The 288358-nt window shown below is 37.3% G+C and overlaps 13 protein-coding genes, 2 long non-coding RNA genes and 1 other non-coding gene across 21 annotated transcripts; 11 read left to right on the top strand and 5 right to left on the bottom strand.

Moving 5' to 3' along the window:
* The first annotated feature begins 3449 nt into the window (after positions 1–3449).
* Positions 3450–33268, top strand: LOC134742746 (inactive pancreatic lipase-related protein 1-like). 3 transcript variants are annotated; one of them, XM_063675947.1, is made up of 8 exons: positions 3450–3583; positions 16050–16107; positions 16973–17111; positions 18803–18916; positions 29390–29541; positions 29906–30126; positions 30757–30913; positions 31370–33268. In XM_063675947.1, exons 1-8 carry the CDS (start codon positions 3535–3537, stop codon positions 31464–31466), a joined length of 987 nt encoding a protein of 328 aa, XP_063532017.1. In that variant the 5' UTR covers positions 3450–3534; the 3' UTR covers positions 31467–33268. The 3 variants fall into 3 exon arrangements, with proteins under 3 accessions (XP_063532017.1, XP_063532013.1, XP_063532006.1); XM_063675943.1 differs by lacking the exon at positions 3450–3583 and adding an exon at positions 15473–15587; XM_063675936.1 differs by lacking the exon at positions 3450–3583 and adding an exon at positions 15473–15587 and having other exon boundaries at positions 29906–30097.
* A 2004-nt stretch (positions 33269–35272) lies between these two features.
* On the bottom strand, positions 35273–36261 carry LOC134742879 (uncharacterized). The gene is made up of 2 exons (XR_010127975.1): positions 36127–36261; positions 35273–35586 (listed from the first exon to the last, which is right to left on the bottom strand). It is a non-coding gene; the product is annotated as an uncharacterized LOC134742879 (long non-coding RNA).
* Positions 36262–39120: 2859 nt separating this feature from the next.
* LOC134742867 (uncharacterized) lies at positions 39121–41194 on the bottom strand. Its single transcript, XR_010127973.1, has 3 exons — positions 41138–41194; positions 40719–40856; positions 39121–39930 (listed from the first exon to the last, which is right to left on the bottom strand). It is a non-coding gene; the product is annotated as an uncharacterized LOC134742867 (long non-coding RNA).
* Positions 41195–49750: 8556 nt separating this feature from the next.
* On the top strand, positions 49751–52240 carry LOC134754141 (uncharacterized). Its single transcript, XM_063690664.1, has 4 exons — positions 49751–49759; positions 49866–50015; positions 50883–51014; positions 52059–52240. Exons 1-4 carry the CDS (start codon positions 49751–49753, stop codon positions 52215–52217), a joined length of 450 nt encoding a protein of 149 aa, XP_063546734.1. The 3' UTR covers positions 52218–52240.
* A 5861-nt stretch (positions 52241–58101) lies between these two features.
* Positions 58102–101345, bottom strand: LOC134742766 (lipase member H-A). Of its 2 annotated transcripts, none has more exons than XM_063675955.1 (8): positions 101175–101345; positions 91041–91155; positions 83681–83826; positions 82796–82889; positions 82338–82489; positions 59638–59829; positions 59254–59431; positions 58102–58252 (listed from the first exon to the last, which is right to left on the bottom strand). In XM_063675955.1, the coding sequence occupies exons 1-8, from the start codon at positions 101242–101244 to the stop codon at positions 58195–58197; spliced, it is 1005 nt and encodes a 334-aa protein (XP_063532025.1). In that variant the 5' UTR covers positions 101245–101345; the 3' UTR covers positions 58102–58194. The 2 variants fall into 2 exon arrangements, with proteins under 2 accessions (XP_063532025.1, XP_063532032.1); XM_063675962.1 differs by having other exon boundaries at positions 91028–91155; positions 101175–101344.
* LOC134742653 (aldehyde dehydrogenase X, mitochondrial-like) lies at positions 61143–72704 on the top strand. The gene is made up of 11 exons (XM_063675839.1): positions 61143–61293; positions 67051–67155; positions 67379–67646; positions 67758–67874; positions 68316–68503; positions 69453–69555; positions 70245–70426; positions 70957–71118; positions 71218–71375; positions 72323–72397; positions 72544–72704. The coding sequence occupies exons 1-11, from the start codon at positions 61264–61266 to the stop codon at positions 72617–72619; spliced, it is 1464 nt and encodes a 487-aa protein (XP_063531909.1). The 5' UTR covers positions 61143–61263; the 3' UTR covers positions 72620–72704.
* On the top strand, positions 73733–73804 carry Trnat-ggu (transfer RNA threonine (anticodon GGU)). Its single transcript has one exon. It is a non-coding gene; the product is annotated as a tRNA-Thr (tRNA).
* On the top strand, positions 74211–82113 carry LOC134742642 (aldehyde dehydrogenase X, mitochondrial-like). The gene is made up of 11 exons (XM_063675828.1): positions 74211–74385; positions 74565–74669; positions 75009–75276; positions 75711–75827; positions 76593–76780; positions 78062–78164; positions 78651–78832; positions 79522–79686; positions 80466–80623; positions 81069–81143; positions 81511–82113. Exons 1-11 carry the CDS (start codon positions 74356–74358, stop codon positions 81584–81586), a joined length of 1467 nt encoding a protein of 488 aa, XP_063531898.1. The 5' UTR covers positions 74211–74355; the 3' UTR covers positions 81587–82113.
* Positions 101346–101420: 75 nt separating the features above from the next.
* On the top strand, positions 101421–124357 carry LOC134742598 (sodium/hydrogen exchanger 9B2-like). 2 transcript variants are annotated; one of them, XM_063675800.1, is made up of 11 exons: positions 101421–101477; positions 109638–109674; positions 109778–109920; positions 111187–111418; positions 111620–111789; positions 112731–112945; positions 113936–114107; positions 114222–114376; positions 116139–116307; positions 116468–116641; positions 122277–124357. In XM_063675800.1, the coding sequence occupies exons 3-11, from the start codon at positions 109914–109916 to the stop codon at positions 122342–122344; spliced, it is 1362 nt and encodes a 453-aa protein (XP_063531870.1). In that variant the 5' UTR covers positions 101421–101477; positions 109638–109674; positions 109778–109913; the 3' UTR covers positions 122345–124357. The 2 variants fall into 2 exon arrangements, with proteins under 2 accessions (XP_063531870.1, XP_063531869.1); XM_063675799.1 differs by lacking the exon at positions 101421–101477 and adding an exon at positions 109065–109220.
* A 3516-nt stretch (positions 124358–127873) lies between these two features.
* On the top strand, positions 127874–135172 carry LOC134742139 (protein fuzzy homolog). 2 transcript variants are annotated; one of them, XM_063675115.1, is made up of 8 exons: positions 127874–128108; positions 128323–128444; positions 130047–130320; positions 132295–132492; positions 133471–133670; positions 133805–133980; positions 134325–134448; positions 135030–135172. In XM_063675115.1, exons 1-8 carry the CDS (start codon positions 128031–128033, stop codon positions 135085–135087), a joined length of 1230 nt encoding a protein of 409 aa, XP_063531185.1. In that variant the 5' UTR covers positions 127874–128030; the 3' UTR covers positions 135088–135172. The 2 variants fall into 2 exon arrangements, with proteins under 2 accessions (XP_063531185.1, XP_063531176.1); XM_063675106.1 differs by lacking the exon at positions 135030–135172 and having other exon boundaries at positions 127882–128108; positions 133805–133989.
* Positions 135173–135176: 4 nt separating this feature from the next.
* On the bottom strand, positions 135177–147668 carry LOC134742129 (polycomb protein Sfmbt-like). The gene is made up of 12 exons (XM_063675095.1): positions 147329–147668; positions 146790–147007; positions 145789–146019; positions 144766–144938; positions 144249–144387; positions 143125–143462; positions 142240–142377; positions 141588–141789; positions 140939–141119; positions 139646–139909; positions 139464–139606; positions 135177–137481 (listed from the first exon to the last, which is right to left on the bottom strand). The coding sequence occupies exons 1-12, from the start codon at positions 147441–147443 to the stop codon at positions 137101–137103; spliced, it is 2523 nt and encodes an 840-aa protein (XP_063531165.1). The 5' UTR covers positions 147444–147668; the 3' UTR covers positions 135177–137100.
* Positions 147669–149139: 1471 nt separating this feature from the next.
* LOC134747403 (cytochrome c oxidase assembly protein COX20, mitochondrial) lies at positions 149140–150213 on the top strand. Its single transcript, XM_063682030.1, has 2 exons — positions 149140–149310; positions 149826–150213. Exons 1-2 carry the CDS (start codon positions 149260–149262, stop codon positions 150138–150140), a joined length of 366 nt encoding a protein of 121 aa, XP_063538100.1. The 5' UTR covers positions 149140–149259; the 3' UTR covers positions 150141–150213.
* Positions 150214–160115: 9902 nt separating this feature from the next.
* On the top strand, positions 160116–175990 carry LOC134742312 (xanthine dehydrogenase-like). The gene is made up of 8 exons (XM_063675366.1): positions 160116–160285; positions 165652–165806; positions 170761–172894; positions 172978–173286; positions 173607–173944; positions 174031–174835; positions 175196–175363; positions 175835–175990. Exons 1-8 carry the CDS (start codon positions 160214–160216, stop codon positions 175883–175885), a joined length of 4032 nt encoding a protein of 1343 aa, XP_063531436.1. The 5' UTR covers positions 160116–160213; the 3' UTR covers positions 175886–175990.
* A 7289-nt stretch (positions 175991–183279) lies between these two features.
* On the top strand, positions 183280–196826 carry LOC134742303 (xanthine dehydrogenase). Its single transcript, XM_063675357.1, has 8 exons — positions 183280–183438; positions 188408–188562; positions 191510–193706; positions 193834–194142; positions 194229–194566; positions 194786–195590; positions 195700–195867; positions 196256–196826. Exons 1-8 carry the CDS (start codon positions 183364–183366, stop codon positions 196304–196306), a joined length of 4098 nt encoding a protein of 1365 aa, XP_063531427.1. The 5' UTR covers positions 183280–183363; the 3' UTR covers positions 196307–196826.
* On the bottom strand, positions 196715–222999 carry LOC134742851 (transport and Golgi organization protein 1). The gene is made up of 13 exons (XM_063676039.1): positions 222793–222999; positions 220761–222722; positions 220164–220363; positions 216077–216368; positions 214975–215171; positions 212044–212175; positions 206786–206934; positions 206099–206200; positions 205171–205382; positions 204408–204561; positions 202924–203112; positions 198798–198913; positions 196715–198071 (listed from the first exon to the last, which is right to left on the bottom strand). The coding sequence occupies exons 1-13, from the start codon at positions 222887–222889 to the stop codon at positions 198028–198030; spliced, it is 3846 nt and encodes a 1281-aa protein (XP_063532109.1). The 5' UTR covers positions 222890–222999; the 3' UTR covers positions 196715–198027.
* A 452-nt stretch (positions 223000–223451) lies between these two features.
* LOC134742421 (uncharacterized) lies at positions 223452–234654 on the top strand. The gene is made up of 7 exons (XM_063675567.1): positions 223452–223552; positions 224897–226300; positions 227441–227594; positions 228021–228282; positions 228877–229000; positions 229281–229441; positions 234380–234654. Exons 1-7 carry the CDS (start codon positions 223492–223494, stop codon positions 234599–234601), a joined length of 2388 nt encoding a protein of 795 aa, XP_063531637.1. The 5' UTR covers positions 223452–223491; the 3' UTR covers positions 234602–234654.
* Positions 234655–288358: the final 53704 nt, after the last annotated feature.

Genomic DNA, 288358 nt, shown 5'->3' on the forward strand with positions numbered 1-288358 from the left:
CAGTACAATTTGACACAGGCGTAACGGTTTAACCGCTTAACCTTGGGTTAGTGGGATGGTTAAACCTGGAGTTACCATGGTTACCAGTACAGTTCGCTGTATTTTTTAACTATGGTATCTGAAGCTACATAAACCAATTACAGACATAGATATACCTAATCCTATTGTAAGTACAAAGTTTCAGAGCAATCTAGCAAGGCGTTTTAAAATGAGAGCGGAACTACGATACGGAAATGTTATCAGAGTTTAAAAACTAAATGTTGTTTACTTATTTTAGTTTAGAATAGAATAGGTATAATATTTATTCAGATAACACATAAATACAAATAACTGCACATATAGCAAATACAAAGTAAAGGTAAATAAAACAGTCGGAATAGATATGTGAAGCCGAAATATGGTCTCCACTCAGCAATGCAGCTGGCACGCCATTGACCCGTTTGATTGACTTACAGAATAGATATGCGTCGATATGTTATATCGAGATTACATCAGATAAAACTATCGTAGGATTGTTAAAAATAAATTTTAATAATTTTAAATAAATATTAATTGGATAACATAATAAACCCTCCTTTAACACTTTTGTCATACATATATGTTTTAATCAAAATATTTATTATTCGTCTAAATTAAAATAAATATACATATATATATATATATATATATATATATATAGTTCTATTTCTACGTGTATATATATACACGCAGCACATAAAGACTGGTAAATAGAACTTAAATAGTTATGGCTCATGATTTCATTTTCTTTCTGTATGTACTTAATAACGAACCTCCAGGTATGTTTCTTAAGTATGTTAAGTACACTACATTGTACTACAAACCTTTACGCGCGTGTATTGTACGTTTTACAGTACATATGGCCCTTTCGACATACGCACGTATAATGCTAGTTACCGCACTAGGGCGGTAAGGTTGCTACTTTACCGCCCTAGCGCTTTAGTGCGGTAATTTTTTACAAAAAAGTGTTACATTTTGATGAGCACAAAAATTTAAAAAAACATGTAGGTACACTTGAAGCGCTGGTGGCCTAGCGGTAAAAGCGTGCAATTTGCAATCCAGAGGTCGCGGGTTCAAACCCCGGCTCGTACCAATGAATTTTACCAGTCGCTTGTCGGTGAAGGAAAACATCGTGAGGAAACCGGACTAATCCCAACAAGGTCTGGTTACCCCTCTGGGTTGGAAAGTACCACTATAAATTCACTGCCATCTAACGACATACTTTAAAACTAAACATGAAGATTTATAAAAATACGTTAAAATGTATTTAAATACGGATAAATTATTTTTTTATTTGCATTAATAATTTTTATATGATTTTGACCCATGTTCTTTCACTGATATGCTTTAAAATTATAAATAACCAACGAAACCGTCAACGCCCTCTATACGAGAGTAGGCCAAAGCTAGTGGCGCCATCTGATCGAGAATCAAATTTTCGTGATTTTCGAGGCACGTTTTTTCCTTAGACTGTATCCATCTATTACGGAGTTATATCTATCTTTGGTATTATATCTGTCCCGTTAGGCTCTTTCAATAAGTATTCTGGGGACCTAAAATCCAGAACGCGAAAGATGTAGCACAACGCCATCTAGACAACAGCACTTACACTGCCTGAGACTGTTTACTGTTTGGAGTTCACCATGATGGTTTTTTATGCTACTCCGTAGTTACATGATTTTAACAAAGATGGTGTAAAATCTAGATAATATCATGATTACAAATATTTACGGACACAAAAGCCATAACAAGAAAAAAAAAATTACGGACTGATGGCTACATGCAATAAATTTGTAAAAATTAAATACTATAACTAAACACTTAAAGTATATTTAGTTCCAAAACTATGCTGCTGGCAGCTACCTCCTACTAGAAAATAAAATTACCACGCAACTACTTTACTAACCTAACTACTTCACTAGCGATGAGAAGACCTATAACTGGGGGCCTACCGCGAACACCGAAGTTCGCAAATTGCGGGCATCTTTCTCTGTCGCTCTAATTACGCTTTAATTGGAGTAAAAGTTCGGAGTAAAGTTCTGACAATGTTCGTGTTCGTATGTAATGTAGGTAAGTATTAATTATACAAGTACTCGTATTTACAAAGTTGTTTTCAAATTTTGCATAACGTATACCATTTTTGATCACTTTATTATTGTGGTTGATTGTGGTTTAGGCAAGTCTTTTTTTGTTGTGGTTTAGGCAATTTTCGTAAAAATAGCACTAAGAAAGTGGAGGATCATTGAAATTAGACAATTATCTTACTCAAATATGTATCCATAAAGACTGTACACGATGAAACCTGGCCACGCATGATGTAAATCTAAAAATTAGAAAAAAATATAAAGTTAGGTTGTCTCTGACTTGGAGCGTTATATAAGTATATTCCACAGTACCTATATTTTTTTATCCACGGTCTTCTGACAGTCTTTAGCAAATTTTCCAGTAAAAAATATTTTATTATTTGAAATTTTTATTTTGCTATATTTTACAGTTTTTAGGGTTCCCTACCACAAAAGGAAAAAACGGAACCCTTATAGGATCACTCGTGTCTCTGCCTGTCTATCACAGCCCATTTTCTCCAAAACTACTGGACCAATTAAGTTGAATTTTGGTGCACAAATGTAAACTTGTGACCCAAAGACAAACGTTTACATGTAACGTAAACAAATGAATTTTAAACATGGGGGCCACTTTTGGGGGGTAAATTAAAAAAATAAGTTTTTCAATCTCTAGGTGTTCTAAAAGTAAAGGTCAAGGTGTTCTAAAAGTCATGATAATTATCTAATATATTACCTACACAGTTTATAGGTCTATAAAAACGGACTGTGTAATATATTAAAATACATAATTATCATGACTTTTAGATATACCTAGGTAGGTAATCAAATAAATCTTTACACATTTTAGTTGAATAAATACCTACCTGTCTATTGTAGATTATTAAACAAAATGTCCCTTTTAAATTAGCAGTGACCTAATAAAGGCAGGTAGGCGCCACCGGCCGGCGACCGATAGACGAGGCGCGGCCTGTCAGATTCCCATTTACCCTGACAGGCGACGATGTCAAATCCGAGTCTACTCTGCATTAAGAGCACTCTCGTCCTAATTAGGAATTAATTGAATCAGCATGCTCCAAAGAGCCCTTTGCTGAACTACCTACATAAAAGACCCTACTAAAACCTATTCAATACTTAGCATTGTTACGCGGTAATTGTCATTTGAAAATGTCGTGATCGGTTTGTCTACAATTAAAATAGGAATGTTAAATTTGAAAACTACTCATTTATACCTATAGTTTAAAGTTTCAAACATGAATTTTAATAAGATGTTAATGAGTTCGAATTGATATTCTTTATCTTAAGATACGTTCATTATGTCACAGACGGGGTTGTTTTTTTTTTTCGAATCCATTAGGTTAACAAGTTAACATGCGTGAAGCTGACTTTCGAATCGGTGTGTTGTGATCGTGAGTCAGTCTCAGTCGGTACCGACTCGCAGGCGGCTGCGGACGCCATGCTGCGCGCAGTGACAGACGGCTGGAAACGCTACTGGTGGGGAACAGGTACGGAACAACCAATCACGACTTCCTCAATAAACTTCCCAATTATATTACGTTCCGACGCGAAATCGCGTAGGGTCGCCGCCTCACCCTTGCGGCTCCAAATTTTTTCAACAACTTAGTTAAAGTAACGGGAACAAATAAATACCGGTGCGAAGAACGCGTGCCGCAAGACTATTTACGTCCATGATCGTTCTGCTTCGTATCCGCTCGGCCTTTTCCGGAGCACGTGGTTGTATAAGACTTGACAGGTGTGTTATCTCGTGAAACTGATAAGGATTTCTCATCTCATATCTACGGCCCGTTGGCGTCATAGTACCTGTATAAATACGATATCATGGTTCGTTATAATCGTTAATCTTTTGCAAAAAGGCCCTTTCAAGATTAGATTCTAATAGTACCTATCTAGTGATGTGTTATCGTTAACGTATTATTTAATAATTGTTCTAAGTAAGCTGGCGTGATTAGTATATTGGTAATTCAGAGGAAAGGGGACGGCCGTTTCTCCAAACAAACGTAGTCCCCGTTTTCCTCTCTGGATATTGACATTATGGAAAATATTTTTACATAATTGGAAGTAGGTACCTATATTAACCATAGCAGCTATGCCCCTACGTTTGGCTTTTTTTTTTAGATTTTTTGATTATGGTAAAAATTAGGAGCGAAAACAGACTTAATATAATTTTGCAAATGCTCCTAACTCTTATAATAATACAAAATCTAAAAAAATCATACGTAGGGGCATAGGTGTCAGTGGTTGATATACAACAAATTGCGTCAAAATATTTTCAATAATCTTAATATCTAGAGAGGAAAAGGAGGACTACGTTTGTATGAAAAGGCGATTTCGCGCGGGTGCTCCACTTTCGTCTCAATAAATCAAATTAATTATTGTTACATACAAGTAATTACAAAAACAATAGTGTAAAAATCTAAGAGTAACCTTTATCTTCCAACATGAAAAAAATTAAAATGAAAGAAAATCAAAACAGTTTCGATTTGGTCCTCATACATGTTTAATAGCCGCCGACAAACTATAATTTCCCAGCCACTATCATGCTCCAGTTCTCACAAGCGATCATTCATCGTGTTTTCGTGTATTTTAAAGTATCTATCTATTCAAATAATCATATTTTTTTTCGAAAATAGCTATGGTTTAATCTTTACTATTTCATAAATAATGTAACCATAACATATATGGATACCTACCTAATGTTAATGTGACTTTATTAATAGTTAAGTGCGATGACGCAGTTAGATACGTACCTTTGTAGAATTGTGCATGTTTACACAATCGATGGAAACATATTCCAGTATCACTGGAGATGAAGAACAAAAATATGAGGAGGATAATTACATGTAACATATGACTTAAGGATGACTCACGGTAGACCGGGCCGGGGCCGGGTCGGAGCTTCCGGCGCTTCGCTTCCTATGGAAAGCATCACGTGATCACCGATTACATGTCGGACGGCTCGGCCCGGGCACGACCCGGTCTAGCGTGAGTCATCCTTTATGCTATGTCTTATTCTTCAGAATGATGATCTTAAAAGCATATTAAGACTTATCGTCAAAATAGTTTAGGATTCATTGATTTAAGATAATGTTCATGAGTTGCCTAGATTGCGATTATGCGATTGCGATACTATTATTGCGATTAGTCCGTTTTCGACGAAAAGCGATTGCAAAATATCAAATTATATTTAGTATTTATTCCAAGAAAGTAATAGTTAACCAATAACGATAACCCTATCCCTATAGTCGCACTTCGCAAAAACCGTTTTTTTATGGTAGTCTCATGATTCATTATCTTATCAACTTAAACTAACAACCTACCTACTGGAGTAAAAAACTTTGTCATGAAAATGATTTTTCTTTTAAACAAACTAAGGAAGTAAGTTTATAATGGTTCATACCTTTAAACGAGCAATTCTTGTATATATATATATATATTTCGGGGATCTCGGAAACGGCTAAATATTTCGATGAAATTTGCTAAATGGGGGTTTTCGGGGGCGAAAAATCGATGTAGCTAAGAAAACGCGCATTTTTGAGTTTTTATATATTTTCCGAACAAAGCTCGGTCTCCCAGTTACTGGTTCATGAAACATGGCGATATAAGTACCTATTATTTATACCTACATAGAGTTAATAGCCATATACAATACAATACAAATACTCTTTTCACCTCAGCAGCTCGAACAAGCCTACTTTCGTCACTCCCTGGAGTGAGGAAAGTGCGACTTTCCTCACTCCAGGGAGTGAAACAATGTAGCTTTTTAATTTAGTGAAGGCCATGAACTTCATACTTTTATTTCATTTTTTTTACGGTACGGTACGGTACGGTAGTCGGTAGGTACTCGTTACGCTCAAGATTCTACCTTAGAATCACTCGCTTCGCTCGTGATTCAATTATAGGATCTTTCGCTTTCTCGGGACTCAAAATAAACACTCGCAAGAAAAACCAACTTTCCTCTCTTGTTGCACAAATAACTATTATTGCACACCTCATTATAGAAAATAATACAAGGAATAAATAAATATAAATAAATAAATATTATAGGACATTCTTACACAGATTGACTAAGTCCCACGGTAAGCCCAAGGAGGCTTGTGTTATGGGCACTCAGACAACGATATATATAATATATAAATACTTAAATACATAGAAAACACCCATGACTCAGGAGCAAATATCTGTGCTCATCACACAAATAAATGCCCTTACCGGGATTCGAACCCAGGACCATCGGCTTCACAGGCAGGGTCACTACCCACTAGGCCAGGCCGGTCGTCAATACAGAAAAGAAGAGGTTAAACAACATGCGGTCTATATTACTAACCATTGATTTTAGTTTTACCTTACTTATTAGGTACTTAGGTACCTTTGAATTTGTTCTCCTTTTTCTTTCTCTTTGGCTTTTAGTATAATATAAGTTGCTGTCCGTAAGTTCTGTAACTGTCAGAACTGGCATTTCACTTCGAATGTGAGACACGCTATTTGTTAGGTTATGAATAAAACATTAGGTAGGTATTTTATACTCTTTTTATATATTGAAAGAAAGAAAGAAAATACATTTATTTAGAACGCCCCAACAGATTACATATATGGAAAAGGAAACATGCAGACAAAAAAAACATTGGACGCTAAAATAGGACCCCACTCAGCATAATGCCGCGGTAATCCGTGGCACTGGTTTTCAGGCTACCATGAGTTGGTGGCGACACATACGTCAACGACACAAAAAAAAAACAGAGGCATGCATCAGTACGCATTAGTATTAAATTGTGAATGTTATATACATACTGGGTGTCGCTTTGTCAATGATAGAGGACCTTAAGAGCTGCCGTCTACTAAGCAAGAATTAATGGTTGCTGAGAAACCATCAATATTGTGTTCTCCTCCTTCTTCTTCCTCGCGTTTTCCCGGCATTTTGCCACGGCTCATGGGAGTCTAGGGTCCGCTTGACAACTAATCCCGATAATTGACGTAGGCACTAATTTTTACGAAAGCGACTGCCATCTGACCTTCCATCCCGGAGGGGAAACTAGGCCTTGTTGGAATTCGTCCGGTTTCCTCACGATGTTTTCCCTCGCCGAAAAGCGGCCACCAATAATGAGAATCCATCAATATTGTGTTGTTGGTGCTTTATCTAAAATGAGCTGCTAATCATTGGACTTCGTTTGATTCATACTAATCGCAATACCCTCACTTATTTCACTATATTAACAAATTGGGTTGTTAGCCGTCATAGAGCCGTATACTTACTATTTTATTATCACATCCTTTTATTTGTTAAATTATATAATTAAAAAACTATAAGGGCTCTATAGTCACAAGAAGACGATATAAGTTAACGAGTGGTTTATATGCAGATAACACGCCACATGAAACCTTCGCCTGGAGGCAAACGCATCCAATGAAGCCCGTGATGACTTCACAGCTAATTCATTTTACACAATTGCGAAAGAAAAGCTAGCTTGTGTTTTAAACAATTTTTAATAGAGTTGCTCAAAAAGTGCTACTTTACGTAGCTGTTTACTGCTTTTTACTTTTCCAACTTTTTTAAATTTAATTCCGACCGTAATCTATACGTCCACAACAAAGACTATGAATGTTGTCAGTAAAGAAGAACAAAAACAAACGATACTCATCCTTTTCTTTTGGGTGCTAGTACTAGTGTAAGATAAAGATAATATGATTCTCTCTATCTATATTTGAAATGAGACAGTCCTTTGACAAACTATATATTTTTATTTCGCAATTAGACATTTATTTCGTCGAAAAAATATTATTACACGATATAAAGTATATATTTATTTTTTATTATATATAAATAAAACATTATATAATACGATATTTCACTAAAAAACATTTTTTTATTATTTGACTGAACGGAACTATCATTGCCACGTTGGCTGTTGTAAGCAGAAAAAGTGAAAAATTAAAAAGTAAAACTGGCGCCCGCTATTTTCACTCAAAATTTAGTTGTATCAAAATAATTCATCTTAAATTGCAACCAAGCGTGAGTGTTTTTGTATGAAGTAAGTTATTGTGATAAAGTTTTGCAATGTATTTATCATCGCTGAACGTAATATATAGTGCTGAATTAATTCACCCAATTCATTCAATATCACCCAAGTTCAAAGGAAAACTCGCAAGTGTAAGTGTAACACATAATTAATAATTGTTTTATTGTGATTTTTTTCGCAAATGTATTAATAAACGTCGTTCATGGTACGTGCGAAAGTGTTATTTATTATGTACTTGTCCCGTGTCTTTTATTCGCCTACGGCTCATAAAAAACATCTCGGTATTCGTGCATAATAACACACTTTTCGCACTCGCCATGAAATGTACTATTATTTTACACTCATATACCTAATTACCTACCTACTCGTTACACTGGACAATACTAGGCATGTACATAAACATTATGTACACTCAATTGTTTTGTTTATTACCAGGGCAAACTAACGTGTATTGTGATTTACTTATAAATTATTTTTTTGCTTTTCTTACAATGTTTGAATTTTGTTTCACTCTTTTGTTGATAATGATGATCGAGTTTCAATAATTATACAAGTGGCACATTATAAAACAACTAACAAAACAAATGCTGCTTCACTGAGACACTGAACAAGAAATAAATACTCTAATCACTGACAAACGTAGGTAGAGCTAGACCAAGCTACGTTGGCAGCGATTTTGATAGCCCAGACTGTGCAAGTGTTATTTACGTCATAATTTCATAGAATCCGTTGTCATTATTTTAATAATACGCTTTTAACGAAATAATTAAACAATGTTAAATGCCCAAGATGCTAAAATTGAAGTAACTCGAGCTTAAAAAAAATCGTTGTTACCCACATTTATTTTGAAATCTTCACTCTTTGATATCTCTTGAACCCCGTGGTCGATTTTGATCTACTTAGCGGCCTTCTGATCAGTTTTGTAGGCACAAAAAGTTTACAAATAAAATAAATATATAATAAATTAAAATAGTTTTTTTTGCGTCAGAATAAGGATACTGCTACACATAATCGTCAGATTAAGGTTTTACATAACTGGGACATCAATCTGAACCTGTCTATCTGACACGCTCGAGTATTTCAAGATGGCGGTTTTTTTGCAACTTTGTGACTGCCATTTGCTTACGGATCGCTGAAATCGTCAGATTATTGAAATATATACTTTTGTAGGGTCCACAACCCCTTTGAATATCTGACGCGCTCGAGTAAATTATTTTTTCCAAATTTTCTACCCTTCCGTATCACCTATGTAAAACGGCAGATTAACATACCCTTGTTATCAAAGACATGTTGCGCGGCTGACACTACCAATATCTGACGCACTCGAGTAACCACATGGTGGTTTTTTTTTTACATTTAAAAAAATCTGTAATCGCTTTCCTGCTTGCTAAAATAGAAAATATTATATAACATTTTTTTCTTCCTATCATCTAATCATTCGATTCCAATAGGTCTCTACGACACTCGAGTTACTACACATTTAGCATCGTCGCCTCCCTTGCTATAAAAAGTTAGTCTCTTTACTGAATTTTGTAAGTACAGTCGCGACAGTATAAGCATTATAAGTGTAATCTCCAGTTATAATGTAGATGTTTACAGATTCCGGAGTTACAGTAAGATAATGTACCTACGAGTATAGGACGATTCGATCAGCCAACTCTGGAATCGATCCGCGTCGCGTCGGCGTCCCATATGAATTAGCTTTGTTTTACGTCCTCGCTATAGGTAATTGTAGACTATTACCGTGAATCAATCACGAACGAATAGACGCATTCAAATTAATTGATGCTTTACAATGTTGTTTACATGCATGATGTGCTGCTGCTAATAATATTGATGGACGTGAATGACATGACAATCAGTTGGCAAATGATTGACAAATATGATAAGTTCCATCATTTTGAAAAAGCTTTTGTAGCCTCTTATTTGTGTCTGCCTTGCTTGCAAGTGACCTAAAATAGCTAAGCAAAAAACCTACGTACACTTTAAAATAAATAATTGAATTTTGACTCTCATTGCTGACCCGATATCGCTTTGTTTGGTTGGAGGTGCTAATTTAAAACAGCGAATGTCCCATTTAAAGTTTCTCTAGGTACCTAATTGATATGTCTTTTTTGTCATTTTATTTTAAATGTAATGATGCAAGTTCTCTTTTTTCACTGACCACAAGATCATCGCATAATTCATGGCAGCCATTCTCTTTACAAAGCTAGCTTACGAGGCCCCAGTAATTGGAAGTATCCTGGACTAATTAGAAGTGAGTGTCTCCATTGATGTGGCATGCGAACAATGGGGTCATTGATTACATGACGATAAATCGGAACATTCATAATCGTTCGCTTGATTCACTTATTATTTAAGGAAATATGAATCCTAATCATCAATTATATAGCCAAAAACGACTACTTTTTAATGTGTCTGTAAACTTACCTACTTGTCTAGACTAAAATTCGTTTGTGTCTAAATAATACTTTATATGAACAAAGTCCTAGTAGCTTTTAAAAATGACATTGTAGTCATATTACTATATCTCGATTTTAAAATAAAAATTGATATAGGTTCTCCAAAGGGGCTGCCCGCGGTTTTCACCGATTTTTAGGGTTCCGTAGCCAAAGGGTAAAAACGGGACTCTATTACTAAGACTCCGCTGTCTGTCTGTCCGTTTGTCACCAGTTACCAGTTATCTCATGAACCGTGATAGACAGTTGAAATTTCACAGATGATGTATTTCTGATGCCGCTATAACAACATTTACTCGAAACAGAATATACAACAAACGTGATTTTTTTGCCGTTTTTTGCGTAATAATCCTTCGTGCGCGAGTCTGACTCGCACTTGGCCGGTTTAGTTATGAATCGTTATTCCTACATTTGCACTACAGATATAATTATAATACAAACGGCTGTTGGTTCTTCAATTTTTTATCTACATTCTGGTCAGCCGGATTTTGTAAGAAATGAATAATTTTTTTTAATTTTTTTTTTAAACATTGTCTAAAAAAACACTTTTTCACATCACCAATTCGAAAAAGGTGTTTATCTTCCCTGCTAGGAGGGATCAAAGTGGCACTTTTCTTCCCTGCTAGGAGGGATCAAATTAACACTTTTCTGTTCTAGGACACTATTTTTACATTTTTTTGCACATATTTTTTTACTTTAAATAATATTTTCACATCACCTATTCGAAAAGGGAACTTTTCTTCCCTGCTAGGAGGGATCAAAGTGGCACTTTTCTGTTCAAGGACATTTTGTTGCCAGTATGAAATATTGACACAAAGACATATGAAATTAGTATGCATATAATCGATTACAATTTCTTTATAATCGATTACGTGCATACACTTTTTCTAACTTAAATAATATTTTGTTGTAATTGTAAATAATAAATGTAATTAACGTATTTTAAATTAATTAATAGCATATTTAAATTAAGTAAATTAATTAATTAGCGTAATATTTTATATTTTAGTTTAATAATTTAATTTTTATTTTGACATTTTAGGTCTCCTTAAACGCAGCCATACTTGTCTATGCAATTTAAAAAGTTTATATTTAAAAAGTTTTGTACAAATATTTCACAAAGCATTATGCGGGTCTGTATTCTGTATAAATTTGTAAATACTTAGTTGAAATCAATAATAATAGGCCTTTTCATCTGTGTCAGATGTTTTAAGCAGCATCCCGGTAACGACACTAATAATAATAAGTATAAGTGAAATCAGTCTTCATAGTGTTCTTCCGAAGATTTGGTTCAGAAGGGTAAGAGCTAATTTGTTATCAGAAAAATCTACAAAAATAATGTACTTTATTTTCATTGTATCATTTTAGTTGTTTGCTGCTGTTTTTGAAAAGATATTAGCTACATAATTATGAGCTGTAGGTACTTTTAATTTGTCAGTACAGTCACGTCTGAAAATATCGATACGGACAAAGTGCCAGAAGTATGTACCTATACTAAGGTCGTGTACACATATTTTTGGCACTTTGTCCGTATCGATCTTTGCTTAAAATAATAATGTTTTGAAACCTAATATATGTATGTAATTTCCTCATAGGTGATGTGAAAAGCAGTATGTGTCACATGGTAGCAAAATTATTTTCACCTTGGGCGTTAACACTTGAATCCCTCACTACGCTCAGGATTCTATGTTAGAATCCCTCGCTACGCTCAGGATTCTATTATAGAATCCTTCGCTTCGTTTAGGATTCAATTGTACGCCCTCGCCGTAAATATGTCATTTTGCTCCCTTGTGACACAATCTACTATTTCAAGCATCATAATTACCTCATAGGTGATGTAAAAAGTTGTATGTGTCACATGGTAGCAAAATGATTTCCATCTTGGGCGTAACACACTTAAAACCCTCACTACGCTCAGATTCTACTTTAGAATCCCTCGTTACTCTCGGGATTCTATTACAGAATCCTTCGCTTCGTTTAGGATTTAATGGACGCCCTCGCCGTAAATATGTCATTTTACTCCCTTGTAACACAATCTACTATTTTCGATACTTAGATTACTGTGAAGCCGTTCACTGGAAGGATGTTATTACATATAAGAAATCTAGAAATCTACATAAATATTTGGGTTCATCTTTGACGTCTCTAAAAACTGGCCAGAGATTTTAATTTGAAACTAATTAACACAAAAGTTATGGCCAGAAAACCAGTTTTTTGGACTAAAATTGTTAACCTTTGATGCCAAATATGTCGAAGACAATGAATTTTGAAGTAAATATGGGATACTATATTGCTTAAACCCGTTGCTGTTAATATGTAAAGCTACCAAAAACTTCTGGTAGACTAGTATAAACTAGATCCTGGATTACTGATTGTTGTTCACGTGAGATGAGGTTCGGTTGTGAACAACATCCCTACGCGGCAAGGTGCCACACGGCCTGTCAATTTTCCGCGAGAGACATACACAAGGGCACTAAAGTTTCCCAGACTTGACATGACAACGGCCTCTGAAGGGCCAGCGGCACTGACCTCAATTATGCAATAAATTATTTACGTTATAAGGCCAGAACAATTGCAACTTTAGCGATGTTGTTTACCTTCTTCTATGATTTCGAGCACACAGATTTTTACAACTATAGGTATCGAATTTAAACTCGTGAGTGATATTGAACACTAACAAGTCTAACAACACGTAGTCACTACGCGCCGCCTGTAGTTATTGTTTGAAATATTTCGTAAAACATCTAACACGCACTCTTATTACTTCATAGGTACCCAAGTATTTCAAAAAACCTTCTTTACCTGTTTATGTGATTCAATTTATAAATCTCATTTAATTTGCTTCATACATGACAACTCCTTAACCTGTCTGTTGCTCGACTTAAAAATCAGGTTACAATTCTACAAAATCTCGATTCGGGATAATCGGGATTAAACTTCCAAAGAAATTGTAGACTAATCAGCGATGCAGATTGCACATTGATGAAATGCCATTAGGGTAGAACCGGGTTAAGTGTCAGCCGGGGCACTCAGCTTACATTAGACAGACGACGAAGTAGGTAACATGGGTAACATATATAACCCGAGAAGGCGAGAACAATTTCAATAAGGTAGGTACGAGTTGGTATTTTTATTTAACCTCGTGAGTCTAAATGTATGTGTGTTAAAATGTACATATTCATTGCAATCTAATTTGAACCTTTCATGAAACAAATAAAGTAGCATCTCTTTTGTTTCATTGCGTTGTAAAACAAAACAATTTCGTTCCAATTTACTTATAGAACAAGGTTTAAATTAAAAATTCAAAAACTTTCTATGGTGGGTCTTACGATAGTATATGTATATATATGTACATGTATATGTACATTTGGACAAAAGAACACATAATTATATTAACTAATCAAATCGGGACACAATATACTGGAAGAGATCGTTGTTAATTGTTAATAGAGTTGTGCCGTTCTCGAGAACGGCACAACGGTAGTAGTTAATAGCCTATCATGACCTGTGAAATTTCGAGACTGTTACAGGCGTGACTATTCTTACATAAATTATAATTATTATAATGATAATAATTACGGTCCACATGAAAAAGGAATGAAGCCCAACTATGATAGAAGAGTGGCAACATGCGTTAATGTGATTGCAAGTAGAATAATACACGACACCCCCTTTAATTTCCTCAACCTATTTTATTTATTTATTTAGTTGCTAGCAGCAGTAGCAGCACTAACGGCAAATTAAAAATCGTATTCCAGATGTCCGTCTAAACAAGGACCATTACGAACTAAATAAGCTAATGTCACGGAAATGATTCAATCTATAATACACATAATGATGATGATAGTACAGTCGGACTAACTTTAAGCAATGTCAAACTCAAGAAATTATATTAACCCTAATATAATATCATTCTTAAGTGTACTTACGTTATTTATTTTTTTATCATACTGGTATTAGGTGAGGGTCAATCGGTCCTCGCTAGGAGTACGAGCGGCCGATTGCCTTTAAGTTATATTTGGTAATATGTCTTTGTTTGAGGTGTTATATTAATAAGTTTTTACTTTCTGGGGGCTAACAATAGTTATTTGTTGAATGATTTTAAATTATCTATTATGTATTAATATAATAATAACTAGCTTTAGGCAAAAATAATCAAACGGGTAAAAAACAGAGTTTTTAAAAATGTATATTTATGAAATATTTTCTTCGGAAATTCATCTTTTTGGGGCTGCATGGCGCGTCCTATTTGACTCGTTAGAATCCAGAGATACAAATGACAGCCGAATGACATACCTCAAAAATATATAATGAGTTACATTTTTTAATCCATTACATGCCCCGTTTTATTATATGATCTCTAAGTAGTCCTTTCTAAGAACTTTCAGTGTTGCCTATGTACAAATTAACATGTAAATTAATGTATGTGGCGTGAGAAAGTTACATATATACAAGTAGGTATAGACATGAAACCGAGCGACCAGGGGTAAGAGAAAGACATATTCATGTATTGACATTTGACAGTTTCATGTATGGCAGCATAATCCTTTTTCTCTTTCACTCATACATTTCTGTATTTTGCCATCGCCTCCTTGCTATGATGCCATAACCCGACCATGAAAATGCCCGGTCGGTGATAAAGACAAAGCATGGCACTATTTTCTCTTTCCTCTTATAGGAATCGCAATAAGACTATCTTTCTCTATCAAAGAGTGTCAGGCCCTTGCAATGAAGGGTGATAATTTACCTCACAGAGGAAACAAATGAAAGGTACAATATTAATAATTACGAGTAATAGATGAATTTAGGTAGAACAACTTTAACGCCGACTGTACAAAAGCTTTATAAAAGGTGGTTCGCATGACGGAAATACTCACATACCTATAAACGTTTCGAAGTTGCAATGTATTTGTTCCAGTCATTTTCGAAATTCTCTTGTATTATTTATTGTTTTCTACAGTTTGAGATCGTGATAGCAGATTTAGACGTCTTCGAGTTTTTTAAAATCGACGATGGTATTGATCGTACTCGTATACATTCTTAAATTTAAAAAAATATATTTTGCAACGAGGAAAAATGTTATGATAAGGACGACGGTAAAATAATTTCGCGCATATCGTTATGAAAACATGGTTTCAGTATAACTAATACATACGAGTATTATATGTGGTATTTTCTATCAAAAGGGACCTTATTGTCGATGGTGCTTACGCCATTATAAACGATGCTCCGATATTAATACAATGCCGCGCGACGCTGTGCAGCGTAAGCGCCATCGACAATAAGGTCCCTTTTCATAGAAAATGACCATGAATACGTAATATGAACCAATAGTAGCGAGAATCATTAAATTTTTGACGATCCTAATTAATTAGCCGTTCCTCAATCACGAGATATTGGGATTATTGGGCTATTAATTAGGATAAAAAGACTTTATTACATTATTAGCTACTTAAACTTAACTTTTTTTGTTTCAGGGATTTTGCCAGACCGAACAAATCGTATAGAAGACATCTACTTAAGATTTTACAACGGGTGAGTTCATATTTCTTTATACTATATTTAATAATATATTATGTTGACAAAAATAACCAGCATGGAGATACCAAGCTTTATTTTTTATACTCTACCTTCCCGAAGAAGGCCCAAAATAAAAATGTACATGTTTTTCCTTATATTTGGTTTGCTGTTTCAAAATCATATCTGTGACGTCACTTTTCTCTAAATATAAGAGTTAAAAAAAATTAGTCTTCTTTCTGACATTTGTCAGCTTAACCTACATCGAAATTTAACGATAACTGTATTTTGTAAATGCTAAACTGGATCCATTGATGCCAGTTAAATAACCAAGCGTATCCAAAGAATAAATTACGGTACAGGCATTACACAATTACCTTCACTGTTACTTTCATAAATGCATCAATTCGTTTTTGCTATAGGATATTTCAAAATATAAATGAAATATTTCAATAACATAAATGAAATATTTCAATAATATTAATGAAATATTGTAATAATATAAATGAAATATTTTTTAATAACCGTGACAATGTGGAAATATTGCCATCTGTTCGAGGTAAAACTAGGTCCAAGGTACAACAGTTTCCCTACTGTTTACTGCCTCGCTACAGTCTCTACCTCTAACTACCGCTAGGGCCACCTCACACTAGCGTCGGCGTCTAGTTCTAGTTAGCTCTATGGAAAATGGCGTTCCTGCGCAGTTGCGTCGAGCAGCAGCCATAGAGTTGACTAGACGCCGACTCTAGGGAGACGCTAGTGTGAGGTGGCTCTTACAGTCGTAGGTGACATTGGAAAATCAATTCGAACTTGGAATTTAATACGCGAGAATACGGACAATTTTTTTCTTGCTAGGCTCATTGAATTATGTTGATATCTTCAGGAGCACAGGAGAGGAGTACGTAGACTTTCCCCTGGGCCAAGCTTCCCGCCTGTTCGAAATAAAGGGTTTCGACAAGAACAATCCCACAGTACTGTACATACATGGATTCATCGAAACGGCGCAACAGGAGAGTGTCCAGGTGACTAAAACACAACCTACACATAAAACAGAACAGCTGCAGAAAAAAAAGAAAAAAGAATAGAAAGGAATATAAGACAGCTTTATGAAGTTATACACAATTGTAGTCGGACACAATAAACATGTTTTTTTCAGTAAACTTTTTACACGTCTGCCTTAAAAAAAAACAGTAAAATGGATATTATTTAAAGCGCAGAATTCAATAACAACAATGTATTTTCTCTTAAACGATATATCAAATACCTATTTAATTAACTAATATAAGACAAATCGTTTGGAAAATAATTGTTAACTTGACAGCTGCTGTGGTTAACGCTAAAACTGCTGTATTTTTTTTTGTATCATCATGTTATGAACATTTTATTAGTGTTACAAACGCCCTCACAACTCAAAATTTACAAAACTATAATTTATTTAGTTAAAACTAGAATTTATATTTTTGTCGCGAGAAACTTTGATCTTGCGAGAAACTTTGAGGCAAGCTTCTTAAACGTCAAAAATCAGATTTTAAAATGATAATGCTTAAATTACATGATTTTGGCATCATCATTTACATAACAATATGTCTATGTCTGGTACTAATCTTTGTTGCTAAAAATTGTTACACAAAGAAAATAGACCGAGTAGAAGTTTTGTATATAAAACTTCTACTCGCTATAATCTCTTTGTATTTATTATAATTACTAACAACGGAAACTAGTATCCTGACATATATGTTACTTGAATGTTCATGTCAAATTTCATGTTCATTCAGAATCTCGTTTTAAAATGAAAGCTTAACCTCGATTGTATGGTGTGACTTATAAGAAATCTATTATGTGGGAATTATTGTTTAAGTACTTGATATAAAAAAAGGAAACTGATGTCCTACTACCTATGATATATAATTCACCCATACCTATAGAAATATTTGGATTTGCATTTAATCTGACTTTAACTTTAAACTGAATCCCCTATATCTTCAACATACTTACCGCAGTACCTACAGAGTCACGTTCTGCCCGAGTTAAACTTGCATTAAAATATAATTATTCTGTCGTTTATTATTAGCCTATTAGGTACCTTACTCAAAAAGTTTTAGTCGATAACATACTCGTAATGGCATAATATGTGGCTTACCTAATAATATAAAACCGGCCAAGTGCGAGTCAGACTCACGCACCGAGGGTTCCGTACATTACACAATTTAAACAATGTATTTTTTATGTGAAACGTGAGTGAAAGGTAAATTGCGGTTTACGATTTATGACGTATTAAAAAAACTACTTACTAGATCTCGTTCAAACCAATTTTCGGTGGAAGTTGTATATCATATATATTTTTTTAGTTTTATCATTCTCTTATTTTAGAAGTTACAGGGGGGGGCACACATTTTATTACTTTGGAAGGAACTATTCAGTTTAGAAAAAATGTATGGGGAACCCCCAAAATTTATTGTTTTATTTTTTATTTTTGTGTGAAAATCTTAATGCGGTTCACAGAATACATCTAGTTACCAAGTTTCAACAGTATAGTTATTATAGTTTCGGAAAAAAGTGGCTGTGACATACGGACGGACAGACAGACAGACAGACATGACGAATCCATAAGGGTTCCGTTTTTTGTCATTTGGCTACGGAACCCTAATAAAAAGCGGCCTTGACTATTGCTACTATGTAGATTATATTATAAGAAATGTTTCCTTAACCGCAGGTCATGGTGAGCGCCTACTTGGAAGCTAAGCCCAGTACCAATGTCGTGCTCCTGGACTGGTCTAATATGTCACATGGCTCGTACTTGGTCAACGCTGCAAGGAACACTAAAAAGGTAATGTGCGTGGGTGATGCACAGATTATATAATAGTTCTTACGCGCAGCATTTATTTTGAATCGTCACAATACAGAAACTGCATAAAAACGAATAGTTATGTAGGTATTCCTTGAGGTAAGAACCTACTAAGATAAGAGCCGGTTTACTTACTCGTGTAACAGCGTGGATGTAGTTTACCTTCACGAAGATGAATAATATTGAATATATGATATCGCTCTTCGGCAGTAATGTATTACGTCACTAACAAAAAAAAACATCAAAATTAGATTCATTTTCTCGATGAGTGAGTAAGCGGTCGTTCTGTTTTTATAACATTATTATTTTTTCCCTATACTTGTAGTTTTTTCAAGAATCTGCAATTAATCTTAGAGTCAGGACACCGATTAACGTTATAATCATGATTCATTTAAATGTCTCATATCTTACTAGAATTACTCAAGAATTAGTAGTGTACCTTCTTAATTTAATAGCCAGATATATACCTTCTATAGTAGAAGTATAGATGGAATCATATCAATTGAGCTAATGTACTTACCTGTTTACTCAAAGAGTCTCAAGAATACAATACCATTGAGTGGTAAACCACAAATTAGGATAACTAACTCGTAGTAAAAGCAGATTATAACCGCCTTGAAATGTTAGTATAGAATATTGTCTTCGGTTACCGCGATAGTTATTCATGAAATAAAACTATGAAAACGGATTATATCGCGTATATTGAATTTATAATACATCCCGACGTTTCGAACTCTTTACAGCGTTCGTGGTCAACGGGTGACTGAGGAAAAATTACAAAATGCAAAAATACCCACATACTAAAATAATGAACAATCATAGACTACAAACTTTAAGGCTGGTTGTACATGCAAAATCGGTTCATAAGGCTAGTTATACACTATAATTATTTTTCAAGTAAAGATATATATATATACGCGATAAAAAACTATGCCGGCTCCAACCCTACACCACGGACCCGAGAAGATTTAATTCCCTCCTAAATTGTAGGAGGGTATCCCAATATGGGACCGGCAACAAACTCGGCGGGACACATCTTTTCAAAACATCAGAATGTCCAGCATCATCCAACACTACGGTCTCACAGTCTATGTCTCGCTTGCTCCTTTATCAGGTGGACTACAGGATCCCAAGCTGGTGGTAGAGAAAAGCCATCTTCCCTATTAAAGTTTGGATATTTCTTAATCTCAATGGCCTCGCGCAGCATTCTGGGTATGTAACGCTTCTCCTTGGCAAGAACCAGAGGCTTATCAAACTTGATTGAGTGATTGGCTTTATCCATGACATGCTCACAGACAGCAGACCTAGGTCGACGGTGCTTGACATCAGCTATGTGTTCCTTCACCCGAGTGGAAATGCTCCGTTTCGTCTGCCCGACATATGATAGGCCACACTCACAGTCCAGCCTGTACACTCCTGCAGTCTGTAGAGGGGTATTGCATTTTACAGGCCTCAGGAATTGTGACATCTTCTTCATTGGCTTGAAATATGTTTTTATAGAAGCACGCTTCAAGATGTGGCTGATCCTGTCCGTGACCCCCCTGACAAAAGGCAGAATGGCAGGCCTGCGCTCAACTGTGGGGATCTTAATGTGGGACCTCTGGTTGACCCGCGGTATCCTGAGCTCGTTTGCCTGGAGCTCAGGATACCGCGGGTCAACCAGAGGTCCCACATTAAGATCTCCACAGTTGAGCGCAGGCCTGCCATTCTGCCTTTTGTCAGGGGGGTCACGGACAGGATCAGCCACATCTTGAAGCGTGCTTCTATAAAAACATATTTCAAGCCAATGAAGAAGATGTCACAATTCCTGAGGCCTGTAAAATGCAATACCCCTCTACAGACTGCAGGAGTGTACAGGCTGGACTGTGAGTGTGGCCTATCATATGTCGGGCAGACGAAACGGAGCATTTCCACTCGGGTGAAGGAACACATAGCTGATGTCAAGCACCGTCGACCTAGGTCTGCTGTCTGTGAGCATGTCATGGATAAAGCCAATCACTCAATCAAGTTTGATAAGCCTCTGGTTCTTGCCAAGGAGAAGCGTTACATACCCAGAATGCTGCGCGAGGCCATTGAGATTAAGAAATATCCAAACTTTAATAGGGAAGATGGCTTTTCTCTACCACCAGCTTGGGATCCTGTAGTCCACCTGATAAAGGAGCAAGCGAGACATAGACTGTGAGACCGTAGTGTTGGATGATGCTGGACATTCTGATGTTTTGAAAAGATGTGTCCCGCCGAGTTTGTTGCCGGTCCCATATTGGGATACCCTCCTACAATTTAGGAGGGAATTAAATCTTCTCGGGTCCGTGGTGTAGGGTTGGAGCCGGCATAGTTTTTTATCGCGTATATATATATATCTTTACTTGAAAAATAATTATAGTGTATAACTAGCCTTATGAACCGATTTTGCATGTACAACCAGCCTTAAAGTTTGTAGTCTATGATTGTTCATTATTTTAGTATGTGGGTATTTTTGCATTTTGTAATTTTTCCTCAGTCACCCGTTGACCACGAACGCTGTAAAGAGTTCGAAACGTCGGGATGTATTATAAATTCAATATACGCGATATAATCCGTTTTCATAGTTTTATTTCATGTTAGTATAGGTTAGACGACTCTATTTTTTAACAATAGGCTACAAAATACACTAACTAAATAAAATGGCTAACAACTTTATTTGCATTTTACAACCATCGACACCCAAAACGAATGCACTCTGTAGAAAACCATTTGTTACAACATGTTTTTAGACCATTTTAACCCCATTCAACAAGGAATAAGGTTAAAAATTAAATATACATGCAATGCACTTGTAATTTATTTTGTAAGTAACTAGTTGGCGGCTACGAGAACAAAAGCAGATAATAGTATTTGTAGCATGACGCTACATCTGTCGTCAATTTTGGAAACTACTTGCTTGTCTGTCATGTCTAGTTTGCTTGTTTGTTTAGCCGTGTCGTACAGTGTGAATTGATTCACGCAAGTACGGTTAGATGGCGCTTTAAAAAAATACATGGAACCTTTTTTGGACTGAGATATGTTCGATGTAGGCAGGTTACAATTGCGTTGAATTTTGAATTTCAATTCTGATTCGAAAAGAAGAAATTTGTTTTCTTCGGGGGGACTTCAGATGGATTTTGAGATTGACGTGGAAAGATCTGTTTGTGGTCCGCGAATATTTTTTTCAATTTTTTCCTTGTTTCCGTCAAGTTAACTTTTTAATCGAGAGAAACGTTTTCTTCTGAAGTTGCCAATAATAACTTGGAGTGCGCTTTTCTTCCCGTCGTTCCGCGGCCTTGTTGGCCGTAGTTGCCTGCATCAGGACCTTTTTAAGGCCACCGTCGAGCAGTGCTCCGGTGGTGCGTGGTGGCCGTATCAACGACGGGGCGCAGCCGCCGACGAGCAGTCGGCAGTGGATGGTCGTCGCCGGCGGTCAAGTATCAGACCCACGAAGGACACGAGCCCGCATACAGCGCGGTTCGATAGGTCACGGTACAGCTTTGGTTGGCCGAACGTTTTCTTTAGAAAGGAACTAGCAGACCCACGGAGGACACGAGCCCGCATACAGCGCGGTTCGATAGGTTACGGTACAGCTTTGGTTGGCCGAACGTTTTCTTTGGAAAGGAACTAGCAAATTGTCATCGTCTACGGAGCTTGAATATTTTTTTAACGTTATGGAATCGGTTCTGTAAAGCCGCTGTTATCCGTATTCCGCATTACTTTACGGCATTTTCAAAATTCTAATTGCCCCTAATTGTCAGGCGAAACTAATATTCGGCATTAAATTTAGGCACCTATCACCCGTTGAAACAGCCATTATCGTCTATAATCTCCATCTCATTAATCCATTTGTTTCCTTCTACAGCTAAATTTATACGCCGTTGTCTTTCGCACGTAGATCAGTTCACCAGTGCGGAAAGCGGACCGTCAGAAAAATAATTTGTTTTGGTTATATTATTTTTTTTAAATTCCATGTGTAGATTTTTTTTAGTGGTGTTCGGAAGTGCTTTACAAATTATACGTGATGTGCAGAAATATCTGTTTTACTGCATATTGTAATAATACAATGCCATTGTTAGTACAGGTAAGTGCATTAGCTCAGTTGATATGATTCGATCTATACATAATACTAGTACTGTCCCTATTACTAGGTCTGTGTATTTCATATTATATGAGGATTTATACCTATGTTTAAATAAACTGATACCTATTGCTATTAAGTATTTATCTTATAGCCTGTCAAACAACTTTGATCTTTGATTTGAACTTTGAATGATTATGATTATTATTTGTCAGTAGACAGAGGCGCGAAATTAAAATCTTCTATGGGACGATAACCCGCCTACATTTTTTTATTTACCGCTTTTTTCCACTGCCGGAAATTGCTTGACAGACTATATATTTGGAACTAGTAGGCCAGGAAATGAATGCTCAATAAAAGTTATAGAGGGAAATGCTTGGAACTATTTTCGATTTCGTAACTTTGTTTGGACTAACAAAACTTCCGCGACACATAGACATATTAAATATATCGCGGAGAGTTTTTCGACTTAAAATACGTGTGACCCGTTATTAATATATTTAATTTGTTTGGACTAGTTAGGAGGTAAACATATCAAAAGTCCCCGGCCGAAGCCCTTGGGCCGGGGGTTTGAAGGTCCCATTTTTCGGTTTTTCGGTTATATCTCGGAAACTGGGCGTCTAAGCTACATGGCCACTTATACAAAATAAAAGTTGATTAAATTTGTTACAAGTATTCTTATGTCAAGTTTTTCGATATCTTGTATAGTTTTTGAGATATCCGCTCTTGAAAGTTTATTTAGGGCTCTCAATTGAATCTTAATATCTATTACATCAGTGAAGTAATAGGCCGTGTTTGGTATCGTTTTCATATAAATCGGGGTATGCTGAATTCATTTAGGGTATCACACTGACACCATACCGAAATAAAAACCTTTCCTTTTCCTTTGGAATGGTGTCAATGTGATACCATAAATGAATTTGGCACGCCCGATTTATACGAAAACGATACCAAACATGGCCTAGTAGCTTCACTGAGAGAGAGAGAGACAGATATCAAGATAAAATTGAGAGCCCCAAATAAACTTTCAAGAGAGGGTATCTCGAAAACTATTCAAGATATCGAAAAACTTGACTAAACTTGTAGCAATTTTAATCAGCTTTCGTTTTGTGTAAGTAGTCATGTAACTAAGACGCAAAGTTTTCAAGATATGTGAAAAACCGAAAAATGATACCTTCAAACCCCGCTTTCCCTCCTGACTCAAGACCTACGGCCGGGGACTTGTGATATGTTCACCTTCTAATTGGTCGAAACAAAGTTACGGAGTCAAAAATTATGTTCCAAGCATATCCCTCTATAATCTCTATACCTTCTTGTTGCTTGGCCTATAGAGCAAGAAAACTTGGTGCAGTACAGCTACCACCAGTTTGGCACTTACATAAACGCTAGCGTGAACGTAACTTACTTTCTATGCATCTCGCTTGTGTTGGCATATTAGTGCGAGCGAGATGTATAGACAGTAAATTACGTAGACGTTAGCGTATAATTATGTCAGTGTTCACACCGTCAGTGACTCGTGGTATAGTTACAGTGTTTGCTTAATAGAGAATGGTATTAAATCCGCCTTATTAGCATTTCGTTTAACTGTGCAATAAGAATAAGAAAAATATATGTACCTATTTTTACACTTGACATAATTATTTTAAAAAAAAACCGGCCAAGTGCGAGCCGGACTCGCCCACCTATGGTTCCGTACTTTTTAGTATTTGTTGTTATAGCGGCAACAGAAATACATCATCTGTGAAAATTTCACCTGTCTAGCTATCACGGTTCATGAGATACAGCCTGGTGACAGACAGACAGACAGACGGACAGCGGAGTCTTAGTAATAGGGTCCCGTTTTTACCCTTTGGGTACGGAACCCTAAAGGTGACTGTCCAATTGTAACTGCCGCTGCACTGCAGTTGCGACGTTACGCGGTGCCGCACTACTGTAGCAGCACGACTGCGGCTGTTGCGGCGTGCAGTCGCGATAGCGTTCGTTGATGGCTTGTCAATGTCAAGTCATATAATGTCATACGTACAAATAAAATACTAATTTACTTTTGTATTTTTTACGTGAAGAAGCGAGTGACGATAATGCTACATGCTACATGAAAAAGAAGACCAGTTTGCCTTTCTACAATAGTCAGAGTCCGACGAAGGCAGCTACGCAATATTAATAAAAAATCTGATATTTAATGGTGATCCTTTATTCAGATAATATTGCCGATTAAATGAAAAGCAATTCAACATTGAATGAGACTTAATAATTGACGAAATACAATCAAATTACTCAAATAAAATTAATGCAGAGGAAAAATTATTCTTAACATTAAGGTAAGTTCACAATGTGAAATTTTCTTCCCCATCCTCTTGCCTAAATGCGTGACCACCGCACACAGCAATCCGACGGAAACGGGACTCATGGAGTTCGTGATATATACGGGGGGAGTGCGCACTTGATCCACCTGCATCACGTATAGGTACTCGGCCGTCAGAAACGTGCGGCTGGATTTAGAAGTCTGTAATAAACGTCCCCTCAAAACCATGCCAGGTAGGCTCTTTTAGCAGGCCTTTTATTGATTTCTGCAAAGTGATTCGTGGGTTCTGGAGATGACGATGCGACACGTAAGAATAAAATTATCCAATGGTGGGCAGGCAGTCGTTCGGTGTTAGCAAAATATTACAGATTTATCTTTCTAAGTATCCATATTAAGCCAATTTTACTTTCCTTAGGTACCAAACAGTGAAGTATGATGAATAAAATAATTTGTAATTTACACTTCATATTGTCCAGTTGCAGGTGTGAATGGGCGACGGCACTCTATGATATGACCGCACCATCCATATAAAACTTGACGGGCGAGACAAGAAATCCTTTATGAAGAAAGATATTTCCCTCGCCTTGGCCGATAGAAAGAACTTTTAATAAATTAATTTGAATAATAAATGGTTTCCTCGTGTTGGTGTGAAGAATTACGTGTTGCACTGTAACACAGTTTGTTTAACCCTCATGCCTTGAGACCTCCGCAACTGTCAATATTCTAAATTTTAAACCATTCGCTTCTCTCGTGGTTCAATTTTGTATCGTTTCGTATGTTTGGATATCAATATGTTACCATGAGGTATTAAATAACATCTTTGCCCCTTGTAATAAAAATAAATGATTGCTTCTTTTATTTAGCTCAGGAATGGCTTTGCAATGACAAAATGAGAAATTGTCACCATAAACGACATTATATAATATGATATATTACAATACAATTACAGTTGCCAGGAATATTCGGCAACTATTCGGTATTTGGCCACTTTGCCGGATATTCGGTATTCTATTTGCCTCTCTATCGCTCGTGCCCTGTCGAGCTTATAGCTATCCTCGCAAAACTACGAAAAAATAAAAGAACAGTTTATTTAATGAATCTATAAATAATATCGTCGTATTATTTGAATCCCTAAATCAATAATCTCAAAATACGCTAAATTTGTGAAAGCTGATTCCACAAATCTGCCTTAAGTTATATACCTTAGTTTTATTGGATGTATATAATGTACAAATTTCTAGAGAAGGCGGAGAATGTAAAGTTATAGCAAGAATAGTGCCTGGGCGTGGGCATAGATTTAATAATAAACTATATAATTATTTTCTGGATCAACAAGAGTAGAACCTAAATCAACTTCAACTGAATGCTACTAAACAAAGCCCTCAATGTCAACCTTACGTGCAGAACATGTTGAACATATAATGTATACACTTTTTTGGGAAACAGGTTTTTCGTAAATTAATAAAAAAGTAAAAAATAAGACATGTTTTATTTTTCACAACTCTTTATTAACTTTAGTTTTGTCCGCCATGATCGTGATATCAGCAGCTTGAGCCTTGAACTGCAACTTGTAGGTACCTGGAAATTAGAAATTATCTTTTCAGTTTCATGTTGTATTTTGAATATAACTATGTATTTTTGTATGTATATGATTTATTGCTTGCAAGTTACATATATGTATGTCTGTTTGTTGAATTTAACTTCTGTGTTAAACGGTTTGTCTTTAGATATTCTGGCCACATCATCACAGAAAATAAATAGGTAATAGTGACCCGACCACCAAAATGGACTTTTAAATATTCGTAGTAAAATAATATTAATTTTATACTTACATCGACGTGATCCTCACAGCAATATTGTGTGTAACACTTGAAGTATTCCATTCCACATTTACTTCACGACAACACCGTCTTTCACGTAGGTCTTCGCGGACTATAATTTTTGTAAATCATTCCCACAAGTGGAAACAAGGTTTTTGATATATTAAGCAATCAAAATCTACTGTTTAGGTATTAAAAATTATAAATCAAATCGTAAGAAACTAGCGGTTTAACTGATTTTTTTTATTATGACAATTGATGACAATGACATCTTTACCAATTACGTGAGTGACGGATTTATTTACTATGGTTCGATAACTTTTACTATACGGTGACATTATTATATTCAGCCTCGCGAGAAGGTCAAAGGTTTGTTGAAATATCTTCAATCCTCGATTATTATATCGCAGCAAATGTCGGAAACTGTTTAAAAACCTAATATCTCGAAATGGTTTTCGAAATAGAACATTTAAAAAAAATTAACAATCCTAATTAGAGATTGGATTTTGCAAGTAGTGAGTGAGAAGTGCGACTGTGTGCACGTTTTCCCCCGCAAAAAATGGCAGAACGATTTGTACGGTAAGATATCGCTTGGGCTCCTCCCTTCCGACGTGTCGGAAGCCGGTGTTGCTCGAAGGGTTTGCCAGACTATAGTTAACTTCCGAATTTGACACTCTCTTTTTCGGACCTATCATTCTAGTTTCCTAACTGGCTCTGTGATACTCGTATGGCTCAATATAGATTAGCAAAAAAGTTTACAGTAGTACTACAGTCGCCATCAGATATGTCGGAGCGACCGAGGTGCTAAATATATCTGAACATGCACTCTAGCGCCTTGACAATAAAGGCGTGTTCAGATATCTGTGAGCTCCTTGGCCGCCCCGATATATCTGCTATATATGGCGACGGTACCATCGGGGTTGTTTATCCGTGGGTGTAATAACTCCTTAGAACGTAGTGGTTATATCCTCTTTGCTTAAAACTACTAATATCTGTGATCAAAGACAATTCAGTGCAGGTGACAGATTTGACGTGCGGTCTGCAGCCGCAGTTGCAATAATACACCAAATACGCAAAAATGGCCATGCTACGTGCAGTCGGTCTCGTCATTCATTTTACTATGGAAATTGACAATAACACCGACGTGTCGGAGCAGTAGTGCAGCTGCGGTCGGGAAAACGTTAAAATCACCATATTACGTGCAGTCGATATCGTCATTCATTTTACTATGGAAATTGACAATAACACCGACGCGTTTGGGCCGCCGCAGTAGTGTCGGAGCAGCAGTGCAGCTGCGGTTGGAAACGGACAGTCACCTTAAGAATGTTAATCTCGTGACAGAACTCGCGACAGGTCACGTGACGGACAGATTGAAAATTCGTAAGACGGACACGTGACCTGATCGGAATTATGAATTTAAGTTGATTTTTCTGAGAGATAAACTTTTTAATGTTAAATAATTGTAATAGTTCTGAAGTGTTAAATTTTTAATGTAATATAAATTGTTGTTTGTGTAGTATAGCGCAATAAATGAATATTGTATTTTACCACATAAATGATAGTACTTTATACTGATTTAAACTTTCACGATTTTTACTTATTATTATTCACAACGTTGAACGAAAATTGAAAAATCGAATATTGTGAGTGTTGTGTGTCGACCCGGGAACATCGCTAGTGCGCAAAACGTTCAAGTTAATAAACAAGACCAAGTGCGGGTAGTTCGAAAAACTAGCGCGCCTAGAGGATGTTGATGTCAACTTTAGCCAGTCTTCTCCGAGACCACGGGGACAACGCCGTCCTCGAAACGTCGGGAGGTAAATTCAAAACTATTTTACGCGATTAAGTCCCGTCGTTGTGAATAATAATGATAGTACTTTATAATGATAATTAAAGCAATTCGTGCAAAATTATTCCCTAACCATTCAAAAATATCAAAATGCACAATGCACAACGCACAACATTAATATTCAAGTTTTGACTTCTGCCGGCTTGCAGTGACGTAGGAAAGAAATATGAAGTAACACCCAGTTACTTGAAATTTGGCAATTTCAATTAAATAAATAAATAAATAATAGATTTATCGTGATTGATATATACTTTCATTAATTATAAAATAAAATGTGCATAAACTTAAAAAAAAAACACTTAAAAACATTGCGAAAATATCACAATAAAATAGTTTATGTATTATTTACGCAAGCTGCTAAATTACTTGGGAAATGAATGTTTGCTTGTACATATTTCAGGTGGGCGCAGCGGCAGCAGAGCAGATCTACAATCTGCTAGAATCCGGACTGCAGCGGGAAAAGCTACACGTCATCGGGCACTCACTCGGCAGCCACGTCGCCGGCTACACGGCGAGGGAGCTCAAGAACAAATATCAAACAACTGTCAAAAGGTTAGAAAACTATTTCAAACCGTACGGTAGATAACAGCCATCGTTGGGTCCAATGTAATATTTATATATTTAATTATTTATTTATATGAGGATTTTCAACAGCTATAAACGACACATTGAAGTTTTTAAATAGCAATACTGAGCCAATTACTGGAAGTCGCAGATAGAAACTGGATATGTGACACTACTCAGTACCCACTATGATACCAAAGCACATGTGATTGCTGATTGCAAACGGAGCTCTAAAACGAAGTTAACGAATATTAATTAGGTACCTAATACACAAGCTTCGAATATCCGTTATGCACAAACGGAACATATCTGTCATGCTGAAACCATTCATAGACGCAATATTTTGTTTTAGATTAACCGCTCTCGATCCGGCCTTTCCAGCGTTTTACCCCGATGGCGTAATGATGGAGCACGTGAGCGCCAAGGACGCTGAATTCGTGGACGTGATCCACACGGACGCCGGCGGCTACGGCGCGCCCGTGCGCACGGGAACCGCGGATTTCTGGCCCAACGGCGGCAAAAGCATACAGCCCGGCTGCCCGAGGTTCGCGCCCATACCGCTCTCTGATGATAGTAAGTACATACTGCACGAGTCAAGAAATGTACATATGCATCAATTATTTAGCAAACGGATACCTAATTAAGCAGCATTTCCCAAATTATGGGTCGCGATTAAGTGGGCCCTGAAACTACTAGGGAATCTGTGCGTTACCAAAATATTTTATGCCCCTTTTTAAGACGGCCAAGAGGTGGCGAATTTGTCAGTTTTTTTAAGTGGATTGGAGCCCAGTCAACTTTGGGAACCACTGGCTTATTTAGAAATGTACGATTCAAGCATTTGCTTGAAGGATACAACCCGTATTCGGGGGCGGGAGCGGTGATGTGACTCATGACCATGTCAGACTACCCATTAAAAACAAGCGGTTTACCCTCATCGCGTTTATGACACGCTGTGGGATTCGCTTACCTCGCATGCGCATACAATAGGATATGTCGCCGATTGTCACGCGCTACGGCCTTAAGGGTACCTCTTGTCAATGACTTGGGCACCCTCCAACTAGTCTCTAAGCCGAATTTAATGTCTTACAAATATTTTGTGGTATCGATTATGGAAAAACTTATGCACAGCGAAAATTATACGGAAATAGAGAATATACATTTTATTCATAATAATGACAAAAAAATGATGATTAATATTTTCAGATTTATGCAGTCACTGGAGGTCGTGGCGCTTCTACGCAGAGTCGATCCGGAACCCGGAGGCGTTCCCAGCATCCCCTGCAGAGTCCTACCACAAGTTCCGCGACAACCCCACGCCCGAAGTGGGAATGGTCTACATGGGCGAAAACTGCGATACGAGGTAAGCTCAATAGCCTTACCAGTAACCTTTACAGTAACACAGCCGCACCGCTATACACTAACCTCCTTATGAGCCTTAGGGGCAATAATAGCCGAGTCCTTAAAAAAGACATAATAATTAAAATATTGTTTCATTGATAACAACGTCACTGGTTTTCTGCCGATATCCTTGTTATTTTTAACGCTTCATTTGGTACCAATTAACTGTATACAATCCTTAACTTTTTGCTTAGTTAGCACTAATCTACGAATGGGCTGAATAAGGCATACAATAAAACAACATAGAAAAATAGCGCAGAACCAACACATTAATCTTCGTTAATGTCGTTTAGATATTACATGGTCATACAAATCAATAGTGCTCATGGCTGTAACATGTTTATGTAGACGACAAGGAGGAGGCATTCGAATCAGCAATCAAATACACTAATTGTAATTTTTATTTGTTTGATTTCAGTGCACAGGGCTCTTACTACCTGACAACGAATTCAAAAACTCCGTTCGGAAAAGGCATGGACGGCATCCATTCAAAAAGCAAAAAACAACAAAGATAGGTCATCTAGAAGTACCTGAGAATTTAGTATAAATTGAAACGCACATTAACGGTAGGTATATTAGGATGTAAGAATTAGTAGATTTAGGATTTTCATTAAGTAGATGGTATTAAAAGAGTTATAAAATGGACGTATTTTTGCAAACGGGAACCAACCCACACGAAATTCTCATTGAAAATCGAACCTTAATGTTAAAACAATGTAGTTAACATTTGATTGAGTATTTGGTGTGGGTTGGTTCCCGTTTGCAAAAATACTTTCAAATTGACAATCAAGATTAAAATTTTAACATAGGAAAATGGCATTTATTTATAACGTCAAGTACTTCGACCGTAAAACAACTCTTGCTAAAGGGTGCGGTTCTATCAGAAGCAATTCGTTTGACAAGTTTTGTCTTATAAGTATTGTGTTGATAAAACGCAGCCGCCTGTCGAGCGAGCCCATAAACATCTTAAGCATGAGGACCTGTTACACTTAATTTTAAGGTCGTGTCTCGTTTGTCTTCACGGCCATATAATAAATACCTATCATAAAGCACGTACAATAAACCTTGACTTTTAAGAAAACGTACAACATGACATGACAATGGTTTGCTAGTCAATCGCTGTTTCGACAATCACTGCGGCCGTGTTATTGATGTATTTACATACAGTTAATTGAGCAACCTTTGGAATGAACTTGCTTCACGGCCGTGTATTGTGCGTAATTTTCGATGTATCCATTTTTATTTTTTGGATAAGTAAATAAACATCAAATAAATATTGCTTACATCCATTAATACTTAGTTTACATATTGCTTTTGTGAAATATAAATATGTCATGGCGTGATATGGCCTAAAATGAATATGCTCGTGAATACTCACGACAGTTCTTGATTATTTAAACAAAATATGTATTATTTAACTTTACAACTGTTGTGAATGTAATTTTTTTGAGTTTTTTTAATATCTCAAATATATCGCTCTACCAAATGAAAACATGCCAGGCCAACGCATTTATGTAAGTCTATCTAAATTCGTAAATTTATAAGTATTTAATATAGTACCCACTCGTATTCTTTTTTATAGCATCACAATTATTTTGATGTAAGATAATACAAATATGACTGATTTTTAAAATCATGACTATATTTAAATTAAAATAGTTCTTGTAACATATTGTACGTGAACTTATTTACAATACGTTCTGAGGGATTATTCCGATACTTCAATCGGATATATTAATACAGTCTGCACGCGAGCTCCAAGGATCACAGCTCACAGCGAACACCTGCTGCCTCTCTACGACCACGCGATTGGTGTAAGCTTCCGCCACCCGCAAATCCTCAGAGCAGAGCCCACTCGCAAACTATATCCAAGTAAACAATAAAATTATGTTTAAGAAGCTTAGGCAATTTTATATGAAGATGTAGTTAGTTAGCGGCAGCCGAGCATATATTTACTTTGTCACAGGAAAGTAACGATAATGATAAATCATTTCTGCTCTATTTTTTTTTGACCGTGATGAATAAAAGGCTCATCGGAGGTCGACTGAAATATTTCCCTGATCCTTTCGTAAATTTTGATAGAAAGTAACAGTCTGAAATTGATATACAGTATATAAAACGACATCACGTATCAGTGTTCAATCGGTACTTAATAAAAGGCTTTAAAGGCATTTCCGTATTTATATTGTATTGCGGGAACATAATGTTTAAGTAGGACTATTATTATAATGATGTAACATCACAAGCGATGTGGCGCTAACATTTCGTACCTTCTTGTAAATTTAAATTAAAGTTGAGTTTACTTTTAATTTACAAATTTTGTTTTATTTCATTTACTATTTCTAACATAATACCTACAAGTACATAAGTAAGCACCTACTTATAGGTAAAAAATAAAGCCCCTCTTGTTACTTGTACACAATTAGGTAATAAAAACGCAGATACCTAAAAACAAACGCAGATGCATGAAAAACATATGTATACCTAAAACGAATGACGAGATATTGTTGTTAACGTGATAAGTTGATAACTAATTTTTTAAGTAGACAGGATTTAAATTTCTTACAATTAGAACTACGAAGTTCATACATGAAAAGATTAGTAAAATGCGTGAATAACGGGGCGACTACGCGGAGTGAACGTGAACTTATGGCGACGTTGACGTATAACTCTAAACTAGCAGAAATTTACGGCGATTTCGCAGTCAAGTTCGCGCCAGGGTTTGAAGATGGACGAAATTAACTGCAAGGAACCTAGGGCAAGAAACCCTCCAATGAATGAACACCCCCCAGTGAATAAACAAAATCACGTTTTTTGTCTAAAAAAGAAATATAGCAATTTCTACCACTTGTCGTATTGTTTTTCTTATTAACAACTATTTCCTATGCAATGGCAACCCGTGATAAATTTATTTTCGACCAGTTTGAATGTGACTGGCGTTTCAAGAAAGTTTTGTGTGGAAAAATTAGATCCCAGATAAGAACAGTGTACGTTTGGAGCAACATACGAGTATGAAGTGCTTATTTAATGTTTACCTATACAAAGTTTAGTTATTTGGTAAGATTAAGAGCTAAACCTTCTATAAATGTACACTTTGTCGGCTTATTATGCGATGAATTCTTTATTTTTTATAGTTCGATTACTGGCTTTTCAAATGTTCTAAAACCAGTAAATGAACGTTGTGTTCTTTTATTGGTGTCTAGTTTTTTTTTCTAAATTTATATGTAAACGAAATGGTACCTATTGAGCTTGTTTTTTGTGATTCTACATAGAAAACGCTTCTGATGTATTCAGCCAGTATTGGAACAAACCAAATTTCTATAGTCCATTTACTATATTTTTCATGCCTATGTATGAATAATACAAAATTTAGCTTGTTCATTTATTAGATTTCTACTAATTCTATGTATGACTAATGTAACCACGAAGAATGTAATGACAAGTTTATTATTTTATGCATTATTTGCTGAGCCTGACCTTCTTTCATCAAAATATGCACGTTGTTTCTTGATTTAAAGATACAGGTTTCTGTGTTATTGGTGAATAACCATTATTTTATTATATTTTAATCAATTTGAAATCAATATAGGCGGGATAAAAAGATATGAACGTTTTCGCTATACCTACTAAAATAGAGCTGGAAACGGTTTTTGTGTTAAAAACGTTTTTTAATGCTGATTAAATTTTTGATATGCTGAGAAATGATTTTTCAAACTTGGATAATTGCTTAAGTGTTCATTCACTGGAGGTCTTACCCTATTTTGAACATTCTCTGATTCATTTTCTATTATTTCATACAAGTTCGCCTTAAAAACCGACAAAAATGGGAAACAAGTAGAAATGGGTCGCGGGTATTTACCCAATTTATCCAACCAGGTAACCCGGTAAATACCTTGTAAATACCTATCTACCTAAATGGACGGGTAGATTCATTGGAACAAGGCACGAAGTCGTGAACAATGTGTGAAATCGACGCCATACTTCGCGTTCACGGCTTCGCGCCGTGATTCACGCATGAGTGTGGACGGCCCTAAGTATAGTACTGTGTAGTGTGTACCTTAAAATATGTATGTGGTGTATCCTAATGAAGTATTCGCTACTATATAGGTTTTTACCTACAAATATCATCTTTTTGTTTAACTGTTTCATTGTATTGTCACGACATACCGTATTTAATTTAATTGTCACGAAAGCAGAAATATGGGCGTAGCACAGAAAATTCAAATGCATTGTAGAAAAAAAAACAACAAACAATGTCGAAAAACTTTATAGAACTGCCATTGTGGTGATAAAGGCGATGTACATAAGTATGTATTGATCAATTTTATATTTTATCCTAAAATTATTATGGAAAATGAGATGATAACCTCGTAAACTATGGAAATGGATTTATTTATACCTTTGCTTGTCAGGGACATTATTTCATCATCCGTAGATTTTAAACTCAGATTGACAAGTTTCCTCTCCAGATCGTCCACTGTATAATTTTCTTTCTCATATTTACCCAATAATTCTGAAAATGGAACTGGGTCGGGTATTGTTAGGTCGCCTGAAAGACTCGTCACTTCATTTGAACGTGGCATACCGCACATGTATAATACAACTCCGTACATCGCTGTTGCTATGAACATTATCCTGCAATTAGAGAGTTCATATCATTTTCATATTAAAAAGCAATTTTTTTTTATTGACTGATTTATTAAGCTCACAATCGGGTCACGGGTAGTGTGTCCGACCAAGTTCGAAGAAAAAGTAAATCTTTACAAAACAATTTTTTGTTTGTTTTCAAGTCAGATAGTTATTTAGAACACTTACATACGGTGTTATGGACGTGTTCCTAGACAATAATTTTTAGGGTTCCGTACCCAAAGGTTGAAAACGGGACCCTATTACTAAGACTCCACACTGTCCGTCTGTCTGTCTGTCACCAGGCTGAATCTCATGAACTATGATATTTCTGTTGCCGCTTTAACAACAAATACTAAAAACAGAATAAAATAAATATTGAAGTGGGGCTCCCATACAACAAACGTGATTTTTTGCCGTTTTTTGCGTAATGGTACGGAACCCTTCGTGCGCGAGTCCGACTCGCACTTGGCCGGTTTTTTTATGTTCTTCTAACCTAAGCAAACCTTGCTTGTCAATAATTTTAATTATAAATTATAAAGTACTTACACTCCGATGTCCGCCATAATTGTTTCTTTAATTATCGTTGAAGTTGGTTGTTCTTCGCAACCCGCGTACAGGGCATTTACCTGCTCCAATTGGACTGACGATTATTAATTTATTTTCAGATCTAATGGGCAATAGACGTATTTATACATGACGCAAAGTGCTTACAAAGAGGGTATAATAAGATAGAGCGGTACTGTCATAGTAAATTTTGTAACCACTGTAAGTTCACTGCCATCTATCGACATACTTTAAAACTAAACATGAAGATTTATAAAAATACGTTAAAATGTATTTAAATATGGATAATTTTTTTTTTTTATTTGCATTAATTATTTTTATATGATTTTGACCCATGTTCTTTCACTGATATGCTTTAAAATTATAAATAACAAACGAAACCGTCAACGCCCTCTATACGAGAGTAGGCCAAAGCTAGTGGCGCCATCTGATCGAGAATCAAATTTTCGTGATTTTCGAGGCACGTTTTTTCCTTAGACTGTATCCATCTATTACGGAGTTATATCTATCTTTGGTGCTTACGTGATATTTATTTGTTTTAGAAAGAGTAGGACAACAATGATCACATTTGTCACAATTATCTCACTGTTGTTAGATCAAAATACAAAATACGAGACACGTCAGGAAAGTTAAGCAAATACACTCACTCGAACATCTCGCGTCCAGTGATATGCTAGACTTTCCGAACTTTCTGCTGTTTTACGTTACTCAAATAGCTGGTGGCGGTCAGTGGCACCTGAGTTGAAGTAAATCGGGCCACTATGGCCCAAGGTGAGGCACACAGCCCGATAAAGTACGCCATCGCGGATTTCCAAGCGAAACTAGTTAAGTCAGGTAAGTCAATGTTACAGTGAGGGTTTAATTGCGACAGATAGAGAAAGGCATATGGTTTTTCCATGTATAGATATCTTACCTTTTCGTAGATAGATGGCAGAAAGTGCCTAATGCAAATATGTAATAAATAATAGAGTTAGACCAAGACAAGTCTGCAACGATTTTGATAGCACACGCAGTGCAAGTGTTATTTTAAACGTCACACTTCTATGACGTATAAATAACACTTGCAATGCGTATGCTATCAAAATCGTTGCAGACTTTTCTTGGGATTTAATTAGATAGAACCCCAAATGTGCTATGTCTGTCGTCACATACGTAGTCATAAAAAGATTAAAATGTTACTACTGGATTATAGTATTTTTTTATTATATTATAATGTAAACATTATGTTTACTTGCAAATTATATTTTAAATTACCTAAAAATTGTAATGTAATGTAATGTATTTTAATGTTAGTATGTCTCACAACAGTTTAAATTCTATTAAATTCGAAAATTACCTAAAGTCTATCAAGTCCTTGATAATCGTTTGTCGTTATCCGTCATCATAACATTTGTATTTGTTAGGAAGGGATAGAATTTAACAAAGGTTCGGTAAGTTTTATGAATACAGGGCTTATTTTACTTAGTTTATTTTTAAACTACTATCTAACAAAAATCAATCACTGAAAACAAATTAAATTACTTTCTTATGAAAATATTTTAATTTGTGTTTTTACAAGTAGTCACTATTTCGTTTAAAAATCATGTAATCGGTTAACAAAGTTGTAAAATTAAACATTGAAATTGAATGAAATTAAGTCGGTGAGTCGGTCCTCACAACTTATGATTTATCAGCGGTAACTCGTTTTATACCACTATAGATATAGGACGGAGGACTTAAAAGATATCTGTGACGTGGAGAGGGAGCGCAGGTGGCTGGCTGTCCGATGAAACATCGCAAGATGCTCACAGCCTGTGAAAATTACTCTGTTCAAGACATTTTGCCAATCTTTTTATACATGCGGCCTGTGGGTCAATTTTACGCAGCGGGCATATAGCGAGTATAGCAACTTGCGAGTCCAATATAATAACGCGTTTAGGGTTCTGTTGGGGTTGCCGCGGCACTGTCGTGCGTCGGGTATGTTTGCGGAAGCGCCACCCGATGATTTTGCTGCCATAATGCACAAGCGGTGCGCCTCCCTGCTAGCCCGAGTTCGCTGCAGCACCAACGGGATCCTGAGCGCGTTCGCGGACCGCTGGGATTCCGCGCTGATGCATCGATGGACGCAGCTCCATGTCTCGCGCTCCACGTGGACGTAGGTATGTAGGTTATTATTTTCTAAGTTTTTTAAGGTTGACTTGTTCATAATGTTACTTTATTTTTTGATATGTAATTATATTATTTATAATTGTAATGTCATAATATGGGACTTGTCCTGAAATAAATATTATTCGTTCATTCATAGTCCTAGCGGTACACCCCGAAATTCACTAAAATGCTGCATATGGTGTTGAAAGTATGAAAATCGGTACGATTGATCTTTAGGCAATTTGAATCAATTTGACCCGTAGCACCAAAAAAAGAGAGGAGTTATGACATTTTTTTTTGTATGAAAAAAAAACTAAGCTTAGAATAAATTTAAAAGTGGAAAAATTACTGCCTTGGGTGAGACTTGAACTCACGTCCTCTGGATCGATACTTCAGCGCTCTGCCAACTGAGCCACCAAGACCTCATCCATAGTCAGCAAATCTTCCCACTATATGGGTCTAGGGGACCCTAGCGACATCTACCGTAAGAGTGTTACACTTCTTAAACGGCCACCGCGATCGAGCGCCAAACTCTCCCTTCCCTCCCTCCCTTGGTTAACAATCTACTATAGTTTTCTTAAATGACATAGTCATATTTAGGTACGTTAACGGTAAAAAACAGCCTGATTAAAATCTATCCAAAGGTGAATTAAATAGAATTACAACAATTTCTAATTATTCCTGGTGGGGATATACACAGGTACAGACAGAGACAAAGCGGAATACGCCACATAGGGAAAGAATAACATCATTTCAATCCTCTGTTTAGATAAACAACGACCCACTTTTCAAATAATAGAAATGAAAAAATTGTAACGTATTCAAACTCTATATTTACTTACTACATCGTATAAAAATAACGATACAAAAAGTAAATGTAATCACACCAAGTCAATAAACTTATTTATATTACCTATATTAACGTAAAACCACCCAACTATAGTCTAAAATCTCCCAACTATGGCCAAAATTAACTCGGATACCTTTATTTAGGCGTGACTAGTTATTATTTGAATGACGCATTTCAGAGGATAAAACATTTTCATAAATAAGAGAAATAACTCGGAAAATACGAAAAAGGACATTGGTTTTGATACTTAATTACGTATTGAACTTGTGGGCCATAGTTGTGGCAATAGACTATAATGGTGTGGTTTTATGGTACCCTAACTTACAAAAATCGAATTAGAATTTTAAAACTAAATACATTCATAGTTCCACGTCGCGTTTATCTTCACGCATAATTTTCCGATTAATGAAGCATGTAATTTGTTCAAGTTATTTTAGATAGAATTTATATCACATGTAGGTACATTGGATAAAGGGATTGGATAAACAAAAATGTTCCTAGGTAGTCAGAGTTAGATTTCTTTGTAACTTGTTTGAGCAAAACACACTGATAGTCAAATCAAGAAAAGGTGTTTAAAGTTGCCGCTCTCCTGGGACTGGAATCATGTTGCAAATATGAAACATCAAAAAAAGCAGGCACTTCGTCTTGCTGATACATCCGGTTCAAATTAAAATTAAATGAAAAAAGAACCTAATAAATACAATTTGACTAAGTATTTAAGCATTAATAAGTTGCAACGATAAATGCCTTCCTCGTGAGTCCGCTAAGTATGAAAGTTGACGCGGGACAGCTGATGCCGATGTCAACCACTGTAATAAATAATTATAAATATAAATAAACATCACACAATCTAAAAAAATATTGAGCAATAATTATATATTTTTTAAATAAAACTTCGTTTTCCGCCAAAATTTTCTTCTCTCGCATTTAAGTTTGGTATGGTAACTACAATCCACCAGGGTTGTTAACAAAAATCATTGGAATCGTTGGTGAATATCTTAAAATATTATTAATAAAAAGTATTAAGAAACCATCGAGACACAAAGCCAAAACGCAGACATACCTACTTAATAAAAGCGAAATTTACAATGTTGTTTAGCGTTTATGCCAATTAAAACTCTTGATTAATTTACTCCTTTCAGTTTTCTAGTGCTACGAAATTTTAAGCATTCGGATTCTACAACATTCTGTCGAATTAATCAATTTCAAATTTCATAATTTAATTGTCGTGTATCAGAACTTTTAATAAGTGCAGTAGGCCGAGCACATAATTGGCGCGACAGTATCTCGCCGCGAGATAGACTACCCGTCTTTTACTAACCGTATGAATTAAAGAGGGACGGGTAGTCTATGTCGCGGCGAGATACTCTCGCGCCAATCATGTGCTAGCCCGGCTGGTGTAGGTAATTAGGTAAATTTAAAAGGAAATTAACATGTTTTTCGTATTTGGGTAGTAGGTATTTAGATTTAATTCATTTGATACCTTACGGTACCGCTTTAATAAAAAATGCTTTTCAGCATCTACTTTCAAAAAGTAAAAACTAATGTTTTTTTTATTTTATTTATTTAGTGCAGACTTAAATAAAACTATACTCACGACTTGTTAAATATCAAGCGTAGTATACTGTCGTCGTTTGGCGAGACAGTAGTCGTGGTAGTGCTATGATCCGCCGCCGAGATCAGGTACCTGGTGGTCCAGTACGTGCCAAAGGCCAGCAAGCCGGTCAAAATCAGGCTGCAAACAGGTCACAATCCAGCCAGATCGAACAACAAATTCCAAACAGAAAAAGAAAAAAAAAGTGTTGGTGTGTTTGTTTTTTTATATAGCCTAGGACACTAGGTACATAGTTACATACCTAGAGAGTCACAACTCATTGTATGAAAAAATAGTAACATGACGGTGTAATACCCAGCGTACGGTATCAAGCGGGTCAAAACCTTGTCAAGAAAAGAATGCCTAATTTATTGGGAATTCAAGAAACGCAAAATAATATAGTGTATCTGCTGAAAACTTACAATCCTATCGCCATTGTAGCGAACTGTTCCTCTCTTGCAATCTTCAGTGAATTTAAACTTAAATAGAGACATTTAAAGTTTATATAATGCTGCTAATTTTAAGGTGATGGACCACTAATAGATTTGATATTGCGTATTTACTAGCATTACTTGCCAAGTAGGTCTTATTTTCGTCTTAAATGGATTTGTCGTATAATGTCGATTGTAAAGGGGCCCAGGCCCACTGATTACTAGTCCGCCGGACGATATCGGCCTGTCAGTTATTCGGAACTGTCAAATTTTTATGCTATCGCGGGCTGCCTCGCATCTGTGCCACATAAGTTAGCGAAAAGTGGACGATCAGCCTATGTACTTGGCCCACGTATATACAACCACCTACCTAAAAGTATCAAGGATGCACCTTCCTTCCATAATTTTAAAAGTAGATTAAAACACTGGTTACTAAAATCACCATTTTATGACATAGAAGAATATTTTTCCAGTGAAATTATTGATGTACCTAAATAAAATTAACTATAAAAATAAAAATGTACTTATAATTGTGACATACAAATTAAATGTGTAATATACTGTGTATATTGATACTGTACGAATTTAAAATTTTATACATCCCTGACCTGTAACCTAATGTTATTAATAAATTTTCATTTTCATTTTCAGGCTGATATCGTCCGGCGGACTGATCAGTAGGCCCCTAAATAGTCAGACCGAGATAAGTTTGCAAAGATTTTGATAGCACGGGCAGTGCAAGTATTTTTTTTATTTTGTATGTATGTTACCTCAGAACTCCGTCATTTCTGAACCTATTTAGAATTATAATTTTTTGTTTGAATGTATATTCCCAAGCTGGTCCCATTTTTGTTAAAACCCAGTTCTGATGATGGGATCCGTGAGGAATTTAGGGAACTCCTCAAATCTAAATAGCGATTTTAGTATTTTCATCAATAAACCAAGCATTTTTATCCAAAACAGTCCCAGTTGATGAAGTGGAACTGCTGATGATAACCAGAACGGGATTTTAACAACGCATATTTCAATTGTGGCGATTTGTCCTCTTCGTTATGTTCGTTAAGCAAGTAAGTTCCTGCCGGTGAGTAAGGTTGCCAGAGCTCGAGGGAGAGGAGTGTTAGGGTCGGCAACGCGCATGTAACTCCTCTGGCGTTGCAGGCGTACATAGGCTACGAAGACTGCTTAACATCAGGCGGGCCGTATGCTTGTTTGCCACCGACGTAGTATAAAAAAAAAAGCTCTGAAGGAACATTTGTATTAAGATCTAGTTCTGATGATGGGTTCCACGAGGTCCAACTCCTCAAATCTTGATAGCTTCAGATCCAAACCTTGAAACTTGATACATACCCGAAGCGCAAAAATGTTTAGTGACATGACAGTTTCACCAGACAGGAACGAGTCCTACAGAATGATCATCACTCATAAGAATAATTTCTAACTAAAATGGAAAAATAAACGGTATCTTTATAAAAAAAAGTAAAACCAACTTCAAAAAGGATATAATTATCCCGTTTTATATGCGCTAGCAACTGAAATGTTTGAAATTTTAAAAGCGTCAACACCCCGTTAAATCGAAAACCAACCCTAGTGTAGTTTGATAAGAAAGAAAGAACCAGTATATAACGGGTATTTAAACTATTTGGCTTGGCACCGACTTCAAACGTTTCAGTTGCTAGCGCATATAACTCTGGATAATATTTTATTTTTATCCTTTTTGAAGTCGGTTTTACTTTTTTTAAAGAAATTTTATAAACGTCAAACATCTATGAAATTATGACGTATAAATAACACTTAAAAATGCAGTGCTATCAAAATGGTTGCAGACTTACCTCGGTCTAACTTTATTTAAGTTCCGATTCCATAAATAACGATCCTTTTATCTACATTTTTCGTTGAAAGTTACACAATGTGTTTAAAGGGGCCCACTGACTATCAGTCCGCCGGAAGATATCGGCCAGTCAGTTAGAACAAAAAATTTGACAGTTCCGAACAACTGACAGGCCGATATCGTCCGGCGGACTGATAATCAGTGGGACCCTTTACATCCTCGTATTTGATCTAACAACGAAACGAACGAACGAACTAACAAAAATGGGTGCCTTTAATCCCTTAGTTAAATTTAATAATACTATTATTGTTATTGCAAAGATGCGGCACCCTGGAGGCCGGAAGTCAGCCCGACAGGATCTGAAAGGAGTGGAAATGTTCGTAGACAACTCCAAATAGAGATCAATGAAGATTGTAGTATCACTTGACGTCTTGTTTACACTTTTAAAATCTGTAACTAGCTTAGATACTCTCATGGCTTAGGTAGATATCTGAGGATATGAACTCCTAGCTGAAGAAAAAGTCTTATTTTAAAGCCACGACCAAAATATTAGCTTCTGGTGGATTACTGCCTTAATTAATACAATATATTACTATGTTGACTATACGCCGGCGTGTATTTAAACAATTATGATTAACATTGTTAAACAATACGATGAGTAACACCTACTTTAAGATCAGTACCTATCTGAATTTGTACAATTGTGTTTTATAAATCTCATATTAGGTTTCATTGTAATCGTGTGATTTTGATCTAAGTAAATTAAAGTAAAGGTTATGTTTTACTTACAAATGTATCTAATATCTGATCCCATTTCAGTTACAATCGTCCCAAACGTGACTAGTAATTATTTCATAAGACTATAATGGTCATCAATAATCAATCTATTTTATAATCTTGATGTGATGATCGTCATAAGCTAAATATAAAAAAGCAATATGTGTGCCTGTAAGATTTGAAGAGTTCCCTCAGTTCCTTATAGGATCATAATCGAACTAGATATTGACAAAAATAGAACCAAACAAATTTTAATTGTAAAAGCAAAAAATTAACAAATATATTTACGATATTTAGAAATATAATAAAAAATCTAAGGCGTTAACTTATTATAAGTGTACTTTTTATTAAAATTCTATCATCCTTAGACAATTAATATTAAGTTAATAATACAAGTCAAACCACCAAGAATACACACTATTCCGATGCAAAAATAGGATAAATTAAAAGTCCGCGTCATAATTTGCCGTGAAGTTACTCTCATCACATTAACCAAGCTGGCTCTTCTACCGTTCTGTCTACGACTTGCTCGGTCGTGCCTCCAAATATTTAATTCGTAGTAAATCTACAAAAACAAAAATTATATATTGATAACTTCGATAGTATAGAAGGCAATCTACCTTCGATCCCTGAACTCCTACCGCCCCGATCCCTCAATCCCCGGCGCATGAAGTAACCATTCCCTTAACCCCCCAGCCTCTCAAACCCTGACCTGTAGAGCCCCAGCCCCTCAAGCCAAAACCTTTGACCTCTCAAACACTACCCTTTGCCACCCCTATCCCTAACCTCTCAGTCTCGTAAGTAATTTCCACTACTACCTACATTCAAAATCATAAATTACCCAACTTATGTAAGGGAAGTTCTACATATCATCTGTGGTCTTCATCATTAGGTCCACTACATCAAACTGGCGGTTTTCGAGAGTAAATACTGGAGTTGCTTAAGGAAACACCCAAATCATTATGCCTTCCCTCGGAGTTCCTTCAATCCTAATGGATCCCATAATCAGATCAAGACCAAATTATTATGGGACCAAATATTGTCTTCGGTTACCGCGGTAGTTACTAATGAAATAAAATTATGAAAACGGATTATATCGCGTATATTGAATTTATACTACATCCCGACGTTTCGTACCCTTTACATTTATAGCGTTCGTGGTCAACGGGTATATATAATCCCGTTTCATAGTTTTATTTTATTATGGGACCACTCTGGATGTAACTTCTATCGAACAAAAAAAAAAGAATTAGTCAAGTTGGACCACGGGGCTCGGAGTAATCGGTGAACATACATACAAAATAGCCACAACCGAATACATAACCTCCTCCTTCTTGGAATTAAAGTCGGTTAAAAATTGGTAACAGCGCGCGTGTAATTTTTGTAGATTGCAATCGTTCGTATTTAGTTAAACTACTGTTTCCGATTAGCACAGGCGATGGTGCTACGTTTATACATAATGTATGTACGCCCTTATTGTTAGAGTTTTTAAGATAAACTCAGCTTCGATAGCCTACTCATTTCTAATAAAAATGAGATATATAGTTATCATATTATTATAATTTATTTGAGTCACTCACCAGTAATACTCCAGTCAATAAAAATAACAAGATACCGGACGACAAGAAAAAGCAATGTATTAATGTCGCTAAATTATCATCTGTTAATTCTGATATGATAAGCCCTAAGGTGATGATAGTTTGACTCCATATCGTGCCCCCGACTAGTGTCTGTTCATCCCTGTACCGAGGTCTCTGTTTCATAAATCTTTCAGCTCCTATCCAAATACCACCTGCAGCTATCGCTAGTAACATAGTAAATATTTTAATGATAATATAGCGTTTGTCTGACATTTTGAATCTGACAACTGGCAAGTAATAGCTACCTGAGGCTACCTACGACGGTTAAGGTTACCATCAAATAGGTAAACCACTAGCAGGCCGAAAATCAAACCCATCAGTAATATTGTAAAGTGTTGCTAGGCTATAAAATTTTAGTACCTCTAGTAGGTATATGTATACCTCTCGCGTCGAATGATGGTTCCTATGATAGTTAATTTTTATGTGAAGTAGCTATCACGTGAAGTTCAGCACATACATTTATTTATGAATGTAGCTTTTAAGTTGAGCAAGTAACATAATTCACATATCTGGGAAGTGTTATGGACCCCCTGGGAGGTGCAGAAGCGGATGTTGGAAGCTCGTATCAATAAAGCCCACTTCCACAGTCATCACTCGCCGCACCAAGCTAAGGGAAAATCGTATGGGTGCGAAACATGTTTCTCCGTGATAGACTCCAGATGTTTGTAAACAGTGTTTGCGACGAGCGTGCGTCAGTGCGTACCACCATACTACTAACCAGTTTTACGGTAACAAATTATACCCTTTTTTTTAGCGATTCATACATATGAACTTAGTACTTTAAGTTTAATGGACGTACAGTCAGCTACAGAGATAACTCTGCAGCTGACTGTACATGGTTAAGTATTATCAAAACTATTATGAGCAGCGAACCGTAAGCCAATCAGATAAATAAAATATGTATAAAACGATTATTATTTAAATCCATTTCTCGCTACTGGATGCCGTTGGATCATGGGTCATTCAATTATGCTTTACTTTTTATTTTTCGTATTTATGGGTGTCTCTACTTCTTCTCCAGGATATGTGAGTTACACATTATTACTATTAAAAAGGAATACAAAATATGTAGTAAAAAAGTTATGTTTATGTATGTTTGTTCTGTTCAAGGTCTTGTATGTAGTATGTCTACATGTATATAGGGTGATTCAGGAGACGTGAGCAGGATTAAGCCTACACCTCCAGTAACTTATAAGCAACTGTTTCGTGTTTCGTGTTGTGTATTAGTGCGATTAACGTTAATTTTTTAGTCGTGTTGAAAAAAAAGTTATTAATTTATTAACAACATGCATTTAGCCGTACAATTAGAAAGTACTAAACTATGGATGGTATAGAAAGGATGCCAATGTCTTATGGCAGAATTGTTGCAAAAGTGACCGCTTTCAGCTTTAAATAATAGTTCCTAATCTCTCCGGTGGCGCTAGTTAGGCTCTGGGACATGAGTATAACATGAACCATATAAGGCAACAAAAAACCCGATCAAATTACGTAGGTTGTTTTTAGTAGTATTTCGGTGTATGGGTGGCGCCGCCTAATTACTGTTTTTTGATGGACACTTTTCATACATAGAGATTTGGTTCCTTTATATAGTCGTCATGTACTAAACTACTGATATTCTGTGTCAAATTGAGTGTCGTCAATGTCATCCAAGTCTGGTTACTATTGAAAACTCGTATGTAACTCAAGTTTGACAGTTTTCTTCATAATCAATGCGGTTAAAGAGGTTTTATGTTTATTAATTAGGTTTTGTAGGGTAACCATGCTTGTAGATAATTAAATGCGCACTTACCAAGAAGTTGAAAAATAAGAAAAAGTGTGGTATGTTCCAACTAATAACGACGGTGATCAATCAGTGAACAGTTACTGAATGTGCAGGATTAGTCCTGCTCACGTCTCATGAATCAGCCTGAAATCAATATGCTGCGCTATATAATTTTTTGGCAAACCTCACGTTTGGACTTTTGAGATAATGTCAAATACCAAATCTGTAGGGCCCCATTCGCACGAGAGCTTAAAAAGCGTAGCGAGACGCAGACGAAAGATATATCGCTTTCTCGCTCTTACTTATGGGTGCGTCCAACACGCAACGCTTTTTAAGCTCTCGTGCGAATGGGGCCTAAACGTAAGCGATAAAGGCAGTTAGTTGGTTAGGTGTTTTACAGATCAATGTTTAGTTCCTTGAGTCGTTTACATTTGACTAATTGAGAGACTTTTCAACTTCCTCCTTCTGACGAGCCTAGAAGGAAACTAGGTATTTGACCTAATGTTACTCATGGACAACAATCGCTTCTCAGTTTATCCTACGTGTAGTCTTCGACATGTTCTCCAGCGGTCTAGTCAACATGACAATAGTTGATAGAAAACTTCAATTGAAACTTAAATAATGTATGGAAATAGTCACGTGACTTTTCGTAGCATCTCTCAATCTGACACATTTTTTCTTTTCGTTTGGCTAGGCCCCTGTCCAACATCAAGGTTTGCGTTGTTTGTTATTTATAGTTATTTTTAAAAGAAAGGGAGTCGTCTCAGAACCAGTTATGTACATATAATTTTATGTATTTTAATTTTATATATTTTTTTAATTTTATAATTAATACTAGCTGTTGCCCGCGACTTCGTACGCGTGGATTTGTCACATTATGCAGCAAAAGATATCAGTAGGGACGGTTAATCATTTGTTAAAAATTATACAACGCATGAAAATTGTCTTTCACAAAGTACGAAGTTTCAAGTCCCTAACTGAAAAAAATTGTTCATGATATAATCCTTCTCAACTCTTAGATTTTCAAGTGCAGTGCATGCTCGCTCCCGATGCAAACTTTATTAATACAAACTTTACAAACACGGTGCAATCAGTTTTCGTCTATTATAATATAATGCCCTTTTACCAAGTTACATGTTCCTAGCTTAAACGAAAACTTGTACTACATATAAACTACATCGTCTTTTTAACCCCCTTAGGGCTTGAATTATTAAGAACGTTGAAATAATTTTTTTTTGTAATATTATACAATGCCCTTCTAAGAATTTTCAAAGCATTTGTAATGGATTCAAACTTTCAACCCTTTTTTAACCCTTTTAGGGGATGAATATTTAAAAACGCTAAAATTACTTTTCTTGTATTCTAAAAATATGCCTTTATACAAAGACTGAAGTCCTGTACGCAAAAAAAGGTTTGATCTCCATACAACCTCTTTTTTACCACCTTGGGGGATGAATTTTCAAAAATGCTTCATAAGTTTTCTTCCCTTTTAATTAAATATCTTTCTACATAGTTTCAAGTACCTAGCTTAAAATAAAATGAGGACCCCCTACAAATTTTCAACCCCTTTATAACCACTTTACGGGATGGATTTATAAAAACGCTGAAATTACTTTTTTTGTATTATAATAATATGCCTTTAAACAAAGATTCAAGTCCCGCACTCAAAGAAATGTTTGATCTCTATACAAACTTTCAACCCCCTTTTCACCATCTTGGAGTATTAATTTTCAAAAACGCTAAAATCACGTTTCTACTCTTTTAATGATATTCCTTTTCACGAAGTTTCTGATTTCTAGCTTAAAATAAAAATTGAACCCTATACAAACTTTCAACTCCCTTTTCATCACTTTGGGGGATGAATTTTTACTAACGCTGAAATTAGTTTTCTTGTTTTTTTTAAATATAATACCTTTGTGAAAAGTTTCAAGTTCCTAGCTTATAATAAAATTTGAACCCCAAGACAAACTTACGTCCCGTGTTTAACCCCCTCCCCTCCCCTGTTAAAATTTCCAAAACGTCGAAATATTTTTTTGTAAGCGGCTGTTATGCCTTTCTAAGAAGTTTCTAAGCATTAATATTTTGTACCCCCAAATTGCTGTTTCAAATTTTCAACCCCTTTTTAACCCTTTTAGGGGATGAATTTTTAAAAACGCTGAAATTACTTTTCCTGTATTCTAATAATATGCCTATATACAAAGTTTTAAGTCCCGCACTTGATAAAATTTTTGATTTCCATACTAACTTTCAACCCCTTTTTCACCACCTTAGGAGATGAATTTTCAAAAACGCTGAAAGTAGTTTTCTTGTTTTTTAATAATATATCTTTTACCCAAGGTTCGAATTCATAGCTTAAAATAAAACTTGAACCCCATAAAAACTTTGGACCCCCATTTCACCCCTTTGAAGGATAAATTTTGAAAAACCCCTTTTTAGTGGAAACTAACGTTATAAAAACTACCTATTGTAAAAAAAATCAGCTCTCTAGGTCCAACGGTTTGGGCTGGGCGTTAATTTAAGTGAGTCAGTCAGTCAGTCAGTCAGGACTTTTACGTTTATATATTATATAGATTATAATTCTCAAAGAATGTTAAAACATGGCACATGTATGCTACTTTATTTTGAAAGCTTCGCTCCTTTATCTAATGGCAAATACGGTAGGCTATACATGTACCTAATTATAATTTAATAATACGAGTATATTTGTTTTAGGGACCATTCCAATTGCATATTTCGAAGTTTGATGTGTGTCAGGGACCTAAAAACAAAAATTGCACGTATTTGGCTCCCTCAGGGACGGTAATTAGCAATGGAAAGCTGGTCACAAATGTTACAGTTTTGGAAAACACAACTCCGTCTAAGGTAAGTGGCAATGACCGTCAGGAAACAATAAGGACGGTAGGCAACGTCACTTTTATTTTTTATCCAAGAAAATAAGGTATGAAACCAATTTTAGGAGTTTCCGTAGTCAACTAGGAACCCTTATAGTTCCGACATGTCCATCTGTCTGTCTCTTCGTCCGCGGCTTTGCTCCATTAGCGCTAGAAAGCTGAAATTTGGCACGAGTTATAAATCAGTTACTCCGACAAAGCCCTACACGAAAAAGTGGATAAATATTTTTTTTTACTTCGACCCTATTAGTGTAGTGTCGTTGGATAGGTCTTTCAAAACGAATATGGGTCTGCAAGAACCATTTTATGAACAGATTATTTTCGGAAGTAACCGCTCTGAAGGAAAAAAATTGGGTCCCTGCGTCTCTAACTTTTGAACCAGGGTTCAAAAAATATGAAAACATCGTGAAAGTAAAGCTTAATAAAGACTGAAGGAAAGCTATAGCGTACCAGATCGGTTGTCGTTTTAGATTTTTTGCAAAAAAAGTCTATTTTGACGGACGGGTAACTACACTAACTACAGAACCGTCACTAGGCGTGACCCGACATCGCCGATTGATGTATTTTAAGGTTTTCATGCGAACTTGAAAAATAAACTAAATTATAAGTGCACTGTCACCAAGCAGAAAATGCAACAAAAAATAAATCGTTTTACTTATGATTCCAATCCAAATAGTGCTGACGCTAGCGGCAGCCGCAGATCGTCTTAACCCATTTTATATAATTACTTATAAAGCATTTTGGCGCTGAGACCAAGGCCTTAAGTTCAATGAATAATCTTGAACTCTTTATTTGTTTAGGTACTTAATAAAATAATTAGGTTGATAATATGTTTCAGGGAAAAATATTGGCTCTGTCGAATGGTAAAGAGTTGCTCAGACTCCAAATGAACAACCCGTGTGAACATCTGTTCCTCAGACCATTATTAGAGAAAATGTTTAAGGTTTCAAAAAACTGCATGATCTTGAAGGTACGTAATATTAATATTAGAGTCTAGGGTACACTACATAATTCCGAAAAATGTTATGCCGAATTTTAGAATGCCGAATTTAACATGACATCCGACACGTAATCGTAACACCCGTAATAATTACTATTTGAAACGTGAGTCTTCATTTGAATATCACGAATTTCATTTTTCCGACCTTACAGAAGACCGAATTTCTGAATACCGAATTACTAAAACGTGAATCTTCATTTGAATTTCACGATTCACGAATTTCATTTTTCCGATGTTACAAAAAACCGAATTTCTGAATACCGAATTACTTTATTTCCGATCGGTCAATGATTTTTCGGAATTTAAGAATTCGGAAAAAATGTTTTCGGAGAAGTATAAAATCGTAACTTTAAACTTTCGTTCAAATGACAATCGGATTTTAAATATTCGGAAAAAGCACAAGTAGTGTTTTTAAAAATCATAATTTTAATATTTCGGACGTATAAAAAATCGGCATTATGAAAATCGTGGATATAAAAATCCTGAAACCATATTTGGGAATATTTGGGTGTTCCCCTTATTGTTATTTACAATTTCACAACGTTGACTGACCGCAGTTATAGTCAAAAGTTATTTAAAGCCTAAATAGAGCATTTTGAGCACTTAGAAAAGGTTGAATAATCTTAAAAGTAGATGGCGCCATTAAATAAGAATATGTCTAAAATGCTTTTGTTATGCTTTAATTTTATTTATGTGCATAATATGACAGCGGCCTCAAATGTTGGATTTTACATACGTCTGGAAGTCATTAAAGTAGTAGGTGGCGGATTTGATACGTCATCACATCATCTTCCTCACGTTATCCCGGCTTTTTGCCACGGCTCATGTTTTCCTTCATCAAATAGGTACCTACTTGAAAGGCATCAGCTTTGTATACCGAATATATCGATATCGATATATTGGTAATTCACTCCGAAATTGTTGATTTGTATAGCAAATTACTTCACGCATTTATAAGATTCTCCACTATTCCCTGTAATATTTTATAAACTCTTAGTGCTTTTTTTTTTTCAGGGTGACTACAATATAAAAATTAACGTGCAGGAAATGGTGGACGATTACTTTGGTGGAAAGTTTTTCTACGGGGATATGTCTTTTAAAACTATATTCTATGGAAACGATTGCAACTTTTCCTGCAGTAATCTCTTCCTGACTATTATTCCTAAAAACTAGACTCTTGGGCTTTCGCTATTAATCATAATATACGAAAAATAAAGAGATTTAGACAGAATATTCCAGCAGTTTTTGTAACTTCTGTACTACTTAGGTATTTTATTAATTGATCCTACTACATTCGATTTTAGACCTCTCTCTCCTTTGTATTCCCATCTGATTGTGGGGTCTGCTTTCCTTGTCTTTTCTCTCCACTTCGCACGATCGGACGTGTCGTTTACTGAAACGTCGCAGGCCCTCATGTCTTTTGCTATGGTATCTGCCCATCTCATCTTCAGTCTTTAGACCTATTTAGATGAAATCAATATTGTTAATTTGTAACAAAGTGTCTTAGTTCTGTTGAGACTTTTGCAGTTGCACTTCCAGTAGTTTTAAACTCCTCGTTACCGCGCTGGTTTCATGACAAACTCATTCGACCTTCAGGGAACCCTTCTCTTGAATGAACTTTCTCTCCCAGAACAACGTCAGAGCAAATTCTTCTGGATACGCAAACTACATAAACCAGTACCTGCATACCAATAGCGGCGAAACAAAAATATTCGTAGGGACGCCAGGGGCCAGCCAAGAAATCAATCGTTTGCGCCGTAGATAATAAGAAACTAAGCTTTAATTATTAATGTAGGTAAATTCCTAGTAGTAACTTTTAAGTGCAAGATAAGTATTCTAGGCCATAAAACCATAAAACCAGAATATGAAATTGTGAGTACTTTCAATTTATTTGCACCTACATAAAAGAACGCAATCTCTGTTAACGAGAACTTCTATGTGTTATTGACCCAAACAATTTTGAACCTGGATATTCGGGTACGACCTGCTTAAATGGAGACACAAAATTGCCGGTCCCTTGAGATTTCAACTATCTAGGTTTCACTGTTATTTCATTTAGTTACTGGTTTACGTAGGTAGGTTGATTACCTCCGTAAGATTTTATTTTGTTATTTATCGCTAAACCTGCGTGAAATACAGCAATTGTGATGAAAATACAGCACTAATAACATAACATCATTATGTAGGTACTGTAGGAAGGCAATACCTACTTAGAACTTTGAATACAAATGAATGTAATGATAGTGATTACTGCGAATTTATCGTTTAAATATTCCTATTATGTATGATGGTTAATTGACCATTTAATATAACGATATAACAAAACGGCCTAAATTGTTTACATGGTTATTTATTCTGAATGGATAGTAAGTAGTAAACATGCTGAAACAAGTTATCATAATTCTTAACATTTTACTTTATTTATTTTTATGTAAACCAAAAGGGAATCAAAAGGGAAACTAAACATCTGCAAAGATCCTTCAATGGAAGTGGAATATGGAAGTGAAGGAATCCCTAGTGAGAAAAAAGGAGTGCTTTAGACAATGGCAGAGCTCAGGAACAGAGGAAGATCGTATGCTGTATAAAACCGCTAAGAAGTTTGCCAAGTGTACAGTAGCTAAGCAGAGACAAGATTCAAGGGAAAACTTCTACCAAAGACTGGAAAGCGCTACAAACGATCGGGAAATATTTAAATTGGCAACACAACGCCACATGACCAGGATATTAAAATAAACAAATATATCAAAGACGACAAAGGACACCTGTTAACCGATGACAAGCAAATCAATCATAGGTGGCACCAGTACTATCGACATCTTCTTAATGAAGAATTTCCCGAGTCAATCTTTATCTGCTATCCCAGGAGTAGCTGGACCGCTGGATAGCATCGGAAGTAAGGAGGTAGCAGATGCACTTAAGAAAATGAAAAACCACAAAGCTGTGGGACCTGATAACATACCCGCTGATCTGTGAAAGCGTCTGGGACCGATAGCGGTGGAAAGGCTAACGAAGATCTTTAATGCTATACTCAAATCCAACGAAATACCTAAAGCCCATGCTTTAGCGTTCATTTGGCGCCATCGCCATAGCTATTTAGTACCTTTTTACAAACATAAGGGAGATGTAAGTAGCTGCGGTAATTACAGGGGTGTCAAGCTTACCTCCCATACTCTGAAGATCTGGGAGCGTGTACTTAGTAACCGGCTAGGTGAACTTACAACCATATCAAGTAATCAGTGTGGCTTCGTGCCGGGAAAATCCACAACCGACGCAATCCAAACCTTACGACCACTCTCCAACAATGGAAAGACGCGCTCGAAAACCACGGTCTCCGTATTAGTCGCAGCAAAACCGAATACATGAGGTGCAGCTTCAGTAATCAGATCACACCCGACACCAATAATATCTTCATTGATGGTCAGCCCTTGTCCAAAGTGAAACAGTTCAAGTATCTAGGATCTATACTGTCCGATAACGGCAACATTGACTTAGATGTAGCGCACAGAGTAAAGGCAGCATGGTTAAGATGGAGAACCCTTTCAGGAGTGCTCTGCGACTACAGTATGCCAATAAAAGTTAAGGGTAAAGTCTACAAAACGGCTATCAGACCCGCTATGCTGTACGGCACTGAGTGTTGGGCGGCAAAGAAGACCCACGAGAACAAACTGCACGTGAACGAAATGAAGATGCTGCGATGGTCGGCGGGTGTAACGAGGCTGGATCGGATTCGCAACGAATACATCAGGGGCTCCTTCAAAGTCGCACCCATAGGTGAAAAGATGGTAGAGAGGCGAATGCGCTGGTTCGGGCACGTGATGAGAAGGGGTGAAGAGTACCCAGTTAAAAAGGCTTTAGCAATCCAGGAAAAGAGAAAAGGCGGAGGGCGCCCCCTAGCTACGTGGTGGACAACCGTATCCAAAGACCTGGAACGGGCTCAGCTTGAAACGCAAACAACCCAGGACAGGCGATCCTGGCACCTAAGGACGAGGAGAGCCGACCCTAAATGAAGGGATAAGGCTAGGAAGAAGAAGAAGAATTTTTATGTAAACCGAACATGAACTTTGTGAGTATAATTTGTCGATATCATAAAATGCAAACATCACTATCGATGTGTAAAACTGTCTAAAGGATGAATGCCTTTATTGTTGGTCACTTAAGCTATTATTTAACTTTTATTAAAAGAAACAACACAGGAGAATGATTAATTATAAGATTTTTTAAATCGCTGCGACGAAGAACGTAGTATTAAATACTTTTACTGAGTGTGTGTGCAAACTGCAAATAGGTCTTTGACTTGCACGTCTTACGTCAAAAAATATGAGTTAATAGCTGGTTGTGTTTATTTTTCCGTTTCCATCTAACTAAAAAAATCCATCTTGCCCTCAAGTTGGCATACCAGTTTTATAAGGCATTTATAGTGTACAAGAAATAAGAAGCGATTTTGAGAAATTCAACCCTAAGGGGGTTAAAAAATGGATGAAAGTTTGTTTGGGGTTTAAGTTTTATTTTAAGCTAGTAGGAATCTGAAACTTCGTCAAAAGATGTTTCATTAAATTACAACAAAACTGATTTCAGCGTTTTTGATAATTCATCCCCTAAGGTGGTGAAAAAGGGGTTGAATGTTTGCATGGAGATCAAACATTGGTTGTGTGCGGGACTTGAAACTTTGTACAAAGGCATATTATTAGAATAAAAAAAAGTAATTTCAGCATTTTAAAAAAAATCATTCCTGAAAAGGGTTAAAAAGGAGTTGATAGTTTGTATGAGGTTAAAATATTATTTTAAGCTAGGATCTTGAAACTTCGTATTTGATTAAAAGAGAAGAAAAGTAATTTCAGCGTTTTTGAAAAAAGATCCCCAAGATGGTGAAAAAGGGGTTGAAAGTTTGTATGTAGGTCAAACATTTTTTTTTGTGTGCGGGACTTGAATATTTGTATAAAGGCATATTATTAGAGAACAAGAAAAGTAATTTCAGCGTTTTGTAATATTTCATCCCTGAAAAGGGCTAAAAAGGGATTGATAGTTTGTATGAGATTCAAATTTTATTTTAAGCTAGGAACTTAAAACTTCGTAAAAACGTATTTGATTAAAAGAGAAGAAACTAATTTCAGCGTTTTTGAAAATTCATCCCCCAAGGTGTTGAAAAAGGCTTTGAAATTTTGTAAGGAGATCAAACATTTTTGTGAGTGCGGGACTTGAATATTTGTATAAAGGCATATTATTATTACAATACAAGAAAAATAATTTCAGCAAATAATAATAAAAAAAGTAATTATGTGGTGTGAAATCTTTTTTCGGATTATAGATATACGCATTTAACTGAAAATATTCGGAAAATTACTCGATTTAGGGTGTTAAAATCGCGTTTTTAAACTTTACTTAATAAATATTATCTTTAATTATCTTATCGCCCAACGCCAATCACGCCAATGTAATTCAGCTACTCAACATGGTGCTTTAATGTAATTCATTATTAATAGAGTCTGTGCGGAAAGAGAAGAGTCGTGAATTGTATGGGATCCAATACATTCTACCAGGGACCGGCCCGCTATCCCTTATCGGGGTTTTATAAGGGTATTGCATAAGGCTTAACTCACCATACCCTTTGCCAGACGAAACCCTTTGTTTTGGTTTTAAAAACCCTTATATAAAGCTACCACATTTGAGTGATCGGTAGCCCAAATACCCTTACAAAACCCTTATCATCCGCTCACCAAGACCTTGCATATTGCTTATAAGGGTTAGCCTTATAAAGGGCTTCCCTTTTAGCATATAAGCGTGCTAATTTAAGTCGTCTACCTTGTTCATAAAGCACACATTACTTCGAATCCGAGCGATCGTCGGCGGCGACGGCGGCGTTCTTTGACTAGGCACGTATTTTCTTTCCTTTTCATACACTACCGTAGATATATACTAATCATGTCGCTTTCACGCAAAGGGAAACCTTTATAAAAAGCGCTTAAAGATAAGGGTAACCCTTATTAAGGGCTAGCCTTATTTTTGGTTAGCATTTCGGTAAGGGTTAGTCAAAGGTAAGGGTATGAATGGGCTTGCAGTTCAAAAGGGAAAGTCTTTCAATGTGTTAGCCGTGTTTAAGTGTTGCCCATTGAAAGGGTTTTATCGCGGAAAGGGTTGTCCGGTCCCTGCATTCTACGACTCTATCGCTTATCATACGCGAGGAGTCAAGGGCTAAAGAAACAGGTATAAGTAAGCTCTCCAATCTCGTTTGCCAACAAACCACTGTGTGGTTTGGCAGAAGAAAATATGTAGTTAGTTGTAAGTAAGATCTTTGAATAAACGTTTATTTATTTATTATTTATTTTTAATTAGGTACGCATAGGTTGTTACGGATCTCACGGTCATGTCATGTCAAAACGCCAGTGTAACAGCGTTTTCGAGATGTTTACATGCTTACGAGTAGCCATCAACCCAATGAAAGTACACGTATGGATGCATATTGCACGCACACATACATACTTAGTTTCAGGATGAAGTCAGAGATGGCGCTTTCAAATGAGTTTCCATAAAATGCTTCAAGAGGGCTCTCTTTATCTTATATACTTACTTTACTTTTGCATGCTGCCACTATGGGACCTAGTCTATGATATTTGGACTAGGTTAAGATGTCAAAAAGTGACAAGTAACACTGCAAAAACTAGGTTGTACAGAAAAACAAGTTAAAATTATTTTTAGTGACAGTTTTACAAATAGCATTAACATTTTATGTAACACATTTATAAAACGAAAAAAAAAATGTTTTTTGGCGAAATTAACCTAACCTTATATAACATTTTTTCCTTCTTCTAGCCTCAGAAATGCCTGGCTAAAATCTCTCGGGTTCCTCGTAGGCACCTTGTATATCAACCAAATATCAAAGGACTATCCAGTAACTTAACCTTTCATATGCTTATAATTGATCAGTGCAGGCCATTCGATTATATAAATGTATAGTTGGTAAGTTATCACAGTCAGCATCCGAAATGTTTTCGAAAGATCCGAACAAGGGCTTTATCCTGGGCAAGAGAAACAATGCATTTATTAACCACATTTACTTTTTTAAACGAATATGTATGACAAAATAAGTTATTAAATATATTTTATGTACAATTAAAAATATTAAATTAAATAACGCATTTACTAATTTATTAAATTAATCGAATGGGCAAGCTTCTTCGTGATCTATACTGACGCAGTACATGCCTCGACACCTGGAAAAAGATGTTTATTTCATTATGTACACTCGGACATGAAATGTATGATAATTGATCTCATACAAAATTATAGGTGTCGGAAGAAAAGTTGAGGTGAAAGATGTAATACACACACACTTAAAAACATCAAAAAGGTAGTAAATGGTTGACTGGTAGAGAATGCCTCAAGGAGTTAAGTCCGCCATTTGTACTCTTTTTGTGTAAATTTGTGCAATAAAGTTTAAATAAATAAATAAATAAAGAAATGTACCTACGAATTAATGTGGATGTGATTTAAATGGACTACATTTTTTAAATCTCAATATCTTGAAGAAACTTTTTGGTTGATAATTTGAAATTCCCATTGTCATTATGTATTAACACAATCGAAATAGGACAAAGGTCGAAATCTCTAGAACAGTTCTGAAATTAGTTAACAAAACGTCCTGTTTTCATGTCCAGACTATCTGATGTTTGGAGACCTCGAGGAATCGCGGCCATCTTGGAAAATGTGTTTCATCCTCTATCCTGTGTGGGTGTTTTCTGTGTATTTAAGTATTTATATATTATATATATCGTTGTCTGAGCACCCATAACACAAGCCTCCTTGGGCTTACCGTGGGACTTAGTCAATCTGTGTAAGAATGACCTATAATGTTTATGTATTTATTTATTTTATTCTTTAGTTTAGACATTTGCCTTTTTCCCGGATTGAAATATAGTCTAGAGCAACATTAAAGCTTATTCAATTTTACACAAAAAGTACCACAAACCTTTGTGAACAAAATAAACCTTCATAGAGAATACACTTGAACAAGCGAGGATGATTTCTGCACGAGCCCTAGGTATATTATTAATGTAAGTGCATAATGACGCCTCCTTCTGCTGCATGCCAGCTTGAATACTAATTGAATATCAGCATGAAAAACGAGTATCAAGGACCTTTGCCAAAGCCCACTTTTGCAAAGGTGTCGCCGGGTAGGTCACCCGGACGTTATATATTACAATTGGATACTTACGTATCCGGAGTGGCTTCGCCTATTCGCACGGCCCGCCTGTCAAAGCGGATGCCCCAGCGGCCGCGATCCTTCGGGCAGTTGGAGTCGCACGGCACCCCCACCAATCGGATGCTCCTGTTCTGTCGCACACTCGCCGCAAAATAGCAGGAACTCATGAAATGGCTGCATCGGGCTATCCCTGTGTACAATGACAACACAGACTTAGGATCAACGAGGTAATAAAATAAAAAGAAAGGTAAAAACATCAACATTAATGTACCTACAGGTATACATAAGAGCGTAGCGAGATTTGTTTTGGCGCCGGAGTCTGCAGTTGTAAATAAGTCAATCTGTACTTTATCTTAGGGGACTTAGAGGGTAGCCGGTATGGCCGAGTTCACTCACGCATAAAGTGCCCCTGACAGCCAGGCTGAGTCCTGCCGCCGTTGACGCAGAAGTCGGCGTGGCCGATCAGGCCGGACTCGCCCAAGAAGCCGGCGTTCGTATGGATCACCTGCACCACGTGCGCGTCATGCCGTGTCAGACGGTACTGGCTGGAGCCGTAGGCGGATGCTAGCGGACGCGCTGGATCTAAGCCTGAGAAAGTAACAGACACAATATTTCATAATCTTTAACAGAGAAAAAACCTACTTCACTGAAATGTCATTAAAACTATTTTACGACCGTAATGCATCTTCTAATAATTACATTTAGTACAAAGATGTTATATAGCGATTTTTATATTTTCATATGAATATACGAATCATAATCAACCATTTTTATATTTAAAATAGCGCCATTTGATGAAGTAAAACTGCTGATGAAGGCCTGACACTTCAACGACACATATTTCACGTTCGGCGATTGGTCTTCTTCGTTAAGATTGTTAAGCAAGTAAGGTTTTAAGCAACATTTTTGACAAGGTCAAGTATTGATAATGAGTTCCATTACCATGAGAATTTGAGGAAACTCTTCAAGTGTTTTAAGTATACCAACATAAAGCGATTTTTGGATTTGTTCTACAAATCAAGAATTTGTTATTAAGCAGTGGCCAATGCTATTTGGCGAAATGGAACTGCTGATGAAAAACATAGTGGAACACCTGATCAACAAGTATTTTACATCATTGGATTAATAGAATATTTATTTAATTTATTAAAAGCATAACACAAAATTGGACTAATTGTAATTGACGTCACCGATCATGAGGAACCTTGCACTTGTTTCGAGAAACACCACTACGAGTATATTTGTACCCGCTTGGTATTTGCTTGCTTTGTATTTAAATTTAAATCTCGGCGTCCTCAATGTTGATCTTCTTGAAAATATAGTAAAACCTTAAAATGATTTTGGCATCTGATTAGCACACCGAAATAATTATATTTTACAATTTGTGTATCAATTTTTTTTTTCGGTAACGCACCTATTTGGAAAACTAATCAGACGTATTTTGATAATTACTCATTTTAATTAATGATACAATAGTTACTAATGCTTGTAATTATCCAGACACTGAACAAAAAGATGTGTTAATACGTACTGAATGTGTGCTCTACAACGAAATTAACAAAGATCTCGACATTTTCCACTACAGCCTTGTTAGGTACATTTAAGCATAGAGTTAAATCTGCCTTACAAAAAGTACATTTAAATGATGTGCACGGTTGTTATAGATGTACTTTACCACGATAACTATGTGATTCTTGTATTTTTTCTATTGTAATTTGTATGTTGTTACTGTGCCTAAAATTAATAAAATAAAATAAAATACCTACTTATAAAAAATCCGCAAATTGCACAATAATTATAGCTTAAGATCTTATATAAGAACAACGCCACGTAGGTAGAATAGCCGCTTCAGTCCCTTATCGGTAAAACAAACACAAGCTCTTGAATTTCTATCAATCGCTGTTGTATAAATACAATACAATAACAGTCGCAGTCGTAGCTAACAAGCCATACTTACATCAGAACACTCTGCAGGAGACCGGAGCCGGCGGCGCACGTGTGTAACTAACAACTAACCTCAATATGTCCAACGTCGAGATCAAATACACTAAGGTAAGGAATTTATTAAGTTAACTAGTAAAGTACATATTATTCCTACTAGCTGTTGCCCTCGACGGGTTGATTTGTATTATGTTGGTGGTTATATATATTCTATAGGTACATGAGCATAAAAAATTATGCAGCAAAAGAGATCAATGGGGACGATTAATTATTTGTTAATAATTATACAACACATGAAATTTGTTTTTTACAAACCACGAAGTTTAACCCTAACTGAAAAAAATTGTTCTCGATATAATCCCTCTCAACCCTAACACTGCCTGAACAACATGACATGAATCTAAGATCAAAAGATTACTCAAAACAAAGTAATTCACACGGATCAATCCTTCAATCTCGTTCTAGATCTCGAAAATATCAATCGAGGTTGCAAAAATCGAGATTTACTGTCAACGAGATTGAATCTCGGAAATTCGTGCGAAATCTAGCGAGATCTCGAATTTGCGAGATCGAGATTGCATTCCCTACTCCCGACCATTGGCGTATCTCTTAGTCTAACTCCCTGAACTGGGCCTGAAGTCAACCTGTCAAGCAATGTTTCCGGGCTTCTGCCTTACTAACTTTGCATACGATTTAATAAAAATAGGTCTAAGATATGAATTTGAATAATTGTTCAATCACTCATCCTCTCGTGCAATATTCATTATGTTTTACATACTATTAGAATTTAAATAAATAATAGTTGTAACGACCTGTATAGTCGTTCGATTTATAGGTGGCCCCGAACGGCTTATGCTTTGTCTATCGTTAAGTAAAACCGCAAAAAATGGTTCGGTCACTTTAACCGTTTATTGAATTACAACTCCTATGGAAATTGCAATAAGATTCAAAATGAACAAATGGAAACATTATTTGCAACTTTTTGTGTGGTCCCTCTACGGTTACTGAGTGCCGGCGAGTCGAACGCAGAACCAGTCTAAAATGTGTCATCGAAATGCGTAAGAAAGGCGCGTTATCGGAGAGCGGACCTACACTGGTTTTTTCACCATTGAACTAGCCCGCGCTCAGGTGCCAATTAGAATTACACGACCCTTTTTTTGCAGGTAGCGGCACGTGCGGGATTACTTAACAATAGACAAAGGATTAGCCGTTCGGGGCCACCTACAAATCGAACGACTATACGCGGGAAATAGGTCGATCGGGTGACCGATCAACCATTAGCCTAGACTCTAGAGATCTGAAGTTGTGCGAAAGGATTTTTAATACAAAATGAGGGTCAAAAATTTAATTTGAATTTCTTCATAATTTGACTAGTTAATCGTGAATTCGTGACAAAAATTGATAATGTTGAAAATGTATATCTGAGGATTCGAAAGGTCGTCAAAGGGATATGAATCCGTAGTCAAAATGGTAAAGGCATCCGCGATCTTTTTTTTAATGTTTGTTCTGATCACGTTGAAAATTGATATCTAACGAGGATCCGACAGACCTTTTTTAAATAGAATAGAATACTTATTATTCGTAAACACACAGACAATAGACATACATTAAAAGAACATAGTGAAAATAAAGTGTCACGAAATGGCCCCATCTCAGCATACTGCTGGCGACTTCCAGCGCTGATCTTCCGATGAGACCATCAGGTGAGAATCACGGTCAAAAAAATCGGTAAATCGTAGTCAAAATTGTAAAAAACGGCTGCTATCTTGAATTTCTTCAATAATACACAGAAAGAAAATGGTAGGTTGATTGATATGCTGCCCGAGACACTGAGTTTTCTTTTAATTAATTTCTAAGCTTAATAGCATCATTTGCGGACGTTTCTGCTTAATAAAAATAATAATTTGGGATAGCCAATTTAGTTTTGTAGATTCACATAGTAAAACTCGTTCATATACATACCTACCTAGGGACATGTCCTTCATGGTCAACAACATGGTTCAAGAACCAGCCTATTTAGTACAGTTTCTAGATAAAATATGACTAAATAAGAGTCCTGTTTCTGCTAATATAACGTTACCTTGAGAAGACATGCACAAACTTTTTGTCCCAATACAAAAAGGCAGCGTTTTTCCACTCTAAGAGGCAGGTATAATCATGCTTACAGTCATGATAATAAGTATATCTACTATCTCTAGCATCGGATCTTGGCGATTGCCCGGAGACCATACATACTACGGTAATCAAAACAGGATTCACAATATGGCATCAAGTATTGTATGGCAGATGAAATTACATACAGCGCGCAGCGAGGTTCCGGCATTGTGAATATTGTGGTGACCAGAATAATAGTGTCATTGTTGTTAACAACTGCCACTTTGGACTATTTAATATCCCCAGCTTTATAATCACTAAACTTTAAGGCACTGGTCGTTTGTCGGGAGAGTGAGCGAATCGATGAACAGCATTGTTAGCGTAGTGTACGCAACCTGCTACTGTATGAGCAAGGCCTCCGCTGCAAATATTTAATTAGTGTTAGATTAGGTAATAATTAGTTTAGTTTAGTTTAGAATAGTAAAATTTAATATAGATTAGAATGTATAAATTAGATTAATACAATAATTATTCTTTATGTAATGGGTTGATACCTAAATAAATAACATTTTTATTTTATTTTATTTATTTTTTTATTTTATTTATAATACGTTCACAAGTATTTAGCACAATACAAGAACATCTAAAATTATAAAATTTAATCTAAGTATTTATAAAATTTCTACCAAATGTAGAATCTACCAAATGCATTTTGTAAAAGGCGGTATATAAAGAAGACAATGTTAAGATCTCTACTCATATTAACGCTTACTGGGCTCCAGTGCCAACTACTACTTATAATAGTACATTGTGCAACATCGGGCGTAAGTTAAATATTGCAAACGAGAGTATAGTTAAATCGCGACGGCTTGTCGGAGCGATTTATATACTCGAGTTTGCAATATTTATTACGCCCCGAATTACACACAATGTTTTTCATCACACTTACGATACAAAAATGCAGTATAAAGACAAAAAACTGTTAATTACAATACTAGAAACTTCATAACTCCCTAGGGAAAACGCTTTTTCTATAGTTCCCGCCAAGCCTGCGTGCAATTCCACATTTACTGGGCGAGTGTGATGAAAAACTAAAAACAATACTACGCTTAACAGATACACCATAGTTATACCCTTATACCTATTAGTTATGCGTAGAATTTACCCGCTACGCTTTTCTACTGCATGTTTTACGATTACGGTTTGTGCAGTATAGTAATGTACTATTGTATGTATGTAGGTATTTACCCACTCAAGGCCAAGACGATCATCTAGTTTAACTTTTGATTGGACGTACGCTATACCCATTAAAAGAGTATACAGCGTACATAGCCGCTTCCGTTGCTAGTTAAGTGTTCCTACCGATGTGACGTAGGTACTTTGCCTTGAGTACTTACTTAAATACGTGAAAACATCCTAAATAAGTACTTACAATAACCGGTTCGGTTGCAACAAGCACAATCGACGGATTAAAGTATCTAACTGCGCAAAGAACTATGCATTTTCCCATACAATCAAATGTTAGGGAACGTAGTTGAGTCGCTTAATTTTTAAACTCGGGTAAATCCATTCGACCCTCTCAGCAAATATCTACCCTATTACCTTTTCTTAATACCAAATCGCATAATCTGACAGATGGATTTACCCGAGTTTGTAAATTAAGCGACTCAGTTATGGTTATTATACGGCAGTTGAGGTGCACCCGGCCCTTATACTGTCCTCCAGTTAAGAATGACTCACGTTAGACCGGACCGTGTCCGGGCCGGAGCTTCCGGCGCTTCGTTTTCTATGGAAAGCATCACGTGATTACCTGTCATGTCATAGAAAAGTAAGCGCCGGAAGCTCCGGCCCGGACACGGCCCGGTCTAACGTGAGTCATCCTTTACCCTGTTATCCATTATTATTATTGTCGTCTGGTTGGGACATTGGCTGCAAAATACCAGTCAGCTACGAGTACAATACAATACAAATATTCTTTATTGCTCACCAATAAGCACATAACTATGGTAGGCAACAGGCGGTCGTATCACTAAAGAGCGATCTCTTCCAGACAACCTTAGGGTAGTGGAGACAAAGCAAAAAAACAAGTAATGTGAGGTAGGTGATGCAGTGAGTGATAGAAGTTGAGAAATAATAAAACTTAATAATACACATACATAAATAGCAAATAGTATAAATAAACTACATACACTACCATACATAAATAAATATCATATATAACATAATTTACGAATATATATAAAACACCACAATGCGGCCAACAACAATTTAAAGGGAAACAGGAACAGAACAGGACATTAAATAACATTACGGAAGTGATAAATAATATTCTTTAGCTTGAGTTCGACTCAAGTAAATAGATATAAATATTAGTGCACTGCCTTATGGGAATATAGTTCAGATCCGGAAACCGCTACCAAATTTTAGTATGTTGTTGGGCACTGGGTCTCCAAATTGGGTCTTTAAATTTTTAATTTCTGATAAAAACTGTGGTGTGTATTGCAATGCATAAGGTAGTTTGGGTGCAAAATGTAATATTCGCAACGAGGCGGGAGTCATTTTGATGACGTTATTCCGCTGAAGTAGATGGTCGGCGCCGCTGTCTCCCGGCAGTTTTGGAGACCCAGTACCATGCCCAACAATATACTAAAAATTGGTAGCGGTTTCCGGATCTGAACTATCTCTTCGACCGTTTCCCATAAGGCATAGTACTATATTTAGTTGTAGCACTTAGGCAAATGGAATCTAAATGCAGTTTACGTCACTTTTCGTGAATATTTTTCGCACATTTTTTGTTTGTTTTTCAATCGACCCACACAACATTTGTACATAATATGTATGTACAGCTGATGTGCAGAGATATGCATATGTATTGAACTATGATTACCTACCAACCTACTTCATAAGTAGATACTTACATGATAAGTACAATTATTTTAAAATACGTTTATCTAATAATAACTATGTTATCACTTTACACTACTTCAATAACATAGATATTTTAAACAAGTTAAGCGACTATGTAGGTAATTTAAGCACCCGGTATAAGATACAAATGAAAGTACTTCATAATTACTTCATAAGTAGGTACTTACCTATACATGATAAGTACAATTATTTTAAAATACGTTTATCTAATAATAACTATGTTATCACTTTACACTACTTCAATAACATTAGGTATTAAACAAGTTATGCAACTATGTGGGTAATATAAGCACCCGGTATAAGATACAAATGTCACATCCTGAAACAACTTTGTAAGTAAATTTCTTAATTTTTATTAATATATATGATTAATTTAAAAGCACCAATAGCAACGTCAACCTTCAAGCCGCCGATCCAGTGGCTATAACAACGTCAATCTTCAAGCCGCCGATTCAGTGGCTATGTCTTTAGGCCTTTTTAGTGTGATAAACCTCAATAGGCATATGCTACGCTTCATGTTTTATAACTGAAACCCGGAAATATTTTGTCAAAGGGTTCTCAATTCTTTTTTACTTGCATTCATTAAAAAAAAAAATTGCCCGCAGAAATATACCCTTTATTTGATAACTCGCTGAAAATTCCCAAGTCATGTTATGCATATGTTTGGTATATATAATTTTGTCATAAATATAACGTATTTTCTACTAAAAATAGCAGGGTGACCATAAATATTTTAAATTTTTCTCAATCTCGTTTGTTTAAAATTATCGTTTTGGGCAAAGTTTTCCCTGGAGGCAATTAACGAATACACTTTTTGTTCAATCTAACATTATTCATTATTTACAGTTGTTCATCAACAACCAATGGGTGGATGCTGTTAGCAAGAAAACTTTTCCTACGATCAACCCTCAAGATGAGTCTGTCATAGTTAAAGTAGCTGAGGGAGATAAGGTATAAACTTTACTTAGAATAAGCTATACTGCTGGATCTAGTTGTACGCAACAGCCCCACGCATTTTACTGTCCCTCGAGACGCCCTCAAGCGCGCGAGTTGGTACGTTAATTGCTATTGACTGGGACTCTATATGAGCATAAGATCGTATTTATAATGAATAAACTTAGACCTATGTAAGCAGAACTTTTATTTATTATTAACAATAAATATGTTTTTTAAGGCTGACATAGACATCGCTGTCCAAGCCGCTAAGAAAGCGTTCCATCGCTATACAGAATGGCGCACCCTTGACGCCTCTCAAAGAGGTCGTCTCCTGCTCAAACTGGCTGACCTAATGCAAAGAGACGTTACATACTTAAGTGAACTGGAGACTTTGGACTGCGGAAAGCCAGTGAAGCAGGCTTATGGTGAAATTATTTGGGCTGCAGGTATCGTGAGGTACTACGCTGGCAAAGCTGACAAGATTCTCGGAAACACTATCCCTGCAGGTGAGATGGCTTTAGTGCGTAGATATCAGTGATATATGAACGTATAACGTCTATACTCCTTACACTTTTAAAGCCTTCTTTGCGATATTAAATTCATTGTTTTGGTTACAGACGGTGAAGTCCTGACATTCACTCTCAAGGAGCCCGTTGGCGTATGCGGACAAATTTTGCCATGGAACTACCCAATCCCCATGTTTATTTGGAAGATTGCACCTGCTTTAGCTGCCGGTAAGTGTTAATACAAACAATATTTTTGAAATTTAAAAATTTACATAATAGAAATTTACATACAAATTTACTACATACATAATATACATATAGTCACGCCTATTTCCCGGAGGGCTAGGCAGAGACCACGGATTTCCACTTGCTACGATGCTGACATACCTCTTCCTTCACTTTCATAACATACCTCACCAACATAAAAATTTGACTTTTAAAATAACACTTGCACTGTCTGTGCTATCAAAATCGCTGCCAGCTTAGTCTGACTCTAGTCTAACAACACCGTAACACACGACTTCACTAACTTCACTTCGAGTAGATGAGTCGAAATCCAAATGTCTTGGGTAAATAATGGCTTGTCGTCGAACAGTCTAGTGTTATATTTAAATGAATATCTTTTGGGTTTAGTTAGAATCGCCACACTCTATACTTGTGCTTCCTCAGGTTGCACCGTCGTAGTAAAGCCTGCTGAGCAGACTCCTCTTACGGCGTTAGCAATGGCAGCATTAGTAAAGGAAGCCGGCTTCCCGTCGGGAGTAGTGAACGTGGTCCCAGGATACGGGCCGACGGCCGGCGCTGCTCTGACCCACCACCCCGACGTCGACAAAGTTGCCTTTACTGGTTCTACAGAGGTAAGAAACTATTAAGTTACAGCAGTAAATGCGTCATACACATTTAATAGCGAAACGCGTTCGCATCTTTCCTGTAGACATCGCAAAGTCTGGGAATCTAAAGCTAATTTTTATGCGGTACCTTTATCTATAGGCGGAATACATTTTTTCAGTCTTTGAGACTCAAATAATAAAAACGCGATATCTATGTAAGTATCAGTCTTTAACTTTTATTGTATTGTCCACAGAAGTGACATTTTTCTACAAGGAATTCGGACTTTTTCGCGTCTTTTCTGTAGACATCGTCAATTTTAGGGAATCTAAAGCTAATTTGTACGCCTTTCCAGGCGGGATGTTTGACCCAAATGTAACCTATTTAGTTTGTACCTGTAGATGCAACCTCGGTTACGGTTTCAAGATAATGTGCTAAACTAAAACTAACTATAAATTATACCACATTCAATGAAAAAATAATTGATCTATTGAATGATCACATGACCTTGGCATGTTAATGTTTAGGAGGAGTTTTAAAAGTAAAGCACACCCTAACACAATATTTAGAATATTTTTTCAGGTGGTTTACTTACACGTCTGATTAATTTAAAAGTATCAATATCAATGTCAATATGTTTTATTTATCCAACCTGCGAACCAAACTAGAATTGCAGGAAACTGTATAACAATTTATAACTTTTGAATAATAAATCTCTCTCTCTCTCTCTCTCTTTGCTAATGTGGGTATGACAGTGACACCACGAATACGGCGCAAGTAATTTATTTCCTTGTGTTATAAAAAACTTACGGTGCTACAAATCTACATAATGTCAGTTGTTTTTAATCGCACCTTTGATTTTATGTACTTACTAACCTAAACCACTTATTTAGATCCTTTAATTTATTTTCTTAACTAAATGAACTTTTATTTACTTATATTGATAAGAGATAAGACTTATTTTATTTGCTATCATAGGTTGGACGCATCATCATGAAAGCAGCAGCCGTGACGAATCTTAAGCGGATCACTTTGGAGCTCGGAGGCAAGAGTCCCCTGGTCGTCTTCAACGATGCAGATGGTGAGTGTATGCGCGACCCTGTGGATTCCACCATTTTGCATTTTTAACAATATAGGTAGCTACCGCTCAATGTTACGTATTATCCCTACATGCATAAACAGAGCTGTCTAACAAGACTCGTATTTATGGAATGTTAAGATACTTTAGATTCAAGTAATACGTTTGGGATACACTCATATATACTAAGTTTTCCGCTTTTTTTTATACTACGTCGGTGGCAAACAAGCATACGGCCCGCCTGATGTTAAGCAGTCTCCGTAGCCTATGTACGCCTGCAACTCCAGAGGAGTTACATGCGCGTTGCCGACCCTCACACTCCTCTCCCTCGAGCTCTGGCAACCTTACTCACCGGCAGGAACACAACACTATTAGTAGGGTCTAGTGTTATTTGGCTGCGGATTTCTGTAAGGTGGAGGTACCTCCCCAGTTGGGCTCTGCTTTAGATCTAGAATGACATCCGCTGTCCTGTGCCCTACCACACAAAGCGAGATGTCATTCACAGTGCCCATACCTCTCTTTTGGACGTAGTTTAAGGACATACCCGGGCCCGGGTCCAATACTTGTACGAGTATAACGTAGAAGAAAATAAAATCAAGAGCAATTAGCTAAGAAGATAACCTTACATGTATGTAAGCTGTAACTTAAACTGTTTCACTCATACATAAATTGTGTTTTGTTTTATTCCAAAGTTGAGAAAGCAGCCGATATTGCCCACCGGGCAGCTTTTGCGAACGCTGGTCAATGCTGCGTAGCCGGTACTAGGACATACGTCCAATCGGGAATTTATGATAAATTTGTCGCCAAATCTGCTGAAATAGCGAAGAAAAGGAGCGTCGGTAACCCTTACAAAGATGTTCAACAGGGTCCTCAGGTAAGTGATTCAAAATGAAGGGTGATATTTTCTACTTGCGTTTATTATTTAGTAGCAAAATGTATAAACACTATACGAATCAAGTCGAGAAACTGGGAGATAAATATGTACTGACATTCAAACCTCGGATAACATTTTATTTTTACATTTGCAAACTGAATGGTGTATATAATAAGTGTTCCGGACGTTTGTATTTTAGTTTTTATTTTATTTTGGGTAGTTCCATTTCATAACTTTGACGATAAACAGGAAATCCCACCTCACCCCGTAGTCCCTCGGAATTGGGGTGAGATGGGTTTTCATACAAAGGTGATTTTGGAAGATTGTTGGATCGTTTTTTTATTTATTATGAGTATTACTATAGCTCCATTTTTAATTGGAATACAATATTTTTGTTAGCAGTAGCCTTAAAATCCCATCTCACCCCCCTTTCATACCTTCTCTCCCCATTCATAACCCAACTCTCCCCGCGAACCCTACTCACCCCATTTTACGGTACATGAAGTTTATTGACAATTTATATGTTTCAGATTGACCCGGAAATGTTTAACAAAGTGATGGGATATATCGAAGCGGGCAAGAAGTCGGCGCGTTGTGTTGCCGGTGGAAACCGTCACGGTAACAAAGGCTTCTTCGTCGAGCCAACCGTGTTTGCAGATGTTACTGACGACATGAAGATTTCGAAGGAAGAGGTGAACTATCCGTTGAATTCAATTGATAGCTATAAGCCGCTGTGTCTAAGTCACCTATAATAACCTTAAGTCACCGTCTACTTTTTAAACAAATTTCAGATATTTGGTCCAGTTCAGAGCATTCACAAATTCGAGACTTTCGAGGAGGTGGTGGATCGGGCCAACAACTCCAACTACGGTCTAGGAGCCGGGGTGATCACCAACGACGTCAACATTGCCCTGGCATTCGTCCGCCACGTGCGAGCCGGCTCCGTGTGGTAAAACACATTTTATCAAATATTTATTCCCATGCAGAGCATTCACAAATTTCAACTACCGTCCGAGCTGGATGCCAACATCTTCACGAATTATTATGCCACGTGTACTAAATTATGTTTCTTCATACATAAAATATTCACTATAACTATGTTTCTTAATATTTTTAAAAGAACATGACACACAAATTAAGCACATAACTTAAACTATGGTAGACAACAGGCGGTCTTATAGCTAAAGAGCGCTCTTTTCCAGACGGTTGTCGTTAGGGTAGTGGAGACAAGGCAAAAAAACAAGTTATGTGAGTAGGTAAAGCAGTGAGTGATAGAAGTTGAGAAATAATAATACCTAATAATACACCTACGTAAATACCAAATAGTAATAAACTACATACACTACAAATACATAAATCATACCTATATACCTATCATATATATAACACATTTACGAATATATACATATAAAACACCACAATGCGGCCAACATATTAATAAAACAAATATACTTTTTAATTTTTCCGTTACGACATTTCTATGGCCATTACGTAAAACTAGGATGATATAACTAATTTGCTGTACAAAAAAGTCTGCCAATTTTTGCGGGGGAGGGGAACGTCAAATGTATACGTAACGTCAAAATAGCCATGTCACATATACGTCAGTCCATACATTGTGTATGACCATTGGCCGACTATTTTCGACAGAGGGGAACGCCGGTTAATGGCTACACCGTTTGGTTATATCCTCCTAGACGTAAAAAGAAAAACCCTAAAGTAGTAATAGGAGCCGGTTACTCTGTATAATAACCAGGCATCGTAAGCTGCGAGCGAAATCCATTGAAATGACGTATGACAACAAGTAACAACCCTAGTACTTCAATGGATTTCGCTCGCAGTTTACGATGCCTGATAATAACTATTTATTATACATTACTGTGTTTATGTTTACAGGGTCAACACTTACGAACACGTCACCACTCAAACACCGTTTGGCGGGTTCAAGGAATCCGGTATCGGGCGCGAGATGTAAGTTGATTTTTAGGGTTCCGTACCCAAAGGGTAAAAACGGGACCCGATTACTAAGACTCCACTGTCCGTCTGTATGTCATGATAGATGCATTGGTTTTAATATGAGGAATTAAAATAAATATTGTACCTTTTTTTTGTTACAGGGGAGAGGATGGTATTTTACAATACCTCGAAAGCAAGACTGTAACCCTGAGCCTTCCGAAAAAACCACTTCTATGAGGCCGCGGTGAAAATGCACTTTGATACAAAATAATGTTATCAACACCTCAATTTAGTTTTAAGGAATATTTAATAAAGTAAAATATTACGATTAACATATATTTGAAATATATTTATAATGTCAATAAAATATATATTTTTATTATGTAAGCCCCAGGTTGACCCATAGTTGTTTCCGCCACCCGGAGAAAATTCTGATTGTAATAAAAAAATAAAGCTATTGGCCATAACTTCGTCATAACAAAGATAAATACTTTCATACCTATACCTACGCTGACCACCCTATTCTGTATGTCAGTGTCACTTTAATACATTTATATTTATAATTACCTATTTCGCTTAGGATCAGCTATTTTGAATATCACGCTTATTTACCTCTTCATTTTGTTTTCAACATTATAAAATTTGCATGTTTAAGTCTGTTATATCTTTAGAAATGGCTATACGAAATATGCTTACAACAAACCTCAGTACCCCTTGTTTGCATTTAATTGCCAAAGGTGCTTGTATTCAGTAAGTATGCTTAATTTGAAACGAAGACACAAACATAAACAAATAACATTTAAGATAGGTATATTTACATTGGATATGGAACACGTAGCTTGTTGCACTATGGGTACTAGGCGACGATATACATAGGTACTTAAATATACAATTAGCTATATGTACTTAATTAGATAAATACCTACATACTTACTTACTTAGACACAAAGAAAACATCCATTAACTCAGAAACAAATATTCGTGATAAACACACAAATATATTATTACTTTTTTATTTATTTAATAGGAAGCAAACGAGCAGACGAGCCGCCTGATGGGAAGCAGTCATCGCTTAGAATTATATAAATAAGTTACATAACTAGAGACTAGAGACTGATGACCCCACAGTCAAACTCTTTATTGAGTTATGACTTTATCACATTGATCTACTCAATACTCTAAGAACAAATTAAATTATTTTCTATGAAAATATTTTACTTTGTGTTTTTTCAAGTAGACTACTATTTAAACTAAGGTATAAACTGAAATAAATGTCATATAGGGGGCGCCACAAGCCTTAGGAAATTGTCATATACTTGGAAATTTCGATCCATGCCATGATGCCACCGTGACCGGATAGCCGAGTGGTTCAGGCACCTGTCCGGTAAACGGGGGACGCTGGTTCGATTCCAGCTCTGGACACTGGAGGCTTTGGTAATTTTTTCCTTCATCTATAAACTATAACGTCTGTTTGTAAGATAACTACTACATATAGGTATAGCCAAGCAGATATTCCTATGCTCATGCTCAGCTCACAAATCTACTCACTACTCATGTAGAACCAATATAAAGGTCTGCACATGCGTACATAATTGGTTTATCACACAGTCATATGGATACGTATTAAGTACTTTATACCTATATTTATATTGTATATGTATCACAGTCTGCAACCCGACAAAAATATTGTTGCCATCCACATAAACCTTATTCCAACGCACAAGAACACATCATCAGGACATACATAAACAAGTACAAATTTGTTCGATCGAACTACTGCGACCACGTGATATTGTTTGATATAAATACTGCCGTGTCGAATTTGAGTCTTAATACACACGTCAGATGATTGAATTTAAAAAGCAAAGGGAGAGTTTCCTGATATAGTTAACGTCGAATACAGTGTTGCCCCGGACACCGGACGATACGCCTGTGCCGTTAACAGCCGGTCTCTTACTAAAATAAACACCAAAATGGTGAGAGTAGACGTCAAATACACGAAGGTAAGAGAAAATAGCATGTTCGTATAACATTAGTTTTAAGAAACTATTTTTACCTATAGTTTTACTTCATTAATAAATATTGAATGACTGAAAGTCGGTGATAACAAACACTTCGTATTTAAAGGGACATGTAGACAGATAAATGTTCCTCTAACGTGTATTTAATTTGGCATGTGCAGTTGTTCATTAACAACGAGTGGGTAGACGCAGTCAGCAAAAAAACCTTCCCCACCATCAATCCCCAGGATGAGTCGATCATCACACAGGTCGCCGAAGGCGATAAGGTAAGCCTTTTCTAGAAATACCTATATGCTGTAATAAAAAAGATATATAAAATGGAATCAAAGTTCAAAATCGACATTTTTATTAAAATGATTGCGAATTTGTTGATGATAATAACAATAATAAATTAATCGTTTTGATAATTTAGTCAGCAACAACTTATCATTTATGGCAACAACAACAATATACCTAGATGACTAATGTTGCATGGTGATATTGGTGATAGTTTAATACTTAACTGACAAGATATTTTTTGAATGTTGGTATATGTGTAAGTGAGTAATTGTCTATATTTATATCTTTAGAACTTTTTTTTATCAAATTTAATTATTATATTATAGGCTGACATAGACCTGGCTGTAGCTGCAGCAAAGAATGCATTCCACCGGTATTCGGCATGGCGTACCATGGACGCTTCGCAGCGCGGGCTGCTGCTCCTCAAGCTGGCTGATCTTCTTGAGTCCCAGGCCAGGTACTTGGCGGAACTGGAGACCCTTGACTGCGGCAAGCCCGTCAAGCAATCCGAAGAAGAAGTTTATTTCTCAGCCAGTGTTCTCAGATATTACGCAGGGAAAGCCGATAAAATACTGGGCAATACAATACCCGCAGGTAAATGCTACATTTATTTAAATTAGATCCTAATGGCTAAACTAGGTACCTACCTACATTTACTTTCCGATAACTGGTAATACCTAATAATTATATACGGCCTAGCGATGGATTTAATGTTTTAGGACAAATAAAATAACGTTATGTGCATTTGTAAACAACTTCAAATATGTTTTTTTGTTAAATTATCTTATCTTTATAATTTACTTCTACTTTTATTGTGTTAATTTGCATCTTAAGTAATGTCTTTGTAATCCACACATGTTTACCATTAACCCGCGGCGGAGCTTTTCTTATCACTTAATAATATAATTGACGTAGCTATCATGAGATTTCCTATACTACAATGCGTGATCAACGCTTAATGAGAAAAACAGGTCAAGTTAAGTCATTGCTGAACTTTATTCAATTTAATGTGTCTGTTTACGTTTCAGACGGTGATGTGTTATCACTCACGCTCAAAGAGCCTGTGGGCGTTTGTGCTCAGATTATTCCTTGGAACTATCCCATACCGATGCTGACGTGGAAAATTGCACCAGCATTGGCAGCGGGTAGGTGTCTGCAACGCAATTAATTATACAAAACTTTTACCTGGTACCAGAGGGCCTACCGCGAACCACGTTCGACGTGTTGTCACCCTGTCACACTTACGTACAAATTTACAAGTGCGACAGAGAGGCAACACGTCGAACGTAGTTCGCGGTACCCCGCTGGATAGGCACCAATGTGCTAACGGCAATCGTTCTCTTTTATAGTCAGGGAAACTTCAGACGCTGATGATGTCGGTCAACCGTAGGTACTCGCGTACCATATGCTGTATTCTAGATTGTTCTTACGATATATTTTACAATGTTTCTTGAGTATAAAAAGATATCAGACTGCACTATCTTAATTAAAGAAAAAAATTACTGGCTTTTAGTAAGACTATATACGGTAGGCCAAAACATTTTTTTGACATAAAACTAATTTAACGGATTATATTGCGCGCGTAACTAGGTAATAAATTTAAAATACAACATGACGTTTCAAACCTTTTATTGGATCGTGGTCAGCGGATTTAATCCGTCAATAAGTTCTAGTAAATGATTCTAATGAGAATGTGAGCTGTTAGCGCCAATGGCTTACTTACCAAGCAACTCTACGTAAGATATTGGGGACATAGAAAGTCGGGTGGGATGGATCTTTAAACCCCAACTGCACCTAGACTAGTGTATAACAGTCGATCATTTATGCCCGTATCCATCAAACAAACTTTCGCATTCACATAAGTACCTTCGACTAAGTATTTCTTATGCGTTTTTCTAAACGTTTTGCAGGTTGCACAATCATTGTTAAGCCCGCCGAACAGACCCCGCTAACGGCTCTAGCCGTCGCTGCCCTCACCAAGGAGGCTGGGTTCCCTCCGGGAGTCGTGAACGTGGTTCCCGGCTACGGCCCGACGGCCGGCGCCGCGCTCACCCACCACCCGGACGTCGACAAAGTTGCCTTCACGGGCTCTACTGAGGTACTGAGATTTGCTTCAAGTATTTACAGTAATCGTGAAGCTAATTTATATCGGACGCTGACTTTTAGTCAGATTCTTCACGCGCTCACTGACCATTCGGACTTAGACTTTAGATCATGCAACCTGTACTAATCAAAGCAGATTTCCTCTGGATGTCTCGAATGTAGCTTTATGAGGTAACTACTCTGAATGTTGCACAGATGAGAAGTCAGCCTAGCAGAACCAGCTGAATGTAAAATAGTAACTATACTGACTTTATTTACACAAGTGCAACATAGACCATTTAAATGAAAATAAGTTTTTGGCAAAAAATATTTTTTTGGTACAAGCTTCTATCGCTGACTGTACTTTTCTTTCCACAAGCAACTAATACTCAACAAGACAATTCTAACAACCCCAAACTCAATTAGTTTGCGTTGTTTTACCACAGAGTTCCCATGGCCAGTCTCCGTCATGAGATCAGCTCCTTATCATCATAATATTGCATTGCCATCCGATTTACATATGCATGCAGCATTTCAGCTCAATCGAAAATCGGAAAGTGGGTCATATTTAGCTTCCAAGATTTAACCCACACTAACCAACTAACAGGCCAAGTTAAATAAAAGCTTGTAAAATAATGGCAAAATTTCATTTTTGTTACAATCTTTTATCACTGACTGTACTTTTATTTCCACAGGCAACTAATACTCATCGAGACAATTCTAACAGCCCCAAACTCAATTAGTTTGCGTTGTTTTATCACAGAGTTCCCATGGCCACCTCCTGTCCATGTCATCATCATATTGCATTGTCATCCGATTTACATATGTATGCAAAATTTCAACTCAATCGGAAATCGGGAAGTGGGTCAAATTTAGCTTGCAGATTTGACCCACACTACTAACACACATTACACATATACAATGAGATACATACTAACAGGGCAAGTTAAATAAAAAATGGCTAAGCTAAGAGACTCCTTTGACACGTAATGCATAATTTTTGTCCTTGGAAGTCTCTTAACTAAAATGGTATGCCTTGCATAAAACATGGCATAATACCTACTCATAAGGACCCTTGTTTAGAATGTTAGTGAGTAATCTACATGCAATGCACCAAGCGTAGCGTGTTAACTATGTTACTCACAAATATTGATTAGACAAGTCGTCTTAATTGACTGCATCTACGTTTACTTATGTCTTAAACGAGACCATTTAACAATGTTTATTACCTACATGACACACTACTAAACAAGTCATTGTTTTGGTACGAGTATTTTATGCGCAATTTATATTTTAGGTTGGCCGTATCATTTTGGGTGCAGCTACTGTGGCTAACTTGAAGCGAGTTACGCTCGAATTGGGCGGAAAGAGTCCTCTAGTAGTCTTTAATGATGCCGACGGTACGTAATTATTCACTATCTTTTTCTCATTATTTGACCCCAATGGTCTCAATACATCGTTACCTCAATGATGATTGATTGACATGATTTTTCAAATAAGTTTGAGAAGATCTCAAAACTTGAACAAAACATCTATTGGATGAGCGCACTCGGGATATATCCTTTACTTTACTATTGTACGTTATTGAGTAGGTATGTTAACACTGCCGATATAAGTTGAAGCGTAAAAAGTTGTGAATATAGATGAACTTCAAAAAATCTATTTACAATAAAAAAACATCTTTATTAAACATTTAGGAAGTTGATTATACCCAGATGACAGTAGATTGATTTCAGCGATAGTTAACACAAGTATGCAACTTAACTAAATAAACAATTTGGCTGTGGCAATTAAAACATCACAATTAATCCTTCTTGCGGGGGACCAAATCGACCCGATGCCGCGGCGAACGTGGTTTAAATATGCCCTACTTTCAATAATTACAGTGGAGAAAGCCGCACTAATCGCCCACGCCGCTGCCTTCGCCAACGGCGGCCAATGCTGCTGCGCCGGTACCAGGACCTACGTCCAGTCTGGAGTCTACGATCAGTTCGTCCAGAAGGCTGCCGAGATCGCTAAGCGCAGATCGGTTGGCAATCCATTTGATGATGTTCAGCAGGGCCCTCAGGTTAGTAGCGTTTTATTTCTATCAAGGTTTAGCAGTGTTGCTGCGCTGGCACGACAACTTATGCTCAGGATGGCGACATCTTACATATACTTAAACGTATCATATATTCGTAAATATATTTAAAAAAAAAACTTTCAAATTCCTAGTAAAGAAAGCATATTATTCCATAAAAGAATATCTAGATGACTGTGACTTATGATGACTAATGATATATTTTAAATGTATTTGAACTTTATTTTAATGTTAAATTTAATTTAATACTAATTTTAATTGTAATTTATTTATTTTATAAGTTATAACATTGCAATATTGAATTAGATTTTCGTTCTCTTAGACATTTGTAGACCTATGTATACCTATGTTTTACAAATAAAGCATTCTGATTCTGTTTCCGATTCTGAACATAACCTCAATTATAGTGTATAACTAGCCTTATGAACCGATTTTGCATGTACAACCAGCCTTAAAGTTTGTAGTCTATGATTGTTCATTATTTTAGTATGTGGGTATTTTTGCATTTTGTAATTTTTCCTCAGTCACCCGTTGACCACGAACGCTGTAAAGAGTTCGAAACGTCGGGATGTATTATAAATTCAATATACGCGATATAATCCGTTTTCATAGTTTTATTTCATAACCTCAATTGTTCGGAACATGGTCAAACTAACTCATAACTGATTTGTTTTCAGATTGATAAAGAAATGTACACTAAAGTACTTGGATTTATCGAGGCAGGAAAGAAAGGAGGGGCGAAATGCGTGGCCGGTGGCGACAAGTTAGGAGGCAAGGGTTACTACATCCAACCCACTGTTTTCGCAGATGTGAAAGATGACATGAAGATTGCTAGAGAAGAAGTGAGTATAATTAACCTGATAATGAGATACTGGCATATCGCATGATATTTATGTAACGGTGCGTGTAACGGAACGTTACACGAGCAACTTTTCTATTATTCCTGGCACATAAAAATCCTAAATTCTCTATTCAAATTCAAATCTTTTCTTGGAATCCCTTTCGTTGGAATAATTTTCAGTTCGATCCTAAACTTACTACATATCAACATATACATATATTATTATACTCTTTTTCCTAAACGTCGATCGTTAAACATCATCCTTGATTTCCAGCATCAATATGGTAATATTGCTTCGCTAAAGTAACAGTTAAGTGATTGCAATATAAATATTTATAGTTAAGTGCAGTTTATTGTGAACATCGCTAGTCGCACAAGCAGCGTATCTCCACTACCTGCATCTTAAGGCACATATTGTGCCTTTTTATTACCATAAATAAATACTGAGTCGTCCTGGATCCTGCCTTTTAATTTACAACCCCTGTTGAATGAGGCTTACCTATCTACCCCCTCACAATTTATGCTGGTATAAGTGGTATAAAATGCCAAATACTGAATTCTGCTATGCTCAAAAACCCGTAACAAAGTGTTCCTTCCTAAACCTCCGACTGATCAAGATGGACATAGTGCCAGGAGAAACACCCACCTGTTGCTTTCTCAAGATTCTCATATCCCTTCGGATTTCACCGTTCTACCGATTGCTGATTTCATCTTAACAGTAATGATAAGCGTTCACGGTGCAATGCCCATTTGCAAATCTACTTTTACAAATATTTTTAGATCTTCGGCCCAGTGCAGAGCATCTTTAAATTCAAAACATTCGACGAAGTAGTGGACAGAGCCAACGATTCCAACTACGGTCTAGGCGCCGGAGTCATCACGAATGATATCACCACCGCAATGACGTTCGCTAAATATGTCAGGGCGGGTTCGGTTTGGTACGTACAACATTTGTCTACATAGGGTAGGTTCTGGTCAGGGTAGGTCATTGTCACACTGACAATAGTATGAAGTATCGAGCGATGTTCAAATTGATTGTCACTGTGACAAGGTACGAAATGGGTTGGAAATTAAATTCTTTGACTGTACATTAGATATTTAAACCAATTTACTGATCCTCCTTTAAATTTTATTTCATGATTACTTTCATGTATTCTTAACAATCCAGCACAAAACATTACCAGAATCGTACCAAGCTGCACAGAGTTTGCACGGAGTGTTTCAATTGTCATTGAAATAAAGAAAAATACTATGAAAATATGACTTTACTATAGTAACTACACTTTTTCAAAATCGGTACCGAATTAGCTGAGACGGATTCTATGAAGAATACATATTCAAATATAATATCTACCACTCAAAACACTTTTTTATTTATTTCAGGATCAACATCTACGATCATGTTACGAGTCAAACTCCGTTTGGTGGTTTCAAGGATTCTGGCCTTGGGCGGGAAATGTAAGTTAATTTGAGTTAAGTATTAGGTATTATTTTATTTAAGCATACATTGCACTTACTGGAAAGAAATTGTACTATATGTAAGAAAGAAAGTATTTGACGACTTGACCAAATAAATTATAATAAAAGCATTCATGCGCAACAAAGAACTTTGCAACGAATCTTCCTTCGTTTTATCACGTAGATAATATTCTCATAACCAGATGGTTATGAGAATACATAACCAGATGGTTATGAGAATATTATGTACGTAATAAAACCTCGAATTATCTTTGTAATTCAAACAATTTTCAACCATTGCTGTGCTCTGACAGAAAGACATCTTTCGTTTTATTAAGCGCATTCTAACACAAGTTTTTTTTTTCAGGGGAGAAGACGGTATCAGCCAATATTTAGAAACGAAAACTATTACAATGGCTTTACCTAAAATCCCACAATTGTAAGATTAACGAAAAAATTACATTATGCAGTTAATTAAGCGGAAAACCATACGTATATGTACTTAAATACGTATGCCGATATACATATAATCAAATTGTTAATATGTTTTATATCTTTACAATTTTTTAATGAACCTCCATTAATACTACACTTTAGGTACATACCGCCAGTTAATAGCATTTCACATAAATAAAACACCTAACCAAAATCTCGAAAAAGAAGTATAAGTATATTAAAATGCAGTAAAATCAAAGAAAAACCTGTTATCATTAAAAAACTTATAGAAAACGTTTTCATTATGTTAATTCATTACCTACGCGTGTTTCTTACGTGGGTAAAATAAAATGGGCGCTTAGAGATGACGACAGCCCGTTCATACTTCTAATTTGACTATATTTTCTCAGAATATCTGTACTTCCTGGTCATTACATTCTTTAATCAAGGAAACGGAATCCCGCTGAGGGACTAGGACTAGGGATATAACCCCCAAATTGCGCTATTAATAAATAATAATAATAAATACTCGTAATTTCTTTATTCATAGTTGCAAATTTATGCCTTTTACCTATATACTTTTTAGCTCCTTAGATGCTCATGCGTCTGTTTCATGATGATTTCCAAAAAATCCTAAGGTTGTTAATCCAGTGGTTGATTATACTACATATTACATGACATTCCATTTAAGGTTCGGTTAATGCCAGGATAGGAATGGTCGTGCAGGTAAACTCGCTCTTATTCTACGTTATGACTTACCAATAATCTTGTACTGCTTCTTGGTGAGATGTTCGGAGGCCATGCCACAGACGTGGGCACCCAGCGAGTGGCCGACGCAGGTGATCATCTTGGCCATGGCGCCAGCTTGCGTTATGTATGAATACAGCTGTGCTGTGCACTGGGCTGTTAATCTGAAAGAGCAACCATAATTTGTTTATTGGTGTAACAATTTCTATTTCTCACACTTTCCTACTCCAATCCCATGGTTTCTCAGCCTTCGAACAACAGATTGTGATTTTTATTCCATTAAAACATTAGAAATAGGTACACAAGTTTATTTTATATCCAAGCTACAATAATGACAGTTCGACTGCTCCATATTCTCCAACCGATCTATCATTTTAGTAGGTACAAATTGGTACAAAATCAATGGATAATAAATTGGTCAATTGGACTGTCATTTTATAACTAATTCAGTAGATCATTGATCAACTTACCTGAGATTAGACAGAGCCGAGAGGTAGCATGGAAATCTGCTCAGCGGAGACCAGTCCACCATGAACACGTTGTAGTCTTTGCGGGACAGGTATGCTGGGAAACACATATGCAATAAAACAAGATTTCGTAATACTAAGGCATAAGGGGCGCAGAGACGGCAAAGGAGGTGAGGAAAGCTTATAACGAATAATATAAACGAACCCCATACTGTAGGCTGCTAAATTATGTGCAGCCCTGTGGTGCAGCCCATACAAAAAAACTATTCGTTTTTAGGACTTACGCCCTCGAGAAAATCTCGGCAGGAAGCTCATTCCACAGAGATTAATATAGTAAAATAGATCGGTCAACGCAATGTATGTAGTTATACCAATGGACATTGTGTGCAATTCAATAACAATACCTATTATATTCATTTTCACAATTTAGAAAATAGCTTTTAGATTTATCCTCACCTAGTAAAATTCTATTCTCCCAAATTAGATTAACTGAAGAGGGTCGAGTCGAGTTCTGTAGGCGCCCCGGCCGCCCCGGCCGCCCCGCCACCTATGAACACATTCTCCCAGCTCCCTTTCTAGCCTTATGCACCCAGACTTTTTTGTAATGCGAATCGTTTGCTTAGACGATTGTGTAGCAATTTTCAACGCCAATAAACAGGAGCCAGTTTTACTTACTGTTAAATAAACTCTAGGATCTTGGAATTCTATATTAGCTATGTGCTATGTGTGTGAAAGCCATCAGCTACACTAGCTGTTTAATCGTCATAGATGTCCCGCTCGCACCCCGGAGCGCCGTACGGATCCGCACCCACTGAGAAGACCGCTTTCATGGATGATTCTTCGCGCTAATGTTTTAGACCACGATAAATATAATGAATCTCTACTCACCATCACGTAAAAACGACATGGGATTCTTGGAATGTGTCCCGTTGAACCCGTGTATGATGAGCACATTTTTCCTGCTCCGCTTCCAACCGTACACGTCCAGGAGGTCCTTGTGGCGCACGTCGATCCATTGCTTCCACGGCCGTTCCCTGCTCACGAAATACTGTCGTATAATACATTAATACTACTACAAAAAATCGACCAAGAGCATGCCGAGCCATGCTCAGTATAGGTTTCCGTAGTTACCATTCTGTCAGAATAGGCTAATCGGGGCTATTAGTTAGTATCATGGGGTTATTCCCACTAGTTACCACCAACTTCTTACCAGTAGTAACTACTGGGATTTTATCCCACCTTGTACCTCTGGTAATTACTGGGAAGAATAATTCCCAGTAGTTGCCACCAACTCGGCTTGGTGGTAACTACTGCACGCATACTACTACTACTACTATGCATATTTTAATCGAATGCTAAAATCAGAGGACAGATTCTTTATTTCCCAATTATGGCAACAATTCCCTCCCAGCTGGGAGAAACCTGTCCCTAATGGGAATTGTTTTACCTCAGTTGTCTCCAGTGGTAACAAGTGGGACATTTCTATTAAAAAAAAATAACACTAGGAACTAACATTCATTTCATTTCTACATCTTACTTAGGTATGATATTAATACTATTACTGATTCTGTGACTTAGGAATGTACAACATAAAAGCGACTTGCATAGCGTGAAGAAAGATAATAAGATAATATAATAACATAAAAAGCTATCAGTGTATATGTGTATACTATAAGTGCATATAAATGATAATTTATAAACATTTGTTTACTGAAGAGCATTCAAATATTCATTGTTATTTGATTGCTGATAAAACAATTAAATTAATCAATATTAATGAGTCTGAATACCGTCACTGAATCGATCGATTTAACGATCGAAAACCATCTGATTAATGTACGACTGTACGAGTATGTTCATATAGGCCAAGCAATGAGAATGTATAGAGGGAAATGCTAGGAACACAATTTTTAACTTCGTAGCTTTGTTTGGACTAGTTAGGAGGTGAACATATCAAAAGTCCCCGGCCGTAACCCTGGTGCTGGCGGGGAAATGGGGGGTTTAAAGGTTCCATTTTTCGGTTTTTCGATTATATCTCGGAAACTATGCGTCTGAGCGACCGGTATATCGGAGCGGCCGAGGTGCTCAAAGATATCTGAACCCGCACTTATAGTAACGGCACCAGTCATGGGACTTGTAAGAGGAAATTTGGAGTATTTGTGATATTTCCCTGATACATGTAAAATGTTACCGCCTTGCGTGTTAGAAGTTGAATGTCCCATCCGTCTTTTATGTTTCAGGCGTGTTGTATCAAAAATTCAGCAATTAGTTTCCACATAATTAACAAATTAAAACTATGTGTTTTTTCTCCAGTCATGGTCGGCAAAGCTCCAGTAATGGTACCCCGGTAATGGGCGTGGATCCAGTAATGGTGCCCCTATAATGGGCATCCCTATGAGTATAAAATATTGGAATAGGAAATAAGATTTGGCAAATTCAGCTTCCAAAATTTGACGCACACTAATAGACCGGGAGCCAGGAACGGATTTCCATGACCAATCGCCTCCCGAGCGAAAACTCGTATGTACATCGAATAATTTTGTCTCGATTAATTTTAGGAATAATTATGATCATGGTTGTTTTATAGGTCATAGGGACTGGATTTCGAAACTGATAACCATCTTGGAATCCAAGATGGCGGACATGCACTATGTCATAAAAGTCGTCATGGATGGCGTTTTATGGGTTTTAGGGAGTGCTAGTTTCGAAAATGATGACCATTTTGGAATCCAAGATGGCGGACATGCACTATGTCATAAAAGTCGTCTTGGATGTCGTTTTATAGGTTTAAGCGAGTGCAGATTTCAAAAATTATGACCATTTTGGAATCCAAGATGGCGGACATGCACTATGTCATAAAAGTCGTCATGGATGTCGTTTTATGGGTTTTAGGGAGTGCTAGTTTCGAAAATGATGACCATTTTGGAATCCAAGATGGCGGACATGCACTATGTCATAAAAGTCGTCATGGATGTCGTTTTATAGGTTTAAGGGAGTGCAGATTTCAAAAATTATGACCATTTTGGAATCCAAGATGGCGGACATGCACTATGTCATAAAAGTCGTCATGGATGTCGTTTTATAGGTTTTAGGGAGTGCTAGTTTCGAAAATGATGACCATTTTGGAATCCAAGATGGCGGACATGCACTATGTCATAAAAGTCGTCATGGATGTCGTTTTATGGGTTTTAGGGAGTGCTAGTTTCGAAAATGATGACCATTTTGGAATCCAAGATGGCGGACATGCACTATGTCATAAAAGTCGTCATGGATGTCGTTTTATAGGTTTAAGGGAGTGCAGATTTCAAAAATGATGACCATTTTGGAATCCAAGATGGCGGACATGCACTATGTCATAAAAGTCGTCATGGATGTCGTTTTATGGGTTTTAGGGAGTGCTAGTTTCGAAAATGATGGCCATTTTGGAATCCAAGATGGCGGACATGCACTATGTCATAAAAGTCGTCATGGATGTCGTTTTATGGGTTTTAGGGAGTGCTAGTTTCGAAAATGGCGACCATTTTGGAATCCAAGATGGCGGACATGCACTATGTCATAAAAGTCGTCATGGATGTCGTTTTATAGGTTTAAGGGAGTGCAGATTTCAAAAATTATGACCATTTTGGAATCCAAGATGGCGGACATGCACTATGTCATAAAAGTCGTCATGGATGTCGTTTTATGGGTTTTAGGGAGTGCTAGTTTCGAAAATGATGGCCATTTTGGAATCCAAGATGGCGGACATGCACTATGTCATAAAAGTCGTCATGGATGTCGTTTTATAGGTTTAAGGGAGTGTAGATTTCAAAAATTATGTCCATTTTGAAATCCAAGATGGCGGGCATGCACTATGTCATAAGTCGTCATGGATGTCGTTATATGGGTTTTGGGGAGTGTCGATTTCGAAAATGATGACTAGTGTATTGGCGTCTCGAGCACTTACGTCATAGTGACGTCACTGACAGTTAGGTGTTAGTCGATGATAGACCGCGAGCAGAGCAGTCGTATCACGTGATGTTTGGGTTGACGAGCCGTTGGAAATACATTACATCGTATGATTTACTGTGGTAAATACAGGACATTACAATGACCATTTTGGAATCCAAGATGGCAAATTTAAGACGGCTCAGCCATACGGTCAAAATTAGGTGGGGCTTGCTCGACCAAATATCATAGAGGGACCCTGGCAGTTTCTGACGCCGCCATTTTTATTTCAAAATGGCTGATTTTAAATGGCGCCCGATTTTCAAGTTTGTCCTAGCGCGCTAAATGTTGGTCACGGAAACTCGGGGTCCCATGGATTGCTATAAAAAATTTTTTTTGAAAAAATCCAAGATGGAAAAAATTACCACTTATTTTGTATAGCAACTTCTTAACGGTGCGAGATGGGTGAACGGTGCTCGACCAAATGTCATAGAGGGCCCCGCGACAAATTGGTCTGATATTGCTTAATCCGTTTTTTACATACACATAGCTTCTTTTGATAGGTACTGTAAAGGTTTTGTAACCTAATTACAGCCTTTTTTATCAGTAACTGGTGACAGACACGTTTTGAATTTAGAATCGTATCGCCCTGTCAAATGGAACGGGGGTGTGTGATCGCCATTCCTGAAGAGGCAGTCATTCTGTATAGATGATTTGTCAATTAGCTAACCTGTGAGAAAAAAATAATACATTGAAGATCAATCCTCTATGTTTAAATATCTACCACATCTTCCCCAATAGGCGTATCCACTTTACAGTACTGGCCGCTTATTGCACTCCCTAAAACCCATATAACGACATCCATGACGACTTTTATGACATAGTGCATGTCCGCCATCTTGGATTCCAAAATGGCCATCATTTTCGAAACTAGCACTCCCTAAAACCCATAAAACGACATCCATGACGACTTTTATGACATAGTGCATGTCCGCAATCTTGGATTCCAAAATGGTCATAATTTTTGAAATCTGCACTCCCTTAAACCTATAAAACGACATCCATGACGACTTTTATGACATAGTGCATGTCCGCCATCTTGGATTCCAAAATGGCAATCATTTTCAAAACTAGCACTCCCTAAAACCCATAAAACGACATCCATGACGACTTTTATGACATAGTGCATGTCCGCCATCTTGGATTCCAAAATGGTCATAATTTTTGAAATCTGCACTCCCTTAAACCTATAAAACGACATCCATGACGACTTTTATGACATAGTGCATGTCCGCCATCTTGGATTCCAAAATGGACATAATTTTTGAAATCTACACTCCCTTAAACCTATAAAACGACATCCATGACGACTTTTATGACATAGTGCATGTCCGCCATCTTGGATTCCAAAAGGGCCATCATTTTCGAAACTAGCACTCCCTAAAACCCATAAAACGACATCCATGACGACTTTTATGACATAGTGCATGTCCGCCATCTTGGATTCCAAAATGGTCATAATTTTTGAAATCTGCACTCCCTTAAACCTATAAAACGACATCCATGACGACTTTTATGACATAGTGCATGTCCGCCATCTTGGATTCCAAAATGGACATAATTTTTGAAATCTACACTCCCTTAAACCTATAAAACGACATCCATGACGACTTTTATGACATAGTGCATGTCCGCCATCTTGGATTCCAAAATGGCCGTCATTTTCGAAACTAGCACTCCCTAAAACCCATAAAACGACAACCATGACGAGTTTTATGACATAGTGCATGTCCGCCATCTTGGATTCCAAAATGGTCATAATTTTTGAAATCTGCACTCCCTTAAACCTATAAAACGACATCCATGACGGCTTTTATGACATAGTGCATGTCCGCCATCTTGGATTCCAAAATGGACATAATTTTTGAAATCTACACTCCCTTAAACCTATAAAACGACATCCATGACGACTTTTATGACATAGTGCATGTCCGCCATCTTGGATTCCAAAAGGGCCATCATTTTCGAAACTAGCACTCCCTAAAACCCATAAAACGACATCCATGACGATTTTTATGACATAGTGCATGTCCGCCATCTTGGATTCCAAAATGGTCATAATTTTTGAAATCTGCACTCCCTTAAACCTATAAAACGACATCCATGACGACTTTTATGACATAGTGCATGTCCGCCATCTTGGATTCCAAAATGGACATAATTTTTGAAATCTACACTCCCTTAAACCTATAAAACGACATCCATGACGACTTTTATGACATAGTGCATGTCCGCCATCTTGGATTCCAAAATGGCCATCATTTTCGAAACTAGCACTCCCTAAAACCCATAAAACGACATCCATGACGACTTTCATGACATAGTGCATGTCCGCCATCTTGGATTCCAAAATGGTCATAATTTTTGAAATCTGCACTCCCTTAAACCTATAAAACGACATCCATGACGACTTTTATGACATAGTGCATGTCCGCCATCTTGGATTCCAAAATGGACATAATTTTTGAAATCTACACTCCCTTAAACCTATAAAACGACATCCATGACGACTTTTATGACATAGTGCATGTCCGCCATCTTGGATTCCAAAATGGTCATCATTTTCGAAACTAGCACTTCTACTATACGAGTTTTCGCCCGGGAGGCGATGACTGACGAAATTTGCGTCTGGCTCGCGGTCTATAACTAATAGGGCAAGTTAATAATAGTTTGTAAAAACTATATTAATTTTATCTGAAGTCCGAGCATACCTCCTGACAAATTTCAATACTACATTTTATTGTTTAAACATGAAATGACGGCATGGGAAGCATCATTATGTAAATTGTCCCATCATAGGAGGCATGTAGTTTTACAGCTCCTATGATGGGATTGGGCAAAATACTACTATTTTTTTACATCTCTGGAGTCAGAAAATAGTGTGTTGTATACCTTATCTCATGGTGAATGCAATTAACAAAACACATTCTAGTTTACACCAACTAATAATTAATTAAAATTAAATATATGAACGCTCCTCTCTTAGCAAAGTTGTTAAGAATTCTCACTCGTTACTTTTTTCAGTGACACGACAACTTTTGGGTTGGCGCCAATTCCTTAAATAATAACCGAATTTCATAAAAAGTCAAACTTAAGCAGCTCTATGACTCTTGTTTATGGTCAAATATTACCAGTGTTTATAAACTAGTTTAAGATACTTATTTTACAAGATTTGTAGTTTTATGACCCATAACCGGTTCCACGCCCATTACCGGGTCCACTACTATAACGCCTTGACAATTTAGAGGCGTGTTCAGATATTTGAGAGCACCTTGGCCGCTCCGATATATCTGATGGCGACTGTACATGTAGTGCATAATTATTATTCTTCGTATTTTCACGGAAACGTACGAACGTGTCTTGCTATTTCAGTCAGTCTCGGTACAAAAAGTACTGAGGTTGAGTGAGTAGCGTGACAAATACGAACGTTTCCAAGAAAATACAAAGGAAAACAATTATGCACTACATCTGTACGTTTGTTTCAAATAACAAAAGACTGCAAAATGATAACAGAGCTTCACGACTCGTCGCTCTTTTATTGTAAGTACCTACAAAAAAAAACCGGCCAAGTGCGAGTCCGACTCGCGTTCCAAGGGTTCCGTACATTAATTTAAACAAGGTACTTTTTATGCGAAATGTAAGTGAAATGTCTTTAAAAACCCCGTAGGGGTCGGATCAAAAACTAAGTAATTAAGTCCGACTCACGTTTGACTACACATTTCTAATAGGTCTTCCTGTGATCTGTAGGTAAAGAACTATTTTGTGTATTTTTTTCAAAATTTTAGACCCAGTACTTTCGGAGATAAAGGGGGGAATGGTCATTTTTTGTATATTTTCTTAAATAACTTCTAAAATGTTTATCCTAAAATTATAAAAAAAATATATTTGAGTTTCACACAATGAGCTCTTTCATTTGATATATAACACGATATAGTTTGAAAAACTTTATTTTTTAATTTTCTCATTTACCCCCCAAAAGTGGTCCCCATGATTAAATTTTATTTGTTTACGTTACATGTCCATCTTTGGGTCACAAACTTACATATGTATACCAAATTTTAACTTAATTGGTCCAGTAGTTTCGGAGAAAATAGGCTGTGACAGACGGACAGACAGGCAGACAGACAAGCAGACAGACAGACAGACGCACGAGTGATCCTATAAGGGTTCCGTTTTTTCCTTTTGAAGTACGGAACCCTAAAAAAGAGCGACAAAAAAAGATACCGACAACTCGGGTCTTCTGCCACTCACATTTTGTACTTACGGCGTATACAAGAAGAAATTGATTTCTGAATCCGGACACTTCCAATCTCGTTTCATAACACAGCGCCAGTAGCGAAAGTCGATCATCGACATAAGGTCTCCTTCTGCGTGTGGCACTGTTGACAAAATGCATGGTCAGTACTGGTTATTGGTCACAGATGCGTGGCAATACAACAGGAACAAGCAAAATTTCAAAGTCTAGTTACTAGGTCATGTGGGGTATCGTTTGAAAGAGCTCAAATTGTACATTTCAAAACTTTTTTTTTCATGGTGAAAAAAACTTGATTTATGAAGGAAAATGTAAAAAAAATACCATTTCCACCTTATTCCCGAAGTTTACCAATGAAAAATCATGAAATTTTTACATAATATTAACATTACCATAAATATTACAGGAAAAATATAATCAAGCCTCTATCTTGATTTTTTTTTTTTTACTTATCAAAAAACTTTTTCGAATGAGGGCTAACGCGTATGAATTCGCCGCTAGGGGCGCTAGTGTAGATGGTGGTCTTTTCCATAGTTCGAAATGTCACTTGTCACTTCAATGACTGACAGCTGTTCTTTAGTCTTTTGGACCACCATCAACAGAGGCGCCGAGAGTTGCTTGACGACCGCCATCTTGGCGACATCGTGGCCCTTGTATAGGTATAGTTGCTATCGCTATACAAGAGCTCATAATATCACAACTACCGAACAACGTCGTGCTCTAAGAGCATTTGGTATTTCTACCTCTAACCGTATCTGGATAGAGCCCTAGAGGCCATAATTGTATTATTTATACTTTTACCGTACACTGGCTGATTTACATCAAGATTGAAGAAATATAACTCGATCCCACGTGGATCCCACTTTGACGTTGGCGAAATCATCGACAGTATCGATGGAGCCATTCTACATAAAGATTGATTGATTGAACAGAGGCGCCAACTGGTGAGCAAAAAAACGATAGCCCTCATTGAATTTGAAATTTTACCACCTTTGCGAGTACTTATTATACCTACATACTACATTTTTTATGAGATTACAATTAAAACACCTTAAAAAAAAAGTTGGTTCACATGATAAAGAATTATCTCTGAAAAACCAACATACATACTACCGCGATCGCGCAAATTAGTTAGCTGGTTTGCCGATAGATGGCGCCGTACATAACTATGCTTCTCCCCCGCAAAAACCGGCAGACTGTTTTGTACAGAAAATGACAGACAAGGCGTCTCCAGTTACTAAATGCTCTAAGACATCCATATAGTACCTATAGTTTGTCAAAGGACTGATCTCATTTCAAACACAGACAGAGAGAATCATACTATCTTTGTCTTACACTAGTACTAGCACGCAAACGAAAAGGATGAGTATAGTTTTTTTAATAAAATTGCCTAAAATATCGGTTAAAAAAAGGAAATCAAGTTCAGTCGCGTTTAAGGCTTGGCTTCGAAGTGCGTAGTACGAAGGTGAAAGTATTACGAGTTTATATACCAGCATCGAAATGAGCTAATTTACATTAAAAAAGCGGCCAAGTGCGAGTCGATATCGCGCACAATGAAACGCACAAATCACGTTTGTTGTATTTTTAGTATTTGTTGTTATAGCGGAAACAGAAATACATCATCTGTGAAAATTTTAACTGTCTAGCTATCACGGTTTATGAGATACAGCCTGGTGACAGACGGACAGACAGACAAGAAAGACGGACGGACAGCGGGGATTTTAATAGGGTCCCGTATTTACCCTTTGAGTACGGAACTACGGAACCCTAAAAATGGACTGTTTTGCAACTAGTGTGTACCACACGCTATGGACACCGGTCCATGCTGCTTTCTTCCTTTTGCGCATCGTCAAGAATGAACTACGCCGCGCCGAGACAACAACTCTGTCAGCACTTTTTGCGCATCTCACTTCTGTAAGATTCATACAAATAGTATGTTAAAAGTTGGTGGAATTTATGTTATTGAAGTATGCAATAGCATGTTTTGTCAATTAAATATATATAATTAATATTATATTCGAGTAACAACCAACTTATTACAGCATTATCGTTATCAAAGTGGAAACAACTTTAATGTCATGGAAATAGAGATCATTGTTTTTTAGCAGAATCTCAATATTCTGGTCTATGCCAATGATGGTGTTACTTTTAAAAAAAGAGTTACAATTGCAAATATAGTTGGTCAAGCAAATCTTTTCAGTGAATAAGAATAGAAACACTATACTCATCCTTTTCTTTTGGGTGCTAGTACTAGTGTGGGACAAAGATGGTGCTATTATCTCTGTCTATGTTTGAAATGAGACAGTACCTTGACAGACTATATTTAATTGATTGACTAAATAATATTTATATAAAAATTAGAATGTACAAAATATTGTTAATATTATTATTTTAGTAGATTTAATTTTATTATAAGTTTGGTATTTCTTATGCAATTTTATTGCCAGAGAGAACTGTTTAACTTTTTAAAAGTCGCACGGTTTGCTTTGGCGCGAATTTGAAATGTTTAAAAAAGTTAGGCTGAAGTTTTGGGATTATTGATTTGAGGATTCTTCTTGTTACATGTATCGAAACATATTGGATGAGAATTAAATTATTTAAGTAATACAACTGAAGTCTTTGATTGGAATCTGTTTCACTTCTATGCGTATGATAGTTCTGTTTATTAAAGGTGCCATTGTACTAATTTATCTTGTTCACGTGAACGACAAACGGTGAATGTTAACTGGGATGTCCAGAGTTACGTACGAATTTACAAGTGCGACAGAGAGGCAACACGTCGAACGTGTTTCGCGGTAGGTTCATGTTAACGTTCCATAAAACTATCGGCAAAAAAAAGGAAATCAAGTTCAGTAGAATTTAAGGCTCGGCTTCGAAGTGCGTAGTACGAAGGTGAAAGTATTACGAGTTTACCAGCATCGAAATGAGCTAATTTACATTATAACATTTATATCTCGATATTTATTTTTAACAACTTGGGTTGGCGATAGAATATCTAAGATGGTTATAGTGGGTATACAATACAACATAATTAAATGTAATACTTGAATAAATAGTAGAGTCGGACCAAGCTAATTCTAACTAAGCAATGAGATGGACAAAGTGTGACAATGTCAATATCATCATTATAATGACAAATTTCTATGATAATATGACTTTATTAATGCACTCCCTCGCTTTGTTCTGTTCAAATGCTTACACGGACTCTAATAATCAACTTTATTGCCTAAATATATGTATATATTTATTATCCTACAAGAGATTAAGTGATGAAATATAATCATATCACGCATTTTAATCGGATCCACATCCATCTAAAGGGGCCCACTGACTATCAGCAGTCCGCCGGACGATATCGGCCTGTCAGTTAGAGTTAGAACAAAAATTTGACAGTTCCGATCAACTGACAGGCCGATATCGTCCGGCGGACTGATAGTCAGTGGGCCCCTTTAGAGCATTTAATAACCGGATAGAATAGAAATAGAAATAGAATAGAAATATATTTATTTGCCATTAAATGTGGTATACAATGGTGTTACATTATTATTTATAGAGCCATACACATTCAGACTTTAAAAAGCCATGCAAATTGGAAACTTATACTAAATTTAAGTTTAATTGACATCATTATTTTAATCAAAACATGCATTATTAACCTAGTTATAAAGCCATTAGTTATTAACGTGGACTGTTACTAACAAATTATGAAGTGACAGTTAATTAACTAAAAATTCCTTCAGACTGTAGTAACATTTGTCGACAAGGAAAGAGTACAGTTTGTTTTTAAATTTATTGAGTGGTAGCTGTTTAAGCTCATCAGGCAGTCTATTAAATATTTTAACGCACATTGCATAACAACTTTTATTTTTCATGACTGTATGCATATTAGGGAGTACTAGTCTGTCAGGATATCTAGTGTTAAAATGTGTTATATCTCTTTTTTTGACGAATATATCGGGGTGCAATTTAACAAATACACAAACTTCGTATATATAAATCGAGTGTACAGTTAACAATTTCAATTTAATAAAAGAACTTACACAAGATGTTCTTTGACGCATGTTGCATATTGCTCTAATGCATTGTTTTTGTGCTATAAGGGCATGATTTACATATGACGAATTTCCCCACATCAATATACCGTACCTTAAATTGGATACAACATAAGCATGATATGCCATTATAGCGGTTTTCATATCAGTTATGCGTGTCAATCGCCATAAAACATATACAAATCTATTAATTTTTGAGCATACCTTATCCACATGCGTTTTCCAAGTACATCGATCATCTAGGGCAAACCCTAAAAACGTAGTGGTATCACATTCTACGAGAGTCTGTCCATTATAGGCTATATGCAGTTTCTCCTTCTTTCCTCTTCTATTAATAAATTGGATATACTTTGTTTTATCAATATTAACTTGTAAATTATTATCATTTAACCATTTAATTATGTCAGCAATTGCATTATTAATAATATTCTCATAATTTTCATTATCCCTATCGCAAATAACAATTGAGATATCGTCCGCAAATAAGCTACAACTGTGATTTGTAATTAGAGGCAGATCGTTAATGTATAGAAGGAACAATAAAGGTCCAAGTATAGTCCCTTGAGGTACTCCGACCCTATTACATAACATGTTTGATCTATAATTCTGTTGCATTTTGTCATCGTCTGCACCTAATATTTCAACTATTTGGCGTCGATTGCTGAGATAGCTCTCAATCCACGAGTTTACCAGTCCTCTCATGCCATAGGCTTCACATTTTTTTAGTAATAACCTGTGCGATACATGGTCAAAAGCTTTGCTCATATCAAAGAAAATGGCAACAGTTTTGTGACCCTTATCTACATTATCAACTATCTTGTTTATTAAATTAAACGTGGCCAATGTGGTGGATTTACCTTTTTGGAACCCATTTTGGTGGTCACTTATTATTCCACTTATTTTAATAAATGACAACAGCCTTGTATATATGTTGCTTTCTCCAAGATTTTAGCGAAAATTGGTATGAGCGTAATTGGTCTATAGTTTCCAGAAAAGTCTCCTGCTTTAAAAATGGGTTTAACAATGGAAATCTTTAGCTTGTCAGGAAACACCGCCTGTTGAAAGGTCATATTGATTAAGTGTGAAAGTACAGGGGCAATAATGTCACTTGTTAACTTAACTATATGTGTAGGGACGTCATCATAGCCAACCGAACGGGTGTTTCTCAGTTTTTTTATTATATTAACTACTTCTATTGGGTCAATAGGGAAAATGAACATGTTAGAATTGTTGAATTGAAGAGAATATTCATATGGATTAGCATTATTATTAAAATTAGAATTATTATGAGTGGTGTCAATGAAAAAATTATTAAATACATTTGCAATGTCACTTGGTTTATCTATGATTTGATTATTATCTGTAATTTTGTCAATGAGTTTATTCCTCTTATTTAATTTACCTGCGTCTTTATTTATGATTTCCCAACTAGTTTTCGAGATATTCTTAGCATTATTTAGCCTTGCCATATTATCTAACTTTTTTTTTGTTAATATACACTTTTTTAACAATTTTTTGTATTTATTATAGTTCAATTTATTTTCAGTTGTCTTGTCCTTGTAAAACCTATATCTTAGTTGTCGTTTGGTCTTTAAAGCATTTCTCAAACCCTTAGTCCCCGGAGTCGCCTTTAAGAGCTTACGTGACTTACGTCTCTGCCGAAAACCTTGCATAATTGATGTGCATACTTTTGTATGGATTGACGTTTATCGGACATGGCTATTTGTACGTTACGCAAAAATCGGCAGACTGTTTTGTACAGAAAATGACAGACAAGGCGTCTCCAGTTATATACTAAATGCTTTAATAATATTGTGGCAGTAGGTAGTTCACCGGGACCAGACGGGTGAAGGGGCACGAGCTACCTCACCGCTTTCTCCACTTGTCCTGTCTTGGGTCCGTCCGTTATTTACAACAACTAAAATAACTCTTGGTGGTAAGTTTAACCTACCGCAGAGCGCAGAGTAAAGAAACTGCAATAATTTAATAATTGAATGCAGAAGATATAGTATAACAAGTATAACAACCGGTTAAACCTCATTGGTTCACTCAATGAACTGCATCGTACTACGATTACGCAGTTCAGTTTTACTTTCTGCATATTGTTTTATTTATCGCAACTATCTAAACCGTAATTAATACCTGTCGTAGTGAAATTACGTTTTCTTAGAATAAGTGGTGAGGACCTCCGCTATGTACTTAGCGAATTTAATTTTAGCTAAAGCTAAAGATGCAAGGAACACTGTTATCAATATTTAAGATTAAATATTTAGCTATTATAAATTATAACATAAGAATTCCGGTAAACGATGTCTTGAAATTAGCTGTACTGACATTGTATGGTGAAGTTCTAGTAAACCGGTTATAGGTCAACCGTTTAACTGAGGTGGTTGGAAAAAAGTTATTGGTACACTTAGGCCCACTTGCACCATTTCACTAACGCGGGGTTTACCGGTTAAACCGTTAACCCAGTGTCAAATTGTACTGGTAACCATGGTACCTCTAGGTTTATTCGATTAACCCCGGGTTAGTGTGATGGTGCAGAGTCCGGGTCCGTGTCCGGCTGTCCGGGTCCAAGTTTGGGTCGGAGTTCGGTCCGGGTCCGGGTCCGAGTTGGGGTCCATGTTCAGACCCGGGTCCGGGTCCGAGTCCGGGTCCAAGTTTAGGTCTGGGTCCATAAGGAAGAGAACAAATCGTCAAACGTGAACTATGTGTCAATGAAGAGTTCCATTCTGATCATCATCAGCAGTTCCACTTCATCTAATGTCACTTTTTAAAATGGAAGTGCTGGATTTGTTTATAAAAATACAAAAATCACTATATGTATGCCTTTCACATTTGAGGAGTTCCCTCGATTCCTCATGGATCCCATCATCAGAACTCGAGCTTGACAAAAATGTTTCTTGAAAATCTAACTTGCTTAACGAACATAACGAAGAGGACAAATCGCCAAACGTGAACTATGCGTCATTGAAGAGTTCCGTTCTGATCATCATCAGCAATTCCACTTCATCAAATGTCACTTTTTTAAATGTAAGTGCTTGATTTGTTGATGAAAATACTAAAATCACTATATGTATGCCTTTAACATTTGAGGAGTTCCCTCGATTCCTCATGGATCCCATCATCAGAACTGCTTTTTGACAAAAACGGGACCAATCTGTATGTATATACTTACAATCAAAAAAAGAATTTTCAAAATCCGTCCAGAAATGACGGAGTTATGGAGTAACAAACATAAAAAAAAGCAACCGAATTGAGAACCTCCTCCTTTGAAATCTTGAAGTCGGTTAAAAATACAAAAATCACTATATGTATGCCTTTCACATTTGAGGAGTTCCCTCGATTCCTCATGGATCCCATCATCAGAACTCGAGCTTGACAAAAATGTTTCTTGAAAACCTAACTTGCTTAACAAACATAACGAAGATGACAAATCGCCAAACGTGAACTATGCGTCATTGAAAAGTTCCATTCTGATCATCATCAGCAGTTCCACTTCATTAAATGTCACTTTTTTAAATGTAAGCGCTTGATTTGTTGATGAAAATACTAAAATCACTATATGTATGCCTTTAACATTTGAGGAGTTCCCTCGATTCCTCATGGATCCCATCATCAGAACTGCTTTTTGACAAAAACGGGACCAATTTGTATGTACAAACAACATACATGTACATTTGTACTTACAATCGAAAAAAGAATTTTCAAAATCGGTCCAGAAAATGGAGTAACAAACATTTAAAAAAAAAACATACAACCGAATTGAGAACCTCCTCCTTTGAAATCTTGAAGTCGGTTAAAAAGTACCTAACAAGTCGAAGCAAACTTTTCTCATCGTCATCGCCCATTGTTTGCACTAATTTGTATGGAGGATTTTTGGGCACGTGCTTTAAAAGTTATGTGCCGTATGTGGTGTAGTTATATGTGATGACTGTGATTATCAACGGGACCGAAATAAGTACCTGCTTAACTACATATTTTATTACTAACACTATAAATAAATGTAATATTTCGATCACTGGATTCAGGATGTTTAAGAGGAAAGGGGACGGCCGCCAATACCGTCTTTACCATAAGGGCACACGGGGCCCGTGCCCAAGGCCCCCATCCTCAGTTGGCCTCAAAGGCCACACAGTAACAGTATATTTCAGTTACCCATAATAAATAGATTATAATGAATTTAATTATAATGGACCTAGTCTGAAATAAAGAACGAAAGAGAAAGGGGATTTTTTGAATATTGTAATTTTTTTTAGCAAAAAACAGATTTCATACAAATTTATAAATGCTCGTAACTCTTATAATAATTAAAAATTCGAAAAAAATCTAATCCCTACGTTACATAGTTGTGTTGTGGTTGATATAGGTACCTAAAATAAATTGCGTCAAAATATTTTAAATAATGTTAATATCCAGAGAGGAAAATGAGAACTACGTTTGTATGAAAAGGCGATTTCGCGAGGGTCCTCCACTTTCGTCTTAATGCTTATTATGGGGAAAGTGCTACCTACTCGATCTAATACGAGTCGCATGTTCAGCAATAGCATAAATACCAGCCTATGCGTGTGTATTAGAAAATAGTCAAGCGCGAGATTAACATCAGAGATATCGATGGAGCGAAAAGGCGCCTATCTTTTCACTCGGAAAATGAATAATTAATAAGTACATTAATAGCACTTTTAGTTTTTGTCTGGAATTAAACATTCATCATTGAAAAATAACACCATAAGGTCTATAAGGACAAGCGGATACTTTTTTATCATTCTGACGTCTCTGCCAAACTACTGAACTAGTTTTGATGAATGGGGTGCCAACTGGGTGTCAATCGATTCTTCTTTATGACTCGGATGACAAGCTACATTTTAAACTGATATAAAAAATCGGCCAAGTGCGAGTCGGACTCGCGGACCGAGGATTCCGTACATTACAAAATTTTAACAATGTATTTTTTATGTAAAACGTGAGTGGAAAGGTAATTTGCGGTTTACGATTTATGACGTATTAAAAAACACTACTTACTAGATCTCGTTCAAACCAATTTTCGGTGAAAGTTTGCATGGTAATGTATATCATATATTTTTTTCAGTTTTATCATTCTCTTATTTTAGAAGTTACAGGGGGACACACATTTTACCACTTTGGAAGTGTCTCTCGCGCAAACTATTCAGTTTAGAAAAAAATTATATTAGAAACCACAATATCATTTTTGAAGACCCATCCACATAGATACCCCACACGTATGGGTTTGATGAAAAAAAAAATTTGAGGTTCAGTTATGGGGAACCCCCAAAATTTATTGTTTTTTTTTTCTATTTTTGTGTGAAAATCTTAATGCGGTTCACAGAATACATCTACTTACCAAGTTTCAACAAGTTCCTATAGTTTCAGAGAAAAGTGGCTGTGACATACGGACGGACGGACGGACAGACAGACAGACAGACATGACGAATCTATAAGGGTTCCGTTTTTTCCATTTGGCTACGGAAGCCTAAAAAGAGATAAGATAATAGTTTATTGTTTTATATATAGTACCTAATATTCTGAAGTGTCCGTTTTTCCCTCAGTTTCATGTTTAAAAAACAATAGACGTATACGTGATGGGTACCTATGGTAACTAATTGCACCTTTATGGTCAGGAGTCGGGAGTGGAGTAGGTATATAATAAAAAATAGGGAAGAGATGGCGCGACGACCTGGACGCATTTCTCAGCAACTGGACAGATGCTGCAGTTAATCGGGAAGATTGGAAGTTTAGTCTAGAGGGGAGGCCTTTGCCCAGCAGCAGTGGGACACTTATAGGCTATTAAAGAAAACTTAAAAACTACAAACACCGCTGTAGGTGGGTGGATTCCCCGGCCTGCGGTTGCGGTGCGGAAGCACAAACCATCCAGCACATCATTCATGACTGTCCTATAACGCGTTATGTCGCCGGCCCTCCCGAAGTCCTGATCACCCTGAGCGACGAAGCCATAAAGTGGCTGACTGGTCTATGTGTAGATCTTTAATTACTTACAACACTTACACTGTTTCTATTTCACAAATTTCACAATTACTATGTATGCCATACGATTAAATAAATAAAGAAAACTTACCTATATCGATAGTCATTAAGATGAATAACACTAGAACACACTTAAACACACACATATTTGTAACACTCATAACTTCACAGTCAGTCCTTTTAAAAAAATTCTAAAGGTGATAGACATATTTTTTATTCATAAAAAAATCGCAAGCATGTTCCAGATACGAATGCAAACAGCGTGAACATGGTAAAGTGAACGTCGGTTTAATGACGCGCAACGCAACAGAAGGGGCGCGTGCGACGGCGACAGCCACCGAAGAGAAATGCTCAAGATCGCAACCGTGACCATGCTCTACCTTCCCTCTAACCGGTAGGTTTTAATTGAAGTATCAACAAAATACTGGAGGCAAGATTTCCGCAAGATCGAACTAAGCAATATTTTATGGTTACCGCTAGCTTTTCAGCGAAGGAAAACTTCGAAAAGCCATTCCACAATCTACACTATCTGCAAGGTAATTCGAGGAGGTATCCGGACTATTCAGACAATAGCCCCGATCCTCTTGTCTATAAGAAATAGGTACATAAACATTCCCAAATATTCGTACCATTCGTACTTAATGGTGATAACCATAACGTTGGTTTGTTGCAGGCAGAGCAGGCAGATACAGATAGATAAGAAAATATCAGGAAGAAAAAGGGTCAATAAGAATTCGCACAATCGATATTTAAAGTAATTAGAGAGTAAGTATTGTTCCATCTTTGGCAACAATGCTTTCAAGAATGAAAAAGTGCACTTAACATTTTTGTAAAAGAAAACATAGGTACTTGAATTGCTGGATACATTAGCCATATATTTCACAAGATATATTTATTTATTTAAGATATATTATATAGTTTTGTTGGTAATTCTTACTATTCTCATCTAAATTTCTTTTTTATAAACGAAACGAAATGGTGGCACTTTGAATCTAAAAATAGTTTTACCAAATAAACTGGATTCCCCAACGGAGCCAGTTAACGGTCGCTTCATCTAATCACCTCAGCTAATCTTTGTCACGCCTTTAGTTTTTGTTGCTCGACATTGAACTTGCCTTGTTTTATTACTATCTAGAGCAGAGCGTGGTGTACTCTCTCTTCCGGAAATCATTTTTTCTAGATCGCGATTTTTGCCCTTCGCAATTTTTACCATTTTATTTTTTCTCAATAGCTTCCTTTCCCGAAAGCATTGATACCTAAATAAATAACATTTTTATTTATTTATTATTTATTTATTTCTAACCATTCGCTTACTTTCCCATTAATTTTATTTTCCAGTAGCTTATTTTCCTGTTACGTTTTCTAACCATTCGTATAATTTAGATATGTATTCTTATTATAATATACGAGACACTAACTAAAAAATAATTTTTGAAAATCAGTATCGTACAATAAAATAAGTCGGCACTGTTTTGCTCGCAGTTCACCTAACATACCTACTCCTCTTCGCTTCAGTAACAGGAAAATAAGCTACTGGAAAATAAAATTATTGGGAAAATATGTGAATGGTTAGAAATGCTCTCGGGAAAGGAAGCTATTGAGAAAAAATAAAATGGTAAAAATTGCGAGTGGCAAAAATCGCAATCTGGAAAAAACAGTTTCCGGATGAGAGAGTACACACTCCCCATAAAAGCAGTTTTTGGATTTAACGAAAGTACCTACTAATGCGTTTTTTTTTAAATAAATGCAATGTCACCTGTGTTAAGGTTTGTGCGTTTATCCTGATTTACAGATAAAAAGATTTTTCACAGAAATTTTACATATGAAAATTAAGTAGGTAGGTAAGGCGGGGTAAGACTTGGATAAGACGAACATAGTGTATTTTGCTCGGGGCAAGACAAACGGTATAAGGATTCCATACAAGTGTTTGTCTTGTCCCGGTGATAGTCTTACCCCACCTTACCTTACGTAAAAAATATTTTCATTTTTAATAAATTACTGCTCCCCTGAATCACTGAACAAATTCTACTTTTCTGTTCACAAATATGCAACTTAGAACTACGTAAACGAAATTAATAACTAGCTTAAATCTAAAATAGGCCCTTGAGGCATTGTACCAAGGATGCTGGCGGCATTTCCCTGCTGTATCGCAATGCTGATACGTTGTGCGAAAAAGCCGCCAGCTCTTCGGTTACCAGTTACGTCAACCAGACGCTTCGCGATTTCTGCAAACAACTTATGCGCGCTGGGACCCCATGGACCTAGAGTTTCAACTCCAAATGGAACGAAATGATACTCTACCGAGGCTCTTATATTTATTACGTTTTAAAATTTCGGCGCTTTCCGCCGCTCCGCCCGCTTTTACATTAGTCCGTTGGAGGTGGGACGGTGCCAGTGTGTCTACGCAGGTAGCATCCCACACCAACATCCGTCCCAAGCTCCAAGGAACCAAGGACATCCCATCGGGTCTCTTGCCATCATCTCTGATAATGCCAGTCGGCTCTAGAAGAGCGGGTACATTGATGGTGGCAAGAGACCGACGGATTATGTCATTAAGCGACGCATGTCTTGAAAAACGGCCGGCACATTTTTGACAAGATAATCCATGGTGTCCCAGTCGGTCCACGTCCGTGCCACAAGAGCATAATATGTGTGGCGTACACACCGAAACCCCGAGTCGCAAACCAGTCGCCAGTCTAAGGGAGGCCGGATCCAAGAAAGTACCAGTATTAGGCGAAGGATGGGCATGTAGCCAGTAACCCGCTTCCCGGGCTCCGACCGCCAAAAGCCTCGCGCGGTCTGGACCTGTACAGTTGTTTAGGAGAATATTGTAAGTTAAATCACAGTAGACAGTAAACATTATCCCAACTCCTTTGTGAATTTGGGTTGTCTGGAAATTGTTTTCCCGGGCAAGCAATTTTAAAAGCATTTTTGGCGTCCTCAAAGCCCGCAATCTCACAGTTTGTGGGCAAAGCCCTTAAAATATTTCCAATGAGACCAGACGTGCTATGAGTGGACGCCAAAAAGGCTGGGGAAGCCACACTGGAAATTTTGCGAATTCCTAAACCTCCAAACCGAATAGGGAGGGACGCTTGAGACCAGGAAGGCTCACTTAGCTGAATGTTTAGAATCGTCTCTAAACTAATTTTGATCAAATCATCTAAAGGCGACAATAAATTTTGATGTTTCCAAAAAGGACAGCAGCGGAGCACATATGTAAATTTAGGGACAAAAAGACAAAATTTAAGAATCACAAGAGCATAATGAGGGCTAATTTCGAGTAAGCGATTCGTGTGACTTTTGAATTTAGTTATAGAGTTAGAAATATAACCGGGAAAAGATTCTTCGAATATAGGAGATCCCAGGAGGCAAAGAGAATACTTGTCTACTGATTTGATATCAGGAGCCAGATCGTCAAATTTGGGCTGTAAGTCTGCCAAAGAACAAGAAGATTTTTGAATAAAGAGTTCACATTTGCTGAAATTCAGTTCTAAACCAATATTTTCGAAACTACTCTTAATAAAAGACAAATCAGAAAGCACAGTATTCACGTCGCCTCCTAGGGTTCCGTCATCTAAATACCAGACATTGAATTTTGATTTTAAATTTTTAATAATTGGATTTATAGCCAAACTAAAAATTGCTGGCCCGAGAGGGTCACCCTGCTGACAGCCAACCTCAGAAGATAATTCATATGACTTGTACATTAATTTAGATGAGTTTGAATAGCAAAAGAAACTGAAAGGAGAACTGTAATTGTATAGCTCTGGAATTTTGTCCTTTACTTCTGTCAGCAAAGTGTCCCTACTAACCGAATTAAAAGCATTTTTAACGTCAATTTTGACTACAATTTCGCAATCATTGAGTGAAAGGTAGGTCCTTAGGGCATGGACGGCTGCCTCGCACCCACCTTTCGTGCCGAAACCTAGCTGTATTGGTTCAAAAAGGGACTGCAATTTTGATCTAACGTGTCTAACCGCAATTTTTGATGCCAGACGTCGTAAAGTAGACCCCACGGCAATGGGTCTCACCCCTCCGTCCTTTTTGGTTAGGGCGATCAGGTTTGCACCGTATAGAATAGGGAGGATTTCAGTGTTAATTTTGCCTGAAAACATAAAATTTACTAATTTAGTAAGGGAACTGATAAGCTGCACACCTGCGTCGCCTACGGAATGAGAAATTAGATCCTTCAAATGTTGGGGCGAGATCCCATCCAGGCCGGCCGCCGAACCGTTTTTGAAAGAAAATATGGCGTCAATAACGTCTTTGTCTTCGATTTGGAGGCAGGCCCGGTCAGATGTAGGTGGGGCAAACAAGTGTGGTACTGAAGGAGCTGGGGGATGTTTAGAACGTAAAGCCGAGAGGGTATCAGGAGTATCTGGCAATAGCACGTCATTTGTGAAAAGAAGACGAGCGGCACCTTTAAGATCGCCGTCGCTAATTTTACTTTCAATTAATTTAGTTCTATTGAAAGTGGATGAGGCGCACCCAGAAGGTCGAGAAATGTGTGGAATTGTATTCGAAACGCAATTGTTTTTGATTTTTTGTGTTAGAGAAATTGTCTTATCCTCTTTGGCATGAAGGGTTTTGAATGAAAAAAGGAAAAGATTAAGCCAATCATTTGATTATTTTCCACACATTTTATAATTAGGCCTGAAAGGTGATTAGCGACTGTGATCCTGGCGCCGCGCGGAACTCTTTTAACAACGGGCACATTATTTTTAAGTTCGCTAAGGTATGAATGGAAAGGGATGGAATTTGGTTGGTCAGAAAGGGGGTTGGTCAAAAAGGGTGGGTCTAAATTTAAAACGGCATCATTTTGGATGATACATAGACGGTGTTTTTTTGGAAATATGAATATTAAGGCCTCTCTGCGTTTTAAAAGAGTTGTCGCATTGTACACAATTAAAATTTAGATATTGTGTGCCATCGCCTGATTGAGTTGCGGCATGCATCCACTTACCGGAACAGTATATACAATAACTAAAGCACAAAAAACTTAAACACAAAATAACAATATTCACTAAAAATACAATTTATAGTTCGTAATAGACGTTGACGTCGGCCGTCAGGACGACACGACGTAGCCGTACAAGACCGCAACGTCTGAAACAAAAAGATATGTGATTATTTGTTCAGTATTGGGCCTGCCCACACTATTGCACAGTAATCTGATGTTTTTAGATAAGATAAAAGCAGTTTCAGGCATCTAGAGCCATGTATAATTTGAAAAATAAGCCAAAAATATCACTGTGCAAAGTGACAGACAGAAGGTTGACAGCTTAATCCTTCAATATACGTAGTACCACTGTATATATTTTGTATGTAAATAAATTTGTGAAAAACTTAGAACTTAGGCAACACTTTATTAGCAGGCGCTTTAGAATTATAAACATGACAGAACGCCCGTAGCCAAATTAAAAGAATGGAAGAATGGAACAACGGCAGTTATGTATAACATAACAAAATATAACACTTGATATAACAAACATAATCCCGATGTAAATAAATAACGTTAGGAATCAAGGTTAATTATTAACAGAGGTCGGACAAATCATCGCAAAACCATCAAAACTCATTTATATCTCAAAATAGGACAAGATTTAATAAACTCGTATTATGTACAGTATTTTTTATCCTGGTCCATACCATAATTATTTATTTTTGCGATAATTTGTCCGAACTCTTATTATTAATTACAATAATTACCATTAATTATAAACAGAACTAAATTCGGAAACTACACTGTACCAAAGATAGATATAACTCCGTAATAGATGGATACAGTCTAAGGAAAAAACGTGCCTCGAAAATGACAAAAATTTGATTCTCGATTAGATGTCGCTACTACCTTTGGCCTACTCTATAGGTATAGAGGGCGTTGACGGTTTCGTTTGTTATTTAACAATTTTAACGCATATCAGTGAAAGAACATGGGTCAAAATAATAAAAATAATTAATGCAAATAAAAAAAATCATTTATCCATATTTAAATACATTTTATCGTATTTTTATAAATCTTCATTTTTAGTTTTAAAGTGTGTCGATAGATGGCAGTGAATTTACTGTGGTTACAAAATTTACTATGACAGTACCGCTCTATAATATTATATCCTCTTTGCTTGAACAAACAAATACTGCCCAATATTTATTTAAGTAGTAGCTAGTCTTTTATACATTAATTTTTTTTATACAATACGATAACTGCAACAAGCCCATTTCTCGCCGAAAAAGAAGCAGGTAAGATGTAATTGTTAGACGGGTTTGGCGTACCTAAACATTAGGTTTAGGTTTAAGATCATTTATTCTCATAAGAATTGTACAATTCACTTGACGAGATAAATACATAACAGTATATTAGATTTTGTTTAGAGCGCACAAAAAATTTAAATACTTAATTTAACTTAAATAATACAGATAGTTTTACAATAATACTTGTTTTAACTGACCGCCCGCGAAGCGAGCAGCGATAACGCGCGAGTATCTATGCAAAACAAGTTTACAATTGAGTACACGAAACACGGAACGGTCAAAACTAGATGCGGCATGCATACGCTGAGCGTAGTTACAGTATAACATAGGTAAGTTGCGTTACTTAGGTCTATGGATATATTTTAAATATAGACTTATTATTACGTTAATGTAGCTATCTTAATTGTGTTTATAGAATAGTATATTTTATGGTTGCTATTTGCAGAGATAAGTTCAGTTTATGAAAGTATATAAAGTATTAGGTACTTTTACATATAACTATGTTTTAACTTTTTAAGAGTATTAACTAGAAATTTTTAAAGCGTGAATTTTAAGCAGGGATTTAAAATGGGACATTGATTTTGTTTCTTTAATAATTCTAGGAAGTTTGTTAAACAATTGAGCACCTTCGTATAAGATACTTTTACGCCCGTAGTTGGTTCGCGATGGACGTAATATTAAGTCATTGGCATTACGTAATTTCATTTTTTGCACATGGTGTTTCCTAGTGAAGTTTAATTGAGTACGTATATATATTGTTTTTAAGTATTTTCCTAACTAATTTAATTATTCATCATTATTCATTATTCTCAGTCGGCGAGTCCGACTCGCACTTGTCCGGATTTTCACATTATTTTGTTATATGTACAACGGGCAGATAAAAGAGCTAGAACGAAAAACAAATTCTACATAAATTTTCCAATGCTCTTAATTCTTATAATAATTTTAAAATAATCGAAAAATTTGTAACGAAGCGGCATAGCTAACGTAAAAACATTTTCTACATTGTTAATATCCAGAGAGGAAAATGTGGACTATATTTATATGAAAAAGCGGTCGTCCCCTTTCGTATTAAAACTTACAATTAATATGTACTCGACTAAAATCACATGAATGACTGTCACGTGGTATGCTCATATCAGCAAAGTTGATATCAACAAATCTATCTTGTTGACTTTTGACTTAGCTATTGTAGGGTTAGTAAAGAACGATGCACTTTAGTCTCAGGCGATGCTGCTTGGCACGATTGTTCCTTAGCTCAAACAAAGCTGATTTGGCCCGGTAGCCACGAGATCGTACCGTGCATACACCCCAAAAAGGGGGGGGGGGTGAAAGGGTCGGCTCCCCAGGTCCAATCTATGCTATATTTCTTCCTGTTCTTAACAACTAGGGCAAGTTATACATATATAATTTTCGTATAATTTAGGGACGTGGAATTTATTTTTGAAATCATTATTATACCTCTTAATACAAAAAAATATATTTTTGTACAAAAAATCAAAATGTTATGTTATTTGTGACAATTTTGGCTATTACAATAACAGTGTGGCGATGTGCTTACTAACCCTACTAAGCGGCCTCGCGGCAAGCATGCATAGATTGCATAGCAATTACAATACAAGTAGTACGAGTTATGCCGGCCGCACTGAAAACAAATTTACTTTAGTTTTTAACGTGTTATCTTTTAGAGACTTGTGCTCAGTAGTAGTAAAATTATCGTCGCGTATAGTGGTTAAAATTGTTTAATAACAAATACTTGCAAGGGTGCACTAATGAAGATTCTGTCACTTCAAGATATTAAACATTGATTACGACGGTTTATAAACAACTGTAAACAGAATTCGAGGAAGTGGTTTGATCAACACCATGACTAATATAACCACAGGTAGGTATTATCTTTTATTGTCTTTCGTTCTGACCTGACGTATTGCTAGCTAGGTGATTGAAGACATATTGCTAGGTATAAATAAGTAATTTTAATCAGTGTCAACCAATTATTTATGTATATTATTATGCATAAACCTACCTAAAACTTCATTAGCACCGACTGAAAGTCGCGTAATTAGGTTTCTTAATAATTCCACCGTAGCGTAGCGTAAACTACTTATTTTGATAAATAAGGGAATCAAATTTTAAGATGTTTACTCCCCATTTTTCAACATGTTCATATATCGCTATAATAATTCGGCAAAAATTAAATCACGCTTTACCAATTTTTTTTAAGTTTGCTGGCTATACTTCTTCTGCTTATTCCTTGCCTTTCACAAACATTTTGTCAGAAATTAATACTTACGTTTTGCAGGTGCAAACTATCAGACTCATCAAAAATCCTACGACAAGTAAGTTTAGAATTCTTGACTTTTCTTATTATTAGATATGGAATGTAAATAATAATCTAATACATACCAGTAAGAGGTTAATAATAGGAATGTCTTTTTCAAGGTGGTGGCAAATATTCTGCCTACGGTGTCATCAAGAAGACGAAACGCCATCATGGGAACCGACGTGGTGGGGAAGGGTTTTCCCATTCCCCATTTTCTCCACTTATAGGCAAAGTGCACAGCAACTTTTAATTATTATGTTCTGTAAGTATTTAGTCATTCCTACTTTAACTTTGTCACATATTGATGGGCGGAAATTTAATTTGACTAGTAAGTATACTAGAAGGAAGAATAGAAAAAAGGAGAGGCAGAGGAAGACCGAGACGTGCGTTTTTGGACCAAGCCAAGGAGAAAATCAACGTAGTGACGTATCAGGAGCTCAAAACAGTCAAGTGGCAGAAAGAAGAACGGAGTGGCGGTTACTCCACCGACAAGAGCCAGGCTCTTAAGAGTTATGATGAGTAAGTGGAACATTTCTAGACTGAGCTGAAAGGATAGTGTTATTTAAGTGATCTACAATCGAGTTATTATAATCGTAAAGCTGGATTCAAAATTAAAACAAAACCATTAAAATGAAATATTTTTGTATGAACCCTGGTAGCACTGCAAAGTTATTTACATGAGATTTACATTTTTAATTGTCACATGACATTAACTTTACATTCGATGCTCGGATCTACTTGCTAGGGTGCATGTTTTATGCAGATTTTTGCACTAATGTTTAAGAAACTGTACCTCAGAAACGGTTATAAATGAAAAATAAAGTATAGTGCGACATAAAATAGTAGAAATTAAATAAAATGCAACTAAAAAAATTACATACTAAATTGTTGCCATGTTCAGGCATATTACTTCAAAAATGTGACTGTTACGTAGGAAGTGGCGCCCTCAATAATTTTCTACAATTTCTTGTCGGACTATTGGGAGCCTAAACAATCCCCCGTTTGCATAAACAACGTCCCTCATTCTCTTCATTCTATTCCCCCCGATATATCATGTTAATGAAGGTACTCCAAAGTTGGCAATTCGGTTCAGCGCGGCAGCATAAGCACTCAATTTTTCTGGCTCTTTTATTATTTTAAAGAGTCCCTTCCCATGGAGGTCCAGTTCTGCGGGGACGATTTTTAATATACTGAATCCCACAAAACGAAATCAAAAACTAGCTTAAATTTAAAATAGGCCCTTGAGGCATCATTGTACCAAGGATGCTGGCGGCATTTCCTCGCTGTATCGCAATGCTGATACGTTGTGCGCGGAAGCCGCCAGCTCTTCGGTCACCAGTTACGTCAACCAGCCGCTTAGCGATTTCTGCCTCCTTATTATTTATGGCAGTTTAGTAAATTATAAGTGATTATGAACTTAAACGATAGAAATTTGAACGTCAATGGAGTCTGACTGTTAGACTATTATGTACAAAAGTAATAATGATATGAATAATTATTTTATTATTGATAAATTGTTATTTTTCAGTTCTCCTGTCATGGGGAATATTATACGCAGTAATAGGGGAACCGGTAAGTTTAAACGGGGAAATTCTCAGCATGACACTGTTAGTCATCGCGGCGTACTTAATCGGGTGGTTGTGGCTAAAAATGACCACATTGCCGGCACTTATAGGAATGTTGCTGACCGGGATCATTTTTCAAAACGCCGGGCTTGTGCATATGACCGATAATTATGGAAAACTTAACCAGAATTTGCGGTTAGTTAAGTTCAGTAGACTTTTTGCTTGAAATGTCTTTAGATAATCCATAATACGTACATGACTTTTATTCTAGTCAAAAAACTCCATGGTTAATCAATCTACCTTTGTTAAGCATTTTAATTTTGTTTCGCTTTGGTACTAAACTTACAGTGACGCGTTTTAGATTTTTTGAATCGGTTCTCCTACTATCTGTTTTAGAAAAGTCGCTCTGGTCATCATACTAACGCGTGCTGGGCTCGGTTTGGATGCAAAAGTCCTACGGAAGCACTACGCAGCAGTTCTTCAACTAGGCCTTTTACCTTGGCTAGTCGAGTGTTTATGTATCGCTATTACAACGCACTACCTTCTAGCATTGCCATGGATTTGGGGTAAGGATTACCCTTTTTATAACATAACCATAGAGTGCTCACTCCATACAAAGATAAAAACTTATTTATAAGAAGTTTTAACCCAGCTTTGCGAAAACTTATTTATAATAAGATTTAAGCTAAATAAGTATTAAATCACATTTAGAAACGGGTCTATCGCGAATTTATTTTGTTACCTTTATTTACCGACGTTTCGACACAGGTTTCACTGGTCCAGTGATGGTTTCAGTGATCCAGAAGTTAAAGCCAAGGGATCTATCTTCGGATGTGTGCGCGGATGTTGTGAGTGTTGTGTGTCGGACAATAATTAACTTTTATGTGTAGTGGGTGGTTTGAAAATATGATGTCTACTTCAAACTTTAAATGCACTTTTCGTGGGGTAGTCACACAAATCTCTGTTTTGACATTTTGCTGGGACGTCAGTTAGCCGCGACCACGACCAGTGAAACCTGTGTCGAAACGTCGGTAAATAAAGGTAACAAAATAAATTCGCGATAGACCCGTTTCTAAATGTGATTTAATATGTGTTCAAACCGCGAAAGTTATAAATGTTATAAATAAGTATTGTTTTAAGCACGTTTTACTTATTTGCACTACATTCTACCATACCTCCCAATTTAAGTAAGAAAACTCATGTGTTGAGTGAGCACTCTATGCTGACTTATTTCTCTATGACATGATTCAGACAGTAGCAAGCAAGCAATCGCTCGAACAGAAAGGTTTTATAATCAATGAAAGTAGCAAAGCACCAAGTTACGGTCAAACCATCTAATCAAGACAGCTAGCAACTATAAGAGAGTTGGAATAGAACAGCGCATAAAGGACTTATCTTGTTTTGGCCGAGTGTCCGTCAGCCTGCTATTCCCATCTTATGAAAATTTAGAAAAAAATAAGAATGAATTGAGTACTTAAATATAAAGCCTATTTTTATAACGTTTTAGGTTTCCTCCTAGGCTCTATGATAGCTTCAGTGTCACCTGCTGTTGTAGTTCCATGCCTATTCCGACTAAAGGATGAAGGATATGGAGTCGCTAAAGGTATACCGACATTGCTGCTCGCGGCTGCTGCTATCGACGACTCGGTCAGCATAGCTGTATTCTTCATTATAATTAACGCCATGTTTTCCACGGGCCCCGTTACTTGGAACATCATAAAGGTATATTTTTAAAGGCGTAAATAAGACTGCATAAATTGTTTTTCACCGGCACAACATCATCCAAGGAATACTCATGTATTTCTGTCACCCCATAAATCTCATTGTCAACTATAGTTGGTCAAAGCAAATTGTCAGTAAATAAGAACAAAAAAAAATTACCCTCATCCTTTTCTTTTGGGTGCTAGTACTAGTGTAAGATAAAGATAGTATGATTCTCTCTATTTTTGAAATGAGACAGTCCTTTGACAAACTATACCTTACAAATTAAAGATAAAGATAGTTTAGGTACTATTCAAGTAGGCATATTACTTAATGCGCTTATGTCGTCAAATAAAGCTACGCCGGCTCGAACCCTACACCTCTGCCCGAGAAGATTTAAATCCCCCTCAATTGGAGGAGAGTATCCCAATATGGGACCGGCAACAAACTCGGCGGGACACATCTTTTCAAAACAATACATCTTATAATTAACATGCATTACGAGTAAATAAGAAAAATACAATTTAAATTACTATAGAATTCATGCAAGTACATGCAATAGGTATTAGGTACTTTTCTTTATAGAAATAGATTTAAAAATATATATTATTATGTACATCAAATCATACAAATACGTATTTCTTTTAGAAAACATATCACATTCTTAAAAATGGTAAAGAAAATAAAATTCACAAAAGAAATGAGAATATAATTATATTATATAAATCTGACTGATTGTTATAAAATAAATACTTACATAAAATAGTTGATGTGCTTTCTTACCTGGCCCCGTAGTCAACATGCCAATCGCTAACGCTCCGTAGCGAACTAAACGCAACTGTCACTGTCACACTAACATGGAAGAGTGATAGAGAGACACAAAGCGATTCGATGGCGAAGCGATAGCGATTGTCACCTTGGCTAGGCCGCCTGAGCTGTGTCACCTATAACTAATATACCCATAATATAATGATTTTAATTATAACTTTCAAACCAGTTATATTTTTTCAGGGTCCATTATCAATCGTCGCTGGCGTATTACTAGGATCTTTGTGGGGTGCCATGACTTCCGTTATTCCGGAAAAAGGCGACATTTACGTAGTTCCTTTGAGATTTCTGGCCTTGTTTCTGGGCGGACTATTCTCATTATTCATATCAAGTCTAATTGGATGGAGCGGTTCAGGTGTCTAGTAGATTCTATACAGCCAGTTTTTATGTACATTTCTTACTTGAGCGACTGGCTAAAATTAAGGGCGAATAGTTACTATTGTATAATCCACTACTTATGTTATTCCAGGTCCATTAGCCATCGTCTCTTCTGGATTTATCGCAGCGTATTTTTGGGAAGAGCAAGGTTGGCCCATTAACAAGAACCCAGTAAGCAATATATTCAGAATACTATGGATTTTCTTCGAGCCAATACTCTTCGCGTTTACTGGAGCCCAAATAACGGCAAGTAACATCAAACATGTTGATACCTCTTAAACTTTTATCTATGTGTTGTTTCCTCAGTGAGAGTTGAGGACTTCACTTCAAGGTGACGTTAAGTCCTCTATCATGGACATGCTAAGCACAGTACAGTAGTACCAAAGAGGATATAATAAGATAGAGCGGTACTGTCATAGTAAATTTTGTAACCACTGTAAATTCACTGCCATCTATCGACATACTTTAAAACTAAAATGAAGATTTATAAAAATACGTTAAAATGTATTTAAATATGGATAAATGTTTTTTTATTTGCATTAATAATTTTTATATGATTTTGACCCATGTTCTTTCACTGATATGTGTTAAAATTATAAATAACAAACGAAACCGTCAACGCCCTCTATACGAGAGTAGGCCAAAGCTAGTGGCGCCATCTGATCGAGTATAAAATTTTCGTGATTTTCGAGGCACGTTTGTTCCTTAGACTGTATCTAATCTATCTATTACGGAGTAGTAGGTTGGTAGTACCCACTACCCATACCCAGTAATGGATAGCAAAGGTGTAATGCCTTATAGCCACCCATTTGCCAACAGGGCTACCGTTCGCCAACGAACTGTCATGCAGTTTGGCAAAAAAAAATGTAATGAATATCGCTGTGTAATTTTGATTACGTAAAAAAAATTAAAAAAAAACCAACCAAGTGCGAGTCGGACTCGCGTTCCAAGGGTTCCCTACATTACACAATTTAAACAATGTATTTTTTATGTGAAACGTGAGTGAAATGACTTTAAAAAACCCGTAGGGGTCGGATCAAAAACTAAGTAATTAAGTCCGACTCACGCTTGACTGCACATTTCTAATAGGTTTTCCTGTAATCTATAGGTAAAGATCTATTTTGTGTATTTTTTTCAAAATTTTTGACCCAGTAGTTTCGGAGATAAAGGGTGGATGCTAATTTTTTGCCTATTTTCTTGAATAACTTCTAAATTGTTTATCCTAAAATTATAAAAAAAAATATTTGAGATTCTCATAATAAGCTCTTTCATTTGATATGTAACACGATATAGTTTTAAAAACTTTATTTTTTAATTTTCTCATTTACCCCCCAAAAGTGGCCTCCATGTTCAAAATTCATCTGTTTACGTTACATGTCCGTCTTTGGGTCACAAACTTACATATGTATACCAAATTTCAACTTAATTGGTCCAGTATTTTCGGAGAAAATAGGCTGTGACAGACGGACAGACAGACAGACAGACGCGCGAGTGATCCTATAAGGGTTCCGTTTTTTTCCTTTTGAGGTACGGAACCCTAAAAAAGATATTTACTAGTTATTATGACCATCAGTTACCTGAACATGTTCTTAGTTTAAATATATAGTCTGTTTCTTAAAAATTGAGTTTAAGGAAAAAAATGTTCATAATTGTTTCTTGCCCATTCCCTATAAGTTTTGTTAAGTTTTCCTTTACCAATTCGAATAGGTACAACCTAGTATAAGTATTATACCTACATTTAAAAAGATCTCAGCAACACGGATCGCGTTAATTACAATTAGATATCTTTCCCTTGATTCCCAAACCATAACATATCTATCGTATTTATTTTACAATTTAAAGCAATAGAACACAAACAGTTGTTGTAAACAAAACAAAACCCAGTCTAGCGGAACTGTAGTTTAATTAGGAGTACCACAAGGTTCTATTTTGGGTCCTTTCCTATTTTTGATTCATATAAATGATTTGCCATTGCCATTGCCATTAATATTAATGAAAACACTTTCAGATAAGTGCTCTGGACCCACAAGTGGTAGCCATGGGCGCGGTCTGCCTGATTATCTGCCTTGTACTGCGAATAACTTCTACACTTCTGGTGAGCTTTGGCTGTGGGCTGAACATTAAGGAGAAACTATTTATTGGCTTAGCATGGATGGCTAAGGCTACTGTACAGGCAAGTATTAATGTCACTAGATAAAACATATAATTACAAACAAAATGAGTATAGAAGAATAGCTGAAGGTACTTCAGGTTACAAGTGACTATTTACAATCATTTTACCTTGTACTTATAAATAATCCTGATAGGTATAAATAATTACCATTCCATTTTAGGCAGCACTTGGCCCTGCAGCATTAGACATAATAAACAGCGGAAATAGTTATGGCGGTCCTGAGGAGTTAGTCTATGCTAAAGCACTTTTGACTGTAAGCGTCCTTAGTGTCGTCATTTCAGCTCCTACCGGAGCCATCTTCATCGCACTGACCGGGCCCAGGTTATTGAGCAAAGATGGTAAGTTGTTTAACTACAATAAGTATAATATATGCAAAATTCAACTAACCTTTGGCTTTCTTTTGTAATGTAACAATATACCTCGGCCACATGCGACGAGTGGTATGGGAAATAGTGAGGGAAGTATGCAGGCAGGGCAGTTAGTACAGTATGGCGGCCGGCGACGAGTAGCGCGGCCACACTACGTCTCTGACTACTTCCCTCGTTACTTCCCATGTGACTCGTCGAGTATGTGGCCGGGGTAATATACCTAGGTTTTTACTCAATGAAAATACAGTTTATAGGCCAGGAAATAAATGCCCAAAAAAAGGTATAGAGGGAAATGCAAGGAACACAATTTTTAACTTCGTAGCTTTGTTTGGACTAGGTAGGAGATGAACATATCAAAAGTCCCCGGCCATAACCCTGGTGCTGGGGGGGAGAGGGGGGTTTGAAGGTTCCATTTTTCGGTTTTTCGATTATATCTCGGAAACTATGCATCTTAGCGACTTGGCCACTTATACAAAATGAAAAGAGATTTAATTTGTTACAAGTTTTATTCAGTCAAAATTTTCGATATCTTGTATAGTTTTTGAGATATCCGCTCTTGAAGGTTTATTTAGGGCTCTCATTTTTATCTTGATTATCTACATCGGTGAAGCTGCTAGGCCGGGTTTGGGATCGTTGTCGTATAAATCGGGGGTGTTGAATTCATTTATGGTATCAACATTGGCACCATTCCTAAGTAAAAACAAAATTTAAAAAAATGATTTTTTATAAAACTCCTCTTGACGCTTAAACCGCCGAACCGATTTGGTTGAAATTTGGTACAGACATGGTTTGAGTCCCGGGACACTACATAGGATAGTTTTTATAACCAAAATCATCTTTTAAAGGTGTGAAAAGTGGGGTGGAAAATTGTATGGGGAATCAATAACCGCTGAACCTATTTAAATAATATTTGGGATGGTCTACATGTTTGATTTAGTTGATAGTGATACCAAACATAACTTCAAACCTAAATTTAAACAGTATTAACCTCAGGAATTCAACTTCGGCGAAGAAGCTGAATTCCCCTCACACAAAATTTCACACCTTCAAAGTGATTTTTGAGATAAAAACTATATTATATCCTGTCTCGGGACTTAAAACACCTATTTAAGAAATTTCAACTAAATCGGTTCAGAAGTTTAAGCGTGAAGAGGATTTAAAAAAAAAGTTATTTGTTTCAAGTTTATATGTTTTTCTATCGGAAAGGTGTATTGTTGATACCATAAATGAATTCAGCACCCCCGATTTATACGAAAACGTTACCAAACCCGGCCTAGCAGCTTTCATCATCATTGGCCACAGCATCTTTACAGATGATAGTTGCAGCGACTAGAGGAATTTGAGGAGATGTCTACAGTCTACATCGACTACGGTGACTGTAAAGACCAATGGCTGATCGGCATTTGAGCAGCTTTACTGATGTAGATAATCAAGATAAAAACGAGAGCCCTAAATAAACCTTCAAGAGCGGATATCTTAAAAACTATACAAGATATCGAAAAACTTGACTGAATAAAACTTGTAACAAATTAAATCTCTTTTCATTTTGTATAAGTGGCCAAGTCGCTCAGACGCATAGTTTCCGAGATATAATCGAAAAACCGAAAAATGGAACCTTTCAAACCCCTCTCTCCCCCCCAGCACCAGGGTTACGGCCGGGGACTTTTGATATGTTCATCTCCTAACTAGTCCAAACAAAGCTACGAAGTTAAAAATTGTGTTCCTTGCATTTCCCTCTATATCTTCTTATTGCTTGGCCTATTACATTTTCGTAGACTTTCCTTAAGGGCCCTCCACACTCGTGCGCATCGCATACAATTACTGGGGATCGAACCAGGGACCTCCCTACTTCAAAGCGAATGTTTGCAAACTGCGCCATGATAGCTCTTAAGCCCGCTCCAGACCTCAGAATAATGACTAAAGCATAGAAGCCGGGCAAAAATGCTTCGCAAATATGTATACCCGTCCTTTACTTCCTTACAAATTAGATAATGTGCCGAAAAGAGATGCATATATGCTTGTTATTTCTCATTTACGTACGGTGTCATAAGTTTGGTAATTTGCTAGGGATGTAACTGTGTCGACTTTTTATATCGATAAATTATGCATAAGTTTATGTGCCTTGTAAAAGAATAATCACGAAATTGGCAAATTGATAATAGTCTGGCTAATGAAAGTTGAACCTGATAAAACGCGGCAATTTCAAGAAATCTGTATCTCATTTGCAGTCTACCACTCAGAACCGTTTAACTATACCTCTCGTTTTTTATCATTAGAAAGAAGGCGAGCGATCTTAACGTGTCGTTTTATCGAAAAACACTTTAAAAATAAGTCACAACAAATATAATATACGATCATTTACATACTTTTGCTTTCATAAGTAAAATATTGCTATATTTATAAAAAAACTTGTCAATAAAAAGACACGTGGAAATGGTTTACCGTTCATTCTAATGCTAAAAGACTAAGTATAGTTTCTAGTCATGTACCAAATAGGAAATGAAAAAAAAAATATATATTTTTTTTTAATTTAATAATAGGGAATATTACGTGAAACTAGCGGATAGGAACTAGGACTAGGGAATATTACGCGTAGGTGGCGCGATTACCACAATCTGAGGGTCTATCGCGAAACAAGAAAATCGAACTTTCGTTATCTAACATCTCTGTCACTCTTGCGTATTCGAGCGATAAAGAGGCAGCGAGATAACGAAATTTCGGATTCGAGTTTTCCGGTAGGTCCCCTGAAAACTTGTCAAAAACCTGTTAAAGGTACAGTATGAATAAGTTACTCTACGGTGCACTAAAAAAGCTGGTGCTGCACTCTGGTGGCAGAACATTGCAGCAATATCCCCTATTCCTCGTCCTTTGGAAATCTGAAATAAAAAGTTGAGTTTTGTGAGATAGGTAAACCAACAATATTAATAAAAGGAACATTCATCAATGATCATTAATGTCTTTTTTATTAGGGTTCCGTACCCAAAGGGTAAAAACGGGACCCTATTACTAATACTTCGCTGTCCGTCTGTCCGTCTGTCTGTCACCAGGCTGTCTGTCACAGTTGAAATTTTCACAGATGATGTATTTCTGTTGCCGCTATAACAACAAATACTAAAAAGTACGGAACCCTTGGTGCGCGCGTCCGACCCGCACTTGACCGGTTTTTAGTATTATACTATAGTCTGGCAAACACAATCTGTCAGTAAGTAAGAACAAAGAAAACTATAGGTACAGTCGAAGGCAAAAATATCGATCCAGACAAATGGCTCAAAAATATGTGAACACGATTTTATTGTCTGAGCGTACACATATTTTTGATACTTTGGAAATGTATATATATTTATGCCCTTGACTGTACTCATCAATTAAAATGAGACAGTCCTGGGCCAAACTATAAGAAAGCTGTAAATGTCGATAGGTTATTGATCTGAGGTCGATACATCACTATGCCAAAAATATAACCTTTCATACTTAGCAGAAAAGTTCGAAAATATATGCAAAAATCTATACAGACTTGAATGCAAGTAATAATTACATAAACAACATATCGATTTCAGTGTTTAGGGTCAGGTCCTATAAATTAATTTCTTCAAAATCGAACAAAACTCACCGATTAAATTATCGGTTCGTGCGTATTTTCTTTTCTTCCTGTATGCGATTTACAGCCCTCGATCACACAAGACATTATCACAAAGGGAACTTCAGACCATTACAAATAAAAACTCAGCACGTTTTCCAACAATCTTTCAGGAATAGCAACAATAAAATTAAAATAAACCAAGATGACCGCTGAAATTCCCGAAATATTTCAACTAAAATAATACGACTATGTCATAGACCTAGCATTACATAGACCAGCTATACGCGTGCGCCCGTAAGGGATAGACATAGATGACGTCATAAACGTGGGGATACCATATTGGTAAAAATTACCCCAATATTTGATATCACGTTGGGGCGATTACCCTGGAGGCAAAGTTAGCTTGTTTGACGGTATTAAAAAATTGTTAAATAAAATGTCAATGGGCCGTTCTTTTTAGGCGTATAAACAATGAAATACCTCCTATAATTCGCCCAGGTGGTACAAAACTAAACATGTTTAGTAAATAAAACGTAAAATAAAATGTATTATGGGTTTTAATTTAAAGAAATCACAAATCGCAATCACACCAATTAATGTACACCACATTTAATCTTCACAACATTTGTTTATTTATTTTTTGGAATTAGAAGTACGAAAAAACTTCGAGGTCAAAATTACCCATAAAATTATGATATTTTCATCTGGTATCCCTAACATGATTGTTATGCAGCTAAATTAAGAAGAAGTTTAAAAATGGCTGACCTCAGACTCCTACCTACCTACGTAATTTGGGCGGATAATTTTACAAATGTTTTGTTAATTTGCGTAAATAATTGTGATATTTTTATTGAAATCGTTTGATTCCACATTGCTTTTAATGTAACGTAATTTTACGATGTTATTCTCACATATTGCGTTAAGAGGAAGGTGTAAAATACCGTACTTACGTGTGAAAGGTTATGATCTCATATTTTTGCTCAGAGCGGCTATTACAGCCGATTACAGAACAATTCACCAGTATTTTATTAAAGTTCAAGCATTCAAAACGCTAACCATCACTATATTTCATAAGAGAAAGCACAATTTCATACAAAACAACGATAATTAAACAAGCAACGAACAAACATGACATGTCACGTACTTATTTGTTTGCCACAACCTCGGTTGTGGCAGCGGTGGAAAAGTGAAACTATGACAAGGACAAACAATAACAGCGCTTTCTCTGCTACTCCTACTGAAAGATACATAAGACTATCCCGTTCGGTCATTTTCCCCCACTCCTCATGACCGATCCAGTTATACTAGATTCATGGACTATGTCAAGTTGTTACAGTTGACATCTACCTGTGAAATAACGAACATATATTTTATTTGGCTGGATTATATTAGAACCACATAGAACCATTTGACATTTTCCTCAGTTCATCTTATGACAATACTGAAAAAAACGAATGAACTTGCGGATTGTTGTCTCACTCACTCATAGACAAAAAGTGATAGCGTGTTGTGAATACGATACGTTTTACCAAGCTTTTATTTTTGCCCGACTTCTATGCTTTAGTCATTATACTGAGCTCCAGACTACGCGGCCCGAAGCCGCGAACGCGAGTTTGTAGTCGATTTCGCTGATTAGCGAACTAGACTCCACACTCGCGTTCGCGGCTTCGCGCCCCGATTCGCGCACGAGTGTGGCTTTAGCTAAGCTGACAACATGTGTTTCGTACCTCGAGAACGAAAACATTTCGTTCTCTCAACTAACCGGTAAGAAGAGAGAACTAAATTTTAAAGTTCGCGTTCCATCAATTAACCGGTTTATTAAAGAACGAAATAATATAACGGTTTAGGAACGATATTAACCGGTATATCAATACCGGTTCCGGGCCCTGCTCGCGCGCGAATCACGGCGCGAAGCCCCGAACGCGAGTGTGGAGTCTAGTTCGCTAATCAGCGAAATCGACTCCACACTCCCGTTCCGCGCCGCGTAGACTGAAAGCGGGCTTGATATTGATTTTTTTGTTACAGAAACAGTAAGATCTTCAGATGAAGAAAACGGCCGTCAAACGGAGCTATCCTCAATAATACATCTTTAAGATGACATGTACTCGTACCTCTCCATCCCATAATTTTATTAACTTCTAGGCAACCTATCTTGAGTTTTTTGGCGGATCAACTATTTCTTGTATCGAATCAACTTTTTTTGCAAAAAAAATATTTTTTGTTTTTTCCTTACAATATTATTTAATATTGATAATAACACTTCCAAAAATTGCAAATATATATCGAGCATCGCTCGTTCTTGTGTTTTGATGGAAATTAAACAAAGATGTGATAACACACTCACGTAAAACGTCTACTGAGTCACAGATACGGATTTCTTGATTATGATAAGAAAACTACATTTAATGTAAAAATTATTTCCTTTATTACTGAAAGTAATTAATAATGAACACAGTTACAAAATAAAAGGTACAAAAGTCAGTCTCAATTTTGTAATACTGGGGTTGATTTTGTCTCTTGAGTCACATGGGTAGTTTGATGTTAATATTTTTTAACATAACTCAGTATAAACTCAATATAACTAAACAAATATAGTGACGGTACTTAACAGAGTTCTAAGCGAAACATTATTTGTATATAATGTCAATGAATGTTTCTTATGAACTGTTTAAAAACCGGTAATCTGTTGCAATTTAGGGGGACATTGTTAGCGAAGAGACAAAACATGTGACTCAAGAGACACAATTACACTAACCTTGAAGAGTAGGAAAAAAATATTGTGCTTTAACACTATTCTAGCAACTGAATCACTAATTATCGGTATTAAATTTAACGTAGTACGAGGGCTGTTCCGTAAAAAGTTAGTCAACGGCGTACTATTAATCATATTCATTTAATTTTAGTGTAGCTTAAAGACAAATTTCATTACAAACTCTTTCGTGTAAATGTCACTGGCCAGTGACATTCAATTATTTTTTTATGAAATCAGAAAAAAAACATGTCTGTCACTTTTTGTTCGCAAAAATGGAGCTATCGCGGGAAGCATTTCGTGCTATGATATATTATGACTATAGACGAGGGTTAACATACAAGGATTGTCATGAAAATTTAACTAGTGTTTTTAGGTCATTATCACCATCTCTTGCTACTGTCAGTTACTGGTTTCGTGAATTTAAGCGTGGGCGGAGCGACGTCAAAGATGAGCCTAGACCGGGCCGACCGCCAACGGCAGTCACTCCAGAAAATGTTATCAAGGTGGAGTGGCTAATCAAGGAATCTCGAAACATTACCCACCGAGAGATTCAGGACGAACTGAAGATTGGATCCCGGGCAGTTTCTACCATTTTGCATGACCACCTTCAAGTTCGAAAGGTTTCGTCTCGGTGGATACCACATTTTCTCACACAGGAGCAAAAAGATAGGCGTGTCGATTGGTGCAAATGTATGCTAAAAAAATTCGATAAAGGCGATTCTCAACAAGTGAGCTACATTGTGACATCCGACGAATCTTGGATATATAGCTATGACCCATTTACAAAACAGCAATCAACACAATGGGTCTTTGAAGATGATTTACCTACTAAAGTAGTTCGCGGCCGAAGCGTCAACAAAAAAATGGTTGCTGTTTTTTTTCGACGTAGTGGACCTGTAGCCGTAATTCCACTTGAAGATCATAGAACAGTTACCAGCCAATGGTACAGTGAAGTTTGCTTGCCACATGCCTTCCAGGAGCTGAACGTCAGTCGTCCAAGTACTGGAACCCGGAGCATAATTTTTCATCAAGACAATGCTCCGGCTCACACTGCTGCCAGAACGATGGATTTTTTAAGCAAATCAGGAGTTCAACTGCTACCACACCCTGCGTACAGCCCTGACCTGGCACCGTGTGTTTTTTTTCTGTTTCCCACGTTAAAAAAATCATTACGAGGACGACGATTTTCTACGGCGGATGAAGCAGTGGACGAATTCAGGCGACTTTTTTTTGACCTTCCGCAAGAAGCGTTTTTTTCCTGTTTTGAAAGTTGGTTCAGTCGAATGCATAAGTGTATAAATGTAGCAGGGGAATACTTTGAAAAGTTGTAAATAAAGTTTTATTATATTCCTTATAGTAATTGTTTAGCTAAAAATTTCCGGAACAGCCCTCGTATGTATGGATTTAAGGTTAATCAACCTAAAAATATCTCTTGAGTCACGTAAAAAGTCTTCAGAGTCACGATTACTGTGACTAAAGAGACATTTTAACATTGTTTTGTTGTTTTTGTCGCAAAATTATTTTAATTACGATAATAACATATACACTAAGCATTGTAGACTTAAAAGGAACTAAACTAAGATACACATTTGATTCGAAAGATATATACTTACCGGAATTATACGTTGAACCTAAAGCAAACGCAGACGCCATCACGCGATACGTAGATCCAGCTCTTATTGGCTGAGCCGTTCATAGCCTGTCTCACTCGCACTTAGCAAAACAATGTATCCTGTGACCCAGCCGACTCCTATTATCTTAACGCCTTGGGGACATAGTTTTGAAAAAATATTTTGTATCTTAAATTATATAATATCGTGCGCGTTAATAAGAATTTAAATAAAAGTTACTAATTTGTTTATAAAAAGCTCGAATATAGGAATATATAGGAAGTAGTAATATAATTATTTTTCAGAATTTCCAATGATAGCAAGTCAGTACGCCTGGGGGACAGTGGGATTTTGTATGAAACAAAAATTTCGTCATCCGAGTCACGAGGAATTTTCTATAAAAATGGAAAATTTTGCTTTCTAAAACTAAGGCAAACACAAAACAATAGATCTGATTGAATAATTAACATCTAATTACATCTTTTATGTAATAAAAAGTAGTGTTTAATATTTTAGAAGTAAACGGGACGTGTTTATACAAAAAAAAGTTGACCGGCCCCTTTAAGTACCTACCTATACTTAAAAACTCAAGATTTTTTGCCTGAAAGAATAGAATAAGAAGATCTATATATATGTACCTATAAGCGGCTGAAATAAGTAAATACTTATTGTTTTTTAATATTTTTCTAAGTAAATCATATTGTTAATTTTTTCTTTGTTTCTTGTTTGCCGTGGAATGTATATGTACTTACGCGATAAAATCTAGTTTCTGATGTTGAAAAAAAAATTGTGGACGCTTGATTTCGCCATTACGAAACCTATTGGGGTTATTATTAACTCTAACTATTCTTTTTCAGGTAGTTTTCTGCTGGGAGAGACAAAGAAAGATATATGTTTTCGTCGATTCGTTAGGTTAGATTATTCGGCTTTAGAGACGGATAGTGCAGTTCTATGTCTTAAGCACACGGTCAGGTATTATACAGATATTTGATCGAGTCAATTATGATCTGCTTTGGCAAAAACTAAGTGAGACAGGTATACCGAGGGAGTGTGTGGGACTGTTTATAGGCACTGGTACAGCAATCAGATAAACCAGGTCAGGTGGGCGAGCAGTTTATTCAGTGAGTATAGGCTTGAATGTGGGGTAAGACGTCCTGTCTGTCTGCCACAAGACAGGACGGTATCACCTCACCGAAGCTCTTCAACCTATACATCAACGAGCTGATAGTCGGGCTGAGTGGTATGCATGCTGGGTGCTATGTGGGTTGATGTGGGTGGCACTTGTGTCAACAGCCTAAGTTATGCCGATGACATGGTGCTACTGAGCCCGTCTGTCAGTGCACTGGAGCAGCTGCTTGCCCACTGCGAAACCTACGCCTTGTCCCATGGTAGTCCATGAAGAGTAGTGAGTACAACACCAAAAAGAGTGAAGTGATGATATTTAAGGCGGGTAAAATCAAGCCATACTATGTACCACCTATTTTGTTGAACTCTAGCCCATTGCAAGTTGTTGTGAACAAGATTAAATACCTGGGACACGTTCTCACGAGCGACCTAAGGGATGATTTGGTTGGACTTAGAAAGGGAGCGCAGGGCGTTGGCGGTTTGGAGTAATATGCTTACCCGCAGGTTTGCTCGTTGCTCACATGATGTAAAAATCACACTATTTAAATCATACTGTCAATCCTTGTACACGAGCAGCCTGTGGGTCCGGTACACGAAACGAGCCTACAACGCCTTGCGCGTATACAGTACAACAATTCTTTTAGATGGCTGATTGGCGGTTTGGAGTAATATGCTTACCCGCAGGTTTGCTCGTTGCTCACATGATGTAAAAATCACACTATTTAAATCATACTGTCAATCCTTGTACACGAGCAGCCTGTGGGCCCGGTACACGAAACGAGCCTACAACGCCTTGCGCGTATACAGTACAACAATTCTTTTAGATGGCTGATGGGACTCATGGGACTGCCCAGCAGGTGCTCTGCATCGGGCATGTTTGTGGCAGCTCGCACGGATAGTTTTGAGACTATATTACGTAAAAATTAAGTCTCATTACTAAGTCGTGTGAGATGTAGTCCCAACAGAAAGAAAAATTGCTGATAGGTTTGATGTTTGATTGTCCGATCCTCAAGTACTGGACCGAGCAAATTAAAAGCATAGAGCATGGAGACTATATAAAGGAGCCAAATCTCTATGTATGAAAAGTGTCCATCAAAAAACAGTAATTAGGCGGCGCCACCATACACCGAAATACTACCAAAAACAACCTACGTAATTTGGTCGGGTTATTTGTTGCCTTATATGGTTCATGTTATACTCATGTCCCAGAGCCTAACTAGCGCCACCGGAGAGATTAGGAACTATTATTTAAAGCTGAAAGCGGTCACTTTTGCAACAATGAGGGCTATCGTTTTTTTGCTCACCAGTTGGCGCCTCTATTGATGGTGGTCCAAAAAACTAAAGAACAGCTGTCAGTCATTGAAGTGACAAGTGACATTTGACATTTCGAACTATGGAAAAGACCACCATCTACACTAGCGCCCCTAGCGGCGAATTCATACGCGTTAGCCCTCATTCTGCCATAAGAGATTGGCATCCTTTCTATACCATCCATAGCATAGAGTAACTTATATATATTAAAGGTGTAGCGCAATTTGCGCTCCAGACTACGCTAATCAGCGAAATCGACTCCACACTCGCGTTCGCGGCTTCGCGCCGCGATTCTCGCACGAGTGTGGAGGAACCTTAATATAAGTAGGTACATATTGTATCAAGTATTATATAGTTGGTCAAGCAAATCTTGTCAGTAAATAAGAACACAAAAAACTACACTCATCTCCTTCTTCTGGGCGCCAGCACCAGTGCAAGACAGACTCTCCGTCTACGCCCGAAATGAGACAGTCTCTTTACAAACTACATATAGTTTGTCAAAGGACTGTCTCATTTCAAACATAGACAGAAAGAATCATACTATCTTTGTCTTACACTAGTACTAGCACCCAAAAGAAAAGGATGAGTATAGTTTTTCTGGTTCTTATTTACTGCCAATTTGGTTTGACTAACTATAAATACTAACACTAGATATATTCTTTGCACTAGATTTTGATTTTGCTTGTATTACTAACACTATGGATGCATTTGTTTATTTAGTCGTTTAAGGCAGTATCTTAAATGTTTTGGCCACTATTCATTGATGCTTGTGATGACAGCATGATGACAGACACTGATGACATTGTCACTGTCACTGTGAAGTGTCAATTATTTGTTTTACAGTTTTAAAAGTTTTGAAGTTATTATACTTATTATTCCATGATAAATTAAAACAGAAAACAAGCCTCACATTGTTTTCGAAATGATGAAATTATAATTAATGCTTTTTCGAATTGCAATTATAATTTAATAACTTAAAAAATGTCTGTCTTAGTTATAGCCGTAGCTACAGAAAGTGGCGTACCCATATTTTCGAGAAAACGAGGGAACAGCGAAAATGTAAGTTAGTTATGTAGGTATGTGTACTAGTTTTATTAGCAGTTAGACTTTGTAACTGATTTTAATTTGAGGCTGTATTCTTGATCTGAATACCCATTAATGTGATGGCTTGACTTGCTGACTTTCCCATACTAACATGTTGTAATTATCTATTTTCATAAGTAAAGTCAATGACGAAACCTTTAAATTCATGTTTTTTTATAATTATTTCAAGATACAATTCTCAACAATAGCTTCTCTACATGGAATCAACATGTTCAGCAAATGCCATAACTTATTAATGGTCAACACTCAAGTAGACAATGGAAATATTTTGTGGAAGGAATATAGCAAAAGGTAAGTTTATTAAATATTATCTTAGTATAGTCATTCTTAGTTAACCGTTCCTCTTGCGCGTACAATGCTGCAGAAGCCACCCAGTCTTCCGAGCCCTCAGGACGATTAACGCGTTCTTGACATCAGCTCCTGACTGTGATGTGTTTGCTAACAGATGGGTGAATGTGTGTTGTGAATGTTTGAAATCAGTACTGTGAGATGAATGATAGTGTATTTGTTATTGTTTACAGTATCGTTTAACATAAAATTGTATACATTTTAATTTTAAACCTCTTGTCATAATTTTTTATTGTTTTATTTGTTATTGTATTTATTATTATGTTAATTACTGTACTATTTGCATGTTTTAATTTGCCAGCGCTTTGGTGCAAACTGTAATGCTGTATAATTTGTATATTATAGTAATGTAGTATGTGTAGTGAAATGTGTTAATGATTTCTCAATATCCTCAGGGAGAAGTAGCATTATTGTTGTAGGTGTTTCACTTTAGTTTTAACACTTTCAGTGCCAAGCATATAACTTCCAATACAATGAACACACAACCTATCACATTCTTGAGAGTGAATGTGTTAGACAGAGAGCGCTCCACTCTGTCAATTGGTCAAACGAACTAGTTCGGTCTTTTAGTTCAGCTCGTTTACTTCGGTTGTTGAGAGCCAGGAATGAATAGGAATCGGTTTTTCATTGGATTTTTTTCCAATCTTTGGTAACTGAATACAATTTAACTTGTAAGATATGATGTGTCTATATTAATTAAATATTAAAACACCTTAACACAATAAATAAAATCAAATATGTAGAAAAATGTTTGATTTGACAGGCTTAGGAGTGTCACGTCATTCTTTCATCTCATTCACACCTTGTGTCAGCGATATTGTCAACCGTTTTTTTCCATCCATTTACCGTTTCACTCTGTCAAGTGCCTAATCCCACCACCATCCAATCCAATCTCCAATCCCACTGAACTAAAGGACCTAAAGATCAATTAATGTGTAAAAAGATTTTGTTCCTTTTGGTCCTTCACGGGACTTCATTTTAACAGTTCTTAGTTCATGACCGACTCAAGCCTAAAGTGTGTTGCTAATAGACATGCAAAGCACCAAGGCACTATGGTCATTTATCTTTCAAAACGTATTGGAAAAAACTGTGCACTTAAAATAACATTCACATAATTTCTCGAGGCTGACGATTTGTACTTGGCCTGCTTGCTTGGCTGCTAATTGATCGGCAGATTATTATTTTCGGATTAGCAAAGTACTTAATATTTTTGTTTAATTTAATAATTATGAATCCCCACAAAGTAATGCCTGATTCTATTAATTATTTACCAATGGTCTCTTGTCTGGTCTTTTATTTAAGTATATATCACAAGAGTTTAGATGGTCAAATGATTTGAGAATAATCGGAGGAGGTAAATAATATGGATGCAAACATCAAAGGATGTAAATAAATGGAAAGCTATCGAGGAGGTCTACGTCAAAGGATGAGTTGAAGTTGTGAAACCAAAATAATATATGCTATGTACTGCAAACTTCAATAATAAAGGCTATTTACATTTATATATCTAGATTTAAAATAATTCTCACAATAAATTTCTTACAGTGTCACACTAATTGGAGTTGCAACAGGCGGTTTAGAGTGTGACTTGGAGCTCCTACTCTCCACTGTCCATAATCTAATGATATTCAGCATTGGTAAGAAAGAGCTAGACAGTTTTAAGAACATTGATCAGATAAAGAGAGACTTGCGTCAGTGCTACCCGATTCTAGACTATTTGCTGGAGTCTATAGATCCAGAAGCGGTGCTTAGTCCTCACCCCACATTAGTATTGGATCTGATTCAGAGTATATTGTGCCCTCAAGCTCAGCAACTGCAGGTGAAATTACTTATTTTAGTTATGGCACTGGAGTTTATGGGTACAAGGACTGGGGAAGTCTTCTCAACTTCTTCGACTTATAAGGGTTGCTAAAGGTTTTTTCCTTGAACTTATTTTTATTAATGCTTTGCTTGAACTTTTACGGTCAAGGTAGTCACGATAATATGTCATCACCAGGCATCGTAAACTGCGAGCGAAATCCATTGAAATGACGTATGACCACAGAATAACTAATAGTACTACCGTACAGAAAATTCACTCCTTCACAAAAGCCAGATTTAGGTACAAAATTATACCTACACCCGCCGCCTGCAAGCAAAATTTAAACTTATAACCGCGCACGAACCGTGAATTTTCTTTGCGCGCCGCAGTTTTATGACCGAGCTGCGAGTGTCGGCACGGGGTTGTCACTTGACAAGTTTTTGTACCTATACCTACTGATTTATTATTTTTAAGATAAATATGTAGGAATTACAAACGTTGATTCTGTAAACATAAAATTTTCGTATAATATACTCCAGAATTAAAAAAAAAGGTTTTTTCTGCTTCCTTGTTCTTCCGTTTATTCAGACATCCGTAAACACAACATTATCTTTTATACGGATTAGATCGCGATTTAGGTTTCGAAGCCATTGCGTATTTTAAAATTTGCGCGAGCGGCAGCCCACTGCCATATATACCTAAACTGCGCAGTGACACCCCCCTGGTACGACAACCAGTTACATCCCTAGTACTTCAATGGATTTCGCTCGCAGTTTACGATGCCTGGTCATAACCTTATTCATATACGCACTACAAGCCTCAATTAGCAGAGCTAATAATCGTTTGTCATCTGTCATTTTGACTTATGTTTTTGTAAGAAAGGGATAACACATAAATTGACTAATAATTGAGGCTTACAGTGCATTTATGAATAAGGGGGCGGGACATTTACTGTAGCACTTATTTTCTTTGTTTACTAATTTAAAAACTTCTTTCTTAGAATCTTGCTTAAGTAGTTTGAAAAATGCATGGAATGAAATATCTTGGGGCCCGTTTCTCAAATGGTATATTAATTTTAATTGACCCCCTTTTCCAAACAAAAATAATGGTTTCATGAATGAATTGCTCTTGAATTGTATATCAAGTACCTAGTAAGTTATTGCAACCTGGTGGCGGCTTTCATATACGATCAATTAAGTAATTTAAAAAATAATATTGTCTTCGGTTACCGCGATAGTTACTCATGAAATAAAACTATGAAAACTATAAAAAATAATAATAATAAAAAATAATAATAATAATTATAGTGTATAACTAGCCTTATGAACCGATTTTGCATGTACAACCAGCCTTAAAGTTTGTAGTCTATGATTGTTCATTATTTTAGTATGTGGGTATTTTTGCATTTTGTAATTTTTCCTCAGTCACCCGTTGACCACGAACGCTGTAAAGAGTTCGAAACGTCGGGATGTATTATAAATTCAATATACGCGATATAATCCGTTTTCATAGTTTTATTTCATAATTTAAAAAATGTTTAAATACGAAGTGAACCTTATAACTTTCTACCAAATGCCTAAGTTAAGCGGAGCTAAGTAGGATACGCCGATAAACAAATTTAAACTTATTTCAGCAAGCATTAGACAACTACGCTGTGTACTAATTTAAAAACTTCTTTCTTAGAATCTTGCTTAAGTAGTTTGAAAAATGCATGGAATGAAATGTCTTGGGGCCCGTTTCTCAAATGGTATATTAATTTTAATTGACCCCCTTTTCCAAACAAAAAGAATGGTTTCATGAATGAATTGCTCTTGAATTGTATATCAAGTACCTAGTAAGTTATTGCAACCTGGTGGCGGCTTTCATATACGATCAATTAAGTAATTTAAAAAATGTTTAAATACGAAGTGAACCTTATAACTTTCTACCAAATGCCTAAGTTAAGCGGAGCTAAGTAGGATACGCCGATAAACAAATTTAAACTTATTTCAGCAAGCATTAGACAACTACGCTGTGAGCGTGACTGGTCGCTGGGCCTGCCTCAGCATCCACGGCCACTTGGTAGCTACAAGTTCGGACTTCGGTGAATTGGATCCGCGGGAGGCGAGACTGTTGCTGTTGTTGGCTGCCACCCAAGATGGAGCTCCGTTAAGGGAGACGCCTGTCTACTTGCCGCAAATAAGTCCTAATGCAAGTATAGAACAACTTTTTTTTTAAAGTAACACTAATACTTTACGATTACTGGATCAGGTGATTATAGGCGTAACTAAACACATCATTGAGTTCACTGCTCCGTCTGAAGATCACACGTACAACCGAGACAAAGACTAGTTATATTAAATTATAGCTCACGATACTATTGAGTCCAGTTTCTCAATTGCAAAAAAAGGATATGTGATTCGAAAAAAAATTAACCCAGCGGGGTTGTACCTATTTTGGGGCTGAAGCTGTCTTTTAATGGGGGCAGCCAGAACATGTGTAGGTAGCAGTTTAGTTTGACCAGAGTTATTGATTGATTGTTATAGAGGTAAAGTCTAAAATAAAAACGTGCCTGCTTGTTTAACAATCGAAACAGTTTTTCTATGGATGGTATAGAAAGGATGCCAATCTCTTATGGCAGAATTGTTGCAAAAGTGACCGTTTCAGCTTTAAATAATAGTTCCTAATCTCTCCGGTGGCGCTAGGGCCTACCTAGACCAAAGAGTATTGTAATATATAGGAGACTCTGACATAAACCATAGGGGTATAATAATGTAGACTAAGTACGTAATTTGGTCGGGTTATTTGCTGCCCCTCCCCCATTTCATCTCTACATTGTAGCAGCAAATAACCCGACCAAATTACGTACTTAGGTTGTTTCTGGTATGTTGTCATAGAATGTTAAGCCGTGTTTTTAATTTTGTCGCATTGCGTATGTTCTGTCCCTCACGGTCGCACGGGTGCACATCTATATAAAATACTAGGTGTATAGTCTAGGTACTTCAGTGTATGGTGGCGCCGCCTATTTACTGTTTTTTACGGTCACTTTTTGATACATGAAGATTCATTTCCTTTGCTCATCTCACACAATTGCCTAATAAATCTTTGGTTTGACTCAAGACAAGAAACAATCGCGCGTCGCTTTAATCAGTGCAGGATCACTGGCTTACAGCTGCGCTATTATTCCAGGTGGCATTCAGAGCAGTAACCTGCAAACTGCTAGCAGATGTTTACATACTAGTGGTGTGCGGAGCGACGCCGGCGCTCTCTCAGATCGACGAAATAGTGTTGCAGTGCTGGGAAGGCTTCGCGCAGGTTATCAAGGACGCGAAGGTTGCCCATCCGAGGAATTTTCCGACGAGCATTAATTTCGAACCATGTGTTTTGGGGTAAGTTTACCGTCTTCGTAGGTTGTTAGAAGGTCAAGCCAGAGAGCTCCGAGTTAAGAAGACTAAGAATATTTATATTAATATGTAGCTATTGTGGTGTACAAGCTTATTTTTATTGTTGTTTTTTTTTTCAGAATTCTATTAGTTAACACTAACAATCAAAGATGCGTATTCTCTCGCCACCTTCACGCCACCAATCAGAAGAGCCGAGGTATGCCCGGCGCTCACAAGGTGGACATATTGAGAACTTTTTACGTCACTACGGCTAGGGAGCTGGCCCGCGAGGACAAATCACGAAGTGGGGAAATAGGTAGGTAGGGTTACCTATCCTGCATGTAAAGTTTAACGCAGATGGCGCTGCAATCATTGTATCATGTTTTGCGAATTTAACTTAAATTAACTTATATGTATAATAAACAAACATACTATATAACAAATACCGGAAAGCAGAAACCATAGTCTTATTTATATTTAGCGCCCTCTGCAGTAAGCTATTGGCAGTTATTAACCCTATTGGTTTACACAAGATTTTGATTTGTCGTCGATTGGCAGTGTTGCCTCAAAGGCACTAGCTGTCGATAATTAACGAATTTTTATATGAACCCCTCGGGCGGTAAAGCAATATTTTGAATTTTACAGCGCAAATAGTTACAGATGAATTAGATGGAATGTGCGAGGTTACGTGGGTGTCAGAATATCACAAATGCCACGCCCGGAGATCTGGAAACCTACTCTGTTGCGCGCTCTATTCATCTTTAGTTCCCAGTCACACAATGAGGTAATCTGCAAACTATATTTATACTTAGAGTTTTTGAATGATTCACGGTTAGTTTCACTAGACTTATATTGACCGGGATACCGGGGGACCGTGAACATGATGCATGTAACTGCGTCGAAATATCGGGAGCTCACAAATAATACAAAAGGTAATCACGGTCTATATCCCGGTCAATATAAGTAGTATATTTATACTGTTAATAAAGTTTAGTTAAGTCAAAACTCTTCCAAATTTAACGGCTGTCAAAAATGGCACTGGCGCCATATGTTTTGCAGGAACTGTTAGGTCATTCCTACTAGGTGGGATTTTTATCCCAGTAGTTACTACCAACATTTTATTAGAGTTCAATACTAATAAAAACAGGAAAAAAAATCCCATCTTTTACCAGCAGAAAAATAATTCCCTGCTCTGAATAGACAAACGATTCATAATTAACTCAGGCCAGTAACGCGTTTACGAATAACGCCATAAGTATAGTTATTGACATCATTCTATTGCCAGTGTTAGTTGGATTTTTTTTTAAATAATTTTTCAAGTAATGATCGAAACGATTTATAATGTAAACCTATAACTTGTTTCAGATTAATAACGAACCAAATGATTCAAGATTTTTCTATGAATAAGGAGATTCATTGGTGATCAGTAGGTAATACCTATTTGTAAACCAGCTAAGAGAAAAGCAAACACTATGCCTTGTATTCCGTCCATACAAATAAAAGATCCATATCTATTAAATGCTTTTATTTATAATTAAAATCGTTCAAACCCATTTTTAGTCACACAAAATATAATGCTGGTAAACGACATATAAAATCCATGAATTATTTACATTTAGTAATCACGGCGATTTAAACAAAACTTTGGCAAGAGACGACCAGAAGCTAAGAGTTGAGTATTTAACTTCTTAGATGATATTACGATAAGGCAAAAAAATAAGACCTTAGAGGTCTACACAGCAGAATATATTAAAACTGAATATGAGCAGTATTTGTCTATACTGTCTTATGTAAAAACGATGGAAAGTCATTGGTATAAATGAAAGCGCATATTTGTTAAAGTACCTCATACGATTTTCTGTAATTAGATTAGATTACCTAGATATCGTTACTTTATCAATATGTCAGCTTTGTTTAATGAATACTTATCATCAGTTACTATTGCTCAGTATCAGTTAATTATTGCTCAATACAAGACAAACTCCTGTGGCACTGGGGTGATTCCAATTTAATATTCTTGTACATATAATTCACTGTAATATTGTGTAAATATTTTTGTAGTATGCATTTAGATCTGACATGCAGCTTTAAATGATTTTCGACACACACAAAATATAATACAACATCCCTTGCGTAGATTGGCAGTATTTTGATATGGCAAACATAATCTACATACAAAAATATTACTATAGTACACAATTACTGAGATACGTTCAAATAAAGACACCACCTAAAACAGCCCACTTACCCTAGGAGGTAAGCCTCTACCCCTAAAATAGCAAAGCTAATAAGAATAACACTAAGCACCGTAACTATTATTGCTTCTAAGCAAAATGGGATTTATCACATATTTAAATACACTATTAATAATGTATATATTTGATTAAGTAACTAATTAGACATGCATATTAATGAACTAAAGAGATGACTGTAAATATCCGTATAAGGGGATGTAATTCTGATTTTTTACCATGATTCTGAATGCCGAAATGTAATTTTTCCCGTTCACCGTTAACCCTTTGTAAGGCAGAGGGGATATATTTCCCATCTGATTTTGAACTTTATTTTAAAGCGATAGGGTTCAATTTTGCATAATTCCTGAACCGTTATGCCTTATAAAGGGTCTAACTAGTCTATGAAAGGTAAACCTACTTGTTTGGGCGCCACGGGCACCAACCAACCATATCTCAAGGCAATTGTAAAAACTTTGTGTTAACAATATTTCGGGCGCTAACAAATGGTAGTTTACCATAAAATTCTAGTAGAATACTTATGAGCAAGGACGTCAGCGTGTTAACTGGCGACCGGATCTCAGCTAACTAACAAAAAAACATTGCTATCCCCTTTTCATTACACGTATCAAATAGGTAAAAGTTAAAATAACCGATTTATGTTTAAAATAAATATGGTTTACAAGTATAAAAGTAAAGCGGCCGGTACTGGCAAATTTACTGCTGCTTAAAGCTTATCATTCATTTCGATAATGAATGTTAAAATTCGCCGTAATAACCTCCGGAATATTAACTCTGACATGTAAAGACTACAATAAATATGACGGTATCGCCCGGTCTATAAATAATGCAATAAAACTTGCGACAGCACATTTGATTACATATTAGAATCTACACTGTTCAGCGGCAAACCGTACAGGAGGGATAGTAAAGGCCCGCCTATGGCGTCTCAAACCTCACAGGCCATAATCCCATTTTGCAACTGCCTATGACAATAAAAAACTAAGCGAGGGCCCTATTCAGACTTCTTTGTTATATGAAGGCGAAGTGACATAATATGACAGTCTGCTGTCGTTATAACGCGTCAAATAGGGTCCCATTTCACGACACACTTGTAAAGACACGATTATTTGAAGTGCATCCCGCGAGTGCATTAAAGGCCACAGTTTTCCGTCACCTCCGAATCCTCGGTTCGAAGCCGCGCCTCACTTGAAGTTTAGTCTACACTGAGGTTGTTTAATTTTGCATTTGAGCTGCTGGATGAGGTCGAATATTTTTAGGGAGGGGCCGACCTTCATCTCGAGGAGTTCTATGATCTCGTCTTTGGAGAGCTGGAGGAGCACGGGGCCGGTGACGTTGGTGAAGTTGTCGGTGTAGGGCTGGCAGTCGTTGACGGCGAGGAAGCGGGCCACGTCGGCCGGCGTCCACTTCTCCGGGTCCACGGAGGACAGCTGGTCGCGCGGCACGGCCGCGTCCACGAGCCGCGGGATCAGCTTGTCGCAGGCGGACTGGCTGGACGTGTCGGGCGACACGGGGCCCAACTGCACGCTGGCGCTGGAGTCCTGCGACGCGTCCGTGGGTATGCTCTGCCAAATATTCTAACATTAAAACGTGTATCTCAGTGTAGATTCATTGCGTGCGTCGTTAATTAAAAATAAAATAAAATAAAAATAAAAAATGTTTTTATTGCACAGAACAAATACAATTGTAGTACATAGTAAGTACATATCACAAGTTACAGAAAAGAGTTGGTGCATAACTGAATTGACATTCGGAGGTTCCAGGAGTCCCCGCACTAGGCTAGGCCTGTATCGCGGGAGACCAGATGTACATTTTTATGTCATGCGAGTTAACTAGAATAATATTTTTACAATTGAGGACAAAAATGAGATTCAGGTTTATATACCTGGAATAAGATAAATACAATTTCTGTTATTAGTTATTACATTATTGCTATTAAATTTGTTTCTAGGTTCAACTTTAGTTTCAATTATATTCCAATGATATTTAGTCTAATCTAGCTAGTTTTATATCTATTACAGTTATGTGTTGCACAATTTTATAAAGTTACGGTATTTTAGTCTAATTTAGTTAGTTTTATATCTATTGCAGTTTTGTGTTAAACAATTTTATAAAGTTACAATATTTTAGTCTAATTTAGTTAGTTTTATATCTATTACAGCTTTGTATTAAACCATTTTATAAAGTTACAGTATTTTAGTCTAATTTAGTTAGTTTTGTATTTATTACAGTTTTGTGTTAAACAATTTTCAAAAGTAATGTCTTAGTCTCATCATAATCAAGTGTTGATAACCAGCTAAAAAGTAACCTCTTAGCCACCTGCACAGTGCAACCAATTAATTCGCTCTGGAGCTTTACGGCCGTATTATAAATCGAAGAGCAGAGGACGTCGCCAAATCGTCTCCCAAAAGCCGTGTTAACCCACGGTAACTTAAACACGCGTTTAGCAAGTAATTTCTCGTAATTTTCAGACTTAACGGCTTTTTTGTGAATTGAAAGACAGACTTTATGTATGTAGAGCTGGCGGACTGTAAGTACTTTAGCATCTTGGTAAAGGCTGTTTGTCGGATATCGAAAGGGCTTTTTGAGCATTACCTTCAAGACCGAACGTCGAGCTCTTTCAGCCATTATGATAAACGTCTTGGCGGCACTACCCCATACTGAGATGGCGTATGTGATTAGAGACTGACATATAGATATAGATATATATATATATATTCTTTAAAAGTTTCAAGTCTGCGGAATGTCTAAGTTTCTTAAATATATACATCGTTTTCCTAATTCTGTTAGAGAGGCACTTTATATGGGCTTTGAAATTTAAATTTTAGTCTATAAGTAAGCCGAGATATTTTATAGAGTCGGTACGACATATTACTTCACAGGTACATGATAAGTTACTGACATTATTGCAATTATGAATTTTGATTGAGTCTCTATCATTAGAGGGGCTGGAAGCGGCAGATTTATGAAAACACAGGAATTTAGTCTTTTTACTATTTAAGGTTAGAAGGTTATCTCGGAGCCAGCAGGCGACGTTACTCATACCCTTTTCTGCTGCAGTAAAAACACTCTCCCAAGTATCACCTTTAAAAAGGATCACTGTATCATCGGCGTAGCAGATTATTTCCGCTTGGGAAAGGGGAATGTTGTGAATGTCATTAATGTAGATTAAAAATAATGTGGGCATTCATAGGGGCATTCATTCCACTGATACTCAGAATTAAATTCAGAGTAAAGAATCTCAAATTTGGTCATTTTATAGTCTGGTCTAACAAAACTACGTGCGAGTCACGTCATCCAACCAATGACCACGAACCACCATACCATACCATTGACACGAACGGTTTTACCCGTCGCTTTTCGGTGTAGGAAAACATCATGATGAAACCGGACTAATCCCAATAAGGCCTGGTTTCCCCTTTGGGTTGGAAGGTTAGATAGCACGCGACCGTAAAAACGAGTGTGCCAATTTTTAGAATTTTGCTAAGCTTCTTTAAGTTACAACCGGGAAAACGCAAAGATAATAATGTAATAGTAAAGGTCTCACCATAGACTCTTGATTCGTCTCATCGCTCAACCGCTCATGCGAGGTCTCGGTAGGCGCCTCTTCCACGTCCATCTTATCGTCAGGTCTCGACTCGCCCTCGTCCGCTCTAGCCTCCGAGTCCGGCCTCGACTCCATATCGTCAGGTCTGGATTCCTCATCCGGCCTAGACTCCATATCGTCAGGTCTGGATTCCTCATCAGGTCTCGATTCCTCATCAGGTCTCGATTCCTCGTCAGGTTTCGATTCCTCATCAGGTCTCGCCTCAGTCTCATCTGGCCTCGAGTCCATGTCGTCGGGTCTCGATTCCGTGTCGTCGTGTCTCGACTCCACGTCGGCGGAGATCTCGGACACGCTAGTGGGGGGTGACAAGCTTTTTGCGTCGCCCATGTCGGAATTTTGGGAGCTGTCTTCGGTTATAATTGGCGGTTGTGGCTGGGTTTTCGGTGCTGTAATTTAGAAAAATGTATTTTTTAGGTATTGTATGAATCCAAATGTTTTTGATAGATTTTTTTTAGGTGGTAGTTTTGGAACTTGTAGTATAGTAAGTAACACAAAGACCAAATATCGAAGTTAAGGTATTAAGTCGATTTAAAGAACTAGGCATACTTTTACTCTCAATATATTCGCGTGGCTGTTGTGTTTGAGCGCGTGCCACGCGCTGAGACACAATGGCCACGCGCTCACAGAAAAGAAACAATGGCTTTTGTTTATCACATTAGGGTCTTTGGCGTAAAAATCATTTGAGAAGATTCAAACTAAAGCCTGACCAGTAATATATGTCAAGAGGGCGCTGTTCTTTCTCATGTATAGGGTGACAGTTCAGTATAGTATGAAAAAATTAGTTACAGTGAAATTCCGCAACATGGCGCGTGATCATATATTCCTGGTCAGGCTTTATATACACATTTAACCTTTTCGACGCCGTGTCAAACCCAAAAGCTGTCACCCAGACGCCACGACCACGTCACTGACGTCATCAAAGCACAGAATAAGTAATAGTACTATCATACAGAACGGTCACGCACCGCCCCGCCCCGATTCGAATTACCGCGCCAAGCGACAGCAGATGGACGGCCGTTTGCCGGCCGCTCAGTACTGTTTTTAAGCAACTTACTCACACTATGACGCATGTCGCATGTACAGACGTGCCGTTCACACATAGAAACGCAAGTGATTTCTGATGTATAGCGTGTCCGCCCTGTGACCGAAGTGTCAAAACTGAAATTGAACTTTATGCATATGCACGTAGGTCTATGTTGCTCTGTGGTCAATGACGGATTAATTCGTCTTCGGCGTTGGACCTACGGTGCGTAATAGGTGTCGTAATAGGATTACTGATCTGGCCAGCACACACTTATTCCTTTGAACGCTATGCCTACCGTGTGCGGCGCGTCATCGTGAAACTTATCGCAATGCACGAAGGTATCGCGCGGCACCGCGGCAGTCGAGGTCGGTGACACGGCATGAATACGTACGGTGGTGCCGGCGGCGGCGGCGGGGGTTCCTGGGCGGCGGCTTGCGCGCCTGGCGCGGCGGCGGCTGCACGGGGCCCTCCAGCCGGTGCGCCACGGCGCGGCACCAGCCCACCGGGTACATGTCCGTGCTGTGCGCCCACAGCCACTGGTCGTACTCCGAGCCCCACCCGTCGAAGTGGACCTGACGGGTCAACATCCTATTTTATTGTATAAAATTATATTAAATGGTACAATTTTGAGATGTAAGACTTCAGCTGTCAAGTTAGGAGGCTCGATTTTCTTTTTGTCCGATGACACAAACAATGCTGACCATGTAGGGGAATGAGGGCTATCGTTTTTTTGCTCACCAGTTGGCGCCTCTGTTGATGGTGGTCCAAAAGACTAAAGAACAGCTGTCAGTCATTGAAGTGACAAGTGACATTTGACATTTCGAACTATGGAAAAGACCACCATCTACACTACCGCCGCTAGCGGCGAATTCATACGCGTTAGCCCTCATTGCTGATTCGTGTGGTAAGAGAGCGACAAAGCTGTATCAGTTTAATTCATCATTGAAGCGAACAGACAAGTAGACTAGAAACGAGCTCATTGGGCACATGCTTAGGTCAGCGCCTTAGTCGCGTCAGTTACCACCAGGTGCGACAGTTACCTTGAGCAGGTCGGCGACGACGCGCGCCACGGTGGCCACGCACACGAGCCGCGGGTCCATGAGGTCGGCGCACTCGAGCCGCATGCCGCACACGAAGCCGTGCGACACGAGGTGGCCGCGAGCGGTGAACAGAGCGCGCGTCGCAGCTCGACCGCCGCACGCGCAGAGGTATTCCTCCCAGCTAAACTCTTCTGCCGTGTAACTGTTCACAAATTAACTGTTATGGAAGTTTCGTCCATTTCGGCAAATGGCTTAACATTCACAAGCTGTTTATGCTATAACCATCGCCGACTTCAAAAATTGGGTGTTATAATTTAAGCGTGTAAGTACTTAACTACCTATGTGTAATGATGTGACTTTATAACGCCCGATTTATATGCGATTTTTTGCAAAGATATTTCGATACACCCGCGATGGTACATTGACATTATGTCACCGTAATCTTACTTTGCATCTATTTATTCTGATTATTTGTCCATCTATCTTTTTATTTGTTTATTTCAAAGGTGTGTTTTTTCTTAATGCTGGGATGTGAAGAGTTTCATGTAATGTCTGTACTTATAGAATGATTTAGTTTAAGTGACAATAAGAGGCTGAAGACTCTAAAAGTGTCTTAGTGGCAAACAATAAGATTTCAATGAGTAATACATACCCAGCGGGCGGCACCAGTGGTATATTGTTTGCTAGAGCAAATCCCACAGGGAATATGCAGGGTGATCGTTGATGATAGCAAAACCAGTCCGCACCTGACGCATCAGCTGGGTAGCAGTCTATTCGGATCATCATGTATCTGAGAAAAAACAAGACTTTGTACAGACTTTGTTCACAAACATCTTTAAAAGCCAACAGTCCAAAAATATATTCACACGCCTCTAAGTTATTTACAATAAGGTCGTGTAAAAATATTTTTGGAACATTGGCTTGTAAAGATGTTTTTGATATCGACCTTACTATTACAAACTAATAAAAACTTTAAAACAGGTAATTAAAAATATGTTTCACTATAAAATATGCTAATGGGTGTTGTCATCACAAAATTATCGAGTCATTCAAGGCACGGCCAAAAATTGGCCATCAAAGCAAGATTGCTTTACATAATTACATATGTACAGTTGACGTCAAAGATATGTTTATACTTGCACCTTCTTCCTTCGTAATAAGGCGAAATATGTAAACATATCTTTGACGTCGACTGACCATTACATAGATATGTAAGATCGAAAAATAGCTCACTTATGCATATGGTTCAAATTCGTTGTCTCGTTTTAGGTTCTTTGTCTAAGTTTACAATTTAGTTTATTTATATGCATGCATATGTAACAGTTCAATTTGTTGTCTATGCTGTCTTTGTATGGTAAATAGCAATTAATTTAATTGTTTGAAATATATGTGCTATTTTTAACCAAAAGGGTACTTATTGTCGCTTGTCAGCAAGGCGCTATTTCCATACAGCTTCAATTAGAAATCAACCTTATCAACAAGCGACAATGTGGTACCTTTTGGTTGAAAACGTCACATATATTATTTTTAACCTTACCCTTCATTCAAAATTTGCATAACCGTAGCAGCACATACAGCTGACAGATTCAAAGGATCAATAGCTTCAAGTTTCATCCCTTCCACAAACAGCGGAGGCTCATTTGTAGGGTACTTGTAAAACATATCTGCAGTCATATCATTTGGCAAAAATCGCCCTGTAGCGACTCTCTGACAGTAACTCTGAGGGGCGTCCAGCGGATGGCCGACTCTGAAGGCCCAACCGACTGGATGGATGAGTGGAGAGTCCTCATGACACCAAAAACCATTGTCTTCTGGAGAACTGTCGTAGTATTTCACGTGTAACCTTTTACCTATAATTTCAACTACACTGGCAACCTGAAAATTTATAAATAATTAAATTATTTGAGTTTATTGACAACTTTACTTTTACAAGTCTACTTTTGCTATAATTTTGTGAGTATTGAATTGTTCTAGCTTATATGTATGGTTTCGGAAGCTCACTTACAATTTTGTAATTTACTTTAGTTCTTTGTCATATTTTGTAGATATTGACATTGTTAACCTATTGTGCATTTTGTATGTTACTACAGCAATAGCAAAGAGGATATAATATTATAGAGCGGTACTGTCATAGTAAATTTTGTAACCACAGTAAATTCACTGCCATCTATCGACACACTTTAAAACTAAAAATGAAGATTTATAAAAATACGATAAAATGTATTTAAATATGGATAAATGATTTCTTTTATTTGCATTAATTATTTTTATTATTTTGACCCATGTTCTTTCACTGATATGCGTTAAAATTGTTAAATAACAAACGAAACCGTCAACGCCCTCTATACGAAAGTAGGCCAAAGGTAGTAGCGACATCTGATCGAAAATCAAATTTTCGTGATTTTCGAGGCACGTTTTTTCCTTAGACTGTATCCATCTATTACGGAGTTATATCTATCTTTGGCAATAGATATATAAAATGTTCTGTTGCTGAAGCATACACTTTACCTCTTGAATCACACGGGCGCGATATCCAGTTGGCAATGTGATTCAAAGTTATGTAATCGAGTTAGCTGGCAAATTTCAAACCCTGGGAGTTAAGAGATTAAGCCAACTGCATTTTAGTTTAGAGAGCTTGATTGGATGGTGTTGACTCCTTACCTTAACTTGTGATATCCTATTTTTGTCCACAACTTCCATTATGGAGCCAATACTGAACCGCGACTTAAGACTGTCATTTAGTTTGGTGTAGAAGTTAGCTGGTAATGTACGGGCACCTGTTAACTGCTTTACCAGGAATCTAAAAAAAATGAATACTAATGATTGGCAATACTTGGAATAAAATTATTACAGCCTGAGGTAGCTGTTACCTGTTACCACCATTATCTAGTATTCAAGCATATTAGCTTATTTATCTACTTTACTCGCACTGAATCTATGACTACAAATCTGTTTATTGCGCGTGTAAAAAATCTATAGCTAGTAAGCTATCTGCAGAGCCTCCGTCATAAGATGTATAATTTAATTTGTTCCATATTATTTATATGTTGGGTTTAAGGCAACGTATGGTATTTCCATTTGCTTTTCTTATAGAGTGATCTTCACATAAACAAGCATTTAAAATTTAGGCTTATTTGGAAATTTACACAATAAAATAACATAAACCAATATCACTTACTTCTTCCAATCAGTGTATTTATCTTCTATGCTTCTTGGAGGTATTAGTGGCTTACCCCGAGTCGCACACCATCCAACGGGATGAACTTCTGAACAACATAGGTTCACCCAAAAGTCTTTTGAATCATCACTTCCAAATCCTTCATAACGCAGGAGTCCCATGTACCCTTTGACCTTTAAAATATAATATAATAAAAATAATATCATTTAGCACCTCTCAGGTCCCTACAGTTTACCTATATGTTTTTCATGTTACATGCAAGGTCGAAATATTATGTGGTGGTAAAACTTTAATAGTTTTTAAATCAGTTTTTAAGGAACAAAAAATTTAAATAATTTGTTAGGTAAGTTACCATACTAGATTGGATTAGATGGAAGGAAATCCATACTAATATTATAAATGCGAAAGTCTGTCTGTCTGTGTGTTCCCTCTTCACGCTTAAACCGCTGAACTGATTTAGATGAAATTTGGCATAGAGATAGGTTGAGTCCCTGAGAAGGACATAGGATAGTTTTTATCCCGAAAATCATCCCTTAAGAAAGTAAAAAGCGGGGTGGAATTGAGATAATTAACGAAGTGCCTGCTAATTTGTGTGCATAATATGATCCAATTTAGATAGCTATGAGATTTTCTCCAGGCGTTATTCTTACTAAGTCCACGCAGACGAAGTCGCGGGCAAAAGCTAGTTGTTTATAGTGCAATTTGTAGGATTTCATTCAATAATCATTCAATCATGTTGTATTGAAATCCAACTGTACAAAAGTGGATTAGCAACTCTGATTCTGTGATCTTCTAGAGTCTAATGTTATCTGGAATGAAGTATAGGTAAAATGTTCCTAATACAGTTTGTGGATCTTACTATGTATGAGAGAGCTTGAGCACTAGAAGTACTAGAACCAGCCCCTACATTGTTTTTGTGCTTGTACAGTTTGAGTATTATTTAAACATAACTTCAATTTAAATATTTATATTATTGAGCATAAAATTATGTGTAGATTTCTAATTGTTTCTAATTCAACTTACTTTTAATACAGTAGCAACCCAGAAAAAGTCATTAATTTTTTCTGAATAACTATCACAATCTGTGTTTTTGACTTCCACTTTCATTCCTTCGAAGGTGTTATCCCACATTTCATGCAGGGGAGCATGTTTGAATAGACTGACTGGCGCTGCGAGGAAGTCACAGCCAAAAAGCTCATCTTTCCATTCGTAGCTGTTGGCAACTTGTGCTGCTGGCTGCTTTATAGGACCAGCCTGAAAAACATCATGAAATGGATGAACCAATTCTGATAAAACATTTCTATAAACCACCACTAGAAACCATTTTCAAATATAAAAAAAAACATCTGAATCGGTTGACCTGATTCAGAGCCTATGGTGCCACAGACAGCCACATACACATAGCAGTCAAGCTTATAACAGCCCTCTTTTGATGCGGGTTAAAAATAGTAACACTTGAGTAACTGTAGCAAGGCCTATGGAACTCTCCGCGCGAGCTTGGATTCATGCCTATGAATCTTGTCCCGCTGGTGGTACATAAGCCAAGTTGGTCACGTACGCACATCACCGCACGCTATGGCTAAGAAATGTCTTCTTCACGAACAATTAACACAGCTTGTAGTGTGGATGGATGCAGAAACAACAAAACAAATAAAAAATATAGTGGTTTTCCTCTTTTGACAGATGAGGAAACAGATAAGTATCTGTGTGCTATTGCACAAATAAACTCAATGTTAGTGATTCTGCGTAGGTAGTGGTCCTGAGTTTGAGTCCTGGTAAGGTACTTGTGTCATGAGCATGGATGGAGCACTATTTCCCCTAATGAGATACTGTAACTTTATTTATAACAATTGTATATTGATGAATACCATGGTTGCAATAAAGTATAAAATAAATAAATAAAAAAATGATTTGATTCCTACCTGTGTCAGTCAGTGTGATACTGAACTTTTATATGGTTTATACACCACAGATAGTAAAATAATGAACATAAAGACAAATTAAGATACAAGTAAAATATGTACCTGGATGTCATTAAGTGTAGCATGCCACTGCTGTAGCTGGGGCAGAGGCTCCAGGGGGATGAGCCCCGCCATGTGCTCGGCACCCTCCATGAGTTTAAATCTCCAGCTACAATGCTTCCGTCTGGTCCTACTTGCGTGGCATCGCAGGGAACAGAACTTGTTGTTGCGCGGATAAAAGTGTCTGCGACGCCCTATGCGACCACATAACTCACATATTGCTAAAAATGGATATCTAGTTTTATAGGCAGCTTGAGACTTAAATTTATCTTAATGACTACCTACTACTTTACTGTACGGCTTGAAAAAAAAATTATACAATACACAAGTGATTAAAACAAGATGTGGTGAAACTAAATACATAAACTGCTAAATCAAAAAGTAACTTAATAATAATTGTAATCTTTATTACAATTTGAATCAATGTTAACAAGTAATTTCTACTTCTGAGCATAAGAGCGTATATAATAATATAAACTACTAAAGCTGTATAAAAAAATACGTTGCATTTTGGCAAGCTGGAAAGTGGAAACTTAACTTACCGAAGCTATCTTTATCTAAAGGAACTATAGAAAGATCATCAACGATTTCGTCCTCGTCTACGATATCGGCTCTACTAGTCGCATTCAATTCGCTGCCGGCATTATAATAAGCCATATTACTTCGACGGCCGTATGGAAAACAGCTAACACTCCAGTTGTAAACACTGATACAATAGTCATGACTTAAAATTACCGGATCACTGTAGATAATAATTATTTCTAGACTTCAATATACAAGATAGATACAATCCTATACGCGCTTTTAGTTATCAAAGCACCTCTAAGCGAAAACTTTATCTTTGTGTAACGATAGAAAAGATTATTTAATAAACAGCAGGCAATCTTCCATCTTTCATTTTAACTCATTCGCTCAACATTCGCTCATTGTATTAACTTGAAGTTCGTTCAATTCACTTTTTTAAAGTAAAGTTGACAACACACGTCCGCACCGAACCGCGGTCTTGGTGCGGTCAAAATATCTCTTTCTCGCTCTCACTTATATCTCTGTCCTTAAAAGCCATAACAGCATAGATGGTAAGATCCTATAGAAGTGCTATACGCGAGATACGCGTGCGCCCACGAGGGACAGAACATACGCAATGCGACAAAATTAAAAATTCCTGACTACATAAAAAAAACAACCTACGTAATTTGGCCGGTTTATTTGTTGTCCACCAAACCATCCTAAATTTACGGTGGGGAATAAAAAAAATGTAAGACTGACAAGGACAAACAATAATAACGCTTTCTCTGCTACTCCTACTGAAAGTTCCGTAAGTGCATCTCGTTCGGTCTCTGTACCTCTATGACGGTGGGGATTAAAAAAAATGTGAGACTGTGACAAGGACAAACAATAATAGCGCTTTTTCTGCTACTCCTATTGAAAGATACATAAGACTATCCCGTTCTATCAGTTACCCCTACCACTCATGCCTAATCCATACTAAAGGGTGTATGTAACACACCGTCGTACCGCACCAAGGTCATTGTGCGACGCCCCCATAAGTAAGAGCGAGAAAGAAATATCGCTTTCTCGCTCTTACTTATGGGGGCGTCGCACAATGACCTTGGTGCGGTGCGATGGTGTGCGAACTTGCGCGGCGTGTAAGGGTGGTATGCCACATGTCCAATTTTTTACTCCAATGTGTATTTGCGTCTCACATTATGCTTAGTGAGGGAGTGAGACGCAATGCACATTGGTCCAAGATATTGGTCCAATCCAATACCATCCTAAGGTGGTCGCCGTACCGTACGTGCGTTAAGGACGCAGCTATAAGTTAGAGCGAGAAAGAGGTATTTTGACCGCATCACAGTTGCGGTTCGGTGAGGTAGTCAGTTACGACTTTAACTCACATACGGTGGACCACCTACACACTAGGAGGATATGTCGTGTCTATTCTGTCGAAAATAGTCGGCCAATGGTCATACACAATGTATGTACTGACGTTTATCTGACATGGCTATTTTGACGTTACGTATACATTTGACGTTCCCCTCCCCCGCAAAAATCGGCAGACTTTTTTGTACAGAAAATTACAGACGTGGCGTCTCCGTTGGTTATATCCTCCTAGCCTACACATGATCTGACATGCGCCGGACCACACCAAAGTCGCGGTCCGGTGCGGTCGTATGTTGGTCGTATGTAAACACTTTTTTTAACGCTTCTCTAAAGGGCTCTCCACACTCATGCGCGAATCATTGCGCGAAGCCGCGAACGCGATAGTTCGCTAATCAGCGAAATCGACTCCACACTCACGTTCGCGGCTTCGCGCCGCGTAGTCTGGAGTGAACTTAACTTCTGTTACCGTCGATAATGTCAATATTGACATGACATTTATGGTTGACTTACAAAATTTGATATTTATTTTTGAAACAATTATAATTATCTGATAAAGGCAAATTACCATTATATTATTTATTAATCTACAAATATGGATACTGTTGTAAAAAGTATGCTTGAAGATGATCCCGAAGAAAAGCCGGTAAGTGTTGTATTGAGAAGTGTAAGTATATAGATTATTTCAATCTAAAAGTAAATAAATTAGAATAAATATAGGTCTGTAGGATTTTTAAAGCTGATATAGGATAATTTTTTGTAGTTAGGTGGGCTGAAAATTTTCTGTCATACAATTCCCTATTTGGATCATTTTTATCAATTATAAATGCATTGGCCCTAACATAACCTTAGCCTGTACATAAATATTTTGTATAAGGTCTACAAAGTAACTTGAAAATCTTTGTTTTAATTTATATTTCCCATTTGAATATTTTGAGTTATGTTAACTCACAAGTACATTTTAAAAATGAATATTGTCATTGTCATCTTACAGGTTTTACAAATTTATGAATACCTATACAAAAATGTATAAAGAATTTACCTTGTTTAGGTCAAAAACGACAAAGCAAGTACTAGGGGCAGTGGGCTGTCTTTTAAATTAAAATGCGATTTATTGTTTTAGTTGTAAGAGGAGTCTTATGAAACAATTTATATTTTCAGGGCCTCGTGATAATGGGTCGAGATGTATCCAAAATTCCTTGCTTCAGGGAGAGCTTCCTCTACGGCATAGCTTCAGGAGTGGGCGTGGGGCTAGCTTCATTTATAAAGACTTCAAAACCAATGCTATCACAACATGTTGGAGTGGGAACATTTGCTATTTCCACATTATTATACTGGTCATACTGTAGATATCAATGGTCCAAACAGAGGTTTGATGCTCAACTCTTGCAGGATGCTCTGAAAGATAAAATTATGTATGAGGGCACTGCAGTAGAAAGAGAATTAGAGCAAAAAGGAGTTTTGAAGTCAGCATAGTGTGCCATTAACAATCAAGTGTAAATTAATTAATTTAGATTAGTAATGCATATTAAGTATATCTCTTATATTTCGTCGAGTATAGTATACCTATGTAAATAAATAAAATAATATGGAAGTGTTTTTTTTTTTGTTTTTTTTTATGTGTTGGCACTCAGCTGCAGAAAGGCCTAACCCGACCCTCCCTACATAGTAAGGTTGTTTGCAGAAGCAACTACAGCAACTGATGGTACAGTTAGAATTTTTACGATGTCTGAAAGTTACTTGTTCAATACATTTTGACATTTAAAAAATCTAATCTATATATATGTCGGCGCAAGGCACCTGTAAGCTTATAATTGCTGGGGCCCGAGAAGGTGGCCCGCATTCCTGGTCAAATGTTTACATTAACAGCATTAGGCGTGATTGTCACAGAGTACGTCGTTGTTCCTTGAAGCGGGGCGGTTATTGTAAACACTGCCGAACGTAGCCGTGGGTCTGGTATTTGAATGAAATTTGATATTAGTTCTTTGTTCTGAGCTTAGCTTTGAATGCCAAGCGAGCATTAAGATTTGGGCCATGGTTGAGTTGGGACGCGCGTCGTCCCGTAACCGTGCCGTGAGATTTCGTGTGTGCTTTAAGTACCTACATACTTGTACCACTTGACCCACGGATTCGTTTCCGTTTCTTGATAACTTCGTGATGTAAAAGCTTTGATTAACTTGGTGTGATCTCTTTGTGATTTGAAACTTAATTAATTGTCAGCGTGATTTAGTGTCATTCGGAATCTATACGTAGTTACTAGTGTCAGTGGGTTTATTGTATTAACATTGTATTGGACTTGTGTGCGTGATATTGATATGCCCACTGTTTCCGCCCACCATGGAGCCGATGCCTGGTCCCCTGATGCCTTCGTAGAGTTACCGGCTCCGACATCAGAAGTGGGATAGTGAACGAGGAAAATCCGGAAAATTGTGGAAAATTTTAAATTGATAGATTATCAGAATTTGATTGGAAATTGGTTGCATATTATTTGAAGATAATTTAAAGGCAATTGGTTTGTAATTTGAGGACCGCTCACTTGGAAGATGCAACGTAATAAGATATGAATTATCTAATATGAAAGTATTTGTTGACGAGATGTTCTTAGAAAGAATAAACATCTGCAACTATTTTGATTAATTTGAGTGAGCAATACACATGGTCGTGAAAACTCATTTTTTTAAATCATTTTTCCCACAACACTGAATAAAAACAAGAGACTTTATAATTCTGGAAGCAGTTCCTAAGGAGCTATAAGTGATATAATGGCTATAGTGTTCAACAACACCGACTGTGTTGGCGGTGCAGTACAAACTGACTGCAAGCGGTACGGCTTGTGAGATGGAGTTATCCGATGGGATGGCAAGATAAGTAGTAGAGGTTAAGTCGTAGACACCGCTGTGTGTTGTCTTTATTCAGTTTGAAAGTTTTTGATATTTTTGTTAGCAGAAAGGTACTGAATATTATATTTGATGTGGTTTAAATCATACTATGAACCTGTAAAATGATATTTTATATCTGACTTTATTTCATGACGACGAATCTTATTCTTATTTTTGGAAGGTATCTATTGATTTATGGCGTTGTTAATGAACGTCGGGTCTGATAAGCCCTTGATGATCGTTTGACCTTATTGGTCGTTTTGACATTTGTGTTTGTTGGAAGGGGACAGAATGTGGCCGAGGTTTACTAAATTTTATAAAGAAGGGGAGAATATATGTCGCGACAGAAAATTTACTTAAGCCTCTGATGGACTGAGGTCTCAGTTGGTTGAACATTATTCCTGCTTGATTTACTCAAAATGCAAATTTCCGTGTATCAAAAAAAAAATGTGAACAGATTTACTGCTAATTATATTTGACCTAATGTATCCCGTCCCGTAGCGTCCTATAAAAAAAAAGTTATAAAATAGAGAGTGCCTGGGATTTCAAATGTCTGGTGAGAAACCACTCTTAAGCAGTATCATATTTTTTTTCAAGTATCTTGATAACAGAATCTTGAACCAATAATGAATGTTGTCCCTAAACATTTGATAAAGGTGCCATATTATTTTTGTATGGTCATAAATTTGCAGCGGACAAAATGCAGTCTGAGTCTATTGAAATGTTTTAGTGGGCAAGTTATTGCCACACGTGTAATTGGGTACCTACTGTATTTCCCGCTTATTACATTTATTTGATTTTAAGGAAGTTTGTTGCATCGGTCAAATGACTTAACAAATTTACCTAGATTTCATTGGTACTGAACTTCTACGCAAATCGATAAAATTCTTTGTTTATATTTGTTGATTTCATACAAAATGAGGAAATCAAATAAATAATTTGGAATTTGGATTATGAATTTATGGAAATGATTCATGTTGGATCATTTGGTCAGTTTAATACAATTTGATAAAAATTATGAAGTGATCATTTCAATGATAGATCACGGATCACGATTGTTAAACTTTTGACTGAAAACGTGATGATTGTTTGAATCATACAGATCGAACGAAAAGAGATCTAATTTAAGAATAATTTAAATTAAAGAGACAATGACAAACTTTGTATGATCAGTTTTAAGGAAATGGGACTATGGTTTGTCCAAATAAAAGAAAAGGTTTGCATTCTTTATGATATGTGTTAGCACTTGTGGTGCGGTTATTGTGTTGCCAGATTTGGCTGTGTTGTGTCTGACTCGGGTTGATGAGTCGTATATGTGAGAGAGTCGCTTGTCTAGTCTCGACTCAGGTGGCGACAGAGTTGTCCAGTCTCTGTGTGAGATGGCGGCAGAGTCGGCCAGCCTGAGTGTGATGGTAAGCGTGATAATCTCAAGTAACATTTTGTATGTTTGGCAATCTTATGGTAGATTGCGTGTACAACTATTGAACAGAGAATGCAGAGCGTTTGCAAAGTATGTGCATTTGAGTTTTGAATAAAACTGAATATGGTTTTGATCTTGAATAGTTTGTCAATGCATCTTTAAATTTCTTGTTGAGTTTAAGACTCGTTTTAGAAGTTTGAAAAGTTTTGTTGCTATATGTTTTAGGTCAGAGTTGAATGAAATCACCTGTGAAGAAATTAGACCTAACGAGAATGAAGTAGTGGCTTTTGTGAATTTGCCTCTTTTAACAACAGTTATGCAACTGCAGAAACTTATTGGTACACTTTCATATTTCTGCCAATTTATTCTTAATTTTCATAGTTATCAGCGCCCCTTTATAAGGCCATTAATCTACAACAAGTAAAGTAAAATATCTTTGGATGCTTACCTGATGCATTTCTGGAGAGATGTGCCAAAAATATTGGCGTAACTAATGATGAACGTGTTTTAATGTTTACTTTTCATTGGTACTTATTCTAAATTACCAAATGTATACTGATACTGCTGGTTCAGTAACTATAGTGTTTTGCTTTTCGCAAAAGCAGCATAATATGTATCATGCCAGAGATTATTACACAAGAAAGGTTCATTATCATTTATACGAATTAAATCAAATGAGATTTTCAATATACTTACAGCCTTTCTTATAAGGTAGTCATTTCACAATTCGAGGAAGAATTGACGATAACTAATGATCATTGATGTTCATATACACAGAAGAATAAAGTTAACACCTAGAGTTCATAGGTGATGGATCTTTAAGTGTTTTTTTTATTTTATATTGGTTATTGAGACGGTAAACGAATGGGTTCTGTTCATACTCGTATTTTTGTCGAAACAATATACAAAAGTGTTAGAGATTTCTAACAGTCAGTTACGTTACATCCTGAACGCAATTTCAAGATTATTGAAATAATTTAAAACGAAATAAAAATGTTATCATGCAATATCTTCTGGATACATTTTGAAGTCTGATGTTTTTCACCAAAACTAAATTTTACTCGCTGTTTACCAATTTACTTCGTTTTTAGTTAGTGTGCGATAAATTACATTTGACTACTATGCATTTCGGACGAAAGAGACTTGATTTCTGGATAGAAAACGTTTTTGCCGTTTTCTGAATAAGCAACAATATTTGTTTATTTTATTGAAATTTGAGGAAACTGAAGCTGATCTTGGTCATCATATACGAATACCGTCACTATCGGTGCAAAAAAAAAGAGAAATTATGTACTTCTTAGGTATTGATTGAATAGTAATGTTACTGTTAGAGCTGTTAAAGCTTTATTATTACAGTGTGATTTTATGGTCGGTAAAAAAGGTCGTTAAAAAAAATTCTTCATATGCCATCTAGTACGTGATGACAAGTTTCTAGTAAGACTTGTACTTTCAGATTGGGTGTATTATGATCACAGTAAAGAACATGCTTACTGCTTTGGATATCAATTAAGAGTGACCATGGCACGATGTTGTTCATGACTTATGTTGTCACAGCTCAGCTGTTTTAACTGTACAGTGATTAGGGTTATTTTTATAAAATATAACCTCTATGAATTGCTTATTGGTAAATTGAAGCAAACTGACAATCGTTACATGCGTTAGGTGGTAATCACCAGAGCGTGATCAAATCTGTCAATGAAATTTTATTTATGTGGATAAACAGCATTTTGACAAGTAAAGGCTATTTCGAGAGCATTGTTAATTAGAAAAAAAATAATGTTTTTGTATTTTATACTGTGGATACTATTTTTGGGTATAGCAACTATGACGAAACCTGCGCTGTAGATTGATATTGCATTTTGAGGAATGAAGTTTACGTGCAATTTATGATTTTCACTACATTAACTAAAATTAAAAATCATGAAAGAAATCAAACTAGGTCAGACTTGAAGTTTTGAAGTCCGTTTAAGGTAATTGACTTGCTCGATAAAGATTGATATTTGTTGTTAGCTAATTATCGCAATAAAACTAAAAAGTATGCGCACTAATGGATGCGTGCGATGTGATACTTCGATGTCAGACTGTTACGTTCCCATGGAATTGGATTTATGTTCATCTGTTGATGAAAGTAGAGAACAGTCAGGATCAGCCCCTGTCGGCGAGGTGTGGTGATACACTTGGTTGCCGAGATTTTGATGATACACATGGTTGTTTTTATGCCACGGCATGGCTGGCATTGTGTTTTGCGACGTGATCTACTGTCTTGGTCGCTAGCCGTAGGTCATATTTCAAACCCAGTGTAGCTGGTACGGAGACTGCGCGGTATGGTGACAAGCAGGAGGGTTACAGTTGCTTTGTGGCCTTTGTGGTCTGTTTTGGCGTGTGGCCATTGATATCACATGTGTGATGATGAGACAATGGATTTGTGTTGAATTTGAGAAATTCGATTTTGGGCTGTTTCTGATCTGTGCCTTATGAGAATATTTAATTTGTCACTGTTGACGACTTGATTATAAGATGCGTTATGGATTTTGGGAACTTAACTTTTTGTCATTGTTGTGATCTGATGGCTGGATAGCCGAGCAGATTGACAAATTGGAATTTTACTTCTTTTGAGAATCTGTGATGTTATTGGGCACACTGGGACGTGTGACAGTCAGGATCGCCGTGTCGGCGCAAGGCACCTGTAAGCTTATAATTGCTGGGGCCCGAGAAGGTGGCCCGCATTCCTGGTCAAATGTTTACATTAACAGCATTAGGCGTGATTGTCACAGAGTACGTCGTTGTTCCTTGAAGCGGGGCGGTTATTGTAAACACTGCCGAACGTAGCCGTGGGTCTGGTATTTGAATGAAATTTGATATTAGTTCTTTGTTCTGAGCTTAGCTTTGAATGCCAAGCGAGCATTAAGATTTGGGCCATGGTTGAGTTGGGACGCGCGTCGTCCCGTAACCGTGCCGTGAGATTTCGTGTGTGCTTTAAGTACCTACATACTTGTACCACTTGACCCACGGATTCGTTTCCGTTTCTTGATAACTTCGTGATGTAAAAGCTTTGATTAACTTGGTGTGATCTCTTTGTGATTTGAAACTTAATTAATTGTCAGCGTGATTTAGTGTCATTCGGAATCTATACGTAGTTACTAGTGTCAGTGGGTTTATTGTATTAACATTGTATTGGACTTGTGTGCGTGATATTGATATGCCCACTGTTTCCGCCCACCATGGAGCCGATGCCTGGTCCCCTGATGCCTTCGTAGAGTTACCGGCTCCGACATATATATATATGTATATAAATGCAAGTGTCCTGACTGACTCACTGACTGATTCATCAACGCAGAGCCGAAACTACAAACGATAGAAGGTTGAAATTTGAAATTTGCACACCAGGTTGCATTTATAAAGTGTACAAGAGATAAGAAGCGATTTTGAAAAATTTCATTTTCATTCAATAAGCACTAACAGCTAAACTTTGCGTGCTAATTGGCATTACAATTAATACTTAATGGCTAACATGCATTAATTGCTAAAAACAAAAAGATAGACATAAAATTCAACCCCTAAGGGGGTTCAAAGGGAATGAAGGTTTGTATGGGGTTCAAGTTTTATATTAAGCTAGCAATTTGAAACTTGGTAAAAAGATATATTATTAGAAAACAAGAAAACTAATTTCAGCGTTTTTGAAAATTCATCCCCTAAGGTGGTGAAAAAGGGGTTGAAAGTTTGTATGGATATCAAAAATGTTATCAAGTGCGGGACTTGAAACTGCATATGAGCATATTATTAGAATACAGGAAAAGTAATTTCAGCGTTTTTAAAAATTCATCCCCTAAAAGGGGTTGAAAGGTTGAATCCATTATAAATGCTTTGAAACTTCTTTGAAAGGCATAATAGCCGCTTACAAAAAAAAAGATTTCAACGTTTTTGAAAACTCAACCTCTAAGGGGGGGGGGGGTAAAAAAGGGTTCAAATTTTATTATAAGCTAGGAAGTTGAAACTGCAAAAAGGTATTATATTAAAATACAAGAAAACTAATTTCAGCGTTTTTAAAAATTCATCCCCCAAGGTGGCGAACAGGGGGTTGAAAGTTTGTATGGAGATCAAACATTTTTTTGAGAGCGGGACGTGAATCTTTGTATAATAGTACATTTTACAACTAGTGTGAAAAGAATGTTTCGTACCGAGTCTTGCCACTCGCTTTCAGCTCGTGGCAAGATACCTCGGTACTAGTGGTAAAAAGACATTTCACACGTGTTGTAAACGACGTTTTTTAATACAATTGCGAAAAAATAATAAATTAATATATCATTAGTAGAATCATACCACCAAACCAAACCAAAACCAAAAGTACCTATACAGCTAAGATACGCGAGCTGCCGCAGCCCGCGATACCTTCATACTCGTGCGCGCCCCGGCCGCGGCCGCCGCGGGCCCGGTGCGGGTTGGTCAACGACACCTCCTCATAACTCATGAGGCCCTGGTACCTGCTCCGCGCTAAATTCAATTTTAACTGCGTTTCGAAAGTATAGTTTGGAACTAAAAAGTAAAAAGCACTAGTTCGAGAAATTGAGCTTCTCGCACGCTACGCAGCCACAAAAAGTACCACTTTTTGAGCAACTGTATTAAAAAGGCATTTATTGGATGAATTTTACCTTATACAAACTTTTATTTTAAGCTAGGAATTAGAAACTTCGTAAAAAGGTATTTTATTAAAAGAGAAGAAAACTTATTTCAGCATTTTTCAAAATTCATCACCCAAAGTGGTAAAAAAGAGGCTGAAAGTTTGTATGGAGATATTGAAGATCAAACCTTTTTTTAAGTACGGGACTTCAGTTTTTGTATAAAGGCATATTATTAGAATACAAGAAAAGTAATTTAAGCGTTTTTAAATATTCATCCCCTAAAAGGGTTAAAAAGGGATTGAAAGTGAATACATTACAAATGCTTTGAAACTTCTTAGAAAGGCATTGTAAAATATTACAAAAAAAAGTTATTTCAACGGTCTTAATTATTCAACCCCTTTTGGGGTTAAAAAGGGGATTTAAGTTTATAATATGTGGTACAAGACAAGTTTTCGTTTAAGCTGAAACCTGGTAACAGGGCATTAGGTATATTAAAAATTAATCTTAAAAAAAAGTAAAACCGACTTCAAACGGGAAAAAATAAAATATTATCTCGTTTTATATGCGCTAGCAAACTGATACGTTTGAAGTCGGTGCCAAGCCATCATTGTAAAAAACTTCATGTATTCCGTAAAACTTTACAACTTTGCCCGCTTTTGCAGTCTTTTAGATTTTTTTCAAGTTTGTTGGTCCATATTGTATTACTTATCTGTGGCAATAACACATTTGTGTGAGTGAGCAAACCATAGTCGAAATAAGTTTCTGTACTGTAGAAAATGGGTCTTAAACAGGCGGGCCAAAAAAAATAAAAATTTTCAAGATTGCCCACTTTTACTTACAATCTCTTAACTCCACGATTATCAACTTCATGGTCATGACTCAAAGTCTATAATCCAGAATAAACATGGCATAGTTTTGTCGTATAGGTATCTTTCACTTAAATTCAGTATTTCGATCACCTCCAAACTTATGTGGGCAGTCATAAAAAAAAATGCGATTCTTCATACAAAATCCTAAATATGCTAGGGTTGTCAATTTTCACTTTTACCCAAATTATAAAGAAACAATCAAAAATCAACATTATTATTTTTTTACTGCGAAGGAATACAATAATATAAAAATTAAAAAAAAATATTAATTATTCAAAAGCACTGCCATTTTTACTAAGCATTAAAAGTAGGTAACTAGAGATAACATAACAAGAAACTTTTTTATACTGCAAAGGAAGTATAAAGTAATATAAATAAAGCTGTTGTTGCTTATATTTCCTCTTAAAATTAGCAAAATAACTTTAAACAACGTTGCATGGTAAATGCCTCCTCGCAAGTCAATAATAACATACCTACTAGTGACAACCCTAACGGTTAAAATGTGCTGGGCAATGTTGTGAAAAGTGATACGTAAATACGATCATGAGATTGCCCACGATCATAATTACAAAAGTAATGCATATAACGTGTTAAAATTTCGTCTACATCGTTTCTAAGCTGCATATTATTTACAGTTAAAACTACATCTCTGTAGGACTCTCCTAGACCGATATCCCACCGAAGTTTTTTTAACTTTTTTTGCCCGCCAAAAACACGTCCTCACTTGAAGCCGGCTCACGCGTGACTGAAGTTAGGCACACGTCAACTAATAGGCCAGTGTAGCCAGCAATATGATTAGCTATAAACCACAGATTGAAAAGGGTGGTGTATCTGTTACTAGTTTTATGATATTTCGCTTCTACTGAAATGTGATGCGGTGGGCAAAGCTATGTTGAAAAGGCAAAGTTGTAACTTTCTACGGTTAGGTATATATATGGTATATTAATATTAATTTCCTGACGAACGTTAATAAAAGTAAGAAAGCTAGCTAAGTAGGTATATGCAAAGATAGATATAACTCCGTAATAGATGAATACAGTCTAAGGAAAAAACGAGCCTCGAAAATCAAGAAAATTTAATTCTCGATCAGATGGCGCCACTAGTTTTGGCCTTCTCTCGTATAGAGGGCGTTGACGGTTTCGTTTGTTATTTATGATTTTAACGCATATCAGTGAAAGAACATGGGTCAAAATCATATAAAAATAATTAATGCAAATAAAAAATCATTTATCCATATTTAAATACATTTTAACGCATTTTTATAAATCTTCATTTTTAGTTTTAAAGTATGTCAATAGAGGGCAGTGAATTTACAGTGGTTACAAAATTTACTATGACAGTACCGCTCTATCTTATTATATGTAATAGGACTAATAGGTATACTACACAAGATAATTACTTAGGTATCAAATTGTCCGCTGCTTTAATTAAACAGATACAATGCAGTAATGCATATTTACCCGTAGGTATTTACTGATAGCTAATAAATAACATGATGTTCATTAACTAATGTGCGTGGTACCTAAATAGAATAATCATTAATAAATGATTACCTACATTGTACTGTGTCATCGAAAGAGCTAACTTCTTTATAATAAGTAATTGAACTAAGTCTCAAGTGTCTCAACTCTCAAGTCGAGTCAGTCAATCGAGGAAGGACGTGCAAGACGGTCGGATATATATACACTCTTATATTGTTTTGATATTGACTGTATTAACCAGTTATGTTCCAGTTTACAGATCCTTGAATTTAGTTCTCAGTATGGAAAATATACAAAAGTTGATTCCAAAGGACGCACAAACTGTTCTAGTGTTTTTTGTCAATGGAAAGAAGGTGAGTGTTGTTTATTATTATGATTGTAGATCTGATGCCGTATTAGGCAGGTACCTACCTACATATTTCTTTATGTTTAACCGACTTCAAGATTTCAAAGGAGGAGGTTCTCAATTCGATTGTTTTTTTTATGTTTGTTACTCCATAACTCCGTCATTTCTGGACCGATTTTGAAAATTCTTTTTTTGATTGTAAGTATATACATACAGATTGGTCCCGTTTTTGTCAAAAAGCAGTTCTGATGATGGGATCCATGAGGAATCGAGGGAACTCCTCAAATGTTAAAGGCATACATATAGTGATTTTAGTATTTTCATCAACAAATCAAGCACTTACATTTAAAAAAGTGACATTTGATGAAGTGGAACTGCTGATGATGATCAGAATGGAACTCTTTAATGACGCATAGTTTACGTTTGGAGATTTGTCCTCGGAGTAACAAACATTAAAAAAAAAAACCGAATTGATAACCTCCTCCTTTTAAAATCTTGAAGTCGGTTAAAAAGTGGATGGCTTTACCTCCTTTTCTACATAATTAGGCAAAAGATGCTGTCTTTTTCATTTCATTGTCTGGAATCTAAGAGTGCACCATCAACAATAAGTGAACTTTCAGCGGCCCCCATTGAAGTCGGTTTTTTTAACCGCCTTCAAAAAAAAGGTGGTTCTCAGTTTGACCCGTATGTATGTTTGTTCGCGGTTTTCAGAAAAGTGTTTGTTACATTCTGGAGAAGGTTTTAGTATACATAGAGCTGAGCTGATGCTGAACCCTGGCTGCTCCTAGTGGAACGCAGGTTTGGTGCAACATAGGCACAAGCTGTTTTGGTCATCAAACGCGTCCTGATGAGCAATTGGGAGAGCAGTACCCAAGATGGAGCTGATGCTGAACCCTGGCTGCTCCTAGTGGAACGCAGGTTTGGTGCAACATAGGCACACGCTGTTTTGGTCATCTAACGCGTCCTGATGAGCAATTGGGAGAGCAGTACCCAAGATGGAGCTGATGCTGAACCCTGGCTGTACCTAGTGGAACTTAGGTTTCGTGCAACATAGGCACACACTGTTTTGGTCTTCCGACACGTCTTGATGAGCAATTAGGAGAGCAGTACCCAAGATGGAGCTGATGCTGAACCCTGGCTGTACCTAGTGGAACTTAGATTTCGTGTAACATAGGCACACGCTGTTTTGGTCTTCCGACACGTCTTGATGAGCAATTAGGAGAGCAGTACCCAAGATGGAGCTGATGCTGAACCCTGGCTGTATCTAGTGGAACTCAGGTTTCGTGCAACATAGGCACACGCTGTTTTGGTCTTCCGACACGTCTTGATGAGCAATTGGGAGAGCAGTACCCAAGATGGAGCTGATGATGAACCCTGGCTGTACCTAGTAGAACTCAGGTTTGGTGCAACATAGGCACACACTGTTTTGGTCTTCCGACACGTCTTGATGAGCACTTGGGAGAGCAGTATCCAAGATAGAACTGTAGTATTTTGGTAAATGTAGGTAGCTCGTAAAGATATATCAAATGTCACTTTGCCGTAAAATACATGTCCGTTACATTGCTATCCGAGTGTTTTAATTATAATTAAATCCCAAACACAATATTTGGCTACGAGAAGTACCTAACGCGTTAAAATAAATGATTGGCACCGCCTTCGAAAACTAAGTCATTACCCGGATGTTAATTAATTTGCTTATTATTAGGTATTAATTACTTTTTGGCAGAAATTTGCTTTACGACGGGATAGGGACTGGACAAGGATAGGGGGTGGGATATATAAAAAATATTTTGTGCTTTTCAGTGGGTTGGTTTTTTGAAGGCGGTTCCCTTTTTTAAAAAAATAATTGAAATTAAATTATTACAGTTTTTACTTATTTTTTGGTTTTTATTTTGTTTTTCTTTTAAATTTTTTATTTATTTTTATTTTTCATTTATTTTTATTTATTTATTTATTTTTCTTAAAAATTATGTTTGTGCCGATACAGTCAGCATACATTGCCGGTACATTGTAGCGATGATACAATGCGTCAAAAGTATGTTCCTCCCTAGACACCTTTTCCAAATAAGTACAGATAAATATCTACAGGTTGCGTTTAAAAGTATTTTACAATCTAATTGTTTCTACATAGAGATCTCTTTTTGATACGCTGTTTGAGAAAAGTAGATATGTACTTTTGACGTTGACGCGTAGTCGTATCCGCTACTTTTGTTGCGGACTGTACTTATAAGTATATGTTTATGTTTTGTTCTTGCAAGAGATATACGTAAAGTACTAATACACATTGTTAATTACACTTACCTATCTGCTTCTGCCATTTTTATTATAAACTGGCTTGTGTCCGCGACTGCGTCTGCGTGGGACGATGATTATGATTGATAACTTTCATATGTCTTTCCTCGGGCCTCAAACTATCTTCATACCAAATTTCATCTAAATCGGTTCAGCGTGAGGGGTAACAGAACAGACAGACAGAGTCACTTTGGCGTTTATTAGTAGGTAGGGATTGTAAAGTATGTATCAGTTGATTTATATGAAGTTATAGTTAGGACTCGCAGCGTACTACGTAGGCGAACAACACGCGAACGCGAAGCGAAGCGTTGCGGCGCGGGGTGAATCAATCCTTTGATACCTATAGAAGTGTCCTACGTGGGCGATCTCGTTGCAAACGCGAACGCCGTGGGCCCGCCGCGCCCGCGCCGCGCCGCTTCGCTTCGCGTTCGCGAGTTGTTCGCTTACGTAAAACGCTGCGCGTTAGGAGCTTAGGAGCTAAATAAGTTTCGAAACGCAGCTGTAGATGTGATATGCGTTGGATAATCTAAATTTTTGGTTAAATTAAGTACACAGTAGTATCCAGAAGCCGTGAGTACAAGTCTCACCCAAGGCAGTAATTTTTCCACTTAAATTTATTGTAAGCCTAAATTAAGTACAGTCAGCAAAACGATCAGCTTAGCACCACCGTATGCAAAAATATTAAAATCTAAGCTAACAGTTTTGCTGACTGTACATATAGCAAAAGATGCATGATACTTTTGACGTAAAAATATGACTTCTTTGTAGGCTATGTTAACATAATACTCTGTCGGAAATTATGTAGGTAGACCACCGAGAAATATAAGCATACTTACCATTAATAACCTACCTACGCGTAAAACGATACGGTCTTATTCGAAAGGCGTTATTTGAGAATTTAAGTAAATTAGGTATGTTGGGGTAAAACCTGAGAAATAACGACATAGTTTTGTTCAATATGTGGCTTAAATGAATCTTTCTGTTCATTTATCATATGAGGTAGGTATTGCGTAGGTATTCTAGTACGCATAGGCAGACAGACACACAGGAAGACATGTTAAAATTAACTATAAATATAAAGGTTCCTAATTGACTATGTAACCCTAAACCTCACTATTAGAAAATTCTGAAAAGTTGATCACGCAGAATTCGTATTTCTTTTTTAATGAGATAAAGGAGTAGGCTAATAAAATTGCTCCCCATATTAAGTATTAGATAACCTACCTACTAATATTTAGGACTCGTAATTAATTGTTGGGCTTCATCTTTCGGGTTGAAAGTCAACGCCATGAAGTCGCAAGCGATCGTTTTTGGAAGTCCTTATTACATCTCCAAATTGTCTGAGCAGGTGGCACCTAGAATTTTCTTTGATGGTATACCAATTCCTTTCTCACCCACTGTCAGAAATCTAGGGGTCACCATGGATCAGACACTTTCCTGGGCGCCTCATGTCACTGAATTGAGCAAAAAGCTGTTTGGATCGCTCCATTCTTTAAGGCGCCTGCAGAACTTTCTTCCACTTGACACCAAAGCCATGCTCGCTCGCTCTCTGTTACTGCCTTTACTCGACTACGGCGACGCTGTGAATCTTGACATGACAGAAGAGCTCTTGGACAAGTTAGAGCGCTTACAGAATGTCTGTACCTATAAGATTCATTTTCGGCCTACGGAAGTTCGATCATGTATCTTACTACCGTCATAAACTCAATTGGCTTCCAATCCGCCGCCGCAGAGATCTTCACACTCTTTCTCTTCTCTTCAATGTTCTTTTTACACCTTCTTCTCCTGTATACCTCTCTCAAAAATTTCAATTTCTGGCTGAAGGCAGTGGCCACCGTCTCCGTTCTAGCGCGAATTTATCACTTGCCATCCCCTCTCACAAATCTCGTGGATACAACAAGTCCTTCGCAGTGCGTTCAGTGAAGCTGTGGAATGAGCTGCCAGTTTCGCTCAGACAGGCGCAATCGCTTGCGTCGTTCAAGGAGAGGTTAAAGAAGCTGTGGTTATCTGATTGACTAATGTGCCTATATTTGTATTGTATGTTGCTTTATATTTTTCTACTTTTTTCCAATTTTTAGTGTATTTTCCCCATTCCTTTTTGTGTAATATATTATATGTTTATCCTATTAATTTTGTATGTATTTATATCCTTTATCTTTCTGGTACCTTGTTGTACATTTTGCTACATTTGTCACCCTCTTTTCACTTTCTCCTCTCATCTACTCAAAGGTTAACTGGAAGAGATCCCTCATAGGGATAAGTTCGCCTTTGTACATCTTATTATTTGTACCATGTAATTTTTAATGTGTATATTTGTACAATAAAGAGTTTACTACTACTACTACTACTATTGTTGCTATTAAAATCACATTATTTAAGAATGTCGTAAATTGCCTTTATTCGTTGAAATGTTTTTAATACCAACTTAGGTACCTACCTTACTTAATAATCTTTCATGTAGCAATTTGAATAAGTTTGGGTGCTACCCTGCCTACGTAGCCAGAGGTCCTGGGTTCAAATCCTTGTAAGGGGCATTTATTGGTGTATTCATTACAATTATTTGTTCCTGAGTTACATATGGATGTTTTCTATGTATTTAAGTATTTTTACACTCGTTAACATCCATCTCGCTCACGCTTACGCTCAGTGAGCGCGAAGAACACAAACCTACGGGGCCTTAAATAGTTTTTTTGTCGATCCGGTTTTTGTTTTTTTTTTAATGGCGGAGCTGTGGGGATTCCCTGCAGCTCACAGAGCCACTAGCTCTTATGTCAGCGAATTAATAACTATGGCACATATTTTTGAGAAGTTATATGCACCTATATTTTTACACTTGACCGTACAAGTGTAGATTCAATCAAACCACTTTTGTAAAAAGTCGGAAGTATCCCATGAAACTGTAGACTTGAAATTATGATAATTTCATCGCTCATTTCGATTTTCAAACAATCGATCGTTAATGAACAGGGTGTCAATTAAACTGGTTCGCAAAAACTGCTTAACTTAACCACTGAAGAAAGAGAAAGAAAAAAACGTTAGTTTCTGGCATCGTTATAAATTGATCGTCTTGTATTGATCCAGATAACGGAGCCCGCTCCGGATCCGGAATGGACGCTTCTATGGTATCTGCGGCGGAAGCTCCGACTCACGGGCACGAAGTACGGCTGCGGGGAGGGCGGGTGCGGCGCCTGCACTGTTATGCTCTCCCAGTACAACGCACGGGATGACAAAATCAAGTATCCTTTTGAACACTGAACAATTAAAAATAGAAAAATAAATCTTCCTGGCGTTGTCCCGGCATTTGGCCACGGCTCGTGGGAGCCTGGAGTCAGCTTGGCAACTAATCCCAAGAATTGGCGTAGGCACTAGTTTTTACGAAAGCGATCCATCTGACCTTCCAACCCAGGGTAAACTAGGTCTTATTGGGATTAGTCCGGTTTCCTCACGATATTTTCCTATACCGAAAAGCGACTGGTAAATATCAAAAGATATTTCGTACATAAATTGCGAAAAACTCACTACGAGCCGGAGTTTGAACACTTTGAACCCGCGACCTCCGGATTGCAAGTCGCACGTCGCACTCTTTTACCGCTAGGCCATCAGCGCTAAGAAAAAAATAACAAAATAACAGCACAATAAGGTTGTCTGTCTGGAAGAGACCGCACTTTAGCGATAAGGTCGCCTGTTGTCTACCATAGTTTATTTACATGCTTAATTAGTATGTCATGTTCCTTTTCATATAGGTGAACAATCTATACATATAATAAAGCGGAAGACGGTCGAAAGTCTGTACATGGAAGATATTCTAAAAAAAATTGGCTGGGGATACTTAGAATCGATAACAGAACACATTCCAACAGTTTTTAGAATTTTTGTCTGTTTATCTGTTTGTCTGTTTATCTGTTTATCTGTTTGTCTGTTTATTTGACCGCGCATAAAACGAAAACGGCTGAACGGATTTTGATGCAAACTTTACTAATCTGTCGAAAAAATCCACGGCCAGGTTATAGGCTATAAAAATTTGAGAAATTTTACCCCTAAGGGGGTTAAAAAGGAGATGAAAGTTTGTATGGGGTTCAAGATTTATTTTAAGCTAGCAATTTGAAACTTCGTAAGAAGATATATTATTGAAATACAAGAAAACTAATTTCAGCGTTTTTGAAAATTCATCCCCTAAGGAGGTGAAATAGAGGTTGAAAGTTTGTATGGAGATCAATTTTTTTTTAGTGCGTTACTTGAAACTGTATAATGGGCATATTATTATAATACAGGAAAAGTTATTTTAGCGTTTTCAAGAATTCGTCCCCTAACAGGGTTAAAGGGGGTTGAAAGTTTGAAACCATTACAAATGCTTTGAAACTTCTTAGAAAGGTATGATAGACGATTACAAAAAAACTAATTTTGACGTTTTTGGAAATTTAACCCCTCAGGGGTTGAAAAGGGGATGAAAGTTTGTTTTGGGGTGCAAATTTTATTTTAAGCTAGGAACTTAAAACTTTGCAAAACGTTAATTATATTAAAAAGCAAGAATTTTTTTTCAGCGTTTTTAAAAATTCATCCCCCATGGTGGTGAAAAAGGGGTTAAAAACTTTATCTTGATAACTATATCAATTTAGCTACTAGGCCAAGTTAGGTATCGTATTTGTATAAATCGGGTATGCCGAATTTATTTATGATATCAAAATGACACCATTCCCGAGTGAAAACACAAAAATTATGAAAAAAACTTTTTTTTTAATTTCTCTTTACGCTTAAACCGCTAAACCGATTTAGATAAAATTTGGTATAGAGATAGTTTGAGTCCCTTGGAAGAACATAGGGTAGTTTTTATCCAAAAAATGGAGACTGCGTTTGCATGGAGAAGCGGCCGTGCCCTTTCCTCTTAATAATGGTCACGAAGGTGGGTACTTTAAAAAAAAACATTTTTCAGTAAATGTCAAACGATTTGGGACTTATACGCGTTACCATGCCTTCCCGAAAAAAATCGAATCTTTCGCGAAAGTCTCGCAGGCAGGTCGCTTCGCTTTCGGCTGAAACGGCAAGCCAGCGCGAGTCTCGATTGTGATCCCAAATACATCGTACGCAATACATATGTAGGCGCAGATCCTGACGGAGTGTGGCGCCGGAGAAGCCGTGTTCATCCTGCGTATCCCCCTCATTCCGGGCAACTTCCCGTTCCGCTTCAAGCGCCTACAAGTCCCTGTGAGCGTCTGCTTCGCTATGACCATCAACAAATCGTAGGGGCAGACGCTACGCAGTTGCATTTCCCACTCCGAAAACAAAAAAAAGGGGCAAACGCTGCCCGCCGCCGGCGTCATGCTTAGACTGATTTGTCTGGAGGACCGATTTTGATGACATGATTTTGATGGTAACACCCAAATATTCCGAAATACGTTTTTCCGATTTTTATAACCACGACTTTCATAATCCCGATTATTTATAAGTCCGAAATATCAAAATTACGATTTTTAAAAACACGATGGAATAAAATCACGAATGTGCTATTTTCGAAAACTTTAAATCCGATTGTCACTTGACAGAAAGCTTAAAGTTCCGATTTTAGACTTTTCTGAAAATATTTTTTTCCGAATTCCTAAATTCCGAAAAATCATTGTCCGATCGGAAATAAAATAATTCGGTATTCAGAAATTCGGTTTTTTACAAGATCGGAAAAATGAAATCCGTGATATTCAAATGAAGACTCACGTTTTAGTAATTATTACGGGTACCTGTCGTGCCGCGTCATGTTAAATTCGGCATAAAATATCGTTGACATAAAAATTCGGCATAAATAAATTAGACAGAACTGCGAACCCGAACTGTTGCCAGAAGTGGGTTAGGTTAGGTTAGAATTGCGACCCCCAAGAAAACGAACTGTTGCCAGAAAAGTGGGTTAGGTTAGGTTAGAACTGCGACCCCCAAGAAAACGAACTGTTGCCAGAAAAGTTGGAATATTTAAAATAGGAATCACGTTAATTCGGAATAAGGGCAATTCCGAATTCGTGATTTTGAAAATCGTAAATGTTAAATTCGGTGTTTGCCACCATCGGAATTGTTATAGTCGGAATTATGTAGTTCGGAATTTACAATATTCGGCTTTTTGGGTTTTCGGAAATATAAATCTTCATCATTCGTAATTATGACAGTGGGAATTTTGATGGGTCGAGCATTTAAAAATCGGAATGTGAAAATTCGACATTCTAAAATTCGGAATAAAAAATTTCGGAATTATGTAGTATTATTTGCATAGGTACAGTCAAGGACGTAAAAATACAAAAATGGTACTGTATCGTTCGATATACACCTAACTATGCCGTTTAAATCACGTCAAAAATTTGAATAAGGGCAAAAAAATATTCATTTTGGAGTGTAATTTTATTTAGTGGTAGCAAAGAGGATATATATTATAGAGCGGTACTGTCATAGTAAATTTTGTAACCACAGTAAATTCACTGCCATCTATAGATACACTTTAAAACTAAAAATGAAGATTTATTAAAATACGATAAAATGTATTTAAATATGGATAAATGATCTTTTTTATTTGCATTAATTATTTTTATTATTTTGACCCATGTTCTTTCACTGATATGCGTTAAAATTGTTAAATAATAACAAACGAAACCGTCAACGCCCTCTATACAAGAGTAGGCAAAAGGTAGTAGCGACATCTGATCGAGAATCAAATTTTCGTGATTTTCGAGGCACGTTTTTTCCTTAGACTGTATCCATCTATTACGGAGTTATATCTATCTTTGGTGGTAGGTACCTAATTGTAAAATATTTTATCTGGACTACAGTCCTCTAGCGTATCCATCTGTCAACTTTACTTTAAGTTCTGTCTCCAGGGGACAGGGAGATAAATTAGGGGTGAATTAGCCGCTTACTGACACAGACCGAATTCCACGCAGGCGAAGCCGCGGGCACAGCTAGTAGAGAATATTTGCATTGTATTGTAATAACGTAGCCTAGTCGGTACTTCGGTATTGACCCTCACTACGTAGCAGGAGGTCCCGGGTTCGAATCCCGGTAAGGGCATTATGTTTATAATTTTATATATTATATACAGTGTGGAAAAAAATTATGGCCCTGGAGGGAAAGTGCCTTAAAACCTTAAGTTTTTTTTAAATTAGCTTGTCTTGCCCGGGAATTGAAACTACTAAAAATTCTGAAAAATAAACACTCGTTATTTTATTCTACTAGTCGATATAGTTAATGTTAATGATGACATTTCTCCAAGAAAAATACACACGTCTACACTTGTCTGTCGTACTATTATATCCATAAAATCGAATATTTAGTACTCAATAATATTTCTACAAGCGAAATTGAAAAAATAAAATGGAAAATCTTTAAATGCAGTTTTGTTTCGTTTTAAAAATAAAAGAATGTTACCTTTAAGTCAAATGAGCTACCTAACTTAAGTTTTCAAGGCACTTTCCCTCCAGGGCCCATTATTTTTTCCAACCTGTACACTACCGCTCAAAAGTATTTAGGCACCCGCAATTTTCACCATACAATTGTATACAAATAATATTTTCAAAATCATACTGTTCGATCGCAGGCAAATGACTCTCTTACATGTTGGATTGAATTTTTATTTAGGTAAATATCAAAAGCTTCAAATTGTTGCCAAAGACATCCTTTAAAATTTCAAGTTTACTTATGCAACGATTTAAAAAACTCTTATGGACTAGTTCATACAAAATAAAACGATATTGTACTAGAAATCGATTTATGGATTTTTTTACGCTTGCCATTTGGTAAATAGGCAATGTACACGAATATTATGCACATCATTTTGAAGCTCGATATGTCTGTTGAATTAAAAAAGTAAACTGCACAAAAAACTGTTACCCGACTGCGACTTAGCGGTATGATTCTAAAAGTCTATTTTGTATACAATTGTATGGAAAAAATGAGCGGTAGTGTATATCGTCATCTAGTAACCATAACACAAGCCTTATTGAGCTTACTACCGTGGGACTAGGTCGATTTGTCTAAGATGACGAATCCAAATAAATACAAATACAAATAATTAATTGAAAAAGTATTGTACTGTGGTTGCTCTTAAAGACTTGAAGATTGTCCTACATACCTATTTATTTATTTAATAATGCATGATATACATAGCCATAATTGCCAATTGTTTGACTTGTAGATCAATTGTTTCTTAACAAAGTTCAACAGACATATTGCCGTAAACGCGTGCTTGACACCCGTGTGCGCAATGCACGGTTTAGCTGTAACGACGGTTGAAGGAATTGGTTCCAGTCAAGAAAAGCTTCACGCCGTACAGGAACGGATAGCCAAGTCTCACGGATCACAGTGCGGATTCTGCACCCCCGGCATAGTTATGTCCATGTACGCTTTACTAAGAAACAAAACCAAAATACAAGAAAAAGACATTGAAAGTGCATTTCAAGGTAACCTCTGCAGATGCACCGGGTACAGACCAATAATTGAAGGATTTAAAACTTTCGTCGAAGCCTGGGAAACACAGTACGCGAATGGTAATAAAGGTAATAGCTGTGTGATGGGAGAAGAGTGCTGTAGAAATATGAAAACGAATGAAGCAAAATCAATGCTATACGACAAATCATCTTTTCAGCCCTATGATCCTACACAAGAGCCAATATTTCCGCCAGAGCTGAAAATCAATACGACATATCAAAAAGAATATCTATATTTTAAAGGTGAAAGCGTACTGTGGCTCCGACCACAAAATTTACATGACGTTTTGTCTATAAAGAAATATTATCCACATAGCAAAATCGTAGGAGGGAACTCGGAGATAGGAGTAGAAATGAAATTTAAGAAAATTACTTACCCAATTTTACTTTCTCCATCTCTGATAACAGAAATGAATTTTTGTTCTGTGACGAACAAAGGTGTTGAAATCGGTTCCTCTACTACATTGACGGAAATAGCAAAGTTCCTTCGGGACGTCGTTACAAAAAATCCTGGGAGATTTAATATTTTTGAAGCCATTACAGACATGCTTCACTGGTTTGCCGGCAATCAAGTGCGTAATGTCGCATCACTTGCAGGTAATATCATAACTGCGAGTCCCATATCGGATTTAAACCCTATATTGATGGCATCAAATGCTGTTTTGAACGTGTACAGTATGGATAAAGGACAAAGACAAGTGGTAATGAACGAATCTTTTTTCAAAGGATATCGGAGGACTGTAATAGAAGATCAAGAAATACTTATGTCCATTGAAATTCCATTCACGAAAGAATCACAATTCTTCAAAGCATATAAGCAAGCTAAAAGAAAGGAAGACGATATATCTATAGTCACAGCGGCTTTTAATATAACATTGAAAGAAAACAGTAATGTAGTGGAAGAAGCCACACTATGTTACGGTGGAATGGGACCCACTACTAAATGTGCAACTAAAACATCAAAAGCAATGCAATACCTAAGTTGGAATCAAAATATGTTAAATGTTGTTTTCGAAAATCTGTTACAAGAGTTTGACTTAGACATTTCTGTGCCTGGTGGAATGGCAGAATACAGAAAATCGCTTTGTTTAAGTTTATTTTTTAGATTTTATGTCGACGTATTCAGTAAAATACAAAAATACAATGGTACGACTATGCCTTCGCAGTATTTAAGTGCTGCCACTGAAGAGTCGACATTATCATGGAAGAGTTCGCAGTATTTTGAAATAACGGACAATAACAGAAAGGTATCGGATAGTGTAGGCAAACCTGTGCCACATATGTCTGCTTTCAAGCAAGCCTGCGGTGAAGCTTTGTACTGTGATGATATTCCACATTTTGAAGATGAACTTTTTTTGACGTTAGTTTTCAGTACTAAAACTCACGCGGAAATTGTGTCGATAGATGCAAGTAAAGCATTGTCAGTCCCTGGAGTAGTGGCTTTTTTGTCAGCATTAGATTTAGAAGACAATCGTAACAAATTAGGTCCAATATTTAAAGACGAAGAGATATTTGCCTCAAAAGTGGTGACAAGTCGGTCCTGTGTTGTTGGCGCTGTGATTGCAAAATCTGAAAGTGCGGCAAGGAAGGGAAAAGATTTAGTCAGCGTTATTTACAACGCTCTTCATCCAGTCATTGTGACCATTGAAGATGCGATTGCTCACAAGTCATACTTTTCAAGTCCACGAGTACTCAAAAAAGGAGATGTTGTCGATGTTTTTAAAAACACAAAGCCTAACAGAATAATTGGAGGCCATGTAAGAAGTGGCGCACAAGAACACTTCTATTTAGAGACGATGTCTGCATTTGCCATCAGGAGAGAAGATGAGTTAGAAATTATTTCTTCTACACAAAATCCAGCTGAAATTGGAGTAAGTTACCTAGTTGACAGTTATTTATTGAAACATATTTTTTTTTCAACTATTGTCTTAATAAACTTTAATTATATTTCTAGCACCTTGCATCACAAGCTCTTGGTATATCCAATAATAAAGTTGTTTCGAAAGTAAAAAGGTTAGGAGGTGGTTTTGGTGGCAAGGAAACTCGAGCAACTATACTGGCTATACCCGTGGCAATAGCCAGTTATAAATTGAAGAAGCCAGTTAGAGCTATTCTGGATAGAGATGAAGATATGCAAGCTACAGGCTACAGACACCCATGTTTGATCAAATATCAGGCAACGTTTGATAATGATGGAAGAATTACAGCTGCTAAATTTGAGATTTATGCAAACGCAGGCAACTCGATGGACATATCCTGTTCTGTAAGTTATTTTTAAAATTATTTTAAAATCTTACATAAAAATTTATTACAGTAAGCTTATATTATAGGCAATAATATAAAGGTAGTAAACAGGAACAGCTCTGGTTATTTTAACCAGACACACCATTGGTTTTTTACATGAATTTGTGTAACAAAAAAAATACATAATATTCATTATAATTAATCATAATGTATTGTAATAATCTAGCTAGAGCGAAAAAATGTGGACTAGGTTTGTATGAATAAACGGTTGTCTACTATATACTCTTAAACGAAGTCAGATAAGAATCGAAATGAAACGGATTTTTTTTCTATTTACAGATGATGGAGAGAATAGTCATGCACTTAGATAATTGTTACTTTATACCAAACATAGACGTTGAAGGATACCTTTGCAAAACCAATATGCCCTCAAATACAGCTTTTAGGGGATTTGGAGGTCCACAAGCGATGTTTGCTGCGGAGACATTGATAAGAGACGTGGCTGCAGCCCTCGGCAAGGACTATGAAGAAATTGCAGATCTAAATCTTTACAGAGAAGGTCATCTAACACACTTTAACCAGTGCCTTACATATTGCACTATTTCTAGATGTTGGAAAGAATGCATTGAAAGTTCAAACTATTGGAAAAGAAAGAAAAGTGTTGAAGAATTTAATAAGTGTGTATCAAATATTGTTTATTTCTGTAAATTACAATCAATCCAATGTTCTTGTCTTTAATGCTCCATCATTTACTTATTTACAGGTGTAACAGATGGAAGAAGAAGGGGATTTCAATGTTACCCACGAAATACGGAATATCATTTCAAGGAGACCTCCTTATGCAAGGAGGTGCATTGGTTTTAATATATACAGACGGATCGGTTCTTATATCTATCGGAGGTATTGAAATGGGACAAGGTTTATTTACAAAAATGATCCAAGTTGCATCCAGAGTTCTAGAAGTCGATATCAATAAAATTCATATTAGCGAAATGGCCACCAATACTATTCCAAACAGTTCACCGACAGCGGCGAGCATGAGTTCTGATATATATGGAATGGCAGTTGTTGATGCGTGCACTACTCTAACGAAAAGGTTGGAGCCATACAGAATCAAGAATCCCACTGGAACATGGGAGGACTGGGTCATGTCGGCCTACCTTGACAGGGTTCATTTGTCAGCAACTGGTTTTTACGTAGCACCAAAAATCGAATACAACCCTGAAACAAATACTGGCAATCTTTTTGAATACTTCACTTATGGAGCAGCATGTTCAGAAGTTCTGGTCGATTGCTTGACCGGGGATCACACAGTGCTCAGAACTGATATTGTTATGGATTTAGGCGAAAGTTTAAACCCTGCAATTGACATAGGTCAAATTGAGGGGGCATTCACACAGGGCTATGGATATTACACGATAGAGGAAATGGTGTTTTCACCTACTGGTGAATTACTATCTCGTGGTCCGGGTGCTTATAAAATACCTGGGTTTTCCGATATACCGAAAACATTCAATGTTTCACTGTTAAAAGGAGCACCTAATCCCCGCGCCGTCTATTCTTCAAAGGTAAGTGAAACAACAACAAAGAACAAACAAAATGATCATGCGTCGAATATGTACAATAACGACATCTTTACATAAATGCGTGATTTTGGTTTTACGCCAATTCTATTCAAAGTTTCATCAATATTTTTGCCGGATCAGAAAAGCAAATATAAATTTTATTGTGTCATGGATATTATTCACTATGCTACTCTGGTAAAGACGTATTCGTACGTTCGCATAATTTCAGTAGGTAGCTGTTTTAAATGCGCAACACGATACAACGTTAATTACTTATGAATCGGGTTAAAAAATGCACCAGCATCCCAAGAAGATAGATATATTTAAATAGCATTGCTGAATGATGATCGCTGAATTTTCCAGGCTGTGGGTGAGCCTCCACTATTCCTTGCCGCATCAGTATTCTTCGCAATCAAGGAGGCTATCCGGTCAGCTCGAGTGGACGCCGGCGTGTCTCGCGAGTTTACGCTGGACACACCGGCGACTTGCGCGCGAATAAGAATGGCTTGTGAAGACGAAATAACAAAACAGGTGGGTTACTGGTCGCATGTTTGTGGATGGCTAATCAAAAGGACTAGAGGGTGTTTTTAAACTAGATAAAATTTAATTGAGAATACTACACTCACATCCAGAGTTTTTATTGTCTCTAGCTTCTTTCTATGGGATTTGGCTTCAAAAGCATCAGGGTCATTACAAAATCGTAACACTATTGGTAGGATTGACACTTGGATCGGCCAACTCCATTTACAGCAGTCAAAAAAAAAAAAAAAAAATTAACCGGTCGGGCATAGTTAAGTATGATGAAAATGAGGGCTACGTTTGTATGGAGAATCGATCGTCCCCTATCCTCTTAATGCCTAAGTGTAGATGATAATAATCTATTTTAAATGAAGATATAAGCCGTTTGCAACCAGATGCTATAATTGCTAATTGAGTGATGTTAATACCCATTTTAAAGGACGCAAATTTTACACCTCTGCATTTTAAATAATTTGTTTACAGGTAAAACCTACAATAACGAGGAACGGCAAGCCTTGGAACGTGGTCGCTTAGCATTTAAATATGTATAAGTTGTATTTAATAATAATAATAAAAAAACAAAAAAAAAAACATATTGTATGATTCGCTACATAAGTTACGTACCTAATTGTCCAGGCATATATAAGATCGAATAAACTTTTAGTTTGAAGAGCTTAATTGATTTTTCTCTCAATGCACTAGCCTTTTCCCGTGACTTTATTTTCGTTACAGTTGTTTCAACCCAAATATATCCCACAGGTTGTATTCTGGGATCCAGGTTCTCTAGACACGGCAGCGTGTCAAGCCAAGTTCAAAAGAAGAGAACTGGCGACGCAGCGGCCGTGTGTTATATTCAGAGGCCGGAATTCTCGTGGCAGTTTGAATTGTCATTAGGGACTTCTCATTTATCGACTTTCGATATACCTGTATCGATAATTACAATGTAAAATACAAAAGATTAAAAGTAGAGATAAATATCAAGCGGTCTTATCGCTATATAAAGAGCGATCTCTTCCAGATAACTTTTGAGTATAACATTTTATACTTTCGCGGTTTGAAAACATATTAAGTCACATTTACAAACGGGTCTATCGCGAATTTTTGAGTAGTTGAACTTTTGAGTAGTTGAAAATGCGAGATAGAGATGTGCAATAAAAACAATGAAAACTTAATATAGGTAGTTAATAGTTTCAAATTTAATTACTACAATTCCGTTTTTTTTTTCAATTTCACGTTCAACGTCTGTTTTAGTGCAACAAATATTCCATTATATTTATAACATTTAAAACATTACAAACGGGTCTATCGCGACGAATTTATTTTGTTACCTTTATTTACCGACGTTTCGACACAGTTAGGTTTCGAGAGACCCGTTTGTAAATGTGATTTAATAAATATTCCATTAGTTTCTTTATAAAATAAATATGTCGTCATCTTTTTTCCATTATATATTCTTAAATTACTTCTTTTACAGTCAAATATGCATTAACAATTATAACAATTAAATATTTTGTGTATTAAGGGATATTCGGGATAGATGGCTACAGTACTAGTAGTAGTAGCATAGAGTCAATTATACTAGAGCGGTACTGTCATAGTAAATTTTGTAACCCCAGTGAATACACTGCCATCTGTCGACACACTTTAAAACTAAAAATAAATATTTATAAAAATACGATAAAATGTATTTAACTATGGATAAATGATTTTTTTATTTGCATTAATTATTTTTATATGATTTTGACCCATGTTCTTTCACTGGTATGCGTTAAAATTATAAATAACAAACGAAACAGTCAACGCCCTCTATAAGAGTGTAGGCCAAAACTAGTGGCGCCATCTGATCGAGAATCAAATTTTCGTGATTTTCGAGGCACGTTTTTTCCTTAGACTGTATCTATCTATTACGGAGTTATATCTATCTTTGGTAGTAGTATGGCTAGTAGTAGTGGCTGTTAAATGTATCGCACCCGAGAAAATCAAACACGTCTCAACCAAATCCAGTTTATGGCCCGCTTCCAGCGATAACACCCATGGAACTTAAAAAAGCTTTAGGCCAAATGAAAAATAACAAAGCGACAGGACCAGATGAAATCCCGGCAGAAGTCTGGAAGCACTTAGGCGAAGAAGGTATGCTCTGGCTATATGAAATGCTTAACAAATTTATACAAGGTCAACCAATACCTGAAAGCTGGATAAACAGCCTTTTTATGGAAGGGAGATGTGAGAGACTGTGGTAACTACCGCGCTATCAAACTTTTGTCCCACTCTCTAAAATTATGGGAAAGAGTCTTGAGTAACAGATTAAACCAACTTATATCATTAACTCCAAATCAATGTGGCTTTGTAACTGAAAAAGGAACGTCGGATGCTATACAAACCATACGCATATTACTAGAAAAGACAAAAACCAACAAAAAGAACACATGGTCTTCATTGATTTGGAAAAAGCCTTCGATCATGTCCCTCGTGACCTTATCTGGGAGGCTCTTCGAAGTCAGCTGGTGCCGGAAAGCTACATCTCGTTAATAAAAGATATGTACACCGATGTGAAGACGCAAGTTGTGAGCCCAGCAGGTAAAAGTGATAGTTTCTCCATATCAGCCGGCGTCTACCAAGGCTCACTCACTCAGCCCGTTGCTTTTCAATGTAATAATTACCTTGGAACATCCTTTACGCGGACGATGTTGCACTCATCTCAGAGGACATAGACGACCTCCAACACACATTTAACACCTGGATAGATGCACTTGAAAAAAAATGGGCTCAAGATTAGCAGAAAGAAAACTGAGCATATGTCGTGTGTATTTGATGCACGATGCGTTCAAATACTTAGGATCCATTATCAGTAACGATGGCAAGATCGATAAAGATGTCACACATAGGACTACAGTAGGTTGGCAAAAATGGAGAGAACTGACTGACGTAATATGCGATAAGAAAATCCCAATAAAAGTTAAAGGGAAAAATCTATAAAAGTGCAATAAGACCCGCTCTTTTGTATGACTCGAAATGCTGGGCAACATGCAAACAACACATAAATAAAATGCATGTCACAGAAATGCGCATGTTGCGTTGGTCGGGAGGATGTCGTCAAGCTCACTATACAAAATCCGTAACGACTATATACGAGGAAGTTTTAGTCGCACCTATATCCGAGAAACTTAAAGAAAATCGTCTCCGGTGGTACGGGCATATCCTACGTCGCCCAGAAGATCATATGGTCAAGTTAGCCTTAAATTTGCCGACACAAAGACGAGGAAGTGGAAGACCACCTGCCACTTGGCTGACGACAGTCGAAAAAGACATGAAAGATGTTAATACAGACGCTGAAATAGCAAAAAACCGTGTATTATGGAAGAAAATGACAAGAAAGGCCGACCCCAAGTAAATGGGAAAAGGTCAAGGAGGAAGAACAATTTAATATTTTTCATATCTCATGCTCTGAAAGTGGGTCGTTGTTGTTCTAAAAGTGCGCAGAAAGTTATACGTTTCTGCTCTAGTGCAGAAAAGTGGTGTACTCCTCTGCGTCCCCGTCCCACGAGCAACTATATATAGGTGGAAACAAAATTGAAAAATAGTGTCTTTATTTCCCCGCCTGGAACAATTGTTCTAATTTTACTTATCCCGCATTGAATCGTTTTTTATCAAAAATGATGTAAGTATAGAGTTAAAATAAATTATTCTTGATTTCTTTTGTTGAATTGTATTCACTCGATTTCATTAGGAATACACCAATAATATTTTTTTTAAACCTTACACTTGCGTAAATGAGCAGACAGAATCTTATATAGGTACGCCACAGTTAAACGTTTGTACGATATTAAATGGGTTTTAAAGTTATTTAGGACTATATTCATAGACTAAAATAAAATATAAGATAAATTGCTTAGTTTATTCATTAAATTGTAATTTAATATTTACGTTTTGCTAAATACTTTTATTATGTTGGCCAAATGACTGGGATGCCATTGACTATTTGGGAATTTTAGAACGAAAAAGTAAAAAATTAAAAAGTGAGAGGCAATCCCGCTGATTTTCGTGTTATAATGAACAAATCATTTTAAAATTACGGTTAAAATTGCAGTTTGTTAAAATATGTGTGTTTTCGTAAATATTGCAATCTAAATGTTTTTCGCTAGGGGTTATTTATCTTCACACATGAAAAATCTGCGATTTTGCAAGTAAGGAAAAAAATCATGGCCGTAGGTCTATTAGGTACTTTAATTACTGATTTTGCAAAATTGCCTTGTTTCGTTTTGTTTCCTCGCATTCGATATGAAAAGTAGAGTGTTTAACTCGGGTGAAAGGCACCATTTCCGTCTCGGCCTATTGGCGCTCTCACTGCGTTCGAGCGCGAAACTACCTCGACAGAAATGGGTGCCATTCAACCCTTGGTTAACAATCTACTATTGTGTTCCACTTTGTATCGATATGTGTGTTTCGGAAGTCGATAAATGAGAATAGAATAGAATAGAATATTTTTATTTTGCTTAAAAATGTGGTACAAGAGATGATATAAAAATATATCGTGGTCACACACATTCCACCAGAAACAGGCATGCAAAATTTAAAGTACCTAAATATTAAAAGAAAGCATGCAACGGTACGCATTTAGAGTACTTACAACTAATATTCTAGTGCTCTTAAATCTAGCGTATTACTAAAATGTCAAAATTACAATTATATTACCAATATGTCATAACTACAATACAGATTCAATAACTAATTATATCATAAAATCTCAAGTTTGATGTCTAAAGTAATCGAAATATTCTTCAACAGAGTAAAAACATTCTTGAATGAGCCAGTTCTTAAGTTTACGCTTAAATAAACTAATAGGCAGATCTTTAATGTCATCATGCAGGCGATTAAAAATGTCAATGGACTTACAGTATGCGTGCGTGCGTGAGCTCCCTATGATAGGTCAAAAATGCCACAATAATTCCGATTTCCGGTCTCTGGTTATATTACACGAACCACTTGGAGCCACTTGATCCCTACGTAACTCAATTAACATAAACATATGAACCTTAAGACTAACTAGAACTCCAAATTTTATGAATATTGCTCAACCGGTTATTAAGATCTAAAAATCGGAATTTTTCTCACTGACTTATTGACTCACGTACTTACTGACTTACCTAACAACAAAAACCTAACCCACTTCTAGATGACCTAGCAAGTTGAAATTTGGCATCCAGATGGGCAATTGTGTGGTTACAAACGGAGATAAAAAACAGTGATTTTTTTGCGATTCGTATTATTTTCCAAAAAACTGTTTATTTACACACTAAGCGCCTAACGAATATGTACTCGTAATAGCAAAAATAAATTTTAGTTTCGAAATCAACTATGATGAATACTAATAATTTCTGTACAAAAAGTAATGATATCCCATTAAAAACATAAATGTGAAATGAGATCGAGCCAAGTTTAATATTAAGAAATATGCGTCGTTGTTGACTTCGTCGAAAAAAAAACTGATATCTATATGGGTGCCAAGTTCTAGTTTGCTTGGGATGTAATTAAAGTTCAGAATTTGTCTATGCCAACGTATTTTTTTTATCGGTACACAGGTTATACAGGGTGTCCCTAGCCATTGGACAAAGGCGAAATGTACATTATGCATTAGGGTATTTAGAACCAGTATACAAAGTATCATAGAACCGGTGTAGCTGTGACGAAGAAATTAACAAATTACGATTTTTTTACTTTGGAGCAGCCTGTATGTGTTAGTAGCTCCTGACTATGATAATCCGACTGACTCAAGAAGGTGATTGCTAATAATATGTATGGAAACGGAGCCTTCTTAAATTTGTCGAGTAGGTAGATTTTACAACACGGACGCTGCCGACGGCCTTCCGGGGCCCGGCCGAGGCGAGCGGGGCGGCAGGCAGTATGACAAATGCAAGACTGCATACGAACTGTTTTAACAATTTAAATTTGATTAATATGAAAGTTTTGTTTATTTTTTCCTCGCAAGTGTTGAAAAACGTCGTATGAAACGCGTGTGCATTGGTCATTACAAACATCGGCTTTCTTATATCGGCTCGTGTGTAAATAATGACCAACGTAGCACACTTGTATCACAATAGTATGGTAAGGTATACCTACTTTATTGCGCAAAATACGAAAAAGGTACAAAAGGCGGACTTAATGCCTAATAGCATTCTTTACCAGTCAATCATAGGGCTAAACAGAAACGGAAAAATGGTGCAAGGAGAAAAGTAAGAAAATATTTTTTTGGAACTAAGTATTACAACTGAAAAACATGATACAATACATAGACCAGGTATACAATACACAAATAAAAATACTATAATAAATTAATGTTTATTATTATAAAACATTACACGGTAACATTATTATGTTATAATATATAATAATATGTAGGTATATTAAGCGGTGGTGGCCTGGTGGCTAAGTGATCTGACGTCCGACTTTCAATCCGGAGGTCGCGGGTTCAAATCCTGGCTCGTACCAATGAGTTTTTCGGAACTTATGTACGGAATATCATTTGATATTTACCACTAGCTTTTCGGTGAAGGAAAACCTCGTGTGGAAACCTGCATACATCCGCGAAGAAATTCAAAGGTGTATGTGAAGTCCCCATCCGGCATTGGACTAGCGTGGGGACTATAGCCCAATCCCTCTCGTGCATGAGAGGAGGTCTGTGCCTAGCAGTGGGACGTATATAGGCTGAACTCTTATTATTATTATAATAATAATAATGTTATAATACATTATCATAAGGTAAGGATTTATTCAAAATCTCGAAATTAATTTCTCCCCCCCACGGCGACGTAATTAGAAAAATTACGGTTGTTTATTTAAGAGGCCGGTGTCGATTTAAGTCGCAAAAATGTAAAATTGATAGATTTAGTCCGTGAAATTTTACACCTTTTGTTACCTAATTGAAATAACAAGTACTGGTTTCTATTAGCACGTCTTCTTATCTTACCTTTTATCAGATCAATTTTTTGAAAACAGACTCACTAAATTAGTAATGTTTGCTTTTCTGATGGACGTTTAGGTAAACGCGCGTAAAGCACTGATTTTGTCGCTCTTATTTGTAAATTTCGTAAAGTTTGGACTGCTAAACATGGCAATTTTGTATTACACTTATCCTGTACTTGACGTTTATCAGACTACATTTTTAATATTATAACTTTGAAGTAGTGTAAATGAAAGTTAGACGAAATCAATTTTCTCCAGAAATTACTTCAAAACAAGTGACAATTTCTCTGAAAATCGACTTAATTTCAACGTAATTTTGATACTTAAACAATCTACAAAATTTGCTGAAACTATTCTTATACATCAATTTGTATAATTTACCACCATGATTTTTTGATGAATTTTTAAAAACTGCCCCTTCTCTTCATTGATTACCGGTGACGCACGCTCGCGACCTCATTATTAAAAAGCAAGATGAGAAGACGTGCTAATAGAAATCAATACTTGTTATTTAGATATTACGTAACAAAACGTGTATAATTTCAACGACTAAATCTATCAATTTTACATTTTTGCTCCAAAATCGACTACGGCCTCTTAACACTTACAAGTATAGTATCAATCAACATGTGGAATAAGAAAGATAACGACACTTGTTTGTTGTAATTTAACGAACGTCAAGTCAAATGTAATGTCAGCCATTGATTGCTGAGGGGCACGACTCAAGCGCATCTTGAGATCAGTTGCCAAGCAAAATGAAACCTTAATCCATAACCAATTGTATCATCATTGTTTGTGCATTGAATTTATTGGCGAGCGAGATAAGGAAAATATGGCCCTAATTGTAGCCTAGTATAAGAGCGGGATTTGTATGACATATTTTCCGCTAGATAGCAAATTATTATTTCTTGTTTCCATTCCTGTCGACATAATGTGATACCTACAGTCAGTCAGTAATTGGTTTGTTACTAAAGGGCCTAGACGTATCACATGATAAAGTTTTGTTAAATATTTTTATTAAAACGCACGCAGTCGTAAATGTTGATAGAAATATGGGGCTATTGAATGTCGATGAAGAAATTGATGAGGTCAGCACGGTGCTAGTGTTTTACGTTAATGGAAAGAAGGTATGTTTTTGATTAATGCTTTATTATAAATTATAATCGTGATACTTGCCTCGTTTTCTTTTTGGTTTATTACAAATATTTGTTATTGTTTGTAATAAATGTAAAATATTAAATAGTTTTTTAATACCTACTCAAATGTAAATTAAAACAAAATATATGATATTGAGAAATTTCAAATATCATCCAGAGATTTTCAAGTATTATTTTAATACTTGTAATAATATTCTAGTTTTTTGTTAGATTCACCTTGGGCTATTCGCCGAATACGCCCACGAACGCTTTTAATAAAAATTTTGACACAAACAGATGGTTTTCGACCAGGTTTGGTCCTGATTCTTGATGATCCTGTTTTTTGAAATAGCTTAATTGTCCGAGATACGAACCTTAGATTAATATATAAATGTTTTAGCTTCTTAAATACCTCGCACGGTCGGAATTTTGCTTGTATAGGTACATTTACAACGAGCTGGCGTTTCGCGTCCATGTTCAAAGCAATATAAATAAAAACAAAATATATCAAGCTAGAAATCATAAAGACGCATACTTACATTCTCGATTCATAAAAAATAATATACTTAGTTAAAAAAAGTTCCGCTATGTTTAAGAAAAATGGCATTACATAATTTTTAAGAAAAAAAAAAACCGACTTCAATGGGGGATGCCGCTGAAAGTTCACTTATTGTTGATGGTGCACTCTTAGATTCCAGACAATGAAATGAAAAAGACAGCATCTTTTGCCTAATTATGTAGAAAAGGAGGTAAAACGACCTACTTTTCTAGTAGCATTTCGTTTTTGTAAGGGTCGCAGTTCTAACCTAACCTAACCTACTTTTCCGATAGCATTTCGTTTCTGTAAGGGTCATAGCTCTAACCTAACCTAACCTACTTTTCTGATAGCAGTTCTGTTCTGTGAGAATCGCAGTTCAAAAACCCACCCACCCACCTAACCCACTTTTCTAGTAGCATTTCCGGGTCCGGGTCTGGGTCCGGATCAGAGTCCGGGTCCGTGTCCGACTGTCCGGGTCCAAGTGTGGGTCAGAGTTCGGTCCGGGTCCGGGTCCGAGTTAAGGTCCATGTTCAGACCCGGGTCCGGGTCCGAGTCCGGGTCCAAGTTTAGGTCTGGGTCCATAAGGAAGAAAACAAATCGCCAAACGTGAACTATGTGTCATTGAAGAGTTCCATTCTGATCATCATCAGCAGTTCCACTTCATCAAATGTCACTTTTTAAATGTAAATGCTGGATTTGTTGATGAAAATACAAAAATCACTATATGTATGCCTTTCATATTTGAGGAGTTCCCTCGGTTCCTCGTGGGTCTCATCATCAGAACTCGAGCTTGACCAAAATATGTCTTAAAAACTTAAGTTGCTTAACAAACATAAAGAAGAGGACGAATCGCCAAACGTAAACTATGCGTCATTAAAGAGTTCCATTCTGAACATCATCAGCAGCGGCAAAGTTATGGTTTCAGCACTTATAGTATCTTCACATTTACTTACAGATGATTAAATAATTAATTACCTACTTACCCACCTACATAATTGTAGCTTATTGTAGGTAGGTAATATACATATACAAGGTGGCATAAAAATAAGTGCATTCCCGTTGCCAGGGAGGTTTTGGAATTATACTGAGCAGCTTTTACTATGGGACCAACCCCGAAATCGCGAAAAAAAACTTGGCTGGTTCATACACTTTGGCTGGTCCATTTTCTATGGGAGGGTAAAAAAAAATCCCCCATAGTAAAAGTTGCTCAGTATTATCCCGAAACCTCAGTGGCAACGGGAATGCACCTATTTTTTAGCCAGCCTGTATAAGTATAACTCTGTATGCCTATGGTTCGCAGGTGTTAGCGTTTACGTAAGTACACGAGTATTGAGGGAAATTATACATTTTGCTGCAGGCATCAATAACTATTTTAGATATTTATTTCTAAAAAACACGTCACAATCTATCCATTACAATAAAATCAATAAAATTCAAGTAAAATTATGATAAAACTAAACAATATTTAATTTATTTAGATTAAATGTAGGTATATACGCGAATATTTACTCATATTACGATTATCAAGTATTGCGTGCTTAAAAACATTGCAACTTGCTTTCTTGTTCCTTTGCTGCTGACCTCGATAATTCTGACCTGCTGCTATCCGCGGCCAAACAAGTATCGGCGGTGGTGACATGGTGTGATTTATGAGATGATTATAAAGTTTTTAGCAGCGCATAGAATCTTCCTTTGTGATACTAATCTAATATTGATTGGATTTAAGATTGGAACGTATTAGGGCGTTTTACACATTTATTAGTGACTATTGCAGTAAAACAAATACTGTGCACAACACGTATAATTTGATAAGCACTTCCGAAAGTCACTAAAAAATCTACACAGAATTTAAAAAAATAATGTAACCAAAACAAATTGTTTTTTTGACGGTCCGCTTTCCGCACTGGCGTGAACTGATGTACGCGCGAAAGATTACGCCGTATAAATTTAGCTGTAGAAGGAAAGAAATGGATTAATGAGATGGAGATTATGGACGATAATGGCTGTTTCAACGGGTGATAGGTACCTAAATTTATTGCCGAATATTAGTTTCGCCTGACAATTAGGGGCAATTAGAACTTTAAAAGACAATGCCTTAAATAAATGCGGAATACGGATAACAGCGGCTTTACAGAATTAAAAGTAATATTGCACAATAAATAACAATGAACCGGGAAAAAATAACAATTAAACGGGAACCGGTTCCAATACGTTAAAAAAATATTCAAGCTCCGTAGACGATGACAATTTGTTCGGCCAACCGAAGCTGTACCGTGACCTATCGAACCGCGCTGTATGCGGGCTCGTGTCCTCCGTGGGCCTGCTAATTCCTTTCCGAAGCAAACGTTCGGCCAACCGACGCTATCGAACCACGCAGTATACGGGCTTGTCTCCTCCGTGGGTCTGATACCTGACCGCTGACTGATGGGGTCGAAGACCATCCACTGCCGACTGCACGTCGGCGGCTGCGCCCTGTCGTTGATACGGCCACCACGCACCACCGGAGCACTGCTCCACGGTGACCTTAAAAAAAGGTCCTGTTGCAGGCAACTGCGGCCAACAAGGCCGCGGAACGACGGGAAGTAAAGCGCACTCGAAGTTGTTATTAGCAACCTCAGAAGATAACGTTCCTCTTCAAGCTTAAAGGGTTAACTTTGACGAAAAAAACCAGGAAAAAATCTAATATATAACAAACATCTTTACACGTCAATCCCAAAATCCATCTCAAGTATCCCGAAGAAAACAAATTTCTCTTTCCGAATCAGAATTGAAATTCAAAATTCAACGCAATTGTAATCTGCCAATCTCGAAAATATCATCGTCCAAAAAAGGTTCCATGTGTTTCTTTAAACCGCCATCTAACTGTAATTGCGTGAATCAATTCACACTATACGACACGACTAAACAAACAAGCAAACTAGACATGACTGACAAGCAGATGTAGATGTAGATGTGGTCAAAGATAGATATAACTCCGTAATAGATGGATACAGTCTAAGGAAAAAACGTGCCTCGAAAATCACGAAAATTTGACTCTCGATCAGATGGCGCCACTAGTTTTGGCCTACACTCGTATAGAGGGCGTTGACTGTTTCGTTTGTTATTTATAATTTTAACGCATACCAGTGAAAGAACATGGGTCAAAATCATATAAAAATAATTAATGCAAATAAAAAAATAATTTATCCATATTTAAATACATTTTAACGTATTTTTTTAAATCTTCATTTTTAGTTTTAAAGTATGTCGATAGATGGCAGTGAATTTACAGTGGTTACAAAATTTACTATGACAGTACCGCTCTATCTTATTATATCCTCATTGATGTGGTGTAGGGACGCCCGGCCGGAAGCAGGCGGGCTGTCGATCACATGTCGTGTTCATTCAGCCCAATTCCCTGTAGTTGGAGCTGTAGGTTAGCTGACTGACAAGCAAGTAGTTTCCAAAACAAAACGACAGATGTAGCGTTATGCTACACTATATAGTGCGAGTTCATATATTTGCTCCTAAACGTAAGCAATGAGGATATAATAAGATAGAGCGGTACTGTCATAGTAAATTTTGTAACCACTGTAAATTCACTGCCATCTATCGACATACTTTAAAACTAAAAATGAAGATTTAAAAAAATACGTTAAAATGTATTTAAATATGGATAAATTATTTTTTTATTTGCATTAATTATTTTTATATGATTTTGACCCATGTTCTTTCACTGGTATGCGTTAAAATTATAAATAACAAACGAAACAGTCAACGCCCTCTATACGAGTGTAGGCCAAAACTAGTGGCGCCATCTGATCGAGAGTCAAATTTTCGTGATTTTCGAGGCACGTTTTTTCCTTAGACTGTATCCATCTATTACGGAGTTATATCTATCTTTGACGTAAGTAAATGTATACATAAACTTGCACTAAAAACATAATCAATGTGTGAATAGGAATAGGCCAAGGTCAGATCGCACCGATTGAACCTGATATGATGTATCATCCAAGAGCACGTTGTGATTGACACAGGTCATGCTCTGCTCATGCTGGTCGGCGTAGCGTTCTTTAAAACTGCTTATATCTTCAAACAAAACTCTGGAGACATTACCAAAGTCGTATTATTTAAGTAGGTAATGTAGGTATCTATTGCTCGGCCGCTGGAAATATTTACTATCGATCTATATTATAGGTGCATTTTCTAAACGAATGAAGTTTACTTACTTATTATCATTTTCCAGTAGAGGAAAAATCCCTGAATATGGACCACCTTGTATTATAATTAACTACTACTATTACTTGGCTATTATAATTAACTATAGCCCTTCTGTTTAACGAAAATCCATGAGAATAGGTTTGTGTGTCTACGATAATATCACCTAATACTCTCCACTGCTCGCATATGAACTCGAAATATAGGACCTTTAATAATTTTAAGGTGGTGGAACCGAACCCAGATCCGGAATGGACGCTGCTATGGTACCTGCGAAAGCGCCTGCGCCTGACGGGCACGAAACTGGGTTGTGCCGAGGGCGGCTGCGGCGCCTGCACTGTCATGGTCTCCAAATATAATCGCGCCGAGAAAAAAATCATGTATCCTTTTGTGTCGAACAACCACACACCTAGCTCATAATAATTAACAACCGTGTAGCGATTATGTTTAAGACTCCTCACAAATTTGACATCGGTCTGCACCTGTGGTATATTAGTCTCCTTCTTCTTAGTCTTGCACTCTTGGCAGAGTGGTCGTGGTCATGTCTATATAGGTCGAGTCTTTCTCCACCACTTCCCTGGTGATGCGACGCCATGTAGTTCTATGTTTGGAGGAGTGAGAATTCTCGTTTATGCTGCAGTGTGTGACAGACTTGATGAGGTCTGTCCATCTAGCGGAAGCCGCTCGACCCCAATTTCAAAGGAATACCGCAAATCGATGTACAGGTTAGCCGTTTGGTACACACATACTAGAGGCCAAAACGAAATTTTTGGCCCGCAGTTCCTAAAAAAATTTCGCTGCGAGGGGGTGGTAAAACCTTTTTTTTTGTATGGAAAAAAAAAAATTGTTTTTTAAAAAACCTATCGAGTGTGGTATCATACGAAAGGGCTGTTTGAGGCGATTCTAAAAATATATCACATCATTACATTTCGGGCATTTTTTTTAAATTAAAGCAAAAAGAATTTTCGAAACATACCAAGTTTGGGCTCCTCCAGACACGATATGGCTGTTTTTTTTTGTACAATATACCACAAATGATACGTGATATCCTCATGTCTAACCCCAAGAAAGCAATTTTGAAAATAATATCATTAGCAATTTTTTTTAAATTTTTAAATTTTACAAAGTGACACAGTTCTACTTCAATACCTATTTCACGAGACTTATGGAACTATACTGCAGATACGGTACATATTAATCATAAAATGATACGTAATATCCATATATCCAACGGGAAATACCTCTTTTACCTTTAACTGCGCCTTTTCATCAGTTGGTATAATTTGTTTAGTTATTGACACAAAATATCAAGGTTGTATCCTCCAGCTACGATATACCTTACTGATTTTTTTTTGTACAATATACAATATACCATATATTTTTTTTAGGAACTGCGGGTCAAAAATTTTGTTTTGGCCTCTAGTATGTGTGTGCCAAACGGCTAACCTGTACATCGATTTGCGGTATTTTTATACGAACGGGTTAGACTAATCGCGTTGGAGACCGCCCACGAGATCTTTTGCCATCGACTCGTCAATCGTGGTATAGTATAAATCTTCTCGAGTACTCTACGACGACTATGCTATGCTTATTACGTCACGTCATATTAACGCGTGTTCCGTATTACAAAATATATCACAACTGTAAGATTACTGTGCGCCTTAGAGATATGTATACAGGGTGGATAGAATTAATGGGCCCTGGAGGGAAAGTGCCTTAAAACCTTTAAGTTCAATCATTTTACTAAAAGGAAACATTCTTTTATTTTTTTAAAGAAACAAAACTGCATTCAGATTTAAAATTTTGTTTTTTGCTTGTCTAAAAATATTCTTGAGTACTAAATATTCGATTTTATGGATATTTTGTACGACAGACGAGTGTAAGATCTAGTGTTTCTTGGAGAAATGTTATCATTAACATTAAGTATCGACTAGTCGAATAAAATAAATGGTGTTTATTTTTTGTAATTTTTAGTCGGTTTGATGCCCGGGCAAGACGCGAATTTAATAAAATCTTTGAATGCAGTTTTGTTTCTTTTTAAAAATAAAAGAATGTTTCCTTGAAGTAAAATAAGCTAACTTAAGGTTTTAAGGTACTTTCCCTCCAGGGCCAATAAAATTTTTCCACACTGTATACATATCTCTAAGGGGCACAGTAATCTTACAGTTGTGATATATTTTGTAGATAAATCATCATAAGACTCCCCCGTTTAAATTAAGAAAAGTTTGTCGAAGCTAGTAAGCAGATGTTGAAAATCAACCGTCGTTATTCGTTCTTTTATATACATATAGTTAGCGGGTATATCATAGGCAACATTTTTAACCGTAGTGTAGTTCATAACAAATGCGTAGCCAGATTATATTTTTCATAAGTTTAACTTAATGTATTTAGTTAATAAGTTAATAACTAAACGCAGCAGACATAGTCTATTTGTCATACAGATTCATATCACAAATCGTAAATTATACTGATCAGTGAGCGCCTAACTTAATGCATCCTGCTGACTTTTTTCTAGGATTGTCGTTCATAACTAGATTAGGTAATTTTGTGCTTCGGGAGATACAAATTACTGTGTCTATGTTATTTACACAATTTAACCTTTGATAGTTTTGAAAATACTGGCCGCGTAGTCAACATGCCAATCGCGTACGCTCCGCGCGATCGAAACGCAACTGTCACTGTCGCACTAATATGGAAGAGTGATAGAGAGACACAAAGCGTTTCGTTGTCGTAGCGATAACGATTGTTACCTTGGCTAGGCCGGCTGTACTTGCCAACAAGATAAAGTTATCGCTGTAGGCATGAAAGATGAGTATCCGTCTATGAATGTATTATTCTGTTTGTCTGTCCGTTACCTTTTTATGACTTTTGAGCCATAGACTTTGTTAACTGACACTCTACCAATTGTAAGTTTTTCTTTTGACGTTGCTGATGTTGAATAAATTAAAAATTTAAAAAACCTCTACGCCATCCCAAATATATCCATTTTAAGCCACAAATTCCTTACATTATTTAAAAAAAAAGCTGATACTCTCCAAACTGTTGGATCGATTTCTATCAGACATAGCTAAGAATCATCACAGGAGAACTCGCTTTCAAGTAAAAAACCGAAAATACCGCATCGAAATCGGTCCATCCATTGGAGAGCTACGATGCCAGTGTCATAGACAGACAGACAGACACTGGCGTCAAACATATAACAATAAACACCCCTCTTTTTGCGTCGGGGGTTGGCCAGATTCCATATGCGATTATAAAATTATGTGTCAAAACAATATAATGTATTAATTACCCGCCTTTAACATGAAAACCTTAATTCCGATTCAGTCACTTGGCAGTCAACGCCTGCTTAGCACCATTATGCGCTATGCACGGGCTGGCAGTGACGACAGTCGAAGGGATAGGCTCAACTAAAACAAAGCTGCACCCCGTACAAGAAAGAATAGCCAAAGCACACGGGTCCCAATGCGGATTCTGTACACCAGGCATCGTCATGTCCATGTATGCACTACTCAGAAGCTGCAACAAAATAAAATACTCAGATATGGAAGTCGCCTTCCAGGGCAACTTGTGCAGATGCACGGGGTACAGGGCCATTATAGAGGGATACAGAACGTTCATCGAAGATTGGGAGTCAGAGAGAATTGCTAACGGTACGCCTAATGCAACTTCGAACGCAACTTCGAATGGAACTTCAAATGGTGTATGTGCCATGGGTAAAAACTGCTGCAAAAATAAAGACAAAGAAGAATACAAAGGTGAATCCGAGTTTATTTTTGAGAGATCATCTTTCTTGCCATATGACCCTAGCCAAGAACCAATTTTTCCGCCTGAACTGAAAGTATCCTCAGCTTACGACGATCAATACCTTATTTTCAGAGGTGAACGCGTAAAATGGTATCGCCCAACTACATTAAATTCAATATTGAAACTAAAAGAACAGTTCCCTGATGCTAAAATAGTTGTTGGTAATACAGAAGTTGGTGTAGAAGTTAAGTTTAAACATTTTGTGTATCCTGTCATAATCATGCCCAACTGTGTCCCAGAAATGAACAATATTGTTGAAACTGAAAACGGATTTACGGTTGGGGCTGCCGTAACATTGATGGAAGTAGAAAACAATTTCAGAAAAGCAATCGAAATCCTACCGAAGTACAAGACTAGAACACTCAAAACCATTATAAATATGCTGAATTGGTTTGCGGGCAAACAGATTCGGAATGTAGCCGCTATGGGAGGCAATATAATGACTGGAAGTCCTATTTCTGACCTAAATCCGATATTAATGTCACTAAAGGTAAAACTTAATCTCTTAAGTAAGAAAGAAGGCCATCGTTCTGTATTAATGGATGAAACGTTTTTCACTGGATATAGGAGAAACGTAGTAAAACCAGACGAGATATTGTTGTCAATTGAAATTCCATTTTCCTCGCGGTTTCAGTATGTAAAAGCATACAAGCAAGCTAAAAGACGAGAGGATGATATATCTATCGTGACAGCTTCAATAAACGTTCTATTTGAAGATAACACCAACATTATAAAGCGTATGAACATGGCTTTTGGTGGCATGGCCCCAGTTACTACGATCGCTACTAAGACAAGTAAAGCATTAAATGGACTAATATGGAATGAAGACGTGCTCGAAAAAGCGTACTCACACATGATCGAAGAATTACCACTGGCTCCCTCAGCACCTGGAGGAAACATTCAATTCAGACGAGCTCTAACCATGAGTTTGTTCTTCAAAGCATACTTAGCAATAAGTAAGGAAATGACAAAAGATTATTTACAGGAAGAACTTATAATCCCGTACCACAGTAGCGGTGCTGAGCAATTTCATGGTGTCATGCCCAAAAGTTCCCAATATTTTGATCTTGTCGGTGACAAGCAACTTCCAAGTGATGCCGTGGGTAGACCAATCACTCACATGTCAGCTTACAAACAAGCTGCCGGAGAAGCAATTTATTGCGATGATATGCCTCTTGCGGAAGGTGAATTATACTTAGCTTTTGTGCTCAGTACGAAAGCACATGCAAAATTATTATCAGTAGATCCGACAGAGGCCCTAAAACAACCGGGAGTTGTGGCATATTTCTCTGCTAAAGACGTAACTACTGAACAGAATACAATTGGACCAATATTTCACGATGAGGAATTATTTGCTACCGAGAAAGTTATAAGTCAGGGCCAAACTATTGGAGTGATTGTAGCAAAAGATCAAACAACAGCTCAAGATGCAGCCAGGAAAGTAAAAGTAGAATACGAGGAACTCCAACCAATCATTGTGACAATTGAAGATGCCATTGAGAAAAAATCATTTTACCCGCAGTTCCCAAAAACAATTCGTAGAGGTGACGTGAAAAAAGTATTTGAAGACCCAAACAACATTATTATTGAAGGTCAGTGTCGAATGGGAGGACAAGAACACTTTTACTTGGAAACACATGCAGCCTTTGCCATTCCTAAAAAGGAAGACAACGAGATGGAAATATTCTGCTCCAGCCAGCATCCATCAGAAATAGCCGTATGTACCCATACTACTTACTTTTTATTTTAACTTGATCCTTAACTGATATAATATAATATAAAAATATAATTTTGTAGGTATGTACTATATTAAAATACTTACTTACTCGCTTTTGTAATTTCAGAAATTGGCTGGTCATGTTTTACACGTGCCTATGAATAGGATCGCATGTCGTGTTAAGCGGATGGGTGGAGGCTTCGGTGGCAAAGAGTCACGAGGTATGCTGACAGCACTGCCTGTGGCCCTAGCTGCGCACAAACTCCAGAAGCCAGTACGTTGTATGCTCGACCGAGACGAAGACATGCAGATGACTGGCACTAGACATCCGTTTTTGATCAAGTACAAAGTTGCAGCAACGAAGGAGGGAAAAATTATGGGAGCTATTGTCAATATTTACAACAATGGAGGATACTCAATTGACTTATCAGGACCAGTGCGTATTGAATAGCCCAATCCTAAACTAATTTGTTTGTGTTCCAATAATATATTCTTAAACACAACTAAATATTTACTTTTCAGGTTGTTGAAAGAGCCATGTTCCATTTTGAGAACGCGTATTACATTCCCAATGTAGAGGTTACGGGACATGTATGTAAAACAAATCTACCATCCAACACGGCATTCCGAGGTTTCGGAGGGCCACAAGGAATGTTTGGCGCCGAAAACATGGTTCAAGACCTGGCGATGAGACTTGGAAAGAGCATGGAAGAAATTAGTAGACTGAATCTGTACACAGAAAACCAGATCACGCACTACGGGCAAGTTTTAGAGCACTGTACGTTGCAGAGATGTTGGGACGAATGTATTGAAAAAAGTAACTTAGCTGAAAGGAAGAAAAATATTCAAAAGTTTAACAAGTGAGTATAACAAATTTACAATAAAACTTAAATTTATTTCCACTAATATTTAGGTACAATCAATTTACAAAACAACATTAGAATTTACAATCCAGGCCACATTATGAAACGTTCCCGTGCAATGTAATGTTTACTATTAACGCTGTAAATGTAGGCACATATTATTAAAAACTCTTGTTACGTTATTTAATAGTATAAAATATTTTTTCAATATTTCAGGCAGCACCGTTGGAGAAAACGTGGCATATCCATCATACCAACTAAATTCGGAATTGCATTTACAGAAAAATTACTTAATCAAGCTGGTGCTCTACTTATAATTTATGTCGATGGATCAGTGCTTCTGTCCCACGGAGGCACCGAGATGGGCCAAGGTCTTCACACCAAAATGATACAAGTGGCGTCGCGAGCTCTAGGCATCGATGTATCTAAAATACATATCAGTGACACCGCCACTGATAAAGTTCCTAATACATCGGCCACAGCAGCTAGCGCTGGCTCTGACCTCAACGGCATGGCTGTTCTGGAAGCTTGTGAAACCATCATGAAACGTCTTCAACCCTACAAGGAGAAGAAACCAGAAGGAAAATGGGAAGACTGGGTATTAGCAGCATATTTAGATCGCGTCAGCTTGTCCTCTACAGGTTTTCATGCCACGCCCGGTATTGGATACAATTTCCAGAAAAACGAGGGAGTACCTTTCAACTACTTCACTTATGGAGTGGCTTGCTCGGAAGTTGAAATCGATTGCCTCAGTGGTGATCATCAAGTGGTGAGATCAGACATCGTCATGGATTTGGGTGAAAGTCTCAACCCGGCTATAGATATCGGACAGATTGAAGGCGGTTTTGTGCAAGGCCAGGGCCTGTTTACTATCGAAGAATTGATTTACTCACCTAATGGAACATTGTTCTCACGAGGTCCTGGGGCATACAAAATACCTGGTTTTGGAGATATTCCGCTGGAGTTCAACGTATCGTTACTGAAAGGAGCTCCAAATCCACGAGCTGTGTATTCTTCAAAGGTGAGTCAAATTACCTTAGATGCATTTTAAATAATGGCATTAATGACATTCCATAGGTTTAACGTATCAGTATAGTGTTCCCTGACGCATCATTTTGTATTATTTCCAGGCCGTGGGCGAGCCTCCACTGTTCTTGGCATCGTCGGTGTTCTTCGCGATCAAGGATGCGATCCGCGCAGCGCGCGCCGATGCGGGTGTCCCACTGGACTTCTGCATGGATGCGCCGGCGACTTCAGCGCGTATTCGCATGGCTTGCGAAGATCATATTACACAGAAGGTACTTTTAAAATAATATGTGAATGATGATATAAGTAAAAGTAATGACCAGCGATTGTATTTTAGCAGCTTCATTTCCTTGTATTGTGGTAACATAATGTATGGAGCCCTGAAGCGCCATCCACATTATATCTCTTTCATAATGAATAACATTGCTTCTTAGCAATACGTGCTTACAGTATTTCTACTGGAACACTGTGCCCTGTAAATTATCCTTTTTCCTTGCTTCAATTCCGAATACTGTCAAATTAATCAAATACTTTTAAGACAGTTGCAATTTAACAACACTTTCTAGTGCTTTCATCCAAGGTAAACGAGATAGTTTTTAGAAACTGTGTTAGCCAAGATATCATATATGGACTAATTTTGTATTTTTTTTTTATTTTCAGCTTGATCAGCCCAAGAAAGGTAGCTTCGTGCCATGGAACGTAGTACCCTAAAATACGACGGAACGGAATTACATAAAAAGGGGAACGAAGAGTTGCCCTACCGATATAATCTTCTGATTTGAATAATGATGTTGGTTTTCAAATTCATAGGTAACTGACGCTTTGTCGGCTGAAGAACTTCTGACTACATTATGATTTCTCAATTACGATTATCACGCACTTCTTAAAAGTACTCCAATTTAGCTAAAGGTTGTGTTGTATAATAAAACTCAGTCAATTAATAGATAAAATTATTTATTATAATTCAATTAAATGACTAACAAAACAATAAATTACAACATCAGCCTAAACTGATTTATGAGGAAATGGTTATTGCTTGAGTATGGAATACTTTGATAAACAATAGAGAAAAAGTCAAATTTTAAAGAGCTCTACTACTGAAAAAAAATCGGCCAAAAGTGCGGCTAAATGCATTCGTATATCGCGGTATACTTTTTATTCTATTAAAATCTTTAATATATGCATGCTTATATTGAGAACGTTTTCGTTCAATAAAATACTTCAGTGCTTATTTGGATATTTTTTTTATCTTATATGGTGGTCTTAATGGTGGTTGCGGCCACTTTATTTACTCAGAAGAAGCAGTAAACAGCTTCGACTAGAGGAGTAAGCAGTGAAAGTAAGTTGAAAGAATAATATAATCAAATTCATCCATCTGATGCGACTAGTTAATAGATATGGTAGAAATATGGCGATTTAGGTTATACCTCTGCTTATAAATGTCATGCAGTTATGACATTTGATTAGATGAAATAAAAACCGGACAAGCGCGAGTCGCACTCGCCCACCGAGGGTTCCGTACTTTTTAGTATTTGTTGTTATACCGGCAACAGAAACACATCATTTGTGAAAATTTCAACTGTCTAGCTATCACGGTTCATGAGATACAGCCTGGTGACAGACAGACAGACTGACGGACAGTGAAGACTTAGTAATAGGGTCCCGTTTTTACCCTTTGAGTACGGAACCCTAAAAAAGTAAAATCGAAATGTCAAGCACAGAAATCCTCCCTTTGAAGCAACCTGCATTTATGATTATTTAAAGTGGCTAAAAATTATTACACTATTTGCATTCATTCGTATAATTTGTGGTCTACTAGCATTTGAATTCGTAATTTAAATAATATATTTAATAAAAATAATGACAATTTAATAATTAATGAAGATGCATCTAATACGTACACACGCGCTTTCTAAGAATTCACAGAACGTGTGTAATTAACTGCCTTCATTAGTCAACATTACATAAATTCATTCACTTTTGTGCATGAAGCATATTTGATGCGTATAAAACAATTAATTCAATATAATATTAGCTCAAGGTATCGTATTTAGTGTCACGACCGTATAAAACCAATACTTACATGCGCTAAAGTGAATAAACATATTTACACCTAATTAATTAATATAATTCCTACCTTTTGCCCTCCGAGCCTCTTCTGTATTCATCTACCTAATTCTTTTATTCTTTGAATGAAGTCGCTCACATAATACAAGACTAAGATATAGTAACCAGAAACCTAAACAAGACTTTACATTTCAACAGATATTTTGCACATAATTCTGGCTGGATAAAATTTTAAATTAATAACTACATAAATAGTTCACATAAGTCTCGAATTATGTCAGCAATTCTTAAGTATGATTAAAGTACAGTTTGGCATTTTATACTCAGCAAAGTGATCTATGCGCCTTACAATTTCTGATACCTTTTCATTTGTCCGATTCCGACGAACATCCCGATCCGGAACTAGGACCTAGAAAAAAATACTTATTACGTTGTTTTTTCTTCGACATCTCGACCGCGGCCAGACGAGTAGCATCTTAAACTGTAAATGATGTCAGATGTATCAGTGGATACATGTAACAGCACGTACAGTTCAAGATGAACCTTCATACGTTCTGAATAAGGTTCAATATTGAAAACATGTAGCTGCTCGCGACTTCGTCCGCGAGAAACTGTACTCTCTACTCTGTATTCACACTTGGGGGATATTGAAGGAAGGAAAAATAGAATATAATGACCGGTTGCCACTTAGTATGCAGTCTGCTTGACCAGACGTCCGCGGCAGGCACTGCTATGTTTGTAAATGTATGTGAGCGGTCTGGTTCACCCGCCAGCGCCACACGTGAACTTGTGACGGACCAAGGTCACCCGTCGCCGACCTGCATTCAATATATGGCATACACCCGTCGCGGTGCATATTATAAAAAAATCTGATAATATTTTACCAAGGAAAAAAATAATTACTTATGAGTTTAGTGCAATCTAATACTGTATGTTCGTATGTTCAAGCTGACCAGAGGACAACCAAGATGCCAATCGTTAGCGCCGTAGCGAACGAAACGTTAATCTTTCTCTATCACTCTTGCATATTATATTAATAGTGCTACAGAGAGACGTTCGCTAGGGCGCAAACGATTGGCATCTTGGCTAGGCACCCAGGCACCCACGGCGGGCAGTTGTATTGAAAACCTAATACCTGAATGCGAGTACCTCCGGCGGCGTACGCGCTCTCGGGCCGGGCTGTCGGAGTTGTACTCTGTCTCCGTGTCGCCGGGGCCGTTGCGCGTCCGTGACCCGCGCCCTTCTTCATATCTGTGCCAATCATATTATATAGATAGGTTATACTCGTACATAAGGAGCACAAAAAAATCTTCCATATTTATTTCTATGTCTACGAGGAAATCTGTGATTTTTGGTTTATTTTCGCATTCAATTCACCTTTGTCATACTCGTTGTTACACATAAGCTTGTATCTTTCTCTTTCGGTGTGCAGGAGTTAGCACGTGCACATTTCTCGCTTGCCTAGGCGAAACTAAAGGCAACTTGTACATTCGTACAAGTTAAGCGCTTCAATTTTGGGACGCCTATAACCTATCTTGAGTTATAATATTATTGATCTGAACATTAATATAGTACATTAGGTTGATATTCCACCTGTCTAATGTGCATAGCGTCTCAATCTCTCACTAAGCAAAATGTGAGACGTTACACATTGTACAGATGGAATACCAGAACCATAGAGAAAACATACTTATGCTAAATGCTAAGGATCCAGGTATCCAAACAGGAGACCTTGAAGTAAGTATTCAACGAGAAAATTATCAATTAAGCTACTTTTCCTACGCGCCTACGCCATCTAGAATTCAGTCAAGCCATTTTATATTCCTCCCTTCCTCTAAAAATTGAACGTTTATAAATAAATATAAATCATTAATCGATTATACTATGTCTTGAGATCGTTCTCGGCGCGCGATGGGCTCCGTCGAAATGCGTGCTTGTGTTTTTTTTAGGTATAATAAACGTTCTAATACGTTATGATATGACACAAAAATAGCTTGTTTGTAATTATCACATGCTCACAACATCTGCTGGAGCGCGATAACAAGAGGTCATGAGCCAATCTTGTAGGAAAACAATTGCTATCCTATCACTGTTATTGAAGTGACGGGTTCACTAAATCATTGCCGAAAATATTTTGCCGAATGTCATTTCCCAACCAATTTTTCGCATAATTTCATTTCGCCGAATCAAAGAGAATTAAAAAGACATAGAGTGCTCACTCCATACATCGGTTTTGTTACCAAAAAGACTATTATTTTCGTAGTGTACATCTAGCGTCAAGTAGCGGAACTATCAGTACTGCTACTCAACACTAAATGTCACATGTGTCGCGACTGACGAAGTGTATTGCCAAAGATACCTAGATATGACTCCGTAATAGATGGATACAGTCTAAGGAAAAAACGTGCCTCGAAAATCAAGAAAATTTGATTCTCGATCAGAGGGCGCTACTAGCTTTGGCCTACTGTCGTATAGATGGCGTTGACGGTTTCGTTTGTTATTTAACAATTTTAACGCATATCAGTGAAAGAACATGGGTCAAAATCATAAAAATAATTAATGCAAATAAAAAAAAAACATTTATCCATATTTAAATACATTTTATCGTATTTTTTCCAATCTCACCTGATGGTAAGTGCCGATGCAGTCTAGGATGGATCATGCTTACCTAAAAATGTCAATTCACTCTTGATTTAAAAAGATCCAAGTTATAGTGGACTGGGAATATATTTGCAGGAAGTGAATTCCACTCCTTAGCCGTTCGCATGATAAAGCTGGATGCATAGCGCTTAGTACGAATCAGTGGCAGAGTAACGACGTAAGGGTGAAACGCAAGTCCGCGTCTAGTCCCACGGTGACAGAATGGAGATGGGGGGATTAAATTATGTAATCCCATCGCACATTCCCCGAAATGTATCCTGTAGAACACCGATAAACAAGCTACCTTTCTACGGTGTTCAAGGCTCTGCAGTATTTTTATAAATCTTCATTTTTAGTTTAAAAGTGTGTCGATAGATGGCAGTGAATTTACTGTAGTTACAAAATCTACTATGACAGTACCGCTCTATCTTATTATATCCTCTTTGCTTAAACCAAACAAGCGAGACTTTATTATTTAGCAAAACTTAATCGCGTATAATTAAGTTTTTAAATTTACCTCCGACGTTTCTAGGACGGCGTTATCCCCGTGGTCTCGGAGACGACCACAATAGGCTATTTGACAAATTTTTGAAAATGGTTTTAATTTATTGTTTATGACTTAATAATGACACTACATTGATATTTCCGTGAAATTTCCTGTATTAAATATAAAAAAATAATGTTAAAGTTTATTTATTTTGAACGCGCCTTAAACGCTGTTTTTGCAAAAGGGCTAATCACGTGACACGTGTGACGTCACGCGCCAGTAAACTCAGTCAATGACTTTAGTTAATCTTATGGTTTATGTGCATTGAATTCATTATTTCACTGTAGAATGGTATATAAATTGTGTATAGTGTCGCAATGTTCAAGACGACTATAAAAAATCCAGACAAATCGTTTGTTTCCATTCCAACGAATCCCAAAAAAAAGAAAAATGTGTTTAAAACTAGCGCGAAGAGACCCAAAGAGCATTTTAGCGCATACAAATGTTTTTATGTGTGAAGACCACTTCGAAGGAAGTAATATTTAACTGTAAATAAATATGGTAATTAAAGCAGCGGATTTTGTTATTTAACGAAACAAGATCTAGGTATTTAATGTATTACTACATAACGTCATAACAGCTCTTTCAGCATTAGTAGGTAGTTAGTAGCATACTTTTTCTTTTAAACTAAAGTGCAGTATGGAGATACTATTCTCGTATCGTATCGTATATATCGTCGTCGTATTCGTATCATTGAAATCGAAATATTCGTAAATAAACAATGTCTACGTATACTCACACAGCTGTTTTTACATTTCTAAGTTCCGCAGCATAGTAATCCGGATTATCTTTAAAGAAAAGTGCAACCATTAATGCGTCTATGTCTGGTAGGTTGCCGCTATCAGTTTTCACATATTTCGGCTCCATTTTGAGATTCTTATGGATAGACATACGGATAAATCGGAATATATCAGAAAACTGTGGAACAATAACTAAAATTAACTAAATACAAACAAAACAGTTAAAACACTTAAGACAATCAAGAACGTTTACCCGCGTGTGACGTCATCCGAGCGTTGACCAATCACAGAGCGTTCACGTCCCTGATGAAATTTCAAAAAATATTAAATTTTCTTTCGTTTATTTTCCAAAAAATAAACATAATTTACATTCAAATATAGTGAAATATACTTTATTAGTTTATTATCTTTCAGGATGACAGCAAGTCGTTATATATTTTTAATGTTGTCAAATACCCTATTAGGAAGCTTAGACTTTACTTACTCAGTAGTAACTAAGGAGAGTACAATCGGATATATTATATCAAAGCAATTTGCAAGCTGAAACGTAGACACTTTGTTTTCTTAGCTCGGCCAAAAGGAAGTTTGAAGGGTAAAGCGGTACTGTCATAGTAAATTTTGTAACCCCAGTAAATTCACTGCCATCTGTCGACACACTTTAAAACTAAAAATGAAGATTTATAAAAATACGATAGAATGTATTTAAATATAGGTAAATGATTTTTTTTATTTGCATTAATTATTTTTATGATTTTGACCCATGTTCTTTCACTGATATGCGTTAAAATTGTTAAATAACAAACGAAACCGTCAACGCCATCTAAACGACTGTAGGCCAAAACTAGTAGCGCCCTCTGATCGAGAATCAAATTTTCTTGATTTTCGAGGCACGTTTTTTCCTTAGACTGTATCCATCTTTGGTACAACTATTTACAATAGACTACCTGAGACAGTCACTTCAGTTCCTTCATTGATTAGTTTTAAGTCGAAACTAAAAAGTTGGCTTCTCGAGCACACGTTCTATAATTATGACGAATTTTTAAATGTTTAGTTAATTATTTTATTTTATTAACCCATTTACAGTTAATAAATAAATTGTATCCTGATTTGACCTGTTATATTAGAAATATAATAAATAATATGAGTATGAGTAAAACCGAGACAAAATCTGAGTTGCAGCTTTTTTTATGGTTAGTCAAATAATCTTTACAATTTTTACTTTCTGGCGCATGTCCTCAGCCATTTTCAATTACTGAGCTGTGCTTATAAGAAAGTCGGAAATTAGTACATACTTATCCACTACCAATGTACTACGTATACAAATTATTCCTTACCTATCTCTGGACGTCGGACGTCGCCTAGACCTCGGCGAGTACACCTTTCGGCGGTCGTTGGGCGAATATTTCCTATCCGAAGGCCTCATTCGCTCCGGCGAATACCGACTTTCAGGCGAATACCGACTTTCGGGCGAGTACCGGCTTTCAGGCGAATACCGGCTTTCTGGCGAGTAGCGCCGGTCGTATCTGTAGAAAAACAAAACTATATAAAAATTGATTGAAGTTTTTTTTGTACAGTTATTTAAATAGCTTTAAGCTCCATTTACACGGTGCGAGAACTTGCATGTAATATTCGATACATTGCTACAGTTGTAGTTTGTAGTGCATAATTATTTTTCATCGTATTTTCAGGGACGGTATTTTTGGCGGAGGGTCGGCAACGCGCATGTTATACCTCTGGTATTGCAGGCGTCCATAGGCTACGGTGACTGCTTACCATCAGGCGGGCCGTATGCTTGTTTGCCACCGTCGTGGTATAAAAAAACTTACGAACGTGTCTTGCTATTTCAGTCAGTCTCGGTACAAAAAGTACTGAGGTTGACTGAAGAAGCATGACAAATACGAACGTTTTCGAGAAAATACGACGGAAAATAATTATGCACTACATCTGTAACTGCAGAGTACAATGAACTCAGTCGATTGACCAAATATACTAGATATTAGCGCCTGTCCTCCTTAAAACGATGCTTACTACTTGGTAAAGCTAGAATTTAGCGTATTGGCCCAAAGTCATAAGCTCCCAGGCTAGCGTGGGGAAGACAAACAGCCGAACGGTGACGTCCGCGCTAACGCGACCGCTAGTGGCCTCACCGCTTTCCGTGTTCAAGTGTATTGTTTAGATAGTGGAGGCTCATCTAGGCTGGTGCGGGGAGGGCAGGCGGCCGAGCGGCGGCGGGCGCGGCAGCGGCGGCAGCAGCGGCGGCGGCAGGAACGCTAGCGGCGGCAGCGGCGGCGGCACCACGCCCGACCCGGGGTCCGTGTTCAAGTGTATTGTGTAGATAGTGGAGGCTCACCTAGGCTGGTGCGGGGAGGGCAGGCGGCCGAGCGGCGGCGGGCGCGGCAGCGGCGGCAGCAGCGGCGGCGGCAGGAACGCTAGCGGCGGCAGCGGCGGCGGCACCACGCCCGACCCGGGGTCCGTGTTCAAGTGTATTGTGTAGATAGTGGACGCTCACCTAGGCTGGTGCGGGGAGGGCAGGCGGCCGAGCGGCGGCGGGCGCGGCAGCGGCGGCAGCAGCGGCGGCGGCAGGAACGCTAGCGGCGGCGGCACCACGCCCGACCCGGGGTCCGTGTTCAAGTGTATTGTGTAGATAGTGGAGGCTCACCTAGGCTGGTGCGGGGAGGGCAGGCGGCCGAGCGGCGGCGGGCGCGGCAGCGGCGGCAGCAGCGGCGGCGGCAGGAACGCTAGCGGCGGCAGCGGCGGCGGCACCACGCCCGACCCGGGGTCCGTGTTCAAGTGTATTGTGTAGATAGTGGAGGCTCACCTAGGCTGGTGCGGGGAGGGCAGGCGGCCGAGCGGCGGCGGGCGCGGCAGCGGCGGCAGCAGCGGCGGCGGCAGGAACGCTAGCGGCGGCAGCGGCGGCGGCACCACGCCCGACCCGGGGTCCGTGTTCATGCTGTCCAGCGGCGAACACATTTCTGGAAAGATCGACAAGAATGGCAATGGTAATGGCCACAGTTATAGACAAAATAGTAAAAATACTCAGGGTATAATTCACTTCGGATTAATATTTGGAAGGACTTACAAAAAATACTTCCACCTTTTTCGTCCCATCACCCGGGCGGGGGGAATGGGTAAACCCATGTGTTTTCGAGATACATTATGCGGTCCCACATCCCACACGCTGCTACGGTGTGAGCGGCTTACAGATCCGCATCCAATGTGAAGACTGTCATACCACTAAGATAATATCAATCTACCTATCTATATGTATATAGCCTTAGAAACCTGAGTAAAAGGAGTGAACAATGCACTATATATTTTGACTTCCAATGTGAAGACTGTCATACCACTAAGATAATATCATTCTACCTATCTATATGTATATAGCCTTAGAAACCTGAGTGAAAGGAGTGAACAATGCACTATATATTTTGACTAGGTATGCCTGTAGGTGTGTGCCTTAACACATTGTTACAGTGCGATAAGCGCTGAAGCTCGCGCAGGAACTAAACTTTACCATATTTCCAAAAGCATGTGTTCTCCTAGTCCCAAAATAAAATAAATTTAGCGTGAGAAGTACTCACGACCGTGCGGCGAGGCCGCGCCCTCGGCGCGCGTGAGCGAGGCCATCTTGCGGCGCAGCGCCTGCGCGTCGTCGCGCGCCGCGTCGGCGTCGCGCCGCGCCGCGCGCGCCTCCAGCCACGCGGCGTGCGCCCGGCCCTCCAGCGCGCCCACGGCCGCGCGCCGCGCTGACTCCTGCTCCGCCAGCTCCAGCGTCAGCAAATCGCATTTCTCCCTAAACACAATAGAAGGCACAGTGGTGTATTCCTATTTGACCCTCCGGCACAGATGGGAATAGGTCACGTTCTCGTGGGGCGGGGACAAATGAGAATACATCGGTACTGTACCGGCACCAAATAGATAGTGATGGCCAAATTAGCCAAATATATCGGTACGCATCCTTATTTACATGGTACCGAAGGTGTGTCACGATATATTTGGGCACTTTGGCCGTCAATATCTATTCGATGCCAACTGTATATTATTGCCGAGGGACGAAAAGTAAGGAACTACCTGGCGTGGTGATCGCCAGGCCAAGGAGATAATGCGGCCATTTCCGAGTATGCTTAAGAAAATCAACACTCAGAGCCAATGGTATCTAAGTAGACGAAATGTTCAAAATGATTTGCTTACCGCCTTACTCTTATAACATTATAACAATATTAACAATAAAGTGTGTGTTTCATATTTCTCCCTTTTAGGTGCTCCTCCTGCTGACCGTAGGTAATAAAAACTGACAATATTAAAAAACTTTGTTTAGTTACAATCGTTTTCCGGACTTAGGTAATTATTTTATTTTTGCCGATACCATATATTTCTATAGGTAAGTACCACCTGTCCCTTTTTTTTATTAACATAGTTAGAAAAAAATGGGTAGTCTATCTCGCGGCGAGAAACTGTCGCGCCAATCATGTGCTAGGCTTACTGTATTACATTTTATACTATACATACTTGTATCTCTGAACCTCTTGCTGCATTAGTTCGATTTTTTCCACCGTGCTCGCTGACTCGCCTTGTTTGCTGAGAAACAGAGATTCTTTGGCACTAAGCTCTCTGAAATAAAACAAAGAAAACTTTTAGGGTAAATTTCTCGAAAAGACGCTCTAAGCGAATTCCATCAGGACTTTTTTCGTAACCTAAGTTAGATAGTATAGACCAGTTTTTGGCATACCCTTATTCCTCCGAAACGCTTTTCGCATAATTGGTTTTCGACGAATGTTAATGTAGCAGAAACCTTATTTGTTTTAATTATAAAAAATACGAATATTACTTTGTCCGATAATAAGTTTGCATATTACGTTTATGCCGATTGTCTTTTTGAATAAACTTGATTCGCATAAGTGTATTTGGCATATATCCCGTAATACAAAATTTATAAAGCGTACATTTCTAGCTTAGCATAATCTCTTTAAGACAAATGTCAGTAAAGCAAAAATCTGGCTGCCAATAAAGTAGGTTAGAACGGCGACCTCAACCGATACCAAATGCTGTTAGGAAATTTGGTTAGGTTAGGTTAGAACTGTGACCTCAACCTAAAGTTTAAATTTAAAATTAGGATTGTATTTTGACTTTGCTGACCAGATAATAGTCACGTCGGTGGGATGTGAGTGGTTAAATAAGACTAAGTACAAAACTTACTTCATTAATTCACTTTCTCTCTCCTGGAAGTATTTGCCGAGCACCTCGAGCCGGGTCGAGGCCTCTGTCGCTTGCTGGCTCGTAGACGCCAGCGACTCCTGCGTTGTGTGCAACTCTTCTGACAGACGTGTCCGTTCTTTACGTTCAATCTAGGCACATATAAAAACTTTTATAAAAAAAGATAAACTGACTACAAAAAGGATGAAATAAAATATTGTCCTTTTTAGGGTTCCGTGTTTAAGTATATGCGTTACCAACTTATATGTTTGAAGTCGGTGCCAAGCCAAGTAGTAACAATACCAGTCAAAAATAATCAGATTTAAGTCTATAAATCCCATTACAACTGTACAAATATTATAAACGTGCAAGTAATTCTGTCTCCCTATTCGTTACCTTTTCATGGCTAAACAACTGAACCGCTTTAGCTGAAATTTGGCATGAAAGTTCCTTGAATTGGTTATCTTTTTTTTATAAAAGTTTTTTATTTTTTCATTTTTAGTTTTAAGAGATTGTTAAGAGCGTGACGCATGAATGAAAAACATAATCATGTTGAACTCTAAATTCGTAAACTTTATTAAATAATCAGAATTTTTCTCGAGTCCGTCTGGGAAATTATTCCTGTCACTAAAACCATTCTCCACCCCGCCACTGACCCAATCCCTCAAACCCCCCGATCACTCAACCTCACAGCCATCAACCCCTGATCACTGAACCCCTCGACCCTAAACCACCAACCCTTCAACCGCCATTCCCCGACCCCTAACCCCAGACCCCTTACCTCCTAACCCCCAATCCCTCAGTCCCCGACCCATCAACTCACCTCTCCTCAACCCCCAACCTCAAATCCCCCAAACACTAACTTCACCTCTCATACCTACCCCTCACCTCGCAGTCTCTTATAAAATCTAAAAATATAAAATCATAATACACATACGAGGGAAGTTCCACATTTCGTCCGTGGTCTTCATCATACCACGAGTTTGATATTGATATATTCGCTATCGTGTGCGTAACTTACCTACTGTTTATGCATCTCGCTCGTACTGGCATATTAGTGTACAAAGTAAGTTACGAAAACGCTAGCGAATATTTAGTGTCAAACTCGTGGTTAGGCTACAGTTGCACTACATCAAATTGGTGGTTTTTGGGAGGAAATGCTTGAGTTACTTTAGAAAACACCGAAATCACCATACACATGCCTTTAAAAATTGAGGAGTTCCCTCAATTCCTCACGGATTCCATCATCAGATCAAAATCAAAAATGTTAAGAAAACACCTTGGAGGTAACTTCTTTCACACAGAAAAAGAATTACTCAAATCGGATGATGGGTGCCGGAGTAATCGCTGAAATCATTATCATCAAAACAATCATCATCATCAGCTCCACTTCAGCAAATTGGTGGTTTTCGAGAGAAAATGCTCGAGTTGCTTAAGAAAACACCCAAATCACCATACATGTGCCTTTAAAAATTGAGGAGTTCCCTAAAATCCTCATGGATCCCATCATCAGAACAGCACCAGATTAATGTGGGACCACCTTGGAGGTAGTTCCTTTCAAACAAAAAAAGAATTGTTCAAGTCGGACTACGGGTCTCGGAGTAATCGCTAAACATCCTACATTAAAAAAATCATCATCACTATCATCAAAACAATCATCATCATCATGTCCACTTCATCAAATTGGTCGTTTTCGAGAGAAACGGCTCAAGTTGCTTATGAAAACACCGAAATCACCATACATGTGCCTTTAAAAATTGAGGAGTTCCCTCGATTCCTCAGGGATCCCATCATCAGATCAGAACCAGATTAATATGGGACCAACTTGGAAGTAGCTCCTTACGAACAAAAAAAGAATTACTCAAATCGGACCACGGGTCTCGGAGTAATCGGTGAACATATAGGTACATAAAAAAAATAGCCACAAACGAATACAGAACCTCCTCCTTCTATGAAATTGAAGTCGGTTAAAAAATATAAATATCGTTTTTAGTGTTCCGTACAAAACTTTGTTCACGGAACACTTATGGGATCACTTCGGACTTGTTTATTGTCGTTCCTAAATAGTTACCGTAGCGTATGGACTTTAAGGCCGTTACATACTTTGTGGCATGGCTTTTATCCACGAAGATTTTTTAAAATTGACGTTTTAGCGGTCAAAGGGTTCTTAAATTATACTGGATAGCATTAGATCGCAATACGTAGGGGGGTATCCATTAATCACGTCATACGTTTTTGGCTAATTTTTGACGTTTTTGGCTAGTTTGATGTGCCGTTTGGAGAGGCGCCCTGGGATCGCGAACTTTAATTATTCTTCGAGGTGTAGAGGATTCAACGAGTAGGTAGACAGCTCGCTGACCGACAGATCATGAAAAAATCACGCTTTTTTACATGGCAGCCCCCTTAATTTTTAGGGTTCCGTACCCGAAGGGTAAAAACGGGACCCTATTAGCAAAGAGGATATAATAAGATAGAGCGGTACTGTAATAGTAAATTTTGTAACCACTGTAGATTCACTGCCATCTATCGACATACTTTAAAACTAAAAATGAATATTTATAAAAATACGTTAAAATGTATTTAAATATGGATAAATGATTTTTTTATTTGCATTAATTATTTTTATATGATTTTGACCCATGTTCTTTGACTGATATGCGTTAAAATTATAAATAACAAACGAAACCGTCAACGCCATCTATACGACAGTAGGCCAAAGCTAGTAGCCCCCTCTGATCGAGAATAAAATTTTCGTGATTTTCGAGGCACGTTTTTTCCTTAGACTGTATCCATCCATTACGGAGTTATATCTATCTTTGCTATTACTAAGACTCCGCTGTCCGTCTGTCGGTCTGTCACCAGGCTGTATCAAATGAACCGTGATAGCTAGACAGTTGAAATTTTCACAGATGATGTATTTCTGTTGCAGCTATAACAACAAATACTAAAAAGTACGGAACCCTCGGTGCGCGAGTCCGACTCGCACTTGGCCGGTTTTAACTTTGAATTTTTTTCGAATGTCCCATATAACCGTTAATTGAGATAAAGCCCGCTTACAGACATAGGGCGACAGTATGGAATTAGACATAAGCTTCTCCTCTCTATAGTCTAGGCGCATACTGCCGGCAAGGCACGGCATAGCTCGCACTGCCACGGCTTCCCAAAGGTTTCCTCGGCATCTTTAGATACCTACACCTCCGGCTGTCGAAACGACCTGAAACCTGAAGACTACCGGAGCTTCTCGAAGACAGTCTAGGCGTCTTTAGATACGCCTTACTAGGCCGAAGTAACCCGACGACTGTCAAGGCCCCTTAGGCATGTCGGAGCTGCCGAGCCGTGCAGTGCTTTCCAAAAAAAGCTGGGTTCGAAGAATCTTAGTTTTATTTTGACTATGTTAACTTCCCAGCTCCCGCTCGAGAGAAGAGAAGAGATTGTAAATATTCGATAAAAGACCAACGGTTCTGTCATCTTTCGACTTCTTCGTGTCGTGTTCCATATTTACGCAACTTTCGCTTATTTAAAAATATTCCCAAAAGCCTTCGTGAAATATTCCTGCTTCACGTCAATACAACAAAATTAATGTAATCACCTGTACACACTTCATCGTGTAAGATGTTGGTAGGTTTGTAGGTAGATATTTACTATAGACTATGTTTACTAGACTTAGGTACACCTAATCGTCCTAAGCTCTTTTTGGGATAGTCATAATAGCACTAATGTAAAATTTTACAGAGCCTAAAAACGATTTTCACACAATACATTGTGAACATTAAATACACGGGGTGGCAGAGGTTGCTGCGTAATAAGCCGGTTTGCGAGCGTACCTACTTTGTTTGATTTCACGTTTGAGTGCACTTTTCACTCGCTGCCGCTTAGGTTGAATCAGCAGAGCCGTGCGAGCTTACAGCGCTATTTTGTATCAACATCGCCTCCCCTTCCTAGTCCTTGCTGCAGGATCTGCTGGCTGGAGTTACCCCAAGTATCAGTAACACATTGTAAACCTTAAATACGCTAAATGGCTAAACGTAATACTACTACTGTTTATTACACTTTTAGGTTTGGCCCAATTTAATGAAAAAAATACACGTCATATTTCCTTAGACCCCCCCCCCCCACTGCCCCCATAGTGGTCTTTCGTGTTTTTATTTCAGACCCCCTCCGCCCCTTACTTTGCATGACGTGATTAATGGATGTCCCCTAGGTTTTAATAAGAGCAACAAAGGCTAATGTAATACACTGATTTAAACTTTCAAGATTTTTACTCATTATTATTCACATAGGGGAAACGAAACGTACCATAGCGGAAAGAGTTAAGGAGCATATCGCAGCTGTCAAGAATCGTCAGGTGAACAAGTCTGCCGTAGCTGAGCTTTTACTAGAGTCAGGGCCAAACCACTGGATTAAGCTTCACAACCCTAGAATACTTTCTACAGATCGTGGGTTTTATAAATTCGTGAAGCCATTGAAATAAAAAAAACATAGAAATTTCAATCGAGACGAAGGTTTTAAGATCTCATCCACATGGAACCCAGTCATTAGCAAATGTAAGCGAAAATAAATAACTCAAGCTCAAAAATCGAATATCGTGTGTTGTGTGTCGACCCGGTGACATCCCTAGTGCGCAAAACGTTCAAGTTAATAAACAAGACCAAGAGCGGGTAGTTCGAAAAACTCGCGCGCCTAAAAGATGTTGATGTCAACTTTAGCCAGTCTTCTCCGAGACCACGGGGACAACGCCGTCTTCGAAACGTCGGAGGTAAATTTAAAACTTATTTTACGCGGTTAATGTAATGTCGAAGTATTTTTGTCGTTACGTCTAATATTTAAACAGATGGTTATTTTCTGACAAACTAAGCAAACATTATAATAGCATTATAGTCATTCTTTGTAGATCATATGAATAATAAAAAGCATATGTACATTGTACATGACATAAACACGTCCACAACAAAATTAGACGTCGTTTAAATGATAAGAGATGAGTTACTTACATTATCTACTAAAACGAGGCCATGATCTTTTTAGATAGATAACTAGTAACTATCGTATCGTCACTTAACCTTTTCGAAGCCGTGTCAAACACAAAAATTGTCACTCGGACGCCACGTGTCACCGAAGTGTAGAAACTGAAATTGAACTTTATCCCTATGCACGTAGGTCTATGTTGCTCTGTGGTCTGTGACGGATTAATCCGTCTTTGGCGTTGGACCTGCGGTTCGGATATATCCGTCGTTGGCGTCGAAAAGGTTAAACATACTTACTTCATATCTGCTCTCTAAAGTATGTTTCTCTTCCAAAGCCTTCGATAGCTTGGCCTTTATTTCAGTGTGATCTATTAGAGATGCGGCATCAACGTTACATTTGGATCCACTCTTCAGTTCTTTGATTACATCCTGGAATCAAAATTTATATGTATCATTAATATTATTAAATAAGTTGTTGTTAGCAACACCCTTAGAAGTTGCCTACAATATACAGTGATAACTTAACCAGGGGTGCGAAACTCCTCGCTTTCGGCAAACTCGGCTCCGTTCGGCTCAGCATTGCTCCGAGCAATTATAAGGCTTGGCACAACTTGACGTCCCTTTGCGTGCACGACCACAGATAAGATAATGACTTGAATTTTGACAACCCTAAATAGCCGAAAGGGATAGTGCCATATATTAGAAAGGGACAGCATGATTCGACCGTGACCTGCTGTCAAACTTCGGATTTGTAGGAAGTTTCCTTTCTGTACGGTAGTACTATTATTTATTCTGCGACTTAACTCAGATCTTCCGATTAGTATGTAGGTATTAGTAAACTTTACTTTTACATGCTGACAAGTTAAAAACAATGGGGTTGGCAACTGTCAAAGGTTTACATAGATGGCCATCATAGCTTGCCCCTTTCACTATGAGATTTGGCTTAAAGGGCCAACCCTGTGCCCAGTGCCAGCATCAAGGGCATAAAATTCCACGAATTAATAAACTAGTGGATGTGAAATGACTCCTATTTAGTATGAAAACCAGTGTCGCTAAACTCACACATTCATAGCCACGTTAAAATATGTCACACACTTACAAAATTGCTCTGATTCGTAGCAACTTTCCATACCAAAAGGTTATTACCGGTGGACATTTCTCGAACGAATATCAACTGTAGGCTACATGAGTGACGGTTTAAAATATAATGTCAAAGCTATATGACATACGACTCTTTCATTATCTCATTCATCTCACAAAAGCTCGCTCAACGTTCACCTAATACAACTACTCAACACCAGATGGCGTTATTTTATATAATTTTAAAATCACTTACTTATTACAGGCGAGAAAAGGGCTAAAAAACCAGTATAAGTAAGGTCTAATTACGCATGGTTTGTTACGGATCTCACGGTCACGTTACACTGGTGCTTTCGAGATCTCTACACGCCTGCGAGTAGCTAACGGTTGGAACTTCTTTCCATTCGACGATATAGGGAGGGGACAGTGTAATCGGAGTGTTTTATCGATATTTGTGTGTTCAGTTAGGTATTGATATTTCATTACCGTATGTTTTAACACATTTAGATGATACTTTATTTATGATTATAATATAGGTAGTGATAATCGTGATTGTATGAAAAATAATATGTAGTACAGTATAACAAATATCTAACTAGAAATTTGTTTCTTATTAATTGACCAACTAGATTGTTAATGTGAACATTAAATATATCTTAAAGTCAAACAGATAAAATCATAGTTCTTTAAAGGTCTATTAACTCGGTATTGCTGTTATTTTGTAATCACAAATCTGCAATTACTTACATAGGTAAGTATTCGTCTTTAACAATATATTTACTTGTAGCAGCATTTAAGGCCAATCTAAACGGGACAACCTGATTAAATTGTCAAATTAATTGTATGGTGTGAAAGCATACATGAAACTGGCTCATCGATCCCACTTGATTTGATTGTAAGATTGTGACCTATCAAATCAGGAAGGGGGGCGGGAAAATTCCAATATTTGACGCTAGTTTGCGTGGTACGGAACACTTTTTATTAATTTAGTGAGCCCGAATGTCACTAATAATTACTAAATTAGTAACTAAGTTGCGTGTGGACGCTAGATGAGATGTATGGCAATTTTATCCCCAGAAATCTTTCTCTAAGAAATGCTCCTAGCAAATGGTGCTATATTTTTGCGGAAACTAATTTTCTTGCCCAGTAGCATTGATCCATTTATTTTTAATATCGGCATCTTGTGGTAACCTACAATAATTAATAATAAAGAAATAGAAAATATAAAACGTTTATTCATGGCACATTGCATGCATTGTACGCATAAGTGCATTAAGTACCTAGTCTAATTATATTAACGATGAAAATATGATGGGTGTAAAAAACAAAAACGTATGTAAAGGAATACGAAGGTTTGAAAGGTTGCCATGAAATGACCCCGACTTAACTTAGTGCTTGATGAGCAGAGCTGCCATATTTACTAAGACATTGATTATCCCAAATAATAATTAGAAACGTGTCTAAAATAATAATTTATTACCGAACCAAACATCAAACTTGAAATATCGTAACTTTAACTTTGTCGATATAAATATCGACATTGCGCAGCATCTGAGTAGCGAAGTTATTTGACATTTAGGATAGCGAATATTCCAGATAAACGTAAAGAATCGTGACAAAGGATTGTGAACTCTAAGTTCTAACTGATAAAATATAGATTTACTTAACGAACATTCCTAAATAATGCAAAATAAACAGATTTTTCGTATTTATTGGATTATATTTAAATAAATAACCACCGGTGATAGGAAATACCTCCACGTGAAAGATTTTTTAAACCGCTGTGATTTTTGCAGCTTAATACTGCACAATACGGCATTTTAAATTTAATTATCAATTTTTGTTAGACGAGCGTACGTACTACGTGAATGTCATTCGAGCATGAAGTTTACACAACAACTGAGCATAGTCTGTGCATAAAGTGAGTCGGTCGCTACTAACTGTCGGATAGACGGGAACGCCCACTTGCCATCTCCATCCTACTCCGTGTAAAATTCCATTAAAAAATTGACACAATTCTAGGGATTGACAGGGCAAGCTATGCTGGGGCCATCTGCTAAATACTTCGACCGGTCAACCCCATTCCTAAGCGATCTGTTCTAGCTAACTATAATTATTGAGTGTAAATGAGTTAAATCTATTACTCACTTTCATAGCAGTTAGTTCGTGACCTTGCAGTTGTATCGTATTGTTGGCCTCGGCCAGCAATGTGTTGAGTTCTTCGAGCTGCTTCTTTTGTTTCCTGGACTCATCTACCGCTGCCTCAGCAGACACATACTTTAGTTGGAAATTGTCCCTCTCTCGACTAACTGACATTAATTCTTCTTCAAAAGCCTGGATTTTGTCTAAAATACATACAATTTGAATAATAAACATACCCGACGGTTTATTTGATTTTTAGGGTTCCGTACCCAAAGGGTAAAAACGGGACCCTATTACTAAGACCTGTCTGTCCGTCTGTCACCAGGCTGTATCTCATGAACCGTGATAGCTAGACAGTTGCCGCTATAACAACAAATACTAAAAACAGAATAAAATAAATATTTAAGTGGGGCATCCCATACAACAAACGTGATTTTTTTGCCGTTTTTTGCGTAATGGTACGGAACCCTTCGTGCGCGAGTCCGACTCGTACTTGGCCGGTTTTTTAAATTGACTTGTTTCTAAAGGAGCATTCCACGGAATTATCTACCGACAGTCTGTCGAGTGATAGCTACACATTAAATAGTAGGTACAGTCGACGTAAAAGATATGTTCACATTTTTCGCCTTATCCCAAAGGAGTAAGATGTAAAAGTGTAAACATTAGGGAATGCAAACCGGTTTTTTTTCCATAAAAAAGAAAAAATGTTTCAGCACTCCCATCCTATGGGAATTTTTTTTAGGAACTGCGGGTCAAAAATTTTGTTTTGACCTCTAGTATGCGTGTGCCAAACGGCTAACATGTACATCGATTTTCGGTTATAAGATAAACGACTTACACTACACAGTATAAAGGTGTGTACAGATTTGGTGAATACGTCGCTCCCACTCTACACACGCACATCGTACTACGTTACGCAAACAGTTAGTAAACCTTCAGATTTGAACGCACCTAAGGGGCCCACTAATTACCAGGCCGCCGGATGATATCGTCCTGTCAGTTGTTCGGAACTGTAAATTTTTTTCTAACTGACAGGCTGATATGAGTGATATCGTCCGGCGGACTGATAATCAGTGGGCCCCTTTACAGGACGCATGACAAAACTTACTATTTAAATCTGTTATGTGCTCTTCAGAATTAGCTCTCTCCCCTAAGAGCTCACTAAGAGTATTCTCTACTTCACTTAGAGTATTTTGCAGTTCCATGGCTGTGTTTTCCGAGACCCGTAATAGTTTCTCAGTGTCATCCAACGATTTTCGAAGTCTTTCATTGTGGGCTTTTAATTCTTCAATCTCTTCTTTTAATGATTGTACCATATCATCCATGCCGAAAGAATTATCTTCGATGCCAGCTAGTTTGGTTTTTGTAGAAGTAAGCTCCTCTTTGAGAATCTCACATTCCTGAAAATTAATGTATTTTTTAATAACAAACCATACATTGTACAGTAGTGTTGGGCAAAAAGTAATTTAATTACTAATTAACAATTGCAATTAGTAATTTAAATAAAAAATTCAATTACATGGAAAAAGTAATTGGGCCTTCAATTTACAATTGCAAAATAATTAAATTAATTACTTTACTCAATTATAAATTACTTTTTTTGAATACAAGACTTATCATTTTTATTTACAAAATCATATTAAAATTATAAATGAGATTTAAATTTTACTAACCTTACAATGTTTGACTTTTTATACTAAAAGAAATGTAGATGATAATTTTTGCAAGACTTTGTACAAGGGGAAATAATAAATAAAAAACAGTTTTATGTATGGGAAATCAAAAGATTAAAATGTTAGATTTTTATACCATGTGACAGTGGGGACAGACAGGGACAGAGGAGTCTATGTCTAAACTTGTAATACATACTCGTATTTATTATTATTTATCTCCACGGGACTTAATCGCGTAAAATAGTTTTAAAATGACAGATAAAATATGACAGACTGTCTTGTCGATATGGGAAAAACGTGAGTACGAGTCATTATCACGGCGACAAAACTACCACCACGGTTGTAAATTTATCAAGTGCTACCTTGGAGAATGCAACTGTCAGGGTACTGGAAAAAGGATTAAACTTTGCAATGATGCCTAAACGGGTTCCGTACGAAACTGTTATCTGTGGTGTTGAGGAGGCAATAACGCGTAATAAGGTGCCGTCGTATGACGCGGATACGTTAAGACAGGATGTTGCCGTTATTCTAAGGAAAGCCAAACTGCCAAAGAGTAACATCACCGCGGAGGAGCGATCAGCCCTTGGGGATCTGAGGAAAAATGAGGACATCCTGGTTCTTAAGGCTGACAAGGGGAACGCCACTGTAGTGATGGACTCAACGGACTACGATAGCAAGATACGACACTTACTGGATGACGGTCTCGTTTACAAGCCTGTGTCATACAATCCTACTGCCAGGGTCACTCGTCGCATCAGGGCTGTTATCAGAGACAACAGAGGATTGTTCGAGGAAGATGTCTTCAATCGTTTGTACAAACCTAAGATTGTACAACCACCTAAATTGTACGGATTGCCGAAGGTACATAAAACGAACGTGCCTTTGCGGCCTATCGTAAGTCAAATCTCATCTCCTACTTACGATCTTGCGAAGCATGTTGCGTCGGTATTGCAGCCGCTTGTAGGTGGGACGCCATCTTTTGTGAAGGATTCTCGTCACTTTATAGACATTCTCAAGGGTATAACGCTGGAACCGGACGACATAATGGTGAGTTTCGACGTTGAGTCGCTCTTTACCAATGTTCCCGTGAAGGAGTGCCTTGAAGTGGTCAGAGGGAAACTGAGCGATGGTGGAATATCGGAGTCGGTCATGGTGTTGCTGAGAAACTGCTTAGAAGGTAGCTATTTTTTGTATAATGGGAAGCATTACCTCCAGATCGATGGTGTGGCCATGGGTAGCCCTGTAGCACCGGTTTTGGCAAATATCTGGATGGAGCATATCGAAGCCAGTATAGACCTGCAGCCATGGGCAGTAAAGTTGTGGAAGAGATATGTTGATGATGTTTTCTGTGTTATGAAAGGTGGAAAGCAGGAATTGGAGCAACTACTCCAATATTTGAATTCAATTCATCCTAAGATAAAATTCACGTATGAATTGGAATCACAGCGCAGTTTGCCTTTTCTGGATGTCAAAGTGATTGGTCGAGTCGACGGAACCCTGACGCATACTGTATACAGGAAGCCAACTCACACGGATAGGTATTTGAGCGCTTTTTCTCACCACCATCCCCGACACTTACAATCAGTTGTCAGCTCGCTGGTGAACAGAGCACAAGATCTGTGTGACCCTGAATATTTAAAGAGCGAGATGTCGCATATTCAGGAGGTACTTAGGTGGAACGGGTATAAGGTGAGAAAGTGGCAACCCAGACGAAAAGCAAGAGTGAAGCGTCCTGATGTCTCCAGGCAACTGGCATTTTTACCTTATGTGAAAGGAGTAACGGATAAGGTTGGCACAGTACTTGAGAGGTACTCTATAAGGACGGTATACACTCCTTTATCCAAAATTGCAGGAAACCTGAGGTCACCGAAGGACGTTATCCCGTTCCAGTCACCTGGCGTTTATAAGATCGATTGCAGTTGTGGTAGTTCCTACATCGGGGAAACGAAACGTACCATTGCGGAACGAGTTAAGGAACATATCGCAGCTGTCAAGAACCGTCAGGTGAACAAGTCTGCCGTTGCTGAGCATTTACTAGAGTCAGGGCCAAACCACTGGATTGAGCTTCACAACCCTAGAATACTTTCTACAGATCGTGGGTTTTATAGTAGAAAAATCCGTGAAGCCATTGAAATCAAGAAACATAGAAATTTCAATCGAGACGAAGGTTTTAAGATCTCATCCACATGGAACCCAGTCATTAGTAAGTGTAAGCGAAACCAAATATCGAAAGTTGAAAAATCGAATATTGTGAGTGTTGTGTGTCGACCCGGTAGCATCCCTAGTGCGCAAAACGTTCAAGTTAATAAACAAGACCAAGTGCGGGTAGTTCGAAAAACTCGCGCGCCTAGAAGATGTTGATGTCAACTTTAGCCAGTCTTCTCCGAGACCACGGGGACAACGCCGTCCTCGAAACGTCGGAGGTACATTTTAAAACTATTTTACGCGATTAAGTCCCGTGGAGATAAATAATAATGAGTAAAAATCGTGAAAGTTTAAATCAATACTCGTATTTATTGTTGAAATATTTTTTCGCCTGTTTGTTGTTATATTACTCTTTTGGCAACAGAAAGTAATTGAGTAATTTAATTAGCAATTGTTGTAATTGCAATTACATAGCAAATTGAATTGCAAGTAATTGAATTTTCATGCAATTCAATTACAAACAATTTAATTACATGCAATTCAATTAGTAATAAAATAAAAGAAGTAATTAATTGCGCCCAACACTGTTGTACAGTCAGCTGCAGGGAAAACACGAGGGAAAAGGTACCCCCCCCCCTCCCCTGCATAGCATAGAAGTTTGGATGCAAAGGTGCAAAGCGAAAGTATTGCTGACTGTACATTATTACATTAACCTTTTCGACGCCGTGTCAAACACAAAAGCTGTCATCCTGACGCCACGTCAGTCGTCACTGAAGTGTCAAAACTGAAATTGAACTTTATGCTTATGCATGTAGGTCTATGTTGCTTTGTGGTCTATAACCGATTAATCGGTCTTTGGCGTTGAACCTACGGTGCGTATATATCGGTTATTGGCGTCCAAAAAGTTGAATGAATTATTTCCATCTTATTCCCTAAGTTCATACACACCCTACATGCCTAATTACATTAAAATCTATCAAAAGCTTAACCATGAAAAGGTAACAGGTAAACCAAAATTTCTAAACAGCTCATTCCGTAATAAATATCTTATAGGCATGACCAAGGTTCACATGAAGGGCTAACTGCGCTGGCGTGGACACCTCTTTATGTGTGCATTAAAAGTTCGAAAAGGCCACAGTGCAAACACAGGGCATCTCGAATAGCGTAATGTGACGCGAAAAGCATTAAATTACAAGTATATGGCAAGTTTCCATAACACTCCTGTTAATGTAAAAGCGTGTGCATGTTTTTACATAGCCTTACGATTTGTCCGGTATGCGTGACGCATAAGTCAATAGAGCAAATTTGTATTTATACCGTTGACTTTCAATATTTCATTATCATATTGTATTAATTTAAAACAAAAAATATTGCTACCTTAGTTGAGAAAAGTAAATCTCTCTGCAATGTGTTGATTGTGCCAATAAGTTTGCCATCCCGTCTACGGCCATCTATGTAGTAAAATCCCAATATGAAGAGCAGGACAGAACTAGCTGTAGTGACAAGGAAAGTCACAAAGCGATTGTTTTGCTCCTTAGATGTGCCATCACAATATTCATCAGTAAAACATGTGTTGCCTGTAAAATAGAACAAGTAACATTTTATTTCCATATATTTTAACTATTTCCACAATTTTTTTATGTATGATTACAATAAATGTGGTAAGAGATATTTATTTATTTAATGTTTATTACACAAAAGAAAAAACATCATACAAAAATGCAGACTTAATGCTATAAGGAATGCTCTATCTATCAGTAAATTGTCGGGCAAAGAAGATAAGTTGTAGCTGGTGCAATATCACCAATTACTAATTAATCATTGATTTATTTGAACAGGTGTAAATGTGTCATAGTATTCACATACATTTATTATAGGTTGATAAGATAATAATTGGGATTTAATCTGTATCTCATCATGAAGTGGCTTATGGATTTGAGAGATAAGTCTAGATGTGCTTAACATATTACTCACCAGAAGATGCATAAAGTTCATTTGATTGAGATTTGGCTCCCAGAACAGAGTTATAAGTTGAAAGAAAGTAATTGAAGTAAGAGAATGTTTCTTCTGCCTCATTAGCCAATTTAGGATTAAAAATACTTTCTTCACCTGAAGTTTCCGCTTTAGATGGCCATAGATCTAATATACTCCTAAATAAACCTGAGAAAAATCCTGTGCTGGATGTCTCTGTATCTGGTATTGATACCGTATTGGGAACCACAGGTGGTTCTGTTGATTTCAAATAGTCCACCATTGGAGTTTCCGTGGTAGTCACCAGACTTTCAGTTTCTGTTGTAGACAATGATTCTTGACTAGTAGCTTCAGAACTAGCATAGTAATTATTATCTGTGGATGTTTCTATGCTAGCGGGAGTGGTTTCAGTACTAACTAAAGTTGATTCGGTAGTCTCTGGACTTCCTGGGGTGTTGGTTAATTCGGAACTAGAATAAGATTCTGTACTTAATTCTTGTTGTTTTGGTGTATTTGTTTCAGAACTTACATGGTCAGCATACTGAGAAGCTGATTCTGGGTTTGGGGGAACATATGTGCTTTCAGATGAACTAGGATAATTGTATGCATTGCCTGTACTGTCTTGAACAAGAGGCTGTTCAGGAGAACTTTGATAATAAGTGTTACTTGCAGTTGATTCTGCCCCTGTAGGCTGAGGGGTTGGATCTGGGCTTAAGTAGCTATTAGCATTACCAGTAGAGGCTTCTTGGTACACCGGAGCAACTGTTGTGGCTTCCAGCGTGCTTCCACTATTTCCTAGATCGTATTGCACTTCAGCATTTAATGCTGTTTCAGTTGATCCCACTGAAAAAGTAGTGGGTTTACCATACTGTTGTTGGCCTAAACTACCTTGATGTTGGTTAGCATTGTAATCATAATTTTGGTTACTGCTGCCAAAAGCACCATTATTATATTCCGGTGGTACAGGTACATGTGGAGGTTGTGGATATTGATTGTTTACATTATATTCTGATGCAGAGTGACCATCAGTTGATGGTTGCGGTGGTTGTTGTGTATTAGAATCTATATTTACACTTTCTGTTGTGGTACTTTGTTCAGTTGAAGTTTCATAAGGTTGCGGAGTAGTGTTTTCAACATTACCATCGGTTGGGGTTGACACATTTGGTTCCATATTTTCCATAGACTCAGGCTGGCTTAAACCTTGCTGTAGGTAATCAACCTTGTCTGTCATATCTACCATGTTATCAGAACTTACTGTATTGCTAGTAGCACTGGACACCAGCTGCTGTGGTTGGGGAAGAATTTCTGCATCTTCTGGAAGCTCTGGATTGTGGACATTCAGAATGGTATTATCGACTGGTTGTTGTGAACTGCTTTCGGGTGAGGGCTGAACATTTTGATTTGGTTCTATACTAGCAGACAAATTATTCTCGGCTTGCACCTGCATTGATTCACTACTTGGAAGATCAACACCAGGTTTATTTTCTTGTAAGGAATCAGTCTTTGCATTTTGGTCAGACAAATTATCATTACTACTTTGGTCAGGAGTGCCTTCAATGCTTATTTTATTTGGGTCAGGAACATTTTCACCAGTATTTAAGGCAGGAGGAACAACTGCAGGTAACTCTGTGGTAACATCAGGCTGTTCAGAACTGATTGTAGATTCTGTGGTGTAAATAGTAGTGCCCTCAAAAACTTCATGTGCTTGTTGAACTTTATCTGGCTGAACATCTGCATTTTTCTGCATAGGAACAATTTCTATTGGGTTCTTAACAAATACTTTGTTTTCTCTTAAAAATTTCTTGTTAACAAATCCATGTTTTCCATTTATATCAGCATACCATAAGTCTGGGTTCGTACCAGCTGACTTCATGTAAATGACAGCGTCAGAATTTGCTCGATATGAAATCAGGTCCGCATCAGGACTGTTATAAGCCAAGAGGGTTTTAGCTTTAGATATCGGTTCTGAAAAATAACAAATAATGAGAAGAAAAGTTACAGATTTATGTAAAAAAGTCACTTTCATTTGCCTTACCGCTACATTCCTTGTTAACACAGTACACTTTATCTGGGTATCTACAATGGTGCAATGAAATAAATAACATAAATAATATAGCTCTTAATAAAATCATTTTGACATCATACTATGCGAACATTTATTTCAATTATTTTATTTTATTCGTATAAAAATTCACAAGATGTTTAGCCACATCATCTGTCAAGTCGTTCGATCGTTTTGTTATTGCAAGTTACTCTATGGTTATGGATATGGATTTGTATCTGTCAGTTGTCAGAGATGTATAAATTGAAAGAATTTCACAATGTTTTGAATAAATATGTAAAATTTGTAGTTACAGCCGTAACAGTAATAATTAGCACAATAAGCATAAAAAATACAATATTACTGATGTCATAATGTCATGCATGTTAAGGACAGCAGCAATATTTAAACGCAAGCAAGGGATTTTCTGAAAGCTATAACTGACGGGCGTACCGAACCGCAACGTTGGTCCGGTCCAAAGAATATAATACTGTCCGGTCTGAGGCCTGACCGGACCACGATTAATTGTAGCCCGGTACGCCCGTCTGATAGACTTTTAGAATAAAGCCTGCTGGAGTGCTGGCTGCTTCATTTAATCGTGGACAATGCGTGGACATGACGGACATGACTTGGACATGACTGTCTCTGTCATGTACATCATAAAAAAATAACAAAATAAACAAAAATTAAAAAATGTCTGGAGACCCTAAAGTATCTTTAATTGATTTATCGAAGCAATTCCGTTTTGAGATAGGTAAGATTATATTATCTATACACTTCGATTCACGTTTCTTTCAAAATTAGTACCTAGTAGGTAGGGTAGGTACTTTACAACATTCACCCAGCTTCAGTCCCAGTCGAAGTTCAGTCTAAACCTTACAACATACCTATTGCATATTTGATCCTCATAAAAAATTGGATAGATTGACACTACAAAAAATCTAGCCGCCTGTTGGTATAAAATCATCGCTCGTCTCATTCGTTTTTAGGGTTCCGTTAAAACGGGCTATATCATTTGTGTCCGCGTGTCCGCGAATGTGTTAAGAGAGAGACAATTTGCAGAATTTGACCAACGAAGTTTTTTTTTTAATAGGTCATTCTTACACAGATTGACTAAGTCCCACGGTAAACCCAAGGAGGCTTGTGTTATGGGTACTTAGGCAACGATATATATAAAATATATTAATACTTAAATACATAGAAAACACCCATGACTCAGGACCAAATATCTGCTCATCACACAAATAAATGCTCTTACCGGGATTCGAACTCAGGACCATCGGCTTAACAGACAGGATCACTACCCACTAGGCCAGACCAGTCGTCCAAAGCCCTACTGTTCGCTTTTTGTCATGGCATGACAGGTGTTAAAAATGCGACCATGATACCGTTGCTGTAGGCCGAGCCGAGCACATGATTGACGCGACAGTATCTCGCCACGAGATAGACTACCCGTCTTGTACTAACCGTATGAATCACAGGGGGACGGGTAGTCTATGTCGCGGCGAGATACTCTCGCGCCAATCATGTGCTAGCCCGGCAAGACGAGTAAAAAACGAGTGACGAATACCGAATGATACAAAACAAGAAATACTTAAACGAAAAACTAATGAAACAAGCGATGACAATACTGCGCATTCTATAAACATTAAGAGGAAAGGGGACGGCCGTTTTGCCATACAAACGTAGTCCCCATTTTCCTCTCTGGATATTGACAGAATGAAAAATATTTTTACATAATTTGATGTATTTTTTAACAATGCCCCTACGTTTTTTCAATGCCCGTACGGCTTTTTTCGATTTTTTTAACATGTTAAAAATTTGGAGCGTAAAACAGATTTCATACAAATTTCTAAATGCTCTTAACTTATAATTAATTCGAAAATAATCAAACGTAGGGGCATAGCTATCTATGCTTACGTTATTGATATACAACACGTTGTTGATATACAACAAATTGTGTGAGGACTAGGTACGTTTGTATGAAAAGGCGATTTCACGCGGGTCCCCCTCTTTCGTCATAACTTATAAATAGACGGGGGTAGATTTAAGATAGACTGTGGTTTGGCTCTTGGTTTCATTTAAACTGATGTTACAGACGACTCGATAAAAGAAAAAATATGTTTTGGCGAGACGCTTCTAATAGGGTGTGGTCATTTTGAGGGCCAAGCTGACGATGATTCTGATTCTGAAAGGTCTTGTCGCTCAACTACTGACAGCGAGCCTGAGAAGACCGATTTAAAAAAACCGGAACACGAATACGAAATTAAAGAGAGTGTAGAGGTGGAATCTGATAAAAAATCACAATCAGACGACGAACATGATTTTCACACGTTTTTTTTTCCGGACTGTTCCAAGCCTTTACCACCTACAAACAGTAAAGCAAGTGTCATTATGGGTCCGGATGGAATGCCACAAGTAAATACAGATGTACGACAAGGCATAGAGTTTTGTGTTTGTCAACAAGATTCAAAAACGATGGAATGCAAATGTATTACGAAGATACCATGCAGTTGCGGTGCAGAAGTATTACGTGAATGCATTTGTGCAAAGTCAGCAGGAATCTGTATATGCCACGAAGGTGACCCAAAGCCAGAGTGCACTTGTAAACCTAGTAAGACCTGCGTGTGTAATCCGGATGATAAAGTTAGACCGGATTGCCCATGCGACAACGTTATTCCCTGTGTTTGCGATACTACAAGACTCAACCCTTATCCAGTATGCACATGCAAGCATAAACCAGGACACGGCATGGATGACGAAAGTTTTGGTAGCTTCGAAGGAGCTGAATCAGAACATCATGCAGTGAAAGATGAAACAATACCATGCGATTGCCAAAAACCAATGCCAAAAAAGCGTTGTCTTTGTTTAAAGGGTCAAACTTGTACATGTGATATAGTTTGTGTTTGTGACATTCGAAAAACGTGTGTTTGTGACTCGGAAGACGGTGAACCCGTTAAATGTGAAAGTCAAGAATCGAAATCAATTTGTAGCTGCCCTGTTCCACAGATGTGTACTTGTGATGCGGAACAAGGTGGGATCTGTAAATGTTTTCCAGAACCGAAGCCCACTCAGTGCACCTGCGGGAATCCTGAAAATTGTAAATGCTTTTCTGTTTGTGAGTGCACACCTCCTTGTATTTGTGACATCCAGACCAAGAAGCTATTAGAATGTACATGTGCAGAAACAAATTCGATAGATTGCACATGCCACCCGAAATCGATAGATCTTTCATCATTAAAGCTAAAGAAGAGTAGAGCTGGGAAACATAATTATAGATGGTGCCATGACGTGGATCCCCGTCATACATATTTTGATTATGAATATGGACGACATGATAAAATATCACATAAAGAAGAAAAGAGAGAAAAATTAAAAATTTTGGGATTACATGAAGAAAAACGAGGAACTGAAATGAGTGCTGCTGATATTGAAATTGATGCTCCTGAATACAAGAAGTATGTTAGAAAGCCATCTATAGATTGCTGCAGTACTCTCGGGGGTAAGTAGATGTCGTTAGTTGTAAAAATATAGGCTTTTAACATATACATACATACATATACATATAATCACGCCTATTTCCCGGAGGGGTAGGCAGAGACCACGGATTTCCACTTGCTACGATCCTGACATACCTCTTTCGCTTCCTTCACTTTCATAACATTCCTCATACACGCTCGCCGGTTTAGGGTGCTCTTGACCTGGCCTTTCTTCAGGATTTCCCCGATCTGATCAGAGAAAGTCCGCCGAGGTCTGCCCCTTCCAACTCCCGTTTCTACCTCTCCCTTATATATATACTCTCTTTGTTAGCCTCCTTTCACTCATTCTTTCCACGTGTCCAAACCATCTCAACATACCTTTCTCAATTTTTGTCACTACATCTTCGCTCAGTCCACACTTTTCCCTTATCACACTGTTCCTAATTCTATCTTGTAATCTCACCCCACATACACTTCTCAACGCTCTCATTTCCACTGCATTGACTTGGCTTTGATGCCTCTTCTGCCATACCCAACTTTCGCTACCATACATAAGTGTAGGCACCAGCACCCCTCTATGCACAGCCAACCGTGCCTTTTGCGACACCTTCTGGCTGCTCATAAAAGCGTTAAGTGCCCCATTCACGCGATTTCCAGCACTCACTCTCCTTTCAATATCTTGATCATGCTTACCGTCCCTAGTGAATAATGTTCCCAGGTACACAAACTCTTTCACTTGTTCTACTCTTTCTTGACCAATAAAAATTTCACAGTTTGTCATATATTCCTCCTTTTCAAATACCATAACTTTCGTCTTACTTACATTTATTTTCATTCCTTTCCTTTCAAAAGATCCATGCATTCTAGTTACCATCTCCTGCAACTCTTCACCCGATGACGCTAGCAATACCAGGTCATCAGCGTAAAGAAGACATTTGACGGGTAATCCACTCATTCTCAGCCCACACTCATCATTTCTCAAATCATGCAAACTACTGTCCATGAACAGATTAAACAGCCACGGTGACGCTAAACCACTCAGTGTACGTCCCGTTTACTCTCACACAAGCACTGGAATCCTCATAGAGCGATTTCAGTGCCTTTTAACAATGTCAAATTTACAAATTTTACATATTATTAGTCATATTAATTTTTATAACCAGGTATGAGTATTAACGTCGAATGTCTCGGCGAAAGCAAGGATAAATTTCTCGTACAAGTCACTTCGCATTTCTCAAAAGAAGGAGCTAAAGCTGGAACTAAACTAGTCAGCATTTTGGATTGCAATCTGCACACCATGGAGGAGAATAGGACAGAGTGAGTTTTAAGTGGTTGCTTTAATTTACTGCTGGTAGGTATTAAGTAAAAAAATTATTAGGTAGTACTCCAGCTACCTAAGCATAATCTCATTATTGATAAAGGTTTGTAACCTGTAATTTATAACAAATAAGTTTGATAGACATACAAGCAGATATTATGGGTTAGGTACATGCCTTTAAAACTATTTTTGAAAGTAATAATTTTCTCAGTGGTAGGTCTCAATTATCGATCGGTGATTAGTGATGAAAGATATGTTTACACTTTTGCACCTTACTCCTTTGTAATAAGGCGAAAAATGAAAACTTATCTTTGCCGTCGACTGTACAATGTACATAGTGATGCGACTGTCTTAATCTAGATTTGTTTATAGTTTTAGTTTATTTTTTTCATTAGCTGGCCCATAATCAAATACATTTATTATAGAAACATTCAAAAGAAGGATACGATAAAGGAACGCAAGAGTTACATGGCGATATGTGATACCGGATACTATAATAAGATAACGAAAGTTTGTGGAGACCGACACGTCGTTAAGCGGTTCTATCACAGCTTTGAAGACGCCCATTCGTTCTTGCTTGAAGGCGCTAACATTGTCCTATTGAGATACTTTGCGCTTGCCCGATATAGGGGTAAAATAAAAACTGACACTGTGTTGATGGATGGCTTGGTCTGCGAAAGCATATACGTAAGATTTTTGATTTTAGTGTGCTTTTTTCCAATTTAACAATATTTTTTTTTAAGTGGAATAATTACTGCCTTGGGTGAGACTTGAACTCACGGCCTCTGGATTCAAGTCTCACCCAAGGCAGTAATTTTTCCACTTTTAAATTTATTCTAAGCTTAATAGCATCGATCGCAGACGTTTCTGCTTGTTAAAAATTAAATTAACAATTTTTTCTCGAATAAGCGTGGAAATATTACTTTCGTAATAATAAGCGCAGTACAGTCTGGCAAAAAAGAGTAGAAATTCAAAAGTGGCAACATTGTAGGTCACTTTCAAATCAATCTAAGAAAAACGGGACGACACTACAGTGTTGCCACTTTTTAATTTCTACTCTTTTTTGCCAGACTGTACAGGTAAAGTGACCATGAGCGCGTGTCACGCGCAACTTATACAGAACAGATGAACTAAGGTTATTTTTGGTTTTCAGGGTGTATTTCCACACATTTTTTGAGAAAATCACTGTACATAATTGTCGGATTGGTAATTACCGGCCTTGTGTTCATAATAATGTAGCATGTAGTAATTAATGTACTATTATAATGGCAATGTTCGCAGGTTTGCCATGGTGTGAGTCAAGCCATCGTCAATGGCAAGTCGATGTTCGTTTGTAAAGTCGAACGGCATATCATTGAGGCGTCTGGAATTGTTCATCAGACATTGACGGTACTCTCTCTCAGAGGTATATAGGAAATGAACAAAATTATATTCGTATTTAGTCCGAGATAATTACTAGAAAGAAGCTCAGATTTTCAGAGCCACTAAAAAGAAAAAACAACTGGCAACATTGCCGTCATCTCTGTCAGTCACTTCGCTTTTCGCGCCCGTAGCGTAATGTATCGATATTGTTTCAAATTATAAAAATTCATAGTTTTTTGCTAGTTTTTTCCATTATTATCAATATAGTTCGAAGGTAAGGCCTCTTTTTGATATATGAAATTTAATTGGTTTGTTTTTTTTAGGTTATTTAATATGCCATGAGTGGGCAGATAGTAATTACATCGTTCACATTAATCCGCTTTTAAAAACTACGCCAGAGAAGGATTTGATTGAGGAGCACCAACCTCTGCGTAAATATTGGCGTGAAGACTTACAGCTTTTGTCAGATTACCTAGACTTTAAGGTAAGAAAAAGCTTGTTGGAAGCTAGAATGTTTTTGGCTTTTAATAGTTTAACTAGAGGTAGCTCCAGTTTTATGGTTTGCAGGAAAAGTTAAATTATGCGCCCAGGAATTGTTCTAGTGCATTTTGCCCCAGAACTCTCAAATTTGCAAAATTTATCACTGACAATCTCTATTTCAGGCTCATTTTACAACGTGATAGAATTTATTTCCATCATTTAAGTTATATTGTGTATTGAATACAAAATTGATAGATTAGATATGTATAGATAGATAGATAGATAGATTTATTTTTTGGCATTGATTGTACACTGTCAACATTTGATCTAAATGGATTACAGTAAAGTCAATAGGTATATAAATTTACAATTATCAAGTTAGGAATTATTAATCAATGCAATTAAAAATTACAATAAATTACAGTTAAAAACAATAATAATAAATAAAAAACTATGTACCTATACAATTATGTCAATGTCAAAGTATTTTTTTTTTTTAGGTATTTTCATTCATCAAAGAACTTGTTTACCGTGTAATTAGCCTTCATCAAGCAATACATTTTAAGCTTGTTTATAAATTGACGTTCCGTGTCCACGTTTCTAATTGCCTCGGGAATCTTATTAAAAACTTTAGCGCCTATTATCTTGAGTGACTTGCCAGTTTTCTGTAGTCTATGCGCGGGAACGGCTAGACCAGGTTTCCTCCTTGCGGAGTTACTCCTTGCTATGGGGAACTCATCTGGGTTCCTTCTCACGTACTTACCCACCTCGAAAATAAAGAGTGAAGGCACTGTCAAGACTGAGGCGAATGAAGAGCTGTCTGGCTGTCTCATCCGGAGGGACTCCACTTATTAGGCGAATAACTTTTTTTTGTAGCAAAAACGGTCTGTCTCTGTCAGCCGCTAAGCCCCATAAATCTATTCCACTGGTTAGGTGCGTGTGGAAGTAGGCATAGTATGCTGTCATTAGGTTTTGCTGTGTTAGCGTCCGCTTTAGACGAGATATAGCATAGTAGGCGGAGTTTTGTGCATAGGTAGTGTTGTGGATTTAAGCTTTGAAGCGTAAACTACAAGACTTGAGTCGCGACTGCTGAGCCTTGAAGCCTCGAACCTTAAACCCTCGGAACCTTAACGACTCGAACTAAGAGTTCGTGTTGCTGCTTACGAGCAAAGAAACCTCGAGTCTTTTGGCCTCAAGCTTTAAAGCCTCCTAAGCTTTGAAGGTTTAAGTCTGTAAGGTTTTTAGCAGTAAAGGTTTGGAGCAAAAAGTAAAAGCTTTTAACAAATAAGATCAACCTATGCTATAGGGTAGAGTGAAATTTAATACGTTTTAGTGAATATTGACGAACTCCACAAAGAGTGTGGTGGTATCTTTGGTTATAAATGTATGCCGCGGCATTTTTACACTTCTGCAGAAACCGTTTTGTTTTTTGTCTCTTAGTTGTTTAGTTTGCGTTCATGAATTAGTCAATAGCGGAGGCGGTTTAAAGTTAAAAACGTTCAAGCGGTTCAAGTAATCACCCAGTCTTAATTAAGTAATAAATGATTTTTTAAATACTTTTATTTTTATTTCTTATGACTCACTCATATAGGACGGAATGGAACGGGAAAATTTTAAAATATAGTTTCATAGTGTATATGTATACGCAACGGAATCACGATTCTAAATGGTCCACCCTGTATACGTTGCAGGCAGTAAATGCGTTAACTGATGTTAAGTTACTCTTCCTATATAGATAGGTATATTATAATATTCGTAAATTCTCTACACAAAAATAATTTCTGCAAAGAGAGCTCAACGTATGAGCTCTAAGCTTGACACAAGCTTTTAAGGTTCGGGGGCTTGAGCTTAAGTTAAAAAGCTGGAGTTCCCTATGAGGCCCGAGTCTTAAAGACTTCATTTTGACAAGTCATAAAAAGTTTGAGTCGTTAAGGTTCTAAACCGCTTTGTGAGCAAACCTTTAACGCTCTAGCTTTCAAAGCTTGAGCCTTAAAGGTTCGCGAGTCGTTAAGGTTCAAAAGTCTTAAAGACTAGTCTTTTAACAACACTATGCATAGGGCGTCGATGTGCTCCCCCCATTGCAAACCCTTATCGAACGTGAATGAATGAAAATGAATACAATCCTATAATTTATTCCTTATTATACCTAATTATCGGTTTAGTAGTTATGTGGGAACGGGACGTACGGATATACTATGTACATACGACGGAAGGTACAGTCGAAGGCAAAAATATCGATCCAGACAAATGGCTGAAAAATATGTGATCACGACTTTATTGTCTAAGGTGTAAGAGCGTGAACATTTTTGAAACTTTGGGAATGTATATATATTTATGCCCTTGACTGTACAAATATTCGCGGAATGAAGTAGAAGGACGTAAAATGGTACAAAACCTCTTTGCTTATCAGGTATGAGAACTCTTTAGAAAAAAAAATGTCAATTTAAAACCGTCATTTGTTTTAAAGATATCGCCCTTCAAACAAAATATTTCAGAAAAAAACGTGCAACTGGAGCAAATTGCATATCGTGCCGTGATAAAATTTCTATCGAAGCAAGTAAAACCTCCGCAACTTATCATTAATTAAATGAAAGCCGTCTACGGGGACCAGTGCCTTGCAAAACCATGATTTACAAGTGGCATGGTCTCTTCAAACATGGCAGAGAGTCAATTGAAGACGACCTTCGCCCAGGACGGTCGATTGAAGTGACATCGTCGGATATCGTTCAAAAAGTTGAAAAACTCTTCTTAGAGATGCTCGACTTAAAAAGAAACAATTACCTCCATTAGTAGGTGTATCAGATACAACAATTTTGAGGATCCTACATGACCATCTTGGCATGACGAAAGTGAGATCTAGGTGGGTACCGAGAATGCTCAAACCGCAGCAGATGCAACAACGAGTTGAATCATCAAAGCAATTTTTGAATCTGTCGGTGACAATCCTACCCACATATTGGAACGAATTGTGACTGGAGATGAGACTTGGGTTCATCATTTTGCACCTGAATCGAAACAAGAGTCTATGCGTATATAAGAAGAAGTTCAGGGTATCAGAATCGGCCGGAAAGGTGATGGCTACGATTTTTTGGGATCCAAAAGGAATTCTCATGATCGACTACAAGGACAAGGGTCTTACCATAACTGGGACATATTATGCAATGCTATTAGAAAGACTACGTGAAGCCATTAAAGAAAAAAGGCGGGGAAAACTGTCAAAGGATGTGTTGCTGTTGCACGACAATGCACCGGTTCACAAGAGCCATGTTGCGACTGCTGCTCTTATCAGGTGCGGCTTCGAGCCCCCGCTTCACCCACCCTACAGCCCGGATCTGGCCCCCAGCGATTATTATTTGTTCTCAAATTTAAAAAAAGAACTACGAGAAATTTTTTTTAGACGATGAAGAAGTGAAGGAATCTATTTCGGCTCATTTTGAGGGCAAAGATAAAAAATATTTTATGGACTATTTTATTTTATTGTCTACAGAAATCAATTAGTCGATCTGAAAAATACATAACCTCGAGGGTAAATACCTATATTGAAAAAGAAAAATACTTATACTGTTTTATTTAATTTGCAAATACTTCATTCCGCGAATATTTGTACCTTCCCTCGTACTATGAACACAAAACATGTCAAACACAAAGCCCTCCTGTATTGGTCTCATAGCAATCGAGGAAATAGCTAAAGTCCGTCTAAGGCACATCCCACTCGGTTTTAAATTTAAGGTCCGTAATTTCTACAGTTACAGAATATATTCAGATTTTGTCTATGGTACAGTCTACGTCAAAAATATTTTCACCTCACTATAGCGAGGAAAGTGCAACATCCACAGGCGTTAGATCATCTTCATCACTGAAATCACTAATTTTTTTACGATATTATAACAAAAAACTCTGGAAATTCTGTATTTTTACGTGAGAAGTTTTTAAGTAAAAATTTTGTTGACAATGATGACATTTCTGACGTATGAAATGTCAATGATGCGTTTTAAATTGCATCGACTCAACTTATGCGTTCAGAATTAGTATATTTAACATCATTATTAAAAACAAACGTTTCTTATATAACTAAGGTTTATGACATAAAATCATTAACTAAAGTATTTTTTATTAGATTCTCAAACTATTTGTTTAATGATAATTAATATCAAACGAATTATTATTATGAGCGTTTTACGTTTTGTTATCTGTCAAGCTACTTAAACATGCTCCATCCAAGGTCAAATTACTTTCCCCACTAGTGGATAAAATGCGTTTTTCCCCGCTTGTTTTAAAGGATAAAAGACAATTTTCCGAGCTAGTGAGGGGAAAAAATATGTTTAGGTACCTACCTACATTATTCGCCGTATTACAAAAAAGTAAGGTGCAAAATTGTAAATAAATCTGACTTCGACTGTACTATCTGATTTTTTGTAAAGAAAAACCTATAGGTACATTAGTTACCTAAACTGTCAACCGGGGTGAAAAGGAATGGCAGAGTGAATAGGGATAAAAACCGGAAATGACATTTACCTGATAACTTCTTAAAAACTGTATCAAAATGCTCAAGCACAAATTATTGTATCGTGCTATTAAATACACAATATGTACTTAGGTAGTTATTAAGAAATAATCAGGTAAATGTCAATCCCAGTTTTTATTTTTTTAGGCCATGTGGGATGCGCCTGAGCTAAATCTGCAACTAACATATTATATTTTATTGCAGATGTTGTCAAACATCATCATAGTCATAATTTTATAGCGCTGTATATCTATAAACTTCAGTTTATTGTGGTGTTGCCAAATATACAGGTTGTTTAATGGGCACAGGGCGTATGAGAAACTCGGGAACTATAAGAGATACAAAAATGTATTCTTAGGAGTCACGATGGGTCGTGTTAATACTGTTAATAGTCGTAACCACTTCGTAACAAGGATAATATCGGTTATCTGTATTTAGAGCGCGCGGTCATCAGAGGGCGCTCGCTACACGTCCGAGTCCAGTGCACTCACCAACGCTGTGCGCGACTACCTGCAAGCCGTACTGACGCTGCGCCCCCAGGACGCCATCCACTTCACGAGGCACTACTTCAAAGCTACACTCTCTTCTCTTGATCTGCCGCATAACGACTACTTCGATGCCAGCACCAAACACGTCAGATACTTCTATTTCGAAGATTAGACTTTTTGATTGTTTATTTGATAGGTAGGTGTATAAATTTTAGAATTATATCCTTTATACATTTTTGAATTATGTACTGTAGTTCAGTTTTTGTTCTTAACTGAGTTAAGTGAGAATATTTTATCACTGGCTTGCTGTTTCAATCATCTATGGATACATTGGATACTAAAATTGTGTCCGGATTCAGATCAGAATATTCAGAATGTCGCGGGAATTTGTAAAAAAACATACGCAGTTATTAAAGAACTGACGGAAGAAGATGTATTGAATCAGGCCGAAACAACGGACCAATTCGAACAATGATCTAGATCTCCACTAGATATGAAACAGAAACGATAACGAGATATTTAAGAAAATCATGTCAATCATGTATTTCCGCAATTCCGAATGTCCTCTTGAACGATCTCTTTAAGATTTGTTTAAGATATTACTTAGACAACCAATGGATATCTAATGGATATCCCAAAACGTCACAATAATTGTAGCGTGAAATGACACTTGGTTTCTCGAATCGAACTGCAAATAACCAGTTAAGAACTAAACTATAACGTATCTATTAGATCTCGTATTGTTCTCGTATCTAGTAATTATCACGTTGTTCGAATTGACCGGATAGACAGCGATAAATTTTCGGGGCGAGCGTAACAAACTTATTAGACAAGTACTCTACTATACCTATAGTTAACCCATGTTTTGTTCGTTAATTTAAAACCAACGATTTCAATAAGCAGATAATGTCCAAAAGCGAACAAAACTAATAAAAAACGAGTGCCGAATACAAAATGGTACAAAATAAGAAATAAACGAAAAACGAACGAGACGAGCGATGATGATACCACAAAGACAGACTACAACCAAATTGAGAACCTCCTCCTTTTGATTTATTGAAATCGGTTAAAAACGGATGGTAAAAACATATTTTTCAGGATTTGTGGTTTATGTTTTATTAATGGTGCCACGTCTATTATATGAATCCCTGTGCATCGATTTACCGCTGCTGTTATGATAACAAGTTAATATGGCTAATAAGCACGAAATCCGACAATATCCAAGAGCGCATCCCACACATTATCTACATAGGCACAACGACGATAATTTGTTTAGCTTGAGGAAATCCCCAAATGTTTTGGATGTTTTGATCTTTATTATTATATTATGTACTATCCATAAAGGAAGGAACTTTGTACCATATATTATATTAAATCGGTAATGATATTATATGCATTTCCACTTCCATTACCAAATATATTCAATATTCGAAAGGCATCTTTAAAAAAAGTATGAAAAATCTTTAAGTGACTACCTATATACTTTTCAGGCAACTATTAGTGGCCCATGGAACAGGAGGAGGTATTTATGTATTTGTATAGGAGACCGGTATTTTTTGTATGAAGACAAAACCGGTTCCGAGCCTTGCCCACAACACAAGCCTTCTTGAGCTTACTGTGGGACTTAGTCAAACTGTGTAAGAATGTCCTATAATATGTATTTATTTAAAAATCTTGGAAATATGACGGGTTCCATGAGGAATTGAGGAAACTTCTTAAATCTTGATGGATTCAGATCCCGACCTTGCAACTTGAAACTTATCCGAAGCACAAAACTGTTTGGCCATGCAAAAGTGACATGACTGTTTGGCCAGACAGGAATGAGTCTTGCAGAATGTTGTGTCATGCAAAAACTTAAAACTAAAAAAAAACCGTTTAAGTGAGAGTTCATTTAACTCGCGCACCGAGGGTTCTGTACATACTTTCAATTATCTCATGTAACTATAAACACAAAAGGCTTTTGACCAGAAGTGGAATACTGCTCCCACCTATGGGACGGTTCCGCCAAATATCAGCTGGCGGCCCTGGACTCAATAGAGCGCCGGGCTCATAGACTCTTTGGCGATGACCCATCTGTCAAGTCAAGGATACAGAGCCTTGAGCATCGCCGTCGAGTCGCTTGCCTATCGGTGTTCTATCGGATGCATTCCGGGGAGTACGCACACAGGAACTGCACGACCTGATCCCACCTTCCCCTTTCCATCATCGGACATCCAGGCGCGGGGAGCGAATGCACCCGTTCGTGGTCCACATTCCATTTGTTCGGACGAAACGTTTTACCTCCTCCTTTTTGGTACGGTCGGCTAAAGAATGGAATGCGCTCCCGCCATCTGTATTCCCTGATCAATATGACCTCGGTCTCTTTAAAACAAGAGTGAATAGGCTGTTGTTACTGAACCGGTGAGCTCCATCTTAGGCCCTGTCTTCACTTTCCATCAGGTGTGACTAGGGCCAATCGCCGATCAGTTTATAATTAAAAAAAGAAGTATACTAAGCATAATTATGTACAGCGTCATCTATCGGCAAATCGGCTAACTAATTTGCGAGACCGGTAGTACGTATGTTGGTTTTTCAGGGATAATTAATGTGGACCTATTTCAACATTTTTTATTTTATTTATATGAAGGTGTTTGAATTGTAATCTTATAGCAATTTCAAGTATAATTAAATTATATTTAAGTTTTTTGATAATAAAAAAAAAGTTTTCAAGATAGAGGCGTGATTATATTTTTCCTGTAATATTTATGATAATGTTAATGTTATGTAAAAATTCATCATTCTTCATTGGTAAACTTCGGAGATAAGGGGGAAGAGGGAATGGTATTTCTTTTTACATTTTCCTTCACTTCAGTCTTGGCCAATAACTAGTCTCATACAGCCAACGAAGGGTATAAAAATATGTAATACTGTGTACAAATTAGGTACTTTTAATATTTTCTAAGAGATTGTTACTCTTTGCCGTACCTGAAGGGGCCCACTGACTATCAGTCCGCCTGTCGATATCGGCCTGTCAGTTGTTCGGAACTGTCAAGTTTTTGTTCTAACTAGTTCTAGTCACTGCGAATCGCGAATGGACGACATGGAAGCTTTTCTCTGAAATTCTATATTTGCTATTCGACTTTTTACGCTTGTGTATGCCCATTATTTAGTCTCTAGACTCTCTAGAAACTGACTGTTCATAAAAGCGAGTAAAATGCAGAAACTAGTACGGTTCACTGAGCCAGAATTAAACTTTTAAAGAAACAGCCCCGAGGTAAGAAGAATAAGTAAAGAGTAATCTCGGGCCCGTGTGGGCTGTTTGCATGGCCTAAAACTACAAAGAATTGTTGATTAACTTTAGAACTATTTTAGTAAGACTCACACGAATCTAGCCGCCGCCATACAATCAAAGTTACGATATCATTTTAAAACGACATTTTGATTAAAATAACATGAAATCTAACATGAACATTTAACGTTGCTAGAAATTGTAATACATACAATGAAATTAGAGCGAGTATAAATTTTTCGTAAGTACAAAACTTCCACTCGCTCTATAAGTACACTATATTCTTTGTCTACAATCTTTAGCAACGAAACATAGCAACCAGACATAGATATATGTTACGTAAACGTAAATGTTCATGCCGAGTTTCATGTAAAAGTAAGTTTCATGTCGTTTTAAAGGGCCCACTGATTACCAGTCCGCCGGACGATTCAGCCTGTTAGTTAGAACAAAAATTTGACAGTTCTGAACAACTAACAGGCCGATATCGTCCGGCGAACTAATAATCAGTGGGACCCTTAAAAATGAGAGCGTAACTTCAATTGCATGAGAGCGGCTTTTTGGCATGATCGATTTTTTAGGGTTCCGTGCCCAAAGGCCTCCACTGTCCGTCTGTCTGTCCTCGACCTCGTCTTCTAAGCGGTGAATTTTTGGGTGCTTCGGAAAAAATCGTCTAATTTAGTGTCTAATATCACTTTTTTTTCATAATACGCATGACTATATAACGCGGCGTAGGCTGATAGCGATAGCGATACATTTGATGCTGACTGTAGGTATATGAAATGAAAATGAAATGAAAAAATATTTATTTAAGATAAGTAGGTACAATAAACTTATTAAATAACCTGACATTTCTTCAAAAATACCTACACAAATTGTATCATACAACATCATATATTATTTTGAATCGAATGATACAATTTGTGTGGGTATTTTTTTATGAAATTGTCAGGTAAATCACATTTTAAGTTTTGTCCCTATTCACTCCAGCCATCCCTATTCACCCCGGTTGACGGTAATACTTATTTCAAGTCAACGCACAAAACAGCACCGGGTATTATTCACACGTCTTTTACGTATAGCTATATTCGTCTTTCCTGTTGCTTCCGTGGAAATGTAGTTAATTAATAAAAAAAATTTAGAGGAATGTATAGAGATAGGTGGATACAGAAAACAAACACACATAAGTATTAAGTACTTGCTTGTACTTTATAATCACGATGTTTACACTCGTGCCTGCTTTATACTCCATTAATTAACTCTGTGCCTACTCATGGTTTCTTAGATGTGGATAAGGGACCTGTACATTCATAACGACATGTCCCAACACTGAATTGATAATATTAATTATGTAGGTAAAGCACAACTTTGACAAGTGAGATGGGCAAACGTGCGTAATGCTAATCAAGTATTTTGTATACCCAGCCGAGGGATTACGTATGTCACGCGAGATCCCTCTGAACGAAATGACAAAACTGCGCAGAGGGAAACCCTTGGACACGAATGGAATTTTAATTTTTTGTTCCTTTACCACAAAGGAATTTATTATTAAGTTTCACATCACAAGCATGCGATATGAAACGAAGGCCAGCCCTTATCCTATTTACCTTCCCCTCGAAGAGGAATTTTGATACCGCTCAGACCCGTGACCGTAGCGTATTGTGAGAGGAATGCGCATTGAATGTCCTCTCCAACTCACCAAACCTGAGCTTATGGCTGAGTAGACGGCATAGACATAGTATACTATACAGGGTTACAGGGTGACCTTAGCCATTGGACAAACCCTGAAATCCCACGTAGGGTTACTTCTCAGGAATGCTCTAACGTTAATATTTTTTTAATTAGAACAAAAAATAAAATAAAAAAATTGTCAAACAAAAATTAATTCCAAAGATCGACAAGAAAAATAAACATACTGTATTAATCATTGGCAGTGTTTTTGACAACTTGTTCGAAAATGTGCGGCAATGATAACATTTTGTCAAAAGTCAGAATCTTATTAACGCATTCACTGCCAGGGGGCGTGGGCGTGGCCTAGGAACAAACTTACAACTTGTATGACGGTAAACGCACATGTGCGTTGGGGGCAGTGAATGTGTTAATGTCATAAATAAAAAGATATTCATCATCATCATCATTATCATCATAATATCAGCTCTTTATCGCCCACTGCTGAGCATAGGCCTCTCTTCCAGTACGCCACTTGTCCCGGTCCTGAGCTAATCTCATCCAGAAGTGACCCGCAATCAAAGATATTCAATAAGGTCGAAGAAGGTTTCATACTATTTATTACCACAGGAGCTATTAACACATACAGGCTGCTCCAAAGTAAAAAATCGTAATTTGTTAATTTCTTCGTAACCGCTACACCGGTTGTTATGATACTTGGTATACTGATTCTTAATACCCTAATGCATATGTATATTTCGGCTTTGTCCAATGGCTAAGGACACCCTGTATACAAGTAGTTATAGACATGAAACCGAGCGACCAGGCTCAGGCAGGCAGTCATGTATGGCAGCATAATCCTTTTTCTCTTTCACTCTTATAAATTTCGGTATTTCGCCATCGCCTCCTTGCTATGATGCCATAACCCGACCATGAAAAATTGCCCGGTCGGTGATAAGGACGAAGCAAGGGCCTGACACTCTTTGATAGAGAAAGATAGTCTTATTGCGATTCCTATAAGAGGAAAGAAAAAACCGGCTAAGTGCGAATTGGACTCGCGCGCGAAGGGTTCCGTACCATTACAGAAAAAGAACAGCAAAAATGAAATTTGTTGTATGGGAGCCCCATTTAAATATTTATATTATTCTGTTTTTAGTATTTGTTGTTATAGCGGCAACATCATCTCTGAAAATTTCAACTGTCTAGCAGCTATCACGGTTCATGAGATACAGCCTGGTGACAGACAGACGGACAGATGGACGGACAGACGGACAGCGGAGTCTTAGTAATAGGGTCCCGTTTTTACCCTTTGGGTACGGAACCCTAAAAATAGTGCCATGCTTTGTCCTAATCACCGACCGGGTTTTTTTTTCATGGTCGGGTTATGGCAGCATAGGTAGGAGGCGATGGCGAAATACCGAAATTTATAAGAGTGAAAGAGAAAAAGGATTATGCTGCCATACATTAACCTGTCAATACATGAATATGTCTTTCTCTTACCCCTGGTCGCTCGGTTTCATGTCTATAACTACTATACTATGTCTATGGGACGAAGCATGGCACTATTTTCTCTTTCCTCTTATAGGTGTCTTATAGGGATCGCAATAAGACTATCTTTCTCTATCAAAGGGGTCAGGCCCTTGGTAGACGGTAATACTAATAACCTTAATATAGTATGAGTATCATGACTTCATGACATATACATAACATTAGTGATGGAAATCAATATTGAATTGATTTTCTAATTTCCTTATGATAATTTGTGTGATTGCTATAACTTCACCTTATAAAACAAAGTCCCCCGTCGCGTCTGTCTGTCTTTATGTTCGCGATAAGCTCGAAAACTACTAAACGGATTTTCATGCGGTTTTCACTTACCAATAGAGTAATTCTTGAGGAAGGTTTAGGTGTATAATTTGTTAACCCGTGCAAAGCCGGGGCAGGTCGCTAAACCATTCAAAGTTTTAAATAAATAAAAAACCGTATCCCAATCGGTTCACCACTTTAAGAGCTACGGTGCCACGTGCCACCGACAGACACACAGTTTTACAAACACATTGCGGTCAAACATAACATTCCTCTTTTTGCGTCGATGGTTAAAAATAGTAAGCCAGATAAAAAGAAGGTACTTATAGAGAGAAATGCTTGGAACACAATTTTTGACTCCGTAACTTTGGACTAGTTAGGAGGTGAACATATCAAAAGTCCCCGGCCGTAGCCCTTGAGCCGAGGGGGAAAAGGTTTGAAGGTCTCATTTTTCGGTTTTAACGCGACCTTCAAACCCCCCTCCCCCCGGCTTAAGGGCTACGGCCGGGGACTTTTAATATGTTCACCTCCTAACTAGTCCAAGCAAAGTTACGAAGTCAAAAATTGTGTTCCTAGCATTTCCGTCTATAACTTTTTTTGAGCATTCGTTGACTGACCTATAGCAAAGAGATGGGATAGAGCGGTGTTGTCAAAGTAAATTTTGTAACCACAGTAAATTCACTGTCATCTATCGACACACTTTTACACTAAATATGAAGATTTATAAAAATACGATAAAATGTATTTAAATATGGATCAATGAATTTTTTATTTGCATTAATTAGTTTTATATGATTTTGACCCATGTTCTTTCACTGATATGCGTTAAAATTGTTAAATAACAAACTCTCTATACGAGAGTAGGCCAAAGGTAGTGGCGCCATCTGATCGAGAATCAAATTTTCGTGATTTTCGAGGCACGTGTTTTCCTTAGACTGTATCCATATATTACGGCGTTATATCTATCTTTGCCTATAGCATAGAGTTACTTATACTAGAGCGGTACTGTCATAGTAAATTTTGTAACCCCAGTAAATTCACTGCCATCTGTCGACAGCTCGACACACTTTAAAACTAAAAATGAAGATTTATAAAACTACGATAAAATGTATTTAAATATGGATAAATGTTTTTTTTTATTTGCATTAATTATTTTTATGATTTTGACTCATGTTCTTTCACTGATATGCGTTAAAATTGTTAAATAACAAACGAAACCGTCAACGCCATCTATACGACAGTAGGCCAAAGCTAGTAGCGCCCTCTGAACGAGAATCAAATTTTCTCTATTTTTGAGGCACGTTTCTTCCTTAGACTGTATCCATCTATTACGGAGTTATCTATCTTTGCCTGTAGTAAATAAAATTTGTAGTCACACATATACAAAGAAAAATTTGCGCTTCTAATTTAACAGCGATGCAGAGGACGTTATACGTCTCCGTACATAATGCCATACGAGAAATTTTGGTACACGAAAGTTCATCACAACACAGCGAAATTACAAAACCGTAGGTAGCTACACCATTAAACATCCGAATCCGCTTAATATTAAAATTTCGTAAAAGCAGCAGCAGTAATGAATGTATTAAGCGATGTTTAATAGGATTATTCAGCATGCATAAAGTATTTAATATTAATTAAACGCATGGCTCAGCTTGATGAGACAATCCGGGATTACGGTCCCCATTCATGGCCTTCTGATTAACCAGTTCGTCAAAGTTTAATAGGTGGCTCCTATAACTACACTAGTTAATTAGTAAACTGGTTTGAGGCAACGTGTTTACTTGAATTCTTACGGCTGTGTTTGTGCGGTTTAATACAAGTCACTAAGGGTTAATTTACATGCGCGTTAGGGTAGGAAAAATGCTTTGTGGCATATAGTGTAAGTTTGTTTATTATTTATTATAATATGTTACACATTTTGACACAAGAGTGCTTAATTGGTCATTATTGATTACACTCGAGGACCTCCTGGAGTGTGTCGGCTCTTATGAGCAATACCAATTGCTCATAAAGGGGCCAACAAAATTTTGACAGTTGTTCGGAAGTGTCAAAATTTTGTTCTAACTGACAGGCCGATATCGTTCAGCGGACTGATAGTCTGTGGGCCCCTTAAGAGAGCCGAGAGTTCAATGACCAGTGTACAGTCAGCATCAATAGTAGCAGATGAAACAACGCTCCAAAATATCTCCTATCCTGTAGCCTTACCACGACTGCCCTTGCAGTGTCAAACTGACATATTGACTGATGTACTCGCATATTAGTGCGAGCGAGATGCATAGAAAGTGAGTTACGCAGACGTTAGCGAATATGTCAGTGTCAAACTGGTGGTAGCCGTACTGCAGGAATTCTTTTCCAAATAGAGATAGATATATATTATCTGTACACCTCCCTTCTCCTTGCGTCGTATTCCTCAGTATTGAGGGTCGTGACCTCCCTTTTGTATCACTTTCTCTCTTACGATCTTTCTCCATCTGCTTCTGTCTTTGGCTGTGTGGAGAGCCATGTGAACTGTTGAGTCAAGAGCGGTGCGGATCTGGTCAGACCAACGTATTGGACTGCTTCCCCTTCCAGGCCTTTTCCCTTCCACTTTGCCGATCGCAAAAAGCTTTTCGAGGTTGCCACCGTCTTTTCTTGCAATGTGACCGAAGTATTCAAGGGCTCTGTGTAGACATTCGGATGACAGCCGCGACGAGATTCTGAGTTCTCGCAATATGGAGACGTTAGTCCGGAATGCTGTCCAGGGGATACGGAGCATCTTTCTCCAGCACCACATCTCAAAGGCGTCGATGCGTTTGCGGTCAGCAGCCTTCAATGTCCACGTCTCAGCGCCATACGAAAACATCGAGAAGACTAGAGTCCGTACCAGTACGGCTACCATCAGTTTGGCACTGACATAAACGCCATCCTTTATGTCTGACAGAGCGCAAGTGGTGGTAGGCGACCGGGGGAAGGTTGTATCTGCAGAGTTACAAAATTTGATGGGGGTCCCGCAAGGATCGTGCCTCTCCAACACCCTGTTCAGCGTTTTGCTGAACGATCTGCCCAAGGCGATAAAAGGCGCCGATATATTCATGTACGCGGATGACGTCACGGCAGTCGTCAGCACTGCCGCTGGGCGGGATTTGGAAGCGGCACTAAACCTCGTTATGGAGCAATTGCACCAATGGTTTCAGAGAAATGGCTTAGCTCTAAACAAGGAAAAAACCAGCTACATGGCATTCAAGCTAAACGGCCATACAAGCCCAACCATGAGGGTGTGCGCCGGCGGTGCCCCTATACAGCACGTGAACGGCGTACGCCTGCTCGGTTTCCATCTCGACGGCGCGCTAACATGGGAGACGCACATTGACGAACTGTGCAACAGAGTGGGAAGCGCGTGCTTCGCGCTGCGGCGGTTGACGATCACAGCCGGTAGGGGTGCAGTGCGTGAGTGCTATTTCGCGACAGTGCACTCACTCCTGACTTACGGCGTGGAGCTGTGGGGCCGCGCCTCTGAGTGGAGGCGTGTGTTCTCGCAGCAGAAGCGCGCCATCCGCGCGATGGCTGGTAAAGCGCAGGATGCCCCGGCGCGTGACTTATTCCGCGACTTAAAGATTTTGCCCCTACCTTGCTTACTCATATACCAGGTTTCAGTTTTCGCACACGAGAACCAGGATATGTTCAAGCGCAGGGGCGTTAACACGAACTATAACCTGCGCAGTAATAGACTCCACAATAGGCTGGTCACCGAACCACACAGACTCGCCAAGTCAGAGCAATCTGTGTACTATTTAGGCCCCTCGATTTACAATCGCCTGCCTAGCTCAGCAAGAGATGCACCTTCCACCTCTGCATTCAAGGTTAGGCTTAAAAAGTGGTTGACGCAAGGGACGTTCTATTCATATGACGAGTTTTTTAGTCTACCGATTATTGATTAATTATTAAAAATTATATTTTGTGACATATTAAGATATTTCGAATAAACAATGCGAATAATAGTAATTAGATTAATGTTATTTGTGAGCTATTTATTAGCCGACGAAATAATTGTAATCATTAATAGATATACACAATTGTACACTCAATATTGTACTTAATTACCTCGACATGTAACAATTGTTATTAATAAATATATTTCATTTCATTTCATTATTTCATTTCATTTCATTCCATCGAGAACGTAATTTACTTTCTATACATCTCGCTCGTACTCGCATATTAGTGCGAGCGAGATGCATAGAAAGTAAATAACGTTCTCGATGGCGTTTATGTCAGTGCCACACTGATGGTAGCCGTACAGTTTGGTTAGGTATTATCTGTACAGCTCGCGTTCTAAAGTAGGTACCTGTCACAGTCTAATTGTTCTACATACTGGTACATCCTTTTATAAGAGGATGGTAGATATTTTTGACGTTTAGTCGGATCTGTTACTTTTGATACTGACTGTATATTTCATAAGACGATTTATACCTAAAATAAATATTATGGTACAAGATACACGTGTAAGATACACGAATCAACCTGAAAAAAAAAATAGTTTTTTTTTTAATACAACACAGTTGTCCACAGTTCCGTTAATAAGAACTGACAAGACTTCAAAATGAAAGCTCGAATGTGCAGAATGCTAGCCTTGTTTTATGAAAATAGCTACATTAAAAAAAAGCAGTGGCACTGGGAGTGCCGACAGAAGTGAACAGAAGTGAAAACTTCAATAACGTGTGTAGTTTTTCAATCGTCAGAAAATATTTTTTGAATAAAAAAACGTAGGTACTTAGAAAGTACAGTGATATAGAGCAGAAACGTACCTATCATTTTTAGCACACTTATTAAAACAACAACGACCCACTTTCAGAGCATGAGAAATAAAAAAATAATTTAGTTACTTACGACACAAGTGCGGAAAGTACGAAAACTACGAAATTCGCAACGAGTGGTGATAAATTAAAACACCACCTAGAGGAGTGTTTTAAATCGACACGAGTTGCGAATTACCTATTCGCACGTGTATTGTACTTACATAAAACGTTTTACAGTACATATTGTACAGTATATGGCCCTTTAAATTTTCGACATAGGCACGGAAAGTGCTTAAACTTCGGGACGCATGTGAAGTAGCACCATTATGTACTTACTGTAAATATAATTAATTATTTCAAATAAATTTTCACTTCGATTCTATGTTCCATTCGAGCCTCAGTTCTTCCTATATCAATATGAAATTAGCCTCCTAAATAAAAAGCATTTTCCCTGTATCAGGTATTTCCTCTCTTAGCGTCTTAATTATTTGCAAGAATTGAATAAAGCGGGTAGGTAATCACTGTAATCAGCTTAAAGAGAACGTATAAGGTGATGGCATAAGGTGCAGCGCCGGTGTTTGGGTTCGTTAAGTTGCTTTGAAGCCGTGACAGCGCAGCGTCACATTTTACAAACTTGTAGGTAATTTAGTCTGAACGCGAGATGCTTTTAATCAAATAAGATTTGTGGTTTTTTGTAGGTATACTCGTAGTGGTGTTTCCTTCTTGGGGACTGTAACCCAAATTGGAGAGGCGCGCTGGTAGCGGGCACTTGGAGAGGCGCGCCGGGAGCGCGCACTTGAAGAAGCGCGCCGGTAGCGCGCACTTCGAGAGGCGCGCCGGGAGCGCGCACTTGGAGAGGCGCGCCGGGAGCGCGCACTTGAAGAAGCGCGCCGGTAGCGCGCACTTTGAAAGGCGCGCCGGGAGCGCGCACTTGGAGAGGCGCGCCGGTAGGGCGCACTTGAAGAGGCGCGCTACTTGGTGAGGTGCACTTACTGCGCGTACCTGGAGAGGTCCACTGGCTGCGTGCATCTGAAGAAGCGCACTGGCTGCGTGCGCTTGAAGGGAGAGAGCGTACACCAATCTCGCCGATAGTGAAGGGGCAACTAACGGGCCACGGGCGAGGGTTTCTTGAGGGCCTGGCTTGGCCCCGCACGGACCGTTATCACCGAAGTTCTCGAGAGGAGAACTGGTAGTACTTGCTTTTAAGATGGCCGTTGGGCCGCTTTTATAGCTAAGCTTAGGAATTAAAGAATTACAATTTGAAATTTAAAAATAGGTTTATACCAGTTACAAATTTGTACATAATTTTGAATGACCCTTTTCCGAAACTATACCACCTAGACTGCTTGGTGTGAAATTTAGAAGTTTTAAAGATAGTTTGATGGATCATGTCAATCAAAATAAAAAACATGTCAAACTAAAAGTAAAGAAAAGATGGAAGTTTGATTAATACAACTGTGAAATAAATATAAAACAAGTTTTAGGACGGCTTAGGGCCACATTCCACTTAGATAGGTTTCAAGAATTGTGAAGCATAGTAAGCTAGCCAGAGGTCCCAGTCTTCCCACGCAACAGGAAAGCTCGCGAGAGCTTTGAGCATCTCCGTAACGTTATCCTATGGATTTCAGATGTAGATCAAAAAAATAGTAATTTAATTAGAGCCAGAGAATGCAATTTAAAAGGTTCGAACATTCAGATTCGTAACACTAATTGACCAAAACAGAGGAGAGAGGAGTTAAAGAGAAGGTAAATGCTACCAACTATTAGATAGTTTTGATAGAGATACCGTAGTGAACACTAACTTCACCAACGGGTGCCCAATTTCGCCTAAATAAAATATTAAAATAATAATTTTAGCAAATGATTCCTACCCATTGAATTCACAATTAATAAATAGAGCTGCGTAAAATAAGTTTTAAAGTAAAAAAATATGTTGTAAATCATCATCAATCCACCCGTTCCCAACTTCGCCTAGGCATTCTTTTGACTAAAACTTATTCCAAATCCTAAATGTTGAATTAAGATAGATAAGATTAGCTAAGTAAATAATGAATCTGCGAACCTTACGTCATATTACAAATTTCAAGGGCTTACTGTTATTTGGGCATCTTAAATATTGAACAGGAACTTTCATTGGGCATATAATAATATAATTTGGCTGAGTAATATTTTAGCACCAATAAATTTATATTAGCATCATATTATCAAAAAACTGGCAGCAAAATTAAGCCACCCAAAAAATTTTTAGGGAACTTGAAGTAATAGGTTGGCGTCTAAAATAATAAGTTGACAACTAATATAATATTGTAAAGCGTATGATTAAATTTTTTTGTTGTCATCTAGCATGTCTGATTAGATTATCGAGCTTAATGCCTGATTTGTGCCTTACGCGTTACGCGTAAATTGTCTAGGTTTTTTTAAATGGGAAAACTGGAGGTGGTACGATTTAACCGGCGGTACGATATAGCCAACTCTCCCCTAAGTACCTAAAAGTTATGTACATATTTTTTTGGAGTACATTTTATGTTGGACCTAAACCTCTCATTCTGAATAAACGAAATTCTCCACGTATTGAGGTTTACGCTACACGCTATAGTTACACGCTATAGTTACACTTGAGTTTAAATCTTATAGGATTGCCACGCCGCCAAATTGAATATCACCCTAAAACCTTTATCAGTGAGGCACACGCCACTTCGTTACCTACTGCATTTCCCTATACATGTGTGTATACACACATTATCGAGTGTTGCTTCATAGGCAATCTAAAATTCAAATCATGACATGCCGAAGTTGGTATACTCATATTTACCATGCGTAAGTGCTCAGAAGTTGCAAATAAAGTTTGGCATACAGCGAGCACATTATGAATTCATTCATAAAGTAGGTAGCCATGCAATTTTGAAGCTGGGTGAACAGTTTTTTTTTCAGGAATAATGCAGCTATGCACACTATGTTGCGCATTATATGATTATATCTGGGAGACCGAGCTTTGCTCGGAAAACATATAAAAACTCTAAAATGCGTGTTTTCCCAGAGATAAGACCTAGCTAGATCAATTTTTCGCCCCTGAAAACCCCCATAAAGCAAATTTCATCGAAATCGTTAGAGCCGTTTCCGAGATCCCCAAAATAAAAAAAAAAATATATATAGATATATATATTACAAGAATTCCTTGTCTAAAGGTATAAGATATCCTCTGCTCCCGGTTTCATCTTGAGGCCATCCATAGAACCCTATCACAGGATGGCCTCAAGATGAAATCGGGGATTTGCAGCAATTTGACTGTTCAAATTGCTTTTCGAGATCAAATTTCGTCAAACATGAATGACTGACATTGCAAAAGTTTAAAAGACGTAGTAAAAAGACGTAAGTGGTTTAGCTTGCTATGTATTGTACATAGTATTAACAATAACCCCCTTTCAAGTAGGTATGTATGCCTATTATGACGGACAAGCAACAACAGAACCCTACACTACTATGACTATTGACTCGACACGACATGCTCTTGATCGGTTTTTCAAACATGTTACAAAAATATAAGTCCCTATCATGTATGTATATTAAGAGAAAAGAGGACGACGTCAAGTAACGTCTCGATACAAACGTAGTCCCCATTTCCCCCTCCGGATATTAGCAATATAAAAAATATTTTTACGCAATTTAATGAACTAGAGACCCGTTGCGGCGTCAAAACGCCGCTAGAGTATGGTTCTAAAAGTTAGGTTGCCTGTCCACTGGAGCGGAGCGGTAAGCGGGGAAAAAATCCAGCAATAGAATTTCATTAAAATTACAGAGCGGAGATTTTATGCCAATCAATCGGTGGAGTTTTTCCTCGCTCATCGCTCTGCCACCTCGCTCCGCTCCTGTGGACAGGCAGCCTAAGACTGAACGCTTAATGAATTAAAAAAACTCAAGAGCAATAAAAACGGGTACATAAAGTATCCTATCAAAACATTACATGTAGAAAGATTCATAAAATGTTCATTCGTTCAGGCATTCGTGTGCTGTTGTTGATGTGTAGTAGTTGTTGGTGCTGTTGTTGTTGGTGCAGTAGTTTTGTTTTCCAAAGGGAAAAAGTAATGAAGTTGTACTTTTGGTAGAAAGAAAAGATCCGCATGCGAGCACTTCATTCCCGCAGCTCGGCCTTCGGCCTTCGCTGGGTTTCTGCGCGTTGTTTTCTTGTCTTGCCCATTTGGCTCTCATGCCTAAAATTTCATAGGGCTAATGTATAATTTTATATTTTTAACACACTTGCTCAAAACGACGTTTTTATTCCACCAATTTTTGGCTCATAATGATAGGCTAGGCTAGATATTATAACACTCGTGCTTTTTAGGGTTCCGTACACAAAGGGTAAAAACGGAACCCTATTACTAAGACCATAGAGTAACTTATACTAGAGCGGTACTGTCATAGTAAATTTTGTAACCCCAGTAAATTCACTGCCATCTGTCGACACACTTTAAAACTAAAAATGAAGATTTATAAAAATACGATAGAATTGATTTAAATATAGTAGATAAATTTTTTTTTTTATTTGCATTTGCATTAATTATTTTTATGATTTTGACCCATGTTCTTTCACTGATATGCGTTAAAATTGTTAAATAACAAACGAAACCGTCAACGCCATCTATACGACTGTAGGCCAAAACTAGTAGCGCCATCTGAACGAGAATCAAATTTTCTTGATTTTCGAGGCACGTTTTTTCCTTAGACTGTATCCATCTATTACGGAGTTATATCTATCTTTGATAAGACTCCGCTGTCCGTCTGTCTGTCACCGGGCTGTATCTCATGAACCGTGATAGCTAGACAGTTGAAATTTTCGCAGATGATGTATTTCTGTTGCCGCTATAACAACAAATACTAAAAAGTACGAAACCCTCGGTGCGCGAGTTAATGAGACTGAAGTTTACAAACATTTTACAAACATTCCGTGACATTCCGTGTCTGGGCTATAACAGCGAAAATTGAAGTTCAAATTGCGGGCATCTTTCTCTGTCACTCTAATTACGCCTTCATTGGAGTAAAAGAGAAAGATCCCCGCAATTTGCGAATTTCGGTTTTCGCGGTAGACCCTCTGACCTAATAATAGATATAGTATATACACGTAGTTATAGACATGAAACCGAGCGACCAGGGGTAAGAGAAAGACATATTCATGTATTGACAGTTTCGTGTATGGCAGCATAATCCTTTTTAGGGTTCCGTACCTCAAAAGGAAAAAAACGGAACCCTTATAGGATCACTCGTGCTTCTGTCTGTCCGTCTATCACAGCCTATTTTCTTAGAAACCACTGGACCAATTAAGTTGAAATTTGGTATTAATATGTAAGTTTGTGACCCAAAGACGGATATGTAACGTAAACAAATTAATTTTAAACATGGGGGCCACTTTTGGGGGGTAAATGAGAAAATTAAAAAATAAAGTTTTATAAACTATATCGTGTTACATATAAAACCTAAGAGCTCATTGTGAGAATCTCAAATATATATTTTTTATAATTTTAGGATAAACAGTTTAGAAGTTATTCAAGAAAATAGGAAAAAAAATACCATTCCCCCTTTATCTCCGAAACTACTGGGTCTAAAATTTTGAAAAAAATACATAAAATAGATTTTTAACTATAGATCACAGGAAAACCTATTAGAAATGTGCAGTCAAGCGTGAGTCGGACTTAATTATTTCGTTTTTGATCCAACCCCTACGGGTTTTTTAAAGACATTTCACGCACGTTTCACATAAAAAAATACATTGTTTAAATTGTGTAATGTACGGAACCCTTGGAACGCGAGTCCGACTCGCACTTGGCCGATTTCTCTCTTTTACTCTTATAAATTTCGGTATTTCGCCATCACCTCCTTGCTATGATGCCATAACCCGACCATGACAAAATGCCCGGTCGGTGATAAAGACAAAGCATGGCACTATTTTCTCTTTCCTCTTATAGGAATCGCAATACGACTATCTTTCTTTATCAAAGAGTGTCAGGCCCTTGGACCTAATTTAGTTTTTTTAAATTTACTTTTTTGAAAGTCTGTACAACGACTGGACCGCGACCTTGGTACCGTCAAAATATCTCTTTCTCGCTCTCAGCATACGGCGGCCCACCTTAAGCGCCTAACACATTACCGTACCGCACCAAGGTCATTGTTCGATGCACCTATAAGTTAGAGCGAGAAAGAAATATTATAGCCGTATTTAACAGACTATCGTAAAAGCCGTTAGAGACTACCACACCTCACCGCGGCCTTGGTGCTGTGCGGCGCACGTATCGATAGTGTGCAAGGTGGTCACCGCACGTACGTTAAGGACGCAGCTATAAGTTAGAGCGAGAAAGAGATATTTTGACTGCACCAATACGGCTTTTCGATATATTCTCTTTCTCGCTCTCACTTATGGGTGTGGCCCACCAAGATCGCGGTGCGGTGCGGTAGTCTGTTACGGCTTTTACACACGATCGCACAGATGCCGCACCGCACCAAGGTCGCGGACCGATGCGGAAAATTGGCTGACCGTTTACCTTAAAGATCCGACATCATTTAACATCCTCATAAGAACAATTCTCGCCGTACATGCTTTTTGTAATAAATATAGATGCTTTTCCCCACAGTTTTGTATGGTTTATGGTGGCCTGGTAGGCTACAAATTCTGTAGCCGCGTAGTCTGGAGTGGGCTTGTCCCTCACAGGCGCACGCGGTAGGCCACTAAACTTCTATAGGATCGTACCTTATATGTGCCAAGGCAACAATAAAATAAACATGTCTGACATGTTTGTCAAACACAATAATAAAATGTTATGTTGCTTTAATATAATTTTTAGTGTGGTGTATGCATGTTACAGTCTCAAAAAAACAAATATTTGAATGGATTGGATACCTTACATACATTGGATACAGGTTCGAGTTCAATGGGGTTGGCCGGTCGAAATAATTAGCAGATGGCGCCAGCATAGCTTGCCCTGTCAATCCCTAAAATTGTGTCAAATTTTTGTTTTTTTAATGCCCTGGATGCCAGCTCTTTAAGCCAAATCTCATAGAAAAAGGGGCAAGCTATGATGGCGCCATCTCTGCAAACCTTTGAAAGGTAACGTGGTAATATTTTTAACACTTTACCGGGAAAAATCATAAAACTGAGAGCTTATTGCAAATCTGTAGTATGAGACGAATCCAATGACATATAAATGATTATGATTATGATTATAATTTATTAAAATCGACCCATAACTGTAGATCTGATAGCCATAACAGCCGTCAATGGTCGGTCTTTTAGATTTTTTGCCGTTTTTAAAGATAATAATGGCACGGCACCCTACGAGCGCGAGTCCGACTCGCACTTGGCCGGTTTATTACATTTAGTCAATATGCATATGTAGTGACACGGAACCTTTCGATCACGAGTCCAACTCGCACTTGACCGTTCTCCACATTTTAAATAGGTATGCGAAAAAAGTTTGCATATGTCGGGGTATCGGGAGGCCGAACAGGCGTGGTTGACATATTGGTTTCGTGTGGGCGTGCAGGATTTTACGAAATAATAATCTCACGATACAATCAAATCACTGTATTCCTTGTTTTAATGAACTTACACCAAAAATATTCGATGATTACAAAAATAAATCACGATTAAGAGCCAATGGGTTTGTAAGCGACCATCTCGTGCGGGGCGCTGTCAACGAATGAAGTCCCGCGCCGCCATGACACTTACAACTCCATTCGGGACTACCCGCTCTTAAAATAGATCAACTTGTCAATGATCAATTTAACAATTCAAAAATAATTGAATTAAATAAAGCACGCGCCGTTACATATATCAACATTTTTAAAATGAAAACAACCTGGCAATTTAGAGTATTGACATAATAGCCCCTTAAAAGTTGACACTATGGAAGGTAGAGTTAGTTGACACAATATGTTTACTGTCATTCATTGTCAACAAACTGTAAAATTATTTATGTATTTTCGTACATGTTTTAAGTGTTGCGGATATTATGTTGGCCTCAAAAATAATATTTCATCATGCTGAACAACTTACTACAGGTTTGAGTGCAATTCATGTTTATTATTATTTGGTCATCTTGACATCTTGAGTCAAAATAGGGATCACATGTCACGTGGTCAAACTCACAAATTAACTTAACTTTTTCAAAATCATTTTTCAGTACTTTTTCAGAAAAAAATTAAAAATCCAGGAGTTTTATGCAACTCTCCAGCATGAGATGAATCTAATGACATATCATTTATCAAAATCGGACCATAACTGTAGATCTGATGGGATGTACAAAAATCGACCTCGTGTAATATATATATATAGATAATCACTGCCTCTGTCCCATTCTTCTTTAGATTTTTTCCTTTTTTTTTGAAAACATTATTAGAGTTGTTTTTCGTTCCTAACTCTATAGCATCAAAAAGTCGGTTTTGTGAAATGTCACGCTATGGTTAATATGTAATAAATTGTGTCAAAATATTTTCAATAATGTCTGTGTTTTATGTTTCTTTAATACAATAAAGAGTTTTTACCTATATAACACCGTTCATATATTTCTTAAATAAATTAGTAGGTAGGTACTTACTAAAACTGTTATTAGCTTAAGGAAACTAAAAAAAACAGCGAAAATAACCTTCAACCCCCCCCATCCTTACACCCTCGGGACAACCCCCACCCCCGAGGACTTTTAGTATGTTCATCTGGTCACCACAAGTTATAACCATACCAATTTTCAAAACTACACGAATTATTTTCGCTGATTGCCCATATTCGGCTTAATTTGACGTGGCTATAATTATGTTAAATTGTAAAATAGAAATGAGTATTATACTACATTACTACATACCAGAAAAAATATAAAATACAGCCTTTAAGAAGGAAAATACAATCAAAATAGCAGAATCACCGAGTTAAGATTTAGGAAAATGAGTTCATTTTATGTCCTTATTATAAATCTGTCATGATGTCATTTAGTATAAATCGTTTCTAAGTCATAAATTATTTGATGCGCATCTATCGTATATCCACCTGCGTACCTACCTATTACAAATATATTGGTCTGGCTTTTCACAATAAAATTGTGTTTGGACAAATTTGCTTATCAGTAGAAGCCAATGACTGCCATGAAAAATTATGTGTACCAGGTCAATGCTATTATCAAGAACTTTAATTATATGTTAATGTAAAACCCGTTTTTTAGTGAAAACAAGTATTCCCTAGTTAAAACTAGCGTTCCGTATCGCCTTAGTGAAAACGTGTTTTCAGTCAAAATCCGTATGGAACGTGAAAACTAGTTTTAACTAGGTTATTTTAGTCAACACTAGTATTCGCAATATAAGGCATATTGTGGGCTGGTGAAAACTAGTTTTTTACTGACTTCAATTTCATAGAAGGAGGAGGTTCTGTATTCGGTTGTGGCTATTTTTTTTTTTTTTATAACTAATTGTTCAAATATTTATTTACGATACACATATGACATAACACAAAAATGCTTTTCTTTCTAAATTAACATTATATAATAATAATAATAAATTTCTTTATTTCAATAACACAACTAAAAGTTACATTACTTATAAATAGGTAAGGATGGAGGTACATACATCAGTCTGATTTAGGTACGTAAATAAACTAATTTAGTTGTAAAGTTATACATTATGAGAAGAATGAGTCCTTTACTCCCCGTACTAGTTAAAACTGTATCACGATGAAATAAGATTCGTCACCCGCAAACATAATATTATTGCATAGGATTTATGTTAACAGTAGTTACAAATGTGTAAGCAAAAATAAAATTAGAATCGTATACATTTATGACACGAACAAATAATATCAGTTGACGGTATCTTGCATTATTTCTAGCATGCCGGCATCAGCATGTTGCTAAGCGTTAACTTAATTATAGTATACTAGAGACCAGTTGCGGCGTCAACACGCCGCTAGAGTATGGTTCTAAAAGTTAGGTTGTCTGTCCACTGGAGCGGAGCGGTAAGCGGGGAAAAAATCCAGCAATAGAATTTCATTAAAATTTCAGAGCGGAGATTTTTCCTCGCTCATCGCTCCGCCACCTCGCTCCGCTCCTGTAGACAGGAAGCCTAAGACTGAACTCTTAATGAAACCAGGAAATGTGACGTCTTCAGATGAATCACTGGCTGTCACTATCCATTTGATGCTGACTATACCCACAGAATATGAAATCTTATACATAATTATCCATACTAATATTATAAATGCGAAAGTCTGTCTGTCTGTCTGTCTGTGTGTTACTTCTTCACGCTTAAACCGCTAAACCGATTTAGTTGAAATTTGGTATACAGATAGTTTGAGTCCCGGGGAAGGACATAGGATACATTTTATCCCAGAAGTCAACCCTCAAGGGGGTAAAAAGGGGGTGGAAATTTGTATGGGGAATCAATAACCGCTCAACCGATTTAGATAAAACTTGGTATGGGGATGGTTTGAGCTGTGGGAAATGATATAAAATAACTTTTATCCCCGAAATCATCCCTTAAGGGTGTAAAAAATGGGGTGGAAATGTATAGTGTGGACCAATTTGGGGGTGAAAAAGGATGGATTAAAAAGCAGATTTGTTTAATAATTAAGATACCCACATTACTAATCCCACCCAGACGAAGTCGCGGGCAAAAGCTAGTTTCTTATAAAATGGCGACACGTTTGTATAATTTTAGCGTATTATATTTCGGTCGCGTAGCACCTACCAGCATGTTTTGTGATCGTTTGTTTTGATGCAAAAAAGACATAATTATTGTCTATCTTTTCGCATCTTTCTAAAATAAAAATCATGATACGCGATCGCGATATGATACGGTAAATCAAGATTTCGTGGATAGGATGCCTTCTTGTCATTTGGCTCTCATGCCTAAAATTTCATAGGGCTAGAGTATAATTTATATTTAATTCTCTTTTTCCTATTATTCATGAGACTGAAGTTTACAAACATTTTACAAACATTCCGTGACATTCCGTGTCTGGGCTATACCGCGAATATCGAAGTTCAAATTGCGGGCATCTTTCTCTGTCACTCTAATTACGCCTTCATTGGAGTAAAAGAGAAAGATCCCCGCAATTTGCGAATTTCGGTTTTCGCGGTAGACCCTCTGACCTAATAATAGACTTAGTATATACACGTAGTTATAGACATGAAATCGAGCGACCAGGGGTAAGAGAAAGACATATTCATGTATTGACAGTTTCATGTATGGCAGCATAATCCTTTTTAGGGTTCCGTACCCAAAGGGTAATAACGGGACCCTATTACTAAGACTCCGCTGTCCGTCTGTCGGTCACCAGGCTGTATCTCACGAACCGTGATAGCTAGACAGTTGAATTTTCACAGATGATGTATTTATGTTGCCGCTATAACAACAAATACTAAAAAGTACGGAACCCTAGGTGGGCGAGTCCGACTCGCACTTGGCCGGTTTTTTCTCTTTCACTCTTATAAATTTCGGTATTTCGCCATCGCCTCCATTTCATTCGGCATTTTTTCATGGTCGGGTTATGCCATCATAGCAAACCCGACCATGAAAAAATGCCCGGTCGGTGATAAAGATAAAGCATGGCACTATTTTCTCTTTCCTCTTATAGGAATCGCAATAAGACTATCTTTCTCTATCAAAGAGTGTCAGGCCCTTGAACCCAATTTAGTTTTTTTTTAATTTACTTTTTTGAAAGTATGTACAACGACTGGACCGCGACCTTGGTACCGTCAAAATATCTCTTTCTCGCTCTCGGCGTACGGCAGCCCACCTTAAGCGCCTAACACATTACCGCACCGCACTGGTCATTGTACGATGCACCTATAAGTAAGAGCGAGAAAGAGATATTGCTCTCTCGCTCTTACTTATGTGTGCGTCACACAATGACCTTGGTGCGGTGCGGTAATGTGTTAGCCGCTTTATAGCCGTATTTAACAGACTATCTTAAAAGCCGTTAGAGACTACCACACCTCACCGCGACCTTGGTGCGATGCGGCGCACGTATCGATAGTGCGCAAGGTGGTCACCGTACGTACGTTAAGGACGCAGTTATAAGTTAGAGCGAGAAAGAAATATTATAGCCGTATTTAACAGACTATCGTTAAAGCCGTTAGACACTACCACACCTCACCGCAGCCTCGGTGCGGTGCGGCGCACGTATCAATAGTGTGCAAGGTTGTCACTGTACATACGTTAAGGACGCAGCTATAAGTTAGAGCGAGAAAGAGATATTTTGACCGCACCAATACGGCTTTTCGAGATATTATCTTTCTCGCTCTCACTTATGGGTATGGCGCACCAAGATTGCGGTGCGGTGCGGTAGTCTGTTACGGATTTTACACACGATCGCACATACGCCGCACTGCACCAAGGGCGCGGACCGATGCGGAAAATGGGGTTGGCCGGTCGAAATAATTAATAGAGGGCGCCAGCATAGCTTGCCCTGTCAATTATGGAAGGTAGAGGTGAGGAAATGAATCTTCGTGTATCAAAAAGTGACCGTAAAAAACAGTAAATAGGCGGCGCCACCATACACTGAAGTACCTAGACCATACACCAATTATTTTATATAGATGTGCACCCGTGCGACCGCGAGGGACAGAACATACGCAATGCGACACAATTAAAAACACGTTTTAACATTCCTGACAACATACCAGAAACAACCTACGTAATTTGGTCGGGTTATTTGCTGCCCCTCCCCCATTTCATCTCTACATTATTATACCTCTATGGTTCATGTCATAGAGTCTCCTATATATTACAATACTCTTTGGTCTCAGAGCCTACCTAGCGCCACCGGAGAGATTTGGAACTATTATTTACAGCTGAAAGCTGGTCACTTTTGCAACAATTCTGCCATAAGAGATTGCGATCCTTTCTATACCATCCATACTGTCAATCCCTAGAATTGTGTCAAATTTTTGTTTTTTTAATGCCCATGATGCCAGCCCTTTAAGCCAAATCTTATAGAAAAAGAGGCAAGCTATCTCTGCAAACCTTTGACAGTTGCCAACCCCATTGGCTGACCGTTTACCTTAAAGATCCGACATCATTTAACATCCTCATAAGAACAAACCTCGCCGTACGTGCTTTTTGAAGTAAATATATATATGCTTTTCCCCACCGATTTGTATGGTTTATGGTGGCCTGGTGGGCTACAAATTCCGTCCCTCACGGGCGCACGCGGTACGCTACTTCTATAGGATCCTACCTTCTATGTGCCAAAGCAACAATAAAATAAACATGTGTCATTTTGATGAGTACGATGTGGATTAGAACGTAGTGATTATATGCTCTTTGATGTGGATGACACATGTCTGACATGTTGTCAAACACAATAATAAAATTTTATGGTGTTTTAATTTAATTTTTAGTGTGGTGTATGCATGTTACAGTCTCAAAACAAATATTTGAATGGATTGAATACCTTACATACATTGGATATAGGTTTGAGTTCAATTCAATCTCAAGTCAGAACAAAGGTCACGTGGTACATTTTTTCAAATTAACTTTTTAGTACTTTTTCGGGAAAAAATCAAAAAACTAAGAGCTTATTGCAAATCTGTAGCATGAGACGAATCTAATGGCATATAATTTATTAAAATCGAACCATAACTGTAGATCTGATGGGATGAACAAAAATCGGCCTCGCGTAATATATATATAGAAGATATAAGTCGGTTTTGGCGATCACTGGCCGCTGCTGGGGCACGCTCACTTCGCTCGCTCGGCTTCGTGCACTGTTTGGTCTCGGTTAACCGAACACGTTCCTCCTCGCTTCGCTCGTCGTCGCACCTATTGTTTGAAACTGGCAGAACACATTGAAAACAAGTTTTAACTAAAGAAAACGCGTTTTTCCAATTCAAAACTAGTTTTAACTGAAACTAGGTAATTTTGAATAGGTAATTAGTGAAAACTAGCTTTACCGAGGCACCTTGCGAAAACTAGTTTTACTCGTAACTATTATTACCTATTAATCCTTTATTTCAGATAAATTTTATCCATAGAATTGTTAATATGGCTTATGGTTAACTATAAGAAACGCGTTTGAACTAAAAACTGGGTTTTACGGTAACATATACGTCATATACATATATTACAAGGTTCACGGGAAAGCTGCAGCTCGCAGTTTGCGTAGGTCCGCCAATGCGTGTGGCTCCTGATGAAGCTTTTCGTTATGGAGCGAAACATGTCGAGTAATCGTCTTAAAATAAATAAAAACCGGCGAAGTGCGAGTCGGACTCGCGCACGAAAGGCTCCGTACCATTAGGCAAAAGTAATAGGGTCCCGTTTTTACCCTTTGAGTACGGAACCCTAAAAACGTGAGTGATCCATTGTAATAGTTTAATATATCGACAACATTGAAATTACAAAGTCTTAACGTCGCAACAGTTAAGACCTAAATTTAATACCTACACAAATATAGACGTGCAAAAACATCCTTTCATCTACATAATCTATTAGACTCAGTAAAACTAAAAAAACTTTTATTCGCTACCTATAACTAAAGAAATATTTTCGTAACATTCGAAACATTTTAATGGAAGCGTGTGTGCTTGAAATAGCTTTTGTTCTCACTGAGACTACCTCGGGTTAATTAGAATCTTTACTAAAAGATTAATTTTTTTCGGGTGAAAACCGTCCTTAAAGCCCGAACTATGATTATATCCTATTGTCGGGGGTCCAAATTGCTAATTTGACCGCAGTGATTTAATTATGCATGCTGGCCGCGAGAGAGGGCCATAAAGGAAGGGCTGTCACAGACAGGCTTGTTTATAATGTAGCAAGTAAGCGCAATCCAACCCTGCACTGGCTGCTCTGTGCCAAGTATTAACTTTTTATAACACAGCGAACTTTTGCGGTTTACGGTCGCGCTGGGAAAAGCGTGTCAATTTTTGGCACCTATATTCTTAACTTCATTGTGAATTCATTATTATTCGCACTGGACTTTTTCAGAAACCTTTCCGCGCTAAAAGCGAGAAATTATAAGGGTTAATTTTCGTATGTACTTCAATTTACACGATACGGTTCACTCTGTCCTTCGTAGCAGTGAGTAGGCTATGTGGATATAGCACCAGCCAATCGGACTCGTAAACGTAGGGATTCGTGGCATGTAACTATTATGCATTACATTCTAACCCCCTTATTCATAAAACTTAGCAACCAACAAACCTCTTTTAAATTTTGGGTCTCTAACATACAGAAATATCAAAATAGCAAAAAAGAGTCAAACGGTTATAAATACGGTTTGTTAGATTTGCAGATGTTTATGAATGTATCGGTATAGGTACCTAAATTTTAAGTAATTAATTAATAATAAAAAGTTTGGGTTTCTGGCCAAAACATGTATATAGTTCATTGAAGTCACGTAATAAAGTGTCATATATAGATTATTAAAAAGAAGAAACAATCCAATTTTTTTGTAGTTTAGGTAGTTGTAGTCGAGACACTCGAGACATTAAGTTGATATTTCGAAGCCCTATTTTACACTTTAATATTTATCAGAGCTGGAAACCAAAAACACATACGAAATAGTACATACTTATGTTTGAAACGTTACTGTCACCTTTCAAGATTTACCAAACAGCGCCAGAACCGATTTTATGTATTATATTGTTAATTTAAAAAAAAGCTTGATGAAAATGGTATAATTATGCAATTTAAATTGTGTTTGAAATTAATGTTTCTGACCTTACCTCGGATGAAATTAATCTAGAAAAACATAAATTGGGCTTCACGACTTCGTATTAACAAAGTTTTATTAAAAACATCAGACAGCCACAGTTATCTGAAACAGTTTCTCATTTCGAGATTTATTTTAATGCCAAAAATGTTCGCGATTCTAGAATTCATTTAAACTTTGCATTTAATCTTGTTGGCTGCGAAACTTTTACAAAGTGAGATAAAGTATCACCTAAAACAGCAGACTTCCCTTCGTTATCAAAGATAACATACCGTACATACTGTCGAGGAGCCTTGAGAGCAAACCATGTTTCTTCGATTTTGCTTGCCTACTGTTACGTTTGCAACATTTGCAAAGAAATTGCAAAATATCTTGAAATCGGCCTCTTGTATCCCTAGAACAAAATCTGTAATCCTAAACGTATACGTTTACGTTACCCTTTGAAGATAAAGATAATTAGACTCGCAATTTTTTTTGGTACATTTCTTCAACCAGAAACGAGGAGTCTTTTCAACAGGGCTTATTTCTCTATGAACACCATACAAAAATATAGTTAGACCAAGAAAAGTTTGCAGCGCTCGATAAGAAGTAGTTTTTAAAAATCAGTATGTGACGACACCACAGAAAATGGATTCATTGGTCTTGATACTTTTAAAATTTTCTACCATATTTACCGTCTATGAAAAATGTAAGCGGCGCATTATGATAAAATTTAATAAGTCAGTAAGTTTAATTCCAACAATAGATGTCAGTTATTATTATTTTTGATAAATAATATTAGGAGAATGTGACATTTGGCGTCATCCATATTTTGGCGAAATTCATATTTTCTAAGGTGAGGAGAAGATTAGGAGGTCAACCTTTCGCGCCTACATTTTTTAATTAGATTTTTTTACTGACAGTGGGTGTGCCAGAGTCTGTTTAGTGAAGGAGGAAACAGGGTTTATTAGAGGTCAGATTGGAGGACGAACTAGTTACCAGGTTTTGGAATTCGGTTGTGGAGTGTACTCCAACAGCTTACATTAAGCAGACACAAAGCACGAAAAAGATGAGTTGTGACGGGTGTAAATTGTCAAAGGTACCATTCGTATTCAGACTAATCTAGTAGAATGTGTCTTCGTGAACTGAAAGAATCTTGTTTTATAGGTAACTGCATAACCGCACGTGGAACAAGTTTAAATGTTTAATAATATACAGCTTTTGTTCGCGTGCGTGATGCCGTCACATTCTTTTCGACCTTGCTGCTGAATAATCTAAATTTGTTATCCGAGCTTAATTCTCTAGACTAAACAATATACATCTTCGTATAGTTTCCCTTTACGCCCAGCAATATCGCGCCACAATACTACAGCAGGAATGCTGGTACAGTTTGAATAGAAATGGTACCTTAAGTCTATCTACTTATATATTATCTTTTCATCGGTGGCTTGTCGGTTAGTTTTTTGACGTGATAACGCCTTATAAAATGATGAACACCGGTAGCATGCACGAAAAAGTGTCACGTTGTGGACAGATCTCCATGGTATCGTTGTGGTCAGATCTCTATGGTAACGTTACGGCCACGTTCATCAATGTTTTCTTATGACGCTATCTCGCAAAATTATCGTCCGTAAACCTTACAGACAAAAAAACCGGCCAAGTGCGAGTCGGACTCGCGTTCCAAGGGTTCCGTACATTACACAATTTAAACAATGTATTTTTTATGTGAAATGTCTTTAAAACCCGTAGGGGTCGGATCAAAAACTAAGTAATTAAGTCCGACTCACGCTTGACTGCACATTTCTAATAGGTTTTCCGGTGATCTATAGGCAAAGATCTATTTTGTGTATTTTTTTCAAAATTTTTGACCCAGTATTTTCGGAGATAAAGGGTAAAGTATAAATGGTAATTTTTTGCCTATTTTCTTGAATAACTTCTAAACTGTTTATCATAAAATTATGAAAAAAAATATATTTGAGATTATCACAATGAGCTCTTTCATTTGATATGTAACACGATATAGTTTGACAAACTTTATTTTTTAATTTTCTCATTTACCCCCCAAAAGTGGCCCCCGTGTTCAAAATTAATTTGTTTACGTTACATGTCCATCTTTGGGTCACAAACTTACATATGTGTACCAAATTTCAACTTAATTGGTCCAGTAGTTTCGGAGAAAATAGGCTGTGACAGACGGACAGACAGACGCACGAGTGATCCTATAAGGGTTCCGTTTTTTCCTTTTGAGGTACGGAACCCTAAAAAGAATAAAAACACAATAAAGAATATTTACTTACAACCATATTTTTTTTTACTTTTTTTGTTATTTAATCGTATATTACCTATATCAAGTGAAAAATTATTTTATATATAATCTAACTGCAATAGGTTGCCTTATTAAAAAGTTGGTCCAGTTCATCTAATTCAGTCTAGTAAATCTAGGGAACCCTAGATTTTAGATGTATCTAAATTTCAAAAATCGGTTAATCAAGACGGATATGTAGGTAATGTAATAATTTTGAGGTCAGCTAGGTAATTAACATACTCTATAATCAATGTGGATTCTACCATTAAGATAATAATAATTCTATGTATTGATTTCCCAACTAATTACTACTAATCCATACTAATTTGTTATAAATACGTGCTTCGTTCTAAAGACTGTAAAATTCGTGTCTTGTGTGGGGTCACCCTATAATTATTCATTTTATTTCATTTTTTTTTAAATTGTTGTTTAAATAAGTAAGTAAGCAAATTTAATATTCTTTATTGTGCACCATAAAGTTTAAAAAAGTACACAAGTATAAAAATAAATATAAGTAGTAGGTATAATATTTATTTATTTAATTCATACGAGCCTAAAATATTTTATGACATGAAATGTCTCTTTTGCTATTAAGTACTTTTCGAGACATTTCCAATTACCGTTAACACAATGACTGTGTTTTGTTTTTCTATAACTAGTAAGATGCCCTTTCTTTTGGCTACCTTCCGACTGCATCATGAGATCAGCTCCATATGTCCACATTCTAAATTGCATTGTTATCAGAATTACGGAAGTACGCCATATTATAACTGAATCAGACATAAGGTTTTAATATAAGTTATAAGATTTTGATTAAATATAAACGAAGGAGCTCAGTAAATGTGTGTAAAAACGTTTTTTCGCAATGAGTCACAACAAAGATACCACGCTCATATTACTGCAAGGGAATAATTTCCTGGTGTCAATTTCTGTATAAATATAAGAATATGACCGGATCTCAGCGCTGGCGCGAGAACATGTCTTCGATATTACTTCCATTTCCTTTTTCGATTTTTTCGTAATATTTTTGCACAATATGCTACGCACATTGAATATTTTTCGATTATGTGTGTTATAGGTGATTCTGAAGTATTGAGTAATTGGAGGAATGGGAATATATTATATACTAGCTGTGCCCGCGGCTTCGCCCGCGTGGAATTCGATCTGTGTCAGTAAGCGGCTAATTCACCCCTAATTTATCTCCCTCTCCCCTGGAGGCGGAACTTGAAGTAAAGTTGACAGATGGATACGCTAGAGGACTATAGTCCAGATAAAATATTTTACAATTAGGTACCACTAAATAAAACTACACTCCAAAATCAATATTTTTTTGCCCTTATTCAAATTTTTTACGTGATTTAAACGACGTAGAGTAGTAGGTGTATATCGAACGATACAGTACCATTTTTGTATTTTTGCGTCCTTGACTGTACCTATCTAAATCATGTCCATGGCAAATATCATCCAAATCGGTCCTCCAGTCAAATCAGCCTAAGCATGACGCCGGCGGCGCGCAGCGTCTGCCCCTACGACTTGTTGATAGTCATGGCGAAGCAGACGCTCACGGGGACCAGTAGGCCGAGCACATGCTTGGCGCGACAGTATCTCGCCGCGAGATAGACTACCCGTCTTTTACTAACTGTATGAATTAAAGGGGGACGGTTAGTCTATGTCGCGGCGAGATACTCTCGCGCCAATCATGTGCTAGCCCGGCAGTAGGCGCTTGAAGCGGAACGGGAAGTTGCTCGGGATGAGGGGGATGCGCGGGATGAACACAGCTTCTCCGGCGCCACCCTCCGTCAGGATCTGCGCCTACATAATTATGTATTGCGTACGATGTCTTTGGGATCACAATCGAGACTCGCGCTGGCTTGCCGTTTCAGCCGAAAGCGAAGCGACCTGCCTGGCTAGAGCGCCACTGAGTCTCTCACCGTGGTCTTTCTCAGACTCCTGAGACCATGCCCCTTGTAGCCTCAATGCATTGCGAGACTTTAGCGAAAGATTCGATTTTTTTCGGGAAGGCATGGTAACGCGTAGAAGTCCCAAATCGATTGACATTTACTGTAAAATGTTTTTTTTTTTAAAGTACCCACCTTCGTGACCATTATTAAGAGGAAAGGGCACGGACGCTTCTCCATACAAACGTAGTCTCCATTTCCCTCTATCATTATGAAAATATTTTTAGGTACATAATTTGATGTATTTTACGGCGTTCTCTGAATAAAAGATTTTCTGGCAGAATTAATCTTGGTGTTCCTAAGATGTATTTAAGAAGTGTAGCTACCCATTTTTGATGTAGGGGGGGTGGGGATGTTTAAGATTAGGTTCTAAGTCGTTTAGTATCATTTTCAACTAAATCAAAAGACGTATACGTAGATTTCATGTAAATCAGTTCAGGCGGTTATTGATTCCCCCTACAATATTACACCTTCCTTTTCAGTTTTAAGGTATTTTTTTTGGGATAAAAACTACCCTATGTTCTTCTGCGGGAATCAAACTATCTCTATACCAAATTTTATCTAAATCGGTTTAGCGGTTTAAGCGTGAAGCGTTTTTTTTCATATTTTTTGTGCTTTCACTCGGGAATGGTGTCATTTTGATATCATAAATGAATTTGGCATACCCGATTTATACAAAAACGATACCTTATTTGGCCTAGTAGCTTAAATGATATAGTTATCAAGATAAAGTTTTAAACCACCTTGGGGAATGAGTTTTTAAAAACGCTGAAAGTAATTTTCTTGCTTTTTAATATAATACCTTTTTGCAGTTTCAAGTTCCAAGCTTAAAATAAAATTTGCACCCCAAGACAAACTTTCATCCCTTAACCCCCTGCGGGGTTAAATTTCCAAAAACGTCGAAATTACTTTTTTTGTAATCGTCTATTGTACCTTTCTAAGAAGTTTCAAAGCATTTGTAATGGATTCAAACTTTCAACCCCCTTTTAACCCCGTTAGGGGACGAATTCTTGAAAACGCTGAAATCACTTTTCCTGTATATTATAATAATATGCCCATAATATACAAAGTTTCATACAACGCACTTTTAACCTCTATTTCACCTCCTTAGTGGATGAATTTTCAAAAACGCTGAAATTAGATTTCTTGTAATTCAATAATATATCTTTTTACGAAGTTTCAAATTGCTAGCTAATAAATCTTGAACCCCATACAAACTTTCATCCCCTTTTTAACCCCCTTTGGGGTGAAATTTCTCAAATTTTTATAGCCTATAACCTGGCCGTGAATTTTTTCGACAGATTAGTAAAGTTTGCATCAAAATCCGTTCAGCCGTTTTCATTTGATGCGCGGTCAAATAAACAGACAAACAGATAAACAGATCAATAGACAAACAGACTAAAATTCTAAAAACTGTTGGAACGTGTTCTATTATCGATTCTAAGTATCCCCAGCCAATTTTTTTTCGAATATCTTCTATGTACAGACTTTCGACCCTCTTCCGCTTTATTATTTGTATTCCTATTGTATAAAATATTAAATATCGCATGTTTTTAAAAATAAAATATACATGGATTACTATATTATATATTTACCATTTGTAAGCACATGTGGCAGGATTAGGTATTTTGGATAATTAAATTAAATTATAGATCCACAAAGGTTCTTTCGCTCGCGTTTGAAAGTGTTCGCATTCGATCAACGTTGACTTCGTCTATTTCACCCTTTTATGTTTAATTATTTTGAATAAAGCTAATCAATATAATTTATTCAGTATTGTGTGTAAAGACGCAAACGGGAGGCGCCATAAAAAAAGTTTAGGGCAACAGGGAGGGCAGGGACAATAATCAACTCTATGGTTTTAGCCAGTAGATTCATAAATTTCATAAAAAATAAATAAATAAATAAATAAACGTTTATTCAAAGATCTTACTTACAACTAAATACCTATTTTCTTCTGCCAAACCACACAGTGGTTTGTTGGCAGACGAGGCTCCTTTGCGTTTGTGTTAGCTGTTGATATGCAACTTAACTTTATCTTAAACCTAAACTTACCTACTTAACTTAGGTCGCTAAGTGACCTGCGCGTCCAATATAACAATGCATTCAGGGCGCTGTTGCGGTTGCCTCGCTGGTGCAGCGCGTCCGGGATGTTCGCGGATGCGCGCGTGGACGGGTTTCCGGCCATCATGCGAGGGCGCTGCGCGGCCTCGCTACGGCGCCTGCGGGACAGCCGCAACAGTCTCCTAGAAGTTATAGCTGACAGGCTCGACAGTCAGCTTATCGTGCACTGGACCAGGGTGCACTCATTGGTAGCTGCGTACACATGAGTATGTAGCAGCCGATGAGTGTACCCTGGCTCCTGCCAAAATAGAAATCCAATAATAATAATAATAATAATATAAATAATTTAAGTTTAGTTGCTTAAGATAGTATTAAGTACTAACATGTATGGACCATTATGAAGTCTGAAATAAACGAATTTTATTTTATTTTTATTTTTATTTTTTTAACCCTTTACTGCACGCGCAGCCTTATATGGTTGTTATGTTTTTAGCTATTAAAGTTTACTTTTAACCAAATACTTATTTTATTTTTGACATGAAGTAAGGGGTTAACTTTCCAATCTGAGCGTACAGTTTACAAATGTAATGTATTATAAGGGTTATGTATTGTAATGTATTTGACCCTTTATTCTATTTAATAAAAAGTAACTTAATTTCTTTTTAAATGTTTGTTTTGTCATCCTTGTGGTCTTTAAATCCAACGGCAACTCGTTACAGATCATAGGGATTAAATATTTTCTACATCTTTGGCCAAAGTAATTCGTAAACCTAGGTACCAGCAATTTATTACTATCTCTGTTTCTCGTTAACCTTTGGTTGACAATAGGTATTTTAAACTCATCATTACACATTTGTTCCAAAGCTAATAATAATGTGACTTGTTCATGGACTGTTAAAATTTTACATTCTAAGAAGAGTTGTTCATAGGTAGTACTTTTACATTTAAATTTAGTTTTTTCGTCAACCATTAATTTCATGAATCTAATCTGCAATGCCTTTATCTTATCTAGATACGTTTTAAATGTACGGCCGTAGCTTGACAGCCCATACGACAAAAGTGAGTCCACTAGAGCATAGTACACTGCATACATAGTAGCCCTATTTAAAACGAACTTCAGATGGTGGAATTTTGCAAGTACTGCTCTTAGTTTATTGCATAAGCCATTTACATGTGGCTGCCACGAGAACTTATAATCTATAAGCAAGCCCAAGTACTTGTATTGTTCCACCACCTGGAGCTCGGCACATCCGCACGCGACCCCAGCCGGCCGCGCACTGTGGAGGCAGTCGAAACTGTGCCCCACAATGCACGGCGGTCTGTACTTATCTCTAGAGTAGGGCGACCGTATACACATACATTTTGTTTTTGCAATGTTAATAATAATCCCATTATCATGTGACCATTTAATAATGTTAGTTAGATCTTCCTGTACTCTGTTTTCTATTAGGCCTAGGTCTTTATCCGCGTATATAAGGCAGGTGTCATCTGCATACATGTAGACACTACAATTTTTGACAACATTACACATACTGTTAACATGAACTATGTACCCAACAGGCCCGGTTACCGAGCCGGTCGGCACGCCGCAGGAGACGTGAGCGGGCGCGCCGCACTCGCCTCCTACGGCCGTGCGCAAGGTTCGACCCTCGAGGTATGCGCGGAGCCACCCGTGGAGTGGACCCGCGATTCCACACTCTTCCATTGCCTGAAGCAGCTGATTGTGGCCCAGAGTATCAAAAGCTTTTTTGAAATCAATAAAGACCACAACCACCTGCTTCCGCTGGTCCAGAGCCTCGTTGACCTCGTCAGTAAACCGAGCCAGCGCGGTCGCCGTGCTGCGCCCTCGACGGAACCCATGTTGCGACTGAGTTATTATATTATTATTTTCTAAAAAACTACTAATTTGTGCTGTCACGTACTTTTCTACTATTTTATTAATGACTGATAAGATTGCAATAGGGCGATAATTTGTATAATCAGTATATGATCCTTGCTTATATATAGGCCTTATTATTGCTGTTTTTAATAGCTCTGGGTACATAGTTTTCGTTACACACAAGTTAATAAATTTCGCCAACACCGGACTAATTTTTTCACTTAAATATTTTACATCTCGATCCCTTATCTGGTCTAATCCAGGCGACTTTTTTTCACTTAAATTATTGATAATTTTCTTTATATCGTTAGTTTGCGCCTTAACATACCTTAGTGATACTTGACTATTGCTTACGTACTGTGACCTATCTAAGAATTTCACATTACAATTATGCCTTATATCTAATATTTCCTTCGTGAAAGTTTCCGAGAATTTATTACAAATATTCAAGATGCTATCATGCTTTGCTAAATGTTTTTGTATTATTCTATCTATGCTCAATTTTTCCGTCCCTGTCCATAAATTAATTTTTTCCCATATTTTTCTAGGATTATTATTACAGTGTTTTAACTCTTCCTGTCTAAACTTATTTTTAGCTTTATTTATACATTTGTTGACCCTGTTTCTATATCTAGTGTATAGTAATCTTAAGTTCATATCGTTAGGACTACTTTTACACTTTTTAAATAGCTTATCTCTTATTATTAACATTTTTTTAATACTTTTATTAATCCACGTTTTATCTTTGCGCCTACCAGGCAGCGTTTTTTGTACTTTAGAGTCATTGTAAACACAAGAAAAAGCTGAGCATAACTTATCATACAATTGTAATGGACAATCGCAGTAAGTCAGTTGAACAATAAGATGTATCGGGTGGCAGTAGCGGGTGGGAAAGGCGTGTGCTAATCCAGGTAATCTTAGTCTCTGCTGGACCTTAGTAGGTAGTTGAATATTATACCCAGGCTCCACTCCATACATATAATAAATAAAACCTACAAAGACCATATCAGGCCACGCTCAGTGTAGGGTTCCGTAGTTACCCGTCTGCCACAATAGGATGCCTTGAACTGGGACTATTAGTCGGTATTATGTCGATAACTAGCGAAAAGGAGTACCTTCGCTGCACTTATATGTCTATTAACTAAGGGCCACTTGCACCATCCACTAACCCGGAGTTACCATGGTTACCAGTACAATTTATAACTGGGTTAACGGTTTAACCGGTTAATCCCTGGTTAGAGGGATGGTGCAAGTGCCGCTAAGGGAAGTAACTTTTAGCCACTGATTTATATGTATAGACAAGCTGGCGAGAACAAATTGTGTCCGCGAGGTGTCCGCCATTTTCTGCGTTTGACGTTTGTCACTAAGCTAAAGAACATGGAGACTATATAAAGGAGCCAAATCTCTATGTATGAAAAGTGTCCATCAAAAAACCGTAATTAGGCGGCGCCACCATACACCGAAATATTACCAAAAACAACCTACGTAATTTGGTCGGGTTATTTGTTGGTTCATGTTATACTGATGTCCCAGAGCCTAACTAGCGCCACCGGAGAGATTAGGAACTATTATTTAAAGCTGAAAGCGGTCACTTTTGCAACAATTCTGCCATAAGAGATTGGCATCCTTTCTATACCATCCATACTAAAGAATAAGCGCAGCTAGCCAGAGGCGGAACTGTTATGACAACTGCTTATATTCTGCCTACATACAGGGTTGTTTTTTTAATGACTTGCAATATTATACGACGTGAATATATAGGTCATACTGAACAACTTTTATAATGGGACCAACCACGAAAACGCAAAAAAATGGATTCTACCATAGAAAATTTCAACATCAGACCAGCCATAATGTATGAAACAGACATTTTTTTGTGATTTCGGGGTTGGTCCCGTAGTTAAAGTTGCTCAGTATGACCTATTTATTTTAACTAAAACATTAAATAAATAACGTGAAAAATATATATTTCGTAACTTTTGTGCTATTAATAACCAACAAAGTATACAAAGCAATGTGTCACGTCTAAGAAAATTATTCTATGCGCCGAAGAAAATGGCTTCCAGCCGCGAATGTTCAAAAGTGACGTTTCGTGATAATCTAAGTTATAGTCAATCAACAGTTTTTCGATTACTTACCGGTGAAATGTTACTCCATCGGTTTTATTATATTTTCTTGTACTATTTTTACAAGTTCTAAGCACGCACGAAGGCATTTTTTAATTATTTTGTTTTAAATTTCCGTCGGATGTGTGGCAGCTTGGCAGTAGTCGGTGACGTACTAATCGCAATGAAGTGCATGCACTACATTGAGGTGCGGGAACATTTTCTTCGAGAGGCCGCCTCTAGTATATACATATTACCTCAATGCTTTTAGCGAATACTCGAAAACCACGTAACCGATCATACATGGTTGATATAGTTTTACTGAAAGTTTTTACAAAGCTTAACTTTCATGTTTTTTTATTTTCCTTTTGGAGCGATTATTTCCCAACATATTTACATTTTTAGAAAATAGTCCTCAAAGACCCCCCTATTCGTTTTGAAACACATATCCAACGACATCCCGCACTATAGGGTTGAAGCAAAAAAAATAATTAAATACATCCCGTTTTATGTCCCCCCGTTTTGCAACTCGTGCAGTTTGTCGCAAGACTGGAGCGGCGTGCAAAGCATTCGCCTAACTTGTTTTCGGGATGAAATTAAATGGTCAGACAAAAAAAGTTATCTGGTCAGCAAAACTCTAATCTAAACACCTAACCCTTGCTGACCAAACCATACTTATATACAATTTTGTCCAGTTAAATCATATTCTTTGTTTTCGTGGCCCGGGTTACACAATAACTCACCTAATCCATTTTTGATTGCAAGTCATATTATCGATCACGCAAAGCAAAGCTCTTACATCCGACCTAACCTAATTATAAAATCAGGGCCTTTTTAATTTCCACGACATCTTTTGTTTTTTTTTGCACTCCTTTTCGTATTACTAATTAGACTCGGAATATTGAGAACAACGAAGCTATGCTACAATCAAGTTCACATCATACATATAATTTCATGTTATTAAAATTACCTCACACATTGCTTGGAATAGACAACCAAGTTCATAACTGAAATTCATTTAGAAGTTTCTAAAGGCAATATTGGTTCCCACTCGGAGGAGGGGCGTGAACTGAACGCGACATGTTCGTATTCCAAAACAAAGCACATATAACGCCAAAGAGAAGAGGCAGTGTCGTTTTATTTACACTACTTACCGTGTGACGGGATAAAAACAGTAGTTACAAATATAGCGTGCATAACGGTGAGGGATATTTCTCAAACTGATTTTAAGCAGGGATCGAAATAGTGATTTTCTTGCCGCCCGCGGGAAGACTATAGGCCTTTGTCCACACCTGCCTGAAATAAGATCTTTTTCGACCAAGTGTGATGAAAAAATTTTGATAAATAAACTATCTAAATGCGTGGTTTTTGATGTCTCGATCATTTGTATATTAAATTTTGAATCTGATTTTTTTAACTGTTTCCTTGAGTTAAAATAAATAGTTTAACATTGACAAAAAAGGTAATAATTAGTAATTAAGTTATTATTAAATTAGTATCAATGTATGTACATGTTGGAGCAAATATTATTGTTTATTTTAAATATCTAATATATGCACTGCATAAATGTGTTAGTCACACGAACGTAGCCGCCGCCATATAATCGAAATTACGCTCTTATTTTAAAATGACATCCTGAAATAACATGAATTTTGACATGAACATTCAAGTGACATACTTATATCTATGACTGGTATTAGTTTTCGTGGCTAGAAATATGGTTGATTCCACATGTTGAGTTTTATAACTATGAGTGATTCTAGTTAAATAGGTAGAAAATGAGCAATTTATCACAATAAATTGGAAACATAAAAACAATATGGGAATAATAAATAAATAGGTACAAGACTTCAGTAAAAAAAAAACTTCCAAATAGGAAAAAAAATATGGTAACATTCGATTTCTTACATATTATTAAAAAATATATTGTATAGCAACAATATACATAAACTCAATATTTCACCGACAAAATCGCAATTTCCTTGTTTTCCACGGCTTCTAAGCAATAGCGATGTTACATGCTGACGTCACGATGTAATGCCAATTTGTTAGAAGCGTTTCGTCAGTAAAGTGCGGGTGCCAGACTTTGACCATCATTTGATACTTTTGTATTGCTTTAAGACAATAGGTCCCATACAGACCTGAGACCTGAACAGATAAACCTGATCGACTGATACCATTAATAAAAATTTGTGGAATACCCTATTGTAATTAAAGAAATTAGAGCGAGTAGAACTTTTACTTGCAAACTTCTACTCGCTTTATTTTTTTTGAGTAATAATTTTTAGCGCCGAAAACTATTGATATACATGCTAGTTTCATATACCTAATTTAAGCATGTCGTATTAGAATGAGAGATTCGATTGTATGGGAGCGGCTTTTTAGCGGCGGGTTCGTGTGACTCATAACACGTTTACTGTCCGTGCCCCGTAAACTTATATATAGCAAGCCTCTACGAGTAAGGTTAACAGGTCAGAGTAAAAAAATAAATTTAACCCGGCCCGTTAAAAATTTCGACAGGCACAATAAACTGCTAATTACCGCACTAGTGCGGTGTAGTAGCTCCACATTTACTTAGGTACTGTAAATTATGTTTAACCCGAATATTTAAAGCAATGAAATGGAGTTGCAGCATATACGTTTAATATACAAAAATTGAACTTTTGTTCGCTTCCAGTGACTCTATCTGTGTGTTTGTTTGTATTAGCGACTAATTAGGCAAACTTGGAGGAGTCGGGCGCCGTGGCCGAGTCCACACTAAGTCTCTGTCATCTTCTCTCGCGGGACCGTATCAAATTGAAACTTTAAATTGCGTGATCCTAATTCCTCTAAATCCTCTGCTGTATTTTGCAACGAATACACCCTACAGTTCAAACGTTTTACAGAACAAACCCTTTCATAAAACTTTAAAACCTCTTACAAACCTCTGATAAATGTTGCCCCTTTCTAATAACAAACATATAATACATAAATATTATACATTAATAAAAGGCAAATACCAATTCCCGCTACTCAAATTTGCTTCATAATCATGAAACAATGTGAACAAAACGATATCACTTTTCAGAAACGCAAATATTCATTAGACAGATTGTAAAAGGTATAACTAATGAAAAGTCAGTAATCGTATAAGTCGTGAAAACTAATTTATCGTGAGGCGTCAAAACCCATAAATAATTCCTAAGCCTGTTGATGTGTCTGTAAATTATTGTACGTCATTGAGTACAGGATGATATTAAAAAATGTTTATATATTTAATACCAGAGGTTAAGTTTGAAACTGAAATTCCTAAACCTTCCTAATGGCTGAAATTAACTAACAACAAGCACGTATTTATACAGCCAGTAAAAGTACATATTATCAACGGATCCTCTTAACGGCAACATTGAACAAGGAGAGGTAAGGCGAAATTAGCAACGTTATCATAACAAGGGTCTCGCACATACCCAGTTAGGCTCTATTCAGACACGATGAAAATATTGTGTAGATAATTTGTATCGATAGAAAAATTTCTCTTCTACTGCGAGACACATATAAAACGGAACTATTTATCTTTACTATGGCTAGCATTTGAAAGCTTATTTTAATTCTAACTTTAACACATTCAGTGCCAGCGCGTGCTACGCGCTACGAGCGTAGCTAATAACATGAGAAAAACTGTATGTAGCGAAGAGCGCCTACGAACAGAAGACCCGCCTAGCCAGTCTCTGGCAGTGAATGTGGCTCGCTCGGCGGGTCTTATTTTCGTAGGCGCTTTTCGCTACATACAGTTTTTCTCATGTCATCGGCTACGCTCGTAGCGCGTAGCACGCGTGGCACTGAATATGTTAAAGTTACAATTAAAATAAGCTTTCAATTAGGAAATATTACGCGAGACTCGACGTAGGGGGCGCCACTACCACAATCTGAGGGTCTATCGTGAAACAAGAAAATCGAAATTTCGTTATCTAACATCTCTGTCACTCTTGCATATTCGAGCGATAAAGAGGCAGATAGCGAAATTTCAGATTCGCGTTTCCCGGTAGGTCTTCTGTAAACAAACCGCCTTGATGCATCAATGTCATATTTTATTATCTCTGAAAACTTGTCAAAAACCTGTTAAAGGTACAGTATGTATATGTTACTCTATGGTTTACTAAAAAGGCTACTGCACTCTGGTGGCAAAACATTGCAGTAATATCCCCTATTTTAGCCATAGCAAAGATAAATAGTTCCGTTTAATGTTTCTCGCAGTAGAAGAGAAATTTTCGTTTCGATACAAATTCTCTACACAATATTTTCATCGTGTCTGAGAGCCTACCGCGAGCCACGTTCGACGTGTTGCCTCCCTGTCACAGTTACAATACAATACAATACAATACAAATCTTCTTTATTGCTCACCAATATAAAAAGGACATGACATACAAATTAAGCACTTAAACTATGGTAGACAACAGGCGGTCTTATCGCTAAAGAGCCATCTGTTCCAGACAACCTTAGGGTAGTGGAGACAAGGCAAAAAAAAACAAGTAATGTGAGTAGGTGATGCAGTGAGTGATAGAAATTGAGAAATAATAATACCTAATAATACACATACATAAATAGCAAATAGTATAAACTACATATACTACCATACATAAATAAATATCATATATAACATATTTACGAATATATATAAAACACCACAACGGGGCCAACAACAGTTAGGGACATAGGAATAGGACATAAAAGTAACATTATGGAAGTGATAAATAATATTCTTTTACTTGAGTTTTAAAAATATGAAGTGATTTAGTATGCCTTAAGTCGGAAGGTAATGAGTTCCACAACCGAACTGCCTGGAACGTAAAGGAATCATTAAAAAAATTAGAAGTAGATGATGGGACTTTAAGAAGATAATTTTGAGAACGTACGTACGTTTTACGTACGTATTTATAAGTGCAACAGAGAGGCAACACGTCGAACGTGGTTCGCGGTAGGCCCGCTGAATACAGGCTAACTAGGTATGTAGCACAGGAGGGGCGCGACAGTATCTCGCCCGCGAGATAGACTACCCGTCTTTTTTTAAGGTATTAATTAAAAAGGGACGGGTAGTCTATTTCGCAGGCGAGATACTGTCGCGCCTAGCATGTGTTAGCCCGGCAGGATGTTAGCCACTGGAGAAAGAGAGTGAAACAAGTAAATTATGTAAAAAATGTACATTGTAAAAAATGTAGACATATTTAATTGTACCATAAGCTCAATAAATTTTTTATTCAGGACTAGTATGTAAATCTAGCCGCGATCTGTCAATATCTAAAAGTGTTAATATACCTATTATGTCATGTTTGTCGATACCTATTCGCAAATTCTGTGTAACCCTTTACTAATCTGCTGAACTTAAGCCAAGATAGGTACTTTTTCGTGCTATATATAAAGATATGTTTAATAAAAATGGAAACTATATGTCTAGACTAAGAGAAGAAACTGTAACAATATTTTATGTATGACCGTTTGTTTCATATTTATATAAATAAATAAAAATAAAAAAAATATTCCTCTTAAGAGGCCCACTGACCATCAGTCCGCCGGACGATATCGGCCTGTCAGTTGTTCGGCACTGTACAATTTTTGTTCTAACTGACAGGCCGATATTGTCTGGCGGACTGATAGTCTGTGGGCCCCTTTAAGCGACAAAAGCATCTGGTCTACTATAGCTTATTATTATTTTAGTAGTTACACAGCAAAACCACTACGACCTAATTGTACCTACAACATAATATCACCATATTTCTTGCTGTGATGTGGCCAGTCTGAATCGACCTTTACCCAACACGCTATTGCGTCGCGCACAACAAAAGGGTCCGTACAGATATAAAACGGAGTCTTAGAACGAAAACTTTGTCATTGTTACTGCCACGGGTCGCCATTGTTCAACTTATATTAAAGAGGGAGTTTTAATACTTCAAAGGATTTACTCGAGATGTGGTCACAAGGCTTTGGAAGTCCAGTTGAATTGTTGGATCCCAATATTTACGTTTATTATTATATTTTGATATGACATCAAAATATTTACGCACATTTGTCACTCGTGAAGACATATCAAATTTTTCTTTAAGACGTATCTAATAATTTGTCACACGTTGATATTTGTTTAATTTTGTTTTATACATAGGTATATTTTATTATAACTTGTAAGGAGAGAAAGCCCGTTTCTAAACCGAGCGTTTTTTGTCCATATTTTTTTATAATATTATCTACCTGTGAAATAAAAAAGAGGCCATAGATTAATTAGGTGTATTTCGATTACGTGGTAAAATCGAAGTGGATAAATGTATAGGTATTGTGGTATTATTTAATAATATTGAAATGGTGTAAGATTCTACTGATAATCTTTATCAAGAAAAATAACCGACATTACAAAATAATCTTTTGATGATGGATTTTTCATGGTTTTCATCAGCACTTCCACTTCACATGATGCTTTCCGATTGTTTGCTTGATAGTTACTGTAAAAATACATAAATCACTAAGATTATGTGTGCCTATAAGATTTGAAGAGTTCCTTCGATTTCCTCAGGATCACAACATCTGATCCTGACGTATGATCCTGAGTAACAAATGGAACCAAAGAAAATATTTTTCAAATCATCCTAGTCGTCTTTGAAAACCCAGGGAACATACCTACCTACATAAAAAAAAACAAAGATCCCGACGAATTTAGAACTTTTTGATGTCTGCTGAAAAAGCAAAATCAGGGAATATGATACTCACTCACTCATACACTGGAGCTAGAGAAGATCTGCTGCAACTCACACCCGATGCAGCAGCGTGGCTCAACTGCTTAAATGTTGACCTATAACTTTTTAGATTTGTATTCTTTTGGACCCGTTTTATCATTTCGCGATAAAACTGTAAAATTGTATCTATGTAAATTGTAATTGCCTATTTTGTAAAAAACTGCCATACGACTAAATAAAGGGAATATGATCAAAACAAATATCGAGTTCTATTAGAAATATAGACAGTACATATATTATCGTTTTACCATCTTACTCGACTCAAACCATTCTTTGCGTAAAATCAACTGTAAAAAAAGTAAGAAGCTGATCACAAAAAACACCTAGTACCTCTTATTTATTCAATATTATTACAGGGTATAGATCTAAAATAAAATTCAACATGCGCTGGCTCGAAAAAAAAAATTAAAGGTAAATGTCGGGACTAGTAGTAGGCTTATGCATTTACGATTTCAGTTGAATTGCCCTTGGCTTTCATGTTAGATCGGCCGAAGTGGAACACTTCAATAGAGGGACTAGCCGGGCCGTCGGCGCACTTCAGTAATAGGAAATGAGGCTAAAATTTTTTATTTTTATTTAAAACATTTGATTGTTTGCCTTTCTAAAAATCCCAATATAGTTGGTCAAAATTGTCAGTAAATAAGAACAAAAAACTATACCTACTCACCCTTTTCTTTTGGGTGCTAGTACTAGTATAAGATAAAGATAATTATGGATCTCCCTGTCTTTGTTTGAAATGAGACAGTCTTTAGACAAACTATATATGTCGAGACAGGACAAATTTGGTTAGTGCTAAGAACGATATATTCATGCCTTATTGAATTGGCTGCCAAACTGCTTTCCACTTTGCCTTGGAATACAAGGTATATGTCTTCACAAATGTAATGGGGCATTTGTGTTAAGGCCGTTCCGTCGGTTTGCCGCTGTCTCTGTCACATTTCGCAAGAAAGAACGGGAAAGATCATGCGCGCCAAGTGTCAATTTTGATCGAATTTTGTCGATTTTTATTTATTTTAAAAACGTTACCCGACAATATCGAAATTCGAAAGCTATGAAATTATTATTTGTTAAGATTGTTTTTTCTTCTTTTTTTATTTATAGTATCACATAATAAATAACCGAGTAAAGTTGGATTAAAAGTCCGAGTTAGAGGAAGGAATTAATTGTATCGAGCGAAGTGTCATAATTCGTGTATTGGAAGCTATGATATTAAAGATAATATAGTCAAGAACTACATATATTTTTTCCACGTCTACGAATATCAACGCCTCTTAGGAAAACAGGATCATATAAGGAGATTTTTCGCCTTCTGGCTCAGGGAACCACCTTAACTGTTAATTGTATTTATGTAGTAATTAACCACACCACGACTTAATATTGTAACGCTGGGCGCCGATTTTTGAATGTCGAAGGTTCGATTTCTTCACTCGAAAATCTTAGGAAACGGCGAATTGATATTTTTGAAATACGAGCAAAATAAATTCGTTTTCAATAGGGAGTATTTCTGCAATGTTCTGCCGCCAGAGTGCAGCACCAGTGCACATACAAAACTATAGAGTAACTTATACATACTGTCTAGGCCTTACACAGTTTTTTGACAAGTTTTCACTATGACATTGCTGCATCAAGGGAGTTTGATTACAATTACAGATGGCCTAGTGCGATACCCGAAAATCGAAATTTCGTTATCTGCCTCTCTATCGATCGAATAGGCAAGAGTGATAGAGAGGCAGAAACCGAACTTTCGATTTTCGTGTTTCGCGGTAGGCCCTGTGATTGTGCTAGTGACGCCCTCTACGCAGAGTTTTGCGTAATATTCCCTATTCCTTAGTATAATTTAAATGCCTATTAGTACCTAGTGGAAATAATTATAAATAGCTATACTTACATAATATGATAGTTACGATGTTTGATAGAATCGATCGCCATATTTTTTTTGTATTTGACTACGTTTTTCTTCCTATTAACAAAACCGGCCAAGTGCGAGTCGGACTCGCGTTCCAAGGGTTCCGTACATTACACAATTTAAACAATGTATTTTTAAGAGGCCGGTGTCGATTTTAGTCGCAAAAATGTAAAATTGATAGATTTAGTCCGTGAAATTTTACACCTTTTGTTACCTAATTGAAATAACAAGTACTGGTTTCTATTAGCACCTCTTCTTATCTTACCTTTTATCAGATCAGTTTTTTGAAAACAGACTCACTAAATTAGTAATGTTTGCTTTTCTGATGGACGTTTAGGTAAATGCGCGTAAAGCACTGATTTTGTCGCTCTTATTTGTAAATTTCGTAAAGTTTGGACTGCTAAACATGGTAATTTTGTATTTCACATATCCTGTACTTGACGTTTATCAGACTACATTTTTATTATTATGACTTTGAAGTAGTTTAAATGAAAGTTAGACGAAATCAATTTTCTCCAGAAATTACTTCAAAACAAGTGACAATTTCTCTGAAAATCGACTTAATTTCAACGTAATTTTGATACTTAAACAATCTACAACATTTGTTGAAACTATACTTATACATCAATTTGTATAATTTACCACCATGATTTTTTGATGAATTTTTAAAAACTGCCCCTTCTCTTCATGCATTACCGGTGACGCACGCTCGCGACCTCATTATTAAAAGGCAAGATGAGAAGACGTGCTAATAGAAATCAATACTTGTTATTTAGATATTACGTAACAAAACGTGTATAATTTCAACGACTAAATCTATCAATTTTACATTTTTGCTCCAAAATCGACTACGGCCTCTTAAAAAACCAAGTAAACCAAGGGTCGGATCAAAAACTAAGTAATGAAGTCCGACTCACGCTTGACTGCACATTTCTAATAGGTCTCCCGGTGATCTATAGGTAAAGATCTATTTTGTGTATTTTTTTTCATAATTTTTGACCCAGTAGTTTCGGAGATAAAGGGGGGAAATCGTCATTTTTTGCCTATTTTCTTGAATAACTTCTAATCTATTTATGTTAAAATTATAAAAAAAATATATTTGAGATTCTCATAATGAGCTCTTTCATTTGATATGTAACACGATATAGTTTGATAACCTTTTTTTTAATTTTCTCATTTACCCCCAAAAGTTGCCCCCGTGTTTAAAATTAGTTTGTTTACGTTACATGTCCATCTTCGGGTCACAAACTTACATATGTGTACCAAATTTCAACTAGAAAGAGAAAATAGGCTGTGACAGACGGACAGACAGACAGACAGACAGACGCACGAGTGATCCTATAAGGGTTCCGTTTTTTCCTTTTGAGGTACGGAACCCTAAAAATCACGATAATGTAAAAAAATGGGACGCACGGAGGAACTCCTCCGCGCGTTGCTATTGTTAGTTAGTTTTTTGTTTTCTAAATATGTATTCGTGACTTTGTGTTATTCACCTCGTTACAAACAAGATGTTTATGCAGAAGTTTTACTTTCAACCATTTGTTATTTACGATTCAAGAATTTCAATAACAACATTTCCCGTTTCCGACCCAGAATATTCTAAGTTCTAAAGAAAGCGTATACGTACATGCATCTACATAAGAATGTTCTGACTTAGTTATTCTGAAAATACTTATGGAGAGGTAATCTAAATATTATCTCCTCCATCAGGAACAGGATTATTGCAACAACAACAGCTTTCATTATTATAGTTTTTACAAAAAATGTAACAACACATCTCTTTGAAAAACTAATCCAACGACAGCCGACACCAGTTGAAGCAAAAAAGAAATCGTCTAATATTTATCTGCATGAGGTACCCTAATTAATTGTAGGTAACAGTAGAAACTGTTTCTGGTACTGATTCAAACATTTCACGTTATTCCTTTCTTTTAAGATACTAAGTATGTTACTTAAGAAGAAATAATTATTTTTTATCCATTCTTTCGATATTGGCATCATAAAAATACGGGTGTTTTTTTTCTTCACATTTAAGTCGGTTCGATTCCCAGACGAAGCAAGTAATTTTTAGAAAATCTTTGAATGCAGCATTACTAAATTTAAAAATAACATAGTCTTCTTTAAGAAATCTACGATTTTAAGGTACTTTCCCTTCATGTCGCATGGTCTTGGGACGCCCTGTATAGTAAGTATGTTCTAATTTTATTTCAAAGGTCACTTATTTACATCAACAGGCCAGGGATGATTAGCGTTTCAGTAGCATTTAATTTAAAATCGCCCCCCTATGACTCACTTTCTCAAAAAAAGGATAAATATATTTCTCGGATCAAAATGATTTACAAAGAGCAAAATTTAAATTGGTTTTATTTAAAATATTGTACGCATTAACTTAAGAGTTACTATAACCAGCTTCGATTTATGTAATACTTAATTGAGCATCTCAGGCTTCTTGGATACAAAACAACGAAGGTAGAGAAACTCCTCTAAATCGCGAAAAAGCATATCAGAGACGCAATTAACTGAGAAACATGAACGTCACAATCACAGCTCTGGGCTCGTTTTCCTAAAATAATACCTACTAGTAACTCTAATTTTATGCATGACGCCCTACAGCCGAAGTAGTCAAAAGGATAAACATGTTTGTCTACTTAATATAACTTGTTTCGGTCGACGTAAAAGAGAATGGGTTCGAGAAATTTGATTAAAGAAACACATGTGGTGAGTGGATTAGGCTGATTGCCAAAGGTCAGTGGTGGAGGGGTGTAGGCACATGTGACAAGGGGCGTCACTTTGGAAATAAATGGCAAATTAAGCTTGTCGTTTCGCCAACATGATTACCTACTTATTTATTTATTACTACATACATATACTGCTAAAATCATAAGTTCCGATAGATATGTTTCATTGAAACGCACAAAATCAATATTTTTTATATTCATTCATTCACAGCTTTGGTCATGTGAATCATAACAATAATGTATGACTAAAAAGTGAAAACTCAAAATAACTAGCGGTTTCCAAGAAATATATGAAGTTTAATAATCTGACGGTATTTTTCGTAGCAGCTTTTAGTGTGATGAAAGTTGTTTCGCAAAATCCCTGGTGCCTGCCGTATGAGTCCATTAAGTAAATGGACGAAATAGGAATGAGGGCTCATTTTTAATTTTGTTGTCATGTAAATAATTTTATTATGGATCCCTTGTTACCTGGCGTTATTAATTACGACTGCGGCGGAATTAAAATGTTTCAGTAATCACTTTGGCCTTTGTTAGAAATGGGGTCTCGTTGCGTGTTTCCTTTATGTAGTACCTACTTTTTGGTTTGGTTATACCTACCTGCTTTGTTTTGAGAGATGACCCAGATGACTGATGATGATGCAGTTTACTGTAAAAATATATACCTACAGTGACACACTAACTCCGTAAAACAAATCGGAAATATCAGCTTTGTACTTAACTGAATAAATTGCATCTAGGTAGGTAGCCTCTATCATCACATACTGCTAAATACGTACGTTAACTTATTTTTCACCACACCAGCTGGTAAAGGCTCTCTTGACTCTTCAAAAACTGATAAGAAAGCTGCATTTTATCCACATGTGAGGCAAAGTAATAAAATGCAATTTTGAATTGTTTTCTTATGTTTGCTGGTAGAAATGACTTTTAAATGATGATTTTGAATGACAGAGCAGCTGTCTTATGTTCCTATCTTAGATAAATAGATTTCAGCGCCATCACTCAAATGTCAGTAATTTAGAATTTAGATATCACTGTCATTTAATTGACAGATATAGTTTGGCTATTTCCATTCATTCCATTATTCCAGTCAGTAGAAAAAACCGGCAAATTTAAAAAAGTAACCGCGAAGGATTGTCCAACCATAGAAAGTTTGAATTTCGCGTGTTTTCTACTAACAAAGTGGGTTTGCCAGAGTATAAAAGTCCTGGAGTAGAAAAGACAATTTGGTGTCTGTTATTGATCCGCGCAAACAATAACTAGATTGATCACAATTTTTTTAACGGAAGGTATTAAATTGTCAGGAGCATGGAACGCACGGGGAGGTGTCGTATATCGAATTATATTGCTAAAGGTGGAAACCCTATAAAACCTCAGGGGTTTAAAGCAGAAATTATTAAGCTAAATTTGTGGCTCTGGCGATGGCGTAGATATTCCGGATATCCGAGGTCGCTTAACAGCAACTTTTAAATTACGTTGCTACTCTTGCAAACTTATTTACGGTTTGAAAGAAAAGCAAAATATAATTCTACTTCTCAGGTCAGGAGATAATGGCCTTTGATAACAGACAGAAAAAGCTTTCCGCTGTTTTGTTTTTTTATCTTCAAGTTTTCATGAACTTTTCCGCAAAAATTATAACTTGTAAGATTAAATAAGAAGTTTTAATAAATTGCCTTGGGTTGGCTAGGATTACGGCTCTGGAGAATCTAATTTTATGCAAAAGTATACAGAGTCTGTTGTTTGTGATTAAATCATACTTACGAGTAGAACAATTAGGTAAATATGTACGTGTAAATCAAACAAATTTATGTCACTATTACATGTACTAATAATTAATAAGCCGGTTATCTAACTGAGATCTAGGTATGTCACGGTATAGTTAAGCAAACACAATGAGTATAGTTCGATGTTGATAATACCGGTCATCTTTTTTTCGGAGTATGCACTTTTGCACTCCTGAATGTTTCACTAAAGAAAATGAATTAAAACTGCATTCGACACCAATAAAAACGGATCACACTGTTAAAATATTTCCATACAAAGTTGACCGTTTTCATTGATCTGGAGCGTAGTTTTACTAAGCACCCCTTGCTTAATATTTTTTTAACTTGTTACTCAAGTAATTTAAATACTCGTCTACTCGTACTAAATTATATTATGTTATAGTAAATAGTTTTTACTTGCTATAACTTGGTATAAGCCATATTTACATATTCTTACCGTCGATGGTAACCTTTTTTTCAAAATCACCCCTCTTAATAAATTAGGTGCAGAAGTTTTGTAAAAATTACAGTAATGTAAATTTAACTTCAGGAAAAAAACCATAAAATAAGCGAATTAGAAGAAATCACTCCAATTAGTGGATAGGTAGGTATATAACCAATTTCAGTTTCATTATTTAACACGAAATATATATATATATATATATATATATGTAATTTAGTTTCCTCCCATCGCTCGATCTCGTCTGACCTACTCACAATAATATCAACGAGAAGATTACATAACTTAGTGTTACTCCACATAACACTACACGTCTCTCAATGGCAGCCAATCAAATTATCCTCTGGCAAAGTGTTAGACAATAACCGTAGCAATAGCGCCCTATGATCTTTTTATTTAACACTAGCTTTTGCCCGCGACTTCATCTGCGTGGACTTAGTAACAGCAGCTAAAGTAAGTATAGCGCCTGGTAAATTTTTCATAGCAATTCAATTTGAGCATATTATGCACACAAATTAGTAGGCACTTCATTAATTATCTCAATTCCACCCCGCTTTTTACTTTCTTAAGGGATGATTTTCGGGATAAAAACTATCCTATGTCCTTCTCAGGGACTCAACCTATCTCTATGCCAAATTTCATCTAAATCGATTCAGCGGTTTAACCGTGAAGAGGGAACACACAGACAGAAAGACAGACAGACAGACTTTCGCATTTATAATATTAGTATGGATGGAAGTATATGTATAGGTAAAGCCAAATACTAAACTTACATGACAAAATATTAAGGGTCTTATTACAAGTAACTTGAATGAACATTGATGTATTATTAAAGTGATTTCGCACGAAGTAACATCAAAAACGTAATTCAAGCATTTTCATGTTATGTACTTTGAAAATAAAATGCCTTTTAATATTTATAGTAGGTAGGTACTACTTGGAACTGCTTGGCATTTGGTTAACCACCTTACAATTTAATCGCATACTTATTTATACCTACGAACTTACTAAGGTCAACCGGGATAATGGCGTCACCGTTTTTTTTTTTAATTTTATACTCTCCTTTAACCCCAAGTTATGAAATATTTAATTAGTGTATAGAAATATTCTTTTGCTGTGTGCTTTCTACAACTCTTTGCCAAGATAATTCGTGAAGTAACTTTTTTGTTGCACAATTAGAATATATGTGGTATTTTCTATAAAAAGGGACCTTATTGTCGATGGCGCTTACGCCTTTATTAACGATGGTCCGATATCAATACAATGCCGCGCAACGCTGTGCGGCGTAAGCGCCATCGACAATAAGGTCCCTTTTCATAGAAAATGCCCTATATAGAGGTTTAAAAAAAAACAGTTGGGCAAATTGCGTTTTTTTTAATCACACACACACACACACATACAGTGGCGTAGTTAGGCGTGGGCGAAGTGGGCCGTCACCCACGGCCTCGCGCCCCGAGGGGGGCCTCACGCGAGGCCCCTTTGGGCACAGTGAAAGAAAAGGGCCTTGCAGATGCGATTTCGCCAACGACTAGATTAGTTCACGCTACGCCACTGCACACATAGTATAAAACAAAGTCGCTTCCTGCTGTCTGGATGGATGTCTGTCCCTATGTATGCTTAGATCTTTAAAACTACGTAACGGATTTTGATGCGGTTTTTTTAATAAATAGAGTGATTCAAGAGGAAGGTTTATATGTATAATTTGTAAAGGTTTTGTGTAAATTAGTTGAACTAGCCTTGCGAAGCCGGGGCGGGTCGCTAGTAATTTATAAACAATTATGGTAAGACTTTTCAAACCTCATTAAACGTGTTCATAATACAGTATTTTAGAAGGTAAAATTAATACGATGGGCCAAAAACAGCAATTAACAACATAAAGTAGAAAATAGTATAATTTGGGTAAATGCGTCCCTAATTTGTGACGCATTTATCCAAACCTAATTTCCAGATGTTGTAAACCTATTTAGTCGGTCAAAAGACTAAGGCCCCATACGCACGAGAGCTTTTTCAATGCGCGTTAAAAAAGCGTTTGAATGGCACGAATGGATAACCATGTATGTGTTTACACGAAGGCGGTTTTTAAGCGCGGCGCTTTTTTATCGAGCAGTGTTCGATTTTCTACGTTGAGCGTTGGCCGTTAAATTGAATTGAGCATACGGAACTCCGTGTATCTGTTCTCACAAGGGTTAAAAAGCGCCTGCGCTGCTGTCAGGTCAAGTGTCAATCTTTGGTGTCAATCGTCATGGCTGTGCCGAGACGCGTACATAACGTATATCGTAACCTTTCGTAACAAATAACTACGAGTATGTGGGAGCTCGATCCCGAAGTGAAGTGAAGTTCTAGAAGAGTCTCGACTCCACCATTACTCTATGTTAAATCTTGACCGGTATACGCAAATAAACTACTTAAAAATGAAACGTGTTTTTATATGTTTTTATTACTACACGTCCAAAAGTGAGTTTTAAGCGTTCATATGAAAACAAATATTAGAAACGGTATAAAAGCGCCAACGTCGGGTTTTAACGCGACGCTTTTTAAGCTCTCGTGCGAATGGGGCCTAAGATATAAACATGTTCCGAGAGCTTTTATTTTTACCTTTGTCCTATTTAACGAGTGAAATTAAATAGTGGCGATTTTACCTAGATTAGTTTTTTAAAGATATTTGTTTTTTATAATCCATTTAAATCGTAGTGATCTTGGGTTATTTCGATGTGTAATCAATACTTTTAATTAAACCCAACTATCGTAGCCGTCGTGATAGCTCACGACGTGTTGCTATTTCATCGCCCACTTGTGAATGTACCCACAAATATGGATTTT

This window comes from Cydia strobilella, chromosome 1 (genome assembly GCF_947568885.1).
Source record: "Cydia strobilella chromosome 1, ilCydStro3.1, whole genome shotgun sequence".
Lineage (NCBI taxonomy): Eukaryota > Metazoa > Arthropoda > Insecta > Lepidoptera > Tortricidae > Cydia > Cydia strobilella.

What these genes read in the sequence shown, in the direction of transcription:
- LOC134742746 (XM_063675936.1), top strand. Translation starts at nt 15,476, where the DNA reads ATGTATTTGTTCCAGTCATTTTCGAAATTCTCTTGTATTATTTATTGT. An exon ending in GTTTTTTAAAATCGACGATG is followed by an intron (nt 15,588 to 16,049) that starts GTATTGATCGTA and finishes TTTTTGTTTCAG; the next exon opens with GGATTTTGCCAGACCGAACA. An exon ending in CTGCAAGGAACACTAAAAAG is followed by an intron (nt 18,917 to 29,389) that starts GTAATGTGCGTG and finishes TACATATTTCAG; the next exon opens with GTGGGCGCAGCGGCAGCAGA.
- LOC134754141 (XM_063690664.1), top strand. An exon ending in AAAACACAACTCCGTCTAAG is followed by an intron (nt 50,016 to 50,882) that starts GTAAGTGGCAAT and finishes AATATGTTTCAG; the next exon opens with GGAAAAATATTGGCTCTGTC. An exon ending in AAAACTGCATGATCTTGAAG is followed by an intron (nt 51,015 to 52,058) that starts GTACGTAATATT and finishes TTTTTTTTTCAG; the next exon opens with GGTGACTACAATATAAAAAT.
- LOC134742653 (XM_063675839.1), top strand. Translation starts at nt 61,264, where the DNA reads ATGTCCAACGTCGAGATCAAATACACTAAG. An exon ending in CCTTTACTGGTTCTACAGAG is followed by an intron (nt 68,504 to 69,452) that starts GTAAGAAACTAT and finishes TTGCTATCATAG; the next exon opens with GTTGGACGCATCATCATGAA. An exon ending in GTGCGAGCCGGCTCCGTGTG is followed by an intron (nt 71,376 to 72,322) that starts GTAAAACACATT and finishes TTATGTTTACAG; the next exon opens with GGTCAACACTTACGAACACG.
- LOC134742642 (XM_063675828.1), top strand. Translation starts at nt 74,356, where the DNA reads ATGGTGAGAGTAGACGTCAAATACACGAAG. An exon ending in TAGACGTCAAATACACGAAG is followed by an intron (nt 74,386 to 74,564) that starts GTAAGAGAAAAT and finishes TGGCATGTGCAG; the next exon opens with TTGTTCATTAACAACGAGTG. An exon ending in CCTTCACGGGCTCTACTGAG is followed by an intron (nt 76,781 to 78,061) that starts GTACTGAGATTT and finishes TTTATATTTTAG; the next exon opens with GTTGGCCGTATCATTTTGGG.
- LOC134742766 (XM_063675955.1), bottom strand. Translation starts at nt 101,244, where the DNA reads ATGAGTGTTACAAATATGTGTGTGTTTAAGTGTGTTCTAGTGTTATTC. An exon ending in CATGTCGTTTTTACGTGATG is followed by an intron (nt 82,890 to 83,680) that starts GTGAGTAGAGAT and finishes TGTGTTTCCCAG; the next exon opens with CATACCTGTCCCGCAAAGAC. An exon ending in CTGTCAGGGGCACTTTATGC is followed by an intron (nt 59,432 to 59,637) that starts GTGAGTGAACTC and finishes CATTGTACACAG; the next exon opens with GGATAGCCCGATGCAGCCAT.
- LOC134742598 (XM_063675799.1), top strand. An exon ending in AATTGGATGGAGCGGTTCAG is followed by an intron (nt 114,108 to 114,221) that starts GTGTCTAGTAGA and finishes ATGTTATTCCAG; the next exon opens with GTCCATTAGCCATCGTCTCT. An exon ending in CAGGTTATTGAGCAAAGATG is followed by an intron (nt 116,642 to 122,276) that starts GTAAGTTGTTTA and finishes TTTTTGTTACAG; the next exon opens with AAACAGTAAGATCTTCAGAT.
- LOC134742139 (XM_063675115.1), top strand. Translation starts at nt 128,031, where the DNA reads ATGTCTGTCTTAGTTATAGCCGTAGCTACAGAAAGTGGCGTACCCATA. An exon ending in TGGAAGGAATATAGCAAAAG is followed by an intron (nt 128,445 to 130,046) that starts GTAAGTTTATTA and finishes AATTTCTTACAG; the next exon opens with TGTCACACTAATTGGAGTTG. An exon ending in GTTCCCAGTCACACAATGAG is followed by an intron (nt 134,449 to 135,029) that starts GTAATCTGCAAA and finishes AACTTGTTTCAG; the next exon opens with ATTAATAACGAACCAAATGA.
- LOC134742129 (XM_063675095.1), bottom strand. Translation starts at nt 147,443, where the DNA reads ATGGCTTATTATAATGCCGGCAGCGAATTGAATGCGACTAGTAGAGCC. An exon ending in GGGTTGCTACTGTATTAAAA is followed by an intron (nt 144,939 to 145,788) that starts GTAAGTTGAATT and finishes TATATTTTAAAG; the next exon opens with GTCAAAGGGTACATGGGACT. An exon ending in TCGTCGCCGACCTGCTCAAG is followed by an intron (nt 141,120 to 141,587) that starts GTAACTGTCGCA and finishes TTGACCCGTCAG; the next exon opens with GTCCACTTCGACGGGTGGGG.
- LOC134747403 (XM_063682030.1), top strand. Translation starts at nt 149,260, where the DNA reads ATGGATACTGTTGTAAAAAGTATGCTTGAAGATGATCCCGAAGAAAAG. An exon ending in ATGATCCCGAAGAAAAGCCG is followed by an intron (nt 149,311 to 149,825) that starts GTAAGTGTTGTA and finishes TTATATTTTCAG; the next exon opens with GGCCTCGTGATAATGGGTCG.
- LOC134742312 (XM_063675366.1), top strand. Translation starts at nt 160,214, where the DNA reads ATGGAAAATATACAAAAGTTGATTCCAAAGGACGCACAAACTGTTCTA. An exon ending in AAAATCCAGCTGAAATTGGA is followed by an intron (nt 172,895 to 172,977) that starts GTAAGTTACCTA and finishes TTATATTTCTAG; the next exon opens with CACCTTGCATCACAAGCTCT. An exon ending in CGATGGACATATCCTGTTCT is followed by an intron (nt 173,287 to 173,606) that starts GTAAGTTATTTT and finishes TTCTATTTACAG; the next exon opens with ATGATGGAGAGAATAGTCAT.
- LOC134742303 (XM_063675357.1), top strand. Translation starts at nt 183,364, where the DNA reads ATGGGGCTATTGAATGTCGATGAAGAAATTGATGAGGTCAGCACGGTG. An exon ending in AGCATCCATCAGAAATAGCC is followed by an intron (nt 193,707 to 193,833) that starts GTATGTACCCAT and finishes TTGTAATTTCAG; the next exon opens with AAATTGGCTGGTCATGTTTT. An exon ending in CAATTGACTTATCAGGACCA is followed by an intron (nt 194,143 to 194,228) that starts GTGCGTATTGAA and finishes TTTACTTTTCAG; the next exon opens with GTTGTTGAAAGAGCCATGTT.
- LOC134742851 (XM_063676039.1), bottom strand. Translation starts at nt 222,889, where the DNA reads ATGATTTTATTAAGAGCTATATTATTTATGTTATTTATTTCATTGCAC. An exon ending in TGTTAACAAGGAATGTAGCG is followed by an intron (nt 222,723 to 222,792) that starts GTAAGGCAAATG and finishes GTTATTTTTCAG; the next exon opens with AACCGATATCTAAAGCTAAA. An exon ending in GCACATAACAGATTTAAATA is followed by an intron (nt 215,172 to 216,076) that starts GTAAGTTTTGTC and finishes TATGTATTTTAG; the next exon opens with ACAAAATCCAGGCTTTTGAA.
- LOC134742421 (XM_063675567.1), top strand. Translation starts at nt 223,492, where the DNA reads ATGTCTGGAGACCCTAAAGTATCTTTAATTGATTTATCGAAGCAATTC. An exon ending in TTGCTGCAGTACTCTCGGGG is followed by an intron (nt 226,301 to 227,440) that starts GTAAGTAGATGT and finishes TTTTATAACCAG; the next exon opens with GTATGAGTATTAACGTCGAA. An exon ending in GACGGTACTCTCTCTCAGAG is followed by an intron (nt 229,001 to 229,280) that starts GTATATAGGAAA and finishes TGTTTTTTTTAG; the next exon opens with GTTATTTAATATGCCATGAG.